Here is a 243,142-nt window from a genome sequence, read left to right on the forward strand (position 1 = left end):
AATGATACCGAATTCATAGCTGCAGACTAGTAATTAATATCAAAGACTTGTTCTTATTCTGTCGGTATCGATAGTCCAAGAGTTTAACCACGTGGTATGGTTAAAAAATTCAGCAATGGTCTGCAACCTTTGTACTCCCGTGATTGAGAGAAACATGGTCTAGTGAGAATTTCTCAAAATTGGGGTTTTATTCAGAATTGCAGAAAAGGGGCTGTCCCAAGATGCCTGGCCCTAAATGGGCTCATGGGCGGTCCTCTGATTTAGTTCAACTCAAAAGGGAATTGGAGTTTCCTTCATTAAACAGTCCACAATTACATTACACAATTTTACAAACAGTATCATACTCACTCATTCATCTTATGCAACAATTAGATGTAAACCTCATATCTGAGGCTATTATATACAGTGCCTTGCGAAAGTATTCGGCCCCCTTGAACTTCGCAAACTTTTGCCACATTTCAGGCTTCAAACATAAAGATATAAAACTGTATTTTTTTGTGAAGAATCAACAACAAGTGGGACACAATCATGAAGTGGAACGACATTTATTGGATATTTCAAACTTTTTTAACAAATCAAAAACTGAAAAATTGGGCGTGCAAAATTATTCAGCCCCCTTAAGTTAATACTTTGTAGCGCCACCTTTTGCTGCGATTACAGCTGTAAGTCGCTTGGGGTATGTCTCTATCAGTTTTGCACATCGAGAGACTGACATTTTTTCCCATTCCTCCTTGCAAAACAGCTCGAGCTCAGTGAGGTTGGATGGAGAGCATTTGTGAACAGCAGTTTTCAGTTCTTTCCACAGATTCTCGATTGGATTCAGGTCTGGACTTTGACTTGGCCATTCTAACACCTGGATATGTTTATTTTTGAACCATTCCATTGTAGATTTTGCTTTATGTTTTGGATCATTGTATTGTTGGAAGACAAATCTCCGTCCCAGTCTCAGGTCTTTTGCAGACTCCATCAGGTTCTCTTCCAGAATGGTCCTGTATTTGGCTCCATCCATCTTCCCATCAATTTTAACCATCTTCCCTGTCCCTGCTGAAGAAAAGCAGGGCCAAACCATGATGCTGCCACCACCATGTTTGACAGTGGGGATGGTGTGCTCAGAGTGATGAGCTGTGTTGCTTTTACGCCAAACATAACGTTTTGCATTGTTGCCAAAAAGTTTAATTTTGGTTTCATCTGACCAGAGCATCTTCTTCCACATGTTTGGTGTGTCTCCCAGGTGGCTTGTGGCAAACTTTAAACAACACTTTTTATGGATATCTTTAAGAAATGGCTTTCTTCTTGCCACTCTTCCATAAAGGCCAGATTTGTGCAATATACGACTGATTGTTGTCCTATGGACAGAGTCTCCCACCTCAGCTGTAGATCTCTGCAGTTCATCCAGAGTGATCATGGGCCTCTTGGCTGCATCTCTGATCAGTCTTCTCCTTGTAAGAGCTGAAAGTTTAGAGGGACGGCCAGGTCTTGGTAGATTTGCAGTGGTCTGATACTCCTTCCATTTCAATATTATTGCTTGCACAGTGCTCCTTGGGATGTTTAAAGCTTGGGAAATATTTTTGTATCCAAATCCGGCTTTAAACTTCTTCACAACAGTATCTCGGACCTGCCTGGTGTGTTCCTTGTTCTTCATGATGCTCTCTGCGCTTTTAACGGACCTCTGAGACTATCACAGTGCAGGTGCATTTATACGGAGACTTGATTACACACAGGTGGATTGTATTTATCATCATTAGTCATTTAGGTCAACATTGGATCATTCAGAGATCCTCACTGAACTTCTGGAGAGAGTTTGCTGCACTGAAAGTAAAGGGGCTGAATAATTTTGCACGCCCAATTTTTCAGTTTTTGATTTGTTAAAAAAGTTTGAAATATCCAATAAATGTCGTTCCACTTCATGATTGTGTCCCACTTGTTGTTGATTCTTCACAAAAAAATACAGTTTTATATCTTTATGTTTGAAGCCTGAAATGTGGCAAAAGGTCGCAAAGTTCAAGGGGGCCGAATACTTTCGCAAGGCACTGTAAACAGCGTTATGGTAATGTGGCCACACCGTCTCCCATGAGCTTCCCCAAGTTGTGACAAACGGACCAGTTCGTAGCTGGATTCTACACCGATCTTTTATACCTTCTCCGGTAGGTAAACGTTGTTCGGACCTCAAGTTCTGTGAGGTGGAAGAAATTCCTTTGTTCTCTATGAAACTTCACTCTCTCTCTATACTGTCCTCTCCTCAGGAATTTACGACCTCTCTCTGACCACAGCAGCCTAGTTGAAGGAGGCAAGGGGGAGGCAGGGAGAAGGGGATGGGCTTGCTGTACCCAAAGAGGGCAACGTCATGACATTATTCAGTTATGAATTGCGGCCAACTTGATGTCTGCTGGGACTGATTATAGGCAAAATGGGTCTCCTTGTTCTGTGTGAAATTATAATATATGCACAGGGCTCCTCTAAGGACCTGATAAAGATGTATATCACTGTGATATTACAGTAGTACAGCAGTATTGTTTAAATGCTTTTCTTGTGATTTAACTTAAACTTTTCCACTGTGCTCTGTAAACCATTTACCAAATCCTAGGTGTCTCTTTGGTGGACCAAAATGCGTTCACTATATGCACTGATCTCTATGGTCAAATTATTTGACCTCTTTGTATTTAGTCAATAAACAATTAATTCAAGTATAATTGATTCAAGGTTTGATATGAAAACAGGTGTTCTTCCGGACAAACTGTGACTGTGGCAGTCACAGAGGACAATAGGAGGAGCCAGGTCACTCAGCCAGTCTCTCTCATCTCCTTTGGGACTGAGCCTTTCTGACTGGGTGCCACAACAGAGACAGGTGTGTATGTGTGTGTGTGTGTGTGTGTGTGTGTTTGTGTGTGTGTGTGTGTGTGTGTGTGTGTGTGTGTATGCCTGCCTATTCTCCACAGACTGATGCAGATCAATGTCTGCTCTTTTTCTATCACTCTCTCTCTCTCTCTCTCTCTTCAACTTGAAGAGAAACACTCTAGCCCTATCTCTCACCACTCCCCCCTCTCTCACTCTCCCTAGCAACAAGGTCCAACTGTGAGGCAAATATACACTGTAAAAATTTACCCACGGACTTCGTACATATTGCAAAAGAAAATCAATGATTTTTACTTAAAATAATAGGTTTCTGGTTTTACTTACATTTTTGAATATAGTACTTCATGTAAATGTGTTGGAAAAGACTGGCATTTGCAAATAAAAATCCAAGGGAACATTTCAACGGGCGTAATCCTTTTTTTGTAACTTGGAATGTAGTTTGAATCTCTCTACACATTATTGTCGACGAAATGTCAAAAATGTTTGTGGAAAACGTTAAATAACATTATTCAAGTACGAAAAGCCTTTAGCCAGCTATATTGCCAGAGTACGTTACATATTTGCACGTTGATAAGCGAACTAGTTAACGGCCGTGATGTCTGTATTAGTTAGCTAGTGGTGGGCAGGCTACTAGCTAGTAAGCTAGCAGTACATTTACTCGCCTCGGGGCTGTTTTTAACATTTTGCCATTTTTAAGTGTAACTTTTATATTAACCGAAATAGCTATGTAACATATTAGCTACCTAGCTTCTCAAACAAAAAACATATTCTGCAAACATTACAGTAGAACTGAACACATGGTGCCCCTGCAATTTAATGTTTGCCTGCAAGGCAAGCTACCCAGGCAGAGGCGGGTAGGAACAATACGTAGCTAGCTAGCTAACTACACCTAGTTATCTAGCAACACCTGTCCTTGCAGAAACCTTCTTGTTGTGCACGTGTTCGCAACACGTTCAAAGGCAGCACTGCAAACATTGACCTTGTGCAGTCAATATCTATCTAATCTATATAATAATCTAGTCAATATCTAACAGCCAAACTAGCTGAATGAAATAACTGGGCTGGCTAGTAAGATAGATAACAAGCAGCTCTTCCAAGTCAGCTTGGATTGCAATGTTTCAGTTTTTTTTAGGTAGCTTGCTATCTAAAGCTGAAGTCATTCGATTTTTAATTTTCCTGACATTGTTATAGATTTTAATACAACTCTTCTTTATGTATAGGTATTCAGACGTTCCTGAGTACCGGACAGACCATATTTTCCAGAATACATTGGAAAGGTACGTCAGTATATTCAAATGTCTGTGTGTTTTCATTGTAACTCACACAAGTGCTTGTAGGGCCCCATGATTTCTGCAATGCAAAGACGGAATCCAGAAATTTAAACAGAATACATGGTACCCCTCGGACAGGATACACAGGATATTTTTATTACAGTACCCCAACATTAGTGTGAATAATAGGTATTAGATGTATTCTGTATTTTTAAATCAACCAAATGGATTGAACACGTTAGGCAACAAAAAGTTAACACGGAATTCTGGAAAATAAAACAGCATTTGGGACAAATAGAACAAGGATTTCATAGGGTCCTATTAGTGTTTTACTCAATGTGTTGTCGCCCAGGCAGGTATAGACAATGTGTGTCTTCCTTATTTTAGAATGATATAGCGTATGGGGGCAGCAGGTAACCTAGTGGTTAGAGTGCTGTGCCGGTAACCGAAAGGTTGCTGGATCGAATCCCCGAGCTGACAAGGTCAAAATCTGTCGTTCTGCCCCTGAACAAGGAAGTTAACCCATTGTTCCTCTGTAGGCTGTCACTGTAAATAACAATTTGTTCTTAACTGACTTGCCTAGTTAAATAAAGGTTACACAAGTAATAATATATGTTTGTGCTGATGTATACACACACAAAAAAATGAATGGATTATATCTTAATTCCGTAGGGATCAGGCTCAAATGCAATGTAAGAGCTGCAGTTTTGCTGCTTTCAAGTACAAATACGTGACAACCACAACATTGTGAGTGTCAAAATGGCAAAGACCTTCTAATATCGAAGACAAGATGTTATTCAGGCCCTTCCTGTGAGGACTTCAAAGAAAGATGGTCAGCCCCTTTTAAGCCCAACCAGGTACAAAATATAGCTGAATGAAAATAGTAAATGTAGGTCCATTTTTTAAATATTCATTTAAATATTTTGTGTTACCTTGACCTAATATTCTAATCTACAATTATACATGCAGTAAAGATTAGTCTGAACATTCTCACTCTGCACATGCCATGGGAGGAGTTTCCCAACAGCATTCTGTCTCTCAGATCATCTGTTGTCCTTATCTGTTCAGAAGATGTTTTCTCTCTCTCTCTCTCTCTGATTAAGGAAGGGTTCAGAAGAATTGCAACTGTTGCTCTGGAACACCTTCACAATAGTATATAGGTTATGCTGTATGTATTTAGTTGCCAGTATAAAATGCAAATATTTGTATAACATCATATTACAGTGCGACACCATCCAGGAAAGAAGAGACAGTGTGATCTGTGCCCTGATCATATACCTCAGCGAGAGGGTTGAAGACCTTATTACAGAACACAAGGTAAAGGTTTTTATTTTTGTATCCTTATTTATCTCTAAATGAGGTATCTTCCTTTGTTTCCCTCTCCTCCTCAAGTGGCACAGTTAACGTAATAGCCTTGCCTGTTATTTCTTAATTGTTTCACTCAGGATGCTAACGACACCGTGATCCGAGAGGACCTCGTTCAGCATGTGATGAAGGTGTTCACTGTGAAGGATCTGCACCAGAATATAGGGCATGGGATCTGCATCGAAGGAGCAGAGGTCCTGGCTGGTATTTGTGGTGTTACACAGTATGGGCCTCATCTATGACTTGAATCTAAGGTACCCCAAAGAACTGAAATATACCTTTGAGGTGTTCCAAAAAGTATTCTTGGAACTTGGTGATCTCAGGACCTTCCCACGGGTCCAAGCTCTAAAGATGAAGTTACTTGTTTTCAGAGATGTCTAAAGATATCTATGAGAACTCTCAAAGGGCCACTCACCAACTGTGGTCTAAACCCTACTCAGTAAGCTGAAAGGCTAGTTGCTAGGTGGTATAAGAGACATTGTCAATTCCTGTTTAAAAAACAGCTTTGTTTTAAAACGTACTCCATATGCACTTGTGGATTTCTGAGATGATTTGTAGTCAGGTGCAAGATATCTGGATGTAACTTTAGGAGGCAAGGTGGAGTTATACCCAGAATGCTTATACCTGTCAAAATAATATTGAATGAGGTTGTATTTGAGCTAAAGTTCATATTGTGCTTTGTGTAAAGTCTATTAAGATAAATCCTTCATTTACGATTCTGTTAAAAACATTGCTATGTTGTTAAGGGGCACACAGAACACCAGAGAATTCTTGCCAAACTCTACAAGATGTGAGGTCAAAGTGCTAATCCCAAACTATCACCTACACTTTATGCAGTTGTGAAGATCTGAACATATTCGTAGTCAGGTGCAAGCTATCTGGATGTAACTTTACCTAAGGAGGCAAGGTGGATTTATACGCAGAATGATTAAAGATGACAAAGTAATGAGCTCTCCACAAATGCTTAAGGAGTAGGGTATAAAAGGCAATTGATGTTTGAAGAAAACCTTTATTCAAAATAAAGGTGTTGAAGTTTGAAGTTGAACACTGTTGTTTCTTTTTGCATATTCCCTTGTATAGAAATACAATTTTTAATCAATTTTCCCAAGTCTATTGAGGTAACTATTTGCCTCAGCTTTTTAAGTATATTTGTGAGTATATATTTGAGTAGTAAGATTAAATACATTTTACGAACCTGAGTACCATAAGTAACTGAGCAAAATCATTTGTAGAAAAGACATAGAATATCAATTACGATACGGAGCAAATTCACCAAATAACCTTACAATGTTAGTTCTGTAACTGATTACATTAAGTATATCAAACTTATAACATTAGTTCTGGGACTTGAAGGACTTAAGCAGGTCAAACTAAAAAAAAAATGTTCTGAATGTGATAAAATTAAGTTGAATGAAAGGAATTGTTGAGATCCTGTTAGTTGTTTGCACTTAATATATTTGAGTTTGTGATGCACTAAAAGCGAAGTATATTATACTTAAATGATCCTCCTTTTTGGATTTACTTAAAAAGCTGATGCAAATAGTTACCAAAAAAATGTTCAAGTAAAAGGGGCACAATATTTTTTACAGTGTACTGATTGCAACTGTGCTGTTAATGCAAAGAGGGAGAAGGTGTGTGTGTGTGTGTGTGTGTGTGTGAGAGAGAATGCCTGTTTCCAAGCAAGCTCCAAGGCGACAACGTCAGTCTCATTTTATGAAAGAAAATTTTTATTTAGTGATTTATAAACAAAACACATTACCACTGTATCCATTTAGGTCAAATAAAAAAAAAACTGAAAGAAATTAAATGTCACTACTTCACCGTCACAGTAGATGAGCAGGTGTACAAAAAAGGTTTCACAACAGATCTGTACTGATCAGTAGGCCAGGACAGCGCCACCATTGTTCACCATCATACGCTGATAAAAGAATGACAGCGTGAACGCTCACTAAACACAAGCATACACTACATATACAATTTTTACATAGGAATTGTCTTCTTTTTTCGTGTTTATTTTTTTCGTTTTTTTCTGTTGAAAGGGAAGAGATAGCTCATCACAGGATCATACATATTTCAGTTACAATATTACAGCGTTAGTTAGATCATCATGTCAAAGCCGGACACAAAACTTTTATTTTTTTGTTGTTGTTGCTTGTTCTCAAAAACGAAAATCTTATTTCCATAAAACAAAATGAACAGAGTTGAGATCAAGGGCATCACACAACAGCATTTACAAATATCGAAAAGGTTTAGTTAACGTCATACAACACCACTGTCTTGTGGAGTGCGGAGGGTGTAATATGTAGAAGATGCATGACAGAGACGGTACATACACATATCTCCTGTGGGAGTCATAAAGTAAAATTATAATACGAAACAATAAAATCATAGCCATCTATTTCTATATATATATATATATTGTATCTCTATATTGTTTGAGTTTCCTTTGAGACGAACATGCAGCAGCCGCTTTAGTGGAGTGACGTCATATTGAGCCGCAAAACCTGGAGGGGGGGGGGGGGGGGGGCGTTGCAACAACATACAGGCAGGGGAACGGGGAACCAATCGAAGCAGGGCTGATTACAAAACCTCCTGAGAGGGGATTGATGGGATAGAGCTGTGGGGTGGGAATCCTTAGATGCCCTTATTTATTCATTAATAATGTAATAATTAGCAGTATACACTGCATTTATTAATGCACAGGCCACATATATAAAAAGCAAGTCTAACTCTACATTTATTGTGTACATAAAAGCCAATGGATGACCTACTGTTTTGATTCACCAATCATAATCAATCAATTTCGAGATATACGTGTACCCAGGAACATGGAGGATAAGCCTAGCTCTCAGAACCATGTCCCAGACATCCACCCCATCCCTGTCCCCATCCCACCTCGTCCCCTCTCGCCAGTGACCACAAACAGGAATGAACAGTGTAGTATTCACAAGTTAAAAGAACTCAACCGTTTTGCACTTGGAGACAGCTGGCGTTATAGAACTCAGAATAATGGACCCCCGGTCCCGACTGGGTTCTTCAGGCCTCTTCCACATTACTCCATGCTGTTCCCAGCACACCACAATGTTCAGCCTTCCCAGTTCACCCTGAAAGAACATGGGGCTAGAGGGGGAGTCCACGGCCAGAGAAAAGAGAAAGGCCGAGGGCAAGGGGGGTGGGACAAGCAGAAGCGCTGCAGATCAGTTAAAGCTAACTAAACAGAGTAGGAAATCGAGGGTCTTCTCCAAGAACAAATAGAAAGTGAAAAAGTTTCACAAATTCATCATCATCATCATGTGAAGAAGCAGTCTGTGGTTGGTGTAAGGGTGGGGATGATAATCTGTGTGGGCAGGGGCAGGGAGTGGAAAGGGCGGGGTGGGGATGTGGAGGATGGGGGATCAGGTTGGATATCAGGTAAGTGATGGTTGCTACCAAACATTCAGAGCAGAAAGCCTCAGGCTTTTGCTGAGTGGCAGGGGGAGAGTAGAAGAGATCATCTTTAGCTAGAGACGCTCCTGCTATTCTACAAGGCTCCAACGGAGCTCAGATCAACAAGCTGGATCACAGGCCAACTCAACTGGACTCTTCTCTCTTTCGTTCTCAGGAGACTCTGAAGAGTGTTCCTCCTTTCTCTCCATCCCTCGTTCTATCTGTTTGCATTGGGCGAGAGAAGGAACTCGTCGTCCCAAAAGAGAGTAGTGAGCGAACCCATCAGGAGTAACTGCAGGGGATGCTGCTGTGCCAACCCTGAGAGAGTAGATCTACTGTACACATGTGTACTGCTTAGGAAAAAGCTTGCGTTCAGTATTAAACACAATGTTGTTTTGTTGGCTGCTCCTGTATTTTTTTTATTTTTTATTTTTTACCTCTCTCCAGTTCTCAGGTGTTCTCAGTGTCCGGGTTGTTACAGCGAGTGTGTGTCAGCGTGTTTTGTCATTGACAGCCATGTTTTCCTTGCCGTCACAGGGAACACTGACAGCAAGAGAGCGCGATAGGAAGCCGCGGCAGCAGTGCCATGTTAGCCTTTAGCCTCAGCAACTCTCTCCCGTGCTATTTACAAGTGTGAGTGTCCAGCTCTTAAATCACCAACATTTAACTCGTCTTCTGTTGTGTAGTCTTCAGTTTACTTTCTTCTCGTCATTTCCTTTTTATTTTTTGCTCTCTTTCCGAGGCTGGCACAGAGCTGTTTTCTTCTGGCTGTTGGATTTTCTTTTCCTCTCAAAGAGAGAGAATTATACAACATGGTGGGAAGGGGTAAGACAGAGGTGCCAACGTATCCGTGGGTGGGAGGGTGAAAAGCAGAGGGTGAGGGGAGACAGTGGCTCTCGTCCCCTCGCTGAGAAGAGTAGGGAGGGAATCGTTTGGCTCAAGGTGTATAGGCTCCTGGGGGCATGGTGGAACATTTATCAATCTGTTTTTTTTCTTCTCATCAAGGCATGATTAATCAATTACCCCAGTAAAAGATTTTTGAGGCGACAGTAATCTACAATAATCTTGGTAAAGCCCGATTTTTACCAGAGAGATTTGGGCTGTTATCTTTGTTGCAGGGGTGGGTATAGAGTAGACTGCAGCAGACTTTGTCTGCCTGTCTGTGTTACTGAGCCAGAGATTATGAAGTAGAATTGGGAATCTCTTTTCACCTGTGGTCTAAAATAATTGTATTTTTGTTTCCCGGTGGACTTTGGTTGGTACCTCTGTTTCAACAGCTCCCCTTCCTTCTCTTCCTCCTCCTCCTCCTCCTCCTCCTCCTCCTCTACTCATCGTCATCCTTCCCCTTATCCTTCTTATCCTTCTTCTCCTTCTTCTTCTTCTTCTTCTTCTTGGCCTCCTCCTTCTTTCCGAAGCTGATGAAGTCGCTCTTGTCGTCCTCTCCTCCCTGCTGGCGGATAGAGATGATGGCGGGCGATCCAGGGATTATGAAGGCTTCGGGGGGGACCTCGCCAGGCTTCAGGTGCTGGGGGAGTCCTCCGGGACCACCGGCGCCGTAACGGAAGTGCCAGCTGTTACTGTCCACTCCGGCACCCATGGGTGGGGACACCTCTCCACCCTCAGCATCTAGAGACAGAGACAGAGAACCACGAAGGGTTATTAATGTTGTACTGGAATCATCTCTCTCACAACCATTGTCATCAATATTGTCTATATAGAGGGGTTGTAAGATGGTTGTAAACCACAATGTCATTGGTTCAACTGTCAATGTTGTCATTGGTGTCATAGTCTTGGACACTTTCTTGAAAAGACTTGGAAACCTCTGCCGTGTCAGACTCTTCCCACATAGCATCCATTGGTGATGCCCCCATAGCACACAGTCAACACCATGCTGAAGCGTCACCCACAGGAGTTCTCTGATCACCCTGACTCCCATTGTGATGTCACTAATCGGTCACTAATCCACAGAAACAGCCATAACACCAGTCAAAAGGAAGGGGTGGCGACTCAGAATGCAAGCTTTCAAACGGTCCACTGATAAGCAGCACAGAATCAAAGTGTCCATTCTGTCGCCCCTCGCCACGGCTAGGGCCCCCGGTCGGCGCTGTGGGACAAGACATGAAGCGCTCCATCACACAGGGAGAGGCGGGGAAAGGTCAGGGAATAAAGACATGGCATTTAAACGGAAAGTCAACAAGCCGTTTACACGCTGAACGTTAGTTCTGGGAGATGACTGCGCTTTCAACTTCCATCACAGATCGCCACTGAAGCGCTAAGAAGAAAAAAGGTAAAGGGAGATAGTGTCTGTTCAATAGAAGTGTTTACCTTATGTGTGTGTGTGCGTGTGCGTGTGTCTGAGTAAGTAGCCCAAACAACGGCGACCTAAACCATCTCAAACGCTCAGCATTTTAAGTGGTCTCCAGTTAGTTAAAGAGTCTGTACTCAGTACTTTGAGAAACCTCAATAAACTGTCAGCTCTCCCTCAGTCTCTCGACACACATCAGGACTCACTGCAGCAGAGCAGAGTAGAGCGACACCTGGCTCAGCTCTCAGCTCTCCCCTCCCAACCCGACCCCATCAATCTGCCGAAGGAGAGAGAACGCATAAACAACACCTTTAAAGGGGTAGGGGCGCTCACATAAATAACTCCTCATTAAAGGGGATGGGGAAGGTGATGGCAGAGGTGCCGGGTCAGTCAAACAGCCTGCTCACCGTGACTCTGCGTTCAAAAGGCGTGTGTGGGTTGATGAGCCGGAGTGCATGTAACAGAGCTCACACCCCACCCTGACAACCCAGGGATCCCGAGGGGACTGTTCTAACTACTCAGTCCCATTACACACACAAACCGACGCACATACACACTCCACCAGCAAAACACACCCCACACCACTTTGCCTCATTCCTCACAGCTATGACCTAGTTGCGATACTTCCTTCACACATTACACTTTTTATTTGTCTCTCTTGTTTTTGACTTCCCTCTAAAGGGGAGTTTAACAAAACAGAGTTCATCCAAGCAGAAGGAACAGTGTCTGGAAGAGGGAGGACTGGCCTCATATAACACCCAGGGCATGGAAGGCCATCTCCCCAGTCCCTGTCCTCAACAACCTTGCCTCTATTGGAGAGTTAGGAGGACAAGCTATGGTGGTACTTTCAGCTCAAATCCCCATTAACATAGTCCATCTGTCAAGAAAAAGCTAAAGGCATCCTGAATACACGAACATATACAGGGGGGGGGGGGGAACGAAAGGAATTTTAAAAAAAAACGTTTTTGAGTATGAAGCACCCCATGGGAAAGAGACCCATCATTTGGTACAGGGCAAGAGTTCAGTAAGTCGGTCGTGATCAGCCAGTACATGTCTCATTCAGCAGGTAGTGATTGAAGTGGCCAGGGGGAGGCATTGTTACACGGCTTCAAGGAACAAGAATAGAGGCACAAATGTAGTCTGCCTCAATAACAACCAAGCAGAGCTCAGAACGACAAGACGGAGCTAGATCACTGATCTATTCTAGCGCCACACTACTCCTCTCTTCTCCCGCTTCCTCTCTCAATTCAAAAGGAACCAAAATAGTTTTTTTGTTTGTTGCCAAAAACATTTCTAAGTACTATAAAAAGAAGTAGAGGGAATAAACAAAAACATTTCCTCTGGCAATTAGTGACCATTAAAAAAACGATAAAAACGATGGAATATGCAGATTTTTATGAAGCTCCCCACGCTTTCTCTCCCGTTCCCCTATCACCTCTTCTCCTCTCCTTCCTTCCCTTCCTTCCTCCGCCTCCGTTCCCTAACTGACTCCTCTCTCTTTTCCTCCCTCTCTATTTTTCTCCCCCACCCCAACCTTTTTCCTTACCCGACTTTGCTCTCTCCTCTCCATCTCTCTCCCTCCCCTCTCTTTGCGGCCCTATTTCCCTCCCAGTCTCTCTCCTCCTACCCCCCCCCCCCCCCCCCCCCTCTGTACTGGCCCGGGCTCTCTGCTGGAGCTGCTCAGAGTGATGGATTCTGGGAGTAAATCCAGGCTGGGCGTCAGGAGAGTGTGATGTCCCCTGCACTGCACACGCTCCTAATCTCTCTTATGGAGTCAAACACTGCAGCAAGCCTTTCTGGATGATGGGACGCCGTCCTATTCCCCCTCTCATAGATACAGATGCTACGTCCCAATCCTTTACCCTTCTGCCCTAAAGTGTGCACTTATTCACTTCCCTTCGTGGACTTAAAAGGAAATGAGTGGTGTAAGAATATGGCCACATCTGTCTCTAGCCAATGCTAGAAGGTAGAGAATTGGGACGCAGGGGAAAGATTATAGGGAATATCCTCATTACCAGCAGCCATTTTGCCTACTCTGTAAGAGGGCACAGATTGGCCCATTGAAACAGACACAGAGTTCCAGCAGTCACATAGTCTTCCTTTTAACTTCCTATTCAAGCCAGGAGTGCTATCTGACCTCCGCTGATGTGACATCAGCGCCGTGAGATAGAGTCGGACACACGTACATTGACTTTTTAAAAACATTTTAGCCATTTATCAGACGCTCTTATCCACAGCACTTGCAATTAGTGCATCCATCTTAAGATAGCTAGCTGAGACAACCACCCATCACAGGCCTAGTAAGTACACTTTCCCTCAATAAAGTAGCTATCAGCAAAGGGGGGAGTCAAATGGAAGTGATGGTTCAGGATTTTTTATTTTCAGACAGAGGATGATGATAAGAGGGAGAGAGGAGTAGGAGACAGATACAATCTTTCTCTCTCTCTCTCTCTCTGACATGGAGACAGTGGGAGAGTCTGTATCAATCTTGGGTTACTGCCCTTATCTGACTCCCAGCCAACATTGTGATCCGATTCTGCTCTTTAAAAGGGATAAATGATAAAAGAGAGGAGGAATGAGAGGGGAAAGGGAAAGACAGCAATCATAGAAAGTGGTAGGGTATTTAGTCTAAAATGCATTTGCTCAGCTATGCTGTCCCTGGGTAATTTCCTGTCTAAAACAATGCAGGCAGATAAAGAGATACCCGTGCTCCTGATGCAAACATAAAGTCATAAACAGATAGGACCCCAGAGAGTGATGAGTCACTGCAGGGCCGGCTCCAGCCCTTTGGGGGCCCTAAGCTAGAGTTGGTTTTAAAGTTAATTTTGCCATGGAGCGTAGAGAAAAGGTTGCAGGTTTATAACTCATTTTATGCAAGTTGTTTTTTAGTTGCCATGGGGCGGAGAGAAAAATGAGCAATTTTACAGCACGTTCCACACATTTTGCAATGACTTATGCCATGTTAAAATTATATCTGAGTGACAATGGCTAAAAAAAAAAAATCTATGGGGCCGTCAATGGAGGTCATGACCCCTGGGCAAATGCCCTTCATGTCCGGTCGGTAATTCGGCCATGATTACTCAAGGTTTTGGTAGTTGGCAAGACTAATTTACCAATCTAAAAATGTTTAGTGAGTGACAGTTGAGTGACTGTCATTGAATGACAAAAGAAGAACTGCTGATGCACAACCAAATTTCAAAACTACACCTTGTGTATGCCATTAACAGTAAATGAAGACCGCGACTGAGTTCCACAAAGTGGGATTACAATTCATGTAATTGTCATTCTTTTTGTGAACAATCGACACAAAATACTCTGTAAATGTCAAAGTGAAAAGATGATAATATATATAGATTAATAAAAAAAATAATACAAGTAAATAACTAAAATGTAGTCTTACATAAATATTCAGCTGCTTTGAGAGCGATTACAGCTGTACGTCTTTCAGGGAGGTCTCTAAAGGTTTGGTTTGCACAACTGGATTGCACAATATTTCTCCCATTATTCTTTTCAAAAATCTTCAAGCTCTGTCATGATGTTGGGGATCGTGGCTAGATTTCAGTAAAAACTGTAACTTGGAACATTCACAGGAACATTCACTGTCTTTTTGGTAAGCACATCCAGTATAGATTTGGCCTTGTGTTGTTGGTTGTGGTCCTCTCCCAGTCTCTGGTGTAAATCAAACTGAAGCAGGTTCTCCTCTAGGATTTTGCCTGTACTTAGCTCCTTCCCGTTTGTTTTTAAAAAAACTCCACAGTATTTGCCGATGACAAGCATACCCATAACATGATGCATCCACAACTATGCTTGAAAATAAGAAGACAGTTACCTAGTATCGTGTTGTGTTGGATTTGCCCCAAACATAACGCTTTGCATTTAAGACAAAAAAGTGTATTCCTTTGCCGTGTTTTGTTGCAGTATTACTCTAGTGCCTTGCTGCATACAAGATGCACGTTTGGGAATATTTGTGTTCTGTATATTTGTATTCTTCTTTTCATGCTGTCATTTAGAACACGATTGTGATCTACCACAATGTTGTTGATCTATCCACAGTTTTCTCCCATCACAGCCATTGAACTCTGTAGCTGTTTTAAAATCGCAAATGGCATCATGGTGACATCTCTGAGGAGTTTCATTCCTGTCCTGCAGTCCGGTTTAATGTGTCTGGGTGGTTGAATACAATAATTATTAACTTGACCATGATTAAAGAGATATTCATGGTCTGATTTGTTATTGTTACCCATCTACCAAACACGGCCCTGCTTTATGAGACGTTGGAAAAGCTCTCTGTAGTAGTCTTTGTAGTTGAATGTGCGCTTGAAATGCAATACTTGACTGAGGGGTCTTACAGATGTTGTATGGATGGGGGACAGAGGAAGGGTTAGTCATTCAAAAATCATGTCAACCACTAATATTTCACACAGCGCGAGTCCATGTAACTTATTATGTGATTTGTTAAGTCAAATTTGATCACAGAACTAATTTAGGCTTGCCTAAACATATGGGGCTGAGTACTTTTGCAACGACTCTATTTTAGTTATTTAATTTGTATTAATCTGTTTCCTTCCACTTTGACATGACAGAGTATTTTGTATAGATTGTAAAAAAATAAAATACAAATAAAACCACTTTTTAACACACAAAAATGTGAATAAATCCAAGAGGGCTGAATAGTTTTGCAAGGCACTGTATACTGTATATTCTTATTCCCGCAGCCGGCCCTGAGTCACTGTGATGGAAATCAGACAGATGCAGCAGGACCTGATAGGGCCGGGCAGAGGAGAGAAGCAGCATCACACCGGGTCAAAGACATTACAGCTGGGTAGAAGAGCCTTTTGATTGTCTGTGACATATCATGACCAAGTCAAAAGCCCCATGACTGAGTCCAGAGCCGGGCGGCCCTATACACTTGTGTAGGTTGTGTAGGGCCCCGCAAATTACACAAGGGCCCCGCCTTCCCCTTGTGTCAAAGCAGGTGTCAATGTTTACAACTTCGATGAGAAGATGAAGCGGAACTATCCTTCTGGTCATGAAAAGAGAGGAAAAACACCATGAGAGTGAATTGCGGGAACAGCAATCAGGTAAACTTGTGTTCTCTCCCCTCCGAGTTGATGTCAGCAAATAACAGTAACGTTAAGTTGATGTGCAAGCTTGCAGTGCATCTCTCTCTAGTCTGACTGTCTTGCTAACCTAGCTGGGCAGTGCATCTGTTGGTCTGTCTGTGTCTTGCTTGCCAGCCACTTCCAGGGCTGTGTTCTGTGACTTTGTGCCTGACAAAAGTGAGAGTGAAATACAACTATTCATTACGTTTGATAAACGCCAACGGGCAACGGGGTTTATGAACTGCAGCTCGGAAAAGATAACAGCGTTGCGCGTGAACGAAATGAAACTTGCGCTTTCCAGCAGCAACCTCTGTGGGGACCAGTCCAGACAACATATGGGCGTGATGACACACCTCAGAGACACACAATTTTAAAACAAGACAATGATTATCTAGTCTCTCAGTCAAGGTTTAGTTACAACTCTGGACTAATGCAAGATGGAAAGCAATGGACTGACTGTCACGTTCGGACCTTAGTTCTTTTATTATGTCTTTGTTTTAGTATGGTCAGGGCGTGAGTTGGGTGGGTTGTCTATGTTCTTTTTTCTATCTGGGATTGCTGTGTTCCTCCGATATTTCCTACTACTCCTCCTCGTCAGAGGAGACAACCGTTACATTGACATTGACTATTGATTTCTATATTACATTTAAAATGTTGATTAGCTGGGCATACTGAGCAATATGGATGTACATCTCTCAGTAAATAATAACCATCAAGTATTCAGCCAAGCCATAGTATAAATAATATTTAAAATGTGAAAATCTGGGGGAGACCGTTTGAATGGACCTGATGCAGCTGATGAAATGAATAATAGTATTGTTATCTATAATTTACAAGTGTTATGCTTAAGTTTGTCAGTAGAGGAGATGCTGGATCATCAGCCAGTAGAAGCACAGACTCAGTTGATCCACATCCAGCCTCAGCCAGTACTAACACAGACCCAGTACTGGCAGCTTCAGCAAGTACTAACACAGACCCAGTACAGCTGGCTTCAGAAAATACTAACACAGATCCAATACAGCCGTCTTCAGCAAGTACTAACACAGACCCAGGTGAAGAACAGGCAGCCTCAGCCAGTATTAGCACAACCAGATGCAGCCAGTATCAGATACAAGCAGCTAAGACCCTATTAGAACAGTTGCTGCTCCACCAAATGACCCAGCAGATTGGCCCCCAGTCTTAACAGACTGTATGAGGACTGAGTTGGTGCACAGAGGTCCATTCAAACCAGGACTGGATTGTTCTGAGCTGGCTTTCACACTCAATCAAAAACAAGGCTGTGTATTGTTTTTGCTGTGAGCTCTTTTCTACAAAAGACTACAAAACAATAAAGGAAGGCGTGAATGAGTGGTCAAATATCAACGCCATTCTGAAATCCTACGAGGGTAGTCCTGAACACACCAACGATATGATTAAGTGGAGAGAACTTGATCTGCGCCTAAGTCGGGGACAGACTCTTGACCAGATAAAAAATGACAATTTGTGGAGGCCGAAAGAAAGAGATGGCGGAATGTCCTTACACGTTTCATAGGTATCACCCAGTCCCTGGCTGAAAGAAACCTAGCATGCTTTCTGTTCATCAGACAAACTCTTCCAACCAGATAATAAAAACTTCCTAAAAGAGGTTGTATCACTGGAAGAATTTGACCCCCTTCTCAGAAAAACTAAAGATGGAGCGACACATGCTCATTACCTTGGGAAGCGCACACAGAATGAGCTGATACAGATTGTGAGCGACAAGACTCTGGAAGCAATAGTGACTCAAGTAAGAGACTCAAAGTACTTTTCCATTATCTTGGACTGTACACCTGACATTAGTCACCAGGAGCCAATGTCCATTATTCTGAAAAGCGTGGTTTTAAAGGGAAAGCCAGAGCTCAAGGAGCACTTCCTCGGCTTTGTGAATGTTGAGGTTACAACAGATTTGAATCTGTCCACCACTGTTATCTTAGATAAAGCTGAACGAGCTGAAGATTTCATATGAAGATTGCAGAGGGCAATAATGGGGCCAACATGAAGGGCAAGCACCAAGGAGTACAAGCCAGACTGCTCCAAAAAAATCCCAGAGCCTGCTCGTCCCATGCGGAGCACACACTCTAAACCTTGTCATTGCAGATGCTGCCAAATCTTCAAAAGCTGCAGTCGAGTTTTTTGGGCGTGTGCAAAAGCTCTTCACCTTCTTTTCAGCTGGCACACAAACACGGAGTGTTTTGAAGAAACTAGTGAACATAACCGTGAAGTCATGGAGTGACAAGATGGGAGAGTAGGCTCCAAAGTGTTCATGCAATAATGTATCAGGCTTCTGAGGTTCGGGAGGCATTACTGGAAGCCAGACAGGCGATCAGCGATCCTGTGGCCAAAGTGGAGGCACAAGCACTTGCAGAGGAAGTTGGGTCCCACTGCTTCTTGGTTTGCTGTGTCGTATGGTGTGAGATACTGACAATGACAAACAAGGTGAACAAGCTCCTCCAATCCGCCTCAATGCAGTTGGATATCGCAGTGAATTTAACCTCAAATGCAAAGGCCTCCCTCACTACATACGGGAAACTGGATTCTCTGAGGCCCAGACAACAGCCAAAAAGCATTTGTGAATAAATGAATGTGGAGGCTGTTCTGAAAGAGAAGAGACTGAGAATCAGCAAGAAGCATTTCAGCTATAAGACTCCCGATGAACCAGTGACTGATGCACTGAAAAACCTTGAAGTCGACTCTGCTGTGACGTCCATGGACGAGAGATTTGAAACACTCAACCGGTCGAAAACCAAATATGGAGTGCTGCTGAACTTCAGTGCTGCCTCTCAGATGTCCAGTGAATCTTTAAAGGTTCACTGTATGGAAGTTGAAAACACTCAAACCTTCAGAGACGACTGTGACACCAGTGGAATGGATCTGGCACACGAGATTCAGAATGTACCTGATCTGCCATCAGGTAAGATGACTGCCTTTGAGCTGCTCTCCTTTCTCTGTGAGAAACACCCGGAGGAACTCTATATCCTAACCTTTTGGACGGCCCTAAGAATTGCAGTCACCCTACCAGCAACAGTAGCATCGGCAGGGGAGGAGCTTTTCAAAATGAAAGCTCCTCAAAAGCTACCTGAGGTCTTCCATGTCACAGGGACGTGTGTGAAGGGTCTGGCCATCATGAGCATATATCATGACATGGGGGAAACACAAGTCCTATGATGACATCATTGGTGGCTTTGACTCAAGAAAGTGCAGAAGAGGAATGTTTTGATGGTAAGATTTTAATTCAAACATTCAAATGTTTACGCACTTAGTAACATTTAAGATTGTACGGCAGAAGTGCATTTGTGTAAATGACTGCTTAACTTCTTAACTAACTATGTGACATACTTTCTCAATTTCTTCCAGACAGCCCAGATAGACTGGTGCCCATGCTGATGCTGAAAATGCCCAGGCTGTAGAGGGGACCACAGTTAAACACACAGCTGTATAGGTTTTGTTTGACTATTTTAAGACATATAGCTGCAGCCATATCCTATAGGCTTATGTTTACATTGTACAGACAAAGCTAATTGTATAATATTGTGAGAACTGGACTAATTACCAGGCAGCAGAGCCAAAGCTCAGTGTTATATTTTATTATTTCTACATTTTATATTTTCTACAATTTCTTATTTATGTTCATGTTAATATTCACTTATGTTAAGATTCTGTAGAAAATATTCTATTCAATAAATATTGTTTGTTTACACCTCATTCTGTTCTGTATAGGTCTACTTATTCTTAGAGAGACGGATGGAGCAAACTGTTTTAAAGGAAGGAGGGGCACTGGGTGTCAGGTGTGACTATGTGCCAATGGCAAATGGTTTACATGGCTCACGGGCCCCTTAGCAGAATTTTGCTTAAGGCCCCAGGGAGGTCAGGACCGGCTCTGACTGGGTCTGACTGCATGTCAAAATCCTGGTCAGAATGAATCCCTCCCACCTCTTCTTCTTAAACTTTCTAAATCCATTAATGCTTCCTTGTCTATATATTTCGATGCACACTGCTTTCTGCCCTCAAGACTCAACAAGTGGGAACCCCCACTTTTCCTCCTCTTTGTTTTAATTGAGCCATGACAATCAAACAGGAACATAAAATCTGTCTGTGCTCCAATCATCTTGTTCCCCTCCCTCCCAGCATATCTCCATCCCTCTCTGACCTTCTTTCTCTACTCCCCTTTCGTTCCCTCTACCCATTCCACTCTCCCTTATCCCCCCCTCTTCACTCCCTCTCTTACTCTCTCTCACCTATCAGGATGGCAACAAAGGCACCTGCCACGACCAGCACAGAACCACACACAATTATAACCTCTAAATCAAATCCCCCCTAAAGTGTATTGGTCACATACACAGATTTGCAGATGTTAGGGTAGAGCCTTGTGGTAGCCGGCTAGAGCACTAACTAAGGTTCAGGGCAGGGTACTGGGCGGAGGCAGGCTAGTGGTGACTGTTTAACAGCTTGATGGCCTGGAGATAGATGTTTCTCAGTCTCTTGGTCCCTTGGATGCACCTCTACTGTCTCCTCCTTCTAGATCAGGGGTGGGCGACTCCAGTCCTCGAGGGCTTGATTGGTGTACACTTTTTCTCCATTCCTAGCAAGCACAGCTGATTAATAAAATTACATTCTAAACTGATGATCATGAGTAGGTGATTATTGGAGTCAGGCGTGTTAGCTGGGGCAAAAATGTGACACCAATCAGGCCCTCGAGGACTGGAATTGCCCCCGCCCCCCCCCCCCCCCCCCTTGTTCTAGATGGTAGCGGGTGAATAGTCCCGTGGTTCGGGTGGCTGAGGTCCTTAATGATCTTCTTGGCCTTCCTGTGAAACCGAGTGCTGTAGATGTCCAGGAGGGCAGACAGTGTGCCCCCAGTGATTGCGTTGGCCTGACCACACCACCCTCCAGAGAGCCCTGCGGTTGCGGACGGTGCAATTGCCGTACCAGGCGGTGCTACTACTCGACAGGATGCTCTCAATGGTGCATCTGCAGAAGTTTGTGAGGGTCTTAGTGGCCAAGCATTTGCACCTTCTTCACAATGCTGTCTGTGTGGGTGGACCATTTTAGGTTGTCAGTGATGTGCACGCAGAGGAACTTGAAGCTTTTGACCCTCTCCACTGTGGCCCTGTCAATGTTGATCGGGGCGTGCTCCCTCTGCTGTCTCCTGAAGTCCACAATTAGCCAATCGTTATGTTGATGTCAAGAGAGAGGTTATTTTCCTGGCACCACTCCACCAGGTCTCTCACCTCCTCCCTGTAGGATATATCGTCGTTGTTGGCAATCAGGCCTACCACTGTTGTGTTGTCAGCAAACTTGATGATTGAGTTGGAGACTCAGGCAGTCATTGGTGAACAGGGAGTACAGGAGGGGCCTGAGCACTGTCTGATTTGTCAATGGCTGTTGCATTGGAAAAATCTCTCTCTCTCTTACTTGCCTCCCTTACTCACCCTTCCTCCAGCTCGAAGTCTCTCATTTCTTCTGACCTTTCATCTAATCTAGCGTGAAACCTGGTCCAGCAAATACCCGTCCCCTTCCAGTGATTGATAGAGCGTTAATTATGCCCATCACTGTTATGGCAACGTTATTATGATTGGAAATTAAACAGCTTGTCAATCACTGATCATTAAGAGGCACATTAGTGTTGTGAAGGATTCATTTTACACTGGGATGACCACAGCATAACACCCTCTCTGTATATGTGTATCTCTCTCTGCTGTGTTTCTACAGTTCTGAGTCTCTTCCTCTTCCTCTCTGTCTTTACCAAAGATCAGAATCATAGCCCGACACACTCCAAGTATTTCAGAACTCTTACGTAATCGTTCTCTCAGAAACAAATATCCAAAGCAATACACTCCTCTAATGTAGCCTAACTCTCTGTCTCTCTTTCTCCGTCTCTCTCTCCGTCTGTCCGTCTCTCTCCATCTGTCTGTCTGTCTCTCTCTCCGTCTGTCTGTCTCTCTGTCTGACTGTCTCTCTCAGTCGGTCTGTCTGTCTCTCTGACTGTCTCTCTCCGTCTGTCTCTCTCTCTCTCTCTCCATCTCTCTCTCCGTCTGTCTGTCTCTCCGTCTGACTGTCTGTCTCTCTCTGAATGTCTCTCTCCGACTGTCTCCCTCTCTCTCTGTCTGTCTCTCCGTCTGTTTGTCTCTCCATCTGTCTGTCTCTCCGTCTCTCTCTCCGTCTCTCTCTCTGTCTCTCTCTTTGTCTCTCTGCTGACCAAGGTTTTCACAGTGACTTAAATCATCCAGGAGCTCCACGATCCATCGGCCGCTTGAGCAGAAGCGCAGTGGAGCGCAGTGCAGGCTGACATAATGAAGGAAGGAGGAGGAGGAGAGAGGACGAGGAGGAGGAGAGAGGACGAGGAGGAAGAGAGAGAAGAAGAGGAGAGAGAGGAAGTACAGGGATGCGGGTATGAAATGCGATCCACCCAGAAAGGTAGAAAAACTGCTACTAAAAATCCTGAAGATAATGGGTTGTTGTGATAGCAAATCAAATTATTTGTATTGGTCACATACACATATGTAGCAGATTGTTATTGCGGGTGCAGTGAAACGCAATGGTCCCAGCTCTCGTGGCTGGGACCACACCCTTCCTTATCAAAACACCTGCGCTCCGTGTGTGTGTGTGTGCATACGTGTACATGCGTGAGTGTGTGCGCGAGTGTGTATTATGAGGACTGAAACCCTAAGCGATACTGCTGTCTCTTCAAAACCTAATTGTTATTCATGCATCTGTATTTTTCTGCCTGTGCCTGGGTAGTGACAGGAGTATATGTGTGTCTGCATGAATCACCCTGACTGATAACGGCAACATGAAGGAGCAAGTGTACTTGTGTGTATAAAAATAAACTATGGCGACTGGTTGTGTGTGTTGTTTTTTTTTTAAACGAGAAATTACAGTATCTGTTGGTGACAGTGATTGTGTGTTTTTCTTCACCGTGTGTGTGTGCGTATGTGTGTGTGTGTGCGCACCTTGAAGTGTGATGCCCAGACGGATCATGTGACAGATGGTGGAGACAAGCTCTCCCAAGAGACCGTCCTCAACAGCCTCACAAAGAGGTGCCACTGCCAACTCTGTGTGTGTGTGTGTGTGTGTGTGTGTGTGTGTCATCTAAATGAGAGCAGTGCTTCTAATGAGGATGATATAGTCATTAATAGTGACATGACTGTTAGCAGACTATTAGAAACGGATTTATTCTAAGTGAAGCAGAGAGAGAGAGAGAGAGAGAGAGAGAGAGAGAGAAAGGGTGAGAAAGAGAGTGGGAGTGAGATAGATAGAGAGAAAAAGAGTAAGAGAGAGAGAGAGAGGGGGGGCAGGAGAGAGGGAGGGTGAGAAAATGAGGGTGAGAGAGGACAAAAGAAACAGAGGCAGAAAATGAAATGGTCAGAAATTAAACAAAAAAAAGAGGACAGACAGAAGTCAGCTAAGATCGGAAGGAAGGAGGTGGAGGAGAGGAGGAATAAAAGGAAGAGGGGAGGCATTTTTGGATGAGCAGAGAGGAACAACTTGGTCTAGGCTTCCCCTCCTGAGTTGGCTCTCCGCCCCAGGCAGGTTCCAGAGAGTTCTATCCAGCAGACCTACTCACATAACAATACTACCACCACAGATTCTCTGCTTGAGCAGCTGAACGCAGAAACCTCAACTCTCCATCTCTGCATTCAACAAATGAAAATTCTACGCCTCCACCCTCCCCTAGTCTAACCCAACAACGTGTTGTGGTCACAGGATGGACCACCTGCCGTGGAGCTTATTTCCGGAGGAGGGCAGGGCACACCCTTTTCTCTCCTTCTTTCACCCTTCCTCCCCCTCTCTTGCCCTTTCTACCTCTTCTCCCTCATCTGCTGTACTCCGTTTTGCCTCGTCAGGTGCAAGCTGCTGTTGACTCCTGTCCGCCCTCATCAAATCAGGCTTGTGTGTGTGTGCGTGTGTGTGTGTGTGTGTGTGTGTGTGTCCCTGTCATCAAATAGAGCAGTGATGCATAAAGACCTGACCTGCAATAAACCTGCCTCCACCTCTGCAGTACAGCACGGCCCTGTGTATGTAGGTCAGTCTCCCTCTCTAACTCTCTCCTTCCCTCTCTCCTTCCCTCTCTCCTTGTTTCCCCTCGCCATGCCCTCCTCAGACCATTTCTAGCTAACACAACCTCTTCCTCCTTTCTATCCAACGCTTGTTTTTTATTTGACCAGCAGCCACCTCCCTATTTCTCTCTATTCACCTGCGTTGCTTCAACCTCACAGCCCACTCAGGTCCACATCTCCATCTCTCTCTCTCTCCCTCCGTAACGCTCTTCTTACACCCTCTCTCTGCTCTCTTCATCTCTCTGCTCTCTTCATCTCTCTCTCTCTCTCTCTCGACACTCAGTTCAGGGCTATGAATGGTTGCCGTGGAAACTGCATCCTCCAGTGAAGCGGTAGGACTTGGGCGTCACAGCGACAGTGCTGATGGAGAATAATGCTGTGAGCTTTCTTTCTCTCCCTCATTTTCTCTCGCTCTCCAAGTCAACCACTCTCCCCTGGCAACACACTCTCCCCTAGCAACAGCAGCCCTCCATCCCTCTCTCCCTCCCCCTCTCCCCTTTTCACTCTCTGCCTCTGTCTCTTTTTTCCAACTCATTGTCACACTTTCCCCCCTACCTCCCAGTCCCCCCCATCCCTCTCTTCCCTCTCTCCCTCTCTTCCCTCTCACTGCTCTCCATTTCTCCTCTCCTTCCTTTCGCTCTCTGGCTCTGCATTTCTCCCTCTCCTTCTCTTTTCTTCCCTCTACCAATTTCTCCCCAGGGGATTGTTCAGATCCAGCACAGCCCTCTGTGAATCCCTGTGCGTGCCCCTGCTTTAGAAACATAGCCGTGAAATGGCGGGGTGGATGGAAGCAGAGAGGAGAGGAGAGAGTGATAGAGTTAGGCAGCATGCAGAATCCTGATTTCATTAATGTGAGTCTGTTAATCTGGGCGTAGGCTGGACTCCATCTGTCATGCCAGGAGCTGCACACAAAGCAGGGAGCGAACACACACACACACACACACACACACACACACACACACACACATACACACATACACACACACACACACACACACACTCTCTCTTTCTCATACATAAAAATACATACACAAACTCCTAAACAGACACACATATCCGCAGCAAACTACCCTGATGGAAACACTGGGGAAGGAACAGGGGCGTAGTCTCCAGCTGTGGCTCTTTGTCTCACAACGAGCAGAAAGCAAATAGACTCTGTCAGACGACACACACAAACCCACCCTGCAGTTGTAACAATCGACACAACACCTCTCCTCTCTCACGCTGCAGCAATGCATTAAAGTGACTTCAGGTCCTACACCTGCAGAAAGCCGACAGGCAACGACTGACGCGCTGATCATTAGACCAGGAGATGACTCATTCAATGAGTGCCATCATACCGGCTGACTGGACAGATCCAGCTGTGTCCCTGTCTACATCTTCACCGTTACAACCTCCTGACATTTTTTCAAATCTGCTCAATTGAATCATTCTACATCCTAAAATTTGCCATTAGACTTTTTTGGACTCCACCCCCATTATTCCAAACCCCCAACGTTCCTGCCCAGACAGCACTGCTTCATTTAGCATCCAACTCCCCCCCATTAAAAATCCATCCAACCCCTTACTCTGTCGATCCCAGTATACACCCTCCCCATCCTGTCACCCCTTTCCACAACCCCTTAGCCAACTCCAGCCAACCCGACCCATGAAGACTAGCATCTCCACCCATTCGGTTTCCCTCCACTCACCACCTCCCTGCTCAAGGCTGCAACTCCTCAGTCTGGGCAAGAAATCGATTGCTAAGCGGGGAAGGCAGAGTGTGTGTGTGAGAGAGAGCGAGAGAGAGAGAGAGAGAGAGACAGAGAGAGAGACAGAGAGAGAGAGAGAGACAGAGAGAGAGACAGAGAGAGAGAGAGAAGACTGTGTGTGTGGGCAGTTAGTCAGGCTGTCTATAATGGACAGAGAGCCGGGTCATTTTCTGCATACCTTAATTACAACAAATCACCTTTCTATCTACTCAGTAAATTGCACTGTCATCCTTCTCTTCCTGTGTCCATCCATCTCTCTCCCACTCCTTTCTATCTCTCTGTATCCTCCACAATGTCTTCACGTTCCACTCCTCTCTCGTTACTCGCCCCTCATTCAATCTCTACTTCCCCCTCACTCCCTCCCTCCCTCCCTCCCCCCTCCCTGGACCCTGCTACATAACACATTCCAGCTGAGTTCCTCTCCACCCAAACACGTCTGTTCCGGAAGGTACTGACCTTGAGTCAGATGTTAATGCTTCTTGTGCGGTTATAATGAGTATGCTAATGAGGTAGAGAGCATCCGAGAGCAGCCAAGAGCAGGAAGCTACGGACCGTTTCATCATCCGAGAAGTACAGAAGTGACAAGAACAGTCACCAGGGTTACGAGACGTGGGGGACGAATGTGATTTTTGTAAAAAAAAAAAGAAGACAAGTTTACATTGCATCACATTGGGGTGTGTATGGGAGAGCGAAAGAGCGAGATAGAGAGGAAGAATGTAATCAGAGTAGTATTCATGGTTAATATGGGTCTGTGTTGATGTCTCTGAGTCTCAGCTCTCTAAGCCTCTGTAGACAACCTCTCTCTCTCTCTCTCTCTCTCTCTCTCTCACACAGATACCAATCTCCACCCACAGAACAGTGTCATTTCATGTCTGAGTGGATAAGGGCAGTGAGCAGGAGTCAGGGCGATGGAGAACCTGGTCTCTCCCTTTGGTTATGTCGTAGTTGGTCTGGATAACACTGTGCCAGTCAAAGTCGGAGGTAGTCTGAGTTAGTCTGCGTTGGCCTAAACTGGTCTGGATTGTCCTTGGGTGGGTCTGGCTTAGCTAGTCTGGGTTGGTTTTTGATAGTCTTGAGTTGTTCTGCATTGGCCTGGGTTTCTCGGGGTCTTAGTCTGATTGTATTCTGCTTTGGTCTGGTCAGGGTCAGAGCGGTTCAGTGTGTGGTGTAGTGGCCTGGCTCTTACCTCCGGCGGCGCTAGACACGGTCGGCCAGTTCTGGACCAGAACCCCCTGCGCTCCCTGCATCACCGACGACTCCTCCATGTGCACTGAGCTGGAACACAACACACACACTCTGAGGTTACACACTGGAGAAACATCCCAACGCACACATTTTCAGAGGTTACAGAGTCTAGAGAAATATAACACACACACACACACACACACACACACACACACACACACACACACACACACAGTCTGATGGTACAGTATATATTGAGAGAGTTTTCTCTCATAAATACACACACAAACACACCCTTTCACTCTCAAACACATCACACACACATTGTTTTCTGGGTGAACTCCATTATATCCTCTATCACAGGGCCATAGGCAGCAGCAGCTATAAGCTTCTGTGGACCCAGTCGTCTCTCGCTCCACAAGTTTCCTATAATACAGAGCGTTACTAAATTAAGCCATGGTAGGAAACCACAGTGTGTGTGTGTGTGTGTGTGTGTGTGTGTGTGTGTGTGTGTGTGTGTGTGTGTGTGTGTGTGTGTGTGTGTGTGTGTGTGTGTGTACACAGTCAGTAGCAGGGGTCTCAGGAGGGGGGTCAGACCAATTCCATCTCAGGAACTCAAATGGGCCCTTGGATTAGGATTAAACAGTAGTCACCCTGCATATTCACACCGCTCCTTGGATTAGGGATTACAGATGGGTGCTCTAACATTTTCCCAACCACCCCAGGGATTTCAGCAACCCTCCTAACTAAAACGTATTGAGCTCTGGGGTGTTAAATCAGCGACAGGCTGCTGCCAAAATACAGCAAATAAACAGAACCTTAAACGCATGCACACACACACACACACACACACACACACACACACACACACACACACACACACGCCATAAATGTAAGGTATGAGATTCCACTAAATCTTAATGTCCTCTATTCAAACTATGGTTAAATGTTTTAATCATGAAAAGGGTTCAGGTCCGTTTCATGTCGCTTTTGAAATAATCTGCATGTTCCACTATCATTTATCCAATAAGGGCAGCACCTTTTACCATAGTGAGATGCAGAGCAGGGTTTTAATTGAGGATTAGAAAAACACTCTCTATCTAGACTTTCTCTTTATTGTGTTAGCAGATATTACATCAAATCAAATGTATTCTTAATGTCCTTTTTTACACCGGCAGAAACCCAGCCTAAAACCCAGGAAAGCGAGCAATGCAGATGTAGAAGCACAGTGGCTTGGGAAAACTGCCTAGAAAGGCAGAAACCTAGGAAGAAACCTTAAGAGGAACCAGGGGCGACTGAAACCCGCAGGCAGAGCTAACAATGCGCAGAGCGCTGTGTGTGTGCGCGCGTGTACATGCTAAATGCAAACAGTCTCCCGATATCAACCCGTCAATATGGTTTTAAGGAGGTGCTCTCCCTCTTTCAATCCTCCTGCATTGCTACTATTCCATGTTTAATCCCTCTCTTCTCTCCTTCCCTTTGACTCAGCCTGGAAAACTGGGTCTCGCAAAGTTTAGTCTCACAGAGGTCAGATGAGAAGAGAACCATTCCCCCACTTCAGCTGGAGTCCCTTTGTCTGTATCTCTCTCCTCGCTGTATTTCTCTCTCTGGCCCACACACACATACTTGAAAGTGCCCAATATGCGATTGAATACTCGATCCTATACCACAATATACTGCAAAATGTCAAAGGTGGAACACAAGGACATTTTCTCCATAGGGTAAAAGTGAAGCTCTTGAAATAAATAATAGTTGAACATTTAAGAGAGACAGGAGGAAGGGAAAGCGTGTGGGAGGAGGCAGCAGTATTGCCACCATTTTAGTTGCACTTCTTCTCCAGGCTCTTCACACACTGTCTGGCCGTCCGCGTGCACACGTGTGCATGTGCATGTATGTGTGCGGGTGTATGTGTGAGCGTGTTCACCCCCAAGGTCAGGCAATCACAGCTCAGCCCCTACCCTCTCCTCGCTCTTCTGCCATCTGATTCACCCTCTGTCCCCCTCACCCATTCTCTCTTTATTAATTTCTCCCTTCCCCCTCTCCCTCCCTTTCTTTCTTTGCAATTTTTCACGCCTCCGTCATCTCTATTCCATCAGCTGTATTGAAATGTGTGTGTGTTGTGTGTGTGTAAAGGTCCTCCTGTCTTTTTGTAGTGGTATAAGGAGATGAATAGAGATTTGGCAGGGTGGCCATTTTAAGTGCTGTGTAGAGCTGGTCATCCAGATTCACTGATCAATTATTAATGGGGAACACTGGATCGAAAGCATGTTCCTACAGCTAATGCCTGTATCTGTTTCTCTCTCGTTGTCAGTGACGTGTAGTCATGGATGCCAAGGGAAGCCAGGCTTCCCCCCAAAAATGACCAAGAAAAAAAAGAAACAAAATAATGTATCTTTCTTCTCTTTGTGTTTCATAATTTTCCTTCAGTTCACAAGAGGTTGAGTGTATCTCACCGGAGAAAGCGAAACAGCGCCACTCTGTCTCTGTATGTGTAGGCCATCTCTGTGATGCTGTCTGTTCACAAAGAGTACGACATTGTTGCCGCCTGTAGCACTGAATGCAGGGAAGCCAGCGAGCATTTGGCCTCCCTTGATTTTATTTAATTTTTTAATAATAGCCAATCATCGCTGAGCTAAACTGAGCTAGTGTCAAGGGAAGACCGTTTTGATTTGGCTTCTTTCTCATCACATCACATCAAGAGAAATCCGTAATTGACAGAAACAACTTGAATTGTTACGTCTTGTTGTGTTGCTGTCCTCCGGTGGCGAGCTAGCTAGCTAAAATGGTCCTTTTCTGAATTTAGCAATGGATGGATAGGGATTTGGACATGTGGTTTTCCTCTTACTTCTACCCCCTCCTTTTTCGAAAATTCTGTTAAAAATCGCGCAACAAATCCATCTATCTGGCATCCATTTTCCCAGTCTTGACCCGGATGTAGTTGATGAAGACATTATCAGCCATTGTTTTGCAAGTGAAGACCTATTGAAAATACATCGCCCTGTAATCATTTTGATAGATTATAAACGTTTACTAATACCTAAAGTTGGATTACAAAAGGATTTCGAAGTGTTTTGTGAAAGTTTATCGTCGACTTTTTTCATTTTAAAAAATTACGCAGCGTTTAAAAACGATGTTTTTTTCTGAATGACACAGCTTCCATACAAAGCTATTTTGGGTATATATGGACCGATTTAAACGAAAAAAAGACCCAATAGTGATGTTTATGGGGCATATAGGAGTGCCAAGAAAGAAGCTCGTCAAAGGTAATGAATGTTTTATATTTTATTTCTGCGTTTTGGGTAGCGCCGGCTACCGCAAAATCTGTTGTTTACGTGTCGTGCTGGCATTTTGGGGGGTGCATGCTATCAGATAATAGCTTCTCATGCTTTCGCCGAAAAGCATTTTAAAAATCTGACTTGCTGGCTAGGTTCACAACGAGTGTAGCTTTAATTCAATACCCTGCTTGTGAATTTTGATCAAAGATTGAGTTGTAACGAGTACATTTAGCATTTAGCGTAGCGCATTTGCATTTCCAGGGGCATACTTGAGACGTCTGCGTCTCAAGTATGGTCAAGAAGTTAATTTCCCCTGCTAGCCAATGATTATAACGGTGATTTTGATCCAACCATATATTCATATTGTGCCCCTGGACTGAGAGGATGGAAGTTCAATATGTAGCTAGATGTAGAAGGCTAATGTTAACTAGCTAACGTTGCCCATGAAAGGAAGTTAGGCTAGCGAGCAAGCATTTTAGCCAGGTAGCCTAGGACAAACAAAAAAAAAGCTTGTACTGTATGATAAAGTGATAGACCGTTTAGTCAACATGAAAGAGGAGGGTGTAGGGTGAGCCAACATGTTTTTTCTACTTGCACACACACACGCACACACACACACACACAAATCAGATCCAAGGACAGCCACATCATATTTATCTTATGTTGATTGGACTACATTGGTTTCTTTATTTGTCACTGTATTAGACCAAGCATAGGTGATTTGATGATGAAATGTTGAAGTTGAAATGGTGCTGGAATAGTGGAGGCATCTCCTGTTTTCTTTGTGACTTGCGGTAACTCTCTGTGGTTTTAAAATCAATAGTTGTTTAGTGGTCTGAAAATGTCAGAAACATTACCTTGCTTGACCATGATGTAGGTCATGTAACTGATAGTTACATGCAATATGTTTTCTGGACTTCACAGGACAGAGGTTGTACTCTGGCTTTGTAACGAAATAAAGGTGTGGTTAAATTGATTCTGCCAATGGGGCTTCTTATTGTCTCAGCCTTTAGGCCTATATACATCATGATGTCAAGGCTTATGAACTAACAGGTTATACAGGAAACAATGCAATTATCACAACACATAGGTTGTAATATGGCTTTTTCCCCCTGGTTTGGCTTCCCCGGTGATTTTACACACGCACCGCTTTTGCTCATTGTCCCACTTTCTCCTTGTGTCCATGTAAATGTCTCTTTGTCTTTCTGAAAGACAATCAGCCTGCTTGTCTGTCTGTCTGGTTGATGGTTAGTTCACCCCATCACTTCTCAGTCCCCCCCTGCTGCTCCCCCATGGACTTTCCCAAACGGACTCTTACCCTGTCCCCACAGTTGTAAATGTGCATAGAATTATTATCTTTATTATGTCTCGTTCACTTAAAAAAATGTATCTTCATTTTTTATTTAACCTGCTCTGTTGGAGCCGAGAGCATAAGATTATCACTGTACCTTGCAAATACCATGTAATTATCTATCTATCTATAGTTTCTCCCATTCTTCTCTGCAGATCCTCTCAAACTCTGTCAGGTTGGATGGGGAGCGTCGCTGCACAGCTATTTTACGCTCTCCAGAGATGTTCGATCGGGTTCAAGTCCGGGCTCTGGCTGGGCCACTCAAGGACATTCTGAGACTTGTCCTGAAGCCACTCCTGCGTTGGCTTGGCTATGTGCTTAGGGGCATTGTCCTGTTGTAAGGTGAACCTTCACCCCAGTCTGAAGTGCTGAGCGCTCTGGAGCAGGTTTTCATCAATAATCTCTCTGTACTTTGCTCTGTTCATCTTTCTCTCGATCCTGAATAGTCTCCCAGTCCATGACACTGAAAAACATCCCACAGCATGATGCTGCCACCACCATGCTTCACTGTAGGGATGGTGTCAGGTTTCCTCCAGACACTTGGCATTCTGGCCAAAGATTTTCAATCTTGGTTTCATCAGACAAGAGAATCTTGTTTCTCATGGTCTGAGAGTCCTTTAGGTGCCTTTTGGAAAACTCCAAGCAGGTTTCTCATGTGCCTTTTACTGAGGAGTGGCTTCTATCTGGCCACACTACCACAAAGGCCTGATTGGTGGAGTGCTGTAGAGATGGTTATCCTTCTGGAAGGTTCTCCAATCTCCACAGAGGAAGCTCTGGAGCTCTGTCAGAAATGTTTTGGTACCCTTTCCCAAATCCCAAATCTGTGCCTCGACATAATCCTGTCTCAGAGCTCTGCAGACAATTCCTTCGACCTCATGGCTTGGTTTTAGCTCTGAAATGCACTGTCAACTGTGGGACCATATACAGACAGCCGCCCCTCACAAACACTCACTTTCCAAATCATGTCCAATCAACTGAATTTACCACTGGTTCTCCAAGTTGTAGAAAGATCTCAAGGATGATCAATGGAAACAGGATGCACCTGACCTCAATTTCAAGTCTCATAGCAAAGTGTCTGAATACTTATGTAAATAAGGTATTTCTATTTTTTTATTTACATTTTTAAAATTTTAAAGTTGGATACCCTTTTCGTGGTATCCAATTGTTAGTAGTTACTATCTTGTCTCACCGCTACAACTCCCGTACGGGCTCGGGAGAGACGAAGGTCGAAAGCCATGCGTACTCCGAAACACAACCCAACCAAGCCGCACTGCTTCTTAACACAGTGCGCATCCAACCCGGAAGCCAGCCGCACCAATGTGTCGGAGGAAACACCGTGCGACCTGGTTAGCGCGCACTGCGCCCGGCCCTCCACAGGAGTCGCCAGTGCGCGACGAGACAAGGATATCCCTACTGGCCAAACCCTCCCTAACCCAGACGACGCTGGGCCAATTGTGCGTTGCCCCACGGACCTCCTGGTCGCGGCCGGCTGCGACAGAGCCTGGGCTCGAACCCAGAGTCTCTGGTAGCACAGCTAGCACTGCAATGCAGTGCCCTAGACCATTGCGCCACCCGGGAGGCCCATGTTTTTTTTTATTTTTAATAAAATTGGCAAACATTTCTCTCTCTCTCTTTGCCTGTCATTATTACAACCAGTGCAGTAAAACTGAACCCATAGACACGCTAGCCTCTAGCTTAGCGGGGTTCATAATTACAGAGAGATATATTTAGGGCTGTAAAACTAACTAGGTCAAAATCATTACTCAAGTGCATTGCTGTTTGGGGTATACACTCAAAATGTCTCAAAATGTTTCAAACAAACTGTAATCTCAGTAGAGTATAAATAGATCAGTCAACAGCTCAGATTTAGGGAGGGAGGGGAAGAGAGAGGAGGAGGGATGGATAAAGGGCTCCATGCTAAAGTGACAAGAGCGATTTAATGTATTAGAATGATTTGCTCAAGCACATTAACTCTCATTAAACCCTGCTGTAATTATGAGGGAATCTTTGTAACACCAATGACACTCAGATGTTAAACTTGTATTAAACTTGTATTAATCTGACACACACACACACACACACACACACACGAGACAGACACAATAAACAATAAATGATAAGCCATAAAACAATGACAAATACACACACTGACCCTGATGAACCATGTCTCTAGACAGACAGACAGACAGACGTTGTATACAGGGAGCTGTGAAAGCGTTGTCCATTCTGTCATCTCTCATGTCCCTCATCACTGCCGCAGTGCTGTCTGTCATGGCCGGAGGGATAGACCTCTATGTGTGTGTGTGTGTGTGTGTGTGTGTGTGTGTGTGTGTGTGTGTGTGTGTGTCTGTGTGTGTGTGTGTGTATATATATATATGTGTGAGTGTTTGTGAGGGGCGGTGGCAGATGACCTACTTCTGTTTTTCCCCGATGGAGGGACTGGTCCGCCAGTCATCCTCAGTTCATGAGATCGGAACTGCAGCAGAGCAGTGTGTGTGTGTGTGTGTGTGTGTGTGTGTGTGTGTGTGTACTATGAGATTACCTGGCCGCAGTGTAGTGCATTTGGTGATGTGGTTCGCCTGGCTACCCCTGGCTCATTAAGGCTGGCTCTGCTCGTTAACTTAGCCCCTCCCTCTCATTAGCATGCTACTCGTTTGGGTCAAGCCCAGACAATCCCAGGGCAGCTAGTGGCCCAATGGCTCATGGGTAATGTGATCCCTGTGTTGTGTTGCGCATTCCCAATGCCATATTTCTGCCTAACTGCCCTCCCCTCCATCTCTCTCTCCATCCCCTCTCTGTCCCTCTCTCTCTCCATCCCTCCGTCTGTCCCCTCAGTCTCTCACTGACCCCCTGATTACCCCTCGCTCTCTATCTACTACTGTCTAACAACCAAGCTAATAGAATACTGCAGAACAGATGCTATATAAATAGGATAATATTTGGTTTAATAGTAATGTATTTTGGTATTTTATTAGGATCCCCATTAGCTGTTGCAAAAGCAGCAGCTACTCTTCCTGGGGTCCACACAAAACATGAAATAACATCAAAGACAGAACTACATACATATATATTTTTACAGGCACACGTAGCCTACATATCAATGAATACAAACAAACTATCTGGTCAAATAGGGGAGAGGCTTTGTGCCGCGAGGTGTTGCTTTATCTTAGTTTTGAAACCAGGTTTTCTGTTTATTTGAGCAATACGAGATGGAAGGAAGTTCCATGCAATAAGGGCTCTATATAATACTGTACGTTTTCTTGAATTTGTTCTGGTTTTGGGGACTGTGAAAAGACCCCTGGTGGCATGTCTGGTGGGATAAGTGTGTGTCTGATCTGTGTGCAAATTGACTATACAAACAATTTGGGATTTTCAACACATTATTGTTTCTTATAAAAAGAAGAAGTGACACAGTCAGTCTCTCCTCAACTCCTAGCTATTTATATCAGCCCTCTGATTACAATGAAGAGCCAAACGTGTCGCTCTGTTCTGGGCCGGCTGCAGCTTAACTAGGTCTTTCCTTGCAGCACTGGACCACACGACTGGGACAACAATCAAGATTAGACAAAACTAGAGCCTGCGGAACTTGCTTTTTTTTTGGAGTGTGGCTGACTCCGAAGGAAATTCTTCTGCTATAGGGTTTGGCATCCATTTGAATTAAACAAGCAGCAACGTGAGTAGTACGTATAGTGGAGGGGAATGGGTAAAGTAAACATAGGATTTATGAGGGTTTAAAAGGAATGGAATGCTGGTGAATTATGAATCTTGGAGTAACATTCTAATGGACAGTGGACACCTTTTGAGGTATGGTAAAAGGTGATATGTGCTTACCTCTGCATCCCAGCCCTAAGTGAAGCAGAGTAACGCCAGTCTGAATTGGGCACCTTGGGCTGCAAAAGAGACAGAGAGAGAAATGGATTGGAGTCTTAGGTACTGAAAGAGATCCCACAGGCAAAACCCAATATCTTCTCATGAATAAGTCATGGCGTGAACTAGAAGTACATGCACACACATATATGCACAAACACTCATCATGAAGGCAACAGCTTGCCTCTGCCTGTGGAGAGAAATGAGTGACGAGTTACGCTGGACCTCCCCTGCTCCCCTCCCTCTTCCCCTCTTCCCCTCTTCCCTGTCCTCTGTGAGAGTGACGACTTTGAGAGAGATGCCTGTTCAGTGCCCAGACCAGGCCGGACCCCTGACCCTGCCTCTCTGCCACAGTCCCTCAGGCCACCCCCTTCCTGGGTCAAACAACTCAGCTTCAGGGGATACGCTCCGTAACAATGGCGACCCGACGGAATTCTAACATCACTGTTTTTGTCTAAGGGCTCCATCAGAACTGTCCACCTCTCCACCCTTCCTCTTTCTCCCTCGCTTTCTATCACTCTTCCGCTCAGAATGTCCTTCTTACTATTTTAATATTTGATTTATTTGTATTTTATGTACTAGGAGTGGTTTAAGGATCTGGAAAAAATGCTGGCCCCAATCTACCGCCCTCATTCATCTCAGTGCTCTCCTGTCTCTATATCCTCCATTTTATATCCAGCTGTCGCTCCGTCTCTTTCATTTTATTCTCCTTTCCCCCTCTGATCAAAACCTTGTGTGTCACTGTCACAGTATCAGCCTGAGCTGGTCCGACAGGCCTCACCATGGTAACCACATGGATCCCCCCCACCCCATCTCTCCTCATCTCCTTCTGTTTCAGGTCACAGGTGGAGGAGGAGAGGTGAGGTGAGGGGGAGGCGATATCAGCTTTACCCCCTGAGGCCTGCACCTGGACAGAGAATAAATGTGACATCCCCATCACAACAGAGCCATGAGAGAGGCGTGTGAAACGGCCATAACCTCTGTCTGCAGGCTCTGTCTCTAGTGACATCATCAGGTGAACTCGGAATACCAGCCAACACTTGGGGATGTATCCAAGATGATAACATGCTTTTAAAAAGGTCTTACTGTAAAAAGTGAATGGAAATGTATTTGTGTCACATAGTGAAACCATATGATATGAGACTCATTGTAATGTTCTGAAAAAGAGACGATCACAGTATGGGCCTGGGATCAGATTACCCATTCCTAACCTTAACCATTACGGGGCAACAACACCAAAAAAAACACATCTGATCCTAGATCAGTGGTAGGAGCAAGCTCTACCTTCTTCCCAGTGGTGACCCATTTCCTGTGCTGTCCACAGGACAGATGTTAACTTCCTGGAGATGGGGGAAAAAAAATTGACCGTAGTCTCTCAACGCAGCACATTCATCACCCTGAAATCCAATATGTGGCCCAAATGAGGAAAAACCTGGTGTTCCTCCAGGAGTCAGACATTCCATCACATCAACTACATCCACAGGGAAACAGACGGCTCAACGCGCCACAGCAACACAAGGACACACTCATCAGCACTGCAGCAGGGACACAGTATAAAAATGTGTGTTGAAGTTGCGTCAAATCCATAAAGAAGTACACCTTATGGAGCAGTGACAAACTCTAAAGCTAAAATAGACTTTGTTGGCGTAACCAAGGATGGAATTAGGCTTCACACCTGAACAGCCTACACATTTTAACACTCCAAAGCCTTTAACACTCCACACTCCAACTCTCATAAACAAGAGATACTTAACACTCCACACTCCAACTCTCATAAACAAGAGAGACTTAAACACTCCACACTCCAACTCTCATAAACAAGAGAGACTTAAACACTCCACACTGTAACTCTCATAAACAAGAGAGACTTAACACTCCACACTGTAACTCTCATAAACAAGAGAGACTTAACACTCCACACTGTAACTCTCATAAACAAGAGAGACTTAACACTCCACACTGTAACTCTCATAAACAAGAGAGACAGACTTCATCCCAAAAAATAGGGTAGTTTCCATAGAAATAAAAACGCCATCACTAAGCAGTTGCCCTGGAGTAACTGTTTGGGGGAGTGGTCTGGCCGTCCTTACGGTGTGTGTGTGTGTGTGTGTGTGTGTGTGTGTGTGTACATTAGAACAGACTCCCACTAACACCGTAGGTTAGAGAGGAGCATCTGGACCCTAAAACACGTCTGCAGTCTGATGCAGCCCTACACACAGACAGGCTCTGAGTCCATCAGCAATACATACTGGACGTAGCGCGATGACGGAGAGTTGATATTGTGAATTTGAATTTGGTTTCTGTATCTGAGAGAGAGAGAGAGAGAGAGAGAGAGAGAGAGAGAGAGAGAAATCAAGACAGAATGTTTTTATCCCTATGGGTTTCTTGTGCACTCCCTTCCTCCCTGCCTCGCTGCGTGAACACAAATGAGGGACTTAATAAGGCCCTGGTTTTTTTCTTTCTTTCTCTCTCTGCCTCTGAGTGGACACCCCTCGCATGGATACAGCGCTTGCACCTCCACTATGGAACGCCTTGGTCCAATCACCTTGCTTTCCCCGTCCTCATGGAACCCGATCAATCCCACCGTGGTATCAGGAAACACGTCGCCGACAGTTAATTACCTTAATTATTAGGGAAACCACCAGGGAGAGAGGAGCAATTACCTGAACATTGTTTTATTTCACCCTTTTCATCCTCTTTTACTCCCCAACCTCATTATTTCACCCTTTTTCAACCCCTTTTACTCCCCCTACCTCATTTCTTCTTCATTCATTTTTATTGTGCATAATTTCAGCCAGTCGTTTTGAAAATAGAGCTCATGAGCAAATAAACGATCCCCGAAAATGTTTAGCAATTGTGCAAAACGTATTCCATTTTGTATATGCTACGTCCTGAATTTGTTTCTTGCGAAATAACAATGCTTAAATTCTTGCGATTCGTATGATATGTCACGAATTCCAATTCGTAAATTAAGCTACACATGTGTATTAAAGTGCATAAGATCCCAATCCATCTCTTTGAAGGCTTAAATGTTGTCTTAATTTAAAATGAGCCCTGTCGACAACGTACATATTTCTTTTGTCATAATTGTCCCTTTCTCTACTGTGTTTTTCTACGACAACCATGCAGTCAGAACAGTTTCCTATGGCAACAGTCACCAGATTCCACTATACACGTGGAATGAACCACTCCGTTGATGATGTAAAGCCACCGGACACATAGCTACGAAGAGTTTGATTCTGTTTTTCCCCTGCTTCTCAAACGATGCCAAGTGAATGAGAAAACTCAGTGACCTAAAGATGGGAACATTAATCCAGAGCAGAGTCTGTCTACCTCCCTCAAATTCCATTGCTAACCCACTAAACCAAACTCAGGGTTTGCCCTGAGCGTGACTGACCCGTGGGGATTGTAATGGAGTAAGACCCATGACTATTTACGTTGGAGAGAGCAACACTAATGCCCAGACTATCTCTCTGTTCAGAGAGACCACACCAGACTAGTCTTTGCCCATTGAACCAGAACTAGAGGACCAATCAGATTGGCCTAGTGCGACCTCACCCAGTCAATCACAATAACCCTTTACACACTAAACCTAGCATTCCAATCGAGTTTACAAAAGTCTATTCAACTGTACAGACATGTTCTAGAATAAAGCGATCAAAGCAATCCCACTGTCCGTTTCGAAAACCATCGAACCCATATCATTTCCAAAACAATATCATCGCAAATAACCATGATATGTTGCAGGTGTCTCGAGTGTCGTACTACTGCCACAGGTTGTAGCAGTACGGCACACAACAGAGAGAAGAAGGTGGAGTGAGCTATGGAGAGAGAGATGTTTTCCCTGAATACGAGTATTTCTGTAACAGCTCCCTAAACGACCACGGATGAGCGAGGCGCATAAACATCTGATAGCTGCCGTTTGTTTCTGATGATTCAGGCTCTCTAAAGAGGCTCCGGGCACCACACACACACACACACACACACACACACACAACACAACACACACACACACAACACACACACACAACACGGAGACAAGAGCGTATCCACCCACCAACACAAACATGCACACAAGCACACAGCTCCCACAAAGAAGCTCTGAGCTTGCCTGCACCCCGCACAGGTAAAATCTAAACACATTCACAAAGTGCTCGAGAAATTAGAGAACATATTTTCCGACACTGCATGCATGTACGTAGTGTACAGACAGAGCTCACAACAGAGCATTACACAGCAAAAACACCTTTACTACTGCAACACAATGCAATCAGTTCAGGTAACCCAGGTAACCCAGGTAACCTTTTGACAAAAATAAACAAAGGATAAAAAAAAAGAACTGGGAGGGGCACTGTGATTTTCAGGTGTTCGATTCTCAAGGCCTGTGACACAAGAGCGTATAAATGATTTAGGTGATTTCAAACTTGAAAAAAATATATATTAAAAAAGAGCATATTAAGAGTTTACTATTGCATAAACACAACAAAAAAAAGATGAAAACTCCTCTACACCCCTCCCTGCATGAAAATTGTAAATGCCAAACACTGTTCCACAAAACACTGCCTAGGGGAAACCCAAATAATACATCTCCCCCCAAAAAAACAACGCATGAAGCGGCTTTCCAGTCAGTTGGGATGTGTTGTTGGGATCAGATGACGGGACACACAGAGACACACACACACCTGTATGGCAGTTGCGTCTGGCATGCTGAGCCTGCGCACAAACATCTGGCTCTGTCCACTCTGGCTGGTGACGTATCCCCCGGAGCCCCAGGTGCCGCTGTGTGGCCGGCCTGTGTTATAGAACATAAAGGTGTCGCTCCCCGACGTGGCCGTCATACATGTCTTATAGCAGTACGTTTTGGTCATGGAGCCGTTCCCCCGCACCTCGATGTAGTGAGGCTCCACTTTCAGGTCTCTCCGCAGAGCAACGTTATTGTTGGGTTGTCCCTGACCCCCTCCTCCACCTCCCCCACCACCTCCACCTCGACCCAATGACCCTCCACCCCCGCCGGCCGAGGTGCCCCCCTCGGGGACTCTCTTCTGGGACACACAGCATGGGGAGCAGGAACCGGGCTGGGTGCAGTAGGCGTGGCAGCGGACGATGGCCAGCACCACAATGGTGACCAGGAACACAAAGGTGGTGGCGCTCAGGGCCACGATCAGGTAGAGGGTCACGTTGGAGAACAGTAGTGGGCTGTGAGGCCTGATGATACGTTTGGGGTCGGGGGTCAGCTTGGGCGGCAGCTCCATGACGTGCACGTTGATGGTGGCAGTAGAGGAGAGCGGCGGGAGGCCATGGTCGCGGACCAGCACGGTGAGCAGGAAGGAGGTGGAGTTGTCCTCGCTGACGCGCCGCGTGGTGCGGATCTCCCCCGTGTGCTCGTGGACTTTAAACAGGTCCAGCTCGGAGGTGATCTGCTCCAGGGCGTACACCAGCCAGGCGTTCTGACCAGCGTCCCCGTCCCACGCCACCACCTTGGTCACCAGAGCCCCCGCCTCCGCATTCTTCATCAGCGTCTCAGTGGTCCGCGTCCCATTGGCTGGAGGATGGACTATCCTGGGGGAGTGGTCGTTCTGGTCCATGATGTAAACATAGACGGTTGCCACGCGGCTGAGCGGCGGCACGCCACCATCCTGGGCTTTCACCTGGAAGTGGAACTCTCTGAGCTTCTCAAAGTCGAAGGCTCGCAGGGCATAGGCCTCGCCCGTGTCGGGTTTGATGCTGACGTAGCTCGCCACGGGGATGCCGTGGTTGTTGTCATTGAGGACGGTGTAGGTGATGCGAGCGTTCTCCCCGGCGTCAGCGTCCAGAGCCTTCACCACGCACATTGAGGCCCCGGGCGCGTTGTTCTCCGTCATGTACACTGTGTAGGACGTCTGTTCGAAGCGAGGAGGGTTGTCATTGACATCCGCCACGTCAACTTTAATGGTCATGTGTGCGGAGAGGGCCGGGGTCCCTCCGTCAATGGCGGTTACCGTGACATTGTAGGTGGAGATGGCTTCCCGGTCTAGGAAGGCGGAGGTGACCAAGGTGTAGTGGTTCCGAAAGGACTTGATCTTAAAGGGGAGGCCAGGTTGGATCTCCAGGGTCACCTGTTTGTTCTGTGCGGAGTCCCGGTCATTAACGCTGATCAAGGCCACCACCGTGTCTGCCCGAGCGTCCTCACGGACTGGGCTGGACAGAGAGGACAGCACGATCTCTGGGATATTGTCATTCACATCCAAAACCTCTACAACCACTTTACAGTGGACGGCCACTGCAGAAGGGCCCCTGTCCATAGCTTGTATGTACATCTCATAGGAGTTAGTCTCCTCATAGTCTATGTTGTTCTTCACTCGGATCTCTCCTGTATCTGTATCCATGGAGAACATTTGTCTCACCCTCTCTGGGGTGTAACTGCTGAAAGAGTAAAACACCTCCCCGTTTGTGCCTTCATCCGGGTCTGTGGCGTTTAACTTTATCACCAGAGCGCCCTTGGGCGAGTTCTCCAACAGTTTCACTTTGTACACGGAGTTGTCGAACGCGGGCACATTGTCGTTGGAATCTAGGACATGAACGTTGATTTTGGCTGTGCCCGTGCGCGCAGGGGTGCCTCCGTCGACAGCAGTCAGTATGAACTGATGAGACGGTGTATGCTCGCGGTCAAATGGCTTTTTGAGCACGAGCTCGATTTGCTTGCTGTTTGCCACGGGCTTGTTGGAGTCCAGCGCGAGGTGCTCGTTGTTGCTGAGCCGATAGAGCCGAACCGAATTTGAGCCATCGTCTGCATCCTGCGCGCCTTCGATGGGGAACCGGGACCCCGTTATAGCGGACTCCGAGATCTCCAGCTGGTACTCGTCCCGGGGGAACTGTGGCGAGTTGTCATTCGCATCCAGAATCTCCACCTCCACGTTGTGCACCTCGAGCGGGTTCTCAACCACCACCTCTAGGTTGAGGGAACATGTGCCGCTGAATTCACACAGCGTCTCTCGGTCGATGCGGTCACTCACCGAGAGCTTGCCGTTTTTATGATTTATGTTGAAATATCTCCTTGCGCTGTCCGAGGTGATTCGGATGCGTCGGGAAGAGAGCTTTCGCAGGTCCAGACCCAAATCTCGAACAATGTCTCCGACCACAGCCCCATTCTCCAGCTCCTCCGGAATGGTGTATCGTATTTGTGCATTTGTAAGGCCACTGAGTAGAAAAATTACAAAATAAAAAGTAAAAGGCACATTCTGCGTTATGCTGCAACAGCATCGCGCCGCCACAGCCATCGCAAGCAGGCAGGATCCGCAGACGGATTAGAGAAAGCTTTCCGCCTTTTTAGCTTGCCGTGCGTCCCCACCCGCCACATTAAAAACTGGGGAAGAGTCCGTGCGTTACCCCCTACTATGTGCAGGACGACCAAAGCATCCTCTCCTGTACATGTGCTTGCTTAAAAGGACGTTTTTCCGTTACATCCATGTTTTCCTTTGTCTGTTTGGTTACTGCTTTTTTTTCTCTCTTCTCTCTCCTCCGCGCGGCTGACTCTTGTTTCCCTCTCACGGGTGCTGCCTATCGCTTTCTCCCTCTCTCTATCTCTCCTCTCTCTCTCCTTCCCCCTCCCTCTCTCTGTGCGATGGTGTCTGTGGGCAGCGGGGGAGGGGGGAGCCTTGCTCTCAAACGGTGCTGGCTGCATTTCAGCACCTCCGATTGAAAACAGCGTCAAATAAAAAATAAAAATGCCATTCACACCTCGGGAATACGAATACTGATATGTATCATTATTTTCAACAGTCGATCGTTTTTGACATTTCTTAAGAGAATGTATTTGAGCAGACTAGTAGTTTTTTTTTTTATCCGAGGGAGAGCGAGCGAGTGCCACCGCCCTTTTCATTGTGTGCTGGGATACATTGACGATCTGTTTTCTCAGTACGCCCAAGCGATTACTTCTCTCTCTTCATTGATCCAAACGAGCAATTACGCCAAAGCTCGAAGAAAAATCGAAGAAATAGAAATAAAACGAGTAACGGATATTTAATCGAATAAAATAAGCTACGGAAATAAGGTTAATGAACCCCTTAATTAAAATATATAAATATATAACTTTTTCATTGTATTTGTTCAGCAATTATCATCATACAATGTATCGTTTAACTGTAAGTATAAGCACAGCAGCTTTGGAAACATTTACGCTACATCCTCCTAGTAAAGAAGGGATCTGTCCTTGAAATGCGTCGATGGATTCAACAGGGCAGTGCAAATCGAGTTAGGGCTGAGCATTAAAAGATGGAGTTATCAACACACACTCTCAGGAAAAAAAAGTGTTATTTTTGGTTCTACATAGGTTACCTATAACGTTTCGGTTCCCTGGATGAGATTAAAGAACATTTCAGATTCCTAAAAAAGGTGCTACATACAATACATATATAAAAGTATGTGGACACCCCTTCAAATTAGTGGATTCGGCAATTTTAGCCACACCCGTTGCTGACAGGTGTAAAAAAAATAATGAGCACACCGTCATGCAATCTCCATAGACAAGCATTGGCAGTAGAATGGCCTTACTGAAGAGCTCAGTGACTTTCAACATGGCACAGTCTTAGGATGCCACAATTACAACAAGTCAGTTTGTCAAATATCTGCCCTGCTAGAGCTGCCCGGGTCAACTGTAGGTGCTGTTATTGTGAAGTGGAAACATCCAGGAGCAACAACAGCTCAGCCGCAAAGTGGTAGGTCACACAAGCTCACAGAACGGGACCGTTGAGTGCTGAAACGCATGGTGCGTAAACATCATCTGTCCTCAGTTGCGTCACTTACCACCGAATTTCAAACTGCCTCTGGAAGCAACATTACCACAATAACTGTTTGTCGGGAGATCCATTAAATGGATTTCCATGGCCAAGCAACGCACACAAGCCTAAGATCACCATGCCAAGCGTCGTATGGAGTGGTGTAAAGCTTGCCACCATTGGACTCTGGAGCAGTGGAAACGCGTTCTCTGGAGTGATGAATCACACATCACCATCTGGCAGTCTGACGGACGAATCTGGGTTTGGCGGATGCCAGGAGAACGCTACCTGCCCCAATGCATAGTGCCAACTGTAAAGTTTGGTGGAGGAGGAATAATGGTCTGGGGCTGTTTTTCATGATTTGGGCCAGGCCTCTTAGTTCCAGTGAAGGGAAATCTTAAAGCTACAGCATACAATGACATTCGAGACGATTTTGTGCTTCCAAGTTTGTGGCAACAGTTTGGGGAAGGCCCTTTCCTGTTTTAGCATGACAATGGCCCAGCGCACAAAGCGAGGTCCATACAGAAATGGTTTGTCGAGATTGGTGTCAAAGAATTTGCCTGGCCTGCACTGAGCCCTGACCTCAACCCCATTAAACACCTTTGGGATGAATTGGAACGTCTAATCGCCCAGCATCATTGCCCGACCTCACTAATGCTCTTGTGGCTGAATGGAAGAAAGTCCCCGCAGCAATGTTCTAACATCTGGTGAAAAGCTTTCCCAGAAGAGTGGAGGATGTTATAGCAGCAAAGGGGGGACCAATGCCCATGATTTTGCATTGAGATGTTTAATGAGCAGGTGTCCACATACGTTTGATCATCTAGTGCATTCAGTGCATTCGGAAAGTATTCAGGCCCCTTGGATTTTTATTCAATTTGTTACGTTATGTTCTTATTCTAAAATGGATTTAATAAACAATTTTGACAAAACGCAAAACAGGTTTTTAGAGTTTCATAGCAAATGTATTCAAAAGAGAAAAACAGATAAACTGATTTACACAAGTACTCAAACCCTTTGCTATGAGAATCCATATTGAGCTCAGGTGCATCCTGTTTCCATTGATCATCCTTGAGATGTTTCTACAACTTGATTGTAGTTCACCTGTGGTCAATTCAATTGATTTTACATGATTTGTAAAGGCACACACCTGTTTATATAAGGTTCCACAGTTGACAGTTCATGTCAGAGCAAAAACCAAGCCATGAGGTCAAAGGAATTTTACGTAGAGCTCCGACACAGGATTGTGTCGAGGCACAGATCTAAAAATTCTGCAGCATTGAACATCCCCAAGAACAGTGGCCTCCATCACTCTTAAATGGAAGAAGTTTGTAACCACCAAGACTCTTCCTAAGAGAGCAATTGAGGGACAAGGGCCTTGGTCAGGGAGGTGACCAAGAACCCGATGGTAACTCTGACAAAGTTCCAGAGATGGGAGAATCTTCCAGAAGGACAACCATCTCTGCAGCACTCCCCAATCAGGCATTTATGGTGGAGTGGCCAGATGGAAGCCACTCCTCAGTAAAAGGCACGTGGCAGTACGCTTGGAATTTGCCAAAAGGCACCAAAAGGACTCTCAGACAATGAGAAACAAGAATCTCTGGTCTGATGACACCAAGATTGAACTCTTTGGCCTGAATGCCAAGCGTCACATCTGGAGGAAACCTGGCACCATCCCTACTGTGAAGCATGGTGGAGGCAGCATCATGCTGTGGGGGTGTTTTTCAGCGGCAGGGACTGGGAGACTAGTCAGGATCGAGGCAAAGATGAACGGAGCAAAGTACAGAGAGATCCTTGATGAAAACCTGCTCCAGAGCACCCAGGACCTCAGTCTGGGGTGAAGGCACACCATCCAACCTTACAGAGCTTGAGAGGATCTGCAGAGAAGAATAGGAGAAACTCCCCAAATATAAGTGTGTCAAGCTTGTAGCGTCATACCCAAGAAGACCCGAGGCTGTAATTGCTGCCAAAGGTGTTTCAACAAAGTAGTGAGTAAAGGCTCTGAATACGTATGTAAATGTGATATTTCTTGTTTTGTGTGGTCATTATGGGGTATTGTGTGTAGATTGATGAGGGGAAAAAACAATGTAATCAATTTTAGAATAAGGCTGTAACTTAACTAAATGTAGAAAAAGTCAAGGGGTCTGAATACTTTATGAACGCAATGTATACCCAGTGAAGGCAATGATCCTTGAGGGTTATATCCTTATAGCCTACCCCAAAGTATAATGGGGATTTTAGAAAACAACAGCTAACACAAGATAACCCAGTCACATCAAACTCTGAACTGACAGGTATTCCCTTTTCATTTGTTTCAGCTGTTTTGCATTGACTTTTATATCCATATTAATGATGCTGCTGCTGCATGATTTCGCCTGGTCAGAAAAATTACTAGTTGACGTCCTCTCTTACCTCTCTATGGCAGCGGAAAGATCGAATTCCTGTTTTGCAACATCGTTGCTGAGGTCTGAGTGGCAAACATACCTGTGCTGTTGCAAACTAAATGTTAGCTAGAAACAACAGGAAATAATGTGCTTAATAAAAGCATGCACTAGTAGGTAATTTTTATTTTTTTAAAACAGGTTTTTTAAATATATAACCTTCTGGTCAATTCAAAATTTGACATTCCTGCATGACGACGCTTGAGGACGGTGTTTGAACCAACTTGCAAGTAGCCTAACGTTACCAATTTTCAATGAATTAAGGTAAGCAAAGTTGATTATTTTATTCAAATATATGAAGCCAGAGTCATATGATAAACTATAGGCTAGATAAATAAAGTTTAAACATTATATCAAAAGGATTCTACATACAACTTTTAGGGGTTCCATATATGAAGCAAGCGATTTAACCCCTTTTGGTTCTATGAGGAACCTTTTATTCTAAGAGTGCAGAGACAATAGAACGAGCAAAACAACACAGAACGAAATAAATAAAAGCTGTATCCTAACTAAGAATGCGTTATAGGATTTTGCTCAATGCCTTTTCGCCATCGTTCTCCTCTACTCTATTTGAACTCGTTCAGCAGCTCTCAAAGCAAAGTGAGCTGTGTCCAGCGCTCTGTCGCTGTCCACGAGCCCTAGAGCTGAAAGACAATTCAGACGTCATTGGCTGCTCGCGATCTCCTCTCACTTATTGCCCGGAGAGTGACAGCTGGGTTGATCATACAGTATATTAAAATTACAGGGGTACTTGGCTGCCGCTCCAGTTTCACATCATATTCCTCGCAGTACACAGGATCCCCCCAGCCCCCACCCCCCAATATGTCGTCATATGAAGCATGTTCACTTCGGGTGAGCGGGCGAAACGAACCAGATCATCAACAAGATGCTCGAGACTTGCCTCTCCGCCAATCTGTCAAAACAAGCTAACATGTCCTCTCCTGTCAGACCCAAATTGCTGAAATAGTATAGAGCGCGTGCAAATTGCAGATGTAGAAAGCGTGGGCACGAAGAATTTAGACGAATTTCCACCACTTGACTAGTTACTCTGCATTTCCTTTCGACAGTCTCACCTTCCCCAAACACCTAGCTAAGATATATCCTATTACAAATAAACGAATTTAATCTTCCACCTGACGTAAAAGACCAAAATAATTTAGCTGTTTTTCACAAAACCCTATTCTAGAATCCATCTGAGTGCTGGGAACGATTTCACACACAAATAGACTAACCCCTGTCAGTTTTAGCGCTAGCTTTGGGGGCAGTTTACAACAAGCAATAGTCATTTAATAGCCTGGCAGGCATGAATATACACACACTACCGTGGTTCCTGGCGACTTGTTACACTTTCTTTAAAAGTGGACCTCAAGTTTATAGACGATCGTGACATATGTTCATTTATTAAAAATCATGCGCCACCGCCGCTTCTAAATGACCACACTGGACAAATTGTCTGGCTATATTAGACGACATTGTAGTAAGTGTAGAATGCATATAATTCCACAGCCATTGGTAGGCCGACATCTACGGTTGCGTTAGGGTTAAACTGGTTCCTAATTTAAATTCGACTCAATATCTCAAACACCTCAAACATCTGGCCATGGGCCCGAGGTGTCTCACTGCGCACGTCTGACCGCAGGTGGTCTGGTAGTGGACTAAAATGCCCACATCTTCCCGCTAAGACTTTCCTCCTAATTAGTACAGTCTGAACCCATGAACCCCTATTAGAATCCAATTTAAAATCAGATTCAATTCAATTAAGAGGGGCCTCTTACTCCTAACGCAATCAGTACGACAAAGTGAGGGGGAGGATGTCTCGACACTGCCTAATTTATTTTCTATACCAAAGGCACACAGCGGTTCATAATGAATTGAATCCCGGCTCTCGTCTCATCTTCGATCCTTTTACCTCTTGAAGAGCTCTCAAAAGTTGGATAACACTCAGACAGGCACCAGTTTGCTAGACAATCGGCTTTTATAACAGTCAAATTGACTGAGCCATACAGTGAGTGCAGTGCCATTCAAAGCACCACTGGGACATACACTCCATTGCGACCTAAACGCAGGGGAGGCTCCACCGGGTGGCAAATCCTCAACCTGGTCTCAGAGCATTTCATATTATTCTGTATGTAAATCCGAGACACTCCATTTAGTACAATATGCTACGTTTTGGCATGTATTTATTTGTGGCTGTCCATCACCTATTTCATATGATATGTTACGATGAGAAAAAAAGAAGAAACCGCACACTGCTCTGCTATAATCACTGCCCTTTATTAAGCTTCACATATCGGCCTCCAGGCCTATGATACGTTACAACCTACAACTCATATTATATGTTATGAATTTGCAAAGCGTACAATATTATACGGATTTGCAAAAACTTCCGTATGTTGCGAATTTGGAAAACGTGTTACGAATTCTACCTAGGTGGCTAATGTTAGCTAGCTGGCTAATGTTAGCTAGGCTAGGGGTTAGGGATACGTTTAGGAGTTAGGTTAAAGGTAATGGTTAGGGTTAAGGGAATGGTTAGCTAACATTCTAAGTAGTTGCAAAGTAGCTAAAAACTACTAAGTGGTTGAAAAGTTGCTAATTAGTGAAAATGTTAAAGTTTCCGTGATCAGATTCGAACTCCCAACCTTTGGCTTGCGAGACATAACCGTCTGTCTTATGTAACCATACCAAACACAGCATATCATACTAATTTGATTCAGAGGGGTTGGGTTAAATGCGGAAAACACATTTCAGTTGAAGGCATTCAGTTGTACAACTGACTAGATATCCGCTTTTCCCCCTTTAATTTGATGTCCCGGAGGGGGGATGTAATAATCTAATATTTAGCCATTCAAATAAAAAAATGCATTCTGATTGGGCACCTAGTCTTGTTTAGGAAGCTCATTGGATCCCACTCAGGGCGGGATCAAATTATGCAGACATCTACACCTAATAATAAGCTAGCTAGTATCCAGTAGCTTCAGTATCACAACAAGCACCTGCACATCCGTTACCCCAGCCACTAGCAACTGACGAGCTGTTGCATCGAACCAAACATGAACCAGTGGAAGCAGAGTGTATTGTTGTTCGCACATTCTTACAAAGTGAAATCACAACCACAGGCAGCAACAACAAATGGAGCTCACTCAGTGTTCTTCAAAGATACGGCGGGCCATTGTCAGCACGTCGACTGTGCTGTTGGCACGGAAACATGGATTTACAATACTCCTACAGGCACGTCACCCTGGAGCCAGCCTGATTAACATTTGGGACATCTACAGCAATGTGCGAAAATCCCTGCTCCACCCTGAAGAACATATTCAGTAAACACAGACACAGCATGTTACATCAGATCAACAAAAAGCCTTTGCTCGTCCAGCTGGCATTTGAGAAGGACCTGACAAGTACGTTTCGCCAGGAAGGAAAATGGAATCAGAAATGTCACAAGGTTCAAAACAGCATGGAGGAGGCTGCAAGACTTCCCTGGCCGTCGTGCCAGAATTATTCATTCAATGGTTTTCCGTCATTTAATTAAGACCACTGGTTATTTGGCATATATTTTTATGTAATGTATAGTTTAGGCCTTTGCTTTTTACTTCAAAGTATATTTTAGATTTATCTGTGATTCTTAATGTCATTGCTTGCTTTTACGGGTCCAATTGATATATACTGTATATACATCGTCTTCGGAAGGTTTTCAGACCCCTTGACTTTTTCCACATTGTGTTACGTTACAGCCTTATTCTGAAACGGATGAAATAGTTTTTATCCCCTCATAAATCTACACCGAATACCGCATAATAGGTTTTTAGAATGTTTGCTAATTTATTCAAAATAACAAACAGAACTATTACATTTACATAAGTATTCAGACCCTTTACTCAGTACTTCGTTGAAACCCCTTTGGCAGCAGCCTCGAGTCTTCTTCTCTGCAGATCCTACTTTCAGGTCTCTTCAGAGATGTTCGATCGGGTTCAAGTCCGGGCTCTGGCTGGGCCACTCAAGGACATTCAGAGACTTGTCCCGAAGCAACTCCTGCGTTGTCTTGGCTGTGTGCTTAGGGTCGTTGTCCTGTTGGAAGGTGAACCTTCACCCCAGTCTGAGGTCTTGAGCGCTCTGGAGCAGGTTTTCATCAAGGATCTCTCTGTACTTTGCTCTGTTCATCTTTGCCTTGATCCTGACTAGTCTCCCAGTCCATGCCGCTGAAAAACATCCCCAAAGCATGATGCTGCCACCACCATGCTTCACCGTAGGGAGAATGCCAGGATTCCTCCAAGCGTAACACTTGGCATTCAGGCCAAATAGTTAAATCTTTGTTTCATCAGACCAGAGAATCTTGTTTCTCATGGTCTGAGAGCCTTTAGGTGCCTTTTGGCAAACTCCAAGCAGGGGCTGTCATGTGCCGTTTACTGAGGAGTGGCTTCCGTCTGGCCACTCCACCATAAAGGCCTGATTGGTTGAGTGCTGCAGAGATGGTTGTCCTTCTGGAAGGTTCTCCCATCTCCACAGAGGAACTGTAGAGGTCTGTCAGAGGGACCATTGGGTTCTTGTTCACCTCCCTGACCAAGGCCCTTCTCCCCCAATTGCTCAGTTTGGCCAGGCTTGGTGGTTACAAACTTCTTTCATTTAAGAATGATGGAGGCCACTGTGTTCTTTGGGACCTTCAATGCTGCAGAAATGTTTTGGTACCCTTCCAAATCTGTGCCTCGACACAATCCTGTCTCGGTGCTCTAAGGACAATTCCTTCGACCTCATGGCCTGGTTTTTGCTCTGACATGCTCTGCCAACTGTGGGACCTTATATAGACAGGTGTGTGCCTTTCCAAATCATGTCCAATCAATTAAATGTACCACAGGTGGACTCCAAGTTGTAGAAACATCTCAAGGACGATCAATGGAAACAGGATGAACCTGAGCTCAATTTTGAGTCTCATAGCAAAGGGTCTAAATAATTATGTACATTTGTTTTTAATTTTTAATACATTTTCAAAAAAAATCTAAAAACCTGTTTTCACTTTGTCATTATGGGGTATTGTGTGTAGATTGATGAGTATATATATATTTTTAATCAATTTTAGAATAAGACTGTAATGTAACAAAATGTGGAAAAAGTCAAGAGGTCTGAATACTTTCAGAAGGCACTCTATACAGGTTTGCGTTATTTGATGGGTATAGGGACAATGACCAATGTAACTTATTAGTTGTGCTCCGAGGTGAGCCTTTGTGCGGGGTGCGGTGCTCCTGTTGTCCGGCTGTCCACTCCAGTGGTGCTGAAATTGGCAGTGCATTTAGGGGTATGCTTTCATCGCGCTGACTGGCGGTAGCCTGCTGTCCATGGTCCTGAGGCGACGGTTACGGTGTGTGCTGTTTTAACCTCCCTTGGGTAGGGGGCAGTATTTTCACGTCCGGATGAAAGCTTGCTCAAAGTAAACTGCCTGTTACTCAGGCCCAGAAGCTAGGATATGCATATAATTGGTAGATTTGGATAGAAAACACTCTAAAGTTTCTAAAACTGTTAAGATTATGTCTGTGAGTACAACAGAACTGATATGGCAGGCGAACCCCGAGGACAAACCATCCTAACAAAAATAAAAATTCAGCCTACCACTGTTTTCAATGGCTGTCACTTTTATTATAAGGAGAAATCCTCCCAAATTGCAGTTCCTAGGGCTTCCACTAGATGTCAACAGTCTTTAGAAAGATTTTCATGCTGGTTTTTGGAAAAATGATCCAGAAATTGTAGTTTTCAAGCTGGCTCCCATTTTGGCTGTAGTGTTTTCAAGCGCGTGGAAGAGAGTGCATTTTTGGTATTTTTCTCCGGGAAAGACAATAACGATTCTCCGTCTTATATTTTATTGTTTATTTACGTATTAGGGTACCTAAGGTTTGATTATAAACGTTGTTTGACTTGTTTGGAAAAGTTTATTAGTAACGTTTGTGATTCATTTTGTATGCATTTTGATGGAGGGAAACTGGGTGGATTATTGAATGAAGTGCGCCAGCTAAACTGAGTTTTTATGGATATAAAGAAGGACATTATCGAACATAAAGTCCATTTGTGATGTATCTGGGACCTTTTGGGGTGCCAACAGAAGAAGATCATCAAAGGTAAGGCATTTATTATATCTCTATTTCTGACTTTCGTGGAGCACCTGCCTGGTTGAAATATGTTTTTCATGCTTTTGTATGCGGGGCGCTGTCCTCAGATAATCGCATGGTTTGCTTTCGCCGTAAAGCCTTTTTGAAATCTGACACAATGGCTAGATTAACAAGAAGTTAAGCTTTATTCTGATGTATTACACTTGTGATTTTATGAAAGATAAATATTTATAATTCTGTAGTTTGAATTTCGCGCTCTGCAATTTCACCGGGTGTTGGCCAGGTGGGACGCAACCGTCCCACCTGGCCGTAATGAGCGCACCTTGGGCTACCATTCTTTCTGGGGCTTCTCTTCAACATAGCTTGCTTTCTTGTGTGCAAAATGACAGTGCATATGGTTGCATTTCAGATAGGCCTCCATTTTTGTAAATGTTGTATGTCGCAGTAGTTGGACCAATACCTTGTCTAGTTTACTGAAGTAAGTAGGCAAACATTCACTCTGTTGTGATTCATTAAATTACACATTAGTTGTGTGATAGGTTACTATGACACAACTAATGTTAGCCTACTAGCCTACTTTTTCGCTCCCTCCCTGCTCTCTTGCTATAGTGTGTGTGTGTGTGTGTGTTGCTCTCGGGAATGAGCATTTCATCTTGTTCGCGGCAGATTCAAATTGACTATAGAATATGCACTTATTTTGATTTAGTTTTTAGCTTTTCTGAAACTCTCCCACACAGAAAACATTGAGCACCTGGAGAGGTGGTGGCTTGGTTACGGTCATTGCAGAGTGCCACAAATTCAACAGAAATGTAGCCTTTACTTCTAGTTATTGAAGTTTAAGCTACGAAGCCTGTAAGAATCTTCGACAGTGTCGAGCGGATCTGTGCGTGTTGGTAGGAGCAAATTGCGCCGATTGCTCACGCGTAGGGCCTCGTTTCAGATACATTTTTGTACATTTGAAAAGTAGTAAAACCAATCTACTGTACCTTGTGTTATCAGGGCTCTAAAGCAGTACTTGTTGTATGGATTTAAAATGACCCCTCAGACATGTCATCCTGAAGCCAGGCTTGTTATTGAATGCTGATCTCATCCTATTGATTTATTTAATCAAAAAGGGAAACTACTAGCATAGCCTGGAGCTCATTTACTTTTAAAAAATGACTCAAACTAAATGTAGTTTTCATCAATTACAAAATTGGCTCAGCCAGTGGTCATTCATTGGTGTATATGTCTATCTCTGGGTAAATCCCACAGTAAACATAGTCAGAGTTATAGGCCTATATCAGTATGGTAGACTGAGCATCAAGTTGTTGTTCTGTGTTTATTTGGGACTGTGTGACCTCAGAGAGCACTAGTGCCAGTCTGATTCACCCAGGCACGCAACACGCCCACACAACCCTCCCCTCTCCCGGTGCGGCTCCAGCTCTCCTCCACTGAACCCTCTGCCCACGGCAATGACATGCGCTGGCAGCCCGCAAGACGGGCGCTGAGCAGTGAGTCACTCCGATGCTACAAGTAGATGGATAGATAGCTGAGCGACTCTTCTTCACACTCCAAGCGAGGCTGAGGGGGTGGCGAACTGGGGAGCTGGAGAGATGCAACGGAAGAGAACAGAGATGGAGGTGCAACGGGACTTGAGTTAGGTTTGATGGACCGAGAGGGAAGTTTTTTCATTGGACAGAGTTTTAAATGTTATTTTCTATTTTAGACATCCGCTCTCCTTTCTTTTTTTCCAATGACCAATTTAACTGAGCTGTGGAGATGACACAGCGGGGCTCTCGTGTCGGTCCGTACTCGTGAGTCTCAGAAGCATGCGAGCCGCAGCGCTACCCCTGACATTCAGAAGATTCTCCCAGCGGGGCGCCCAAGCTCCATGTTTACGGCAATTTGAGACAGCGATGAAAAGAGGCAACCGTTATCTCGTCAATTACACACACCGCGGGATTTACACCTGACCTTTTCCACCTCGCTCTGTTGTCTGCCTCTCTCTCTATCATGTTCTGCTCTTCTCTCATTCTCTGTCTATTGGGCTGATGGTACATGGACAGGTAACTGACATCTCTCTCACTGTACCTGTTAGAATCCACCCATCTGTTCCGCCGTTAATTGCACGCCACAGATCTGTGCATTATTTCATTTGCACTCAAGGGGCTCGAGATTAAGTATCTAAATTCCTCCTCTGCTAGACAAACAGATGTCTGTCTCGCCAGAACAAACACAGTACATGTCCCAATTCTCTTCAATGGCTCCCTCTCTCTGCTCTTGTCCTTTCACCACTGACTGAAGGGTGAAATCATCTATTCTGCCTCTCTGTCTCCCTCTATCCCATCTCTCTCCTCACCAACCATTACTGTCTCTTTCCTCTCTTCCTGCAATCCTCCCCTACTCGTCTCACTCTCATCACCCCCTCTCTTACCCTCTACCAACTGCCTCATACTCTCCCCTCTCAGTGCCTCTATCCTTCCTCTCTCCTGTTTCACCTCCCCTCCCTCCCTCCCTCCCTCCCTCCTTCCTTCCTCTCTGGTCCAGCTGTGCTGTGTGTCTGTGACATCCGTTGCTCCAGCTGGGAGAGCTGTGGCCCAGGGCCACCAGAATGTCTGAAGTGGAAACACGGGAGCTAATGTCTCTGCTGCTGCTGCCTCTCCCTCTCCACTGTCATGTCCTCTCTTAAAACCACCCCAGAGAGAGAAGGAGAGCGGGACAGAGAGAGGGAGGGGAGAGACGAGAAACAGAGTGGGTAAAGAATGGAGAGAGACTGACAGGAGGAGTGATGGAGCAGTGACTGGGAGAGTGAAAAAGGTGCAGAGCTCTGAGGGCACTTCCTGTGCTCTCTTTTTGGAGCTAGACGAGACATAATATTAATAACCCTCTTCATCCATTATGCAAGATGGCGGACATATTAATAACAGGCTCTCCAGTAACACTCTCTCTATTGAGACACATGAATTGTCCCGGTTTAAAAGCCATTCGTCCAGCCCCCCTCAGCATCTGTTATGCCATGTGGAAGCCCTCCGTTTCTGAGTCAGATGTCCTAGCTGGAGGAGAGCTCGTCAAAGAGATGGGTCATGGACGGTACTGGGTGAATCAAGCCTCAGTCGCTCTGTCACACACACACATGCACACACACAAAGGGACTGGGACCAGCACTGACTCTAGCCCTGGGTGAAGAGACTGAATGAGCATCTGGGCTCTGAGAGTGTCTCGTCTCTTTGTTATCGTCAGCTGCTGTCTCGTCTGGTGTTCTCCCGCGCCACACAAGATGGAGTCAGAGCTTTGAACCACCTACTTACTGTTCATCGTGAAGAGACACATACATTATGTGTAGTTACACTGTGCCTCTACGTAACTACAGGATTTAGACCTCTTATACAGAACTACTGCATGGCACAAATCTTGCCACCATATTACACTGCTAAAATAGGGTACAGCACACAAAATGGCCACCTGGTTTTCTAGGACTCTTGCATTTAGGAAATCCATTAAAAGTAATCATGAAAAAACAAAATAGCTTTCTCTCTCTCGCTTTTTTTCTCTGTCTGTCTCTCGTTCTCTCAACAAATGAAAATGCCTGCAGGCTGTTGTGTAGGAGGACAGCAATCACAGCGTCTGTGTTGCCAGGAGAAAAGGCCATAGTGATGAAAAATCTGCATCTAACAGGCAGGAAATGACAAAACATCCATTTCCTCAGAGAGAATGATATATGTAGGCTAAAAGGAGGAGAGGCTGACAAATCACGAAAGGAAACACACTGATCATCACCATTATCACAAATTATACTTTACTCTTATTTTTCCTAAAGTGAAGAGAACAAATCCTGACCATTTAGGTGAAGAGAGAGCCCATTGCATCAGGCTGCGCCAATTATTGGAGGGATGTGATAAATGATGGAGATTCATCCATTTCAATTGCTAACTACAATATCTGCCATATTGTGTGGAACAGGAGGGTTGAGAGATTTGTTTTTCTGGAACTATGCATTTTAAGATTTGTGCCACAGAGCGAGAGAGAGAGAAAAAAATCGAAGGGGCGGTGTTCTGTCTCAGTGCCAAGAGCACTGCAGTTTGCAGCCATGACAGGATGAGAGAGGGAGAAACAGCAATACTGGGACCTCTATTGGTGTAAGAGGATACTGCAAGGACAGACTCAGCATGGTCTCCACAATGTGTGTGTCTCTCAATCCGCAGCTCTCCTCCTTTCCTCTCCTCCCACATCTGACAGTGTGGCCGTGAAGGACAGTGCCAGGCCCCCTCCAGAGGAGAGAGAAGGAAACTAAAAGATGCTGACGAGAGAATCTGTTTCCAATGACAACACCCTCAGCCTGCAAGAGAATACATGTCTGCAACAAGGCATTACAAATCACACAAGCCAGATCTCACAGATTGATCAGAGCACTCTGTGGTAAACGTGATCAACCACACCCGTAAGCACAACAAAAAACGATATAACTAACAGATAACATATCTGGTATTTCTGTCAGGTAGCCCAGCGGTTAAGAGCATTGGGCCAATAAACGCAAGGTCGCTGATTTGAATCCCCAAGCGGGCAAGGTGAGAAAATCTGCAATCCTGCCTTTGAGCAAGGCAGTTAACCCCCCGACAACAACTGCTCCCAGTGCGCCGGTGACGTGGATGTTGATTAAGGCATCCCCCAGTACCTCTCTTATTCACAGGTTCCGAGTTAAATGCGGAAGACACATATCGGTTGACTGCATTCAGTTGTGCAACTGACGAGGTATACCCCTTTCCCTGTTAATGAATCCAGAACCGAACCATGTTATCATAAAGACCTTCCAGCAAACGGAGATCAAAGGCTACCGTGCGGCAAAACTCTTAACTGCATTTTGTTTCACGTCCGATTAATAACATGCTGACACTCTAGCGGCATCAGCGCTAACTTTGTAAAACCAATGTATTATGAAAGACCGCACACCTTTCTACCGAGACTCTCCATCTAAAGACTCATAGATCGAAGGGCCTGTTTGAAAGGGGTGCGCAGGTTTACCCCTGCGTGTTTAACTGGTTCATAACATGCTTTAGAACCTTTTCAATCTCAGATATAACATCTTGGTTTCAGTAGAGATGATGACCCCTTCCCATGTATTTAGGATGAGGTGGAGAGGCTGTTCTGCCTGCATTTGGTTGTGCCTTCCCAAGTGTACCTCCCTTTCAGCATAAAGGGTTGGATGGAGAGACTGTGCTGGGTGCGTTTGGTTGTGCCTTCCCAAGTGTACCTCCCTTTCAGCATAAAGGGTTGGATGGAGAGACTGTGCTGGGTGCGTTTGGTTATGCCTTCCCCAGTGTATCCTCCTTTCTGTGTAATGGGCATGACAGTACGAAAGTGGAAGTAAATCTCTCCTCCGGGGTCCTGGAGGGGTTAAACAGGGTGTGGGCTGTCCCCGTTCTGCCTGAACATAAAATTAAACAGATTCATGTTGTGGTAAACAAAGCTATCTGAGACAGCAGGCAGGCGCCCGATCCCTCTATCCCTCCACTCAGGACCCCTGGCTTAGTAGCCACACTGGATGGACGGGGGTGGATGGATATGGAAGAACCCTGTGGTTCTGAACATGACAAAGCTAATCTATAGACTGCAACAACAGCCTAATGCCATAATGTGTGTGTGTGTGTGTGTGTGTGTGTGTGTGTGTGTGTGTGTGTGTGTGTGTGTGTGTGTGTGTTCAGTCTTTATCTGTGACCAATTCTCAGCCCCTTGTATTTCCACTTAACTGCAAGACACATGTAGTTGTTTAATTTGTTTTCGTCTGCCTCATCCAGGCTCTCTCCTTCTCTCCCTTTGACATGATTTCACATTCACACTCGCTGTTCTAATCTGTCACCTTTTTGCTGTCTTCATCTCCCTCCCTCTAACTCTCAATCCATTATTCTCTCTGTATTCTCACACCTTTCTCCCTCACTCTGCCTTTCCACTCTCTCTCTTAACATCTTTGAGTGGGGTGGATTTACATTTGCAGTTCTCACTCTCTCTCTGAGAAACAGACTGGTGCACGTCAGCAATGAGGATCATCTCCATGGCAACCTCCATGGCAACCTCAGCTGAGCTCCCTTTCCCTTGCCAAGAGCCACACCCAGGAGGGAGGAAACCAGGAAGTGACGTGTTCACACCCGAGTGTCCATGCGTGCATGTCTGTGTGCTAAACAAAGGACGCTGGAACAAAGCCAGGACATAGAGCAGGTGTCTCAAGGTGCCGCATTGTCATTAGCCCAATCATGTCAACCATGATGCAACCAAAATCTGAACCAGAGAGCTGGGGGTAAGGGTGTTTTTTTGGGTAACAATAGTTGACCCCATCTGGATGGTTACTGAACCGAAATGACTTACAGTAGGTGAATGAATGCCCCCTGCTGTAGAAATACAATCCAGTAAAATTGTGAAGCACTTAGCTGGCTACCTCACCAGGGATAATGTACTTAGATAATCAATAATGTAATTCTTTTTGCAACACTGGGGCCAGCAGAGCAGAGGGAGAGGCTTTTAGCCAACACACACTTAACACACAGCCAATGTAATAAACACGTTATTGAATAACACACACTCAGCTAAATACAGGACTACACACACTGCTGCTCCCACAAAGAAATTCATACACCAAGTGCAATATTGTTTAATACACCAACATGAATCTGTTGATATTAGGAAATTACACACACTCAAATAAACACACATACACAGAGAACACACTGACAAACACCCACCCACACACAGACATGGTGGTGACCTGACCTCATTCCCCTAACCCTTTGTCCCGCCTCCCCGATTTAGCTGTGATTGACAGCTGAGTTGCTGCCGGTAACATCAGCCCCGCCCAGCCCAGGCTGCAGTTCGCCGAGACGCCAAGGCTCTGAGAGATCCTTTCTGCTGCAGAGCAGAGTGGAAAATTACCACAGCCTCTCTCTCTCTCACACACACACACACACACACACACACACACACACACACACACACACCCACAGAGCTGCAGCCTACAGAGCGCATTCTGAACCACTCGAATGCAAAGAGACAGCCTCAGGCATTGTTACTGGAGCCACACCGGGCCAAACGCAGCACAGAGAGAGAGAGAGCGTGGCGACATAGAGAATATATTTTGTGTGACTCTCAGACACCTAGTAAGCACATACTGACTCGCATTGAGCTCAGAGGGCACTGCAATCTTCCAGACACACACTGACCCACTTACACATGCATTGCAATATTCAGAACCCCCTGTGTGATCATAGAGAGCCCCCCAAAGCAGACCACATAGATAAGACCACATTCTGAACCAACCAAAGGATCATACAGTGGCTCTGAGCTGGTATTTTATTTAGTTGTTTTTACTGACCGACCACTCACACAAAAAATAGGTCAGTGTATTATGAAAGAGTATTAAAGAACGTATTATCAAAGAGAAGTACATCATAGAGCTTTATGCAATACAGAGACCAAGGGGGACAGAGCTACATTGAGGCCTAGACTATACAATATTTACAAAGCCCACTTGAATGCCACTGGTTACAAACAGCACCACTTTAAATGGCCAAAAGAATGCTCAATCCGCATGAGCAGATAGCGTTTGCTGTTGATAGACACAGTCTGTGTAGTCCAACAAAAAGGGGCCGAGCAGCTTACACGCTGAGCGGATCGAGCCGCCCTGACACACTTAGCGCATGTTAATGAAAATGGGAAGAATCCTGTTTACAGCATGCTCAGGCTGATAGCATGCGTGTCTGGGGAGACCTGCTGCTAATTCACCATTACTTCTCTCAGCTGCTACCCCGCACACACACAGACACACACACATGAAAACAAGGTTGGTGGACTGAAGGAGGGAGGGTAGACGGAAGGAGGGTGGGAGAGGGCGATAGGGAGACAAAGAGATAGATAGGAATTGATATCGAGCGGAACACTGAGGCTGAGAAAATGGAAGGAAAATGTTGTATAGAGAGCGAAATAAGGGGAGAGAGAATCAGAGGGATGGAACAAGGCCTGTGGGCTGAGGGGAAAGGTAGGAGGGGGAGGGGCAAAGAGGGCATTGAAGGGTGGGAAAGCAAGAGAAACAGTGAGACTGGAGGAAAGAGAAATTATGAATTAGAAAAGGGAACATAGACCGAGAAAGACAGGCAGGGATAGTGGCTGAGGGAAAGGGGCAGAGGGTTTGAGGGAAATCGATTAAAGGTTGGGAATGCAATAGGAGCAGAGAGACCATGAGATTGAGAGAAATGCACAGTGAGTCAGGGAAATGTACAAAGCAACAGCAGGCGTGAGAAACAGAGGGGATAGATAAAAAAGGATAAGGGAGAGAATGAAAGAGAAGGATTACTCATGCACTCCGATGTGAAAGAAAAGGTTGTTACAGCAGTAATCCTCCAAGCTGAGGGAACAGCAGAATAAAAGGCACGAGAGCGAGAGAGAGGCCTATCCTGTCATCCACACACCTCCTGGGGACTCAAAAAGATAGGCAGGCCCCTGCTTGTGCCAAGCCAGCTCACTCACACACAGGAACACAGACTCCTCCATTTACACTCAATTTAAATGACTGTCTGTTTGCTTCAATTTATATTTCACTGAACCTCGGTGGTGGTTTGTAAAAGATTCAACAACATGCAATCACCATCAATGAATCGATCTTGTGGATGCAAGAGAGAGAGAGAGAGACTACGGACTTAGAATAATGCGCTAAGTAGTAATATTCTAAACATGGGGGTAAGTGTTGACATTATATAAATAGAAAATGGAAATAAAACTACATCCTATGAAAGAAAGTATTGGTTGTTGCACAATCATGAAGAAAAAAAACAGAATCCATCAAAGAAACAACAACAGCTGACGTTCTGATTCTGCTGCCATTAAAAAGCTCACAATTTTCCTTTTTTCAATTAGGCTGCAACTCTATCATCCGTTGAAACAACACATTTTTGGATCATTGAATCAAATACAAAAGTAACTCGGAACACATTTCCACAGCGTCATGGAGAGGCATTCGAACGTCACAGATGTTAACTGGTTCAGCACCATGGACGGCAACACTCACTCTATCAAGACATGAGGCTACACGCTCATTGAAAATAAGCAAAGGTGACAACTCTAGAGTTAAGGGTTGTTTTCTAAAGTAAGAGAAACTTTGAAAACAATATTCTTGACTGCAAGAAGTTTAAAGGAGCAATAACGGTATAATTCAATAGAATAAAATGCCCGTTCATGTATAGCCTAGATCTTACCTTCTCTTTGTTGGGTAATGTCTGAGTCCTGTCAAACGTGTCATTTCCATTAATACTGATCAGTTCTGCATCTGCAGGTGGATACGGCGCGGGGAAAACCACTACGTCACTCTTCAGTGTGTCTGAGCTGAAACACACGTCATACTGCTGAGTAGATTTAGAGTAAGACCAGCTCCCGTCAGGGTGTGTGGTGATCATTGGGGCGCTGTGCATGCCGAAACTGTCGTCTGTCTTGAAGCATTTTACAGCTATTAAACTGATCAGGCTCAGTAAAAATATCACTGACACCGAGGCAATGGCGATCAGCAAATACAGGTTTAAATCAGAGAAGCTCTCCTCCTTTCTTGGTACATTTCTGTATTGAGTCTGGATATCACCTGTACTTTCAACCACCACTATATCAATAGACACAGTCGCTGACAGTGAGGGTTCTCCGTTATCAGAAACCAACACCACCAACGGGTGAGTTTTCAGGTCATTGTCACTCATTCGCCTCTTAGTCCTTAGTTCCCCGGTGCTGGTTCCGATTCGGAAGAGGTTGGTTCCCTTGGGCTCAGAGATGTGATAAGAAAGCAGCGCATTGTAACCAGAGTCGGAGTCTACAGCCCTGATCTTGGCCACAAAGTAGCCCGCTTCAGCAGAATAGGGAATGTTCTCAGTATTAACGGAGCCGTGCTCAGAATAGGGCGCGAGAATCCCAGGACTGTTGTCATTCTCATCCAGAATAAAAACGTTCACAGTCACGTTGCTGCTGAGAGGAGGAACACCAGAGTCTGTGGCCTGAACTTTAAACTGGAAAGTTTTCGTCTCTTCATAGTTAAAAGTCTGCAGGCTGACTATATCTCCTGTATCTGAGTTTATATTTACAGAAGATGATACGAAAACACGTTTATCTAATGAAGAATAAGTTACTTTTGCATTTTCATCTGAGTCTGGGTCAAAAGCAGACGTCGTACAAATGACGTCTCCTACCTTACTGTTTTCTTTCACATAAACATTAATCACGGGGTCTGAGAAGCGAGGAGCGTTATCATTCACATCAGAAACGTGTACAGTAATAACGCTGGTGCTGGAGAGAGGCGGGGTCCCTTCATCCGTAGCTGCGATGGTGACATTATACTCAGAAACACCCTCTCTGTCAAGAGGCCCATCTACTACTAAAGAATAATGATTATTATAAGAGCTCTTTATCGTAAATGGTACGGAGTCTAGTATTTTAACCTGTACAGCGCCATTTGTGCCTGCGTCATTGTCAATTATTGTTATCAGGCCAACCATTGTCCCTAATGACGCATCCTCTTTTACAACGTCAACTAAAGACGTGACAGATATCTCTGGTGGATTGTCATTCACGTCGGTAATTTCAACCAGCACTTTACAGTGAGATGCTCTTGGCTTGTGGGCTTTGTCTTTTGCTTGGACACGGATTTCAAAAGCGTTGTTGGTCTCATGATCAACCACGCCTTTCACGGTGATTTCTCCAGTAACTGAATTAATTGCGAATGCATCAATGCTATTGTCATTGTTTTGGTTGATAAAACTATACACTATTTCTCCGTTTATCCCTTCATCTGAATCTTTCGCTTGAACCATAATCACGGAGCTACCTGGAGGCTTATTCTCAGAAATACGAGCTTTGTAGAGGGGCTTTGAGAAAATAGGAATATTGTCGTTAACATCCTCTACATTTATTATAATAAGTGATGTCCCAGATCGTGGAGGTTTTCCTCCATCTACAGCGGTCAGTGTGAGCTGGATCACAGGCTGTTTCTCTCGGTCTAAAGCTTTCTGCAGCACTAACTCAGCAGACACACTCTGCTCTCCGCCGTTCTGTACATCCAGGGAAAAGTGTTCATTCGGGCTCAGCTTGTAGCTCTTTACCGAGTTAGCTCCTATGTCTGCGTCGTAGGCGCTGTCCAAAGGAAATCGCTCACCTGGAAATGCAGACTCCGATACATTCAAATAGGTTTTAGGAGACCTAAACGATGGCGAGTTATCATTTATATCCAAAACATTCACCTCAAGGCGGTACAGGTTCAATGGCGAATTCACAATGGCTTCTAGCGTTAAGGAACACTTCGTGCTCCGAGTACAGAGCTCGTCTCTGTCTATTCTCTCCCTCACGGACAAAATTCCAGTCTTTGTATTTACATCGAAATACCTCTTATTGAGTCCCGAAATCTCAAACCCACGATATTCAAGGTCCTGCACGTTAAGATGCAAATCCTTCGCGAAATGTCCGACAACAGTGCCCGGGTTAGATTCCTCCGATATGGAATAGACAATCTGTGCTGATGCGATACTCCAAAGATGGGACAATGGCAGAAGGTAGTACATCCACGGATGAAAAATAAACGCTTGGTGAGTCATTGTGACAGTATTCTGCTTACTAAACCTCCAGCTACCAAAAGCAACTGTCGTCCGCATAGCTGCGTAATTTCTTAAAATCCAAAACAGACCCAGACGAGATCCACGATGTTCTGCTGCTCGGGCAAACAAAGCGTTTTTTTCGACACCGAACAATGCCCCTGTAAAGGGAGGAGCCTCAAACAACGAGCGAGGATTTACACTGTGTGAGCAGATAGCGACACCGCGTGGATATCGACAGAGAAAACGGAACAACTCGGCTATAGATTTCTGTGGAAGTGAAGACCAAAATCAGCAATCCCCCAAAACACATAAAGTGACCATACAAGCTACGGATCATGACCATAATATCTGTTAATATCCGATGATATTGGTGAGTTCTACAGTATTTTAAATGTGAGGAGGTAAAAACTACTCAATTTCAGTCGGCCTAGTTAACATAGACACCAGAACGCAAATGTTCAGCCATTTCATCAGACAAACTTCTCGCAAACGGACGTGATGCGTTTCAGCACCATGGAGAGCGAGACCGCTCTCGCTTTAACCATCCAGGCAAATAGCAAGCGAATGTTACAACTGGTACACATGTTACAACTGGTACAACTTGTAACACAATGTTACAACTTCAGAACGTTCTAAAATAAAACCGATCATTCAAACGAGTAACAAAACAACGTCATTATAACCAGCATAAGCAAAACAATGCAGAATACTTGGTAGGCCTAAACAAAGGGAGAAAAACAGATTTAAGTTTTAACTGACCTATAACTCTTACCTTGTCTTTGTTGGGTAATGTTTGAGTCCTGTCAAACGTGTCATTTCCATTAATACTGATCAGTTCTGCATCTGCAGGTGGATACGGTGCGGGAAAAACCACCACGTCACTCTTCAGTGTGTCTGAGCTGAAACACACGTCATACTGCTGAGTAGATTTCGAGTAAGACCAGCTCCCGTCGGGGTGTGTGGTGATCATTGGGGCGCTGTGCATGCTGAAACTGTCGTCATTCATGAAGCATTTTACAGCTATTAAACTGATGAGGCTCAGTAAAAATATCACTGACACGGAGGCAATGGCGATGAGCAAATACAGGTTTAAATCAGAGACACTCTCCTCTGTTCTCGGCACATTTCTGAATTGAGTCTGAATTTCAATGGTACTTTCAACCACCACTACATCAATAGACACAGTCGCTGACAGTGAGGGTTCTCCGTTATCAGAAACCAACACCACCAACGGGTGAGCTTTCAGGTCATTGTCACTCATTCGCCTCTTAGTCCTTAGCTCCCCGGTGCTGGTTCCGATTCGGAAGAGGTTGGTTCCCTTGGGCTCAGAGATGTGATAAGAAAGCAGCGCATTGTAGCCAGAGTCGGAGTCTACAGCCCTGATCTTGGCCACAAAGTAGCCCGCTTCAGCAGAATAGGGAATGTTCTCAGAGTTAACGGAGCCGTGATCAGAATAGGGCGCGAGAATCCCAGGACTGTTGTCATTCTCATCCAGAATAAAAACGTTCACAGTCACGTTGCTGCTGAGAGGTGGAACACCAGAGTCTGTGGCCTGAACTTTAAACTGGAAAGTTTGTATCTCCTCATAGTTAAAAGACTGCAAGCTGACCATATCTCCGGTATCCGAGTTGATATTTACAAATGATGATATTGAAACACTTTTATCTAATAATGAATACGTCACTTTTGCATTTTCATCTGAATCTGGATCAAAAGCAGACATCGTATGAATGACGTCACCTACCGGACGGTTCTCTTTAACATAAACATTAATTATTGGTTCTGAGAAGCGAGGAGCGTTGTCATTGACATCAGAAACGCGCACAGTAATAACGCTGGTGCTGGAGAGAGGCGGGGTCCCTTCGTCCGTAGCGATGATGGTGACATTATACTGAGAAACACTCTCTCTGTCAAGAGGCCCATCTACAACTAAGGAATAATAGTTTTTATAGTTCGACTTTAATTTAAAAGGAACAGCCTCAACAAGATTACAGTTAGTTAGGCCATTTTTCCCTCCGTCTTTATCTATCACTGTCACCAAGGCGACTACCGTGCCTATTTCACTATCCTCTTTCACTGGGCTCATTAATGATGTCACTGATATTTCAGGAGCATTGTCATTAACATCAACAACCTCAACTAATACTTTACAATAAACACTGCGAGGTGAGGAGCCTTGGTCAGTTGCTTGTACACGTATTTCATATGCTGCGTTTTTCTCCTGATCCAAATGTCCTTTGACAGTCATTTCACCTGTATCTGAATTCAGGGCAAACATATCAGCAGGATTCAGATTCCCACGCTCAACGAATGAATACACAAGTTCACTATGTAGTCCTTCGTCTAAATCAGTAGCACTAAGTGTTAAGACTGTAGTCCCAAAAGGTATATTCTCAGGCACACTGACCTTATACAGCGGCTTGCTAAATGAGGGTGAATTATCATTAGAATCTATGACATTTACAACAATAGGCAGCGTTCCGGATTGTGGAGGTTTTCCTCCATCTACAGCGGTCAGTGTGATCCGGATAACGGGCTGTTTCTCTCGGTCTAAAGCTTTCTGCAGGACTAACTCAGCAGACACACTCTGCTCTCCACCGTTCTGTACATCCAGGGAGAAGTGTTCATTTAGGCTCAGCTTGTAGCTCTTCACCGAGTTACTGCCCGTATCTGCGTCATTCGCTATTGGCAGTGGGTATCGCTCACCGGGGTATGAAGATTCAGATATGTTAAAAGTAGCAACCTTTTTAATGAATGACGGAGAATTGTCATTGATGTCTAAAATATTCACCTCGATGCGGTGGAGAAGCATAGGATGGCTCAATATGGCCTCCATATTTAGAGAGCACTTTACCGTACTCGGACAGAGCTCCTCTCTGTCTATTCTCTCGTTAACTAACAGTAATCCTGTTTTCAGATTCGCATCAAAATACCTCTTACTATGTCCCGATACAATCCTTAGACCCCTTGACTCCAGTTCGTGTACATTAAGGTTTAAATCCTTAGCGAGATTCCCCACAAACGTGCCTTTGTCCACCTCCTCTGAAACGGAGTAAGAGATCTGCGCTGCAGACCAGTCAAATAAACAAAGCAACGCGACGCACTGAATCCAAACGCTTTCTCTTTGTCTTCGACAACCCATGGTTGCTTTTTCAAAATGAATTAATCCAACAGAATATATTCACATTTCCACGAAACCTAAAAACCGGTAAAATGTTTTTAAAAATCCACCCAGCCCATTCCGTCTCACCACCATTCGAGTGTTTCGCATCACAAAGCTCTCGAGACTGGTGACTCTATTCTCTTTTTCTTTCAGAGAGGAGGAGTCATGGAATATCAGTGACTTCATTTACTTCTGTGGTCTATAGTGACACCGTGTGCCACTTGCATTTCACTTGTTGTTGGAATACTGCGATGACCTCAAGTCGACAATATCACACTGGACATTTACTCACCGAAAGGCCCACGTGTTAAAAAGGACAAATGTGCTGTCACATGCAAAACACAGGGAACGTAGCTACATGCAAGTAAAGTAACCTCACATAAAGAAATACATCTTCACATGGTCGTGTTCTGATAACAACGACAGAAGCTAAAGCAATCAAAGAGGAGTAGCGCGGACTAAAACTCAAGGCAATTGACACGGAAAGCTCAAGGGTCTACCATTCTATTTGACCTTTATTGAACTAGTCAAGTCAGTTAAGAATAAATTCTTACTTTCAATCACGGCCTAGAAACAGTGGGTTAACTGCCTTGTTGAGGGGCAGAACGAAAGAGTTTTACCTTGTTAGCTCGGGGATTCGATCTTTCAACCTTTTGGTTATTAATTAGTCCAACGCTCTAACCACTAGGCTACCTAATGCTCTCGAGACTACAAATACACAATACTCATGAACAAATGTCCACGTTGCATCTATTCCATTACACCAGTGAAAGGTATCAATACGTTTGCATGCGTTACACACTAATCATTCGATATTAAACTGATTATGGCAGTCGGGAGATTATGCAATCGTCATGTAAAGACGTATCTTAATGAGTGCAATGTCAAAATCGGAAGTAAGCATGCGCCGATTAATACACCTGGTTTCCTGAGCGATCTTTCGATTTATTAGGACATGTAAACACCTGAATTGGCGTTCCAGCTGTGTGTTTGATCTGCGCATGTGCTAGCACCAGCTGAGCGAGCCTCCCAATTTATCTAGAGTGAAGTGAGTTCAGATCAACTGAATGTACGCTTCTTAGAGGTAGTTTTAACATACCAACTTTATATGTCTGAACTAACTATATGTCTGAACAAATATGCTCCCCAAAAATAACATGTTAGCTGTGGTAGAACGTTTATTTAGATATTTTCTGCACGTATCAGAGTGCCACCAGCTGGCCTAATTTCAAATGTGTTCACGGAAACAAGATTATTAGGGAAATCGTTATTCTTGCAAAGCATATAAACGTTTTAATCAAACTAATATATGAATCTGACTATACACAATAATAGCATTATTGTGTGCATGTAACCGCATTCAATGTTAAATGAACACTGCCCCTAATCAGAGCACAAACGGTTTCAGTGCCATGGACTGTGCTAGGAGTTCCCCACTTGCTGAACATAGACCTTTTAAAGGGAAAGCCACGGTAGACATGGCTCAAGAACTCACCTTGAGGGTGACAAAGTCATAATCAATTGTGTAGCCAAATATCAATGTAGCCTCATTTTTATTTTTGCTCAACCTTTATTTTCTAGGCAAGTCAGTTGAGAACAAATTCTTATTTACAATGACGGCCTACTCCGGCCAAACCCTAAACTTGACCACGCTTGGCTAATTGTGTGCCGCCCTATGGTACTCCCAATCACGTCCGGTCGTGATACAGCTTAAAATCGAACAAGAGTCTGTAGTGACGCCTCTAGCACTAAGATGCAGTGCCTTAGACCGGTGCGCCACTCGGGAGATATAAGCTGTATATTTCCCATACGTTGTATACGTTACTTCCTATTTACTCACAATATCCTATACACACATTACACTTTGCTGGGGACTGACACATTTACACATTTGAGAAGTGCAACATTTCTGTAGCCTATAGCATCATAGAAAGCCAATCACAAGTCACAAAGCATTGCAGGCTTGGCACGTATCTTTAGCTTCGAAGTTTAGCGCGCCTTCAGAACCATGGACAGCAACGCCCACTTCATGAACCACACGCGCAGTGCAAAACAATGCCAATGTGAAAACTTTGGAGAGGATGGCTGTTTTCAAAGTAAGAGCGACTTTGAAAACAATATTCTTTGACTGCGAGTTCAAAGGAGTAAATAAAACATATATAATTCAATATGAAATGTAAAGGCCGGTTTATGTAGAGAGCTTACCTTCTCTTTGTTGGGTAATGTTTGAGTCCTGTCAAACGTGTCATTTCCATTAATACTGATCAGTTCTGCATCTGCAGGTGGATACGGTGCGGGGAAAACCACTACGTCACTCTTCAGTGTGTCTGAGCTGAAACACACGTCATACTGCTGAGTAGATTTAGAGTAAGACCAGCTCCCGTCAGGGTGTGTGGTGATCATTGGGGCGCTGTACCTTCTGAAACTGTCTTCTGTCCTGTGGCATTTTACAGCTATTAAACTGATCAGGCTCAATAAAAATATCACTGATACCGAGGCAATGGCGATCAGCAAATACAGGTTTAAATCGGAAAAGCTCTCGTCCTTTCTTGGTACGTTTGTGAATTGAGTCTGGATTTCAATGGTACTTTCAACCACCACTACATCAATAGACACAGTCGCTGACAGTGAGGGTTCTCCATGATCAGAAACCAACACGACCAACGGGTGGGTTTTCAGGTCATTGTCACTCATTCGCCTCTTAGTCCTTAGTTCCCCGGTGCTGGTTCCGATTCGGAAGAGGTTGGTTCCCTTGGGCTCAGAGATGTGATAAGAAAGCAGCGCATTGTAGCCAGAGTCAGAGTCTACAGCCCTGATCTTGGCCACAAAGTAGCCCGCATCAGCAGAATAGGGAATGTTCTCAGTGTTAACGGAGCCGTGCTCAGAATAGGGCGCGAGAATCCCAGGACTGTTGTCATTCTCATCCAGAATAAAAACGTTCACAGTCACGTTGCTGCTGAGAGGAGGAACACCAGAGTCTGAGGCCTGAACTTTAAACTGGAAAGTTTTTATCTCCTCGTAGTTAAAAGACTGCAGACTGACTATATCTCCTGTATCTGAGTTTATATTTACAGCTGATGATATTGAAACACTTTTATCTAATAATGAATATGTCACTTTTGCATTTTCATCTGAATCTGGATCAAAAGCAGACGTCGTATAAATGACGTCACCTACTGGACTGTTCTCTTTCACATAAACATTAATAATTGGTTCTGAGAAGCGAGGAGCGTTGTCATTCACATCAGAAACGTCTACAGTAATAACGCTGGTGCTGGAGAGAGGCGGGGTCCCGTCATCCGTAGCTGTGATGGTGACATTGTACTGAGCAGTGCTCTCCCTATCAAGAGGCCCGTCTACCACTAAAGAAAAATCGTTTTTGTAGTTCGACTTTAGTTTGAAAGGGACAGAGCCTACAAGTTTACAGTTGGTGAGGCCATTTTGACCTCCATCTTTATCATTTACTGTAACCAAGGCGACCACAGACATTAACTCAGCATCCTCTCTCACCGGGCTCATAAGTGACGTCACTGATATTTCAGGGGTATTGTCATTGACATCAATAACTTCCACTAACACTTTACCATGGGCACTGCGAGGAGAGTGCCCACGATCTGACACCTGCACACGAATTTCGTATGCAGCGTTTTCCTCATAATCTAACTTCCCCTTAACTTTAATTTCACCTGTGTCTGAATTTATGGAAAATATATCGGCAGGGTTAAAATGTCCCCGTTCAATGAAAGAATAAACAAGATCACCATTTACCCCCTCATCTAAATCAGTGGCGGTGATTGTTAATATAGATGACGCAAAGGCAACGTTTTCAGAAACACATGCCTTGTAAAGGGATTGGCTAAATACTGGCGTATTGTCATTTACATCCATTACGTTAACAATAATCTGTAACATTCCGGATCTTGGAGGATTTCCACCATCTAGAGCGGTCAGGGTGAGCTGGATCACAGGCTGTTTCTCTCGGTCTAACGCTTTCTGCAGCACTAACTCAGCAGACACACTCTGCTCTCCACCGTTCTGTACATCCAGGGAGAAGTGTTCATTCGGGCTCAGCTTGTAGCTCTTTACCGAGTTACTGCCCGTGTCTGCGTCATTAGCTACCGGTAGAAGGAATCTCTCACCGGAATATGAGGATTCTGAAATATTTAATAATTTCACGGTTTCACGAAAAGATGGTGCATTGTCATTTATGTCAAAGATATTCACCTCTATACGGTGGAGCTGCGTAGGATGGCTCAATATGGCCTGTATGTTTAGCGAACACTTTACCGTATTCGGACAAAGCTCCTCTCTGTCTAGCCTCTCCTGAACATATAGAATTCCTGTTTTCAAATTCGCCTCGAAATACCTTTTAGGCCTACCGTGTCCCGATACAATCCTTAGACCCCTCGACTCCAGTTCGTGTACATTAAGGTTTAAATCCTTAGCGAGATTCCCCACAAACGTGCCTTTGTCCACCTCCTCTGAAACGGAGTAAGAGATCTGCGCTGCAGACCAGTCAAATAAACAAAGCAACGCGACGCACTGAATCCAAACGATTTCTCTTTGTCGTTGACTACCCATCGCTGCGTGTATTTTTTTTTATCCCAGTAGAAAAGTCACATATCCATGAATTTCCCAAAAGCCTATTGGAGAGATCCTGTACACAGCCAAGTCCTCTCCATCTCACCACCGTTCGAGATTTTCTGATCGCACAGCTCTCGGGAGTGGTGACGCTTTTCTCTTTCTTATTAAGAGAGGAGGAGTCATAGAATATCAGCGACGACATTCATTTCTGTGGTCTATAGCGACACCGTGTGTTACTGTTATACATTGCCTATATTACTCATGTAAAATAAGATCGTATAGTACATATTTCACTTGTTGTTACAATTTCACTTACGTTAGAATACTGAGAATACTCGTGTTGGACATTTACTACCCGAAATGCCTAGCTATGTATTTAAAAGGACAAACGTTCTGATCAATGCAAAACACAGGAAAGTAGCTAAAGAAAAGTCAACCACATATAGTAAAATAAATGTTCACACAGTAATGTTCTGATAACAATGACAGAAGTCATACTAAAGACTCACACGGGATATTGCTATGCTAAGCTCAAGTGGTTTTAACATCGTGACGCTCTCAAGACTGCAAAGAAACACTCCTCAAACGTGAATTCCCAAATTGCATCTCTTCCATTACACCAGTGACAAGTTTTACCTAAAAAAAACAGTGTCCCAATCATCAGAGATCAAAAAATGGTTTCAACCCCATGGACAGCATTCGGTAAGATTTTACCGCTTACTGAACATAGATAGACATTTGGAAACAAATATAGGTCTACGCGGTTGAAATTGACAAATATACGATAGTATACACCTTTAGGCGTTCAATGTCGATGATAATTATGTAGCCTATATACTCAATATGCAATATGATGCATACTTACATTTTCCATATGTTCCACCTTGTTTTCTCTCAATACTCTACGTATACAAATGCTAGGGTGAGAAAATTGCACAAATTCGTGAAGATTAAACACTATTGAGAAGTGTCATGGGCAGCCATTCATTCATACGTCAGAGAGCATTCAACGCTTCGCGCGAATCTTAATTTCAGAAGATTAGCACACCTTTAGAACCAGGGACAGCAAATCTCGCTTTATGAAGCCAGGAGGCCAAAGGCATAGTGCGAAACAAATCAAATGTGATAACTCTGAAGTGGAAGGCTCTTTTCAAGCTAAGAGGAACCTTGAAAACAGTTATCTTTAACTATGGGGAGTTCAAAGGAGTAATTTATGAAGCAATATTTCAATAGACAAATAGGCTCGTTTATGTAGAGATCTTACCTTCTCTTTGTTGGGTAATGTTTGAGTCCTGTCAAACGTGTCATTTCCATTAATACTGATCAGTTCTGCATCTGCAGGTGGATACGGCGCGGGGAAAACCACTACGTCACTCTTCAGTGTGTCTGAGCTGAAACACACGTCATACTGCTGAGTAGATTTAGAGTAAGACCAGCTCCCGTCAGGGTGTGTGGTGATCATTGGGGCGCTGTACCTTCTGAAACTGTCGTCTGTCTTGCGGCATTTTACAGCTATTAAAATGATGAGGCTCAATAAAAATATGAATGACACCGAGGCAATGGCGATCAGCAAATACAGGTTTAAATCAGAGAAGCTCTCCTCCTTTCTTGGTACGTTTCTGTATTGAGTCTGGATTTCACCTGTACTTTCAACCACCACTACATCAATAGACACAGTCGCTGACAGTGAGGGTTCTCCACTATCAGAAACCAACACCACCAACGGGTGAGCTTTCAGGTCATTGTCACTCATTCGCCTCTTAGTCCTTAGCTCCCCTGTGCTGGTTCCGATTCGAAAGAGGTTGGTTCCCTTGGGCTCAGAGATGTGATAAGAAAGCAGCGCATTGTAGCCAGAGTCGGAGTCTACAGCCCTGATCTTGGCCACAAAGTAGCCCGCTTCAGCAGAATAGGGAATGTTCTCAGAGTTAACTGAGCCGTGATCAGAATAGGGCGCTAGAATCCCAGGACTGTTGTCATTCTCATCCAGAATAAAAACGTTCACAGTCACGTTGCTGCTGAGAGGAGGAACACCAGAGTCTGTGGCCTGAACTTTAAACTGGAAAGTTTTTATCTCCTCATAGTTAAAAGACTGCAAGCTGACCATATCTCCGGTATCTGAATTTACATTTACAGATGATGATATTGAAACACTTGTGTCTAATAATGAATACGTCATCTTTGCATTTCCATCTGAATCTGGATCAAAAGCAGACATCGTATAAATGACGTCACCTACCGGACTGTTCTCTTTGACATAAACATGAATCACGGGTTCTGAGAAGCGAGGAGCGTTGTCATTCACATCAGAAACGCGCACAGTAATAACGCTGGTGCTGGAGAGAGGCGGGGTCCCTCCATCCGTAACTGTGACAGTGACATTGTACTGAGAAACACTCTCTCTGTCAAGAGGCCCATCTACCACTAACGAATAATAGTTTTTATAGTTCGACTTTAGTTTAAAAGGAACAGAGCCAACAAGTTTACAGTTAGTGAGGCCGTTTTTCCCTCCATCTTTATCTATCACAGTTACCAAGGCGACCACTGTCCCCATTTCACTATCCTCTTTCACTGGGCTCATAAGTGACGTCACCGAGACTTCAGGGGCATTGTCGTTGACATCAATAACTTCTACCAACACTTTAGAATAACCACTGCGGGGTGAGGGACCTTGGTCAGTTGCTTGCACCCGGATTTCATACGCAGCATTTGCCTCATGATCCAAATTCGCCTTTACAGTCATTTCCCCAGTGTCTGGATTTAGGGCAAACATATCAGCAGGATTCAGATTCCCACGCTCAACGAATGAATACACAAGTTCACTATGTAGTCCTTCGTCTAAATCAGTAGCACTAAGTGTTAAGACTGTAGTCCCAAAAGGTATATTCTCAGGCACACTGACCTTATACAGCGGCTTGCTAAATGAGGGTGAATTATCATTAGAATCTATGACATTTACAACAATAGGCAGCGTTCCTGATTGTGGAGGTTTTCCTCCATCTACAGCGGTCAGGGTGAGCTGGATCACAGGCTGTTTCTCTCGGTCTAAAGCTTTCTGGAGCACCAACTCAGCAGACACACTCTGGTCTCCGCCGTTCTGTACATCCAGGGAGAAGTGTTCATTTGGGCTCAGCTTGTAGCTCTTCACCGAGTTAATGCCCGTATCTGCGTCATTCGCTATTGGCAGTGGGTATCGCTCGCCGGGGTATGAAGATTCAGATATGTTAAAAGTAGCAACCTTTTTAATGAATGACGGAGAATTGTCATTGATGTCTAATATATTCACCTCGATGCGATGGAGAAGCATAGGATGGCTCAATATGGCCTCCATATTTAGAGAGCACTTTACCGTACTCGGACAAAGCTCCTCTCTGTCTATTCTCTCGTTAACGAACAGTACTCCTGTTTTCAGATTCGCATCAAAATACCGCTTACTATGTCCCGATACAATCCTTAGACCCCTTGACTCCAGGTCCTGTACATTAAGGTTTAAATCCTTGGCGAGATTCCCCACAAACGTGCCTTTGTCCACCTCCTCTGAAACGGAGTAAGAGATCTGCGCTGCAGACCAGTCAAATAAACAAAGCAACGCGACGCAATGAATCCAAACGCTTTCTCTTTGTCTTCGACAACCCATCGCTGTTTGTACAAAGTAAATTAATCCAATAGAAAATATTCACATATCAATGAAACCTAAAAAATAAAAATAAATCAGTTAGAGAGATTCTGTACACAACCCCGCCCTCTCAGTCCCACCACCATTCGAGTGTCTCTTGACAAAGGCGCTCGGACTAGTGACTCTATTCTCTTTTTCATTCAGAGAGGAGGAGTCATAGAATATCAAATTCTGTGGTCTATAGCGACATCGTGTGTTGTTTACAGCCTATATTACTCATGTAATATAAGAGTGTATATTATTTGACTAGTTAGAATACGGAGGTAAACTCCAGTGGACAGTCTCGTGTTGGACATCCGCTACACGAAATGCCTATGTCTTTAAAGGACAAGCGTTCTGTTCAATGCAAAACACGGGAAGGTAGTTCACGAAAGGTCAACCCAATATAATGAAACAAATGCTCAGATGGTCATGTTCTGATCACATTGACAGAAGCTAGAACAATCAACGAGGAGTAAAGACCGAAGGGATATCGACATACAAAGCTCAAGGGGTTAACAGTGTGATGCGCTATAGACTGCAAAGTGAGAAAAACGTTGCATCCATTCCATTACACCAGTAACAAGCGTTCATCTAAAGAGAACACTGCTCCCATTAGCGGAGAGCAAAAACGGTTTCAGCACCATGGAAAGCACGCGGTAGGCTTTCACCGCTTACTGAAAATAGTCCGTTGGAAACAAATGCGGTTGACATGGATACACAATAGGCATATGTACCTTTAGGCTAATAATGTCAATAGCGGTTGTGTAGCCTATATCATCAATCTGAAAAATGATGCATCTGTATATTTCCCATACGTTGAATACGTTCCTGTCTTTTTTCTCACTCTACCCTACATACTTACGACTTTGCTGGGGTTAGGCACATTTAAACGCTCAGCTCTGAAGTTTAGCGCACTTTCAGAACCATGGACAGCAACACTCCCTTTATGAAGCCAGGAGGCCATTCACACAGTGAAAAACAAAGCCAAGATAAAAACTCTTGAGTGGATGGATGTTTTCAACGTAATAGCAACTTTGAAAGCAATATTCTTTGACTGAGAGTTCAGAGGAGTATACAAAGATGCTTCTACATAAGATGTATAGGTTAGTTTATGTAGAAATCTCACCTTGTTTTTGTTGGGTAATGTTTGAGTCCTGTTCAACGTGTCATTTCCATTAATACTGATCAGTTCTGCATCTGCAGGTGGATACGGTGCAGGGAAAACCACTACGTCACTCTTCAGTGTGTCGGAACTGAAACACACGTCATACTGCTGAGTAGATTTAGAGTAAGACCAGCTCCCGTCGGGGTGTGTGGTGATCATTGGGGCGCTGTACCTTCTGAAACTGTCGTCTGTCCTGTAACATTCTACAGCAATTAAACTAATGACGCTCAATAAAAATATTACTGACACCGAGGCAATGGCGATCAGCAAATACAGGTTTAAATCGGAAAAGCTCTCGTCCTTTCTTGGTACGTTTGTGAATTGAGTCTGGATTTCAATGGTACTTTCAACCACCACTACATCAATAGACACAGTCGCTGACAGTGAGGGTTCTCCGTTATCAGAAACCATCACGACCAATGGGTGTGTTTTCAGGTCACTGTCACTCATTCGCCTCTTAGTCCTTAGTTCCCCGGTGCTGGTTCCGATTCGGAAGAGGTTGGTTCCCTTGGGCTCAGAGATGTGATAAGAAAGCAGCGCATTGTAGCCAGAGTCGGAGTCTACAGCCCTGATCTTGGCCACAAAGTAGCCCGCTTCAGCAGAATAGGGAATGTTCTCAGAGTTAACGGAGCCGTGATCAGAATAGGGCGCGAGAATCCCAGGACTGTTGTCATTCTCATCCAGAATAAAAACGTTCACAGTCACGTTGCTGCTGAGAGGAGGAACACCAGAGTCTGAGGCCTGAACTTTAAACTGGAAAGTTTTTATCTCCTCGTAGTTAAAAGACTGTAGACTGACTATATCTCCTGTATCTGAGTTTATATTTACAGATGATGATATTGAAACACTTTTATCTAATAATGAATACGTCATCTTTGCATATTCATCTGAATCAGGATCAAAAGCAGACATCATATAAATGACGTCGCCTATCGGACTGTTCTCTTTAACATAAACGTTAATCACGGGTTCTGAGAAGCGAGGAGCGTTGTCATTCACATCAGCAACGTGTACAGTAATAACGCTGGTGCTGGAGAGAGGCGGAGTCCCTTCATCCGTAGCTACGATGGTGACATTGTACTGAGTAGCACTCTCTCTGTCAAGAGGCCCATCAACCACTAATGAATAATCGTTTTTATAATTCAATTTCAATTTAAAGGGCACTGGCCCAACAAGTTTACTGTTAGTGAGGCCATTTTTACCTCCATCTTTATCTGTGACTGTTACCAAGGCGACCACTGTCCCTATCTCAGCATCCTCTTTCACGGGGCTCGCGAGTGACGTCACATATATTTCTGGGAAATTGTCATTCAAATCAATAACTTCCACTAACAGTTTCCCGTGTGCACTACGGGGTGATGAGCCTTGGTCTGTCGCCTGCACGCGAATTTCATATGCAGGACTTTCCTCGTAATCCACATTTCCCTTAACTGTGATTGCTCCAGTGTCTGAATTTATATCAAACATATCAGAGGGGTTCACATTACCACGTTTGATAAAGGAATATACAACTTTACCGTTGACTCCCTCATCTACATCTGTGGCATTTAGCTGAATCACCTTAGTTCCGAACGGAACATTTTCTTTAACGCGAACCTTGTACAGCGGCTGACTGAACGTGGGTGAATTATCATTGGCATCAATTACGTTCACTACTATCAGCAATGTCCCAGATCGTGGAGGTTTTCCTCCATCTACAGCGGTCAGTGTGAGCTGGATCACAGGCTGTTTCTCTCGGTCTAAAGCTTTCTGCAGCACTAACTCAGCAGACACACTCTGCTCTCCACCGCTCTGTACATCCAGGGAGAAGTGTTCATTCGGGCTCAGCTTGTAGCTCTTTACTGAGTTACTGCCGGTATCTGAATCGATTGCTATCGGTAAAAGATATCGCTCGTCTGTGGATGATGATTCAGAAATGTTGAATGAATATAATTTTTCAAGGAAAGATGGTGCATTGTCATTAACGTCTAAAATATTCACCTCAATGCGGTGGAGCTGCGTAGGATGGCTCAATATGGCCTGTATGTTTACCGAACACTTTATCACATTCGAACAAAGCTCCTCTCGGTCTATCCTCTCGTTAATGTACAGAACCCCTGTTTTTAAATTGGCATCGAAATACCGCTTACTCTGTCCCGATACAATCCTTAAACCCCTCGACTCCAGGTCCTGTACATTAAGGTTTAAATCCTTAGCGAGATTCCCCACAAACGTGCCTTTGTCCACCTCCTCTGAAACGGAGTAAGAGATCTGCGCTGCAGACCAGCCAAATAAACAAAGCAAGGCGACGCAATGATTCCAAACACTTTCTCTTTGTCTTCGACGATCCATCGCTGCTTGTACGAAACGTATTATCCCAGAAATAGAAGTGACATGTCCATTGAAACCACAAAAATCCGTAAAGTAAGAGATCCACACGACCCAGCCCTCTTCCTCTCACCACCATTAGAGTGTTTCTCTTGACAAAGCGCTCCGGACACGTGACGGTGGGTTTTTTTTTGTCAGAGAGGAGGAGTCATGGAATATAAGTGACCACTCTCCCATTCCTGGTCTATAGCGACACCATGTGTTACTTGTTTGATTTAATTCAACATTTTATACCACATCATTAACTTACTGTGATAGTAGCAAGCAAATAGCAAACATGACTGTGTACGTATCATGTGGCCAATGTTGTATCAACTATGAATCAACCACATGTTAGAGTCCAGTTTGAATACAGGTGCTCAGGTTGGGACGCGAAAAACGGCAAACACTGGGGAACAATTAAAATGAGTATCAATAGTCATTTAACGTCGTGGTGATAAAGGTAAAGGTTAGTAATGAGGACAGCTGTCGAAGAGTCAAAAAACCAAATACAGGAGGCCCTATTGATCGCCCATACCGAAAACTGCCAGATTGAATGTTCCTGGGGAAGACAAAGCAGAGAGCTAAAAAAAAAATACATTTCAAACCAACTTTCTACATCACTTGAAAATGTCCATTCCACTTTCAACGATTAAAATTATCGACCCGAAAAGGCCTCTGCCCCTCGAAACCAAATGACGCTAACTGTTTCAGCACTACGGAGAGCGTCTGTGTTTTCAAAGCGATGTTATTTTGCACATTTCTTCTCAATTTATTCCCAGAAATATTCTTATACGATACCAAAAACTCAATTTTCCATGCAAACATTTGTATGACAACTCTGAAACCGTTTGATAAATGTCTGTCATTATCCCCAAAACTGCAATAACAAAGCTGGAGTTTAAAAGACATTTACACATTCGTGACGGATATTACTCTTACCTTGTCTTTGTTGGGTAACGTTTGAGTGCTGTTAAACGTGTCATTTCCATTAATACTGATCAGTTCTGCATCTGCAGGTGGATACGGTGCGGGAAAAACCACTGCGTCACTCTTCAGTGTGTCTGAACTGAAACACACGTCATACTGCTGAGTAGATTTAGAGTAAGACCAGCTCCCGTCAGGGTGTGTGGTGATCATTGGTGCGCTGTACCTTTTGAAACTGTCGTCTGTCCTGTGGCATTTTACAGCTATTAAACTGATCAGGCTCAATAAAAATATCACTGACACCGAGGCAATGGCGATCAGCAAATACAGGTTTAAATCAGAGAAGCTCTCCTCCTTTCTTGGTACGTTTCTGGATTCAGTCTGGATTTCACCTGTACTTTCAACCACCACTACATCAATAGACACAGTCGCTGACAGTGAGGGTTCTCCGTTATCAGAAACCAACACGACCAACGGGTGAGTTTTCAGGTCATTGTCACTCATTCGCCTCTTAGTCCTTAGTTCCCCGGTGCTGGTTCCGATTCGGAAGAGGTTGGTTCCCTTGGGCTCAGAGATGTGATAAGAAAGCAGCGCATTGTAACCAGAGTCGGAGTCTACTGCCCTGATCTTGGCCACAAAGTAGCCCGCTTCAGCAGAATAGGGAATGTTCTCAGTGTTAACGGAGCCGTGCTCAGAATAGGGCGCGAGAATCCCAGGACTGTTGTCATTCTCATCCAGAATAAAAACGTTCACAGTCACGTTGCTGCTGAGAGGAGGAACACCAGAGTCTGTGGCCTGAACTTTAAACTGGAAAGTTTTTATCTCCTCATAGTTAAAAGACTGCAGACTGACTATATGTCCTGCATCTGAGTTTATATTTACAGATGGTGATATTGGAACACTTTTATCTAATAATGAATACGTCATCTTTGCATTTTCATCTGAATCAGGATCAAAAGCAGACATCGTATAAATGACGTCACCTACCGGACTGTTCTCTTTAACATAAACATTAATAATTGGTTCTGAGAAGCGAGGAGCGTTATCATTCACATCAGAAACGTCTACAGTAATAACTCTGGTGCTGGAGAGAGGCGGGGTCCCTTCATCCTTAGCTGTGATGGTGACATTATACTGAGTAGCACACTCCCTGTCCAGATGCCCGTCGACCACTAACGAATACTCGTTTTTGTGGTTCGACATCAGTTTGAAAGGAACAGACCCTACAAGTTTACTGTTACTGAAGCCATTTTTACCTCCATCTTTATCTGTAACTGTCACCAAGGCAACCACGGTCCCTATATCAGCATCCTCCTTTACTGGGTTTATTAATGACGTCACAGATATTCCGGGAGCATTGTCATTGATATCAATAACTTCAACCAACACTTTAGAATAACCACTGCGGGCCGTGGGGCCTTGGTCCGTCGCTTGCACACGTAGCTCATATGCTGCATTTTCCTCGTGATCTAAATTCGCCTTGACAGTAATCGCACCACTTTGTGAATCTATGGAGAACATGTCTGCATAGTTCACATTTCCACGCTTCATAAAGCTATATAAAATGTCGGCGTGTGGACCCTCGTCTAAATCTGTAGCCTCTAACTTCAATAGTTGTGTCCCTAACGATACATTTTCATTGACACGGACCTTATAGAGTGATTTGCTAAATGTTGGCGAGTTATCATTGACATCTATTACGTGAACAATGATTTGTGACGTCCCAGATCTGGGAGGTTTTCCACCATCTACAGCGGTCAGTGTGAGCTGAATAACGGGCTGTTTCTCTCGGTCTAAAGCTTTCTGCAGCACTAACTCAGCAGACACACTCTGGTCTCCGCCGTTCTGTACATCCAGGGAAAAGTGTTCATTCGGGCTCAGCTTGTAGCTCTTTACCGAGTTACTGCCGGTATCTGCGTCATTCGCTATCGGTAGAGGGTATCTCTCACCGGGTGAAGAAGATTCTGAAATGTTAAATGTATGATATTGTTCAAGGAATGACGGTGCATTGTCATTTACGTCAATAATATTTACTTCAATGCGATGAAGACACACAGGATGGCTCAATATGGCCTGTATATTTAGAGAGCACTTTACCGTATTCGGACAAAGCTCTTCTCTGTCTATTCTCTGGTTAACGAACAGTACTCCTGTTTTCAGATTAGCCTCGAAATACCTCTTACTCTGACCGGAAACAATCTTTAGACCCCTCGACTCAATTTCCTGTATATTGAGGTTTAAATCCTTAGCGAGATTCCCCACAAACTTGCCTTTGTCCACCTCCTCTGAAACGGAGTAAGAGATCTGCGCTACAGACCAGTCAAATAAACAAAGCAACGCGACGCACTGAATCCAAACGCTTTCTCTTTGTCTTCGACAACCCATCGCTGCGTGTACAAAACAAATTAATCCATAAGTCAAAATCGCATATCCATTAAAACCACAAAACGATCCGTTATGTGTATATCAGAGATCCAATACAGCCCACCCGTCTCCGTCTAATGGTGTTTCTCTTCACAAAGCTGGTGACACTTTTCTTTTTTCATTCTGAAAGGAGGAGTCTTAGTTTGTCAATGATGTATCTTCCGTTCGTGGTCTATAGTGACACCGTGTGTTGCTTTTATACATTACTCGTTTAAAATGAAGAGTTTTCTCTGATGTGTTAGAATAGGCCTACAGAGATAACTTCAAATAATCAAACTCGTGTTCGTAATTCACTCAGCGAAAGGTGCATGTATGTAAAAGAACGAACGTTTTTGCTCAAATGAAACACACAGGGAAAGGAGACAAAAAGTCTAGCCACGTTGAACAATAAACTATGTGTTGATTATATTCTGATATCGATGGCAGAAGCTATAAAAATCTAGGACGAGTAGCAGAGCATTGATACGGATAGCTCAAGGATTATCGACATTGTAATGCTGTCAAGGCCGCAAAGACAACTCTGAAAAGCGAAATACCACGGTTTGCACACTTTCAATTTAACCAGTGACAATTATCGGTCTAAAAACATCACTGGACATTGTAAGCACAAAGCACAAACGATTTCAGCCCCATATACAGCAGCCAAAACTATTTCACCGCTTGGTGAACATAGTCATTTGGAAACAAGTATTCACGGTAGCCTATAAATCGTTGATACATTATGCATCCGTAGGCTGAAAGTGGGGACACGTTATATCAATCTGAAACCTGCCATGGTCTAAGCATATCTGCATATTTCCCAATGCCACATATCTCTGTCTGTTTTCGCACTACACAAAACACATTTAAACTGGAAGTGCAGACACATTTAAACATCTGCGGAGGAGAGTTCCTCTTACCTTCTCTTTGCTGGGTAATGTTTGAGTCCTGTCAAACGTGTCATTTCCATTAATACTGATCAGTTCTGCATCTGCAGGTGGATACGGCGCGGGGAAAACCACTACGTCACTCTTCAGTGTGTCTGAACTGAAACACACGTCATACTGCTGAGTAGATTTAGAGTAAGACCAGCTCCCGTCGGGGTGTGTGGTGATCATTGGGGCGCTGTACCTTCTGAAACTGTCGTCTGTCCTGTGGCATTTTACAGCTATTAAACTGATGAGGCTCAGTAAAAATATCACTGACACCGAGGCAATGGCGATCAGCAAATACAGGTTTAAATCAGAGAAGCTCTCCTCCTTTCTTGGTACGTTTCTGGATTCAGTCTGGATTTCACCTGTACTTTCAACCACCACTACATCAATAGACACAGTCGCTGACAGTGAGGGTTCTCCGTTATCAGAAACCAACACGACCAACGGGTGAGTTTTCAGATCATTGTCACTCATTCGCCTCTTAGTCCTTAGCTCCCCGGTGCTGGTTCCGATTCGGAAGAGGTTGGTTCCCTTGGGCTCAGAGATGTGATAAGAAAGCAGCGCATTGTAGCCAGAGTCGGAGTCTACAGCCCTGATCTTGGCCACAAAGTAGCCCGCTTCAGCAGAATAGGGAATGTTCTCAGAGTTAACGGAGCCGTGATCAGAATAGGGCGCGAGAATCACAGGACTGTTGTCATTCTCATCCAGAATAAAAACGTTCACAGTCACGTTGCTGCTGAGAGGTGGAACACCAGAGTCTGTGGCCTGAACTTTAAACTGGAAGGTTTTTATCTCTTCATAGTTAAACGACTGCAGGCTGACTAGAACTCCTGTATCTGAGTTTATATTTACAGATGATGATATTGAAACACTTTTATCTAATAATGAATACGTCACTTTTGCATTTTCATCTGAATCTGGATCAAAAGCAGATATTGTTTTAATGACGTCACCTACCGGACTGTTCTCTTTAACATAGACATTAATAACGGGTTCTGAGAAGCGAGGAGCGTTGTCATTCACATCAGAAACCTGTACAGTAACAACGCTGGTGCTGGAGAGAGGCGGGGTCCCGTCATCCGTAGCTGTGATGGTGACATTATACTGAGCAGCCCTCTCTCTGTCAAGAGGCCCGTCGACCACTAACGAATAATAGTTCTTGTAGTTCGACTTTAGTTTAAAATGAACAGACCCTACAAGTTCACAGTTAGTGAGGCCATTTTGACCTCCATCGTTATCAGTTACTGTCACCAAGGCGACCACTGTCCCCATCTCGGCATCCTCTTTCACTGGACTCATGAGTGACGTCACTAAGATTTCTGGGGCATTGTCATTGACATCAATAACATCAACTAACACTTTACCATGTGCACTGCGAGGTGAATGCCCTCGGTCCATCGCCTGAACTCGAATTTCAAATGCAGGACTATCTTCATGATCCAAATTTCCTTTGACTGTAATTTCACCCGTGTCTGAATTGATGGCGAACATGTTTGAGGGGTCCAGATTTCCACGTTTTAAGAAAGAATACACTATCTCACCATTTACGCTCTCGTCTAAATCTGTTGCAGTGAGAGTTAATATATTTGTCCCAAAAGGCGCATTTTCATGAACACGAACTTTATAAAGCGGCTTAGAAAATACTGGAGAATTGTCATTAACATCAATTACGTTCACTACTATCAGCAATGTCCCAGATCGTGGAGGTTTTCCACCATCTACAGCGGTCAGTGTGAGCTGGATCACGGGCTGTTTCTCTCGGTCTAACGCTTTCTGCAGTACTAACTCAGCAGACACACTCTGCTCTCCACCGCTCTGTACATCCAGGGAAAAGTGTTCATTCGGGCTCAGCTTGTAGCTCTTTACCGAGTTAGCTCCTATGTCTGCGTCATTTGCTATTGGTAGCATATATCGCTCGCCCGGCGTTGAAGACTCAGAGATGTTAAATGTGTGGGATTTTTCAACAAAAGATGGTGTGTTATCATTAATATCTAAAATATTAACCTCAATTCGATGCAGAAGCACAGGATGGCTTAATATGGCTTCCATATTCAAAGAGCACTTTATCGTATTCGGACAAAGCTCCTCTCGGTCTATTCTCTCGTTAATGTAAAGAATCCCTGTTTTTAAATCCGCCTCAAAATACATCTTACTATTTCCGGAAACAATCCTTAGACCCCTGGACTCCAGTTCGTGTACATTAAGGTTCAAATCCTTAGCGAGATTCCCCACAAACGTGCCTTTGTCCACCTCCTCTGAAACGGAGTAAGAGATCTGCGCTGCAGACCAGCCAAATAAACAAAGCAACGCGACGCACTGAATCCAAAAGCTTTCCCTTTGTCTTCGACGATCCATCGCTGCATGTATAAAAACAACTGAATCCAATAAGTAAGGGTCATGTATCCATCAAAACCCGAAGTATTCCGTTAAATGTCGGACATTCTGTACACAGCTCAGCCCTCTCCGTCTCATCACCACGACCGTTTCTCTTCACAACGCCCCTCCGACAGTGACGCTATTCTGTATTTTCCATCAGAGGAGGAGTATAAAAACACATTTGACTTCGCTGCTTTCCGTGGTCTATAGTGACACCCTGTGTTACGTGTTCGATTTCATGTCATTTTATATAATACATAGTTGACCTATTGTGATAGTAGTGAGCAAAGTAGCAAAGATCACTGTGTATAACCAGCGACCAATGTCGTCTCAAATCTGAATCAACTACATGATAGAGTCAACCACACCGTAGAGTTGAACTCGAATACACTTCATGACAAGTGCAAAATATGAAATGTTAAAGATGGGAACATTTAAAATGAGTTATTATTATAGTCAGTTAGAAATAGTAGTAATACAGTTTAGATACAAGGACAACTGTCGTTATTTGATCGCCCATAGAAACTGCCAGATAGAATGTTAACGGGGGAGACAATTCTAGGCAGAGAGGCAGAGAGATGAAACATTTGAAATAAAAATCAACTCTCTACCACTTGAATGAATCCATTCCACTTTCAACGATGATGAGCATTGATTCGAAAAGGCCTCTGCCCCTCGAAACCAAAGAACACTAACCGTTTCAGCACCACGGACAGCGTCTGTACTTTCACAGCGATGTGATTTTCCACATTGTTTTATTTAAAAAAATATATTTAACCTTTATTTAACTAGGCAAGCTAGTTAATAAGAATTATTATTTACAATGACAATCTACCCTGCCAAACCCTAATCCGGACGACGTTGGGGCAATTGTGCGCCGCCCTATGGGACTCCCAATCACGGCCGGTTGTGATACAGCCTTGAAATATTGTTCCCGCAATGTATGTCAATATATATTCTCACAAGATATCAAAAACAAAATTGACCATGCAAACACGTGGAGGCCTATAACTCTGAAGCCATGATACAACTACATTTGACAAATGTCTGTAATTTTGCCAAAAACTGCTATAACAAACTGTGCTGGGGGTTTAAAACATTGTCACATTCGTGAAGCATATTAATCTTACCTTGTCTTTGTTGGGTAATGTTTGAGTCTTGTTAAATGTGTAATTTCCATTAATACTGATCAGTTCTTCATCTGGATACGGCGCGGGAAAAACCACTACGTCACTCTTCAGTGTGTCTGAGTTGAAACACACGTCATACTGCTGAGTAGATTTAGAGTAAGACCAGCTCCCGTCAGGGTGTGTGGTGATCATAGGGGCGCTGTACCTTTTGAAACTGTCGTCTGTCCTGTGGCATTTTACAGCTGTTAAACTGATGAGGCTCAGTAAAAATATCACTGATACCGAGGCAATGGCGATCAGCAAATACAGGTTTAAATCAGAGAAGCTCTCCTCCTTTCTTGGTACATTTCTGTATTGAGTCTGGATTTCACCTGTACTTTCAACCACCACTATATCAATAGACACAGTCGCTGACAGTGAGGGTTCTCCATTATCAGAAACCAACACGACCAACGGGTGGGTTTTCAAGTCATTGTCACTCATTCTCCTCTTAGTCCTTAGTTCCCCGGTGCTGGTTCCGATTCGGAAGAGGTTGGTTCCCTTGGGCTCAGAGATGTGATAAGAAAGCAGCGCATTGTAACCAGAGTCGGAGTCTACAGCCCTGATCTTGGCCACAAAGTAGCCCGCTTCAGCAGAATAGGGAACGTTCTCAGAGTTAACGGAGCCGTGATCAGAATAGGGCGCGAGAATCCCAGGACTGTTGTCATTCTCATCCAGAATAAAAACGTTCACAGTCACGTTGCTACTGAGAGGAGGAACACCAGAGTCTGTGGCCTGAACTTTAAAACTGAATGTTTGTATCTCCTCATAGTTAAAAGACTGCAGGCTGACTATATCTCCTGTATCTGTGTTTATATTGACCATTGTAGACAGCGGTAGTGAGTTGCTGTTAATCTCTAATGAGTAGGTCACATGACTATTTTCACTGGCGTCAGCATCAACTGCAGACACTGTTTTAATTACATCTCCTATCGGACTGTTTTCTTTCACATAAACGTTAATCACGGGGTCTGAGAAGCGAGGAGCATTGTCATTCACATCAGCAACGTGTACAGTAATAACGCTGGTGCTGGAGAGAGGCGGGGTCCCTTCATCCGTAGCTGTGATGGTGACATTATAATGAGAAGCGGTCTCTCTATCAAGAGGCCCATCTACAACTAACGAATAATAGTTTTTATAGTTTGTCTCCAATTTAAAGGGGACTTTATTCTCAACTTCACAATGTACAACCCCGTTTTTGCCACCATCTTTATCTAGGACTGACACGAGAGAAATGGCAGTGCCAACCTTAGCGTTCTCCTTCACTCTGTCTAAGAGTGACGTAACAGTGATCTCAGGGGCATTGTCGTTGAGGTCCACCACTTCTACCAATACTTTACAGTGTGCTGCCATCGGGGGCTGGCCTCTGTCGCTTGCCTCTACCCGGATCTCGAACGCCTTTCTTTCCTCAAAGTCAATATTGCTTTTTACTGTTATAACGCCAGAGTTGGGGTCGATATCGAATATATCTAGAATACGGTCTTGATCTTTATTCCTAAGAGAGTAGACAATCTCACTATTTGTACCTTCATCAGCATCAGTCGCGTTCACAGTGAATACCGTTGTTCCTATGAGCACATTCTCGGAAATTTGAGTCTTATACAAAGAGCTAGTAAATACCGGAAGGTTATCATTAATATCTAAAACATTAACAATAATCTGTGACGTACCAGACCTCTGTGGATTTCCTCCATCTACAGCGGTCAGTGTGAGCTTTATCACAGGCTGTTTCTCTCGATCTAAAGCTTTCTGCAGCACTAACTCAGCAGACACACTACCTCCTCCATTGTGTATGTCAAGAGAGAAGTATTCATTAGGACTAAGCTTGTATGTGCTTACAGCATTCTTACCAACATCCAAATCAGAAGCCTCTGATAAAGTGAATTTAACTCCAGGTAAAGTGTTCTCAGCTACGTTTATAGTTTGTGATTTCGCACTAAACGACGGAGCGTTATCATTAACATCTACAATATTCAGCTCTAAACGGTAAAGCTTCAACGGATTGTTGATAACCGCCTCTACGATGACTGTACATTTCAGATCCTCTGCACAAAGCTCCTCTCTGTCTATTCTTTCATTCACATAGAGAACACCAGTCTTTAGATTTACCTCGAAATACTTTCGCTTGGACCCGGTGACAATCTGAAACATACGCGACTCCAAATCCTGGACATTGAGGTTTAAATCCTTAGCGATATTTCCCACGGAAGTCCCCGGGTTTACCTCCTCTGAGACGGAGAAGGAGAGCTGCCCAGACACCGCTTCCCAGTAACACTCGAGGAGCACAATAACAAAATACGTCACAATAGATATCCTTCTATTCAGTAAAGACATAATTCCATCGAAAGTGAGCTGATCATAGACCCGAAGAGACAATCAAAGCATCGAAAAATATACGTAACAAATTCAGCTTATTTTTGACACTTATGTGTACTCCGCTTCGACCAGTCTCCCTCTCGTCCTGCATCTCTTTGTAACAAAGCCCCGAGAAATCACTTCTCCCTCTGAAACTGGGAGGGGCCTCGAGACCAAATATAATATCTCAATGCCACGGTCAACAGTGACGCCAAGTGGTAAATGTACGAGCTTCAGAAAATCACATAAAATTACATGACACTCAGACAGACACAAGCTAAGCATGATGACCATACAATTCTGAACAAAAATATAAACGCAACATGCAACAATTTCAAAGATGTTACTGATTTACAGTTCATATCAGGAAATCAGTCAATTGAAATAAATTCATTAAGACCTAATCTATGGATTTCACATGACCGGACAGGGGTGCAGCCTGCAGCCATGGAGAGCATAGGCCCACTCACTTCGCAGCCAAGCCCACACACTGGGGAGCTAGGCCCAGCCAAAAAACCTCCTCAACCCCCACCACCACACACAACCCAGACGACCCTGCAAGTGAAGAAGCCAGAAGTGGAGGTCCTGTGAGGGCGTGGATACATGCAGTTATATGGTTGTGAGGCCGGTTGGACCTACTGCCAAATTCTCTAAAGTGACATTGAAGGCAGCTTATGGTAGAGAAATTAACATTTAATTCTCTGAAGACAGATGTGGTGGACATTCCTGTATTCAGCATGCCAATTGCAAGTTCCCTCACAACTTAAGATGTATGTGGCATTGTGCTGTGTGACAAAATTGCACATTTTAAAGTGGCCTTTTGTTGTCCCCAGCACAAGGTGCACCTATGTAATGATAATGCCGTTTAATCAGCTTCTTGTAATGCCACACGTGTCAGGTGGATCGATTATCTTGACAATGGAGAAATGCTTACTAACAAGGATGTAAACAAATTTGTGCACAACATTTTTGAGAAATAAGATTTTTGTGCATATGGAACATTACTGGGATCTTTTGTTTCAGCTCATGAAACATGAGACCAACACTTTACCTGTTGCGTTTATATTTTTGTTCAGTGCATATCTGTGCTCTTGTGTAAGTTTTGTTTACTATAGCAAGGTCTGCTAAACATACAAAAGCAAGCAAAAACCTCCTTTGGCTAAGAAACCTGGCAAAAGAGGACAGGACAAAAACGGGTGGGTTTCAGCACCATGGACAGCGGACACATGATCCTCTAGATAGGGAGCGGATAGTGAACATTTTTGCAACTTGTTGAAGCAGTAAGATCTCAATTATTTAACTGATTATTCAAAAACGCTGTCATAGATATACAATGGGAAGCACGCCAAAGCATACACATGTTTGGCAAAGGGATGGATGGAAACTGATTTCTGTGTGAAATAAAACATTTATTTCTTACCTTCTCTTTGCTGGGTAATGTCTGAGTCCTGTCATACGTGTCATTTCCATTAATACTGGAAAGTTTTTATCTCCTCATAGTTAAAAGACTGCAGGCTGACTATATCTCCAGTGACTGAGTTTATATTGACCATTGTAGACAGCAGCACTGAGTTGCTGTTACTCTCTAAAAATGAGTAGGTCACATGACTATTTTCATTGACGTCAGCATCAACTGCAGACACCGTTTTAATTACATCTCCTACCGGACTGTTCTCTTTAACATAAACATTAATCACGGGTTCTGAGAAGCGAGGAGCGTTGTCATTCACATCAGAAACGTGCACAGTAATAACGCTGGTGCTGAAGAGAGGCGGGGTCCCATCATCCGTAGCTATGATGTTGACATTGTACTGAGAAGCCCTCTCTCTGTCAAGATGCCCATCGACCACTAAAGAGTAATAATTTTTATAGTTCATCTCTAATTTAAAGGGGACTTTATTCTTAACCTCGCAATGTACCAACCCATTTTTGCCACCATCTTTATCGAGGACTGACACGAGTGCAACTGCAGTGCCAACCTTAGCGTCCTCTTTCACTGTGTCTATGAGTGACGTCACAGTGATCTCAGGGGCATTGTCGTTGAGGTCCACCACTTCTACCAATATTTTACAATGAGATGCCATCGGGGGCTGCCCTCTGTCACTCGCCTGGGCACGGATCTCAAATGCAGTATGTTCTTCATAGTCAATATTACCTTTAACTGTAATTGTCCCCGTTTTTGGCTCAATATCGAACATCTGGAGGATATGATCCTTCTCATTTTTGCTGATAGAATAAACAAGGTGACTATTCGTACCCTCATCAAAGTCTGTCGCATTTAAAGTTATGACAGTCGTTCCTATTGGTGCATTTTCAATCATACGTGTCTTGTACAAAGACGTGGTGAAAACTGGAGCGTTATCATTTATATCCAGAACATGAACTATTACTTCCAATGTACCTGACCTTGCTGGATTTCCACCATCTAAAGCGGTCAGTGTGAGCTGGATCACAGGCTGTTTCTCTCGGTCTAAAGCTTTCTGCAATACTAACTCAGCAGACACACTCTCACCCCCTTTGTGCACCGCTAAGGAAAAATGCTGGCTAGGGCCCAGTTTGTATGTATTGAGAGCATTCTTTCCAACATCTACATCAGATGCGTCTAACAACGGAAATCGTACCCCTGGAAAAGTGTTTTCAGCAATGTCTATAGTTTGTGATTTCGCTCGGAAAGATGGAGCATTATCATTAACATCTAAAATATTAATTTCTACACGGTAGAGTTTCAACGGATTGTTGATAACGGCCTCTACACTGACTGTACATTTAGGAGCATTTGCACAGAGCTCCTCCCTGTCGATTCTCTCATTCACATAGAGAACACCAGTCTTAAGATTTACCTCGAAATACTTTCTCTTGGACCCGGTGACAATCTGAAACATACGCGACTCCAACTCCAGGACATTGAGGTTTAGATCCTTAGCGATATTTCCCACGGAAGTCCCCGGGTTTACCTCCTCTGAGACGGAGTAGGAGAGCTGCCCGGACACCGCTTCCCAGTAACACTCCAGCAGCACAAGCACTAAATACGTCACAATAGAGCTCCTTCTATTTGGTAAAGACATATTTCCATCGAAGGTGTGCCAAGCATAGATCCAAAGATACGAATATTTGTCAAACAATCAAAGCTTCGAGAAATATGTTTCCAATCCAGATTTTTTACATGGTAAACATTGATGTTGCCTCCGACCAGTCTCTGTCTCTTTCTCTCACTCACCCTGCGTCTCTTTGTAACAAAGCCCCGAGAAATGTTCTCACCCTCTGAAACTGGGAGGGGCCTCGAGACACCAAAAACAATATCTCATTGCCACGGTCAACAGTGACGCCAAGTGGGGCATTTACGCAACAATGTATGAGCTTAGATTATCAAATTACATTACATTTCAGAAAACCCAGACACAAGCCAAGGCTGGTGATCATAATATCTCATTACAAGTGTAAGTTAATATGAGTAGCTCTAATAAATGTACTAAGCGCAATCACCTCATTAGCTCAAACACCAAGAAAAATACCATTATCCGTTTCAGCACCATGGACAGCACACGGACGTTTATATTTACAACGGGTAAAGAACACACCATTTTTACAATTTACATAGGCAGTTAAACGTACATTAAAGAGCGAACGACAACACCATCAAAATACCTTAAAAAGCACAACAAAGCAGAGTAAATGCTCAGTAAATGACAGGAGAACAGAATATGTATGTGCTAATTGAAAACATGATGTCTTACCTTGTCTTTGCTGGGTAATGTTTGAGTCCTGTTAAACGTGTCATTTCCATTAATACTGATCAGTTCTGCATCTGCAGGTGGATACGGTGCGGGGAAAACCACTACGTCACTCTTCAGTGTGTCTGAGCTGAAACACACGTCATACTGCTGAGTAGATTTAGAGTAAGACCAGCTCCCGTCAGGGTGTGTGGTGATCATTGGGGCGCTGTACCTTCTGAAACTGTCGTCTGTCCTGTGGCATTTTACAGCTATTAAACTGATCAGGCTCAGGAAAAATATTACTGACACCGAGGCAATGGCGATCAGTAAATACAGGTTTAAATCAGAGAAGCTCTCGTCCTTTCTTGGTACGTTTCTGTATTGAGTCTGGATTTCACCTGTACTTTCAACCACCACTACATCAATAGACACAGTCGCTGACAGTGAGGGTTCTCCATTATCAGAAACCAACACGACCAACGGGTGGGTTTTCAAGTCATTGTCACTCATTCTCCTCTTAGTCCTTAGTTCCCCGGTGCTGGTTCCGATTCGGAAGAGGTTGGTTCCCTTGGGCTCAGAGATGTGATAAGAAAGCAGCGCATTGTAACCAGAGTCGGAGTCTACAGCCCTGATCTTGGCCACAAAGTAGCCCGCTTCAGCAGAATAGGGAACGTTCTCAGAGTTAACGGAGCCGTGATCAGAATAGGGCGCGAGAATCCCAGGACTGTTGTCATTCTCATCCAGGATAAAAACGTTCACAGTCACGTTGCTGCTGAGAGGAGGAACACCAGAGTCTGTGGCCTGAACTTTAAACTGGAAAGTTTTTATCTCCTCGTAGTTAAAAGACTGCAGGCTGACTATATCTCCAGTGACTGAGTTTATATTGACCATTGTAGACAGCGGTACTGAGTTGTTTTTACTCTCTAAGAATGAGTAGGTCACATGACTATTTTCATTGACGTCAGCATCAACTGCAGACACGGTTTTAATGACTTCTCCTACCGGACTGTTCTCTTTAACATAAACGTTAATCACGGGTTCTGAGAAGCGAGGAGCATTGTCATTCACATCAGCAACGTGTACAGTAATAACGCTGGTGCTGGAGAGAGGCGGGGTCCCTTCATCCGTAGCTGCGATGGTAACATTGTAATGAGACGCGCTCTCTCTGTCTAGAGGACCATTTACTACTAATGAAAAATAGTTTTTATAGTTTGTCTCCAATTTAAAAGGGACTTTATTCTTAACCTCACAATGTACCAACCCATTTTTGCCACCGTCTTTGTCGAGGACTGACACGAGAGCAATTGCAGTGCCCACCTTAGCGTCCTCTTTTACTGTGTCTAAGAGTGACGTTACTGATATCTCAGGGGCATTATCGTTTATGTCTAGTACTTCAATCAACAATTTGGAGTGAGATGTCATCGGAGGGTTGGCCCCATCATTTGCTTGAAGACGGATTTCAAAAGCTTTGTTTTCTTCAAAATCTATTTGTCTTTTGTTTGTAACAGTCCCAGTTTTTGTGTCTACTACAAAAATATCAGCAAAGTTGCCTTTTCCAAACTCGCTAAATGAAAAAAACACTTCACCATTTGGTCCTGCATCTAAATCAGTAGCATTCAGTGTTATTATAGAGTTTCCAATCGGTACGTTTTCATAAACACTGGCTTTGTACAGCGATTTACTGAAAACAGGTGGGTTGTCGTTTATGTCTAACACATTAACTATAACAGCCATACTACCAGACTTCGGTGGATTTCCGCCATCTACAGCGGTCAGTGTGAGCTGGATCACAGGCTGTTTCTCTCGGTCTAAAGCTTTCTGCAGCACTAACTCAGCAGACACACTCTCTCCTCCTTTGTGTGTAGCTAGAGAAAAATATTCATTGTGACTAAGCTTGTATGTACTAACGGTATTCTTACCAACATCCGCATCATGAGAGGATTTTAGGGGGAATTTAGCACCGGTTAGTGTGTTTTCTGTTATATTGATATGTTGGGACCTCGTAGGAAAAGACGGGGAATTATCATTAACATCTATAATATTTATTTCTATTCGATAAAGCTTCAACGGATTGCTGATAACAGCCTCTACACGGACTGTACATGTTAGATCCTCCGCACAGAGCTCCTCTCTGTCGATTCTCTCATTCACATAGAGAACACCAGTCTTTAGATTTACCTCGAAATACTTTCTCTTGGACCCGGTGACAATCTGAAACATACGCGACTCCAACTCCAGGACATTAAGGTTTAGATCCTTAGCGATATTTCCCACGGAAGTCCCCGGGGTTACCTCCTCTGAGACGGAGTAGGAGAGCTGCCCGGACACCGCTTCCCAGTAACACTCCAGCAGCACAAGCACCAAATACGTCACAATAGAGCTCCTTCTATTCGGTAAAGACATAATTCCATCGAATGTGAGCCACGCATAGATCAAAAGAGATGAGTATCCTTCAATCAATCAAAGCATAAAACAATACATTAATCAAATCGAATTTCTACACGGTAAACACCATGTCGCCTCCGACAGCAGTATCTCTCTCGTTCTTCCTCTCTTTGTAACAAAGCCCCGATAAATCTCCTCACCCTCTGATGCTGGGAGGAGCCTAGAGACTCACATATAAAATCTCAAAGCCACGGTCAATAGTGACGCCACGTGGCACCGGAACGAATTTACAATAATTATTCAGAAAATCACATTATTCTACGACACAAAGGCAAAACCTGTGCATTTGAACAATAATATATCCGATAACTTAATTTAAGTTCTGCACTACATGTCAGGGTCTACTAAATACAGGCCTACAAAACGACAAAAAAGATATTCGCTCAAGTAAACAACCAATGTTTGAGCACGATGGCTTTCAGCACCATGGACAGAGCACTAAAGTTTGAATTTACAGCGGGTAAAAACCAAGCCGTATTTAAAACTTGTAAAGTAATTAAGAAGTCCGTTATTTCACTGAACATTCAGATGAGACAGTAAAGTAAATGTCAACGTCATCAAAACATTGAGAAGCATGAAACAAGGAAAACATGTTCAGTAAAGAATAGAAAAGTATTACTATGTTTAGAAAAAAACGGTATTTCTTACCTTCTCTTTGTTGGGTAATGTCTGATTCCTGTTAAACGTTTCGTTGCCGTTAATACTGATCAGTTCTGCATCTGCAGGTGGATACGGTGCGGGGAAAACCACTACGTCACTCTTCAGTGTGTCTGAGTTGAAACACACGTCATACTGCTGAGTAGATTTAGAGTAAGACCAGCTCCCGTCAGGGTGTGTGGTGATCATTGGGGCGCTGTACCTTTTGAAACTGTCGTCTGTCCGTAAGCATTTTACAGCTATTAAACTGATCAGGCTCAATAAAAATATCACTGATACCGAGGCAATGGCGATCAGCAAATACAGGTTTAAATCAGAGAAGCTCTCCTCCTTTCTTGGTACATTTCTGTATTGAGTCTGGATTTCACCTGTACTTTCAACCACCACTACATCAATAGACACAGTCGCTGACAGTGAGGGTTCTCCGTTATCAGAAACCAACACGACCAACGGGTGAGTTTTCAAGTCATTGTCACTCATTCGCCTCTTAGTCCTTAGTTCCCCGGTGCTGGTTCCGATTCGGAAGAGGTTGGTTCCCTTGGGCTCAGAGATGTGATAAGAAAGCAGCGCATTGTAGCCAGAGTCGGAGTCTACAGCCCTGATCTTGGCCACAAAGTAGCCCGCTTCAGCAGAATAGGGAATGTTCTCACTGTTAACGGAGCCGTGATCAGAATAGGGCGCGAGAATCCCAGGACTGTTGTCATTCTCATCCAGAATAAAAACGTTCACAGCCACGTTGCTGCTGAGAGGAGGAACACCAGAGTCTGAGGCCTGAACTTTAAAATGGAAAGTTTTTATCTCCTCATAGTTAAAAGACTGCAGGCTGACTATATCTCCGGTATCTGAATTTATATTGACCATTGTAGACAGCGGTAGTGAGTTGTTGTTCATCTCTAAGAATGAGTAGGTCACGTGACTATTTTCACTGACGTCAGCATCAACTGCAGACACTGTTTTGATTAGCTCGCCTATCGGACTGTTCTCTTTAACATAAACGTTAATCACGGGGTCTGAGAAGCGAGGAGCATTGTCATTCACATCAGCAACGTGTACAGTAATAACGCTGGTGCTGGAGAGAGGCGGGGTCCCTTCATCCGTAGCTGTGATGGTGACATTATAATGAGAATCACTCTCTCTGTCAAGAGGCCCATCTACAACTAACGAATAATAGTTGTTGTAGTTTGTCTCTAATTTAAAAGGGACCTTATTCTTAACCTCACAACGGACAACTCCATTTTTTCCACCATCTTTATCGAGGACTGACACGAGAGCAATGGCAGTGCCAACCTTGGCGTCCTCCTTCACTGTGTCTAAGAGTGACGTCACCGTGATCTCAGGGGCATTGTCGTTGAGGTCCACCACTTCCACCAACACTTTACAGTGCGCTGCCATCGGGGGCTGGCCTCTGTCACTCGCCTGGGCACGGATCTCAAACGCAGGTATTTCCTCGAAGTCAATTTTCCCTTTAACTGTAATGATACCTGTTTTAGAGTCTATTTGAAATATATCTAAGAAATGGTCCTGTTCCTTGCTCCTAAGAGAGTACACAATTTCACTATTTGTACCTTCATCGACATCGGTGGCATTTAAGGTGATGATCGTTGTGCCAAGGGGCACATTTTCCAAAATTCGGGTCTTGTATAATGAATTACTAAAAACTGGAGCGTTATCATTGTTATCCAAAACATGAACAATAATCTGTGACGTACCAGACTTCGGAGGGTTTCCTCCATCGACAGCGGTCAGTGTGAGCTTTATCACAGGCTGTTTCTCTCGGTCTAAAGCTTTCTGCAGCACTAACTCAGCAGACACACTACCTCCCCCTTTGTGTGTATCAAGCGAGAAGTATTCATTCGGACTAAGCTTGTATGTGCTTACAGCATTCTTACCCACATCAGCATCAGAGGCCTCCGACAGAGCGAATCTAAGTCCAGGTAATGTGCTCTCAGCAATGTCTAATGTTTGAGAATGTATTCTAAAAGACGGATCATTATCATTAACGTCTAAAATTTTAATTTCTAGACGGTAAAGCATCAACGGATTGTTTATAACGGCCTCTACGCTGACTGTACATTTCGAAGACTTCGCACAGAGCTCCTCTCTGTCTATTCTCTCATTCACATAGAGAACACCAGTCTTTAGATTTACCTCGAAATACTTTCTCTTGGACCCGGTGATAATCTGAAACATACGCGACTCCAACTCCAGGACATTGAGGTTTAGATCCTTAGCGATATTTCCCACGGAAGTCCCCGGGTTTACCTCCTCTGAGACGGAGTAGGAGAGCTGCCCGGACACCGCTTCCCAGTAACACTCCAGCAGCACAAGCACTAAATACGTCACAATAGAGCTCCTTCTATTCGACAAAGACATCATTTTATCGAACGTGAGCCGAGCATAGATCCAAACAAACGATTATGCGTCAATTAATCCAAGCATCGAAAAAGAATGTTTAAAATCCAGCTGAATATTTTTACGGTAAACGCTGATGTGGCTTCCGACCACTCCGTTTCTCTCTCGTCCTGGGTCTCTTTGTAACAAAGCCCTGAAAAGTCTTCCCACCCTCTGAATCTGGGAGGGGCCTCGAGACTCGAATATAATATCTTAATGCCATGGTCAATAGTGACGCCAGGTGGTGAATGCACAAGCATACACCAACTCCGAATATCACAATGACACCCATCCAAACACAATATAAGCATGACGACGACACATTTATGTGCTATTTCATATGAAAATGTCTGCTAAAATGTCTGCTAATTATAGCAAAAAAACGCATTCACAACACAACTTCAAATAACTGGCAAAATCACGCAGCCGAAGACTTTGATGATTTTCAGCACCATGGACAGCACCCGTGTGCTTCACTTCACAGCACGAGAACAGTAAAACATTTGAACTTTTACAGGCAGCAAGATCTCTATTATTTCATTGAACATTCAAATGAGAAAGAAAGATCAACGTCATACAAAGACATTAAGAAGTACAAAAAAGACAGAAAAAAATTATAATTGAAGGATATGAGACTAATTGATTTCTGGGTAAAGTGAAAACTATGTTACTTACCTCGTCCTTGTTGGGTAATGTTTGAGTCCTGTTAAACGTGTCATTTCCATTAATACTGATCAGTTCTGCATCTGCAGGCGGAAATTGTGGGGGAAAAACCACTACGTCACTCTTCAGTGTGTCTGAGTTGAAACACACGTCATACTGCTGAGTAGATTTAGAGTAAGACCAGCTCCCGTCAGGGTGTGTGGTGATCATTGGGGCGCTATATCTTTTAAAACTGTCGTCTGTCCGTAAGCATTTTACAGCTATTAAACTGATCAGGCTCAGTAAAAATATCACTGACACCGAGGCAATGGCGATCAGCAAATACAGGTTTAAATCAGAGAAGCTCTCCTCCTTTCTTGGTACGTTTCTGGATTCAGTCTGGATTTCACCTGTACTTTCAACCACCACTACATCAATAGACACAGTCGCTGACAGTGAGGGTTCTCCGTTATCAGAAACCAACACGACCAACGGGTGAGCTTTCAGGTCATTGTCACTCATTCGCCTCTTAGTCCTTAGTTCCCCGGTGCTGGTTCCGATTCGGAAGAGGTTGGTTCCCTTGGGCTCAGAGATGTGATAAGACAGCAGCGCATTGTAGCCAGAGTCGGAGTCTACAGCCCTGATCTTGGCCACAAAGTAGCCCGCTTCAGCAGAATAGGGAATGTTCTCAGTGTTAACGGAGCCGTGCTCAGAATAGGGCGCGAGAATCCCAGGACTGTTGTCATTCTCATCCAGAATAAAAACGTTCACAGTCACGTTGCTGCTGAGAGGAGGAACACCAGAGTCTGAGGCCTGAACTTTAAACTGGAAAGTTTTTATCTCCTCGTAGTTAAAAGACTGCAAACTGACTATATCTCCTGTCACTGAGTTTATATTGACCATTGTCGACAGCGGTACTGAGCTGCTTTTACTCTCTAAGAATGAGTAGGTCACCTGACTATTTTCATTGACGTCAACATCAACTGCAGACACTGTTGTGATTATCCCACCTACCGGACTGTTCTCTTTCACATAAACATTAATCACGGGTTCTGAGAAGCGAGGAGCGTTGTCATTCACGTCATAAAGGTTAACAGTAATAACACGGGTGCTGGAGAGAGGCGGGGTCCCTTCATCCGTAGCTGTGATGGTGACATTATAATGAGAATCACTCTCTCTGTCAAGAGGCCCATCTACAACTAACGAATAATAGTTGTTATAGTTTGTCTCCAATTTAAAAGGGACCTTATTCTTAACCTCACAACGGACAACTCCATTTTTTCCACCATCTTTATCGAGGACTGACACGAGAGCAATTGCAGTGCCAACCTTGGCGTCCTCCTTCACTGTGTCTAAGAGTGACGTCACAGTGATCTCAGGGGCATTGTCGTTGAGGTCCACCACTTCTACCAATACTTTACAGTGTGCTGCCATTGGGGGCTGGCCTCTGTCACTCGCCTGGGCACGGATCTCAAAGGCAGGGTGTTCCTCAAAATCTATATTGCTTTTAATTGTTAAAGTCCCTGTATTTGGGTCAAGATGGAAAACATCTAGTACATGGTCCTGATCTTCTTTGTTCAGAGTATATACAATGTCACTGTTCGTTCCTTCATCTGGGTCTGTCGCGTTAAGAGTTAATAATGTTGTCCCAAGCGGCACATTTTCAAAAATTAGAGTCTTATACAACGATTTTGTAAACACCGGGGTGTTGTCATTAATATCCAGCACATTAATTATTATGTCTGAAGTACCAGACTTCGGAGGATTTCCTCCATCTACAGCGGTCAGTGTGAGCTGGATCACAGGCTGTTTCTCTCGGTCTAAAGCTTTTTGCAGCACTAACTCAGCAGACACACTACCTCCTTTATGAACCGCTAAGGAAAAATATTCATTAGAACTAAGCTTGTATGTATTGATACCGTTCTTCCCCACATCAGCATCGTAGGCCGATAGTAGGGGGAATTTAACCCCAGGCAATGCGTTCTCTGCAATGTCTTTACTTTGTGATTTAGCACTGAAAGATGGGGCATTATCATTAACATCTAAAATGTTAATTTCTATACGGTAGAGTTTCAACGGATTGTTGATAATAGCTTCTACACTGACAGTACATTTCGGAGCCTTCGCACAGAGCTCATCCCTGTCGATTCTCTCATTCACATAGAGAACACCAGTCTTTAGATTTACCTCGAAATACTTTCCCTTGGACCCGGTGACAATCTGAAACATGCGAGACTCCAAATCCAGGATATTGAGGTTTAGATCCGTAGCGATATTTCCCACAGAAGTCCCCGGGTTTACCTCCTCTGAGACAGAGTAGGAGAGCTGCCCGGACACCGCTTCCCAGAAAAAACACTCCAACAGCAAAAGCACTGAATACGTCACAACATATCTCCTATTCGGTAAAGACATAATTCCATCGAAGGTGAGCCAAGCATAGATCCAAAGATACGAATATCTGTCAAACAATCAAAGCTTCGAGAAATATGTTTCCAATCCAGAATTTGTTCACGGTAAAAACTGATGTGGCTTCCGACCAGTCTCTGTCTCTCTCTCTCTCATCCTGCGTCTCTTTGTAACAAAGCCCCGAGAAATGTCCTCACCCTGTGAAACGGGGAGGGGCCTCAAGACACAAAATACAATATCTCAATGCCACGGTCAACAGTGACGCCACGTGGGGAATGTATGAGCTTACACTAACTCCGTTTTTATTTGTTTGCCTACACGCCATGACACACAAACACTAAATCTGAATGAAGGCCATCATATCTGAGCACATGTAGGCCATGTTCTTCTTCATATGAAAAGTTGTAAATGGAGTAAAGGCAAAAAAAAGCGCATCCACTACATTAGTTCAAACAACTGGCAAAAACAGGAAGCGAAAGACCGTAATATGTTTCAGCACCTTGGACAGAGCACGTATGTTTCTCTTGACAGCGAGCGAAAAGCAAGGAGTTTATTTCAACTTGTGAAGGCAGTAAGATGTTCTCTATTTCATACAAATAATTTCAATGAGACAGCGAATCAAATGACTGCATCATCCAAACACAATGAGAAGCACATCAAAGCAAATGTGTATTTTAAGGATAGGAGAAAAACACATTTCTGGTACAACTGAAAACTTAATTTCTTACCTTTTCTTTGTTGGGAAATGTTTGAGTCCTGTCAAACGTGTCATTTCCATTAATACTGATCAGTTCTGCATCTGCAGGTGGATACGGTGCGGGGAAAACCACTACGTCACTCTTCAGTGTGTCTGAGCTGAAACACACGTCATACTGCTGAGTAGATTTAGAGTAAGACCAGCTCCCGTCAGGGTGTGTGGTGATCATAGGGGCGCTGTACCTTCTGAAACTGTCGTCTGTCCTGAAGCATTTTACAGCTATTAAACTGATCAGGCTCAATAAAAATATCACTGACACCGAGGCAATTGCGATCAGCAAATACAAGTTTACATCAGAGACGCTCTCCTCCTTTCTTGGTACATTTCTGTATTGAGTCTGGATTTCACCTGTACTTTCAACCACCACTACATCAATAGACACAGTCGCTGACAGTGAGGGTTCTCCGTTATCAGAAACCAACACCACCAACGGGTGAGCTTTCAGGTCATTGTCACTCATTCGCCTCTTAGTCCTTAGCTCCCCTGTGCTGGTTCCGATTCGGAAGAGGTTGGTTCCCTTGGGCTCAGAGATGTGATAAGAAAGCAGCGCATTGTAACCAGAGTCGGAGTCTACAGCCCTGATCTTGGCCACAAAGTAGCCCGCTTCAGCAGAATAGGGAATGTTCTCAGAGTTAACGGAGCCGTGATCAGAATAGGGCGCGAGAATCCCAGGACTGTTGTCATTCTCATCCAGAATAAAGACGTTCACAGTCACGTTGCTGTTGAGCGGAGGAACACCAGAGTCTGTGGCCTGAACTTTAAACTGGAAAGTTTGTATCTCCTCATAGTTAAAAGACTGCAGGCTGACTATATCTCCTGTATCTGAGTTTATATTGACCATTGTAGACAGCAGCACTGAGTTGCTGTTACTCTCTAAGAATGAGTAGGTCACATGGGCATTTTCATTGACGTCAACATCAACTGCAGACACTGTTGTGATTATCTCTCCTATTTGACTGTTCTCTTTCACATAAACATTAATCACGTCTTCTGAGAAGCGAGGAGCGTTGTCATTCACATCAGAAACGTGCACAGTAATAACGCTGGTGCTGAAGAGAGGCGGGGTCCCATCATCCGTAGCTATTATGTTGACATTGTAATGAGAATCACTCTCTCTGTCAAGATGCCCATCGACCACTAAAGAATAATAATTTTTATAGTTTGTTTCTAACTTAAAAGGGACCTCGTTCTCAACCGTACAATGCACCACTCCGTTTTTGCCACCATCTTTATCGAGAATAGACACGAGAGCAATGGCAGTGCCCTCCTTCGCATCCTCCTTCACTGTGTGTAAGAGTGACGTCACAGTGATCTCAGGGGCATTGTCGTTGAGGTCCACCACATCTACCAGTATTTTACAATGAGATGCCATCGGGGGCTGGCCTCTGTCACTCGCCTGGGCACGGATCTCAAAGGCAGGGTGTTCCTCAAAATCTATTTCGCCTTGAACTGTTATTGTCCCTGTATTTGGGTCAATGTAGAAAACATCTAAAATATGGTCCTGATCTTTTTTGCTCAGAGAATATATTATCTCGCTGTTCGTTCCTTCATCGGCGTCTGTCGCGTTAAGAGTTAATAATGTTGTCCCAATCGGCACATTTTCCAAAATTAGAGTCTTATACAACGATTTTGTAAACACCGGTGTGTTGTCATTAATATCCAGCACATTAATTATTATGTCTGAAGTACAAGACTTCGGAGGATTTCCTCCATCTACAGCGGTCAGTGTGAGCTGGATCACAGGCTGTTTCTCTCGGTCTAAAGCTTTCTGCAGCACTAACTCAGCAGACACACTACCTCCTCCTTTATGAACCGCTAAGGAAAAATGTTCATTAGAACTAAGCTTGTATGTATTGATACCGTTCTTCCCCACATCAGCATCGTAGGCCGATAGTATGGGGAATTTAACCCCAGGCAATACGTTCTCTGCAATGTCTATACTTTGTGATTTAGCAGTGAAAGTCGGTGCATTATCATTAACATCTAAAATATGAATTTCTACACGGTAAAGCTTCAACGGATTGTTGATAACGGCCTCTATACTGACTATACATTTCGGAACCTTCGCACAGAGCTCCTCTCTATTTATTCTCTCATTCACATAGATAACACCAGTCTTTAGATTTACCGCGAAATACTTTCTCTTGGATCCGGTGACAATCTGAAACATACGAGACTCCAAATCCGGGACATTGAGGTTTAGATCCTTAGCGATATTTCCCACGGAAGTCCCCGGGTTTACCTCCTCTGAGACGGAGTAGGAGAGCTGCCCGGACACCGCTTCCCAGTAACACTCCAGCAGCACAAGCACTAAATACGTCACAATAGAGCTCCTTCTATTTGGTAAAGACATATTTCCATCGAAGGTGTGCCAAGCATAGATCCAAAGAGATGAAATTATGTTTTAAAAAAAATCAAGGTTTTGAATAAGGTATTTGTCAAATCCAACTACATTTGTAGACGGTATAAACAGACTGATCTATTCTCCGACTAGTCTCTCTCACGCCCTGTGTCTCTTTGTAACAAAGCCACAAAATATCTCCTCACCCTCTGAAACCGGGAGGGACCAAGATAGGTGAACATTTCTCACACTAACGGTCAACAGTGACGACAAGTGGTGAAAAAGGCAACATTCAAGTGCCTTCAAAACCCAGCGGATAGAGTGTATAATGCAAGTTCCAGAAAGCACGAATCCAATAATCAAATCTGAACAAATAACAACCATGAACGTGAATATCTGGAAGTGAAGTGTATTTTTCAGGCGATATTGAATAGCTTACAGCACCAGTAGCCCATACAGTTGCCATGACGCCCAATTGGCAGACTAAGTAGAGTTCCTATCAATACATTATGTACACATTTAGTTATTTTTTGTTATTTTTTGTTATACAGTACCAGTCAAAAGTTCGAACACACCAACTTATTCAAGAGTTGTTCTTTATTTTTACATTGTAGAATAATAGTGAAGAGATCAAAACTATGAAATAACACATGTGGAATCATGTAGTAACCAAAAAAGTGTTAAATAAATCAAAATGTATTTTATATCTGAGATTCTTCAAAGTAGCCACTTGATGACAGCTTTGCACACTCTTGGCATTCTCTCAACCAGCTTCATGAGATAGACACCTGCATTTCACCGGCATTTCAATTAACTTCTTGAGTGTAGGGGGCAGGATTTTCATTTTTGGCTAAAAAACGTACCCATTTGAAACTGCCTATTTCTCAGGCCCAGAAACTAGAATATGCATATAATTGTCAGATTAGGATAGAAAACACTCTAAAATTTCCAAAACTGTCAAAATATTGTCTGTGAGTATAACAGAACTGATATTGCTGGCGAAAACCTGAGGAAAATCAAACCAGGAAGTGCTGTTTCTCCTGAAAGCTCTCTGTTCCATTGGATGCCTTGCCTCCATTTAAAGGGATATCAAACAGATTCCTTTTCATATGGCTTCCTCAAGGTGTCAACAGTTTTTAGACATAGTTTCAGGCTTTTATTTTGAAAAATGAGCGAGAAAGATAACATTGCGTCAGTGGATAGCTGGGTGTTCGCAGAGTTTTGCTTGCGCAACCGAGTGGGGCAGTCATTGTCTCTGCTGCAGAGGATACGTTCATTAGAGTTAACTGCACCTCAGATTTCAGCCCAAATAACTGCTTCACAGAGTTCAAGTAACAGACACATCTCATCATTAACTGTATAGAGGAGACTGTGTTAATCATGCCTTCATGATTGAATTGCTGTAAAGAAACCACTACAAAAGGACACCAATAAGTAAAATATACTTTTTTTGTGGCAAGAAACACAAGCAATGGATATTAGAAAGGTGGAAATCTGTCCTTTGGTCTGATGAGTCCAAATTTGAGATTTTTGCACCGTGTCTTTGTGAGATGCAGAGTAGGTGAACGAATGATCTCCGCATGTGTGGTTCCCACCGTGAAGCATGGAGGAGGAGGTGTGGTGGCGCTTTTCTGATGACACTGTCAGTGATTTATTTAGAATTCAAGGCACATTTGGCTACCAGTATGGCTACCACAGCATTCTGCAGCAATATGCCAGCCCATCTGGTTTTCACTTAGTGGGACAATAATTAGTTTTTCAACAGGACAATGACCCAAAACACACCTCCAGACTGTGTAAGGGCTATTTGACCAAGGAGAGTGATAGAGTGCTGCATTAGATGACCTGGCCTCCACAATCACCCAACCTCAACCCAACTGAGACAGTTTGGGATGAGTTGGACCGTGGAGCGAAGGAAAAGCAGCCAACAAGTGATCAGCATATGTGGCAACTCCTTCAAGACTGTTGGAAAAGCATTCCTCATGAAGCTGGTTGAGAGAATGCCAAGAGTGTGCAAAGCTGTCATCAAGACAAAGGGTGGCTACTTTGAAGAATCTCAAATATAAAATATATTTTGATTTGTCTAACACTTTTTTGGTTACTACATGATTCCATATGTGTTATTTCATAGTTTTGAGTTCTTCACTATTATTCTACAATATAGAAAATAGTGAAAATAAAGAAAAACCCTGGAATGAGATGGTGTGTCCAAACATTTGACAGGCACAGTATATTTTCACCCACAGATTGATTGGCAGGTCAACTCTTTTTGGCTTGGCTGCGGCTAATGTTTTTGTTTGAATGATGCATCTGGACACAGTACCAGCATTTTTTGGTTCACCTGGCTGCTAGCTCCTCCTCTTTTGAGAACATTATTTGACCAGTCGCTTGGCTTGAGAGGAATGGGAGATGTAGTGGAAGAATGCAGTGCTGAAGCAGAGGGCTCATAGTGAGGAGGACCGGCTACTATTCTGAACTGTATGTGGTGAGCTCTCTGATGCCTAGAGCTGCTGAGGCATCACCCAAGTGGGTGCCAGACATTGTGAAGGAGAAGGCCAGTGGCTACACAACTCAGACTGGTTCCCAGAGTAGCACTCTACATGATTGTCACCAGACAATCAATCTACATCAACCATATCCCTGATCACCTTCCTCTGATCAAGCCATGAACTGTCTCTCTCCATCTTTGGAGGATACATGCCCTCAAAGACTTGACCTCTATCGGTTGACCTAGCTAGCTTTTGCTAGGCTACTCATAATGTGTATTTATTCTTATTTTTATTTGTTTTACCTTTGAAGCACTTTGAGAACTTTTTCTGTTATGAAAAGCACTATAGAAGTGTAATAAATAGTCATACTACTACTACTAATAATAATAATAATTAAAAACTCAGCCAAGCTGCATAGAAAAACAAAAGTCAGGATGTGTGAGTGTGTGTGCATATGACACACACACATTGACCCCTGACCCAAACACACTGAACTTACATACTACTCTATCTAACAAACAGAAACACAGCTAAAAACCTATGGGCCCGATTCCGACCGGAGTTAAGCGTGTGTAAATGGAACATAACTCCCTCTTTACGCACTTTTCACTCTCCGCAAATTCTGACCTTGAACTTAGATTAGATTAGTGTGATTTTCACCCACTATTCGTTTTGGGTGGAGATGGAATAAATTAAGGCGTGGCGGAGGTGTGTCTACAGCTACACCGTATTCTGACCTTGACTTCATTCCTTCATAATTCCACCACCTTTACACGTGAGGAAACCATGCGTAAGGTCAAGCGAACCTGCCGGTTCCAAGTAGAAAAAGCGCCTACTTGATTTCTTCCGGGAAAAAAAAAATATCGCCATTCTCCACACACTGTAATTTACAACTTGAATAAGAGCTATTGATAAGAGCTTGGAAAATAAGTAATCCGATTGGATAAAGGAATTGTAGACATAAATGATGCTTGTTTTACTCTCAAATGACTTAATTATAGGCTGCCCTGAACTTTTCTGTTTCCTATTTCTATCACGTTAAATATTAGCCACTATCGGTGTCGACCTTCAGTAGGCCTAATAACAGCAAATATTACACTGCCACTTTACTGTCAGTTCCCTTCAGTTGGTATGGCCTACATTATCATTCCATTGAATCACATTGCTTCGTTGACCTTCCTTTGCTTCCTCTAAACGCCGTCACAGCCATGGGGTTATTGCTGAGCTTCATTAGTAACAGTTCGATAACATAGAACAAAATACATGTAGGCTAATTAAATTACTATGGGGCGGAGCGCAGAATAAGCCCTAACAGTTTGAACCATACGTATGGCGCAATACTTGGCTGTGTCATCATATAGTTCCATGTTTAGTGCAGATAATAAAGGAGGGTATAGACTACTGTTGTACACTATTATCCCTATTATATATTCTATGTACACTAATCTTGCAACATTACCATGGGTTAAAGAATTGAATGTGGCAATTTTCAGAGTGAATCAAAATGGCTAAGATAAATGTACTGAAACCACGACTGAATGTTGGCCAGCAAGTGGGAGGGTTTCCGCCATTTTAATTACACTCCTTCAGCACGCACAAGGGAACCACACCTGCAACGCCTGTTACACTCCCTCATAAGGTATATCTGAATACCAACTACTGAGATGGACGTAGGACAGTCGGAATCGACTACTTACACACAGCTGAACTACACTCTCCAACAAATGGAATTTAACGCAGAAGAGGTGCTTTCATATCCGCACTTTCAGACGCACAGCGGGGCGACCAATAGTTGGCCCTAAAAAAATTATAATGAGTACTTTGTAGCACCTCACCAGGGAAAAGGGATTTCATACAGATGTAGGATCTTACTGTGATCGCCATGTTGCAGGATAACTTTCCTGTTGCGGCTGGGTTAATTTCCTGCCGTGGCAAACTGGCGCAAATTTAGAATCTTACATCTGTATTCAAATCTATGCAGTGCTTAGTGACCTATCAACATTAAAGCCCTCTCTTGTGCTTTTTATCCCAACAAAAATAGGATAAATGAATGGAAATAATATAGCATTGCTTTTCAAGAAATCACTAATAACTAATGATGTTTTCGATCCACACACTACAGTAAACTAAGTGCTAGCTGACCCATGTTCGGCCACAAATAGATGGCATTGGAGGCTTATATCCATCTCTGGCATTGACCCCTCCTGAGTGGAGTGTAGCATCAGGCCTTAAAAAGAGCATGCTCAGTAGGGTTGTGCCGTGGGAGATTGATTACTCCTCTGAGGTATGAAATATGCTGATGTCACAGACCAACCACATCAATTCCTCTCCCAGTGCTGGCTACTGCTGGGCTGGGTTGGTAGAGGATCCGCAGAGGGGTCAATGAAGTAATTAGCATTAGAGACACGAATGCACACACACACACGCAAACTGTGGTTTGCGCACGCACGCACACACACACACACACACACACACACACACACACACACACACACACACACACACACACACACACACACGATACTCTGTGATACTCTGTTCATTGATGCAGGGCCGGTTGTGCTCTGCACTCCCACTGTGCTCTGCTCTCCTACAGATTTCTGGGTATTTTGGTAGTTTTTCCTGGTGTTACCCTGCATCTCCACGGAGACAGCGGTTATGAGCTTACGGACGTTGGGCTGTTTGTAATCCCAGGATTAGGCCCTGTGTGCCTCCTGTCCCATTTCCATTCAGTGGGAAACATGATCTGAAATATTAATAATCATCAGATTCTGAGTCATAATCGTCTTCCCCCTATGCCCAATAACAATAATAGCTTTGCAGGTCTCTGACCAGAGGATTTCTAGGTCACAATAGGAGTGATGAGAGCAAAAACATAACAGTGTAGGGTTATATGCACAGGAATGAATACTGTTTGCACGCACCTATGCACTCTCTCTTACACAAACACACACACAACAGACACACTACCTGCTCTCCTAGACAGCGCAGAATCCACCGATTTGGGTCAAAGGTTATGGGTCAAAGTCTACTGACCATCCTGTTGAACCCTGACCCACTCTGGCTGAGCTAAAGACAAAAAATCACTACACTATCCAACAAACACACAGCTAAAACCAAACTGAACTGCTTACACACAGCAGAACTACACTCTCTAACAAACACACAGCTAAAACCAAACTGAACTGCTTACACACAGCAGAACTACACTCTCTAACAAACACACAGCTAAAACCAAACTGAACTGCTTACACACAGCAGAACTACACTCTCTAACAAACACACAGCTAAAACCAAACTGAACTGCTTACACACAGCAGAACTACACTCTCTAACAAACACACAGCTAAAACCAAACTGAACTGCTTACACACGGCAGAACTACACTCTCTAACAAACACACAGCTAAAACCAAACTGAACTGCTTACACACGGCAGAACTACACTCTCTAACAAACACACAGCTAAAACCAAACTGAACTGCTTACACACAGCGGAACTACACTCTCTCACAAATACACAGCTAAAACCAAACTGAACTGCTTACACACAGCAGAACTACACTCTCTAACAAACACACAGCTAAAACCAAACTGAACTGCTTACACACAGCAGAACAACACTCTCTAACAAACACACAGCTAAAACCAAACTGAACTGCTTACACACAGCAGAACTACACTCTCTAACAAACACACAGCTAAAACCAAACTGAACTGCTTACACACAGCAGAACTACACTCTCTAACAAACACACAGCTAAAACCAAACTGAACTGCTTACACACAGCAGAACTACACTCTCTAACAAACACACAGCTAAAACCAAACTGAACTGCTTACACACAGCAGAACTACACTCTCTAACAAACACACAGCTAAAACCAAACTGAACTGCTTACACACAGCAGAACTACACTCTCTAACAAACACACAGCTAAAACCAAACTGAACTGCTTACACACAGCAGAACTACACTCTCTAACAAACACACAGCTAAAACCAAACTGAACTGCTTACACACAGCAGAACAACACTCTCTAACAAACACACAGCTAAAACCAAACTGAACTGCTTACACACAGCAGAACAACACTCTCTAACAAACACACAGCTAAAACCAAACTGAACTGCTTACACACAGCAGAACTACACTCTCTATCAAACACACAGCTAAAACCAAACTGAACTGCTTACACACAGCAGAACAACACTCTCTAACAAACACACAGCTAAAACCAAACTGAACTGCTTACACACAGCAGAACTACACTCTCTAACAAACACACAGCTAAAACCAAACTGAACTGCTTACACACAGCAGAACAACACTCTCTAACAAACACACAGCTAAAACCAAACTGAACTGCTTACACACAGCAGAACAACACTCTCTAACAAACACACAGCTAAAACCAAACTGAACTGCTTACACACAGCAGAACAACACTCTCTAACAAACACACAGCTAAAACCAAACTGAACTGCTTACACACAGCTGAACTACACTCTCTAACAAACACACAGCTAAAACCAAACTGAACTGCTTACACACAGCTGAACTACACTCTCTAACAAACACACAGCTAAAACCAAACTGAACTGCTTACACACAGCAGAACAACACTCTCTAACAAACACACAGCTAAAACCAAACTGAACTGCTTACACACAGCTGAACTACACTCTCTAACAAACACACAGCTAAAACCAAACTGAACTGCTTACACACAGCTGAACTACACTCTCTAACAAACACACAGCTAAAACCAAACTGAACTGCTTACACACAGCTGAACTACACTCTCTAACAAACACACAGCTAAAACCAAACTGAACTGCTTACACACAGCTGAACTACACTCTCTAACAAACACACAGCTAAAACCAAACTGAACTGCTTACACACAGCAGAACTACACTCTCTAACAAACACACAGCTAAAACCAAACTGAACTGCTTACACACAGCTGAACTACACTCTCTAACAAACACACAGCTAAAACCAAACTGAACTGCTTACACACAGCTGAACTACACTCTCTAACAAACACACAGCTAAAACCAAACTGAACTGCTTACACACAGCTGAACTACACTCTCTCACAAACACACAGCTAAAACCAAACTGAACTGCTTACACACAGCAGAACTACACTCTCTAACAAACACACAGCTAAAACCAAACTGAACTGCTTACACACAGCAGAACTACACTCTCTAACAAACACACAGCTAAAACCAAACTGAACTGCTTACACACAGCAGAACTACACTCTCTAACAAACACACAGCCAAAACCAAACTGAACTGCTTACACAAAGCTGAACTACACTCTCTAACAAACACACAGCTAAAACCAAACTGAACTGCTTACACACAGCAGAACTACACTCTCTAACAAACACACAGCTAAAACCAAACTGAACTGCTTACACACAGCTGAACTACACTCTCTAACAAACACACAGCTAAAACCAAACTGAACTGCTTACACACAGCTGAACTACACTCTCTAACAAACACACAGCTAAAACCAAACTGAACTGCTTACACACAGCAGAACTACACTCTCTAACAAACACACAGCTAAAACCAAACTGAACTGCTTACACACAGCTGAACTACACTCTCTAACAAACACACAGCTAAAACCAAACTGAACTGCTTACACACAGCAGAACTACACTCTCTAACAAACACACAGCTAAAACCAAACTGAACTGCTTACACACAGCTGAACTGCACTCTCTAACAAACACACAGCTAAAACCAAACTGAACTGCTTACACACAGCAGAACTACACTCTCTAACAAACACACAGCTAAAACCAAACTGAACTGCTTACACACAGCAGAACTACACTCTCTAACAAACACACAGCTAAAACCAAACTGAACTGCTTACACACAGCAGAACTACACTCTCTAACAAACACACAGCTAAAACCAAACTGAACTGCTTACACACAGCTGAACTACACTCTCTAACAAACACACAGCTAAAACCAAACTGAACTGCTTACACACAGCTGAACTACACTCTCTAACAAACACACAGCTAAAACCAAACTGAACTGCTTACACACAGCAGAACTACACTCTCTAACAAACACACAGCTAAAACCAAACTGAACTGCTTACACACAGCTGAACTACACTCTCTAACAAATGAAACTCAAAGAAGAAGAGCTGCTCTCATATCCCACTTTCAGATGCACAGAGGGAACAAACAATAGCATGTCCTGAAAGCCAATAATGAGCGCGTATTATGAAGTTCTAGTGGTTTACCAGGGAAAACGGGTTTTATATTCATATCTACACAGCACTTAGAGATCTATCTGTCTGTCTTGTAGTTTAAACACCATTCCAGCAAAATGATGCTAAATGGCAAGCTGCACACACTATCATTGCTCTTGAAGAAGTGACAAATGTAACTAATGATGTTTCGATTAACCCACTATGGTAAACGAAATGCTAGCTGACCCATATCCAGTCATATCCACCGATAGATGGCCTTGGAGGCCCGTATCCATCTCTGCCATTGAGCCACCCTGAGTGCAGTGTCAGGTCCTCAACAGAGCATGCTCATGTGAGATTGATTGCTCCTCCGAGGTGTGAAATATGCTGATGTCACAGACCAACCACATCACTTCCTCTCCCAGTGCTGGCTACTGCTGGGCTGGTAGAGGATCCGCAGAGGGGTCAATGAAGTAATTAGCAATTAAGACACACACACACACACACACACACACACACACACACACACACACACACACACACACACACACACACACACACACACACACACACACACACACACACACACACACACACACACACACACACACACACACACACACACTATTAAAAACTGAGGCGTGCACACAAGCAAAAACACAAACACTCCTAAACTAATACCACAGAGTTTCTAAACCCAGAGGCGCAACATCGCAAAACTTCCGGGAACAGCTTGCGAAACAGACCAAACAGACCAGGCCGAAGTTTGGGATTTGAGAAGTCAATGAGAGAAACAAAAAAATACTTCCTTAGTCGCTCATTTTCTCTAAATCTAAAGGCACAACCTAGATTCGGGTCAATGTCTGAAGTAGCTGAACGTGTTGTTACTCCAACCTCGTGAAAGTAATAAACTGACACGTTTAAATTGTCATCCAGAACAACCTTATATCGAAGGAGTGCTTTTGATTTGTTGGCCTGCATATACGCAGTTTGGCACTTATGTGTTTCTAAGCATGAGCTTAGCTAGCCAACGTCGCCATGACATCTACAAGTCTGACCGAGGATTTCCACTGGAGAAGCAGTTTTAGCCTATTTTCATACTCTACTGTCTTTGCTAATACACACATACATGGGTATAAGAAACCAATGACATTGAAACTCTGCTTCATGGAATCACCCAAACTATTAATCACATTTCATTCCTAATTCCTCATTACACTTCCTTTGATGAGATCTCACATTTGCGGAGGGTATGATAATGGAATGCGCTTCTACATTATTAATAACTAGTAAACAGTTGGTAAATGAAGAGACATAATGTTTGCATTCCAGAATGTAGACAAGTGGTGCATGTCGAATCTAGTGGTTAACTCTGCCTCTTTCTGTCTATCTTATTAACCAGGAGGGGGCAGAGAGAGATAAAGCTAGAGGGTCGGTATGAGGGGAGGTTTGGGGGGGGGAGTTAATGAGTGTGTGCCTGTGCATCTTGACATTGGGGCGTGTCTGGGAGGAGAAGGGGGATGAGTAGCCTATTAATGTTGATTTTCTTTTGTGAACAAAAAACCCTCTGTTTCATACTGCTGAGTATATGGGCGTGCACTTCTCTTCCTTTGGATGTTTGTGCTTGAGTGTGTATGGTGGTGTGTGCATTTGTGTGTGATAGTGTGTCTGTGTAAGCACATGAAGGTGGGATGGGGGAGGGTTGTAAGCAGAACACACTCACAGGCGAGTTCCCCCCCTCCCCCTCTCTTCCGCTCTCCTTCTGCACAGCTCTCTGGTCTCCATGGCAACCACATCTCACCATGAGGAAGCACACACACTCAAATACACACGCACGCACACACACACACACACACACACTCACACACATACAGTAACACATACGGCTGAAGGCTTATTTTCAGGGCAGAGAAGAGGATGAATGAAAACACAATTCCTTCTGGATCTCCTCCTTTTTACACAGCTCTCCTTTTCAGAGTGAGATTCCTATCTGCTTCTGTTCATATTCACACTGCCCTGTCATCTCTGAGCACAAAGCATACTCGCCACGACGTCACACCCGAACAAGAACAATCACACATACACACTCAAAGATACCGCATACAAAATACTGCACACACACACACACACACACGCACACGCACACGCACACGCACACGCACACACGCACACAGCTGCAGCTGGCCTGCTCATGCATAGGTAATGTAGCTCCGCAGCAGCATATTCGCTGTGGCAGCAGAAGCTAGCAGCTCCCTTCACCACCCCAACACTCCATCAGAGAGGCTGACCTGCTCACTCCGCCTGCCCAGCCCCCTGCACCCTCACTGAGCCAAGGCCCCAGAGACGCCCCACCATACAGTAACCATATCCCTTTATGAGGACAGATACTGATACAGACACACAATACTTTGTCTGTGTATTTCTCTCCAGGTTATCACAGTATGTAGCAACAGCATCTACATTATATATAAATACAGCCAGGTCCAAATTTATTGGCACCCTTAAGAAAATAAGACTCAGAAAATACTGAGCTATACTTTACGCAAAAAAAATAGACATTATATTATTTTATACTAATAGAATTGCTCTGAGAAATATATTTTGTTTAATGAAAAATATATTTTTTCTTTCGAAAAGATAAGATAAATTATTGCCACCCCTGTTTTCAATACCTTTCAATCCCTCACCTTGCGTGGATAATGTCACTGTCACTGTCAATGTACAATGTTTTCTGAGATTGGAGAACACATTGGGTGGGATCTTAGACCATTCATAGATACAGAATCTTTCCAGATCCTTGATATCTTTCATCTGCACTTATGGACTGCCCTCTTCAATTCAAACCACAGGTTTTCAAAAGGGTTCTTGTCCAGAGACAGATGGCCATAGCAAAATTTTGATTTTTTTTTAGTCAATTAACAATTTCTTTGTGCATTTGATGTGTGCTTGGGGTTACTTTCTTACTGAAAAATCCACTTGCAGCCAAGTTTCAGCCTCCTGGCAGAGGAAAACAGGTATTCTGGCTAAAATGTCCTGGTACTGGGTGAAGTTCATGATGCCTTAGGAAGGGCCCCAGAAACAGTGGAAGCAAAATAGCCCCATAACATCAAAGCTCCACCACTATATTTTGCAGTAAGTATGGGAGCTCTATTTTATGTCGTCCAACAAATCGAGAGCTTGGGACTTGGTTCGATCTGATTTCCTACTTTGAATAATACTTTTAAGATAAATTGGGCTAAACATTTCTTAAAGAATCCAACTTCAATTTGGAATTTCATCCTTCCTTATATCTTCTCCCGTTTTGGTGGCCTCAATTTTATGTTACTTTGTAACTATAACATTGATAAAATTCCTGCAAAATTATCTGCGTTTCATAGACAAGTATTCTTAGCGTGGTCGTTAATATATAAACATAATTTTTCCCCGCATAGGTATTTCATTTGGAACAATAAGGACATTTTGTATAGAAACAAGTCTTTATTTTTCAAGAACTGTCCCGACTTCCGTCCGAGGTCGGTCCCTCTCCTTGTATGGGCGGCGTTCGGTGGTAGACGTCACCGGTCCTCTAGCCGTCGCAGGTCCACCTTTCATTTTCCATTTGTTTTGTCTTTGAAATTCCCAGCCACGCATGAATCGACGAGCGCCTTATGCTGGAAATGCGGGGAAAGCTCAGGAAAAGGGACATGCAAAAACAGGTGTGGGATTCTGTAAAGGAGCGAGTAACTGTCTGCAGGGAAGTCAGGCGCAGGAGAGCAGAAATGGGTAGCAAACGGAGCCCTTTAATGAGGCGAACAAAACACGGTACTCAAAAAACTAAACACACACACGGGTTACAATAACCCGGCGCTAACCAGCCTGGAGTACACATACATTTACAGTACATATCACAATTCCACCCACAGACATGGGGGGAAACAGGGGGTTATATGCAAGACGAGTAATGAGGGAATGCAAACCAGGTGCGCGGGAAAACAAGACAAACAAAAGGAACATGAAAGGTGGATCGGCGATGGCTAGAAGACCGGTGACGTCGACAGCCGAACGTCGCCCGAACAACGGAGAGGGACCGACCTCAGCGGAAGTCGTGACAAAACTGGTTCAATAATCATATCCTACTGGTGAGTCAACTTTTTAATGCAGAAGGATTGTTACTCAATTGTGAGTAAATGTTTTATCTCGTTACAATATCCCTGTAACACCTAGAGAGTTCGCCATAGTCTTTGATGCTATTCCATTATGAACTCTCATGTTATTTAGAGGTGTAGCAAGACCTCACCTTCTTGACCTACCCTCCTTAATCCAGTTGACTCTCCAATAGGGAAAATAGGTTTCTCTTTGCTCCATCAGGACAAATCGAATCAAAATGTATTTGTCACATACACATGGTTAGCAGATGTTAATGCGAGTGTAGCGAAAAGCTGTACGTGCTTTATTTCAAAGGGATAGTGTATCCATCCCTTATGTCACAATTTACTGGAATACATTGGTCGCTAATATCTATTGGGAAAAAGTCTGGCTATTACCACACACATACCTGCTTGTTAACAAGGTCAAAGAGGTCTCTTTCAGAATGATCCATAAGTATGACCCTGCGAATCATTGCCTGATGAAACTCAAAAAATACATGAACATTGACTGTACTTTTTGTGTTGAGCATCCAGAGACAGTTTCGCGTTTATTTTGGCATTTGTCTTCATGTAAAACAATGATGGAAAGATATTCACAGTTTTATCATTGCTAATATTCTTGATGACTTTTGTTTGTTATGGGAGAATGGGCTGCTCGGTTTCCTTAACTACAACAAAGATAAAGAAAAACAATTTCACCTCATGAATCTAATCGTTCTGAAAAGGCAACATTTCACATTCATAAATGTAAATTCAGTCATAAAAAAACCCTCTTCCGTGTTTTCGAGCAGTACATTATGACCGTTCAACTTTCTTCTAATAAGAAAGCTGTTAAAACAATCAATACATGTGTGTTTCTTTTAAGGTCTTTGTATAATCTGTCATTTGTTGTACCCCCTAGCATATGTTATCATTGTCTATCTGTATACTTCTTGTATGTATACAGATTATTCAACATGTAAAAAAAAAAAAGACGAGAAAAAAAAAAAAATGGGTTCCATCTGCAAAAAGCTGATTGTGAGGTCATTGACATTGAAGTTCTGAACCCTCATTGGTTTGAATGGTGTCACCATGAACAACATGAATTGGGGTATTTAGAGTACTATATAGCTAGAGAACAATGAACAGAACAAGGCTATGTCAATAAGTCAAGTTTGACAAAAATGCAGATTTAACCAAGCTCTCAAAAAATGCAAACTTCTGGAGTTCGCTAAACCGCATTGGCACTTGGTGGATTGGAACCAGTTCTATGGTCAGATAACATGAAAATAGAGCTCTTTGGCCACGCACACTAGTGGTAGGTTTGGCTTTGGAAAAAGGAAGCATATGTCGAAAACAACCGCATTCCTACTGTAAAATATGGAGGTGTTTTTAGATGTTATGGAGCTATTTTGTTTCCACTGTAGGGCTGGGAATTGGGAATGTGTATTGATCATGGAAATTAATGTGCTGAAAGTGCTGAAAACACGTTGGCTCAGTTTTTAAAAAGAAGATGGAGAACAAGCTATAGGATGAAAAATACCGGGCGTTTTGGCTCAGGTGCAGCCGACTAGCACTGGCTAACGCTACCTAGCAAAATAAAAGCATCGCTTTTTATTTATTTTTGTACAGATCAATACTTGGAGTCAACACATCAATACAATATTCTCCAAAATAATATTGCGATATGTAACTGTTTCGATTTCTTCCCCCGTCACTATTCCACTGGTCCTAGGGTCCATGTTAAAGTCAACAGCATCATGAACTTTTCCCAGAACCGGGATATTTTAGCCCAAAACCTGGATGCCTCTGCCAGGAGGCTGAAACTTGGCCACAAGTGGATCTTCCACCAAGAAATAAACCAAGCACACATCAAAATCCACAAAGATATGGTTCATTTACCACAAAATCAACATTTTGCTATGGCCATCTTAGTCTCCGGACTTGAACCCCATTGAAAACCTGCGGGTTGAATTGAAGAACACAGTCCATAAGTGCAGGTGAAGAATATCAAGGATCTGGAGGAAGGAACTCGGATCCCTCCCAATGTGTTCAACTCATAAAACATTTTTGAAAATGTCTCAGTGCTGTTATCCTTTCAAGGTGAAGTACTGAAAGGTATTGAAAACCAATATTTTTGATACCTATCTTTTTTAAAGAAACAATTATTACTTCTTTTTTTTCTCTGACCAATTGTATTAGTACAAAATAATATTTTCACATTTTTTTGGACCATTAATATAGCTAATTATTTGTATTATGTATTTTATACAGTATTTTTTTCTCACCTTTATGAAAGGTGCCAAAAATGTTGGCCCTGACTGTAAATGCTGCCTTGCTGTCTTTAGTACTATGCCTCGGTTATGGACAGTACTTTTTCTAACAGAAGAAATAGCCTTTCTGTACCAGATAGTGACCCATCTTCCCCAGCTCTATTCCTTCTCTATGTATCCCATGCCTGCTGTAAGAGCAGAGCAGCAGAGATACAGCGTTCTGTGGGCTTCTGTAACAGAGCGACTATGCAGAACCGTGTTATAACAATGCTATTAGCAGAACCCCACCCCACTGCAGCATCACGCTAATGACGACGATACAGTGATACAGTGGCAAGGGTCGAGAGAGGGGGCAGGAAGGGAGGGAGAGAGAGAGAGGGAGTCGAGTGAGAGAATGGGACAGAAAGGGGGAGGGAGAAGTACAGTAGAAGGAGAGAGGGGAAGGGACGCAATGGAGAGAGAATGAGAGAGGGGAAGGGGCGCAAGGATGAGAGAATGAGAGAGGGGAAGGGGCACAAGGGAGAGAGAATGAGAGAGGGGAAGGGGCGCAAGGGTGAGAGAATGAGAGATGGGAAGGGGCACAAGGGAGAGAGAATGAGAGAGGGGAAGGGGCGCAAGGGTGAGAGAATGAGAGAGGGGAAGGGGCGCAAGGGTGAGAGAATGAGAGAGGGGAAGGGGCGCAAGGGTGAGAGAATGAGAGAGGGGAAGGGGCGCAAGGGTGAGAGAATGAGAGAGGGGAAGGGGCGCAAGGGAGAGAGAATGAGAGAGGGGAAGGGGCGCAAGGGTGAGAGAATGAGAGAGGGGAAGCGGCGCAAGGGTGAGAGAATGAGAGAGGGGAAGGGGCGCAAGGGTGAGAGAATGAGAGAGGGGAAGGGGCGCAAGGGTGAGAAAATGAGAGAGGGGAAGGGGCGCAAGGGTGAGAGAATGAGAGAGGGGAAGGGCGCAAGGGTGAGAGAATGAGAGGGAAGGGGCGCAAGGGTGAGAGAATGAGAGAGGGGAAGGGGCGCAAGGGTGAGAGAATGAGAGAGGGGAAGGGGCGCAAGGGTGAGAGAATGAGAAAGGGGAAGGGGCGCAAGGGTGAGAGAATGAGAAAGGGGAAGGGGCGCAAGAGTGAGAGAATGAGAGAGGGGAAGGGGCGCAAGGGTGAGAGAATGAGAAAGGGGAAGGGGCGCAAGGGTGAGAGAATGAGAAAGGGGAAGGGGCGCAAGGGTGAGAGAATGAGAAAGGGGAAGGGGCGCAAGGGTGAGAGAATGAGAAAGGGGAAGGGGCGCAAGAGTGAGAGAATGAGAGAGGGGAAGGGGCGCAAGGGTGAGAGAATGAGAGGGGAAGGGGCGCAAGGGTGAGAGAATGAGAGAGGGGAAGGGGCGCAAGGGTGAGAGAATGGGAGAGGGGAAGGGGCGCAAGGGTGAGAGAATGAGAGGGAAGGGGTGCAAGGGTGAGAGAATGAGAGGGAAGGGGCGCAAGGGTGAGAGAATGAGAGGGAAGGGGCGCAAGGGTGAAAGAATGAGAGAGGGGGAGGGGCGCAAGGGTGAAAGAATGAGAGAGGGGAAGGGGCGCAAGGGAGAGAGAATGAGAGAGGGGAAGGGGCGCAAGGGTGAGAGAATGAGAGAGGGGAAGGGGCGCAAGGGTGAGAGAATGAGAGAGGGGAAGGGGCGCAAGGGTGAGAGAATGAGAAAGGGGAAGGGGCGCAAGGGTGAGAGAATGAGAGAGGGGAAGGGGAGCAAGGATGAGAGAATGAGAAAGGGGAAGGGGCGCAAGGGTGAGAGAATGAGAAAGGGGAAGGGGAAGGGGCGCAAGTTTGAGAGAATGAGAGAGGGGAAGGGGCGCAAGGGTGAGAGAATGAGAGAGGGGAAGGGGCGCAAGGGTGAGAGAATGAGAGGGAAGGGGTGCAAGGGTGAGAGAATGAGAGGGAAGGGGCGCAAGGGTGAAAGAATGAGAGAGGGGAAGGGGCGCAAGGGTGAAAGAATGAGTGAGGTGGAGAGAAAACAACAGAGGGAGAAAGGGGGAAGAGAGCAGAAATGGGGAGAGGAAGGGAGAGGAAGAGGGGATGGAGAAATGTGAACAGTGAGAAATGAGTAAGGATGTACAGTACACTTCCTGTATGAGGGGAAGTCATGCAGACTAAACCAATAACTCTTGTAATATTGCAGGGCCAATTGCCTGTTCCTATAATATATTTTTCATACCCACGAATTATTCACAGAGATAGATTGGAGGAGTTCTTAAACCTCACGCACACACTCACCACACACCCGTGTGCAAACACACACACATGATAGCATAACTACACACATTTATCCACTCTGAGAGATGAATTGCTCCCAGTATTTAATCCAACTAGCATTTAATAATTTATTTCCAAATCTGCTCTGCTCTCCCCTCGTTTCTGGAGTAAGTAGGACAGGGATGGGACCAGAGGCACAGGAAGAGGAACAAGAGAAAAACCAGGACATGGCGCTCACACAAACACCCCGCTGATATAGCTGCAGACAGGTAACCACAGTCAACACTCACTAACATGGAAACCAATGACACAATGCCCGCAATGCCTCAGAATCACATAATTAGCTTCTGCACTGTGACAGCAAAATAACTGGAATGAGAACTAGCATCGTACCATGGCTGAAATTTCATTGGTGTCGATCTACGTGTGTGAATTGGTGTCGATCTACGTTCATGGCTTATGTAAAATTGATAGAAAGACATGAAAGTAATATTATAGCGATCATATTCATATCAGAATAACCGTGCATAAGGAAACGTGACCTCTCGGGAAAAGACCAGGCACACTATCATTAGTAAAATAAACGGACAACAGTGTGGTATTGTAGCTGCAGAGCTGAACCTAATTGGAATTCAGCATGCGTGCAAGTGTCTGGGTTACTAGTTTAGCTGCAGGGAGAAAAGTATGTGGAGGATTTGATACACAAACAAGCCAACAAAACCCTCTCACAGGCAGGAGTGAGGCTGAGTGCTTGGACTAGATACGCGCTGACTTGGGAATGGGAAAGTGTGTGTGTGTGTGTGTGTGTGTGTGTGTGTGTGTGTGTGTCCCAGCTAGAAAATGTGGTTCCTTGGAAGTTGTGCAAACGTAAGTTTTTGGTTTCCCATTGGTTCTGGGAACAAAGCCACACGTTTCCTGACCGTTAAAACTGAGCATTTAGCCAGTTCTGGGAAGGTTCTTTTTTTTTTAGGTTGCAGGTAGTTTCTGAAAACCCTTCTCTATTGTTCACTGAAAGTCTTCCTGGCAGGTTTTATTAATGTTTACAACAGAAATTACAGGCCATTTGAAGGTAATTGAATAACCTCCTGAGAACATGTTTTAATAACACTGCTAGCTTAGGGTAACTGTTTAGAACACTAAGCACAGACAGGAAATTCATTTGATTAGGCATTAATCATGCAAACACATTTCTATTTCAGTGTTGTATGGCAGATTTGAACCTACAGTCTTCTGCTCTCTATCCATGGAATTAGTCCACTGGCCCAGCAGGATGGAGCTACCATGGCATGTTTTTTAAAAACTCATATACAAAGCTGTAAAGGTTTTTGTCCATTCAAATGGACCCCATTTCAAAGGAAACAACCACTCATTAAGATCAGGTGTGGCCAATTAGTGGACGCGGCCAACACACCTGAACACACTTCACAGGATAGAGGATAGAGAGAGTTTTGTTAATGCTGAGAAGGGAATGTATATGCTTTAACTTAACACTTTGAACCCTGCGACTGATTTCTTAACCTTTGCGTGTGTTCCAAATATCTCTAACAGTCACCGCAGCGTGAGTTTTTGTTATGTGCGTGATGTCAGAATGCACTCACTGTTCCAAAATGTGATTGTTATGCAATAGGAAAGTTAACTCACACAGCCCTCAAGCCAAGGCATGCTGCCTGTTAATTATCTACACTATAGGCTATGTTTCAACTTGTCAATGTCAAATGATTTTCTAACAAGTTTTATTTTCTAACAACAGTTTGAATTGAGGTGTGTTCCCGCCTCCCCATGAATTCACATAGAAGCAGCTAATTTCGCTGTTGACGACAATTCCCGTTTGAGGTATTACTGAGCCGGACAAACTTCTCTATTCGCCGAGGGCCCAAGCACTTCCCCAGTGTTTCCCCAGATCAAGTATGCAGACATTTGCATATCTCCCGTCAGAACAGAACTTCAGAACGTGCACCACATTGTAAAGACCGTGTTTATGCAACATTGCATCCGCCTTAACTGAACGTTGTCAATAAGTGTTCTAGTCCCACCGGTCTGAGCGCACGCTGCAGGGACCACTGTAGAGTTATTACACCTGTGTGTCCGTACGGGCTAAATCTTCTGAGAACATGACTTTAAATAGAACCGTGAGAAAACCGCCAGAAAACACTATGCTGAAGTCCTGGAATTCCCACGGAAGAACGTTGTTTCTTAAGGTTCTCTGGACAAGTTGAGGGCATGACTTTAAATAGAACCATGGGGAAACCTGTAGGAAACGTTATGGGGAGGTTGCGTGCAAAATAAGCACAACCACGCTCTCACCAAGCTCTACGCGGCATGCAGTTCTCAGAACGTTATGTGCTAGCTGGGGTGTGTGCGCGTGTTGTGCGCGTGCTTGCGTGCATGTCTGTGTGAGTGTGTGTGTGTGTATGTGTGGCTAATATAAGTTGAGTTATTGCATAAAACGACTACATTTAATCCAACAAATGGATTGCTTTAGCAATATAAAGGCCAGGAAACCAACCATGCCATTTAAACCAAGGCTATGGTTGGCTGTTTGATTGGATATCCACACAATAGGCATCGGCAGTAATCACTCTGATAGGCTGTCCAAACCTCTACCACACCTATAACAGGCTCTTTGATTGGCTCTCGGAGTGGCTGGGGACACAGGCGGTGTCCGATAGATGTATAGTCCCCTTGGGACCACCTCCAGCGGGGTAAGAGCTCCACAGTATAATAGATTCACCAACTCCCCCCCCCCCCTCCACGGTGACGCACATGCTGCCTCTCTCTTATTCCCCCCAGCCCTCCCTCATTGCCCCATTCTGACGAGCACTACCATGCACCAAGGACGGGGACCCCACAAGGACGACCTATTACGTACACACAATGTCAGTGACACTATTGCCAGGGGCACACTGTTACACACTTATAGGGAAACGCTGAGAGAGACTGAGACAACATGTATAGCTACGTAACACATTGAGACACGTATATTCAGGGATTTTACTATACCGTTAGTTTTCTGGGTTGTGTGTGTGAGAGAGACTGGGGGCGACTTCGAGGATCCTGCCTTAATGTTTCACTTCTCATCTGTATCCAAAAGAGAAACACAACAAACATTTGTAGCGCACAAATATTATGATCCTCCAACCCCCATCTGTTAGGTTTGCAGGGAAAAATAGAAACATGCCCGTATGGCCAAGAACGCAGTCATGCTTAAACTTGGTGAAATTCACAAAGCATTTAATAAATGTTACACATGCACACATGTGAGTATAAGTGAAGGAATATGGCCTGGGCCCCACTATCTATATCTAAATGAATAGAAACACAGAAACACATTGGCAATAGATATCAATAGAGCTCAGAGCGTGCACACACACACACACACACACACACACACACACACACACACACACACACACACACACACACACACACACACACACACACACACACATTTAGTTCAGCCTTTGACCAGGAGGGGGAGATTTTTCCTTCAGTTCCTTTGTTCTCCCTGGATCCTGGCTCTCTACTAGAGATGAGATGAACTGATTCGCCACACATGACACAAACACTCCCACACACCCCCGCAAAACCACATATTGCTTGATAAATACATGCACCCGAATCACAGCCACTCAGACACACACCACATAAACAATAACCGTGGTTCAGTTATTAAATGTGTTTGGGATGCTGCCGTGCATATGTCTTTCTCCCCTGCGGAAATGAAAAAGGAAATCTCCCGCCGTGTAAGAACGAGAGATAGAGTACACAGCTGTGTGCCTGCCTAATATCACCAAGCAAGCGCTCAGCTAGATACACATCAACACAATGACTCGCTGCAGACACAGAGCAAATCTGCATTTGCACAGCAATCGAAAGCCCTGGGCACACCGTGTTTCTCAAAGAGACAACCCTAATCAACTACACTACGACATTGTCCCCCTCTCAATAGATAGATAGATATAGGAGAAGGCACTAAGGTCTAAATGTATTGTGTAATACCAGTCTCCTTCATATGTAACAGGATATATTCAAGCAGTGTTCACTACTGAGTGTGCAGTGCAGTGAGTTCAGTGCAGGTGGCCCCTTGGTGCAAGAGGCCTCAACGCACGTATTTAAATAAGACTGAATAATGCAGTGGAACTCTGGTCTGCAGAGTGAGACACTTTGGAAGCAGTTTGAAAGAGTTCCTCAGCCTGCTCCCCTTTCCAGAACTCATCCGTTCGCAAAGGCTCCGTTTTCTCTGTAGTTCTTAGAAAACATGAAGCATCATCTTCCACTTTCAACATTATAAACATAGTCACCTAAATGCATCATCAACAAGCAAATGAAAAAAAAGGACATGCTTCCCACTTCAGATGAACCGAGTTAAGTGTGTGTGTGTGTGTTACCCTTTCATTGGTAGCCCTGTGTGGAGGTTACATGTCCACCATTTATTACAGCTCCTTAGAGGTACTAAAAACCCTGTTAACCCGTGCCGTTTTCTCTAGTTATTCCTGCCATTTGCAATCTACTGTATCATTCGCGTAGACTGTAAAGGCGGGGGGGGAGGGCTATGCGTGAGGAAGGAGATGGACAGGACGAAGAATAGGAGGGGAGTACATAACGAGAGAAAGAGTGACAGCGCTGTAAAAAAAAAAGTTTAAAAATTGGAAAAATCCCTCAAAAACAGAAAAATATAGGGAGAAAGAGAAGACTAGTAAAAGACGGTGAGAGGAGTAGAGGAGTAGAGGAGGAAGGCGGGCGGCAGTCACCGGCTCCTGAGACTGAGAATGACTGGCGTCTCTGCTTGTTCTCGCTCCTCTGCTTTTATACATCCACTGCGACATGAAGATCATTCCCTATAATCGCATTGCGCAAGCACCAAAGTGGAATCGTCACTTAGACACGGTTTTAACGGCCGCCCTAATCCTGGAAAACTGGGAACACTGACAGCGCGGGCAGAATGGAGGTATTCACCAAACGGGATTTGGAGGAATTTGGGAGCGTTGTGCGTTTGTAGCAAGAGCTAGACAAGGTCAGATGAAGGACACATGGGGCCACAGACACTTTGCTTCAGAACTATGGAACTATGTTAGAAAGGACTGGAAAGTGAATGGGGATTAGATAGTTGGGTGTAAACAGGAGATTAACAAAGCAACTGCAGGACCACGCTACTCTCTCCTACAATCACAACCAGCCAAGAAGGGAAACAGAATTACATCACATGTTATGTTTGGGTGCTTTTTTTTTGGTCTTTGTGTGATTGTTTGGAAATAATATTTTCTTTTGACACACAACTCCTATTAGAGTCCGACTTTGGTCTCGTTATCCAGTGTGATGCATTGTGGATAATATGGTGTCTGGCCTACTTTATCAGAGTAGCTGATCTAGTGTGATGACGCATGGGGATCTCTGAACCATCAACCCTCCATCATTACTAGCTATGACACGCTGCTGAAATCGAAACCATCCATCCCGGTCTCATCAGAATGCTTTATGAAACATGGAGCATGACTGATAGGATAGCCTGCAGACTGGCGCTGAGAGGGTTCAGTGTACCTCACATGTACGTGACCTTACAGACGCACGCACACGCATGTACACAGGCATACATGCACACACACACACACACACACACACACACGCAAGCATGACACGCACACACTCAGGTCCAAAGTTTTTGGCACCCTCGATTAAGATGAGCGGGAAAAAAGACTGTCAAAAATAAATGATTCAAATACTGAGCTATATAGGTTACAAAAAAAACGGAAATGATATTATTTTATATTAATACAATTGCTCAGAGAAAGAGATTTTGTGAAACAAGTCAGATATTTTCTCAAAAAGATAGGGCTCAAATGTATTGCCACCCCTTTTTCAATCCCTTTCAATACCTCACCTGAGGACAATGACACAGAGACTTTTACTAAAACATTTTAGGAGATTGATGAACACATTGGGTGGGATCTTAGACCATTCCTCCATAAAGAATATTTCCAGATCCTTGATATCCTTCGTCTGCACTTATGGACAGCCCTACTCAAATCACAACAAGATGCTGTTCAGAGATAGATGGGAGGGGGTGAATGGAGCTGACGGGCGGGACTAAAAACAACAAGATGCTGTTCAGAGATAGATGGGAGGGGGTGAGTGGAGCTGACGGGCGGGACTAAAAACAACAAGATGCTGTTCAGAGATAGATGGGAGGGGGTGAGTGGAGCTGACGGGCGGGACTAAAAACAACAAGATGCTGTTCAGAGATAGATGGGAGGGGGTGAGTGGAGCTGACGGGCGGGACTAAAAACAACAAGATGCTGTTCAGAGATAGATGGGAGGGGGTGAGTGGAGCTGACGGGCGGGACTAAAAACAACAAGAGAACTAATGTCAAATCTACTGTGTCCGTAAATATATATATATACTGTAGTTTCAGAACTTTTGTGAAACAACACAGTAAAAAACATATGGCAAAAAAACAAAACGGGATGGTCTTCAGAGATAGATGGGAGGGTTGAGGGTAGCTGAGGGGTGGGATTAAAAACAAAACGGGATGGTCTTCAGAGATAGATGGGAGGGTTGAGGGTAGCTGAGGGGTGGGATTAATAACAAAACGGGATGGTCTTCAGAGATAGATGGGAGGGTTGAGGGTAGCTGAGGGGTGGGATTAATAACAAAACGGGATGGTCTTCAGAGATAGGTGGGAGGGGTTGAGGGTAGCTGAGGGGTGTGATTAATAACAAAACGGGATGGTCTTCAGAGATAGATGGTAGGGGTTGAGGGTAGCTGAGGGGTGGGATTAATAACAAAACGGGATGGTCTTCAGAGATAGATGGGAGGGGCTGAGGGTAGCTGAGGGGTGGGATTAATAACAAAATGGGATGGTCTTCAGAGATAGATGGGAGGGTTGAGGGTAGCTGAGGGGTGGGATTAATAACAAAACGGGATGGTCTTCAGAGATAGATGGGAGGGTTGAGGGTAGCTGAGGGGTGGGATTAATAACAAAACGGGATGGTCTTCAGAGATAGATGGGAGGGTTGAGGGTAGCTGAGGGGTGGGATTAATAACAAAACGGGATGGTCTTCAGAGATAGATGGGAGGGGTTGAGGGTAGCTGAGGGGTGGGATTAAGAACAAAACGGGATGGTCTTCAGAGATAGATGGGAGGGTTGAGGGTAGCTGAGGGGTGGGATTAATAACAAAACGGGATGGTCTTCAGAGATAGATGGGAGGGGTTGAGGGTAGCTGAGGGGTGGGATTAATAACAAAACTGGATGGTCTTCAGAGATAGATGGGAGGGGTTGAGGGTAGCTGAGGGGTGGGATTAATAACAAAACGGGATGGTCTTCAGAGATAGATGGGAGGGTTGAGGGTAGCTGAGGGGTGGGATTAATAACAAAACGGGATGGTCTTCAGAGATAGATGGGAGGGTTGAGGGTAGCTGAGGGGTGGGATTAATAACAAAACGGGATGGTCTTCAGAGATAGATGGGAGAGTTGCAAAGAAAAAGCCATGTCTCAGACTGGCCAATAAAAAGAAAAGATTAAGATGGGCAAAGGAACACAGACACTGGACAGAGGAACTCTGCCTAAAAGGCCAGCGTCCCGGAGTCGCCTCTTCACTGTTGACGTTAAGACTGGTGTTTTGCGGGTACTATTTAATGAAGCTGACATTTGAGGACTTTTGAGGCGTCTGTTTCTCAAACTAGACACTCTAATGTACTTGTCCGCTTACTCATTTGAGCATGGGGCCTCCCACTCCTCTTTCTATTCTGGTTAGAGACAGTTTTGCGCTGTTCTGTAAGGGAGTAGCACACACCGAGACACCAGACCAGCTCGGCAGCAGAGAGACAAGCTAGCTGCAAACAGGTCAGTGTGGGACAAATGGGTGGACCACCTTCCCCTCTTTTACAACTCTGGGCCCAATGTTACTGTTAATGAGCAGCTTATGCCATTTAGGGGCCGCTGCATCTTCAGGCAGTACATACCGTCTAAACCGGCAAAATATGGAATCAAGATCTGGGCTGCCTGTGATGCTGCTTCATCATATGTTTGGAACTTGCAGGTGTATACGGGGAAGCCAGATTGAGGAGCCCCTGAGAAGAACCAAGGGATGTGAGTTGTCCTGGAAGTGACACAGGGACTCTGTGGCCACAACATCACGTGCAATAACTTTTTTACTTTGCACAAGCTGGGAGAGGAGCTCCACAATTTAGACAATTTAGACAAGCTGGGACAGGAGCTCCTCAATTTAGACAATTTAGACAAGCTGGGACAGGAGCTCCTCAATTTAGACAAGCTGGGACAGGAGCTCCTCAATTTAGACGATTTAGACAAGCTGGGACAGGAGCTCCTCAATTTAGACAAGCTGGTGACTGGCTACAATGGCAAAAAAATAACCCTACGCTGGCCACTTGTGATATTCTTCAACATCTTGGACATCTCTGTGGACAACGTCTTTGTCATCTGGATGGCGTTGAACCCCGATTGGAACAGAGGGAAGCTCCAGAGGAGATGGCTCTTTCTCTTGGAGCTGGTTAAGGAATTGGTAAGACCTCAAAACCAGAGGAGGCAACATATCCCAAGCACCCCAGCTTTTGCAGCCATCGTAAGGATGATTCAGGAGGAGGATGCTGGTTCCCCATCCGCCCAGCCCACATAACCTACAACTCCAATACCAGAAGTGTGAGTGATGTTTTTGCATGTGTGTGTCTGACTCTCTTACCTTGCTTGGCCTGCTGCAACTATATACGTGAGTGAGTGAGTGAGTGAGTGAGTGAGATGCTAATAAAATTTCTGAACTAAGTGTTATCATCATTCTAGAAGAAGCGCTGCAATGTGTGTGGACCCAAGAAGGACAGGAAGACACAGTACACATGCATCAAGTGCAAGAAATACATTTGCAACCCACAGACAGTGAAACTGTCCCTCATGTTGTATGTAGACCGGCCTTAATTTGAATTTGTGTTCAGTGTGTCCTTCCAATTTGTTCTGTTCAAAGCAATCAACATCAATAGTGGTGAAAACTTTGTTTCATTTATATTTGTTCAAGATAAACATGATTTATTCCACCCATGTCTTGATTCTAATTGATTTCTGTTTACAAAAATCACATTTAATTTTTTTTTAATTGCATAGCGCTTTAAATGATAAACGTGATCTACATTAGCAGAGGTAAATGGCAAATATTAACCATGTATTGCTTGTAATTGAAATAAGTCAACATCTATTAATTAAGTATTTTTACGTAAATTGTTATGGCTGTATTGTTTTAAAAAAACAAATAATGTTGTTGAAAACCCAAAAACCCCAAAACAATTGGTTGAAAACCCAAAACATGAACACCACACAAGGGTTAACAAGGGCCCCAGGACCAGTGGTAGCAAAATAGGCCCATTACATCGAAGATCCATATTTTACAGTAACTATGGTATGGGGTTCTGTTCTACATGTGCCTCTTTCTTTCGAAGCAAAGCCCACCACTGATATCCGTGGCCAAAGAGCTCTATTTTCCTCAATGATCTGGAAAGATTCTGTATGGAGGCATGGTCTAGGATCCCTTCTCCAATCTCATCATTTTAGAAAAAGGCTCCGTGCCTTTATCCTCGCAAGGTGAGGTATTAAAAAGTATTGAAAACAGGGGTGTCTCACATAAAGTATTGTCTAAAAACCTACCCAGAATCACATAGTCAAAAACCACATACTGTCACAAACAATCAACTACTACTCAGTTAGAACTTCGTCAGAATGACACAAAGAGTGCAGAAAACTCATCGCACAGATACAGTACAAGATTTCAGCATCAGTGCCTAAAAAGCAACTAAGACAAACTGTGAAACGGAAGCCCTTTCCCTCTCATTGTTCCTGTCACAGCCACACACACAGGTGAGAGGGACTGGCACACTGAAATATGCAGCACTGCTGACAGCCCCAGTTACCCAAAGAGAGAACAGAGGTTGGAGTGAGGAGAGGACAGAGGAACAGAGAGAGAGAGAGTAGAGAGGAGAGGACAGTCCCCACAGACAGACAGACAGACAGACAGACAGACAGACAGACAGACAGACAATGCACTCTTAGAAAAAAAAAGGTCTAGAGCCTAAAAGGGTTGTTCGGCTGACCCCATAGGAGAACCCTTTTAAGAAACTTTCTTGGTTCCAACTAAAACCATTTTAGTCCCAGGTAGAACCCTTTTTAGTTCCATGTAGAACCTTTTCCCCAGAGGGTTCTACAAGGAACCCAAAAGAGTTTTACCTGGAACCAAAAAGGGTTATCTTATTGGGACAGCCGAAGAACCCTTTTGGAACCCTTTTTTATCAAGAGTGTGGGGTGAAGACTGTCCCTATAGACAAAGAGACAGACTGACTGAGACTACAAAGAGGAAAGGAAAGGAGAGAGGAAAGAAAAGGAAGGGAAGGGAAAGGAAAGGATAGGAGAGGAAAGGAGAGGAAAGAAAGAAAAGAACATTAAAGGAAAACGGAGAGGAATGCAGATAGCAGAAGAATAAGAGGTGGGGGGAAATTAGAAAACATTTATGAAGTAATAAAAAAACAGATAGAATATAGGGGAGGAGCCATCCAATACAGCAAGAACAGGAAGACAGAGAAAGAGGAAAGTTTCAGACATTTTACATCCGACTGCACTCACACTAGGAGACAGAAGGGGGCACAAGAGAGAGAGAACGAACAAGGGAGAAATTGGCTGTGTGGGAGGAGGTCGAGATAGCAAGATCCGCTGTGTGTGAAAAAGAAGGCAAAATGGAGAGAGAGAGGGAGTGAAAGAAAGAAAGATGGAAAAAAGAAGGACAGAGGAAGAGGGAACCAGAAAGACAAGCTAAGAAACAGAGTGGCTGTGAGAATAAGGGCGGGTGATGGAGAGGGGAGGGAGATGGAGAGGGGAGGGGGAAAGATGGAGGGAGAGAGTGAGAGATTGAGGTAGAAGGGGTAGAGAGCTGTCTCAGCCATTCAGTCTAATAGTGTAATACTCATCCACAACACTCACATCCCACTGTTTAATTCATACAGGACAGCCCAGTAAATAAGATGGCGGGAAATATAAGAGAGGAGAGTACTGACTGACAGGAGCAGAGGCAGGGGAAGCTGTAACATGCACGCACACAAAGACACACACATGTAGACACACATACTATACACTAAAGAAGAGTGGATAAATATGTTTGACAAGCAAAGCCTGAGCAGGTCTGCCTCCCTGTGCAGGAGATGGTTGTCTCATTGACGTTAAGCTATTATAATACCATTATTCACCAAAATTCCCAAATCTCAAAAAAATCTCCTCTATGGCAGATGGTCTCCCTAAAAATAAAAAAAAAAGACGGACAGACAGACAAATAAAAAGCTATAAAATGCTCAAAATGTGTCAAAGAAAGATTTCCAGCAAGGCTGGTACCCTTAAAAGGATACAGTTAGATAAAAGAAGCAAACACAGGAATGTCTTCCTCCCATTAACCTGTGAATATAGTGTTCTGCATTGCAATTATCTGTACAGGCAATTGGAGTAGAGAGAGAATGGAGGTGAGTCATCGGAGACCTGGCCCATTCTCGCATATCAGAGAGTGCTGGTTTTAGAAATACACATGTCATGCTGTCATGCATAACCCCAGCCTGAAACACCTATTTGTGTGTGTGTGTGTGTGTGTGTGTGTGTGTGTGTGTGTGTGTGTGCGTGTGCGTGTGTGTGCGTGTGCGTGTGGAGGGAGTTTAGACCTGTGTACAGTATATGTGTGTAGCCTATGTGTGGGTGAACATACAGGACAGGACGTTGGCCCACATGGGACATTTTACACACAACTGAATGCGCTCATAACAGGCCCAGCATTACCCAGGTTATGGGGCAAATGGCACCAGGGGAGTCAGAACCCTGCAGATGGGGACACTGCTCTCTGCTCTCTCCAACAGCCATAAAAACACTCTCAATTCAATCTTCCATACATGAATAAAGTAAACATTGAATGGATTCATCAGTGAAGTTTGCAGCAACTGTGGCCACATTCAATTGTAGGCTTCCAACATCTACTCAGCCTGCATTGCGAGTGCATGATTACACTGTGTGGGGTCAAGAAGCTTAGGAGGGCGGAGTTCAAGATAATTAAACATGTTGCAATGTTGGACAACCATTTTCAGGTTCTTGAATGAGAGACCACGGTAATATTGCAACAAATACAATCACTTTCCTTTTCTTCAACCATCATTCTGCAAGTGGACATTCAACAAAGTGTGTTTACGTTGTATAACTCTGTACTGTGTGGCTCTTCTGGCTCAGTGACTTGGATGCAACCTCCAAGTGACCTCAAGCCAGCTCATGCCAGACCCAGGATCAGCAGCTGCTAATATGAGCCAAGAAAAGGCGGCTGTAATATTAGCTAAGAGTAAAGAATACAGTATTATTAGATAAGAGTAATGACTAATGTAATATTAGCTAAGAGTAACGACTGCTGTAGTATTAGCTGAGAGTAACGATGCCTGTAATATTAGCTAAGAGCACAGCTAAGAGTACGAATGCTGTAATAATCGCTAATCTTAAAGACTACTCTAATATTAGGTAAGAGAAATGACTACTGCAATATTAGATAAGAGTTTATACTACTGTAAGATTAGCTTAGAGTAAAGACTGATGTAATATCAGCTAAGAGGAATGACTACTGAAATATTAGCTAAAAGTATAGACTACTGTAATACTAGCTAAGTGTAACGACTACTGCAATATTAGGTAAGAGTAACGACTACTGTGATATTCGCTAAGAGAAATGACTACTGTAATATTAGGTAAGAGTAACGACTACTGTAATATTAGCTAAGAGTAACGACAACTGTAATATTAGCTAAAAGTATAGACTACTGCAATATTAGCCAAGTAAAGACGGCTGTAATATTAGCTAAGAGTAAAGAATACAGTAATATTAGATAAGAGTAACGACTAATGTAATATTAGCTAGAAGTATAGACTACTGTAATAGTAGATAAGCGTAACGACTACTGTAATATTAGCTAAGAGTAAAGAATACTGTAATATTAAATAATAGTAACAACTGATGTAACATTAGCTAAAAGTAACGACTACTGTAATCTTAGCTAAGAGTAATGAAGACTGTAATGTTACCTAAAAGTACACCTAAGAGTAACGACTACTGTGATATTCTCTAAGAGTAACAACTACTGTAATATTAGATAATAGTAAAACTGCTGTAAAATTAGCTAAGAGTAATGACTACCGTTATATTAGATAAGAGAAATGACTGATGTAACATTAGCTAAGAGTAACAACAACTGCAATATTAGCTGAGAGTAACAACTACTCTAATATTAAATAAAATGATCGACTACTGTAATCTTAGCTAAGAGTAACGAAGACTGTGATATTAGCCAAGAGTATCGACAACTGTAAGAGTAGCTAAGAGTTTATACAACTGTAATATTAGCTGAGAGTATATACTACAACTATAAAATTAGCAAAGAGTAAAAACTGCTGTAATATCAGCTAAGAGTAACGACTACTGTAGTATTCACTAAAAGTAATAACTACTGTAATATTAGCAAAGAGAAATGACTACTGAAATATTAGCTAAAAGTATAGACTACTGTAATCCCAGATAAGAGTAACGAAGACTGTAATATTAGCCAAGAGTATAGACTACTGTAATATTAGCTAAGAGTAACGAATACAGAAAATTAGCTAATCTTAAAGACTACTGTAAAATTTGGTAAGAGTAACGACTACTGCAATGTTAGCTAAGAATACTGCTAAGAGTAACGACTACTGTTATATTAGTTTAGAGAATATACTAATGCAATATTAGCTAAAAGTATAAACTACTGTAATCCTAGCAAAGAGTAAATAAGACTGTAATATTAGCTAAGAGTACAGCTAAGAGTAACGACTACAGTAGTATTAGCTAATAGCAAAGACCACTGTACTATTACCTAAGAGTAAAGGCTGATGTAATATTAGCTAAGAGTAAAGACTACTGTCAAATTAGCTAAGAATAAAGACTACTGTAATATTAGCTATGAGTAACAACTACTGTAATATTAGATAAGAGTTTATACAACTGTAATATTGGCTGAGAGAATAGACAACTGTAATAATAGAACAGAGTAAAGACTACTGTCATTTTAACTAAGAGGTACAACTACTGTAAAATTAGCTAAGAGTACATTTTCCTGTAACATTAGCAAGGAGTAAAGAATGCTGTAATATTAGCAAAGAGTAACGGCTCCTGAAATATTACCTAAAAGTATAGACTAATGTCATCCCAGCTAAGAGTAACGAAGACTGTAATATTAGCTAAGAGTAAAGACTGCTGTAATGTTAGCTAAGAGTAAATACTACAGTAATATTAGCTAAGAGTAAAGAATACTGTAATATTAGCTAAGAGGAATGACTACTGTTGTATTAACTAAGAGTAAAAACTCCTGTAAAAATAGCAAAGAGTAAAGACTTAGGTTATTTAAGCTAAGAGAAACGACTACTGTAATAATAGATAAGAGTTTATACAACTGTAATATTAGCTGATAGTATAGACAACTGTAATATTAGCTAAGACTAAAGACTGCTGTAATATTAGCTAAGAGTTTATACAACTGTAATATTAGCTGAGAGTATAGACAACTGTAATATTAGCTAAGACTAAAGACTGCTGTAATATTAGCTAAGAGTAATGAATATTGTAATTTAAGCAAAGAGTATAGACCACTGTAACATTTCCTGAGAGTAAAGACTGCTGTAATATTAGCTTTAGACCACCGTAACAATTACTGAGATAAAAGACTACTGTAATATTAGCTAAGAGTAAAGACTGCTGAAATATTACCTAAAAGTATAGGCTAGGCCTCCCGGGTGGCGCAGTGGTTAAGGGCGCTGTACTGCAGTGCCAGCTGTGCCATCAGAGACTCTGGGTTCGCGCCCAGGCTCTGTCGTAACCGGCCGCGACCGGGAGGTCCGTGGGGCGACGCACAATTGGCCTAGCGTCGTCTGGGATTGGGAGGGCTTGGTCGGTAGTTATGTCTGGTCTCATAGCGCAAAGAGAAACGACTACTGCAATAATAGAACAGAGTACTGTGATTTTTGCTAAGAGGAACGGCTAATGTAATATTAGCTAAGAGTATATTTTACTGTAACATTAGTAAAGAGTAAAGACTGCTGTAAAGAGCAAAGAGTAAAGAATAATAATAATATTAGCTAAGAGTAACGAATATTGTAATTTTAGCTAAGACCACTAGTAACGACAACTGAAAATAAGCTAATCGTAAAGACTTTTGTGAAAATCTGTTAAAGTAACGACTACTGCAATGTCAGCTAAGAGTATAGCTGAGAGTAACGACTACTGTAATATAAACTTAGACAATATACTACTGTAATAATAGCTAAAAGTATAGACTACTGTAATCCTAGCTAACAGTAACAAAGACTGTAATATTAGCTAAGAGTACAGCTAAGAGTAACAACACCGCTAGTATTAGCTAATAGTAAAACGGCTGTAATACTAGCAAAGAGCAGAGACTACTGTAATATCAGCCAAGAATAACGACAACTGAAAATAAGCTAATCGTAAAGACTTTTGTGAAATTCTGTAAGAGTAACGACTACTGTAATATTAGATAAGAGTAACCACAACTGTAATATTAGCTAAGAGTAACAACCACTAAAATATTAGCTATAAGTATATACTACTGAAATATTACCTAAGAGTAACGACTACTGAAAATTAGCTAATCGTAAAGACTACTGTAAAATATGGCAAGAGTAATGACTACTGCAATGTTAGCTAAGAGTACAGCTAAGAGTAACGACTACTGTAATCCTATTTAAGAGAAATAAAGACTGTAATATTAGCTAAGCGTACAGCTAAGAGTAACGACAACGGTAGTATTAGCTAATAGCAAAGACTGCTGTAATATTAGCTAAGAGTAACGACTACTGTAATTGTAGCTAAGAGTATAGAACACTGCAACATTAGCTGAGAGTAAAGACCACTGTAATAATACCTAAGAGTAAAGACAACTGCAAAATTAGCTAAATGTATAGACTACTGTAATATTAGCTACGAGTAAAGACTGCTGTAATATTAGCTAAGAGTAATGACTACTGTAGTATTAGCAAAAATAAAATACTTCTGTTATTTTAACTAAGAGAAACGACTACTGTAAAATTAGATAAGAGTAAAGACTATTGTAATATTAGCTAAGAGTAAAGACCACTGTAATATTACCTAAGAGTAAAGACTGCTGTAATATTAGCTAGGAGTGCAAACCACTGTAATATTAACTAAGAGAAAAGACTACTGTAAAGTTTGGTAAGAGTATTGACTACATCAATGTCAGCTAAGAGTACAGCTAAGAGTAACGACTACTGTAATATTAGCTTAGAGAAAATACTACTGTAGAATTAGCTAAAAGTATAGACTACTGTAATCCTTGCTAAGAGTAATAAAGACTGTAATATGAGTTAAGAGTACACCTAAGAGTAACGACAACGGTAGTATTAGCTAATAGCAAAGACTGCTGTAATATTGGCTGAGAGTAAAAATCACGGTAATATTAGCTAAGAGTAAAGACTGCTGTAATATTAGCTAAGAGTAAAGACTACTGTAATAATAGCAAAGAGTAACGACTACTATAATATTAGATAAGTTTATACAATTGTAATATTAGCTGAGAGTATAGAAAACTGTTATATTAGCTAAGAGTAAAGACTGCTGTAATATTAACTAAGCATAATGAATATTGTAATTTTAGCTAAGAGTATAGACCACTGTAACAATTACTGAGGGTAAGGACTACTGTAATATTAGCTAAGAGTAACGACTACTGTAATAATAGCAAAGAGTAAAGGCTACTGTGATTTTAGCTAACAGGAACGACTACTGTAATATTAGCTAATAGTTTATACAGCTGTAAATCTAGCTAAGAGTAAAGACTGCTCTAATATTAGCTAAGCGTAAATATACTGTAATAATAGCAAAGAGTAAAAACTTCTGTGATTTTAGCTATGAGTAACGACTACTGTAATATTAGCTAAGCGTATATACAACTGTAATATTAGCTGAGAGTATAGACAACTGTAATATTAGCTAAGCGTAACGCATATTGTAATTCTAGCTAAGAGTATATACTACTGTAATATTAGGTAAGAGTAACGACTACTGTAATATTAGCTAAGAGTATATTCTACTGTAATATTAGCTAAGAGTAAAGACTGCTGTAATATTTGCTAAGACAAATGACTACTGTAATAGCAAAGAGTAAAGACTTCTGAGATTTTAGCTAAGAGTAACGACTACAGTAATATTAGCTAAGAGTTTATACAACTGTAATATTAGCTGAGAGTAAAGACCACTGTAATAATACCTAAGAGTAAAGACTACTGCAATATTAGCTAAAAGTATAGACTACTGTAATATTAGCTACGAGTAAAGACTGCTGTAATATTAGCTAAAAGTATAGACTACTGTAATCCTAGCTAAGAGAAACAACTACTGTAATATTAGATAAGAGTTTATACAACTTCAATATTAGCTGAGAGTATAGACAACTGTAATATTAGATTAGAGTAAAGACTACTGTAATATTAGCTAAGAGTAAAGACTAATGTAATATTAGCTAAGAGCAACAACTACTGTAATAATAGAACAGAGTAAAGACTACTGTGATTTTAGCTAAGAGGAACAACTATTGTTATATTAGCTAAGAGTATATTTTACTGGAAAATTAGCTAAGAGTAAATAATGCTGTAATATTAGCTAAGAGTAACAACTTCTGTGATTTTAGCTAAGAGTAACAACTACAGTAATATTAGCTAAGAGTTTATACAACTGTAATATTAGCTGAGCGTTTAGACAACTGTAATATTAGCAAAGAGTAAAGACTGCTGTAATATTAGCTAAGAGTAACGAATATTGTAATGTTAGCTAAGAACATAGACCACTGTAACAATTACTGAGAGTAAAGACTACTGTAATAGTAGCTAAGAGTAAAGACTATTGTAATATTAGCTAAGAGTAAAGACCACTGTAATATTACCTAAGAGTAAAGACTGCTGTAATATTAGCTAGGAGTACAGACCACTGTAATATTAACTAAGAGTAAAGACTACTGTAAAATTAGCTAAAAGTATAGACTACTGTAATCCTTGCTAAGAGTAATAAAGACTGTAATATTAGTTAAGAGTACACCTAAGAGTAACGACAACGGTAGTATTAGCTAATAGCAAAGACTGCTGTAATATTGGCTGAGAGTAAAGATCACGGTAATATTAGCTAAGAGTAAAGACTGCTGTAATATTAGCTAAGAGTAAAGACTACTGTAATAATAGCAAAGAGTAACGACTACCATAATATTAGATAAGTTTATACAATTGTAATATTAGCTGAGAGTATAGAAAACTGTCATATTAGCTAAGAGTAAAGACTGCTGTAATATTAACTAAGCATAATGAATATTGTAATTTTAGCTAAGAGTATAGACCACTGTAACAATTACTGAGGGTAAGGACTACAGTAATATTAGCTAAGAGTTTATACAACTGTAATATTAGCTGAGCGTTTAGACAACTGTAATATTAGCAAAGAGTAAAGACTGCTGTAATATTAGCTAAGCGTAACGAATATTGTAATTTTAGCTAAGCGTATAGACCACTGTAACAATTATTGAGAGCAAAGAAAACAAATATTAGCTAAGAGTAAAGACTACAGTAATATTAGCTAAGAGTATAGACTACTTCAGACCTTGCTAAGAGTAAAGAATACTGTAATATTAGCTAGCAGGAAAGACTACTGTAGTATTAGCTAAGAGTATAGACTACTGTAATATTAAGTAGGAGTAACAACTACTATAATATTAGTGTAATATGAGCTAAGAAAAACAACTACTGTAATATAGGCTAAGAGTATAGACTACTATAATACTAGCTAAGAGAAATGTCAATTGTAAAACTAGCTACAAGTATGGACTTTTGTAATATTAGCTAAGAGTAACAACTACTGTTATATTAAATGAAGTATAGACTACTGTAATACCTCCTAAGAGTAAAGACTTCATTAATTTTAGCTAGGAGAAAAGACTACTATAATATTAGCGGAGATTATAGACTACTGTAGCATTAGCTGAGAGTAAAGACTACTGTAATATTACCTAAGAGTAAAAACTACTGTATTATTAGCTAAGAGTAATAACTACTGTAACATTAGCTAAGAGTATAGTCACTGTAATATTATCTGAAAGGAATGACTACCTTAAAATTAGCTAAGTGTAGTTACTACAGTAAAGACTCATTTAATATTATCTAAGAGTACAGACTACTGTAAAACTAGCTAAGTGTAATGACTTCTGTAATATTAGAAAATAGTATGGACAACCGTAATATTAGCTAAGAGTAAAGACTGCTGTAATATTAGCTAAGAGTAACGACTCCTGTAATTGTAGCTTAGAGTATAGAACACTGCAACATTAGCTGAGAGTAAAGACCACTGTAATAATACCTAAGAGTAAAGACTACTGCAATATTAGCTAAAAGTATAGACTACTGTAATATTAGCTACGAGTAAAGACTGCTGTAATATTAGCTAAAAGTATAGACTACTGTAATCCTAGCTAAGAGAAACGACTACTGTAATATTAGATAAGAGTTTATACAACTTCAATATTAGCTGAGAGTATAGACAACTGTAATATTAGATTAGAGTAAAGACTACTGTAATATTAGCTAAGAGTAAAGACTAATGTAATATTAGCTAAGAGCAACAACTACTGTAATAATAGAACAGAGTAAAGACTACTGTGATTTTAGCTAAGAGGAACAACTATTGTTATATTAGCTAAGAGTATATTTTACTGGAAAATTAGCTAAGAGTAAATAATGCTGTAATATTAGCTAAGAGTAACAACTACTGTAGTTTTAGCTAAGAGTAAAAAATACTGTAATATAGGCAAAGAGTAACGACTACTGAAAAATTACCTAAAGGTATAGACTACTGTACGCAGCTAAGCGTAATGAAGACTGTAATATTAGCTAAGAGAAAAGACTGCTGTAATATTAGCTGATAGTAACGAATATTGTAATGTTAGCTAAGAGTATAGACCACTAACAATTACTGAGAGTAACGACTACTGTAATAATAGCTAAGTGGAACGACTACTGTAAAATAAGCTAATGGTTTATGCAACTGTAAAACTATCTGAGAGTATAGACAACTGTAATATTAGCTAAGCGGAAAGAATCTTGTAATTATATCTAAGAGTATATACCATTGTAACAATTCCTGAGAGTAAAGACTGCTGTAATATTAGCTAAAAGTAAAGACTTCTATCATATTAGCGAAGACTAATGGTAATATTAGCTATGGGTAACGACTGCTGTAGTATTAGCTAAGAGTGATAAATACTGTAATATTAGCAAAGTTTAACGACTACTGAAATATTAGCTAAAAGTATAGACTACTGTAATCCCAGCTAAGAGTAACGAAGACTGTAACAATAGCTATGAGTAAAGACATCAGTAAAATTAGCTAAGAGTAATGACTACTGTAATAATAGCAAAGAGTAAAGACTAATGTGATTTTAGCTATGAGGAACGACTACTGTAATATTAGCAAATAGTTTATACAACTAATATTAGCTATGAGTAAAGACTACCGTAATATTAGCTAAGAGTAAAGACTACTGTCATATACTAACAAAGAGTAAAGACTAATGTGATTTTAGCTGTGAGGAACGACTACTGTAATATTAGCAAATAGTTTATACAACTGTAATTATAGCTCAGAGTATAGACAACTGTAATATAAGCTGAGAGTATATTCTACTGAAACATTAGATAAGAGTAAAGACTGCTGTAATATTAGCTAAGAGTAACAACTACTGTAGTATTAGCTAAGAGTAATAAATAATATAATATTAGCAAAGAGTAACGACTACTGTAATATTAGCTAAGAGTAAAGACTACTGTAATAATAGCAAAGAGTAAAGACATCTGTGATTTTAGCTAAGAGTAACGACTACTGTAATAATAGAACAGAGTAAAGACTACTATGATTTTAGCTAAGAGGAACAACTATTGTTAAATTAGCTAAGAGTATATTTTACTGGAAAATTAGCCAAGAGTAAAGACTGCTGTAATATTAGCTAAGAGTAACGACTACTGTAATATTAGCTAAGAGTAAAGACTACTGTAATATTAGCTAAGAGTAATGACTACTGTAATAATAGCAAAGAGTAAAGACATCTGTGATTTTAGCTTAGAGTAACGACTACTGTGAAATTAGCTAAGAGTTTATACAACTGTAAAATTGGCTAAGAGTAAAGACTGCTGTAATATTAGCTAAGAGTAAACTAAATTTGAAATTTTAGCTAAGAGTATTGAACACTGTAACGATTACTGAGAGTAAAGATTACTGTAATATAAGGTAAGAGTAAAGACTACTGTAATATTAGCTAAGAGTAAAGACTACTGTGATTTTAGCTAAGAGGAACAACTATTGTTATATTAGCTAAGAGTCTATTTTACTGGAAAATTAGCCAAGAGTAAAGACTGCTGTAATATTAGCTAAGAGTAACGACTACTGTAATAATAGCAAAGAGTAAAGGGTACTGTGATTTTAGCTAAAAGGAATGACTACTGTAATATTAGCTAATAGTTTATACAGCTGTAAATCTAGCTAAGAGTAAAGACTGCTCTAATATTAGCTAAGCGTAAAGAATATTGTAATTTTAGCTAAGAGTTTAGGCCACTGTAACAATTCCTGAGAGTAAAAAATACTGTAATAATAGCAAAGAGTAAAGACTTCTGTGATTATAGCTATGAGTAAAGACTACCGTAATATTAGCTAAGAGTAAAGACTACTGCCATATACTAGCAAAGAGTAAAGACTACTGTAATATTAGCTAAGAGTAACGAGTACTGTAATAATAGCAAAGAGTAAAGACTAATGTGATTTTAGCTATGAGGAACGACTACTGTAATATTAGCAAATAGTTTATACAACCGTAATTTTAGCTGAGAGTATAGACAACTGTAATATAAGCTAAGAGTATATTCTTCTGAAACATTAGATAAGAGTAAAGACTGCTGTAATATTAGCTAAGAGTAACAACTACTGTCATATACTAGCAAAGAGTAAAGACTACTGTAATATTAGCTAAGAGTAACGAGAACTGTAATAATAGCAAAGAGTAAAGGCTAATTTGATTTTAGCTATGAGGAACGACTACTGTAATATTAGCTAATAGTTTATATAACTGTAATTTTATCTGAGAGTATAGACAACTGTAATATAAGCTAAGAGTATATTCTACTGAAACATTAGATAAGAGTAAAGACATCTGTGATTTTAGCTAAGAGTAACGACTACTGTAAAATTAGCTAAGAGTTTATACAACTGTAAAATTGGCTAAGAGTAAAGACTGCTGTAATATTAGCTAAGAGTAAACAAAAATGGTAATTTTAGCTAAGAGTATTGAACACTGTAACAATTACTGAGAGTAAAGATTACTGTAATATAAGCTAAGAGTAAAGACTACTGTAATATTAGCTTAGAGTAAAGACATCTGTGATTTTAGCTAAGAGTAACGACTACTGTAATAATAGAACAGAGTAAAGACTACTGTAATATTAGCTAAGAGTAAATACTACTGTACAATTTGGTAAGAGTAATGACTACTGCAATGTTATCTTAGAGAATATACTACTGTAATATTAGCTAAAAGTATAGACTACTGTAATCCTTGCTAAGAGTAATAAAGACTAAGAGTACAGCTAAGAGTAATGACTACTGTAATATTAGCTTAGAGAATATACTACTGTAATAATAGCTAAAAGTATACACTACTGTAATCCTTGCTAAGAGTAATAAAGACTGTAAGAGTACAGCTAAGAGTAATGACTACGGTAGTATTAGCTAATAGCAAAGAATGCTGTCATGTGAGCTAAGAATTAGAACTACTGTAATATTAGCTAAGAGTAAAGACTGCTGTAATATTAGCTAAGCGTAACGAATATTGTAATTCTAGCTAAGAGCATATACTACTGTAATATTAGGTAAGAGTAACGGCTACTGTAATATTAGCTAAGAGTATATTCTACTGTAATATTAGCTAAGAATAAAGACTGCTGTAATATTTGCTAAGACAAATGACTACTGTAATAATAGCAGAGCAAAGACATCTGTGATTTTAGCTAAGAGTAATGACTACAGTAATATTAGCTAAGAGTTTATACAACTGTAATATTAGCTGAGCGTTTAGACAACTGTAATATTAGCAGAGTAAAGACTGCTGTAATATTAGCTAAGCGTAACGAATATTGTAATTTTAGCTAAGAGTATTGAACACTGTAACGATTACTGAGAGTAAAGATTACTGTAATATAAGCTAAGGGTAAAGACTACTGTAATATTAGCTAAGAGTAAAGACTACTGTGATTTTAGCTAAGATGAACAACTATTGTTATATTAGCTAAGAGTCTATTTTACTGGAAAATTAGCCAAGAGTAAAGACTACTGCAATATTAGCTAAGAGTAACGACTACTGTAATAATAGCAAAGAGTAAAAGGTACTGTGATTTTAGCTAAAAGGAATGACTACTGTAATATTAGCTAATAGTTTATACAGCTGTAAATCTAGCTAAGAGTAAAGACTGCTCTAATATTAGCTAAGCGTAAAGAATATTGTAATTTTAGCTAAGAGTTTAGGCCACTGTAACAATTCCTGAGAGTAAAAAATACTGTAATAATAGCAAAGAGTAAAGACTTCTGTGATTATAGCTATGAGTAAAGACTACCGTAATATTAGCTAAGAGTAAAGACTACTGCCATATACTAGCAAAGAGTAAAGACTACTGTAATATTAGCTAAGAGTAACGAGTACTGTAATAATAGCAAAGAGTAAAGACTAATGTGATTTTAGCTATGAGGAACGACTACTGTAATATTAGCAAATAGTTTATACAACTGTAATTTTAGCTGAGAGTATAGACAACTGTAATATAAGCTAAGAGTATATTCTTCTGAAACATTAGATAAGAGTAAAGACTGCTGTAATATTAGCTAAGAGTAACAACTACTGTCATATACTAGCAAAGAGTAAAGACTACTGTAATATTAGCTAAGAGTAACGAGAACTGTAATAATAGCAAAGAGTAAAGGCTAATTTGATTTTAGCTATGAGGAACGACTACTGTAATATTAGCTAATAGTTTATATAACTGTAATTTTATCTGAGAGTATAGACAACTGTAATATAAGCTAAGAGTATATTCTACTGAAACATTAGATAAGAGTAAAGACATCTGTGATTTTAGCTAAGAGTAACGACTACTGTAAAATTAGCTAAGAGTTTATACAACTGTAAAATTGGCTAAGAGTAAAGACTGCTGTAATATTAGCTAAGAGTAAACAAAAATGGTAATTTTAGCTAAGAGTATTGAACACTGTAACAATTACTGAGAGTAAAGATTACTGTAATATAAGCTAAGAGTAAAGACTACTGTAATATTAGCTTAGAGTAAAGACATCTGTGATTTTAGCTAAGAGTAACGACTACTGTAATAATAGAACAGAGTAAAGACTACTGTAATATTAGCTAAGAGTAAATACTACTGTACAATTTGGTAAGAGTAATGACTACTGCAATGTTATCTTAGAGAATATACTACTGTAATATTAGCTAAAAGTATAGACTACTGTAATCCTTGCTAAGAGTAATAAAGACTAAGAGTACAGCTAAGAGTAATGACTACTGTAATATTAGCTTAGAGAATATACTACTGTAATAATAGCTAAAAGTATACACTACTGTAATCCTTGCTAAGAGTAATAAAGACTGTAAGAGTACAGCTAAGAGTAATGACTACGGTAGTATTAGCTAATAGCAAAGAATGCTGTCATGTGAGCTAAGAATTAGAACTACTGTAATATTAGCTAAGAGTAAAGACTGCTGTAATATTAGCTAAGCGTAACGAATATTGTAATTCTAGCTAAGAGCATATACTACTGTAATATTAGGTAAGAGTAACGGCTACTGTAATATTAGCTAAGAGTATATTCTACTGTAATATTAGCTAAGAATAAAGACTGCTGTAATATTTGCTAAGACAAATGACTACTGTAATAATAGCAGAGCAAAGACATCTGTGATTTTAGCTAAGAGTAATGACTACAGTAATATTAGCTAAGAGTTTATACAACTGTAATATTAGCTGAGCGTTTAGACAACTGTAATATTAGCAGAGTAAAGACTGCTGTAATATTAGCTAAGCGTAACGAATATTGTAATTTTAGCTAAGAGTATTGAACACTGTAACGATTACTGAGAGTAAAGATTACTGTAATATAAGCTAAGGGTAAAGACTACTGTAATATTAGCTAAGAGTAAAGACTACTGTGATTTTAGCTAAGATGAACAACTATTGTTATATTAGCTAAGAGTCTATTTTACTGGAAAATTAGCCAAGAGTAAAGACTACTGCAATATTAGCTAAGAGTAACGACTACTGTAATAATAGCAAAGAGTAAAAGGTACTGTGATTTTAGCTAAAAGGAATGACTACTGTAATATTAGCTAATAGTTTATACAGCTGTAAATCTAGCTAAGAGTAAAGACTGCTCTAATATTAGCTAAGCGTAAAGAATATTGTAATTTTAGCTAAGAGTTTAGGCCACTGTAACAATTCCTGAGAGTAAAAAATACTGTAATAATAGCAAAGAGTAAAGACTTCTGTGATTATAGCTATGAGTAAAGACTACCGTAATATTAGCTAAGAGTAAAGACTACTGCCATATACTAGCAAAGAGTAAAGACTACTGTAATATTAGCTAAGAGTAACGAGTACTGTAATAATAGCAAAGAGTAAAGACTAATGTGATTTTAGCTATGAGGAACGACTACTGTAATATTAGCAAATAGTTTATACAACTGTAATTTTAGCTGAGAGTATAGACAACTGTAATATAAGCTAAGAGTATATTCTTCTGAAACATTAGATAAGAGTAAAGACTGCTGTAATATTAGCTAAGAGTAACAACTACTGTCATATACTAGCAAAGAGTAAAGACTACTGTAATATTAGCTAAGAGTAACGAGAACTGTAATAATAGCAAAGAGTAAAGGCTAATTTGATTTTAGCTATGAGGAACGACTACTGTAATATTAGCTAATAGTTTATATAACTGTAATTTTATCTGAGAGTATAGACAACTGTAATATAAGCTAAGAGTATATTCTACTGAAACATTAGATAAGAGTAAAGACATCTGTGATTTTAGCTAAGAGTAACGACTACTGTAAAATTAGCTAAGAGTTTATACAACTGTAAAATTGGCTAAGAGTAAAGACTGCTGTAATATTAGCTAAGAGTAAACAAAAATGGTAATTTTAGCTAAGAGTATTGAACACTGTAACAATTACTGAGAGTAAAGATTACTGTAATATAAGCTAAGAGTAAAGACTACTGTAATATTAGCTTAGAGTAAAGACATCTGTGATTTTAGCTAAGAGTAACGACTACTGTAATAATAGAACAGAGTAAAGACTACTGTAATATTAGCTAAGAGTAAATACTACTGTACAATTTGGTAAGAGTAATGACTACTGCAATGTTAGCTTAGAGAATATACTACTGTAATATTAGCTAAAAGTATAGACTACTGTAATCCTTGCTAAGAGTAATAAAGACTAAGAGTACAGCTAAGAGTAATGACTACTGTAATATTAGCTTAGAGAATATACTACTGTAATAATAGCTAAAAGTATACACTACTGTAATCCTTGCTAAGAGTAATAAAGACTGTAAGAGTACAGCTAAGAGTAATGACTACGGTAGTATTAGCTAATAGCAAAGAATGCTGTCATGTGAGCTAAGAATTAGAACTACTGTAATATTAGCTAAGAGTAAAGACTGCTGTAATATTAGCTAAGCGTAACGAATATTGTAATTCTAGCTAAGAGTATATACTACTGTAATATTAGGTAAGAGTAACGGCTACTGTAATATTAGCTAAGAGTATATTCTACTGTAATATTAGCTAAGAATAAAGACTGCTGTAATATTTGCTAAGACAAATGACTACTGTAATAATAGCAGAGCAAAGACATCTGTGATTTTAGCTAAGAGTAATGACTACAGTAATATTAGCTAAGAGTTTATACAACTGTAATATTAGCTGAGCGTTTAGACAACTGTAATATTAGCAGAGTAAAGACTGCTGTAATATTAGCTAAGCGTAACGAATATTGTAATTTTAGCTAAGAGTATTGAACACTGTAACGATTACTGAGAGTAAAGATTACTGTAATATAAGCTAAGGGTAAAGACTACTGTAATATTAGCTAAGAGTAAAGACTACTGTGATTTTAGCTAAGAGTAACGACTACTGTAAAATTAGCTAAGAGTTTATACAACTGTAAAATTGGCTAAGAGTAAAGACTGCTGTAATATTAGCTAAGAGTAAACAAAAATGGTAATTTTAGCTAAGAGTATTGAACACTGTAACAATTACTGAGAGTAAAGATTACTGTAATATAAGCTAAGAGTAAAGACTACTGTAATATTAGCTTAGAGTAAAGACATCTGTGATTTTAGCTAAGAGTAACGACTACTGTAATAATAGAACAGAGTAAAGACTACTGTAATATTAGCTAAGAGTAAATACTACTGTACAATTTGGTAAGAGTAATGACTACTGCAATGTTAGCTTAGAGAATATACTACTGTAATATTAGCTAAAAGTATAGACTACTGTAATCCTTGCTAAGAGTAATAAAGACTAAGAGTACAGCTAAGAGTAATGACTACTGTAATATTAGCTTAGAGAATATACTACTGTAATAATAGCTAAAAGTATACACTACTGTAATCCTTGCTAAGAGTAATAAAGACTGTAAGAGTACAGCTAAGAGTAATGACTACGGTAGTATTAGCTAATAGCAAAGAATGCTGTCATGTGAGCTAAGAATTAGAACTACTGTAATATTAGCTAAGAGTAAAGACTGCTGTAATATTAGCTAAGCGTAACGAATATTGTAATTCTAGCTAAGAGTATATACTACTGTAATATTAGGTAAGAGTAACGGCTACTGTAATATTAGCTAAGAGTATATTCTACTGTAATATTAGCTAAGAATAAAGACTGCTGTAATATTTGCTAAGACAAATGACTACTGTAATAATAGCAGAGCAAAGACATCTGTGATTTTAGCTAAGAGTAATGACTACAGTAATATTAGCTAAGAGTTTATACAACTGTAATATTAGCAGAGTAAAGACTGCTGTAATATTAGCTAAGCGTAACGAATATTGTAATTTTAGCTAAGAGTATTGAACACTGTAACGATTACTGAGAGTAAAGATTACTGTAATATAAGCTAAGGGTAAAGACTACTGTAATATTAGCTAAGAGTAAAGACTACTGTGATTTTAGCTAAGATGAACAACTATTGTTATATTAGCTAAGAGTCCATTTTACTGGAAAATTAGCCAAGAGTAAAGACTACTGTAATATTAGCTAAGAGTAACGACTACTGTAATAATAGCAAAGAGTAAAAGGTACTGTGATTTTAGCTAAAAGGAATGACTACTGTAATATTAGCTAATAGTTTATACAGCTGAAAATCTAGCTAAGAATAAAGACTGCTCTAATATTAGCTAAGCGTAAAGAATATTGTAATTTTAGCTAAGAGTTTAGGCCACTGTAACAATTCCTGAGAGTAAAAAATACTGTAATAATAGCAAAGAGTAAAGACTTCTGTGATTATAGCTATGAGTAAAGACTACCGTAATATTAGCTAAGAGTAAAGACTACTGCCATATACTAGCAAAGAGTAAAGACTACTATAATATTAGCTAAGAGTAACGAGTACTGTAATAATAGCAAAGAGTAAAGACTAATGTGATTTTAGCTATGAGGAACGACTACTGTAATATTAGCAAATAGTTTATACAACTGTAATTTTAGCTGAGAGTATAGACAACTGTAATATAAGCTAAGAGTATATTCTTCTGAAACATTAGATAAGAGTAAAGACTGCTGTAATATTAGCTAAGAGTAACAACTACTGTCATATACTAGCAAAGAGTAAAGACTACTGTAATATTAGCTAAGAGTAACGAGAACTGTAATAATAGCAAAGAGTAAAGGCTAATTTGATTTTAGCTATGAGGAACGACTACTGTAATATTAGCTAATAGTTTATATAACTGTAATTTTATCTGAGAGTATAGACAACTGTAATATAAGCTAAGAGTATATTCTACTGAAACATTAGATAAGAGTAAAGACATCTGTGATTTTAGCTAAGAGTAACGACTACTGTAAAATTAGCTAAGAGTTTATACAACTGTAAAATTGGCTAAGAGTAAAGACTGCTGTAATATTAGCTAAGAGTAAACAAAAATGGTAATTTTAGCTAAGAGTATTGAACACTGTAACAATTACTGAGAGTAAAGATTACTGTAATATAAGCTAAGAGTAAAGACTACTGTAATATTAGCTTAGAGTAAAGACATCTGTGATTTTAGCTAAGAGTAACGACTACTGTAATAATAGAACAGAGTAAAGACTACTGTAATATTAGCTAAGAGTGAATACTACTGTACAATTTGGTAAGAGTAATGACTACTGCAATGTTAGCTTAGAGAATATACTACTGTAATATTAGCTAAAAGTATAGACTACTGTAATCCTTGCTAAGAGTAATAAAGACTAAGAGTACAGCTAAGAGTAATGACTACTGTAATATTAGCTTAGAGAATATACTACTGTAATAATAGCTAAAAGTATACACTACTGTAATCCTTGCTAAGAGTAATAAAGACTGTAAGAGTACAGCTAAGAGTAATGACTACGGTAGTATTAGCTAATAGCAAAGAATGCTGTCATGTGAGCTAAGAATTAGAACTACTGTAATATTAGCTAAGAGTAAAGACTGCTGTAATATTAGCTAAGCGTAACGAATATTGTAATTCTAGCTAAGAGTATATACTACTGTAATATTAGGTAAGAGTAACGGCTACTGTAATATTAGCTAAGAGTATATTCTACTGTAATATTAGCTAAGAATAAAGACTGCTGTAATATTTGCTAAGACAAATGACTACTGTAATAATAGCAGAGCAAAGACATCTGTGATTTTAGCTAAGAGTAATGACTACAGTAATATTAGCTAAGAGTTTATACAACTGTAATATTAGCTGAGCGTTTAGACAACTGTAATATTAGCAGAGTAAAGACTGCTGTAATATTAGCTAAGCGTAACGAATATTGTAATTTTAGCTAAGAGTATTGAACACTGTAACGATTACTGAGAGTAAAGATTACTGTAATATAAGCTAAGGGTAAAGACTACTGTAATATTAGCTAAGAGTAAAGACTACTGTGATTTTAGCTAAGATGAACAACTATTGTTATATTAGCTAAGAGTCTATTTTACTGGAAAATTAGCCAAGAGTAAAGACTACTGTAATATTAGCTAAGAGTAACGACTACTGTAATAATAGCAAAGAGTAAAAGGTACTGTGATTTTAGCTAAAAGGAATGACTACTGTAATATTAGCTAATAGTTTATACAGCTGTAAATCTAGCTAAGAGTAAAGACTGCTCTAATATTAGCTAAGCGTAAAGAATATTGTAATTTTAGCTAAGAGTTTAGGCCACTGTAACAATTCCTGAGAGTAAAAAATACTGTAATAATAGCAAAGAGTAAAGACTTCTGTGATTATAGCTATGAGTAAAGACTACCGTAATATTAGCTAAGAGTAAAGACTACTGCCATATACTAGCAAAGAGTAAAGACTACTGTAATATTAGCTAAGAGTAACGAGTACTGTAATAATAGCAAAGAGTAAAGACTAATGTGATTTTAGCTATGAGGAACGACTACTGTAATATTAGCAAATAGTTTATACAACTGTAATTTTAGCTGAGAGTATAGACAACTGTAATATAAGCTAAGAGTATATTCTTCTGAAACATTAGATAAGAGTAAAGACTGCTGTAATATTAGCTAAGAGTAACAACTACTGTCATATACTAGCAAAGAGTAAAGACTACTGTAATATTAGCTAAGAGTAACGAGAACTGTAATAATAGCAAAGAGTAAAGGCTAATTTGATTTTAGCTATGAGGAACGACTACTGTAATATTAGCTAATAGTTTATATAACTGTAATTTTATCTGAGAGTATAGACAACTGTAATATAAGCTAAGAGTATATTCTACTGTAATATTAGCTAAGAGTAAAGACTACTGTGATTTTAGCTAAGAGTAACGACTACTGTAAAATTAGCTAAGAGTTTATACAACTGTAAAATTGGCTAAGAGTAAAGACTGCTGTAATATTAGCTAAGAGTAAACAAAAATGGTAATTTTAGCTAAGAGTATTGAACACTGTAACAATTACTGAGAGTAAAGATTACTGTAATATAAGCTAAGAGTAAAGACTACTGTAATATTAGCTTAGAGTAAAGACATCTGTGATTTTAGCTAAGAGTAACGACTACTGTAATAATAGAACAGAGTAAAGACTACTGTAATATTAGCTAAGAGTAAATACTACTGTACAATTTGGTAAGAGTAATGACTACTGCAATGTTAGCTTAGAGAATATACTACTGTAATATTAGCTAAAAGTATAGACTACTGTAATCCTTGCTAAGAGTAATAAAGACTAAGAGTACAGCTAAGAGTAATGACTACTGTAATATTAGCTTAGAGAATATACTACTGTAATAATAGCTAAAAGTATACACTACTGTAATCCTTGCTAAGAGTAATAAAGACTGTAAGAGTACAGCTAAGAGTAATGACTACGGTAGTATTAGCTAATAGCAAAGAATGCTGTCATGTGAGCTAAGAATTAGAACTACTGTAATATTAGCTAAGAGTAAAGACTGCTGTAATATTAGCTAAGCGTAACGAATATTGTAATTCTAGCTAAGAGTATATACTACTGTAATATTAGGTAAGAGTAACGGCTACTGTAATATTAGCTAAGAGTATATTCTACTGTAATATTAGCTAAGAATAAAGACTGCTGTAATATTTGCTAAGACAAATGACTACTGTAATAATAGCAGAGCAAAGACATCTGTGATTTTAGCTAAGAGTAATGACTACAGTAATATTAGCTAAGAGTTTATACAACTGTAATATTAGCTGAGCGTTTAGACAACTGTAATATTAGCAGAGTAAAGACTGCTGTAATATTAGCTAAGCGTAACGAATATTGTAATTTTAGCTAAGAGTATTGAACACTAACGATTACTGAGAGTAAAGATTACTGTAATATAAGCTAAGGGTAAAGACTACTGTAATATTAGCTAAGAGTAAAGACTACTGTGATTTTAGCTAAGATGAACAACTATTGTTATATTAGCTAAGAGTCTATTTTACTGGAAAATTATCCAAGAGTAAAGACTACTGTAATATTAGCTAAGAGTAACGACTACTGTAATAATAGCAAAGAGTAAAAGGTACTGTGATTTTAGCTAAAAGGAATGACTACTGTAATATTAGCTAATAGTTTATACAGCTGTAAATCTAGCTAAGAGTAAAGACTGCTCTAATATTAGCTAAGCGTAAAGAATATTGTAATTTTAGCTAAGAGTTTAGGCCACTGTAACAATTCCTGAGAGTAAAAAATACTGTAATAATAGCAAAGAGTAAAGACTTCTGTGATTATAGCTATGAGTAAAGACTACCGTAATATTAGCTAAGAGTAAAGACTACTGCCATATACTAGCAAAGAGTAAAGACTACTGTAATATTAGCTAAGAGTAACGAGTACTGTAATAATAGCAAAGAGTAAAGACTAATGTGATTTTAGCTATGAGGAACGACTACTGTAATATTAGCAAATAGTTTATACAACTGTCATTTTAGCTGAGAGTATAGACAACTGTAATATAAGCTAAGAGTATATTCTACTGAAACATTAGATAAGAGTAAAGACTGCTGTAATATTAGCTAAGAGTAACAACTACTGTCATATACTAGCAAAGAGTAAAGACTACTGTAATATTAGCTAAGAGTAACAAGTACTGTAATAATAGCAAAGAGTAAAGGCTAATGTGATTTTAGCTATGAGGAACGACTACTGTAATATTAGCTAATAGTTTATATAACTGTAATTTTATCTGAGAGTATAGACAACTGTAATATAAGCTAAGAGTATATTCTACTGAAACATTAGATAAGAGTAAAGACTACTGTAATATTAGCTAAGAGTAAAGACTACTGTAATAATAGCAAAGAGTAAAGACATCTGTGATTTTAGCTAAGAGTAACGACTACTGTAAAATTAGCTAAGAGTTTATACAACTGTAAAATTGGCTAAGAGTAAAGACTGCTGTAATATTAGCTAAGAGTAAACAAAAATGGTAATTTTAGCTAAGAGTATTGAACACTAACAATTACTGAGAGTAAAGATTACTGTAATATAAGCTAAGAGTAAAGACTACTGTAATATTAGCTTAGAGTAAAGACATCTGTGATTTTAGCTAAGAGTAACGACTACTGTAATAATAGAACAGAGTAAAGACTACTGTAATATTAGCTAAGAGTAAATACTACTGTACAATTTGGTAAGAGTAATGACTACTGCAATGTTAGCTTAGAGAATATACTACTGTAATATTAGCTAAAAGTATAGACTACTGTAATCCTTGCTAAGAGTAATAAAGACTGTAAGAGTACAGCTAAGAGTAATGACTACTGTAATATAAGCTTAGAGAATATACTACTGTAATAATAGCTAAAAGTATACACTACTGTAATCCTTGCTAAGAGTAATAAAGACTGTAAGAGTACAGCTAAGAGTAATGACTACGGTAGTATTAGCTAATAGCAAAGAATGCTGTCATGTGAGCTAAGAATTAGAACTACTGTAATATTAGCTAAGAGTAAAGACTGCTGTAATATTAGCTAAGCGTAACGAATATTGTAATTCTAGCTAAGAGTATATACTACTGTAATATTAGGTAAGAGTAACGGCTACTGTAATATTAGCTAAGAGTATATTCTACTGTAATATTAGCTAAGAATAAAGACTGCTGTAATATTTGCTAAGACAAATGACTACTGTAATAATAGCAGAGCAAAGACATCTGTGATTTTAGCTAAGAGTAATGACTACAGTAATATTAGCTAAGAGTTTATACAACTGTAATATTAGCTGAGCGTTTAGACAACTGTAATATTAGCAGAGTAAAGACTGCTGTAATATTAGCTAAGCGTAACGAATATTGTAATTTTAGCTAAGAGTATTGAACACTAACGATTACTGAGAGTAAAGATTACTGTAATATAAGCTAAGGGTAAAGACTACTGTAATATTAGCTAAGAGTAAAGACTACTGTGATTTTAGCTAAGATGAACAACTATTGTTATATTAGCTAAGAGTCTATTTTACTGGAAAATTAGCCAAGAGTAAAGACTACTGTAATATTAGCTAAGAGTAACGACTACAGTAATATTAGCTAAGAGTAAAGACTACTGTAATATTAGCTAAGAGCAGACTACAGTAATAATAGAACGGAGTAAATACTACTGTGATTTTAACTAAGAATAACGACTACTGTAGTATTAGCTAAGAGTAATAAATACTGTAATATTAGCAAAAAAATGACTACTGTAGTATTAGCTAAGAGTAAAATATACTGTAATATTAGCTTAGAGTAAAGACTAATGTAATATTAGCTAAGACTAAAGACTAATGTAATATTAGCGAAGAGTAACGACTACTGTAATAATAGAACAGATTAAAGACTACTGTGATTTTAGCTAAGAGGAACAACTATTGTTATATTAGCTAAGAGTCTATTTTACTGGAAAATTAGCCAAGAGTAAAGACTGCTGTAATATTAGCTAAGAGTAACGACTACTGTAATAATAGCAAAGAGTAAAGGGTACTGTGATTTTAGCTAAAAGGAATGACTACTGTAATATTAGCTAATAGTTTATACAGCTGTAAATCTAGCTAAGAGTAAAGACTGCTCTAATATTAGCTAAGCGTAAAGAATATTGTAATTTTAGCTAAGAGTTTAGGCCACTGTAACAATTCTTGAGAGTAAAAAATACTGTAATAATAGCAAAGAGTAAAGACTTCTGTGATTATAGCTATGAGTAAAGACTACCGTAATATTAGCTAAGAGTAAAGACTACTGTCATATACTAGCAAAGAGTAAAGACTACTGTAATATTAGCTAAGAGTAACGAGTACTGTAATAATAGCAAAGAGTAAAGACTAATGTGATTTTAGCTATGAGGAACGACTACTGTAATATTAGCTAATAGTTTATACAACTGTCATTTTAGCTGAGAGTATAGACAACTGTAATATAAGCTAAGAGTATATTCTACTGAAACATTAGATAAGAGTAAAGACTGCTGTAATATTAGCTAAGAGTAACAACTACTGTCATATACTAGCAAAGAGTAAAGACTACTGTAATATTAGCTAAGAGTAACGAGTACTGTAATAATAGCAAAGAGTAAAGGCTAATGTGATTTTAGCTATGAGGAACTACTGTAATATTAGCTAATAGTTTATATAACTGTAATTTTATCTGAGAGTATAGACAACTGTAATATAAGCTAAGAGTATATTCTACTGAAACATTAGATAAGAGTAAAGACTACTGTAATATTAGCTAAGAGTAAAGACTACTGTAATAATAGCAAAGAGTAAAGACATCTGTGATTTTAGCTAAGAGTAACGACTACTGTAAAATTAGCTAAGAGTTTATACAACTGTAAAATTGGCTAAGAGTAAAGACTGCTGTAATATTAGCTAAGAGTAAACAAAAATTGTAATTTTAGCTAAGAGTATTGAACACTGTAACAATTACTGAGAGTAAAGATTACTGTAATATAAGCTAAGAGTAAAGACTACTGTAATATTAGCTTAGAGTAAAGACTACTGTAATATTAGCTAAGAGTAAATACTACTGTACAATTTGGTAAGAGTAATGACTACTGCAATGTTAGCTTAGAGAATATACTACTGTAATATTAGCTAAAAGTATAGACTACTGTAATCCTTGCTAAGAGTAATAAAGACTGTAAGAGTACAGCTAAGAGTAATGACTACTGTAATATTAGCTTAGAGAATATACTACTGTAATATTAGCTAAAAGTATACACTACTGTAATCCTTGCTAAGAGTAATAAAGACTGTAAGAGTACAGCTAAGAGTAATGACTACGGTAGTATTAGCTAATAGCAAAGAATGCTGTCATGTGAGCTAAGAATTAGAACTACTGTAATATTAGCTAAGAGTAAAGACTGCTGTAATATTAGCTAAGTGTAACGAATATTGTAATTCTAGCTAAGAGTATATACTACTGTAATATTAGGTAAGAGTAACGGCTACTGTAATATTAGCTAAGAGTATATTCTACTGTAATATTAGCTAAGAATAAAGACTGCTGTAATATTTGCTAAGACAAACGACTACTGTAATAATAGCAGAGCAAAGACATCTGTGATTTTAGCTAAGAGTAATGACTACAGTAATATTACCTAAGAGTTTATATAACTGTAATATTAGCTGAGCGTTTAGACAACTGTAATATTAGCAGAGTAAAGACTGCTGTAATATTAGCTAAGCGTAACGAATATTGTAATTTTAGCTAAGCGTATAGACCACTGTAACAATTACTGAGAGCAAAGAATACTCTAATATTAGCTAAGAGTAAAGACTACAGTAAGATTAGCTTAGAGTAAAGAACACTGTAATATTACCTGAGAGTAAAGACTGCTGTAATATTAGCTAAGAGTAAAGACTACTGTAATATTAGCTAAGAGTAAATACTACTGTAAAATTTGGTAAGAGTAATGACTACTGCAATGTTAGCTTAGAGAATATACTACTGTAATATTAGCTAAAAGTATAGACTACTGTAATCCTTGCTAAGAGTAATAAAGACTGTAAGTGTACAGCTAAGAGTAACGACTACTGTAATATTAGCTTAGAGAATATACTACTGTAATATTAGCTAAAAGTATACACTACTGTAATCCTTGCTAAGAGTAATAAAGACTGTAAGAGTACAGCTAAGAGTAATGACTACGGTAGTGTTAGCTAATAGCAAAGAATGCTGTCATGTGAGCTAAGAATTAGAACTACTGTAATATTAGCTAAAAGTAACGACTACTGTAATATTAGCTAAGAGTAATTACTACTGTAATATTAGCTAAGAGTAAAGACTACTGTAAAAGTAGCTAATAGTAACGACAACTGTAATATTGACTAAGAGTATAGACTACTGTAATATTAACTAGAGTAAAGGCTGCTACTGCAAATCTTCGCTCACATTCCACTCCCATATGAGCTCAAAATAGACAGCTGACTCAGAAAGCGTTATACATTGTGTCACTGTGCTCCCTCTCCGGCCACTAGGCCACCAGTCTGCTCGTCATGGTGCACACCTGTCGCCATTGTAACGCGTAATTGCGCATTATGACACTCACCTGGACTCCATCACCTCCTTGATTACCTGCCCTATATTAGTCACTCCATTTGGTTCCTTCCCCAGTCATCATTGTATCTGTATCTGTATCATGTCGGTGTTTGTTTCATGTATTTATTAAATGTATTCACTCCCTGAACTTGCTTCCCGACTCTCAGCGCACATCGTTACACATTGCTCCCTTGGTATAGGAACAGTTGTGGAATACATACTCTAAAGATCTGAATATTATTATACAGTACTAATATAGGTACGGTACTATATACACAAGCATTTGCATATTTACAGTGCATTTGGAAAGTATTCAGACCCCTTCACTTTTTCCAGATTTTGTTACGTTACAGTCTTATTCTAAAATGTATTCAATTAATGTTTTTCCTCATCAATCTACACACAATACCCCATAATGACAAAGCAAAAATACATTTTTACGAATTTTAGCAAATGTATAAAATATTTAAAACAGAAATACCTTATTTACATTAATACATTCACAAATGCAGCATTACTATTCTTGTAGACAAATAGAGGGAACATACACGAGTCCTGAGGAGCCTCCTCTGACCCTGACCCTGATTCTTGATTCCGCTGCAGTGGAGAGACAGGCAGGCATGACTGTGGCAGGGCAAACATACAGAACCCACACACATTACCATGCACCCAAACCACTGAGACTTAATGAAACCAGAGGTTATATCAGAGAGAAGAGTGGAGGAGAGACAGTCAGTGGAGTGGATGAAAGGAGAAACAGACACAATACTGATGAATAAGAGAGATGAGAGCAAGGGAGATTGTGAGAGAGATAATGATGGAGTGAGAAAATAGGTAAAAAAGAGAGACAGACAGGGTGAGAGGCAGAGAGATATAGAGAGAGAGAGAGGCAGAGGGAGACTAAGAGTGAAGGCTTTTAGAGTAGACTAACCTCTGGGTGTTGGCTAACTGCTAACTGTAGAGAGATAACAGGGTCAGGGGTCACATGACCGATACACAAATAGAACTGACATGACCTTCACAGCGGAACCAAACAGAACTGATATTACCCTTCACAGTGGAACCTACCAGGGTCGACCCACTTAGAACCAGAACTAACTGGACCGGACCTACCCACCCTGAACTAAAGCAACTTGGTATAAAAAAAATGTATAACTGCTCTTTGGGCATAATGTAATTACTGAGATAATAAACAGACTCCTTTATTGATACTTAGCTTGAATGCTTTTCCTTGTTGAGTCAGTGTAAATTCCATGTCAATGCATGTCCTCACATGTTGAGTCATATAAAGCTACAGCTCTATTCTCTCTGTGATTACAACAATGAATGACTCTGTAGTCAATACTAGTCCATACTAGTCGCCCATCTCTGCCATGGCACAACTTCTACATCTGCATTCCTTGCTGTTTGGGGTTTTAGGCTGGGTTTCTGTACAGCACTTTGTGACATTAACTGATGTATAAAGGGCTCTATAAATACATTTGATTGATGATTGATTGTATACTGTGTGTTTACAGTAGGGAAGAACACACACACACAAACACAGTGGGTCTGTGGGCCAACACCTCAGCTCTGCCGCAGTGTCCAACGAGGCCTGCTGACGTCAACACTAATACAGCCTGCTAGTTCATAGACGCCCACATCACCTGGATAGGACCACAAAGTGCTGAATCTCACAGTACTCAGCCAGGGTGTGCTCAGGACTCACTGTTTTCTAGGCCTGGCCTAACTCCAGAGTCCAGGCACACTCACAGCACCATTGCCAAACTGAACGCAAAGTCTTCACAATAGCACCACAACCACACTGAAATAAGTCTTATGTTATTAATAACTGTGGTGAATAAACTTTGTTGAATAATACGTTGTGTGATTACCAATGAGCTCAACAGACTGTGACAGAGAAAGAGAGGGGGAAGAGAGAAAATAATACAGAGAAAAGAGAATGATGCCACAGCAGATGAGATAAGTATCTTGCAGAGACACGTCGTGCAGAATTCACTGATACGTGAGAAGTAGTGGAATAAGCGGTCCTGATTCCAGTACTGGGCAGCTCCACTGTGTAACCAGATTCACTCAAACCTCTCCCCTCCTCTCCTGTCCTTATCTGCCCAGAAGGATCAGGGGGAAGGCTAGGGAGAGTCAATATTTCTGGGTGCTGAATGTGTGTTAATTTGGCATGAGGGGCGGTTGCATAACTAACCCTCTGTCTCTGTGTGTGTGTGGGGCAGTGGGTTGTCTCAGAGGCACTGTCATTAGTTTGATAGTCATTCTGCGCAGCACCAAAGGAACCTGAATAGCTGAGGGAGTGACGCTGATGAGCCTGTGTCATCTGTGTGTTTGTGCGTTTGTGTGTGTCCCTGTGAATGCATGGTGTGAGTGCTTGTCTATAAATTGGATTACCTTAACCATTTTAAATGAATTTGTGTGTGTGTGTGTGTGTGTGTGTGTGTGTGAACAACATAGGATGGGTGCGCTTTTGCGGTACAGTGCTCTGGGTGGCTGTGTGTGTAAATGAGATTACCATCACAGCTTTGACCTGGATGTGAGTGACACTGAGTCCTAACAAAGAAACAGTGAACAAAATGTGTGCCTTACTGACACACAACAGCTTCCAGCACATACAGAACAACATCCCCATCCACAACCACAACCCCACAGGCATGGCAGAGAGAGATGGGGAGGGAGAGGGAGAGGGAGGGGAGCGGGGATATGGGGGAAGGGAGAGAGAGAGAGAGAGAGAGAGAGAGAGAGAGAGAGAGAGAGAGAGGGGGAGGGGCAGGAGGAGGGAGGGAGAGAAACAGCACATGGGGATGGAGGTGTAGGAAGAGATGTAGAGAAAGAGGATAGAGAGAGTGGTAGTGAGAGAGGAGAGAGGTGGAGAAGGAAGACGTTGAGACAGGGGGGAGAAGGGAAGTTGACAGAAATGGGGAGCAGGAACAATGAGCGGGGTAAGGGATGAGGGGAAATTGGAGTGAATGGGAGAGTACAGAAAAGAGAGGAGGGAGCAAATGGGCAGCCAGGTCACCTGTGATACAAGTCAGTATTTGACATCCATCCATGTCTGAGGACGTCAGGAGAATACGTGGAAACCGGCCACTGTTAACTTCAAGTAGGTTTCAGTTTTGCTAGGGCGTTGTGGACGGGGATGGGAGATAGGTGTAAGCATCTGCCATCTAATTCGGAAGGTTGCAAGTTCGAATCCAGCGATCGAGAGTTAACCCTAACCTTAAAAATTCAGAGTTAACACCTAAACTTAAACACTTTGAAATGTGACATTTGCAACAATTTCTACATGTAATGTTTGAGAAACATGGATGAACGTCTAATTCTGACATGAGTCTGTGGGAGCTAGTTGCAAATGGGATAGGCCACGGTCTGAAAACCAAAGAAAATTGTAGAAGGAACAGAGAAAGAGGGACAGAGAGAAAGTACAAGTGAGGGGTTGAGCGAGAGAAAAGGGAATGGAAACAGAAGGGAGCTTCGGGAGAAGGTAGTGTGTGTGTGCAGCCATCTAAAATAAGGCCAATTCTCTGCCTGCTGAATTGAGGTACAATACCGCTTAAAAGCTTTAGCGGCTGGCTGTAATACTCCTCCCTGCTTCTGCTACACTCTCTACCTATGACACAGACCACACTCTCACAGGGAGAACACTCTCACACAATTAACCAAGACAACCGACACACTGACACACCACAAAGGTGCATTACAGTGTGAGCATACTTGATCTTAGACACTCGGCATACTAACACAATTACAGACTAAGCAAGCACACACAAAGAGACACTGAGGCAAAGCTATACCACGGCTCCAAAAATACAATGTATGAATGAAGTACTGTGCACATTGTACTATGATGAAGTAGGCTACATGCTCAGACACATCAACCAACATACTGTTGTGAATTTAGCAAGGTTGTTTGCATGTTTCACAATCACAACCTTCTGTTCCAAAAGGGAATGTGCCAACCACAGTCCCAATAGATTAACTTACACGTCATGATAGACACCAATAGCTACACCACACACACTATGGATGGAGGGAGCAAATGTGGCCCAGTGAAACCATGTATATTCACAACAACAACAAAAACATGTGACCCGTTGAAGTCATGACAGCACTTGTTGGCTAAATGAGACACACACTCCCATTTTCAATCAGAGCAGTAAATCTCACACTGGCATCTGCTGTCCTAGCATGGCTTGGCACTGCCACTGTGTATGCACTGACACACACACACACACAGGCTAATCACCAAACTGGGCATTAGGCATTGGACATTGAACAGAAACACTGAAGGGGATATCATCACCGTTTACAAATGGGAAGGCTGCTATCAAATCTTCATGGAGCATTCTCATTATTGCTACTGTCCATTTCACGCACCACTGACCCACCCATTTCAGGCTTTTGAGTACTGATATCTCACTGTCTTTCTCCGTCTTCTGCATTGTTTCACATTCCTCTCAATCATTCTATATGAGTATTAGTGCCACTGAATAGTAATGATCTATTGTACTGCACTGCCATCTTGGTTCCAATTACACTCACTCTTATTACTAGCCTATGGAATTATCGAAGTATGAAATCTGAAGTGACCTAGTTGAGTAAAAATAGAAAATTGCCATAATGCAATATATTTAATAATGTGTTGATCTATTTTCACATGTACTGTTGCTTTTCTGTTGACACCATCTGTTGACCAAATATTACAATGAGGAATTCGCTAACATAATCCGTGTTTCAATCAAAACTAAACCCATTTTCATTCAATACTGTGAGATGGTAGAAGAGGAACCATACAAAAGACACGACGTCCCCTCCCCCTCACATCCTTCTCCCTTTCCCTCACCCCTGTTGCTGAGACCACTGCACTGCACGGGAGACTCTCCAACATGCGGTGGAAAACCAGCGAATACAGAGAGGTAATTCTGCCAGTACGTTGCTAGGGAAACAGCATCATCGCCTAAAATCTGCCTCATTCAGCCACACTCATAGCGGATGAAACACAAGCTCTGTTAGCCAATAACATGAGGCCGTTTGTGAAAATCAAAACAAGGGCACCGGAGCTAACCTTTATTACGTCAACCGCGCAGCCGCAGCATTAGAACACAAACGGAGAGGGAACTGGAAAGGAACATGTAAATAATGAATGGCAGCTCCCTAGCGAAGCCAAGCAGCGCACTTTCACACCACCCGACTGGCTAGGCGGCGGGTGTCAGCGTGTGCAAGAGACAGGCAACTCTTTCTCTCTCAGCCACACGCGGCTCGCATAATCAACCACTAGTTACCACCATGGTGCACAGGCCTTCAGACACAGGCATGCAAGCAAACACCACTGTCTCTTATTAGGCTACATGCTCTAACCTGCATTTGTCAAAGAGGTAGGCATACACATGAACAATGAACATAAGACAACGCATCTTCTGTTTAGTTGACATCCTTATTAAAGGGCACGGGTAGAATGTTAGAAACGAGAACAATTTGACTGGCTGAAATGTAGTCCTATGTGACAGTGTCGTGGGCTTTAAGGTTGCATTCAATCGCCAATAGACTGTCTTTCTGATGGGGTGTAGCTCCAAATAAGGATTATGAAAAGTCTCTAACTGCTGAAATTGATTCCTTCACGGCCACAACACAAGCCCAACAGGGAAACACGGTAACAAGGCCCTGTAAATACAAGGCTGAAGTTGCCCCTAAGATCAGCGTTGCATTTGACTTCCTAATGGTTAAGATATGGATGGTTTAGGATTAGCTGGTTCTACACAGTAAATTTATCTGAGTAAAACTGGTCCCAGTCTAAATAGAGTAAAACTTACTCTTGTTGCAGATATCAATTTTCAGAGTTATTTCTACAAACTGTAATTTACTCTATTTAGCTTTATGGAAACAACTCTGCCAATTCACTGAATATATGCAATTGAATATTATCAGTCAAGAGTAGCATTTGTACAACTAAACGTCAATAAGTCAGAAGTCAGTATTTAACAAAGCACTTTATTCTTAAATGTAAGACATTTGCAATACATACATCAAAATACTGATGATAATAAAATAAAATTGTGGACTGAAATGAAATGTTGGCCTCTGTTCAGTTTAATACATGTACATAGAAAAGCTCAATATTGCAATTCAATACATCTAACAATGACATGGAGGATTTTGTGAAACTAGCATCTCAGATATCAAAAACACTGATGATCAAATAAAATTGTGGCCTCTGTAAAATTACATTTTGGCATCTGTCCCTCTAAAAGTAAATCAAAAAGCCAATATTGCAATACAATACATCTTGGTTTTAAAGAGCTTACTGTGCAGTTTTTAGAGTCACGGGAAACAGTATGAGACAATAAACAAAGTTGAATCACCACAACTGTAAGACATCTGTATATCAAATGCTTTGTGACAGAAAAGCTCCTTAACATCCACTACATAAGGTCCCTCTGTTGCACACCAACTCTATCTGCATTAAAATGCTCATGAAGACATTTATAGGGCAAAAGTAACCAACAGTAATCACTCATCTTTAACAACAACATGGTGGATTTTCTGAAAAACTGTCATCTCACAATGAACTTTAAGACAAACAACTAAACTATACATATTTCTATGGTGTTTGGTCCAATTAACATTTAAAACCGTGGTGTCAATTGGTACCGGAAGAGTCTCAGCCATCTTACAGCCCCAGTCCACGACATTTAAAGATAACATTTTACCTGGACTAATCATGACTCTGTTGGTGTCAAATGTCTACCAACTGTATGCTGTTTGACTTGTGTTCTTTTTGCCAATGTTTGTTACATTTAAGCTTTTTAATTGTTTTTTAAAGGAATTATGCTTTGCTTCATTTTCATTTTGCGCATGCACCATCTATGTAAAATTGGTCAAATTTGAAGCATACATGTGGGGTAATGCACCATAAAATTATGCTTCGGTAGCAGCCTCTTTTTTGGAAACAATTGCTTGAATAACCTGTGGTGTTCTGCGATTAAATGTTTCAAAAAAATTGTAACACCCTTTGATATCATTGGAGATATCACTGAAGCAACAGCAACAGTAAATACCAGTGTAGATCATTCGGACAAACTAAGTCTCCAAAGAGAAGTGGTAGATTGCGAAGTAAACACCAGGACTGGATAGCATCTAACCCCAAGTCATTAGAGTCCTCTCCTAACTTCACTGCAGGAGGTTTGTTGTTTTGCTCCATGTAACCATAGTTAAAGCTCTTTATTCTCCTGTCTATTTCATTTGATGTTGTGTACTTGTCTATCAAGTGCAGTACTAGCAGTTTCATTTCATATTGTGCCACTCCCTCCAAGATATCATGGATAATATCGAGAGAGAAGATTTCACGTGTATTGAAGTACGGCAAGGAGTTTAGAACGCAAGAACGTTTAACACCCATCACATAGGGAAGACTGGGATTTGTCTCCTTTTTTTGGGCAGTGTTCTGCATGAAGTGCTCGAGTTCGCATAACTATCTTGGGTGAATCTTCATCAAATTCAGTCTGAAAGTCGTCTGTCTCAGCAAGACAAAAGCGACAACAATAGCTGGCAATGAATGATTCGACAAAACAAAATAAACAGTGAAGACCAAGGTTGTCACCTGTGACTTGGACAATAGTTCCATATACTGGTTGATCATACAAGGGAACCATAATTCCATCCCTCTCAAGTATTTTAATATCCTGCACAATTGGATCAAGTATTTTAGAAAAGCCATGTTTTAATGTCTTGGGCATGAAATAAAGCAACCAAATTACTATTAAGCAGAAATGATTTGAACTTTGGAGAAAAATTACATAAGTTGAAATAGATTGCTCCTAATTTATTTTGTTTTCCCTGTTTTGATCCAAGAGGATTTACAGTTTCAAAATCATCACAGAGAAGCTGTATCTGAATTGCTTCTGTTTTGAAAATAGAGCATGGCTCTTGGAACAGATCTCCATCACATAAGTCATAAAGTTCTCTTGAACTGGAATCAGTCTGCATCATCTCCTTTATATTTGGGTGTTTGTAAATAAACGAATGTTTTCAAAATTGGGATGTAAACAAATATATCAATAACAATAATTTGCATTATTGTCGCATTTAAGACCAAGTGTCTTTCCTTGACAAAGTCCGTGGGCCAACTTCAAGTGTTTTGTCAAGGAATTGGCATTTGCCTGTGGGCTTTTGCAAGCAAAACACAACATTTTAGATGAATGATATGAAAACGTTTGTGTGAAAGGAAAAAGGTTATTTCCTTTTAACCCTTTGCAACTTCAAAACTTTTAGTAACTCAATGCAGCATCCAAGCCCTCAACTCTGCAACCCTAGGATTAACCTTGGTGGTATCAACATCAATTTCATAAATTGTGGTTTGCAAAAGTTGTACACATTTACCAGATCCTGATTGTACACGGTACCAAAGACAAACATGAGCTTTGAAAAGCTCATCAAAACAGGCAATAGAGTCTGGTGACTTACAAGGTATTGCATGTTTGTCAATCACAATGGAGTACTTGTGAATCCCACTCCTCTGGGAACCCACAGCAAGCAGATAGGGTTGAAGGCTTTCCATGACGGTCTCCAGATGCACCTGGATGCTGGTCCCAGTCTGTGACACAAGGACTTAATTAGTGTGCTATTAAAATGAATCACGGTTCACAAACAGTTTGTGAAAATGTAAATTACAGCTACACATGATCTTACCATGATTTGTCCATAATCTTAAAAGTAGTTATTAGGATTAGGAATGGGGACAGAACAGTCAACTGTAATGACACCGTGATAAACTTCAATGTGTTCACTGGTGTGTCTGGTTGAGATTTTTCCTGGTCTCTTGCAGCCATGAGGTGACGGTGGCAGAAGGTGGACAAGGACCAAAATGGAGGACATGTCACTGTTCCATCCTGAAAGTACACATTTTCACTGAAATTTACATCATCCCATTTGCTTTCAAAAACAATGCTCCCTTCCATTAGTATAATCATTTATTCCAGCATACCATTCAGCATTTTGAACCAGGTCGCCTGTCTGTGTGAGGCCACTGCTTTGGTCAATGACTTTCTCCTTGTAGAGAGTAGGCCACTTCTCCAGGAACTTTGCAGAGGTTGCATCACCAAACATCAGACTAAAATCTTGCTCAATCCGCAGACAAGATGGAACAAGTCAAGACAGAACAGTAAACATTATGGTGTGGCACTATCGTCATGTAATATATCACAGTCCTAATCAGACTGTCGTAGAACAGAAAACAATTGTCCTGGCAGTTTTAAGGCAAGGCAGTCGAAGATCCACATACCATTGCTGCTATGTCTTGGAATCTTGGAAACGCTGTGAATATTTCAGAGGACTTCACTGGGTCATGAACCATATTTTGACAATAGGCAAACATCTGCTTCATCTTCTCCTTTACAATTGTTTCATCAGCTGTATGCTTCAGCTGTATGTTAGACTCCTTCAGAGAGGAAAACTGTCCATCAGCTTTTGGACCACCTGTAACATGGTGAAACGTTTACAGATTACTGGGTTTGTCTGGTCTACACAAGTATACAATATTGTGCCATAAGATATAAAAAAACAAGGCTCGGAAACTCTGCAAAGATGGCCATGCATGCAGTTATGTCACCAGATGAAAAGTAGGATTTATTTGACTCAGAAACAGAATTAATACTAAGAAATACTAAAAGAGTAAGAGACTAAGAAACCCTTGCTTATACAGATGTTCAGATACAATTATTCTCTGGTCATGTGTCATGAATGAGACTAACTACAATCACTTACACGTCAGTGACTGATGCATGGTCTTCTGTCGTCCGTCTGATGCTTCCCTTTGCACAAATTTCAGTCTCCATGCTAGATATCCACTCCCATCTTCTGCACTATAATAATGCTCCTAAAGTAAAGTATAATTCAGTTTGAGGGAGCAGGTTAAAATCTCTTCATATTCATCCTTAAAACTACAGATGTGCCCATAGATGAAGATAACTGGGCTTTTATACCACCAGAGTTGAGCTTAGGAGAGATGGCAGAGATGGTGGGCATATAGACATGTTAACAGATCTATAGTTTAAATAAAAACATCATTGTATGTTGTTGTAAGGTTTAAGAGTCCCAGAGAGTTAAAAAGGTTAGACTTTGTTTTTAATGTACTTACATAACCAAATTTGCTCCTAGGATCAGCCAGGTATGGGAACAAGGCAATGATGCCCTTTGCGTAGTCCTCTAACACGCCTTGAAGGACTTGTCCTAGACACACACACTTTACTGTTTGAGATCCAAACAAAAGTATTAATGTGTAAATCACAACTTCTGCTAAAAATTGTGTTAGGTGGTAAGGTATGTAATGTATGACATATACCCATGTTCACTTGTCATTTGAGCAACTAATATCTTGGCCATATCGCGTCTTCTGCTCTCTGTTAGGCTTTTTGTCCGAGCACACTCAATCATGATCCTCTCTCCTCCAGGTTTGTTGTTCAGAATGTCTTCAATCATCTAAGTCGGAGTAATTTCAAAAAGGAACACATTAACACTTTTAAAACAGCAATGAAATAGCAAGTATAATAAAACACACCATGATCACGCTCTCACAACTTTCATTGATGCCATTTATCACTCAATCTTCAAGTTTGGCATTTGTTTAAACTGGTAATTTGCAGTACTTACATGAGATAGACGATTATCCTCAGCTGTCTTTCTTGTAGCAGGACTCTGCTGCAATATAATGGTGTCATCGGAGTCCCCCTCATTGTATCCACTGTATTTTGATAAGGAGCTGCTTGCAGAAGAGCTCAACGAATCTAGCAATCATGTTAACATTTAACTGGTGTGATTAACACTGTAATTATAACACAATTTAGGTGGAAACATACATTATTATGATTAGACGACTTTTGTTAATGAAAGCGGAATGCAAAAATGTAACATTTTGAATTGATTAGGCCCACTACTGTTCTAAACGGGGTGGGAGAGGTGAGCACAGAAACAAAGATCATTTTAAAATATCAAAATGCTTGTCTCACATATTCAGAACATGTGTTAGGCTAGCTAGGAGTGTATGGATGAATGTGAAGCACTAAGCTAATAAGCAACTACCCATCAGGATTTGGGTCTTGCGGTAAACAAATCTCCAGCACACCAAGGTCTTGCTTCTTTAGAAGAAACTCAAACACCTCATCAACTTCAGTCTCCGATTCATCATAGACTTTTAAGTCCAAGGTTGGAATGTCAAATTTATTGGCAACTGTGACGACAAAATATAGTTGCACAACCTTATTGATTAAATATGTTGTGTATTTTTTTGAGAAAAACCAGAACAGAAGACAGAAATCAAGAGGTCATCTTTACGTGAACATCGTAACCCCAAAACTGACTTCATGCGCCTTTCCTCGTCATTCCACGTCAATTCCAATTATATGCCATCTACAGCCACGTACTGAATTATTATAACAGCAGTCTGAGTACCTTTGCAATACGCCACAGATAGCTATCAACACATATTGTGGCAGCATACAAATGTTAGTATCACTTATTCTTTAAAACCATTCATGACAGGCAAAGACAATGAGCGCGGCTACAGATGAGCATAATTAGACAACTCCCAAAACATAAATCAATCTTTGACTGATCTGTGATTTGGGGAGGCGCTTGTTTGCTTTGTATTCATTATCAGCAAGGAAATGGGCAATCAATTTGACAGTAAATATAAAGTAAGTATATTTAAAGTGTAAGTATGTTGTTCCATTGGATATTGTGTGAAATGTGAAACTTTTCACTCACCTCAATCCAAAAAAGGATTTGAAGGTCAGTTGCACCTCATAACAAATGTACTTCTGACAATCCCTGTACTTCACTCGTACAGCCTGCATCCTTGATGACAAGAAAGCAGGTTAATTTAAATTGCATTAAGACAAATATGCACAAATTACAAGAGAGCAGTGCTCTGTTTAGAGTAAAACATGTGTTGCATCGACCTGCCTGACGCTAAATACTGTCTACTAACAACTAACAGCTTTCTTTTCAGAGTGAAACGCACGTGTCTTACCGACCAAACAGCAGCTAAAAATTGTCTAACTCTAGAGTTCAGAGTAAAACGCGGGTGTTGCACGGACCAAACTGAGCTAAAACTGTCCATCAGCTCTGTTCAGAGTAAAATGCAGGTGTCACACCGACCAAACTGCAGCTAAAAACTGTCTAATCGCTCTAAACTTGAGTGAAACACACATGTAACACAGACCAACTGTCGCTAAATGTCAGAGCAGTGCTCTGTTTAGAGTAAATCACGTGTTGCATCGACCTGCATGACCCTAAATACTGTCTAATAACAACTAACAGCTCGCTTTTCAGAGTAAAACACATGTTGCACCGACTAACCTGCTGGCCGATACTTCGTCAGTAAAGTCCGCTAGCTACAGATAATAGCTAATACCGCTCTGTTGAAAATGTAAAACAGGTGATGCACCGGTCCACTGGGCGTACATACTGTCCATAAACCACTAAAAGTGGTGTAACTTAATGTTGCTGTAGATAGCTATCGAATTATCTCTAGCTAGATGCCCACATTAGCATCTTACTACGCAAATAGTGCGGCAACAGAGAGCCTACACTACAATGCTAGCTAGCTAGCTATAATGATGCTCAACAGTTTGAATTTGCACACAAAGTTAACCAGTAACAGTGAACTTACCTGGAACTCTGATTAAGTTCAGAAGTGAAGAAATGCTGTGGTTCAGTGAATGACTACGGATGTTCGGCGGATCCACGCTCTCCATCGGTCCACTCTTTCCTTTCACGAGACACTTGCAAATGGACAAATGGCGGGAAATCTAGATTTAACCAACATTAGTGGGCGTGGTCATGCGGTTTTACTCCAATAGAATTTCATCTTCATTTTAGCTCCCAGTCCAGCTGCTGCTGGTAATAACTAGACTCTAACATGATTTCATTTTCACTACTTGAGAGGAAAATCACTTTACCTCCAGAAAAAACACTCCAGTTTTTACTGTGTAGATCTGCAGTGAGGGCCAGGCTCCTACTGGAGCTGTACCTTTGGTTCACTAATCTACGAATCATATATACAGTATTTCATGCTAACTTGTTTGTATGCTTGATAGATTGGATAATCAATACATTGCCAAGCTCAGGCTGACCCTCCTGAATGAGCAGATTGTAGCGACCATGTCATCTTTGCCGCTCCAGAGGCGAGTTCAACAAGGCTTATGTTTGCAGCGAACTTGTTGCCAGAGTAACATCGATGATTTGAATTAATATTCTAAAATGTTACCCTGAAACATCAAACAGCTACTTTTTGTAAGGATTTTACACTGAAAATGACTAAGCTATTCCTACTAAAAAATATTAGAAAGTCCACATAGCCACATTATTATTTTTAGCAGCAGTTTAGACCCGAACAGACACTTATGTTCGCCACACAATATCTCCAAAGACTGTTCGCTAACCTTAACAAAACAAATGAAATATGTTCGCCAACGTGTGCGAACTATTTCCGTTGTTGAATGCAGCTCCAGTGTAAGTGACGTCTAACCAGAGAATCAACCCACCATACGACCAATAGAAAAGGTATTGATAGTTATTTGATTGGTTGAATCAGATGTGTCAACTGGACCTATTCCATCCTCAGTATTTTCACATTTCAGCACCATGTAATCTCATGTAAGGGTATGACTGTCATGTCCCAATAACGTAACAGGCCTATCTCTATCCACTCAACTACACAAGTCATGTAAGAAGTTCAACTAATTGAGGCATACACAACAGTACAAAAAAGGCAACATTAAGACCCTCATGTACTCAGTGTTGAACTCCCTTAGCCCAATACACATCTTACCTCTCCAGAAGCGCTTCTGTGTTCAGGTAGCACTAGAGTATTCCCATTGCTGCCCGGGACTATTGTAGAACCTATACTCATTCTGGGTCCAACTAACATGTACCGTTTGTCTCCGGATCTGTACTGGATGCTGTGGCACAGTGTCCCGTCGTAATTCACATCTTGTAAATACTTGGAGGAATAGTCTGTGGGTTTGGAGCACTGCATTGCAATCAACACGATGATACTGATGAGAAAAAGCGTTGAAACTGACCCCAAAGTAATGATCAAATAAAATGTAACGCTGTTCTCCTCCTCGTCTTTTACTGAACTTTTAACATCAGAAGCTGCAAACGCCTCTTTGGGCTCCACAACGTTGATAATCACAGTAGCTGTTGCTGACAGTGAAACGTTCCCATTGTCTTTTACCAGTATGACCAGTTTATGCTCAGCCTCGTCTGTCTCTGTGAATGACCGAAGTGTCCTTATCTGTCCCGTATAGCGGTCCAAAGCAAAGAGACTGTGGTCAGTAACTTCCTGCAGTGAAAATAATAACCAGCCGTTATATCCGATATCAGCGTCATAGGCTCTCACTTTAGTCACCAAATGGCCTGCGTTCACATTGCGGGGAATCTCCTCCAGACCTTCAGCAGAACCGTTAGCGCTGACTGGATACAAGATCACTGGAGGGTTGTCGTTCTGATCCACAATGAACACGTTCACTGTGACGTTGCTGCTTAGTAACGGAGTTCCAGAGTCTGTAGCTACAACTTGGAATTGGAATGTTTTGAGGGTTTCAAAGTCAAAGCTTTTTAGCGCCAAAATGTTTCCATTTTCTGAATTAATGTTGAGAAAAGATCCCCATTTAATCTCGTCACCACCGTCTCTCAGAATATGATATGAAATAAACGCGTTTTCATTTATGTCAAGATCTGACGCACTCACCGAAAATACTGAGGCACCTGGGTCGTTATTTTCAGTGACATAGAAAGTATAGGGACTCAGTGAAAACTCTGGACAGTTATCATTCACATCTGATACAACAACCCTTACAGTTTTTACAGATGACATGGACGGCTGGCCTGCGTCTGTAGCAAATATTGTTAGATCATATTCAGATTGTTTCTCTCTATCCAGTGGGGACTTGGTTATTACAGAGTACATGTTATCTTGTAAAGACGGCATTAGTTTGAAAGGTATATCTTCCAATACAGAACATGTAACTTTCCCATTGAGACCAGAGTCCAAATCATTAACACTGATTAGTGCTACAGTCGTTCCGGGCTTGGAATCTTCGGGAATTGCCTTAGAAAATAATGTCACCTCTATCTCAGGTGCATTATCGTTGAAGTCAACTATTTTAATTTTTACACTCTTGTCCGTTGTCAGGGGAACGGGTCCTTGATCTGATGCCTGTATATCAATCAGATAACTATCTTTTTCCTCAAAGTCTATTTGTCCTGTCACAGTTATTTCACCGGTTACGGTGTCTAAATTAAAGAGTTTCCTTAACCTGCTGTTGACGTCGTTGCCAAATGAATAAATTATATCCCCGTTCAGACCACTGTCTAAATCGGTGGCATTTACCCGTATCACCATTGTTCCCAAAGGAGCGTTTTCAGTTAACCTTACAGTATATTCATCTTTAGTGAACACCGGGGTATTGTCGTTAACATCCAATACATCAACAGATATTGCAAGAGTTCCAGATCTAGGAGGTTTTCCACCGTCAATGGCAGTGAGGAGGAGTTTGTGGCTCCTTACTGCTTCTCTGTCTAGTGGTTTATGTAAAACCAGAAACGGCATTTTGCCATCCTCACCTCGGTCTTTAACTTCTAAACGAAAATGGTCATTGTGACTCAGTTTATATTGTTGAACGGAGAATGGATCTCTATCTGGGTCGCGCGAAGCTTGTAGCTGAAATCTCGCCCCCGGTGACGCTGACTCAAATATTTCTAAACGTTTCTCTTTCTCCGGAAAGCTGGGAGAATGGTCGTTAACGTCTACCACCTCTACAGCAACATAATGGATCTCCAGCGGGTTCTCTAGAACGGTTTTCAGGTTGATTAAACACACGCTGCTCCTTTCACACACCTCCTCTCGGTCTATTTTTCGGTTCATATACAAGATGCCGTCATTCTGGTTTACCTGGAAAAGGGGGTCGGTCGAGCCAGACACGATTCGAAATCTCCTATCCTTCAAGGTGCTCAGATCTATTCCCAAATCCTTAGCTACATTCCCCACGACAGTTCCTTCCGTAAGCTCTTCAGAGATGGAGTATCTTATCTGAGCAGAAGCTCCGCTCCAAAAGAGAACCAAAGCAACCATGAACGCGACCCACTGGCATCGCTCCTGCAATGCCCCGCGTCCTCTTTGTTCCATGTTTTATGGTTTAAAAAAATCCCGAGCACTTCCACTATGCCTCTAATGGTAAACTAATCTTATCCATCGCAGTCCCAAATATGATCACAGCTCGTTAACTTACAGTATGTTGGCGATGAAAGGTTTTAAATTACAATGTATCCTCGATGCTCACGGCTGAATTCTGCTACTGACGAAATAGCAAACCAGCTCCAAAGGGCGGACTCAAAAGTATGGCCAATAGATTTTTTTCATAAGCACTATTTTACTTGCGCACTGACACCATGCGTTTCCACCTCACATTGCAGGATTTCGTAGGGTAATTATACCCTTTACGAACCATTACTACCCCAATACCGAGTGCTATTTCGAAACAGAAACGTGCAAAAAAATACAACAATATTAAAAACCATTGTTCTGGTTAGGCAAAGATGAGACATGAATGGAAAAGATCTTTATGAGAAGTCAGGGTGTGTGTGTTGACGTTTAGAAAATGCTGCTAATATAGCCTTAGTGAATCTATAAATGATCGTTAACCATTCCAGGAGAATTTTGCCAAAACGAAGATGCAGAATGAACTCTGCAATGTTTCAGCACCATGGACAGCGAAACCACAAAGTGCAGTGACTTCAGAAGAGAAAAAACCGTAGGACAGGACCCTCTTGAAGTAAAACGAATATTGCTAATACACCCATTATTGTCATAACACAGACAAGTGCATGTTCTGTTGTCACCTACAATACTGGCAATCATATTTGACACTCCATAAGCTATACTCATACATTCAACCCCTTAGGCACAGATTCTGTAAGCATCAGGAATATCACTTAGAAAATACTGAGAACCAAATAGTTGCTACTCATGGCAAAGTGGTCAACATCTTACCTCTCTAGACGCAAGTCTACTGTGTTCAGGTATCACTAGAGTATTTCCATTGCTGCCCGGGACAATTGTAGAACCTATACTCATTCTGGGTCCAACTAACATGTACCGTTTGTCTCCGGATCTGTACTGGATGCTGTGGCACAGTGTCCCGTCATAATTTGTATCTTGTAAATACTTGGGCGAATAGTCTGTGGTTTTGGAGCACTGCATTGCAATCAATACGATGATACTGATGAGAAAAAGCGTTGATACTGACCCCAAAGTAATGATCAAATAAAATGTAACACTGTTCTCCTCCTCGTCTTTTACTGAACTTTTAACATCAGAAGCTGCAAACGCCTCTTTGGGCTCCACAACGTTGATAATTACAGTAGCTGTTGCTGACAGTGAAACGTTCCCATTGTCTTTTACCAGTATGACCAGTTTATGCTCAGCCTCGTCTGTCTCTGTGAATGACCGAAGTGTCCTTATCTGTCCCGTATAGCGGTCCAAAGCAAAGAGACTGTGGTCAGTAACTTCCTGCAGTGAAAATAATAACCAGCCGTTATATCCTATATCAGCGTCATAGGCTCTCACTTTAGTCACCAAATGGCCTGCGTTCACATTGCGGGGAATCTCCTCCACACCTTCAGCGGAACCGTTAGGGCTGACTGGATACAAGATCACTGGAGCGTTGTCGTTTTGATCCAGAATGAATACGTTCACTGTGACGTTAATGCTTAGGGACGGAGTTCCAGAGTCTGTAGCTACAACTTGGAATTGGAATGTTTTTAACCTTTCAAAGTCAAAGCTTTTTAGAGCCAAAATGTTCCCATTTTCCAAGTTTATGTTTAGAAAAGATGCCCATTTGTTCTCCTCGACACTGTCTCTCGGAATATGATATGAAATCAGAGCGTTTTCATTTATGTCACGATCTGAGGCACTCACTGAAAATACTGAGCCTCCTGGGTCGTTATTCTCAGTGACATAGAACGTATAAGGACTCAGTGAAAATTCTGGACTGTTATCATTTACATCTGATACAACAATAATAATAGTCTTTACAGATGACAAGGAAGGCTGGCCTTCGTCTTTGGCAACTATTGTAAAATCGTATTGAGATACTTCCTCTCTATCCAGCGGTGACTTGGTGACTACAGAGTACATGTTGTCCTGTAAAGACGGCATTAGTTTGAAAGGGACGTCCTCACGTATAGAACATATAACTTTCCCATTGAGACCAGAGTCTAAATCATTAACACTTATAAGAGCGACAGTGGTTCCGGATCTGGAATATTCGGGGATTGGCTTAGAAAAGGATGTCACCTCTATTTCAGGTGCATTATCGTTGAGGTCAACAATTTTTATTTTTACGCTTTTGTAAGTTGTCAAGGGAACGGCTCCCCTGTCTGATGCCTGTATATCAATTTCATAGCGATCTTTAACCTCAAAGTCTATCAGTCCTTTCACAATTACTTCACCAGTATTAGTGTCAACATCAAATAGATTACGTAAGTTACTATTTACATTATTACCAAAAGAGTAAATAACCTCACCGTTCAAATCATCATCTATATCCGTAGCGTTTACTTGTACAACTGTCGTGCCAACAGGGGCATTTTCATTCAACATTACAGAGTATGACTCTTCGTTGAAAACTGGCATATTATCATTTACATCTAAAACGTCGACAATTATGTTGATAGTACCAGATCTAGGAGGTATACCTCCATCAATAGCTGTGAGCAGAAATCTATGGGTCCTCGTTGATTCTTTATCTAGCGGTTTCTGTAGATTTAGAATAGGAATTTTACCATCTTCATCTCTGTCCATAACCTCTAAACGGAAATGATCATTGTGGCTGAGTTTATACTGTTGAACAGAATATATACCACCGTCTGGGTCGCGCGCTGTTTGTAGCTGAAATCGTGCTCCCGGCAATGCGGACTCAGATATCTCTAACCGTTTCTCTTTATCTGGAAAGCTGGGAGAATGGTCGTTAACGTCTAACACCTCCACCGCGACATAATGAATCTCCAGCGGGTTTTCTAGAACGGTTTTCAGGTTGATCAAACACACGCTGCTTCGTTCACACACCTCCTCTCGGTCTATTTTTCGGTTCACGTACAGGATGCCGTCATTCTGGTTTACCTGGAAAAGGGGCTCGGTCGAACCAGACACGATTCGAAATCCCCTTTCCGTTAAGGTGCTTAGCTCTATACCTAGATCCTTAGCTATATTCCCAACGACAGTTCCTTCCTTAAGCTCTTCAGAGATGGAGTATTTTATTTGAGCTGAAGCCCCGCTCCAAAAGAAAATCAAAGCAACTAATAAGACGACCCACTGCCGTCCCCCCAGCCATGCCCCGCATCCTCTTTGTTCCATGTTTTCAAGTTAAATAACAATAATCCACAGCACTTCCGCTATTCCTTCATGGTGACAGTTGCCTATCCATTATATACACAATTATTACCAAAGCTCATTATCCAATAGTGTTTTCAGAATATACAATTGACATGTTATTCTCCCCACGAAGCTCACGACTGTGTTCCTCCTCCAGCGACGGAATAAGCTACGAAACCAGCAAGGGGCGGACTCAAAAGCATGACGAGAATTATTTATTTTAGTAGCGTTTTTCTAGTTGGGTACTGACACCATGCGATTCTACCTCAAATTACACTATTCTTGAAGCTTACTAATGGAATCTTGACTAGATAAATAAACGTGACTGCAAAAGTTGTACTGTCTAAAAAAGTCAGCATACATATAACAAACCATTGTCTTCAGGCGACCATAGAGCAAAATGTTCCCTACTCACGTATGCAACAACAGCGAAACAAGGAAATACGAATGAAGAAGAAAATATCCACTTAAACGAGCATGTATTATATTATATATGTTATTGCTTTTTGGCAAACTTTTACCAGCACGTTGAACTAAACATTGTTTCATCACCACAAACATGGGCAGCGACCATCAGAGCAATGGCTCTATCATCGAAACTGGGAGATCATGTTGCAGCAAACAAATCTCTTGCTCAATAAAAAAAAGTACTTCACACATTACCACATAACCCTTTTTGGTCGATGAAATATCAGCCTGGGAGGCTTTCAAATAAAATTGCATTTTAAAATGCGAGGTAATTTTCAACTTCTTACCTCTCCAGAAGCTCTCCTCTGGTGGTTGGGTAGCACTAGAGTGTTTCCATTGCTGCCAGGGACTATAGTAGAACCTATACTCATTCTGGGTCCAACTAACATGTACCGTTTGTCTCCGGATCTGTACTGGATGCTGTGGCACAGTGTCCCGTCGTTATTCGTATCTTGTAAATACTTGGAGGAATAGTCTGTGGTTTTGGAGCACTGCATTACAATCAACACGATGATGCTGATGAGAAAAAGCGTTGAAACTGACCCCAAAGTAATGATCAAATAAAATGTAACGCTGTTCTCCTCCTCGTCTTTTACTGAATTTTTCACATCAGAAGCTGCAAACGCCTCTTTGGGCTCCACAACGTTGATAATCACAGTAGCTGTTGCTGACAGTGAAACGTTCCCATTGTCTTTTACCAGTATGACCAGTTTATGCTCAGCCTCGTCTGTCTCTGTGAATGACCGAAGTGTCCGTATCTGTCCCGTATAGCGGTCCAAAACAAAGAGACTGTGGTCAGTTACTTCCTGCAGTGAAAATAATAACCAGCCGTTATATCCTATATCAGCGTCATAGGCTCTTACTTTAGTCACCAAATGGCCTGCGTTCCCATTGCGGGGAATCTCCTGCACACCTTCAGCAGAACCGTTAGGGCTGACTGGATACAAGATCACTGGAGCGTTGTCGTTCTGATCCACAATGAACACATTCACTGTGACGTTTCTGCTTTGTGATGGAGTTCCAGAGTCTGTAGCTACAACTTGGAATTGGAAAGTTTTTAAAGTTTCAAAGTCAAAGCTTTTTAGCGCCAATATATTCCCATTTTCAGAATTAATACTAATAAAAGATGCCCATTTGTTCTGCTCACCACTGTCTCTCAGAATATTATAAGAAATAAGTGCGTTTTCATTTATGTCAAGATCTGAGGCACTCACCGAAAATACTGAGCCTCCTGGGTCGTTATTTTCAGTGACATAAACAATATAGGGACTCAGTGAAAACTCTGGACTGTTATCATTCACATCTGATACAACAACGCTGATAGTCTTTATAGATGACAAGGTAGGCTGGCCTTCGTCTTTGGCAACTATTGTTAGATCATATTCAGATTGTTTCTCTCTGTCCAGTCGGGACTTGGTGATTACAGAGAACATGTTATCTTGTAAAGACGGCATTAGTTTGAAAGGTAAATCTTCAAGTACTGAGCAAATAACTTTCCCATTGAGACCAGAGTCCAAATCATTAACACTGATTAGTGCGACTGTGGTTCCGGGTTTAGAGTCCTCGGGTATTGCATTCGAAAAGGATGTCACCTCAATCTCAGGCGCATTGTCGTTGACGTCAACAATCTTTACTATGACACTTTTGTCGGTTGTGAGGGGAGCAAGTCCTTGGTCTGATGCTTGTATATCAATCTCATATATATTATTTTCCTCATAATCTATCACACTTTTGACTGTTATTTCACCAGTAATCGAATCCAAAATAAAAAGCTCCCGTACCTTTCTATCTACTTCATTACCAAATGAATATCTAACTTCACCGTTTGCACCTTCGTCTAAATCGGTTGCGTTCACCTGAATGACAGTTGCACCGACAGGAACATTTTCACTAAGCCTTACAGAGTACACGTCTTTAGTAAAAATGGGGGAATTGTCATTAACATCCAATACCTCAATCTTTATTTCGCTGGTGCCAGACCTCACTGGTTTTCCTCCATCCAAGGCTGCAAATAATAACACATGGTTCTTAGTAACTTCCCTGTCTAACTGCTTCAGTAAAATTAAAAACGGTATTTTACGGTCTTCACCTCTATCTTTAACTTCTATACGAAAATGGTCATTGTCACTGAGTTTATATTGTTGAACGGAGAATTGGCCACTGTCTGAGTCGCGCGCTGCTTGTAACTGAAATCGCGCTCCCGGTAATGCAGATTCTGAAATCTCTAACCGTTTCTCTTTCTCTGAAAAGCTGGGAGAATGGTCGTTAACATCTAACACCTCCACCGCGACATAATGGATCTCCAGCGGGTTTTCTAGAACGGTTTTCAGGTTGATTAAACACACGCTGCTCCGTTCACACACCTCCTCTCTGTCTATTTTTCGATTCATATACAAGATGCCATTATTCTGATTTACCTGGAAAAGGGGCTCGGTCGAGCCAGATACGATTCGAAATCCCCTTTCTTTCAACGTGCTCAGTTCTATTCCCAAATCCTTAGCTATATTCCCCACTACAGTTCCTTCCTTAAGCTCTTCAGAGATGGAGTATCTTATCTGAGCAGAAGCTCCGCTCCAAAAGAGAACCAAAGCAACCACGTAGGTGACCCACTGCCGTCGCTCCAGCCATGCCCAGCATCCTCTTTGTTCCATGTTTTCAAGATAAATAGCAAAAATCCACAGCACTTCCACTATTCCTTCATTGGTGACTGTTGGCTATCCATTACATCCAGAATATGATTAATACTCATTATTCGATAGTGGTTTAATAATGTCAATGTTATATCTCATTCGCTTCACGATGATGCACAACTGTATTTCTCCAGCGACTGAATAAAAGCTACCAAACCAGCAAAAGGGCGGACTCACAAGTATGACGAGAGGAACTCTACCAGGAGCGTTATTCTAGTTGGGTGCTGACACCATGCGATTCAACCTCACATTACACTGTAATTCAATCGTATTACGGGTATTTGGACGTATCGGAGGAAACGTTAGGTTACAGCATAATTTGTGTGAATATAGAAAGTCAGGATACACGTAATCTCATTCCCAGAACCCTCCGAGGAAATGCGTAAAAGCCTGGGGACGAGGTTGGGCTAGACATCACAAACCATTATGGAAAACGCCTGTTTATGAGAACATAAAACAACACTCAAGTATGCAACGAGTGTCCAATAGGACATAGTGTTGAGAAAGATTTATACAATGAAAGAGGCCAACCTTCACCTGGCAAACAGCGCGTTGAACTTCACAGCGTTTCAGCACCACTGTCATTGACAGCGACCAGGCCCGAGAGCAGTGGATGCGAATGAACTGCCAAGGTACTTCCATGAACGAAGTTGAGGCATAGTGTTATACATCCAATAACCCTCTGACTACTTGATAGGCCTACACTATGCAATTATAATCAAGACAATTTACAAGCTCGGGAACACTATGAGAAAATGGTCGGTAATTAATGTCTTACCTCTCCAGAAGCTCTGCTCCTGTTTTCAGGTATCACTAGAGTATTTCCATTGCTGCCCGGGGCTATGGTAGAACCTATACTCATTCTGGGTCCAACTAACATGTACCGATTGTCTCCGGATCTGTACTGGATGCTGTGGCATAGTGTCCCGTCGTAATTCGCATCTTGTACATACGTGGAGGAATAGTCTGTGGTTTTGGAGCACTGCATTACAATCAACACGATGATGCTAATGAGAAAAAGCGTTGAAACTGACCCCAGAGTAATGGTCAAATAAAATGTAACGCTGTTTTCTTCCTCGTCTTTTACTGAACTTTTAACATCAGAAGCTGCAAACGCCTCTTTGGGCTCCACAACCTTGATAATCACAGTAGCTGTTGCTGACAGTGAAACGTTCCCATTGTCTTTTACTAGTATGGCCAGTTTATGCTCAGCCTCGTCTGTCTCTGTGAATGACCGAAGTGTCCGTATCTGTCCCGTATAGCGGTCCAAAGCAAAGAGACTGTGGTCAGTAACTTCCTGCAGTGAAAATAATAACCATCCGTTGTATCCTATATCAGCGTCATAGGCTCTCACTTTAGTCACCAAATGGCCTGCCTTCACATTGCGGGGAATCTCTTCCACATCTTCAGCGGAACCGTTAGTGCTGACTGGATACAAGATCACTGGAGCGTTGTCGTTCTGATCCAGAATGTACACGTTTATTGTGACGCTGCTGTTTTGTGACGGAGTTCCAGAGTCTGTAGCTACAACTTGGAAATTGAATGTTTTTAAAGTTTCAAAGTCAAAGCTTTTTAGCGCCAAAATGTTCCCAGTTTCAGAATTAATATTAAGAAATGATGCCCAATTGTTCCCCTCACCACTGTCTCTCAGAATATGATATGAAATAAGAGCATTTTCATTTATGTCATGATCTAAGGCACTCACGGAAAATAGTGAGGCGCCTGGGTAGTTATTTTCACTGACATAGAAATTATAGGGACTCAGTGAAAACTCTGGACTGTTATCATTCACATCTGACACAACAACGCTGACAGTCTTTATAGATGACAAGGAAGGCTGTCCTGCGTCTTTGGCAACTATTGTGACGTCATAATGAGCCTGTTTCTCTCTATCCAGCGGTGACTTGGTGACTACAGAGTACATGTTGTCCTGTAAAGACGGCATTAGTTTGAAAGGGACGTCCTCAGTTATAGAACAGATCACTTTGCCATTGAGACCAGAGTCTAAATCATTAACACTAATTAGAGCTACAGTGGTTCCGGGTCTAGAATCCTCAGCGATTGCGTTAGAAAACGATGTAATTTCGATCTCAGGCGCGTTGTCGTTGACGTCAATTATCTTTACTAATACACTTTTCTCTGTTGTCAGGGGAACGGGTCCTTGATCTGATGCCTGTATATCAATCAGATAGCTATCTTTTTCCTCAAAATTGATTGGTCCTTTAACAGTTATTTCACCCGTTAAGGTGTCTAAATCAAAAAGTTTCTTCAGCTTGCTCTTCACATCATTGCCAAATGAGTAAATTATATCCCCGTTTACACCACCATCTAGATCGGTGGCGTTTACCTGAATAACCGTTGTGCCTAAGGGAGAGTTTTCATTCAACATGACAGAGTACACATCTTTAGTGAACACCGGGGTGTTGTCATTAACATCCAATACATCTACAGTTATTTCAATTGTTCCAGATCTCGGTGGTTTTCCACCATCAATAGCAGTGAGGAGTAATTTATGGCTTCTTACTGCTTCTCTATCTAGTGGCTTCTGTAAAACCAAAAACGGCATTTTGCCATCTTCACCTCGGTCTTTCACCTCAACACGGAAATGGTCATTGTGACTAAGTTTATATTGTTGAATGGAGAATGGACCTCCATCAGGGTCATGCGCAGCTAGTAGCTGAAATCTCGCCCCCGGTAACACGGACTCTGAAATATCTAACCGTTTCTCTTTCTCTGGAAAACTGGGAGAATGGTCGTTCACATCTAACACCTCCACCGCGATATAATGGATCTCCAGCGGGTTCTCTAGAACGGTTTTCAGGTTGATCAAACAAACGCTTCTCCGTTCGCACACCTCCTCTCGGTCTATTTTTCGATTTACATACAAGATGCCGTCATTCCTGTTTACCTGGAAAAGGGGCTCGGTGGAGCCAGAAACGATTCGAAATCCCCTATCCTTCAAGGTGTTTAGATCTATTCCCAAATCCTTAGCTACATTCCCCACGACAGTTCCTTCCTTGAGCTCTTCTGAGGTGGAGTATCTTATTTGAGCAGAAGCCCCGCTCCAAAAGAGAACCAAAGCAACCATGATGGCGACCCACTGCCGTTGCTCCAGCCATGCCCCGCATCCTCTTTGTTCCATGTTCTCTAGATAAATAACAATAATCCACAACACTTTCACTATTCCTCCATTGGTTACCCTTGTCTATCCATTATATTAGCCGAATACCAAAACTATAAAGCTAACACTAGTTTTATTAATGTACATTTCAGCTCTTATTCTGTCCACGATGCTGGACGACTGTAACCTCCAGCGACTGAATAAACTACCAAACCAGCAAAGGGGAGGGTTCAAACTATGACGAGAAGATATCTATCAGGGATATTACTCTAGGTGGTTACTGACACCATGTGATTCCACTTCAAATTACACTATCGTTTAAAACTTTAAATTGTATTTATCCTATATTGAACGCTATCTTGACACAATACATACGAGAGAAAACGTTACTCCAACGTCGTATGGCTATGGGAAACATGGATACACTTGAAATCAAATCATAATGGTATTTACAATAACTAACTAATTATTCAAGAATGCAACAAGTCTCCACAAGTATATACGATCGAGAAAGATTCATACAGAGTAAGATGAAGGCTTTTGGGTGATGCGTTAACTTTACGTGAGATTATGACTTCATCGCTTTATGGCAAATATACTGTACAATGCACAACGTTTTAGCACCACTACCATGGACAGCGACCATCACGAAGAGGCTGTGAATTAGTTCAGGTGGGAGATAAGGTTATTGCATACAACCCTCTAACTAAAAAACAACATTCTTGACACACTCACAGGATAATTTTGGTCAATTAAGTATTGGCCTGAAATGTTCATGTTAATGTCATTGGTCAATGCTTGGCACAATACATTTGTGGGATACGTTTTTTTTCTTCCATTTCTTACCTCTCCAGAAGCTCTCCTCCTATGGTCAGGTAGAACTAGAGTATTCCCATTGCTACCCGGGACAATAGTAGAACCTATACTCATTCTGGGTCCAACTAACATGTACCGATTGTCTCCGGATCTGTACTGGATGCTGTGGCACAGTGTCCCGTCGTAATTCACATCTTGTAAATGCTTGGAGGAATAGTCTGTGGGCTTGGAGCACTGCATTACAATCAACACGACGATACTGATGAGAAAAAGCGTTGAAACTGACCCCAAAGTAATAATCAAATAAAATGTAACGCTGTTCTCCTCTTCGTCTTTTACTGAACGTTTAACATCAGAAGCTGCAAACGCCTCTTTGGGCTCCACAACCTTGATAATCACAGTAGCTGTTGCTGACAGTGAAACGTTCCCATTGTCTTTTACCAGTATGACCAGTTTATGCTCAGCCTCGTCTGTCTCTGTGAATGACCGAAGTGTCCGTATCTGTCCTGTATAGCGGTCCAAAGCAAAGAGACTGTGGTCAGTAACTTCCTGCAGTGAAAATAATAACCAGCCGTTATATCCGATATCAGCGTCATAGGTTCTCACTTTAGCCACCAAATGGCCTGCGTTCACATTACGGGGAATCTCCTCCACACCTTCAGCAGAACCGTTAGCGCTGACTGGATACAAGATCACTGGAGCGTTGTCGTTCTGATCCAGAATGAACACGTTTATTGTGACGTTGCTGCATTGTGACGGAGTTCCAGAGTCTGTAGCTACAACTTGGAATTGGAATGTTTTTAAAGTTTCAAAGTCAAAACTTTTTAGCGCCAGTATGTTCCCATTTTCAGAATTTATGTTTAGAAAAGACGCCCATTTGTTCTCGTCGCCACTGTCTCTCGGAATATGATATGAAATCAGAGCGTTTTCATTTATGTCAGGATCTGACGCACTCACGGAAAATATTGAGGCACCTGGGTCGTTATTCTCAGTGACATAAACAGTATAGGGACTCAGTGAAAACTCTGGACTGTTATCATTCACATCTGACACAACAACGCTGATAGTCTTTACAGATGACAAGGACGGTTCACCTGCGTCTTTGGCTACTATTGTTAGATCATATTCAGACTGTTTCTCCCTATCTAGTGGTGACTTGGTGACTACAGAGTACATGTTGTCCTGTAATGACGGCGTTAGAGTGAACGGGACGCCCTCACTTATAGAACACATAACTTTTCCATTGAGACCAGAGTCCAAGTCATTTACACTGATTAGCGCGACTGTGGTTCCGGGTCTAGAATCTTCGGGGATTGCGTTAGAAAATGATGTCACCTCTATCTCAGGTGCGTTGTCGTTCAGGTCAACAATATTTACAATGACACTTTTGTCAGTTTTAAAAGGAGCAGGTCCCTTATCAGATGCCTGAATATCAATGTCATAGCTGTCTTCTATCTCAAAATCGATCCCTCCTTTTACAGTTATTTCACCGGTGTTGATATTCAAATCGAAAAGCTCACGTAATTTCCTATTCACATTATTACCGAAGGAGTAAACTATCTCACCATTTAAACCTTCGTCTAAATCCGTAGCATTTACCTGTACAACGTTTGAGCCAATTGGAGAATTTTCGTTCAGTTTTGCAGTGTATGACTCTTTAGTGAAAACAGGCATATTATCATTTACATCTAAAACGTCCACAATTATTTCTATAGTCCCAGACCTTGGAGGTTTTCCGCCATCAATGGCAGTAAGTAGTAATTTATAGCTCCCTGTAGTCTCTCTATCTAGCGGCTTCAGTAGATTCAAAACAGGAGTTTTCGCATCCTTGCCTCGGTCCTTAACTTCCAGACGAAAATGCTCATTATGACTGAGTTTATATTGTTGAACAGAGTATTGCCCGCTATCTGGATCGAGTGCAGCTTGTAGCTGAAATCTCACGCCTGGTAACACGGACTCTGAAATCTGTAATTGTTTCTCTGTGTCGGGAAAGCTGGGAGAATGGTCGTTAACATCTAACACCTCCACCGAGACATAATGGATTTCCAGCGGGTTCTCTAGAACGGTTTTCAGGTTGATCATACACACATTGCTCCGTTCGCATACCTCCTCTCGGTCTATTTTTCGATTCACATACAAGATGCCATTATTCTGATTTACCTGGAAAAGGGGCTCGGTCGAGCCAGACACGATTCGAAATCCCCTATCTTTCAAGGTGCTCAGATCTATTCCCAAATCCTTAGCTACATTCCCCACTACAGTTCCTTCCTTAAGCTCTTCAGCGATGGAGTATCTTATCTGAGCAGAAGCTCCGCTCCAAAAGAGAACCAAAGCAACCATGAAGGCGACCCCGCATCCTCTTTGTTCCATGTTTTCTATAAACAATAATCCACACCACTTCCGTTAATCCTCTATTGATAAGACATTTATATCATTACATTCCGAGTAGGATCACTGCTCATTATCCAATAGTGTTTTAAGAATGTCAATTTTAGATATTATTCTCTCCTCGATGCTGCATGACTGCTCCTCGCAGAGCGATTGAACAAGCAACGAAACCAGCAAGGGGAGGACTGAAAAGCATGAAGACAATCATATCTGTAAGGAGCATTTTTATAGTTGGGTACTGACACCATGCGACTCTACCTCACATTGCACTATCGTTCAAGTGTATTCATGTTTCCATTTCAATATTGATTGTTGTCTTGACACATAACACATATCAGAGAATAGGTCACTGCAACAGATGCATGGATAAATAAAATCAGGATAACCATGACAAACCATATCTTCAGAAGAGCAACTAAAACGTTCCTCATGAATGCAACAAGTGTCCCACAAGGAATAAGGAATATATATATTTTTTTTATAGAGGATAGCTACTTCACTTGCGTTTGTATGTTATTCCTTTTTGGCAAAAATATGCAAGGGCAAAAGGGTGTTGAACAGCAAAACATTTCAGCACCACTATCGTGGAAAGCGACCAGCTGGGAGTGGCAGGCTAATGCGCTGGTATATGAGCCCGCTACTTCTGGTGTGAGATCATATGACAGCCAACACATCTCTTACTGACAAAAACATAATTTACAAATTCACACTACCATTTTGGTAAATTAAAACAATTACCTGAAATACTTCCAAACGCAATGAGAAAAGTCCAAATAATGTTAGAACTCAAGCATATCCCACTCGTTGAATCCACGTATATTCAATGGCATTACGTTGAACCAAAGTGGAATAGAATTTGAATTAACGTCCGTGCCCAGTAGGATGTAACGGGGGTCAGCGTGCTGCTAACAAATTAGTTTCCTCTACCTTTCGACTGCTCATACTGTGCTCGAACCAGTGGTCCTCTGCTTCGCAACACACGTGACAAATCTTATTAACAACGTTCCAACGGGTTACTGTACCAATTGGATGGCTCTGTAAGGAACATTTCAAGCTAGCTGTGGAGTGAGCTTACGTACCTTAACTCTGTAACACATACTGTACACTATCAGCACAAGACCACGTGAATTGTCAACACTGGGTAGAGGAGAATTAAGAATGAAATGTTAGTTTTCAACTTCTTACCTCTCCAGAAGCTCTTCTCCTGTGTTCAGGTAGCACTAGAGTATTCCCAATGCTGCCCGGGACTATTGTAGAACCTATACTCATTCTGGGTCCAACTAGCATGTACCGATTGTCTCCGGATCTGTACTGGATGCTGTGGCACAGTGTCCCGTCGTTATTCACATCTTGTAAATACTTGGAGGAATAGTCTGTGGGTTTGGAGCACTGCATTACAATCAACACGATGATGCTGATGATAAAAAGCGTTGAAACTGACCCCAAAGTAATGATCAAATAAAATGTAACGCTGTTCTCCTCCTCGTCTTTTACTGAACTTTTCACATCAGAAGCTGCAAACGCCTCTTTGGGCTCCACAACTTTGATAATCACAGTAGCTGTTGCTGACAGTGAAACGTTCCCATTGTCTTTTACCAGTATGACCAGTTTATGCTCAGCCTCGTCTGTCTCTGTGAATGACCGAAGTGTCCGTATCTGTCCTGTATAGCGGTCCAAAGCAAAGAGACTGTGGTCAGTAACTTCCTGCAGTGAAAATAATAACCAGCCGTTATATCCGATATCAGCGTCATAGGTTCTCACTTTAGTCACCAAATGGCCTGCGTTCACATTACGGGGAATCTCCTCCACACCTTCAGCAGAACCGTTAGCGCTGACTGGATTCAAGATCACTGGAGCGTTGTCGTTCTGATCCAGAATGAACACGTTCACTGTGACGTTGCTGCTTAGTAACGGAGTTCCAGAGTCTGTAGCTACAACTTGGAAATGGAATGTTTTTAAAGTTTCAAAGTCAAAACTTTTTAGCGCCAAAATGTTCCCATTTTCCGAATTCATGTTGAGAAAGGACGCCCATTTGTTTTCCTCGCCACCATCTCTCAATATATGATATGAAACAAGTGCGTTTTCATTCATGTCAGGATCTGACGCATTCACGGAAAATACTGAGGCGCCGGGGATGTTATTCTCAGTGACATAGAAAGCATAGGGACTCAGTGAAAACTCTGGACTGTTATCATTCACATCTGACACAACAACGCTGACAGTCTTTATAGATGACAAGGAAGGCTGTCCTGCGTCTTTGGCAACTATTGTGACGTCATAATGAGCCTGTTTCTCTCTATCCAGCGGTGACTTGGTGACTACAGAGTACATGTTGTCCTGTAAAGACGGCATTAGTTTGAAAGGTACATCTTCAAGTAGCGAGCAAAGAACTTTGCCATTGAGACCAGAGTCCAAATCATTAACACTGATCAGTGCAACAGTAGTTCCGGGTTTGGAATCCTCGGGGATTGCGTTAGAGAAAGATGTCACTTCAATCTCCGGTGCATTGTCATTAACGTCAATTACATTGATAATAATAGTTTTGTCAGTTGTCAAAGGAGCTGTCCCCTTGTCTGATGCCTGAATATCAATCTCAAAGCTGTTATTTTCCTCGAAATTAATAACACCCTTTACAATTATTTCCCCGGTAATGCAGTCTAAATCAAAACGTTTCCGTACTCTACCGCCCACGTCGTTGGCGAAAGAATACATTATTTCGCCATTTGAACCTTCGTCCAAATCAGTCGCGTTCATCTGTATGACTGTTGTGCCTAAAGGGGCATTTTCATTCAGCGTTACAGAGTATACCTCCTTAGTAAAGATAGGGGTGTTATCGTTTACGTCTAATACATCTACAGTTATTCTAATGTCTCCAGATCTAGGAGGTTTACCTCCATCAATAGCCGTGAGCAATAATCTATGGCTCCGTATTGCCTCTCTATCTAACGCCTTCTGTAAAATCAAAGTAGGGGTTTTGCGGTCCACACCTCGATCTTTAACTTCCAAACGAAAATGATCATTGGGGCTGAGTTTATACTGCTGAATAGAATAAATGCCTCCATCTCGATCATGAGCAGCATTAAGCTGAAATCGAGCCCCAGGTACCGCAGATTCTGAAATATCTAACCGTTTCTCTTTCTCGGGAAAGATGGGAGAATGGTCGTTAACATCTAACACCTCCACAGCAACATAATGGATCTCCAGCGGGTTCTCTAGAACGGTTTTCAGGTTGATTAAACACACGCTGCTCCGTTCGCACACCTCCTCTCTGTCTATTTTTCGGTTCACATACAAGATGCCATCATTCTGGTTTACCTGGAAAAGGGGCTCGGTCGAACCAGACACGATTCGAAATCCCCTTTCCTTCAATGTGCTTAGCTCTATACCCAAATCCTTAGCTATATTCCCAACGACAGTTCCTTCCTTAAGCTCTTCAGAGATGGAGTATCTTATCTGTGCAAAACCTCCGCTCCAAAAGAGAACCAAAGCAACCATGAACACAACCCATTGCCGTCCCTCCAGCCATGCCCCGCATCCTCTTTGTTCCATGTTTTCAAGATAAATAACAATAATCAACAGCACTTCCACTATTCCTTCATGGTGACAGTTGTCTATCCGGATTATTATATTCGGATAGGACCAAAGCTCGTTATCAAGAGTGTTTTCAGAATATATAATTGAAATCTTATTCTCCCTACGAAGCTCACGACTGTGTTCATCCAGCGACTGAATAAGATACGAAACGAACAAGGGGGCGGCCTCAAAAGTATGTCTACCCGGAGCGTTATTCTAGTTGTGTACTGACACCATGCGATTCTATCTCAGAGTGCACTTTCGTTCAAGCTTATTCATGGTATATAGTAAAAATACAAATCGCATAAAACCTTACTGAAAAAGTTGTGTGGACTAAGAAAGTCGGAATGCAGAGGTCGACAAACCATGATGCATAGCCTGGGACACCATTTACTGGAGTGTGTAACAAGCGTCCCACCCCGACTGAAGTAAATATTGAGATATATTTATAGAAATGAAGAGCATATCTACTTGACATGCATGTAGGTGTATATGTCATCACTTTTTGGCAGACCTTCACCAGACACACATCGCGTTGAAATCAACAGCATTTCAGCACTATTGTAGTTGACTATGACCAGTGGTTTGGACCGATTTACACGTTCTCTCTCTGAAAAATGTAGTTCATTTAATACGATTGTCATAAGGTTCCATGACTTTGTCCACACAGGGCATCTGAACACACAAAATACATTTTGGATGATTTTTATAACATTTTGGGTGTTTTCTTTAACTTTTGTAAACCTGTGGTGTTCCCGGGAAAAATTACATTAGAATGTAATGGGTGAGACTACAATTAGTGTATAAAATTGAGTTCAGGCACATGCCCATTCATCAGATGGACACACTTCCTCTCCCAGACCCCCACATGCATGTGTGTTTGAGCACACACACACACACACACACACACACACACACACACACACACACACACACACACACACACACACACACACACACACACACACACACACACACACACACACACACACACACACACCTCACTCCCCTTCTTGTCTTCCATGGCAACCCCCACGGGAGCCTTTCCCCAATAGAATCTTTCCCCCACGGGAACCACACCTGTTGGCATTCTCACAAACAATCGCAACATTGTTTCAATAATATATAGAACTTTTCTCGCAGTTCTGGTATATAAAGATTTTTTGAGGCCTTGCTCACAATTAATTCTGTGGCAGCACAATGACCAAACGATATACTGTATGTGAGGCTCTTGATCATATCCTTGATAATGACACTGGTGAGGAGGAGAGAGACCTTGTTAAACTTTGACACGAAGCAGTCTGTGATAAATAGTACAATATGTTTCATCTGAGTATTTGTTAGTCAAAATAATCCATACATTATGATTTTTTTTTTACTAAAAAATGAGTTGTATGAACTCAGGTCAAAGAGGCCTACAGGCCATGAATCGCAAAAAGAAGTTCAAACCTTGTAATGTTCACAAGAACTTAAATTTATAAAAAGATCGAACACAACATTAGGTAATAGTATATGTATTATTATGGATTTGTAATCATCAATAATGGGGCGGTCATTTTGGCCCGGGTACACAGAATTAATTAACATGAAACGAACACAACAGGAGGGTTAAGCTATTGCTGCAAATGAGCCGGCTAGCAACTTTCATGAGTGATGTTGTGAAATCATGTTTCATCTAATATGCTAACCCACAACCATAAACACTACTGGTCAAAACACCTACTCATTCAAGGGTTTTTATTTATTTAGACTATTTTCTACATTGTAGAACAATAGTGAAGACATCAAAACGATTAAATAACATAAATGGAATCATGTAGTAACCAAAAAAGTGTTAAACAAATCAAAATATATTTTACATTTTAGATTCTTCAAAGTAGTCACCCTCTGCCTTGATGACAGCTTTGCACACTCTTGGCATTCTCTCAATCAGCTTCACCTGGAATGCTTTTAAAACAGTCTTGAAGGAGTTCCCACATATGCTAGAACGGCCTCCATATTAGCGCCCATACAGAACTTTATTCTTAAAATGTTGGTGATGTAACAATGACCCGCTGTAAACAAGCAAAACAATGCAGCGAATTTAACAGATTTTTTTTTAATTAGCATTTGGGATAATGTGTATCCAAGTTTTTACTGTTATAGTGTCAACAAATTGCGTATCTGCTTTCAGTAGACATCTCCATAGGTTTTGAAAACTATCAGAAATAAAAAGCACAGCGCGGAAGTGTCAATTATCACTTAGCAACGTTAATCGATGTTGTAAAGAGGTCAATTGAACTCGACCAAAACAATGGAATTGCCACGGATGTCACACCCTGATCTGTTTCACCTGTCTTGTGCTTGTCTCCACCTCCCACCATTATCGTCTGTCTTTTTATACCAGTGGTTTCTGTTTGTCTGGTGCCAGTTGGTCTTGCCTCGTCAAGCCTACCTGCATGTTTTTCCGTACTCCTGTTTTTCTAGTCCCCGTTTTCTTGTCCTCCCGGTTCCGACCTTTTCTGCCTGCCCTGCCCTTGAGCTTGCCTGCCGTCCTGTACCCATCTGACTCTGACCTAGTTTACAAACTTCTGCCTGTCCTCGACCTGCCTCTTGCCGGCCCCTTGTCTATTAATAAATATCAGAGACTCTAACCATCTTTCTCCTGCGTCTGCATTTGTGTCTCGTCCTGTGTTGTTATAATGGAAACGTTTGGGGAATTGCCATGGTCACCAACTTATACAAACAGTAGTTAGCATTTAGCAGTCACTTCTTCTAAACCTGAAAAGGGACAACTTATAAATGTTGTGCAGTGAAAACAGCCAAATATGTCCATATCAGACTTAAGTAACCACATTGTGGGCCTGTTACAACACATCAATCATGATGGATTTGAGGAATATCTACTTTGTTAGATAAGATTTGTTGAATGTGTGCCAATCTCGTCAATGGAAAGGTCTGCATTCCATAGACTCCTTTGCCGCATCTATGGAGGAGAAAGTGGCGCTCTCGGAACGTTCAATCGTATTGGCCTAACTCTCTCTATATAGGGCTCTAGGACAACCCTCTTAATCGACAACATAACATTTGCAGGCCACTATCAGCCTGAAAACATCATCCTGGCACGTTTTTACAAAAAGGTCAACTGTCAGGGCAGATGAAGTTGTTCTCAATACATTGCAGTCAATGGGAAAAGATGAATGTCCCAGGGTTTATGTTTTTCTCAGTACATTGCAGTCAATGGGAAAATATGAGTGTCCCAGGGTTTATGTTTTTCTCAGTACATTGCAGTCAATGGGAAAAGATGAGTGTCCCAGGGTTGATGTTTTTCTCAGTACATTGCAGTCAATGGGAAAATATGAGTGTCCCAGGGTTGATGTTTTTCTCAGTACATTGCAGTCAATAGGAAAAGATGAGTGTCTCAGTACATTGCAGTCAATGGGAAAAGATGTGTCACAAGGTTGACATTTTTCTGAGTACATTTCCGTCAATTGGAAAAGATGAGTGTCCCAGGATTTATGTTTTTCTCTGTATATTGCCGTCAGTTGGAAAAGACGAGTGTCCAGGGTTTATGTGTTTCTCAATTCATTGCAGTCAATGGGAAAAGATGAGTCTCACAGGGTTGACATTCAATAGAAAAAGATGCCACAGTTGACATTTATGCTAATACATTGCAGTCAATGGGAAAAGATGAGTGTCACAGGCTTGACGTTTATGTCAACACATAGCAGTCAATGGGAAAAGATAAGCCTCAACCAATTTAATTAATTCATTTCGACGTCACCGGTCATCTAGCCATCGTTGAACCATCTTTCATTTTCCATTGGTTTTGTCTTCATTTTCTACACACCTGGTTTTCATTATCCAATTACATGTTCATGTATTTAACCCTCTGTTTCCCCCATGTTTGTTGTGCCTGATTATTTCGATGTTCAGTTCGGTTCATGATGGCTGTTTTTTAGACGGGTGCTGTGTTCACCCGTGCGTAATATTTACCGTTGGTTATTGGTCAAGTGTATTTGTTTACCTTGTGCCTTTGTTTTATTGAGTAAAGTACGTTGCTCACTCATTTTGCTCTCCTGCGCCTGACTTCATGCACCAGCTACACTCACCTTCTGACAGTATGTCAATAAGACATAAGAAAGTGACTTAATTCGGCGTGAAGGTTATGAAGGGTTAAAAGGGGTTTGATCTTCCCAAATTGTACATATTTGTGACCGGGGGACTGTCATGACCCAACATATGAAATTTCAAGTCAATCGAATCAAAAGCATTTTTTTTACCTCAATTGTACACAATGATCTTGCAGTTGAGATGTAATGAGATAAACATCAATCCTGTGAACCTCATATTTTACATTGACTGCAACGTATTGAGAAAAACATTTACCTTTTTATTAAAAAACGTTCCAGGATGACGTGTTCTTGTGATATCATGTTGCCATAAAAAAAATATATATATGTTTATTTTACCAGGTAAGTTGACTGAGAACACATTCTCATTGGCAGCAACGGCCTGGGGAATAGTTACAGGGGAGAGGAGGGGGGATGAATAAGCCAATTGGAAGCTGGGGATGATTAGGTGACCATTACGGAATAAATGTCATGTACTGTCATGTTGTGTCTTGTCTCTGTCCTTTCCCTTCACCCTGTCTCCCTCTGCTGGTCGTTGTTAGGTTACCTTTTCTCCCCCGCTTTCCCCCAGCTGTTCCTTGTCTCCTCTAACTACCCATTCACCCCGTTTCCCACCTGTTCCCTTTTTCCCTCTGATTAGGTCCCTATATCTCTCTCTGTTTCTGTTCCTGTCCTTGTCGGATTCTTGTTTGTTGTGTTTCATGCCTGAGCCAGACTATCGTCAGGTTTGCTGTAACCTTGTCCTGTCCTGTCGGAATCTGCCGGTCTATCTGAGCCTACCTATGTTTGGTTATTAAAGAAGCTCTGTTTAAGTTAGTTCGCTTTTGGGTCCTCATTCACTCACCATAACAATAAAGGCCATATTGGAAATTTAGCCGCCACACCGGGGTTAGTACTCTTACGATAAGAGCCATGGGCTCTTTAGTGACCACAATGAGTCATTTGACACATATATACACTATGAAATAATAACATATACAATTTCCAAGCTCAGGGAGAGCACCAGCAAACGGTTAATATTTAGAATCGTATTTAACTTCTTACCTCTCCAGAAGCTCTCCTCCTGTGTTCAGGTAGCACTAGAGTATTCCCATTGCTGCCCGGGACTATTGTAGAACCTATGCTCATTCTGGGTCCAACTAACATGTACCGTTTGTCTCCGGATCTGTACTGAATGCTGTGGCACAGTGTCCCGTCGTTATTCACATCTTGTAAATACTTGGAGGAATAGTCTGTGGGTTTGGAGCACTGCATTACAATCAACACGATGATGCTGATGAGAAAAAGTGTTGAAACTGACCCCAAAGTAATGATCAAATAAAATGTAACGCTGTTCTCCTCTTCGTATTTTACTGAACTTTTAACATCAGAAGCTGCAAACGCCTCTTTGGGCTCCACAACGTTGATAATCACAGTAGCTGTTGCTGACAGTGAAACGTTCCCGTTGTCTTTTACCAGTATGACCAGTTTATGCTCAGTCTCGTCTGTCTCTGTGAATGACCGAAGTGTCCGTATCTGTCCTGTATAGCGGTCCAAAGCAAAGAGGCTGTGGTCAGTAACTTCCTGCAGTGAAAATAATAACCATCCGTTATATCCTATATCAGCGTCATAGGCTCTCACTTTAGTCACCAAATGGCCTGCGTTCACATTGCGGGGAATCTCCTCCACACCTTCAGCAGAACCGTTAGGGCTGACTGGATACAAGATCACTGGAGCGTTGTCGTTCTGATCCAGAATGAACACGTTGACTGTGACGTTGCTGCATTGTGACGGAGTTCCAGAGTCTGTAGCTACAACTTGGAATTGAAATGTTTTTAAAGTTTCAAAGTCAAAGCTTTTTAACGCCAGTATATTCCCATTTTCAGGATTTATGTTTAGAAAAGATACCAATTTGTTAATTTCGCCACCGTCTCTGATAATATGATATGAAATAAGAGCGTTTTCATTTATGTCACGATCTGAGGCAGTCACTGAAAATACTGAGCCTCCTGGGTCGTTATTCTCCGTGACATAGAAAGTGTAGGGACTCAGTGAAAACTCTGGACTGTTATCATTCACATCTGATACAACAACGCGGATAGTCTTTATAGATGACAAGGACGGTTCCCCTGCGTCTTTGGCTACTATTGTTAGATCATATTCAGACTGTTTCTCCCTATCTAGTGGTGACTTGGTGACTACAGAGTACATGTTGTCCTGTAATGACGGCGTTAGAGTGAACGGGACGCCCTCACTTATAGAAGACAGAACTTTGCCATTGAGACCAGAGTCCAAGTCATTAACATTGATTAGTGCTACAGTAGTTCCGGGTCTAGAATTCTCGGGGATTGCGTTAGCAAATGATGTCACCTCTATCTCAGGTGCATTGTCATTAACGTCAACTATTTTGATTATAACACTTTTTTCAGTTGTCAATGCAGCTGTCCCCTTGTCTGATGCCTGAATATCAATTTCATATATTTTATTTTCTTCATAATCTATATCTCCTGTTACAATTATTTCACCAGTTTTCGGGTCTAAATCGAAACGTTTCCGCACCTTCCCTTGCACGTCATTGGCAAAATAATAGGTCACTTCACCATTAGAACCCTCGTCCAAATCAGTGGCATTAACCTGTATCACGGTGGTGCCTAAAGGAGCGTTTTCATTCAGCAATACTGAGTATAGCTCCTTTGTAAAGACTGGGGCGTTATCGTTAACATCTGATACGTCTACAGTTATTCTAATTTCTCCAGACCTAGGAGGTTTCCCACCGTCAAGGGCTGTGAGAATTAGCTTATGGCTTTTTAAAGCCTCCCTATCCAGTGTTTTTTGTAAAACCAAAATAGGTGTTTTGCGGTCATCACCTCTATCTTTAACTTCCAAACGGAAATGATCATTCTGACTGAGTTTATATTGTTGAACTGAATATTGGCCACTGTCTGGGTCGTCTGCAGCGTGCAGCTGAAATCGCGTCCCCTGCAACGCAGATTCTGACATCTCTAACCGTTTCTCTTTCTCTGGAAAGCTGGGAGAATGGTCGTTGACATCTAACACCTCCACCGCGACATAATGAATCTCCAGCGGGTTCTCTAGAACGGTTTTCAGATTGATTAAACACACATTGCTGCGTTCGCACACCTCCTCTCTGTCTATTTTTCGGTTCACATACAATATGCCGTCATTCTGGTTTACCTGGAAAAGGGACTCGGTCGAGCCAGACACGATTCGAAATCCCCTATCTTTCAAGGCGCTCAGATCAATTCCCAAATCCTTAACTATATCCCCTACGACAGTGCCTTCCTTAAGCTCTTCAGAGATGGAGTATCTTATCTGAGCTGAAGCCCCGCTCCAAAAGAGAACCAAAGCAACCATGAACACAACCCATTGCCGTCCCTCCAGCCATGCCCCGCATCCTCTTTGTTCCATGTTTTCAAGATAAATAACAATAATCCACAGCACTTCCACTATTCCTTCACTGGTGACAATTGGCTATTCATTATATAAACAAACATGACAAAAGCTCATTATCCAATAGTGTTTTCAGAATATATAATTGAAATCTTATTCTCCCCACGAAGCTCATGACTGTGTTCATCCAGCGACTGAATAAGATACGTAACCAACAAGGGGGCGGACTCAAAAGTATGACGAGAGGATGTCTACCCGGAGCGGTATTCTAGTTGTGTACTGACACCATGTGATTATACCTCACATTACACTATAGTTTAAATGTATTAATAGTGTTTTGTCACAGTAAATATCGAACAGAAAATCTTACTCAAGAAGTTGTGTGGATTAAGAAAGTAAGGATACGGTTACCTGGGATCTGCGTACCATGATGCATAGCCAGGGACACCGTTTACTGACGTATTCAACAAGTGTCCCACCCAGACAGGAATAAAGATTGAGCAATATTTGTATGAATAAAGAGGATAGCTACTTGACGTGCATGTACACCACCATCACATGTTGGCAAATATTCACCAGACAAACAGCGCATTGTAATAAATAGCCGTTCAGCACCACAGCCGCGGACAGCGACAAGTACTGCAAGCGTGTGGCTGAGAATGAGCTGGAAAGCTACTTCGATTAGCGATTTTATGAGATCATGTTTCATCCAATAGGCTAACCCTTTTATCATTTTTGACAGATGTATACACTATAAAATAATTATATAGGCAGATTCCAAGCTCAAGCAAAATATATGCAAACGGTTAGTATTTAGAAAAATATGTAACTTCTTACCTCTCCAGAAGCCCTTCTTCTGTGTTCGGGTAACACAAGAGTATTCCCATTGCTGCCCGGGACTATAGTAGAACCTATACTCATTCTGGGTCCAACTAACATGTACTGTTTGTCTCCGGATCTGTACTGAATGCTGTGGCACAATGTACCGTCGTTATTCACATCTTGTAAATACTTGGAGGAATAGTCTGTGGTTTTGGAGCACTGCATTACAATCAACACGATGATACTGATGAGAAAAAGTGTTGAAACTGACCCCAAAGTAATGATCAAATAAAATGTAACGCTATTCTCCTCTTTGTATTTTACTGAACTTTTAACATCAGAAGCTGCAAACGCCTCTTTGGGCTCCACAACGTTGATAATCACAGTAGCTGTTGCTGACAGTGAAACGTTCCCATTGTCTTTTACAAGAATGACCAGTTTATGATCAGCCTCGTCTGTCTCTGTGAATGACCGAAGTGTCCTTATCTGTCCTGTATAGCGGTCCAAAGCAAAGAGACTGTGGTCAGTAACTTCCTGCAGTGAAAATAATAACCAGCCGTTATATCCGATATCAGCGTCATAGGCTCTCACTTTAGTCACCAAATGGCCTGCGTTCACATTGCGGGGAATCTCCTCCACACCTTCAGCAGAACCGTTAGTGCTGACTGGATACAAGATCAATGGAGCGTTGTCGTTCTGATCCAGAATAAACACGTTCACTGTGACGTTACTGCTTAGTGACGGAGTTCCAGAGTCTGTAGCTAAAACTTGGAAATGGAATGTTTTGGTAGCTTCAAAGTCAAAGCTTTTTAGCGCGTAAATGTTACCATCAGAATTAATATTTAGGTAGGATACAATAGGAGTGTCACCATCGCCTTTCCAAATGTGATAAGACACACGAGCGTTGTCATCCTGATCTCTATCTGATGTACTCAATGAAAACAACGACTCACCTGGAGCATTGTTTTCTGGTACATAGAAAGTATATGGACTCTGGGAAAAGACCGGACTGTTGTCGTTGACGTCTGAGATCTGGACCGTGACAGTTTTGTGGGAAGACAATGATGGGTCTCCTTTATCCGTAGCAGTTATAGTCACTGTATACATAGGCTCCGACTCTCTGTCCAATCCACTTTTAGTAATCAAAGTATACATATTTTTCTGAAAAGACGGTTTTAATTCGAAAGGGATGTTGTCCGAGAGTGTACATATAACCAAGCCGTTTTCACCAGAGTCCATGTCAGACACACTGATTAGAGCTACAGCTGTACCGGGTCGTGCGTCCTCTGGGACTTGACCTGACAGAGACGTAACGTCCATCTCAGGTGCGTTGTCATTTACATCTTTCACGTTGATAACGACACTGCAGTGACCTGTCAATGTGACTTGGCCCTTGTCAGATGCCTGCACGTCAATTTCGTAAATGCTCTGCTCTTCAAAGTCTACTAACCCCTTGATTGTAATTTCCCCTGTAACCGCATCTATCTCGAATAAATCGAACGCTTTGTTTTTAAGACTGTTATCAAATGTGTATATAACCTGTCCGTTTGCGCCATCATCTAGATCCGTGGCGTGCAGCCTCAAAACAGAGGTACCTAAGGGAGTATTTTCATCTAAAGTTACCGTATACACCTGTCGTTCAAAGACTGGTGCATTGTCATTGACGTCAATAACAGTTATTGTAATATTAACTGTGCCAGATCTCACTGGCTTACCTCCATCAAACGCAGTCAAAACTAACATAATTTCAAGCTTCTGCTCTCGGTCTAGCGGCTTTTTCAAAATCAAGAAAGGGATTTTATCCTCTCCACGAGTTTTAACATCTAAGTCGAAGTGATCGTTAGGACTGAGAGTGTACTTGCGGAGACTATTCACTCCAACATCAGGGTCACGCGCAGCGTCCAGAGGAAAGCGCGTTCCCTGCGATACAAGATTCTCTGCTATTTCCAAGAGCTTTACCTTTTCTGGGAAATTAGGAGAATGATCATTTATGTCTGTAATTTCTACCTCAACATAATGTATTTCCATTGGATTTTCTGCTATGGTTTTTAGATTGAGTAAACACACAATGCTTTTCTCACACAGCTCCTCCCTGTCAATGTTTCTGTCCACATACAACACTCCATTGTCTTGGTTTATCTGCAAAAAACCTTCCTTAGAGCCCGATACAATCCGAAACCTTCGTTCCGTCAGTTTATCCACACTGAACCCCAAATCCTTTGCTACGTCTCCCACATAAGTACCTTCTTTCGACTCCTCCGCGATAGAATAGCGTATTTGACAATAAGCTCCACGGCAAAAGCACAACGAAAATACAAACAACAGCATCGCCCGGAGAGGCGCCGTTCTTCTCTGTCCGTCTACCATTTTGACAAGTCCTGCTATTCTGGAACCATTATAGTCCGCTTTATCCAGAAAAAAAATCAAGATGACAAGGTTATCCACAAAACATATCCAAGCAACCTTTCATGTGGCGGGTATTCTCCCTTCCAGAAAGCCAGTGCCCGTTTCACTAGACTCATGTGATTTTAAATGTGCCAACACGACAAAGAGAGGGAGGGATTTAAACAAAGTACGTGTTTCTAACACTGAAGAGCAGCGACACCATGCGCGCAACATCACCACGCGCAAGTACTCAAACTAAAACATAAACATGTGACATGTCAAACAGCACTTTGAGCTGTATGGTGTTTCAGCACCACTGTTATGGACAGCGATCACTTACAAGATCAGTGATGAGCCGCTGATTTCAATGAGATACCCTATGAGAGGAATAGGGTTGTTAATGCACTAAGGTAAAGTTGGTTTAATATTCACACATTCGGACGTTCAACAGACGTTCAACAGACATTCATCAGACATTCGTGAAAAGCCATTTAAAAATGTAAAATCAATAACTAATTCACTGTTTGACACAGAAACATCAAACTAGATATGATTTATTCTATAAATCTCTAGCATACTTTTACAATCGTTTTTTTCAGGAAAAATTCCAGTTTTGATTTTATATAAATAAATATAATCTATAAGATGCCGTTTAAAGCTGTATAAATCAAAACGGTTTCGCTGATTATGACAGAAACATCAAACTATGTATGATTTATTCTATAAATATCTAGAAGACTTGTGCAACCTTTGTATTGAGCAGAAATCTCAGTTTTGACTTGATAGAAATGCATAAAATCTCAAATATTGCATTTAAAGATGAAGAAATCAACAACTAATTGAGTGATTGTCACAGAAAAAAGTAAAAATATGCATTTATTTGCAATAACTTCAAAAGAAATGTTCATTTGAAGTGCAATTTGTTCTATGGAGTTAGACCATGTTTATAATCTTAAAGTGTATGCCAAATCAATGTTTGCATTTTTAGTGCAACAGTTCCACATTTTAAAGGCACAACAGTCATTTATTTATACCTCTCTTATTTAACAGCAAAGAGGCCCCTTCCAATCATTTTCTATTTTGGCTTTGTTCAAGTCCTTCTTTGTCATCCCCAGACAAGCTGATTGGTACCATCTCTGGCCCACAGAGCATTCTATCTGCAGTATTAAAAATATAAAACAGTGTTATGTTAATTTACATGTAAATTACAGTTCTTGAATACCCAAATTCTGTTACATGCTTTTGCAATTAGAAACATTATCAAATTGAATTGGATTTTTGTACAATTGCTAAATTGACTTTAAATGATATGCATTTGACCACAACCCTGATAGAAGCACACATAACTGGTGATACTCATCCAAATTCTTACTCAAAACAAAGGTTGTAAAAGTATGCTAGACATTTATATAATACATCATACCTAGTTTAATGTCTCTGTGACAAACAGTGAATTAGTTATTGATTTATACCGCTTTTAATGGCACATTTTAGATTTGATGTATCTCCATCAAATCAAAATGGAATATTTGATTAAAAACAAAGGATGTAAATGCTAGACATGTATGTTTCTGTGACAATCAATGAATTAGTTATTGATTTTTACCATTTTAAATGGCTTTTGGCGAATGTCTGTTGAATGTCTGATGAATGTTTGTTGAATAACTGTTGAATGTCCGAATGTGTGAATATAAAACCAACTTTACCTCGGTTGTTAATGCCACCTGTGAGAGGAGTAGGGTTGTTAGTGCCACAACCATACTCCGCCCGAAAGAACATATTAGACCTTCTCAAATAAAATGCAGTTCAGACGGAATTTACAAACCGAACAGGACAATAAACTATGCAAGTGCTATGCAGTTACAAAACGTATAGTTCTTACCTCTCCAGAAGCTCTGCTAATGCGTTCGCGCAGCACTAGAGGGTTCCCATTGCTGCCCGGGACAGTAGTATAATCTTTAATCCAACAAAAAATCCACAGTACGCCTCTACGTATTATCAACGACTCTTACCCATTACATTCCAAAATATGATCACTGCTCATTATTCTAAAAAAACAACAACATTTTAGCTGCATTCAATTGTGTTCTAAATCTCTCCTCATAGCTCGCGACCTTTGTCTGCTAGATGCGAAATTACAAACCAACCAAGCGGGGGAATCAAAGGTGTGACGTGGAGATTTCTTTCAAGAGTATAATTCTAGTTAAAGCACTGACACCGTGCGATTCTACCACACATTATATGGTGGTGGTGCACAGCACATTGGCTATTCCAGCACCCGTAACAGTTTAGGCACAAACATACAGAGACAAACAATCATTCATTTAAATTGTGTGTATGGGGTTTGTGAATAGAGGCTAATAGAGGCTCGTAGTATCTACCAGCAACTGATAGAGAATTACAAAAATGTAAAAATAAAGCACATTGCATAGATTCAATGTTATATTTTCTTTTGAAGAGCCGCAATGCAACAGCGTTTCTGCACCACGCAAATGGACAGCGACACATCACGAGTGCATTACTCTGCATTGCAGAAACACACAACTCTAAGGCGATGCAACTTTGAGATCACACTTTAATTGATTTAGGATGCCCCACACATCATATTCTGTAACAAATTGGTGGTATTAAAAGGACACGTAGAGAACGACAAAAAACGAATGCAATACAATTCCCTTCAAACTGTCGTGGATAACAGAACGAAAACGAATACACCTGAACAAACCCCTAAATAGCAAAGCAAGTTCCAAAATACCCACGTTCATATGCTTGTATTGAGACAATGAAGGTATGCACTGTACAGTACAGGCTACATAGTTTATGAGGACCATACACGATGTGTAACTTGAATAATAACTTGGTAATCTCCTCACCTCTCCAGAAGCTCTCATCATGTGTTCGGGAAGAACTAGAGTGTTTCCATTGCTTCCCGGGACAATAGTAGAACCTATACTCATTCTGGGTCCAACTAACATGTACCGTCTGTCTCCGGATCTGTACTGAATGCTGTGGCACAGTGTCCCGTCGTAATTCACATCTTGTAAATACTTGGAGGAGTAGTCTGTGGGTTTGGAGCACTGCATTACAATCAACACGATGATACTGATGAGAAAAAGTGCTGAAACTGACCCCAAAGTAATGATCAAATAAAATGTAACGCTGTTCTCCTCCTCGTCTTTTACTGAACTTTTAACATCAGAAGCTGCAAAAGCCTCTTTGGGCTCCACAACCTTGATAATCACAGTAGCTGTTGCTGACAGTGAAACGTTCCCATTGTCTTTTACCAGTATGACCAGTTTATGTTCAGCCTCGTCTGTATCTGTGAATGACCGAAGTGTCCTTATCTGTCCTGTATAGCGGTCCAAAGCAAAGAGACTGTGGTCAGTAACTTCCTGCAGCGAAAATAATAACCATCCGTTATATCCTATATCAGCGTCATAGGCTCTCACTTTAGTCACCAAATGGCCTGCGTTCACATTGCGGGGAATCTCCTCCACACCTTCAGCGGAACTGTTACCGCTGACTGGATACAATATCACTGGAACGTTGTCGTTCTGATCCAGAATGAACACGTTTATTGTGACGTTGTTGCGTTGTGACGGAGTTCCAGAGTCTGTAGCTACAACTTGAAAATTGAATGTTTTTAAAGTTTCAAAGTCAAAGCTTTTTAGCGCCAATATGTTCCCATTTTCAGAATTAATATTAAGAAAATATGCCCATTTGTTCTCATCATCGATGCCTCTTGGAATATGATATGAAATCAGTGCGTTTTCATTTATGTCGCGATCTGAGGCACTCACTGAAAATACTGAGCCTCCTGGGTCGTTATTCTCAAGGACATAGAAAGTATAGGGGCTCAGTGAAAACTCTGGACTGTTATCATTCACATCTGATACAACAACGCTGATAGTCGTTACAGATGACAAGAAAGGCTGGCCTGAGTCTTTAGCTAAAATTATAACGTCATAATGAGCCTGTTTCTCTCTATCCAGCTGTGACTTGGTGACGACAGAATATATGTTATCCTGTAAAGACGGCATTAGTTTAAAAGGGACGTCCTCGTCATTTATAGAGCAGATCACTTTCCCATTGAGACCAGAGTCCATATCATTAACACTGATTAATGCGACAGTAGTTCCGGGTTTACAATCCTCGGGAATGGCGCTGGAAAAGGACGTCACCTCTATCACGGGTTCATTGTCGTTAACGTCAACTATCTTTATGATCACACTTTTGTCTGTTGTTAGTGGAGCAGCTCCTTGATCGGAAGCTTGTATGTCGATCTCATAGCTATCTTGTATCTCAAAATCGATTTGCCCTCGAACCGTTATTTGACCCGTTTTGGCATCTAAATCAAAAATATTCTGTATGTTGCTGTTCACGTCATTACCGAATAAGTATATTACATGTCCGTTGACACCGTCATCTAAATCAGTGGCGTTCACCTGAATAACTGTTGTGCCTAAGGGAGAGTTTTCATTCAACATGACAGAGTACACATCTTTAGTGAATAGAGGTGTGTTGTCATTAACATCCAATACATCTACAATTATTTCAATTGTTCCAGATCTCGGGGGATTTCCACCATCAATGGCAGTGAGGAGTAATTTATGGCTTCTTACGGCTTCTCTATCTAGTTGCTTTTGTAAAATCAAAAACGGCATCTTACCATCTTTACCTCGGTCTCTGACCTCAACACGGAAATGTTCACTGTGGCTGAATTTATATTGTTGGACAGAGAATTGGCCACCATCCCAGTCGCGCGCAGCTGGGAGCTGAAATCGCGCTCCCGGTAATGCAGATTCTGAAATCTCTAAACGTTTCTCTTTCTCTGGAAAGCTGGGAGAATGGTCGTTAACATCTAACACCTCTACAGCGACATAATGGATCTCCAGCGGGTTCTCTAGAACGGTTTTCAGGTTTATTAAACACACGCTGCTCCGTTCGCACACCTCCTCTCGGTCTATTTTTCGATTCACATACAAGATGCCGTCATGCCTGTTTACCTGGAAAAGGGGCTCGGTGGAGCCAGAAACTATTCGAAATCCCCTTTCAGTCAAGGTACTCAGATCTATTCCCAAATCCTTAGCTATATTCCCCACGACAGTTCCTTCCTTAAGCTCTTCAGAGATGGAGTATTTTATCTGAGCTGAAGCCCCGCTCCAAAAGAAAATCAAAGCAACTAATAAGACGACCCACTGCCGTCCCCCCAGCCATGCCCCGCATCCTCTTTGTTCCATGTTTTCAAGATCAATAACAATAATCCACAGCACTTCCACTATTCCTTCACTGGTGACAGTTGTCTATCCAATACATAAACAAATATGTCCAAAGCTCATTATCCAATAGTGTTTTCAGAATGCAAACTTGAGGTTTTATTCTTCTCATTAAGATCACGACTGTGCTCCTCCAGCGACTGAATAAGATACGAAACCAACAAGGGGGCGGACTCAAAAGTGTGACGAGAGGATGTCTACCCGGAGTATTATTCTAGTTGTGTACTGACACCATGTGATTATACCTCACATTACACTATAGTTTAAATGTATTAGTAGTATTTTGTCACAGTAAATATCGAACAGAAAATCTTACTCAAGAAGTTGTGTGGATTAAGAAAGTAAGGATACGGTTACCTGGGATCTGCGTACCATGATGCATAGCCAGGGACACCGTTTACTGACGTATTCAACAAGTGTCCCATCCCGACAGGAATAAAGATTGAGAAATATTTGTTTAAATAAAGAGGATAGCTACTTGAGGTGCATGTATACCACAATCACATGTTGGCAAAACTTCCCCAGACAAACAGCCATTGAACAAAATGGCGTTTCAACACCACAGCCGTGGACAGCGATAAGCACTGAAAGCATGTGGCTGCGAAAGAGCCGGCAAGCTACTTCGATGAAGCGATGTTATGAGATCCTGTTTCATCCAATATACTTACCCTTTAACTAAACAACATTTTATCTGACACATTTATACACCATTAAATAATATTATAGGCAGATTCCAATGTCAGGGACAGCACCAGCAAACTATTAGTAAATAGAAACGTATTTAACTTCTTACCTCTCCAGAAGCCCTTCTCCTGTGTTCGGGTAACACTAGAGTATTTCCATTGCTGCCCGGGACTATAGTAGAACCTATACTCATTCTGGGTCCAACTAACATGTACCGATTGTCTCCGGATCTGTACTGGATGCTGTGGCACAGTGTCCCGTCGTAATTCACATCTTGTAAATACTTGGAGGAATAGTCTGTGGCTTTGGAGCACTGCATTACAATCAACACGATGATACTGATGAGAAAAAGCATTATAACTGACCCCAAACTTATGATCAAATAAAATGTAATGCTGTTCTCCTCCTCGTATTTTACTGCGCTTTTAACATCAGAAGCAGCAAACGCCTCTTTGGGCTCCACAGCGTTAATATTCACAGTAGCTGTTGCTGAGAGTGAAACGTTCCCGTTGTCTTTTACCAGTATGACCAGTTTATGCTCAGTCTCTTCTGTATCTGTGAATGACCGAAGTATCCTTATCTGTCCTGTATAGCGGTCCAAAGCAAAGAGACTGTGGTCAGTAACTTCCTGCAGTGAAAATAATAACCAGCCGTTATATCCTATATCAGCGTCATAGGCTCTCACTTTAGTCACCAAATGGCCTGCGTTCACATTGCGGGGAATCTCCTCCACACCTTCAGCGGAACCGTTAGTGCTGACTGGATACAAGATCACTGGAGCGTTGTCGTTCTGATCGAGAATGAACACGTTCACTGTGACGTTACTGCTTAGTGACGGAGTTCCAGAGTCTGTAGCTACAACTTGAAATTGGAATGTTTTGGTAGCTTCAAAGTCAAAGCTTTTTAGCGCGTAAATGTTACCATCAGAATTAATATTTAGGTAGGATACAATAGGAGTGTCACCATCGCCTTTCCAAATGTGATAAGACACACGAGCGTTGTCATCCTGATCTCTATCTGATGTACTCAATGAAAACAACGACTCGCCTGGAGCATTGTTTTCTGGTACATAGAAAGTATATGGACTCTGGGAAAAGACCGGACTGTTGTCGTTGACGTCTGAGATCTGGACCGTGACAGTTTTGTGGGAAGACAATGATGGGTCTCCTTTATCCGTAGCAGTTATAGTCACTGTATACATAGGCTCCGACTCTCTGTCCAATCCACTTTTAGTAATCAAAGTATACATATTTTTCTGAAAAGACGGTTTTAATTCGAAAGGGATGTTGTCCGAGAGTGTACATATAACCAAGCCGTTTTCACCATTGTCCATGTCAGACACACTGATTAGAGCTACAGCTGTACCGGGTCGTGCGTCCTCTGGGACTTGACCTGACAGAGACGTAACGTCCATCTCAGGTGCGTTGTCATTTACATCTTTCACGTTGATAACGACACTGCAGTGACCTGTCAATGTGACTTGGCCCTTGTCAGATGCCTGCACGTCAATTTCGTAAACGCTCTGCTCTTCAAAGTCTACTAACCCCTTGATTGTAATTTCCCCTGTAATCGCATCTATCTCGAAATAATCGAACGCTTTGTTTTTAAGACTGTTATCAAATGTGTATATAACCTGTCCGTTTGCGCCATCATCTAGATCCGTGGCGTGCAGCCTCAAAACAGAGGTACCCAAGGGAGCATTTTCATCTAATGTTAATGTATACACCTGTCGGTCGAAAACGGGAACATTATCATTCATATCGATAACTTTTACGGTTATATTGACAGAGCCAGATCTTTCTGGTTTACCCCCATCATACGCAGTCAAGGTTAACAATATTTCAGACATCTGTTCTCGGTCTAGCGGCTTTTTCAATATCAAAAAGGGGATTTTATCCTCGCCGCGAGTTTTAACTTCTAACTCAAAGTTCTCGTTTGTACTGAGAGTGTACTTACGGAGACTGTTCGCTCCAACATCAGGGTCACGCGCAGCGTCCAGAGGAAAGCGCGTCCCCTGGAGCATAACGCTCTCGGATATTTCCAAATGTTTCACCTTTTCCGGGAATTTCGGAGAATGATCATTAATATCTGTAATTTCTACCTCAACATAGTGTATTTCCAACGGATTCTCGGCCACGGTTTTTAGGTTCATCAAGCACACAATGTTTTTCTCACATAGCTCCTCTCTGTCGATGGTTCTGTCCACATACAACACTCCATTGTCTTGGTTTATCTGCAAAAAACCTTCCTTGGAGCCCGATACAATCCGAAACCTTCGTTCCGTCAGTTTATCCACACTGAACCCCAAATCCTTTGCTACGTCTCCCACATAAGTACCTTCTTTCGACTCCTCCGCGATAGAATAGCGTATTTGACAATAAGCTCCACGGCAAAAGCACAACGAAAATACAAACAACAGCATCGCCCGGAGAGGCGCCGCTCTTCTCTGTCCGTCTACCATTTTGAAAACGTATGTTATTTTGGAGCATTTACATTCCGTTTATCCAGAAAAATCAAGGTGACAAGATTATCCACCAAACATATCCAAGCAACCTTTCATTTGGTGGGTATTCTCCCTTCCAGAAAGCCAGTGCCCGTTTCACTAGACTCATATGATTTGCAATGAGCCAACAGGACAAAGAGAGGGAGGGATATAAACCAAATGCATGTTTCTAACACTGAAGAGCGGCGACACCGTGTGCACAACATTTGCAACAACTCAAACAGCACGTTGAACTGTACAGTGTTTCAGCACCACTGTCGTGGACAGCGATCACTTACAAAAGCAGTGATGCGCTAACCCTATGAGAAACACTCCTAGAGTACGGTTCTTAATGCCACATCCATACTCCGACCGAAGCAACATATTAGACAGACCAAAATAGAATGCAATTCATTCGGAACATACAAACAGACGAGCTATGCAGTTACAAAACTATAGTTCTTACCTCTCCAGAAGCTCTGCTCACGTGTTCGGGTATCACTAGAGTATTTCCATTGCTGCCCGGGACAATAGTAGAACCTATACTCATTCTGGGTCCAACTAACATGTACCGATTGTCTCCGGATCTGTACTGGATGCTGTGGCACAGTGTCCCGTCGTAATTCACATCTTGTAAGTACTTGGAGGAATTGTCTGTGGGTTTGGAGCACTGCATTACAATCAACACGATGATGCTGATGATAAAAAGCGTTGAAACTGACCCCAAAGTAATGATCAAATAAAATGTAACGCTGTTCTCCTCCTCGTCTTTTACTGAACTTTTAACATCAGAAGCTGCAAACGCCTCTTTGGGCTCCACAACCTTGATATTCACAGTAGCTGTTGCTGACAGTGAAACGTTCCCATTGTCTTTTACCAGTATGACCAGTTTATGCTCAGTCTCGTCTGTCTCTGTGAATGACCGAAGTGTCCGTATCTGTCCTGTATAGCGGTCCAAAGCAAAGAGACTGTGGTCAGTGACTTCCTGCAGTGAAAATAATAACCAGCCGTTATATCCTATATCAGCGTCATAGGCTCTCACTTTAGTCACCAAATGGCCTGCGTTCACATTACGGGGAATCTCCTCCACACCTTCAGCGGAACCGTTAGTGCTGACTGGATACAATATCACTGGAGCGTTGTCGTTCTGATCCAGAATGAACACGTTGACTGTGACGTTAGTGCTTAGTGACGGAGTTCCAGAGTCTGTAGCTACAACTTGAAAATTGAATGTTTTAAGTGTTTCAAAGTCAAAGCTTTTTAGCGCGGAAATATCTCCATTGTCAGAATTGATATTCAGAAAAGATGCCATATCAATCTGTGTCCCTTCTCTAACTATGTGATATGAAATCGCAGCATTTTCATTCAAGTCTTTATCAGAAGCGCTTACATAGAATATGGACGCACCAGGGACGTTATTTTCCGCTAAGTACAGCTCAATATGTTTTGGGGAGAATTCTGGGCTGTTATCGTTCACATCTGATATCTGTACGCTCAGAGTTTTGAATGTGGACAGAGGAGGCTGACCACAGTCAGTGGCTGTTATTGTGATGTCATAATGGGACACGAGTTCTCGATCTAAGCGCCCCTTTGTGACGATAGAATACACATTCTCCTGAAATGAAGGTTTTAATTCAAATGGTATTTCTTCAGATATACTAGCAATAACTTTACCATTAATACCGGAATCTTTATCTGTTACACTGATGAGAGAAATAACAGTTCCTGGTTTAGAATCTTCAGACACCGTGTTCGAGAGGGAAGTCACATCTATGTCTGGTTGGTTATCATTAGCATCTCCTATTTTAATAATAACTCTACAATCAACACTTGTTGGAGGTTGTCCCTTATCAGACGCCTGAACATTTAACCTGTAAACCTCGTTTTCTTCAAAATCCACTTGGCCTTTGACTTGAATTTCACCAGTTACATGATCTAATTCAAAGATTTCATGTATTTTACGCTTTAAAGTTCTGCCTAGTGTGTATTCCACTACTCCATTTTGGCCATCGTCAGCATCTGTGGCGTTTACTCTGATGACAATAGTTCCATTTAGAGCGTTTTCAGGCAATGTTACTGAATATTCGTCTTGAGTGCAGATGGGACGGTTGTCATTTACATCAAGAACTGTAACAGTGATATTCAAGGTGCCTGACTTAGGTGGATTCCCTCCGTCTAGCGCTGCAAGTAATAGCACATGTTTGGTGTTTTGCTCTCTATCCAATGGCTTCTGCAAAATTAAAAATGGTATTTTGTCACCTTCCCCACTATCAATTAACTGTAATTCAAAATTTGCATTTTGACCTAACTTGTACGAATGAACAGAATTGAGTCCAACGTCTACGTCTCGCGCAGTCTGGAGTTCGAATCGCGCACCTGGAAATGTATTTTCCGGCATTTCTAGATGCTGATCTTTTTCAGGGAATACAGGAGAGTGATCATTTATATCCGTTATTTCTACGCTGACGTAGTGTATTTCAAGCGGATTTTCAACTACGAATTTGAGGTTTATCAAGCAAGCATTATTGCCATCACAGAGTACCTCTCTGTCGATATTTTTATGAACATACAAGACGCCATTGTTCTGATTTACGTGGAAAAGATCGTCCTTAGATCCAGAAACAATACGAAACCGTCTCTCCACCAAAGTACTGACGTCAAGACCCAAATCCTTAGCAACATTTCCAACAACGGATCCCTCTTTCACCTCCTCTGGAATAGAGTACCTTATCTGTGCTGAAACCTTCTCCCCCAAGCAGAGCAGCAAAGATAAATTCAGAACAACCCAGCAGTACTCCCATCTGCGCCTTTGTCCTCCGTCTCCCATTGTAAAAACAACCAAACACGATCCCCAAATGTACAATCCTTATGATCGGACGGCCAACTCGTTATGATCCATACTCAAACACATTCTTCAGCAAGAAAACAATACAAAATCATCTCTGTTCAGCATAGCACGTCTTGTTCTGATGTCCGCACCACTCTCACTGTATGCGTAGAACAAACCAGCCCAGGGATGGGCAAGGCCTATTCTACAAAATACCACAACGTCAGTCTCCTTGTGTTACACTGACACCCTGCGTACCTAGGTTCTGGTTACCACATCTACGTGAAGATGTATTAACTGTTAAGAGATTCCATGTGAAGATATGTAAAAACACTGCCACTTATACTTGTAGTACCAGCTAAACAATGTGAAAGGATGAATGGGAAAAACCAATGGTATTGCCTCGCTAAGACCGAAGTGTATAGGGCAAAAATAACAAACATATTTAGGCAACCGTAGTGGATGACTTCACCAACGTAAAACCCCTCGACTAGAATTCAGCACAACTACAGTGGACAGCTATTTCTTCCCCGGATATTTTCAAATAACCTTCCCCATTACGCACGGACAAAACATTCCAATAAACATGAGAGCCATTTCAACAAATGACTCATCTTTACTGATATAAGGTAGGACAGAACAAAAAAAACAGACAATATATAATACTTGTGAAAGCTTGAAAGAGCAACTCTTAAAACAGCTCTTACCTCTCCAGAAGTTCTCCTCCTGTGTTCAGGTAGCACTAGAGTATTCCCATTGCTGCCCGGGACTATTGTAGAACCTATACTCATTCTGGGTCCAACTAACATGTACCGTTTGTCTCCGGATTTGTACTGGATGCTGTGACACAATGTACCGTCGTTATTCGTATCTTGTAAATACTTGGAGGAATAGTCTGTGGGTTTGGAGCACTGCATTATAATCAACACGATGATACTGATGAGAAAAAGTGCTGAAACTGACCCCAAAGTAATGATCAAATAAAATGTAATGCTGTTCTCCTCATCGTCTTTTACTGCGCTTTTAACATCAGAAGCTACAAAACCCTCTTTGGGCTCCACAACCTTGATAATCACAGTAGCTGTTGCTGACAGTGAAACGTTCCCATTGTCTTTTACCAGTATGACCAGTTTATGCTCAGCCTCGTCTGTCTCTGTGAATGACCGAAGTGTCCTTATCTGTCCTGTATAGCGGTCCAAAGCAAAGAGACTGTGGTCAGTAACTTCCTGCAGTGAAAATAATAACCAGCCGTTATATCCTATATCAGCGTCATAGGCTCTCACTTTAGTCACCAAATGGCCTGCGTTCACATTGCGGGGAATCTCCTCCACACCTTCAGCGGAACCGTTAGTGCTGACTGGATACAAGATCACTGGAGCGTTGTCGTTCTGATCCAGAATGTACACGTTGACTGTGACGTTACTGCTTAGCGGCGGAGTTCCAGAGTCTGTAGCTGCAACTTGAAATTGGAAAGTTTTGAGAATTTCAAAGTCAAAGCTTTTTAGAGCTGAAATATGTCCCGTTTCAGAATTGATGTTCAGAAAAGAAGCCATATCATTTTGTGTCCTTTCACCTCTAACTATGTGATATGAAATCACAGCATTTTCATTCAAGTCTTTATCAGTGGCGCTTACAGAGAATATCGATGCACCAGGAGCGTTATTTTCCACTAAGTACAGCTCAATATGTTTTGGGGAGAATTCTGGACTGTTGTCGTTCACATCTGATATCTGGACGCTCAGAGTTTTGAATGTGGACAGAGGAGGCTGACCACAGTCAGTGGCAGTTATTGTGATGTCATAATGGGACACGAGTTCTCTGTCTAAACGTCCCTTTGTGACTATAGAAAACACATTGTCCTTAAATGAAGGTTTTAATTCAAATGGCACGTTGTCTGTTATTGTAGATATGACATTACCATTAATCCCAGAATCTTTATCTGTCACACTAACTAGAGAAATAACAGTTCCTGGTTTTGAATCTTCAGCTATTGTATTGGAGAGGGATGTTACATCAATCTCTGGTTTATTATCGTTCACATCTACTACCTTTATAATAACTCTACAGTCAACAGTCAGAGGGGGCTGGCCTTTATCAGACGCCTGTACATTTAATCGGTAAACCTCATTTTCCTCAAAGTCAACTTCACCTTTCACTTTAATCTCACCAGTAATGCTGTCCAACTGGAAAATGTCATACACTTTACGTTTCACTGCTCTTCCCAGAGAGTATTCTATCGCTCCATTTAAACCGGCATCAGCATCAGACGCATTAACAGTGGTAACAATTGTGCCAATTGGGGAGTTCTCCTTTAACGAAACTGAATATATGTCTTGATTAAAAACAGGTCGATTATCATTAGTGTCTAGAACTATGACAGTTATATTAAGTAAACCTGACTTCGGTGGATTACCTCCATCGACTGCAGTCAACAATAATTCATGCGTGCGATTTTGCTCTCTGTCAAGTGGCTTACTTAAAACTAAAAACAGAAGTTTATCCTCCTCCCCATTGTCTTTCACTTCTAAATCAAAATGATCATTCTGGCTCAACCTGTACACACGGACAGCATTGCTTTCAATGTCTAAGTCACGCGCTGTCTGGAGTTCAAAGCGTGCCCCCATGAGGGTGTTCTCCGCTATTTGCAAATGTACGTCTTTTTCAGCAAAACTGGGCGAGTGGTCATTAACATCCGTTATTTCTACCCCGATGTAGTGAATTTCTAGAGGATTTTCAACAACGATTTTCAGGTCCATCAAGCAAGCGCCATTGCCACCACAGAGCTCCTCTCTGTCCATATTTTTATGAACATACAAGACGCCATTGTTCTGATTTACCTGGAAAAGAGCGTCCTTAGATCCAGAAACAATGCGAAACCGTCTCTCCGCCAAAGTACTGACGTCGAGACCCAAATCCTTAGCAACATTTCCAACAACGGATCCCTCTTTCACCTCCTCTGGAATAGAGTACCTTATCTGTGCTGAAACCTTCTCTCCGAAGCACAGCAGAAGAGAGAAACGCAGAGCAACCCACCAGTACTCCCATCTGCGCCTATGTCCTCTGTCTCCCATCGTTAAACACACAACAAAACACGGTCCTCAACGAAAGAAATCCAATCCTACCGCTCAGATTACAAACTCGAAATGATCCATACCGATACCTCAGCACCAAAAACGAACACAGTAATTATCTGTCCAGCAGAACAAGTCCTGCTCGTATGTTCGCACTGCTATCGTCTGTGTGGAACAAAACAGCGCAGAGAGGGCAGGGCCTGACCTATAAAAACAGTCTCCTAGTACTACACCGACACCATGTGGTTCGGTATTCGGTTTTCCATGACCATATGAACTTGTTGTTATTGTCTGTTTTCCAGTTGCCATAACTACGCAGAAGCAATGAAGGGATGAGAACATGTAAAAATAGGAGAGAGAGAGATGGACTTGTAGACTTAAGCGAAGATAAATACAGCAAATGAGCTGGTGATCGAGCAACACCGAAGTGAACAGCGACCGCTTCAACAACCTCACTTCTATTAAGCACCTTAAAGACATTCCAACGAACCAGAAACAAATATACAATCGAATGACCAAAAATATACTTTCGTACAGGATATTTCAAATGTTGAAATTCTTAGAAACAGCTCTTACCTCTCCAGAAGCTCTCCTCCTGTGTTCAGGTAGCACAAGAGTATTCCCATTGCTGCCCGGGACTATTGTAGAACCTATACTCATTCTGGGTCCAACTAACATGTACCGTTTGTCTCCGGATCTGTACTGGATGCTGTGGCACAGTGTCCCGTCGTAATTCACATCTTGTAAATACTTGGAGGAATAGTCTGTGGGTTTTGAGCACTGCATTACAATCAACACGATGATACTGATGAGAAAAAGTGTTGAAACTGACCCCAAAGTAACGATCAAATAAAATGTAACGCTGTTCTCATCCTCGTCTTTTACTGAACTTTTAACATCAGAAGCTGCAAAAGCCTCTTTGGGCTCCACAACCTTGATAATCAGAGTAGCTGTTGCTGAGAGTGAAACGTTCCCATTGTCTTTTACCAGTATGTCCAGTTTATGCTCAGCCTCGTCTGTTTCTGTGAATGACCGAAGTGTCCTTATCTGTCCTGTATAGCGGTCCAAAGCAAAGAGGCTGTGGTCAGTAACTTCCTGCAGTGAAAATAATAACCAGCCGTTATATCCTATATCAGCGTCATAGGCTCTCACTTTAGTCACCAAATGGCCTGCGTTCACATTGCGGGGAATCTCCTCCACACCTTCAGCAGAACCGTTAGCGCTGACTGGATACAAGATCACTGGAGCGTTGTCGTTCTGATCCAGAATGAAAACGTTTATTGTGACGTTTCTGCTTAGAGGCGGAGTCCCAGAGTCTGTAGCTACAACTTGGAATTGGAACGTTTTGAGGGTTTCGAAATTAAAGCTTTTGAGCGCGGAAATATGTCCATTATCCGAATTGATGTTGAGGAAAGAAGCCATATCATTCAGTGTTCCTTCACCTCTAACTATGTGATATGAAATCGCAGCATTTTCATTTAAGTCTTCATCAGTGGCGCTTACAGAGAATATCGATGCACCAGGAGCGTTATTTTCCACTAAGTACAGCTCAATATGTTTTGGGGAGAATTCTGGACTGTTGTCGTTCACATCTGATATCTGGACGCTCAGAGTTTTGAATGTAGACAGAGGAGGCTGACCACAGTCAGTGGCAGTTATTGTGATGTCATAAACAGACACTAGCTCTCGATCTAAACGGTGTTTGGTCACTAAGGAATACATATTATCTTCATATGACGGTTTTAACTCAAACGGTACATTGTTGGAGATGCTACACAAAACTTTACCATTAATACCTGAGTCTTTATCTGTCACACTAATGAGCGAAATAACTGTTCCGGGTTTTGAATCTTCTGAAACGACATTGGACAGTGATGTCACCTCTACTTCTGGTTGGTTATCATTAACATCAATTATCTTTATAATTGCTCTGCATTCCACAGTTAAGGGAGGTTGTCCTTTGTCTGAAGCCTGTACATCTAGTTTATAAACTTCTGTGTCCTCGAAGTCCACCTCACCTTTGACTTTAATTTCTCCAGTTAGGCTATCCAGTTCAAAAATATCATATACTTTACGCTTTAGGTTTCTGCCAAAAGTATACTCCAACTCGCCGTTTGAACCCTCATCTAGATCAGTGGCATTTACCCTAACAACCACAGTACCAAGTGCGGGATTTTCCCGTAGTCTCGCTGAATAGGTGTCTTGACTACAAACAGGACGGTTATCATTCGAATCAAGCACATTAATAGTGACGTTGACCGTCCCTGATCTTTGTGGATTACCTCCATCAACTGCAGTAACAAGTAATCTGTGTTTGGTTTTGAGCTCCCTATCCAAAGCTTTTTTCAAGACTAAGAAAGGTATTTTGTCTTCATCGTCTCTAATCTCAATTTCAAAATGATCGCTCTGACTTAATTTATACAAACGGACAGAGTTTAACGCTATATCTGGATCCCGTGCAGCCTGCATTTGGAATCGCGTCCCTAGCATGGTATGTTCCGCTATTTCCAAATACTGCTCATTTCCAGGAAAAATAGGAGAGTTATCATTGACGTCGGTGATTTCTACACCTACATAATGAATTTCTAAAGGGTTTTCAACAACCATTTTCAGGTTTATCAAACATGCAATATTGCCATCACAGAGCTCCTCTCTGTCGATTTTGTTATGAACATACAAAACGCCATTGTTCTGATTTACGTGGAAAAGAGCGTCCTTAGATCCAGAAACAATACGAAACCGTCTCTCCACCAAAGTACTGACGTCAAGACCCAAATCCTTTGCAACATTTCCAACAACGGATCCCTCTTTCACCTCCTCTGGAATAGAGTACCTTATCTGTGCTGAAACCTTCTCCCCCAAACACAGCAGAAGAGAGAAACGCAGAGCAACCCACCAGTACTCCCATCTGCGCCTTTGTCTTCCATCTCCCATCGTTAGACAGAAAAGTAAGCACAATCCTCAATGAAACACAATCCTAATGATCAGATGACCAACTCATGATGATCCATAACGGAATGCAATGTTTCAGCACAGAAAAATAATACAATTATTATCTGACTATCATAGCACGTTCTGTTCTGATGTCCGCACAGCTCTCTCTGCATTTGGGAACAAAACAACCCAGAGAGGGGCAGGGCCTAATATACAAAACACCAGACAGTCAGTCATTCTCCTTGTGTGACACCGACACCATGCGGACCGAACTACTGCTTGCCACGAGTACACAAGGCTCTAGAATGATTGTACATTACTGTATTAGCATCAGCAAAAGTACCAGCGCAATATTATAGTTACAGGCGTGGGATGAGGAAAGGTTGAGGGGGAGTACATGGAAAGGGATTAGGAATAAATGGATTGGATGACTACATATGTAACAGACTGATATAGTAAATACCTCGATTGCAAGGAAAAGCAATTAACTTTGTAAATCAGCACCACAAGAGTGGACAGCAACCGCATGAACGAGTTCATTTCTCCATTACGCACAGAAAATCAGTTTGTTGACAGGTGAATTACACTAATGAGTCTTGTTTGGGCCTGGTCTATCCACCTATTTGAGAGAGGTCATCATAACTCATGCATATATAACCCAAAAACAAAAGCAAGACATTAAGCACGAATTCAGCACAACCAGGGTCGACAGCAACTGCTTCATCATCAGTCACACATTTCATTACGCACGATAAATTCTTAAAAATATCCACCAATATGCTTTCAAAATGTAGTGCTTAGAAACAGCTCTTACCTCTCCAGAAGCTCTCCTCCTGTGTTCAGGTAGCACAAGAGTATTTCCATTGCTGCCCGGGACAATAGTAGAACCTATGCTCATTCTGGGTCCAACTAACATGTACCGTTTGTCTCCGGATCTGTACTGGATGCTGTGGCACAGTGTCCCGTCGTAATTCACATCTTGTAAATACTTGGAGGAATAGTCTGTGGGTTTTGAGCACTGCATTACAATCAACAAGATGATGCTGACGAGAAAAAGTGCTGAAACTGACCCCAAAGTAATGATCAAATAAAATGTAACGCTGTTCTCCTCCTCGTCTTTTACTGAAGTTTTAACATCAGAAGCTGCAAACGCCTCTTTGGGCTCCACAACCTTGATATTCACAGTAGCTGTTGCTGACAGTGAAACGTTCCCATTGTCTTTTACCAGTATGACCAGTTTATGCTCAGCTTCGTCTGTCTCTGTGAATGACCGAAGTGTCCTTATCTGTCCTGTATAGCGGTCCAAAGCAAAGAGACTGTGGTCAGTAACTTCCTGCAGTGAAAATAATAACCAGCCGTTATATCCTATATCAGCGTCATAGGCTCTCACTTTAGTCACCAAATGGCCTGCGTTCACATTGCGGGGAATCTCTTCCACACCTTCAGCAGAACCGTTAGCGCTGACTGGATTCAAGATCACTGGAGCGTTGTCGTTCTGATCCAGAATGAACACGTTCACTGTGACGTTGTTGCTTAGTAACGGAGTTCCAGAGTCTGTAGCTACAACTTGGAATTTGAACTTTTTGAGGATTTCGAAGTCAAAGCTTTTCAGCGCGGAAATATGACCATTATCAGGATTTATATTCAGAAAAGATGCCATATCATTCTGCGTCCCTTCTCCTCTAACTATGTGATATGAAATCGCAGCGTTTTCATTCAAGTCTTTATCATAAGCGCTTACAGAGAATATGGACGCACCAGGGGCGTTATTTTCCACTAAGTACAGCTCAAGGGGGTTTTGGGAGAATTCTGGACTGTTATCGTTCACATCTGATATCTGGACGCTCAGAGTTTTGAATGTGGACAGAGGAGGCTGACCACAGTCAATGGCAGTTATTGTGATGTCATAATGGGACACGAATTCTCTGTCTAAACGTCCCTTTGTGACTATAGAATACACGTTATCCTTATATGAGGGTTTTAATTCAAATGGCACGTTTTCAGTTATACTGGAAATAACTTTTCCGTTAATACCAGAGTCTTGATCTGTCACACTGATGAGAGATATAACAGTTCCAGGTTTAGAATCTTCAGACACGGTATTAGAGAGTGATGTAACCTCTATTTGTGGTCTGTTGTCGTTCACGTCTTGTATCTTTACAATAACTCTGCAATCAGTTGTCAGTGGAGGCTGGCCCTTATCAGAAGCCTGTACATTTAGACTGTACATCTCATTTTCTTCAAAATCTACCGGGCCTTTCACCTTAATTGCGCCAGTAATCCTATCCAATAGGAAAATATCATGTACTCTCCGCTTTAAATTTCTACCGAGAGTATATTCCACCACGCCATTTGACCCATGGTCTGCATCGGTTGCATTCACTCTAACTACAAACCTACCGATATTAGCATTTTCTTGTAATGTAACTGAATAGACGTCCTGACTACATACAGGCTGATTATCATTTGCGTCAAGAACTGTGACAGTGATGTTTAGAGTACCTGTTCCAGGTGGATTCCCCCCATCCAATGCTGTCAATAGTAATGAATGTTTGGTCTCCTGTTCCCTGTCCAAGGCTTTCTGTAAAATTAAAAACGGGATTGTATCCCCTTCCCCACTATCTCTCAGTTCTAAATCGAAATGTTCATTTGGATTTAACTTATAGGAACGTATAGAATTAATTCCGGAGTCGAAATCACGCGCAGGCTGGAGTTCAAATCGAGCTCTTGCAGGTTTGTTTTCAGCTATCTCTATGTGTAGATTTTTCTCAGAGAAACTTGGCGAGTGGTCATTTACGTCCGTTATCTCTAAACCTACATAGTGGACTTCAAGCGGGTTTTCAACAACGATTTTCAGGTCTATCGCGCAAGCTATCTTGCCGTTACAAATCGCTTCTCTGTCGATATTCTTGTGAACATACAATACGCCATTGTTCTGATTTACCTGGAAAAGAGCGTCCTTAGATCCAGAAACAATGCGAAACCGTCTCTCCACCAAAGTACTGACGTCGAGACCCAAATCCTTTGCAACATTTCCAACAACGGATCCCTCTTTCACCTCCTCTGGAATAGAGTACCTTATCTGTGCTGAAACCTTCTCCCCCAAACACAGCAGAAGAGAGAAACGCAGAGCAACCCACCAGTACTCCCATCTGCGCCTTTGTCTTCCATCTCCCATCGTTAGACAGAAAAGTAAGCACAATCCTCAATGAAACACAATCCTAATGATCATATGGCCAACTCGTTCTCATCCATGTGAAGTTCAATGCGTCAGCACCGAAATAAAATACGATTATCCCTAACATACACGTCTTGTTCTGACGTCCGCACCACTCTCTCTGTATGTGTGGAACAAAACAGACCAGAGAAGGGAAGGGCCTAATCTACAAAGCACCAGTAACCTTGTGTTACACTGACACCATGTGGTCCGGGATTCTGGTATCGACAACAACTAGATAGGCACCGAGAGAGTTGTTATCAACTTACGTTTTGCATCCAAACCAACAAAAACACCAACTCCAGTAAATAATCTTTAAGAAGGTCTAGTATGAAGATGAAGGTGCGTAGATGTGAGCAGAAGAGATAGAGACTGGATTGAAGGACTACAGCAGAAGAACATGTAATAAACCTGAGGTACAGTAGTTAGCCTAGCTGTATAATGCTCTCCCCAGATAAACTAATCGGTGAGCTGGTAGTTCAGCACCATGGCCAGCATCCGCTGCTGCAAAGAGGTTGCGTTAGCCACGGACAAAACATGCCAATACATATATTTTGAGGTGCAATGGTTTAGAGACAGCTCTTACCTCTCCAGAAGTTCTCCTTTGATCTAAGGGAACCACTAGAGTATTCCCATTGATTCCCGGGACTATAGTAGAACCTATACTCATTCTGGGTCCAACTAACATGTACCGATTGTCTCCGGATCTGTACTGGATGCTGTGGCACAGTGTCCCGTCGTAATTCACATCTCGTAAGTACTTGGAGGAATTGTCTGTGGGTTTGGAGCACTGCATTACAATCAACACGATGATACTGATGAGAAAAAGTGCTGAAACTGACCCCAAAGTAACGATCAAATAAAATGTAATGCTGTTCTCCTCGTCGTCTTTTACTGAACTTTTAACATCAGAAGCTGCAAACGCCTCTTTGGGCTCCACAACCTTGATAATCACAGTAGCTGTTGCTGACAGTGAAACGTTCCCATTGTCTTTTACCAGTATGACCAGTTTATGCTCAGCCTCGTCTGTCTCTGTGAATGACCGAAGTGTCCTTATCTGTCCTGTATAGCGGTCCAAAGCAAAGAGACTGTGGTCAGTAACTTCCTGCAGTGAAAATAATAACCAGCCGTTATATCCTATATCAGCGTCATAGGCTCTCACTTTAGTCACCAAATGGCCTGCGTTCACATTGCGGGGAATCTCCTCCACACCTTCAGCGGAACCGTTAGTGCTGACTGGATACAAGATCACTGGAGCATTGTCGTTCTGATCCAGAATGAACACGTTGACTGTGACGTTCGTGCTTTGTGACGGAGTTCCAGAGTCTGTAGCTACAACTTGGAATTTGAATGTTTTTAAAGTTTCAAAGTCAAAGCTTTTGAGCGCGGAGATATGTCCATTATCAGAATTGATATTTAAAAAAGAAGCCATATCATTCTGCGTCCCTTCTCCTCTAACTATGTGATATGAAATCGCAGCGTTTTCATTCAAGTCTTTATCACAAGCGCTTACAGAGAATATAGATGCACCAGGGGCGTTATTTTCCACTAAGTACAGCTCAAGGGGGTTTTGGGAGAATTCTGGGCTGTTATCATTTACATCTGATATCTGGACGCTCAGAGTTTTGAATGTGGACAGAGGAGGCTGACCACAGTCAGTGGCAGTTATTGTGATGTCATAATGGGACACGAGTTCACGATCCAAACGTTGTCTGGTCACTAAAGAATACATATTATCTTGGTATGAGGGCTTTAATTCGAAAGGTACATCGTCTGAAAGACTGCATACAACTTTACAATTAATACCAGAGTCTTTATCTGTCACACTAATTAGAGAAATAATAGTTCCTGGTTTTGAATCTTCTGACACCATACTAGAGAGGGATGTCACCTCTATTTCGGGTTTATTGTCGTTTAAATCGAGTATCTTTATAATGACTCTACAATCCGTACTCATTGGGGGCTGCCCTTTATCAGTGGCATGGACGTCTAGTTTATAGGTGTCAATGTCCTCGAAGTCAACGTAACCTTCAACACGAATTGCACCTGTAGCTTTATCTAAACTAAATACATCATATATCTTGGGAAGAAGTTCACTACCAAATAAATATTCAACGTCACCATTGGAACCGTCGTCCAAATCTGTTGCCTTAACGTTGAGTACAATAGTTCCGGGTTGGACATTTTCAGGCAATGTGACCGAGTATACCTCATGACTAAATACAGGATTGTTGTCATTCGAATCGAGAACAGTGATAGTGACATTAAGAGTCCCTGACCTCTGTGGACTTCCACCATCGACTGCAGTTAAAACTAGTCTATGTTCAGATTGTTTCTCTCTATCCAAGGGTTTTTGTAAAACTAAGAAGGGAATTTTATCTTCTCCTCTTTCTCTTATTTGCAAAGAAAAATGTTCATTGTGACTCAATTTATAGACACGTACTGCATTAACGCCAACATCAGGATCACGCGCGGCTGGTAACTGGAGTCGCTTGCCAGAAAGGGTAGATTCCGAAATATCAACTAGTTTGTCTTTCTCTTGAAAATTGGGCGAGTTATCATTAACATCCGTGATTTCTATTCCGGCGTAATGTATTTCCAACGGATTTTCAACAACCATTTTCAGGTTTATCAAACAAGCAATATTGCCATCACAGAGCTCCTCTCTGTCGATATTCTTATGAACATACAATACTCCATTGTTCTGATTTACCTGGACAATATCTTCTTTAGTTCCAGAAACGATACGAAACCGTCTCTCCACCAAAGTACTCACGTCGAGACCCAAATCCTTAGCAACATTTCCAACAACGGATCCCTCTTTCACCTCCTCTGGAATAGAGTACCTTATCTGTGCTGAAACCTTCTCTCCGAAGCACAGCAGAAGAGAGAAACGCAGAACAACCCACCAGTACTCCCATCTGCGCCTTTGTCCTCCATATTCCATCGTTAAATAGAAAAAAATAAGCACGATCAATAATGAAAGAATGCAATCCTGAGGATCAGATGGACAACTCGTAATGATCCATACAGCATCTAATGTTTAGGCAGCGAATAATAATAAAAAATCTGATTATCACAGCACGTCTTGTTCCAATCTCCGCAATACTCTCTCTGTATGTGTGGAACAAAACAGACCAGAGAGGGGACTAGTCTACAAAGTACCAGACATTCTCCTTGTGTTACACTGACACCACGTGGTCCGGGATTCTGGTAATCACAACAACTACATAACCCCTGAGAGTTGTTATCATTGTTTACGTTTTGGATCCAAATCCCCCACAAAATAACATTCCAGCACAAATTAACCATTAAAGAACGAGTAAAGGTGAAGATGGAAGATGGATAGATATGGGAGGTGGAGGAAGAAACGGAATTGAAGGAGTACACAGCAAAAGAACAGAGGAACCGCCCTTGCTGTCTCTGCCTGGCAGGTTCCCCTCTTTCCACTGGGATTCTATGCCTCTAACCCTATTACAGGTGCTGAGTCGATGGCTTACTGGTGCTCTTTCATGCCGTCCCTAGGAGGGGTGCGTCACTTGAGTGGGTTGAGTCACTGACGTGATCTTCCTGTCTGGGTTGGCGCCCCCCCTTGGGTTGTGCCGTGGCGGAGATCTTTGTGGGCTATACTCGGCCTTGTCTCAGGATGGTAAGTTGGTGGTTGAAGATATCCCTCTAGTGGTGTGGGGACTATCTGGAGTATTTCTCCTGTCTTATCCGGTGTCCTGTGTGAATTTAAGTATGCTCTCTCTCATTCTTTATTTCTCTCTCTCTTTGTGGACCTGAGCCCTAGGACCATGTCTCAGGACTACCTGGCATAATGACTCCTTGCTGTCCCCAGTCCACCTAGCCGTGCTGCTGCTCCATTTTCAACTGTTCAGCCTGCGGCTATGGAATCCTGATCTGTTCACCGGACGTGCTACCTGTCCCAGACCTGCAGTTTTCAACTCTCTAGAGACAGCAGGAGTGGTAGAGATACTCTTAATGATCAGCTATGAAAAGCCAACTTACATTTACTCCTGAGGTGCTGACTTGCTGCAACCTCGACAACTACTGTGATTATTATTATTTGACCATGCTGGTCATTTATGAACATTTGAACATCTTGGCCATGTTCTGTTATAATCTCCACCCGGCACAGCCAGAAGAGGACTGGCCACCCCTCATAGCCTGGTTCCTCTCTAGCTGTCGTCCTAGGTTTTGGCCTTTCTAGGGAGCTTTTCATAGCCACTGTGCTTCTACACCTGCATTGCTTGCTGTTTGGGGTTTTAGGCTGGGTTTCTGTACAGCACTTTGAGATATCAGCTGATGTATAAAGGGCTATATGAATACATTTGATTTGAAATACATTTGATTTGATAATAAACCCGAGGTAGTAGCGTAGCAGGCTAAGAAGCGAGTTTATGATAATTCAGCACCATGGACAGGGATTGACACATTGACACAGCTGGTTTGCACACTCTTACAAATTCCCTCAAAACATGTCTCTTTATCTGATTTAACAGGCAGAAAATGATAGAGACAGCTCTTACCTCTCCAGAAGCTCTCCTCCTGTGTTCGGGTATCACTAGAGTATTTCCATTGCTGCCCGGGACAATAGTAGAACCTATACTCATTCTGGGTCCAACTAGCATGTACCGATTGTCTCCGGATCTGTACTGGATGCTGTGGCACAGTGTCCCGTCGTAATTCGTATCTTGTAAATACTTGGAGGAGTTGTCTGTGGTTTTGGAGCACTGCATTACAATCAACACGATGATACTGATGAGAAAAAGCGTTGAAACTGACCCCAAAGTAACGATCAAATAAAATGTAACGCTGTTCTCCTCGTCGTCTTTTACTGAACTTTTAACATCAGAAGCTGCAAAAGCCTCTTTGGGCTCCACAACCTTGATAATCACAGTAGCTGTTGCTGACAGTGAAACGTTCCCATTGTCTTTTACCAGTATGACCAGTTTATGCTCAGCCTCGTCTGTCTCTGTGAATGACCGAAGGGTCCTTATCCGTCCACTATAGCGGTCCAAAGCAAAGAGACTGTGGTCAGTAACTTCCTGCAGTGAAAATAATAACCATCCGTTATATCCTATATCAGCGTCATAGGCTCTCACTTTAGTCACCAAATGGCCTGCGTTCACATTGCGGGGAATCTCCTCCACACCTTCAGCGGAACCGTTAGTTCTGAATGGATACAAGATCACTGGAGCGTTGTCGTTCTGATCCAGAATGAACACGTTGACTGTGACGTTCGTGCTTTGTGACGGAGTTCCAGAGTCTGTAGCTACAACTTGGAATTGGAACGTTTTGAGGGATTCAAAATCAAAGCTTTTTAGCGCGGAAATATGTCCATTATCCGAATTGATGTTCAGAAAAGATGCCATATCATTATGTGTTCCTTCTCCTCTAACAATGTGATATGAAATCACAGAATTTTCATTCAAGTCTTTATCAGTGGCGCTTACAGAGAATATCGATGCACCAGGGGCGTTATTTTCCACTAAGTACAGCTGAAGAGGGGTTTGGGAGAATTCTGGACTGTTGTCGTTCACATCTGATATCTGTACACTCAGAGTTTTGAATGTGGACAGAGGAGGCTGACCACAGTCAGTAGCTGTTATTGTGATGTCATAATGGGACACGAGTTCTCTGTCTAAACGTTGTTTGGTCACTAAAGAATACATATTATCTTGGTATGAGGGTTTTAACTCAAACGGTACAGTATCTGACAGACTACACAACACCTTTCCATTTATACCAGAGTCCTTATCTGTAACACTAATAAGATAAACAACAGTTCCAGGTTTTGCATCTTCCCGAACTAAATTAGAGAGGGATGTCACCTCTATATCTGGTTTGTTGTCATTTACATCTGTTATCTTAATGATAACTCTACAACTCACAGTCATGGGAGGCTGTCCTTTATCCGAAGCCTGCACGTCAAGTCTATAAACTTCTGTCGATTCAAAGTCGACCTCTCCTTTGACTCGAATTTCTCCAGTGACACCGTCTAAATTAAACACCTCGTAAACTTTACGATTAAGATCTCTGCCAAGACTATATTCAACATCACCATTGACAGCCTCGTCCAAGTCAATAGCTTTTACTTGTATCACAACAGTGTTGATAGATACATTTTCCTCCAGCGTTACAGTGTAAACCTCCTGACTAAATACAGGTCGGTTGTCGTTTATGTCTAGCACTGTGACCGTCAAATTAAGATTGGTTGATCTCGGCGGATTCCCTCCATCGATTGCTGTCAGTAATAATCTGTGCTCACATTTCTGCTCTCTATCCAGCGTTTTCTGTAGAACTAAAAAGGGTACCTTTTCATCTCCTCTATCTCTAACTTCCAATTCAAAATTAGCGTTTTGACTTAATTTGTACAAGCGAATGGAATTAATTCCAGAGTCAAGATCACGCGCAGCTGGCAGTTGGAAATGCGATCCAGCGTGTGTGCTCTCCGAAATGTCCAGCCCTTTTGCTATCTCTGGGAAACTGGGAGAATTGTCATTCACATCTGTAATTTCTACACCAACGTAATGGATTTCTAGAGGGTTTTCAACAACCATTTTCAGGTCAATCAAGCAGGCGCTGTTACCATCACAGAGCTCCTCTCTGTCGATAATCTTATGAACATACAAGACGCCATTGTTCTGATTTACCTGGAAAAGAGCGTCATTAGATGCAGAAACAATACGAAACCGTCTCTCTACCAAAGTACTGACGTCAAGACCCAAATCCTTAGCAACATTTCCAACAACAGATCCCTCTTTCACCTCCTCTGGAATAGAGTACCTTATCTGTGCTGAAACCTTCTCCCCCAAACACAGCAGAAGAGAGAAACGCACAGCAACCCACCAGTACTCCCATCTGCGCCTTTGTCCTCCTCCTCCCATGGTTAGACAGAAAGTTCAGCAAAATCCTCAATGACAAAAAAATATATATCTTAATTATCAGATGACCAACTCATGATAATCCGTAACGAATCCAACGTTTCAGCACTGTAAAGGAATACAACTATTCTCTGACGATCACATCACGTCTTGTTCTGATGTCCGCAATACTCTCTCTGAATGTGTGGAACAAAACAGACCAGAGAGGGGGCCTAGTCTACAAAGTACCAGACATTCTCCTTGTGTTACACTGACACCCTGTGGTCCGGGATTCTGGAAATCACAAACACTGCAAACGCTCCGAGGGAGCGATACTCGTTGTTTACGTGTTGCATCAAACCCAATAAATATACCAATTACAATCCAAATCCACCATCATAAGAACGAATAAAGGTGAAGATGGATAGATATGGGAGGTAGAGGAAGAAACTGAATTGAAGAGTTACACCGCAAAAGACCAGATAATAAACCCGAGGTAGTAGCCTAGCATGCTAATCAGTGAGTTTGTGGTAATTCGGCGAAGTGGACAGCGACCAACACAGCGAGTTTACACACTCGGACATTATGCGGAGACAAAACAACAAGCAACAAATTCATCCAAAACATTTCTCTTTATCCGACTTAATAGGCTGTAAAGAATAGAGAGAGAGTTCTTACCTCTCCAGAAGCTCTGTGTGCTGAGGGAATCACTAGAGTATTTCCATTGCTGCCCGGGACTATAGTAGAACCTATACTCATTCTGGGTCCAACTAACATGTACCGATTGTCTCCGGATCTGTACTGGATGCTGTGGCACAGTGTCCCGTCGTAATTCACATCTTGTAAATACTTGGAGGAATAGTCTGTGGTTTTGGAGCACTGCATTACAATCAACACGATGATGCTGATGAGAAAAAGCGTTGAAACTGACCCCAAAGTAACGATCAAATAAAATGTAACGCTGTTCTCCTCCTCGTCATCTTTTACTGAACTTTTAACATCAGAAGCTGCAAATGCCTCTTTGGGCTCCACAACCTTGATAATCACAGTAGATGTTGCTGACAGTGAAACGTTCCCGTTGTCTTTTACCAGTATGACCAGTTTATGCTCAGCCTCGTCTGTCTCTGTGAATGACCGAAGTGTCCTTATCTGTCCTGTATAGCGGTCCAAAGCAAAGAGACTGTGGTCAGTAACTTCCTGCAGTGAAAATAATAACCAGCCGTTATATCCTATATCAGCGTCATAGGCTCTCACTTTAGTCACCAAATGGCCTGCGTTCACATTACGGGGAATCTCCTCCACACCTTCAGCAGAACCGTTAGGGCTGACTGGATACAATATCACTGGAGCGTTGTCGTTCTGATCCAGAATGAACACGTTGACTGTGACGTTGCTGCTTAGAGACGGAGTTCCAGAGTCTTTGGCAATGATGCAGAACTGGAACGTTTTGAGGGTTTCAAAGTCAAAGCTCTTTAGTGCGTAAATGGTACAGTTGCCCTCGTTTATGTTCAGGAAGGATGTCACGCGTTGTCCAGTGTTCCCACGGTCCAGAGAATATACAATTTCTGAATTTTCACCATCATCAACATCAGACGCGCTTACTGAGAAAATGGGCATACCGGGCTTATTGTTTTCAACGACATAAAATGTATATGGGTTTTCAGTGAATAGCGGACTATTATCGTTAACATCCACTACCTCCACTTGAATGACTTTAGTTGACACCAGAGGAGGGATTCCTAAGTCTTTAGCCGTGATTGTAATATCATACCGAGGCACCGACTCTTTATCAAGGTAATCATTGGTGACTAACGAAAAGAAATTTCCATCAAGAGAAGGCTTCAGAACGAACGGTAAATCCTCCGGTAAAGAACAGACTACCTGTCCGTTTACACCGGAGTCCAGGTCGTTCATCCCCATCAGAGCCACCACGGTTCCGGGAGTTGCGTCCTCTGGTATCCGGCTAGACAGAGAGGTGACGTCAATCTCAGGCCTGTTGTCGTTCACGTCTTCCACTCTGACGAGCACGTTGCAGTGCGTGGAGAGAGATACTGCTCCCTTGTCCGAGGCCAATATCTTCATCTCATACACCTGCTTCTCCTCGAAATCAAGGCCTCCCTTCACTTTTAGCTCCCCTGTTTTGCTGTCCAACTCAAATGGCTCAGCAGCCATACCTCTGAATTTACTTCGCAATGAATACTCCACCTCGCCATTCACGCCTTCATCCGAATCAGAGGCATTAACTCGCAATAGAAATGTACCTTTAGGTACGTTTTCTTTTACTGTTACGGTATATTTCTGCTTATCACACACAGGAGTATTGTCGTTTACATCAGACACAGCAACTGTAACATTAAGAGTTCCTGATTTTGGTGGCTTGCCTCCATCTAAGGCCGTTAACGTCAAATCATATCGGGCTATGTGTTCCCTATCCAAAGGGCTTTTTAAAATCAAAAACGGAATTTTGCCATCCTCGCCAAAGTCCTCAATTTCTACTCGAAAATATTGATTCTGGCTTAATTTATACGATTGCAAAGAATATACGCCAGTATCTGGGTCGTGAGCTCCTTCCAACTGGAGTCGGGCTCCAGTGGTAGCAGACTCTAGTATCTCTAAGTTATAGGTTTCATCTGGAAAGGTAGGGGAGTTATCATTTACATCCATTATCTCGACTGTGACTTGGTGCATTTCTAGCGGATTCTCTATCACCGCTTTCAAGTTGATGAAACACGGCGCGGATTTTACGCACAGTTCCTCTCGGTCTACTCTGTGGTGCACTAGCAATGCGCCATCTCTCTGGTTTACCTGGAAGAGGTCCTGCTTTGTTCCAGACACGATACGAAGATTCCGGTCCGCCAGTCTCGACGTGTCGAATCCCAGGTCGTTAGCTATATTCCCAACTGCCGTTCCGACTTTTAATTCCTCTTGAATGGAGTATCGTATCTGCGCTGAGATTCCTTTCAAATGAATAAAAATAAGAGCAAAATTACAAAATGCCCATCCGCTTAGCCACCGTCTTTTTCGGTTTTGCATCGCCATTGTTTGGCTGAAAAACTATTGGCCTAACGCAGAACTGACAAGATCTTAAATAATACCAATTATTTCCGTTTCATAGGATCCCACTATAACGGTTTGTTATTTCCATCGTTTAGCCATTTAATAGCACTATTTAACATCCGTCTTAAAGCTGCTGTGTCTTGGCAGCTACTGAATACCTCACCCCTTCAAGAACCGTGTTATCACGCGCCTCTATAACGCGCTCATGATGTAAAAGCGCCACCATGCGTCTGAGCACGGTGTGGTTCTGAATGTTCAATCACCTGTAGGCCAACATACTCTTCATCTATTCCAACACAACCACAGGTGCTCTTAGAGGGGAATTGTAATCTAAAAGCAAATAGGGAAAATTATAACCACAAATGGTTAGCCTACTAAGTGGCAAATACAGTGGGGCAAAAAAGTATTTAATCAGCCACCAATTGTGCAAGTTCTCCCACTTACAAAGATGAGAGAGGCCTGTAATTTTCATCATAGGTACACTTCAACTATGACAGACAAAATGAGAGAAAAAATCCAGAAAATCACACTGTAGGATTTTTAACTAATATATTTGCAAATTATGGTGGAAAATAAGTATTGGTCAATAACAAAAGTTTATCTCAATAATTTGTTATATACCCTTTGTTGGCAATGACAGAGGTCAAACGTTTTCTGTAAGTCTTCACAAGGTTTTCACACACTGTTGCTGGTATTTTGGCCCATTCCTCCATGCAGATCTCCTTTAGAGCAGTGATGTTTTGGGGCTGTTGCTGGGCAACACGGACTTTCAACTCCCTCCAAAGAAGTTCTATGGGGTTGAGATCTGGAGACTGGCTAGGCCACCCCAGGACCTTGAAATGCTTCTTACGAAGCCACACCTTCGTTGCCCGGGCGGTGTGTTTGGGATCATTGTCATGCTGAAAGACCAAGCCACGTTTCATCTTCAATGCCCTTGCTGATGGAAGGAGGTTTTCACTCAAAATCTCACGATACATGGCCCCATTCATTCTTTCCTTTACACGGATCAGTCGTCCTGGTCCCTTTGCAGAAAAACAGCCCCAAAGCATGATGTTTCCATCCCCATGCTTCACAGTAGGTATGGTGTTTTTTGGATGCAACTCAGCATTCTTTGTCCTCCAAACACGACGAGTTGAGTATTTACCAAAAAGTTATATTTTGGTTTCATCTGACCATATGACATTCTCCCAATCTTCTTCTGGATCATCCAAATGCTCTCTAGCAAACTTCAGATGGGCATGGATATGTACTGGCTTAAGCAGGGGGACACGTCTGGCACTGCAGGATTTGAGTCCCTGGCGGCGTAGTGTGTTACTGATGGTAGGCTTTGTTACTTTGGTCCCAGCTCTCTGCAGGTCATTCACTAGGTCCCCCCGTGTGGTTCTGTGATTTTTGCTCACGGTTCTTGTGATCATTTTGACCCCACGGAGTGAGATCTTGCGTGGAGCCCCAGATCGAGGGAGATTATCATATATATCATATATTATCATATATATATTATGTCTTGTATGTCTTCCATTTCCTAATAAATGCTCCCACTGTTGATTTCTTCAAACCAAGCTGCATACCTATTGCAGATTCAGTCTTCCCAGCCTGGTGCAGGTCTAGAATTTTGTTTCTGGTGTCCTTTGACAGCTCTTTGGTCTTGGCCATAGTGGAGTTTGGAGTGTGACTGTTTGAGGTTGAGGTGTCTTTTATACTGATAACAAGTTCAAACAGGTGCCATTAATACAGGTAACGAGTGGAGGACAGAGGAGCCTCTTAAAGAAGAAGTTACAGGTCTGTGAGAGCCAGAAATCTTGCTTGTTTGTAGGTGACCAAATACTTTTTTTCCACCATAATTTGCAAATAAATTCATTAAAAATCCTACAATGTGATTTTCTGGATTTTTTTTCTCATTTTGTCAGTCATAGTTTAAGTGTACCTATGATGAAAATTACAGGCCTCTCTCATATTTTTAAGTGGGAGAACTTGCACAATTGGTGGCTGACTAAATACTTTTTTTGCCCCACTGTAAGTCATTATTACAATACACCAACGAGTATCGGCTGACTCCTTCATCACTGTGTCTGATATTATGATGCATGTCGTGGATATCATGATGCATGTCGTGGATATCATGATGCATGTCGTGGATCGCATGCCCTGGCTTGGAAGTACTTTAGAATTTAATCGAACAAGCTTTCCATTACTGATCAACCTAATTGTACCACTTCTTACAATATACATTATTTATTTTATACTTTGAGTAGGGGGTAGCCTCTTTATACCACGACTTTAAGAAGTCAATCACTGCTCTTAAAATTCAAATAATAGCCAAAATAACATCTAAATGTCATATGACAAGAAATATAGTTAGTAAGTCACAATGTTACAATCTTTGTAATGCCACTTAACTTCCCTAGGTTTGTGTTGTGTTGTTCTAGACAGGGCTATTAGCGCCACCTGTCATGTTCCGCTTTTGCAAGGGTAAACAGCGACACCCTATGGCTGAGAGTGGTAGGTTCAGTAGAGCCAATTGACTGTGTATTCTTGCCCGTCACATGTGTGATAGTATAGTAACCGGCTGCATGGCTGAACCCTAAATGCTGACGAGACCATAGCAGTCTGAACAACCCAAATTCACGCACAGAATGACCCCGACACCCCCCCCCCCCCCCCCCCCCACACACACACACACCCACACACACACACACACACACACAAACACACACACACACACACTGGTGTCTGTATTTCTCTCGCTCCTCTATTCTCTATTCTCTATTTTGTCCCTCGCTCTCCAACACTGCCATTTCGAAGAGTACTGCAATGACGTGTGTATTCTGCTATTTTGAACAGTTAACGATTGTATACTTATTTTCAACAACACTGCTGAATTTAAATGTTAAATCACTGCACTGAAAGCTCTGCAGATGATATATGCGTTACCAGGATGCTGCATCGCGAGCTGAGGCTTGTCACGATATCAAATTACAGGCTGCTTCAAAGCACACCACCAGCCCCTGCAGCTCGTTGCCCTGGCAACTGAGCTCCGAGAGGCAGGTCGCTGTCCTTGGTGCTGAAAGAAAGCAAGCCCGGTGGGAGAAAGAAAAAAGGGAGAGGGATGAAAGGGCAATGCCTGCGGTAGACAATGACATATACGGGTATGTTTTCTCTTTCACGCTTCTCCTCATTTATGTTACAAGGTTTGCGTAAAATATTCCTCAATTGTCCACTCACTCTCTTATATCCCCCCTCCTCTCCGCTTAGATTTAGCACATTAAGAGACATACTGCCGTCGCCTGGATACAGGGAGAATGAATCCCGCTATTGTTTGGCCAAGGGAAGATAAATATGTGCTTGTGTAACTCAATGCAAGGTTTCAGCACAGTATAAGCCTAGATGTTTGATGGCCTTGCTATTCATGTATGAAACTAAAACCATACACAACCTTCCCAAGCTACCAAAGACTTACCATAAACCCCCAAAACGCACCATTCTGGGACCTGTGGTTCTATCCTGCACTATCCCACCTTCACTTCCCCCTCTGTCACTCGATCCCTGCCCTAAGCATCAAGCCCTCCCCTGTGTGTGAAGGCTCATATGTGGCAATCAGGAGGTAGATACAGAGGCAGTGTGGATGGAGGCACCGTGGGCCTGCTGTGCGAGGATGTCACAGAGGATAGAACACAAGGATATTGACTAGTGTTTGGTGTGCTTGAAGAGGCTTTAAATTACAATGCATGTAAAGTATGTGGACACCTACTCGTTCCAAAATCATGGGCATTAATATGGAGTTGGTCCCCCCTTTGCTGTAATAACAGCCTCCACTCTTCTGGGAAGGCTTTCCACTATATGTGGGAACATTGCTGCAGGGAATTGCATTATGGACGACGGTTACTGATGTTGGGCGATTAGACCTGACTCACAGTCGGCGTTCAAATTCATCCCAAAAGTGTTCGATGGGGTTGAGGTCAGAGTTCTGTGCAGGCCAGTCAAGGTATTCCACACCAATCTCGACAAACCATTTCTGTATGGACCTCACTTTGTGCACGATGGCATTGTCGTGCTGAAACAGGAAAGGGTTGCCACAAAGTTGGAAGCACAGAATCGTCTAGAATATCATTGTATACTGTGGCGTTAAGATTTCCCTTCACAGCAACTAAGGGGCCTAGCCTGAACCATGAAAAACAGCCCCAGACTATTATTCCTCCTCCACCAAACTTTACAGTTGGCACTATGCATTCAGTAAGGTAGCGTTCTCCTGGCATACACCAAACCCAGATTCGGCGAGCTTCACACCACTCCAGCCGAAGCTTGGCAGTGCGCTTGGTGATCTACGGCTTGTGTGAGGCTGCTCGGCCATGGAAACCCATTTCTTGAAGCTCCCGACAAACAGTTATTGTGCTGACGTTGTTTCCAGAGGCAGTTTGGAACTCGGTAGTGAGCGTTGCAACTGAGGACAGACCATTTTTACACGCTGCATCCTTCAGCACTCGGTGATTCCGTTCTGTGAGCTTGTGTGGCCTACCACTTCGCGGCTGAGCCGTTGTTGCTCCAAGACTTTTCCACTTCAGAATAACAGCACTTACAGTTGGCCTGGGCAGAAATTTGACAAATTAGTTGGAAAGGTGGCGTCCTGTGATGGTGCCACGTTGAAAGTGACTGAGCTCTTCAGTAAGGCACTGTTAATGTTTGTCTATGGAGATTGCTTAGCTGTGTGCTCGATTTTATACACCTGCCAGCAATGAGCGTGGTTGAAATTGCGAATCCACTCATTTGAAATATTATTTTGTATATTTAGTGTATGAAGAGTTTCCGTCTAGTTTGGTTGAGTAAGAGGAGAACCACACAGGCTCAAGTAGAGTGAGGAGAGACGCTCAAAGTGAGGTATTCTGCAATTAGCCTGTGATCTTTGCTGCTGGCTGTGTGTTCTTAGCGTGTTAGTGGTTCACAGCAACACAGCAGCAGTGTAGCGGTATTTAGGCAGCATAGACAGGGTGGGAGTATCCATCTGGGTCAGGTGGAGGGAAACGGAACACTGTGGAATACAGCCCTAAGTGGCAACCTTCTCAAGCCATTCACACCGCACCAGTTAACACCAACTCAAGCCACGCATTCACACCGCACCAGTTAACACCAACTCAAGCCACTCATTCACACCGCACCAGTTAACACCAACTCAAGCCACTCATTCACACCGCACCAGTTAACACCAACTCAAGCCACTCATTCACACCGCACCAGTTAACACCAACTCAAGCCACTCATTCACACCGCACCAGTGTAACACCAACTCAAGCCACTCATTCACACCGCACCAGTTAACACCAACTCAAGCCACTCATTCACACCGCACCAGTTAAACCAACTCAAGCCATTCATTCACACCGCACCAGTGTAACACTAACTCAAGCCACTCATTCACACCCCACCAGTTAACTCCAACTCAAGCCATTCATTCACACCGCACCAGTGTAACACCAACTCAAGCCATTCATTCACACCGCACCAGTTAACTCCAACTCAAGCCACTCATTCACACCGCACCAGTGTAACACCAACTCAAGCCATTCATTCACACCGCACCAGTTAACTCCAACTCAAGCCATTCATTCACACCGCACCAGTGTAACACCAACTCAAGCCATTCATTCACACCGCACCAGTTAACTCCAACTCAAGCCACTCATTCACACCCCACCAGTTAACACCAACTCAAGCCACTCATTCACACCGCACCAGTGTAACACCAACTCAAGCCATTCATTCACACCGCACCAGTGTAACACCAACTCAAGCCACTCATTCACACCCCACCAGTTAACTCCAACTCAAGCCATTCATTCACACCGCACCAGTGTAACACCAACTCAAGCCATTCATTCACACTGCACCAGTGTAACACCAACTCAAGCCACTCATTCACACTGCACCAGTGTAACACCAACTCAAGCCATTCATTCACACCGCACCAGTGTAACACCAACTCAAGCCACTCATTCACACCGCACCAGTGTAACACCAACTCAAGCCATTCATTCACACCGCACCAGTGTAACACTAACTCAAGCCACTCATTCACACCGCACCAGTGTAACACCAACTCAAGCCATTCATTCACACCGCACCAGTGTAACACCAACTCAAGCCATTCATTCACACCGCACCAGTTAACTCCAACTCAAGCCATTCATTCACACCGCACCAGTGTAACACCAACTCAAGCCATTCATTCACACCGCACCAGTGTAACACCAACTCAAGCCACTCATTCACACCGCACCAGTGTAACACCAACTCAAAAGCATCTCCTTTCATAGCTTTTATTCACACTTCACAAGCATAACCACACGCCCCTTTGACCTTAGAGAGACATCCTGTTTGCTGACACAGAGGAATGAGTTGTATTCACACCAATCAAGTGCACATGGGAAACCCAAGACACAGTACTGTGACACCATGCCGTTGGTCAAAAACACAGCACAGGAACACAAGCTTAAGTGTAATGGGCTCTGCCAGAGTTCAGGCTAATACAGTTCAGTTTGCTGTAAATATCCTCTGTGAATAAAGCTTTCTCATGATGTTTCCCTTCACGTTATCTGTAAGCCCTTTGCACTCATCCTGTCTTAGTGTATGAACATGTGGTCACTATTGCAGCACAATGATGCAATTATAGCTTATTATACAGGCCTTCCACATGACAAGATCACGACTTCATACCACTGATAACGTTACACTTCTCCTGTAGAGCGTAAAGATACAGGTTACGGGGTTCCCGTAGTTTCCTTTTGCTTGCTTGTTTTTCCCACACGTAGAACAGGAATTACAACGCACAGAGATGCTCACAGCTGGAGCACTCACAGTACAATTAGCTTTCCTCAAGGCGGGACCCAGATGTGATGTTTTAATTAAGTCAGAAACAGAAACAGAGACCATGGCCTCAGCAGCCAGGGGAGACCAGATTGGCTAGCATGCTACCGTCGCTACGCTAACTGGGCATTAAGAGTCATTAGATTCAACAGAATCAGGTTGATACTCTTACTCACCAGCCTGTCGGCCGCGGCTAAATCACACGGGTGTCTGTGAAAACACAAACACGGAATACAGACACACACACATGCACACGCGCTCACATGCGCGCGCACACACACACACACAGACCTATATCGGTGGCACCTCTAAGACTAAAAAGAAGGAAACAGCTCTGTCCTATGCTGTCTGAGAAAGGAAGGTTTAGTTAAAAATAGGCGCGACCATTCCGTTCCTCCCACGGGCAGGTTTTTCTTCCTGACATGAATAACTGGGTGTTTCATAAGACGTGGGTAAGTGCCCTACATAAAAGCGATGTCCTCCTCAGTCAGCACCTTAAACCAGCAGCAGGCCAGGGGCCTGTGAGAAGGAGACATGCACTCCGTTCTGAAGCATAGTGCTGATTATCTACCTGAACCATGGATGTCTCTATACCACACAGTCAAGGGGACACAACGTCCTACTCTCAGCAGTCTGTTATGTAGCTGCCCTCTCTGTGTCGTTACTATTGGCCACGTAGGACAGTAACACACACATAATCACACACACCTCTCTCTTTGTCCACCCGCATTACTGTAATAGTATTCGCTACACTATTTGTGTGGTTGCACATTAACATTCGCCCTACACAGCACCAACGCAAGCAGCATCAGGACCCCTCTGGCCATCTTGGAAAGGAGTCAAGGACAGGGTCGCATACTGTATGGTCATGACCTGTCTCTCTCACTCTAAATCTACCCTGCCACTAAGTGGTGAATAGCAGAATAAACGTCAATGAAATAAATAGCAAGCTAGCTAACCATTCGTTTTGCTATTAGCAGAAATAGGCCCAGCCTTCTCAGAGCATAGCAAACATCACCATGCATGCGTTGTTGACAATAAGGGGATTCGATTATTTGGCCCGGGTTACCCGGATGGGAGGAATTTGTATCCAGTGAAAAGCAATTGCATTTGTTTTGGAACCGGGGTGCCTCGTGGGCGTGAGCCAGGTTCACTGTTCAAAGCCCAGGGCAGATGTCAGCTCAAATCAAAAGAGACGTAGCCTAGGCTAGGTTAAGCAAGTGGAATGAGGAGTAGGATTCTGTGTTTTCATATGGGAAAGAGATGTAAGAATGCTGTTCATTGACCCCAGCTCAGCGTTCAACACCATAGTGCCCACAAAGCTCATCCCTAAGCTAAGGACCCTGGGACTAAACACTTCCCCCTGCAACTGGATCCTGGTCTTCCTGGCGGGACGCCCCCAGGTGGTAAGGGTAGGCAACAACACATCTGCCACGCTGATCCTCAACACTGGGACCCTTCAAAGGTGCGTGTTTAGTCCCCTCTTGTACTCCCTGTTCACCCATGAATGCGTGGTCAAGCATGACTCCAACACCATCATTAAGTTTACTGATGACACAACAGTAGTAGGCCTGATCACCGACAACAATGAGACAGCCTATAGGGAGGAGGTCAGAGACCTGGCAGTGAGGTGCCAGGACAACAACCTCTCCCTTAACTTGAGCAAGACAAAGGAGCTGATCGTGGACTACAGGAAAAGGAGGGCCGAACAGGCCCCCATTCACATCGGCTGTAGTGGAGCGGGTAGAGAGTTTCAAGTTCGTTGGTGTCCGCATCACCAACAAACTATCATGGTCCAAACACACCAAGATAGTCATGAAGAGGGCACGATGGCACCTTTTCCCTCTCAGGAGACCGAAAAGATTTGGCATTGGTCCTCAGATCCTCAAAAATGTATTCAGCTGCACCATCGAGAGCATCCTGACCGGTTGCATCACCGCATGGTGTGGCAACTGCTCGGCATCCGACCGTAAGGCGCTACAGAGGTTAGTGCGTATGGCCCAGTACATCACAGGGGCCAAGCTTCCTGCCACCCAGGACCTATATACTAGACGGTGTCAGAGGAAGGCCCAAAAAAGACTCCAGTCACCGAAGTCATGCCTTTGATTTTACACTGCTGCTACTCACGGTTTATTATCTATGCATAGTCACTTTACCCCTACCTACATGTACAAATTACCTCGACTAACCTGTACCCCCGCACATTGACTCGGTACCAGCACCCCCTGTATATGGCCTCTGTATTTTTATTTTATTGTGTTACTTTTTATTTTATTTTTAACTTTTGTTTATTTAGTAAATATTTTCTTAACCAACAATGCAGTTCAAGTAATAGAGTTAAGGGCTTGTAAAGTCAGTATTTCACAGTAATACCTGTTGTGTTCGGCACATGTCACAAATAACATTTGATTTGATGTATTTTTCTGGACAATTCATGCACGATTCTGCCTTGTTGACAACATGGCTGAGTGGTTTGCATTACTGTTTGATTTGAGAAGGGCGCTACTCCCTCATCGCTTCTGCCCGCTCACGTCACGGGCCATAGCCTGGTGCACGCGACTCGCGGTTAATAGAACTCCCTCATATTCTCTGCGCTGGGTTTAGCTAATTTTTCGACTCAAAACTACATTGAATTGGTCACTGTCGGCCTAATTGAACGTCGTTCTTGCTTACCTTTGCAGTAAAAACGTGTTGTTCTCTTCATATGGCCGAACTTACAGTTCAATTAATTATTACGTTCATATCCAGCTGATTTCGTTCCCATTTCAACTTATTGCGTGCA

General features: G+C 42.0%; 14 protein-coding genes, 1 long non-coding RNA gene and 1 pseudogene across 29 annotated transcripts; all 16 read right to left on the minus strand.

Moving 5' to 3' along the window:
- Positions 1-7,203: 7,203 nt before the first annotated feature.
- Positions 7,204-223,540, minus strand: LOC139366191 (protocadherin alpha-C2-like). Of its 15 annotated transcripts, none has more exons than XM_071103395.1 (5): positions 186,449-188,761; positions 125,456-125,533; positions 35,791-35,849; positions 27,335-27,423; positions 7,204-10,541 (listed from the first exon to the last, which is right to left on the minus strand). In XM_071103395.1, exons 1-5 carry the CDS (start codon positions 188,756-188,758, stop codon positions 10,240-10,242), a joined length of 2,838 nt encoding a protein of 945 aa, XP_070959496.1. In that variant the 5' UTR covers positions 188,759-188,761; the 3' UTR covers positions 7,204-10,239. The 15 variants fall into 15 exon arrangements, with proteins under 15 accessions (XP_070959496.1, XP_070959494.1, XP_070959495.1 ...); XM_071103393.1 differs by lacking the exon at positions 186,449-188,761 and adding an exon at positions 176,942-179,305; XM_071103394.1 differs by lacking the exon at positions 186,449-188,761 and adding an exon at positions 173,717-176,198.
- On the minus strand, positions 73,344-76,075 carry LOC139365760 (protocadherin alpha-2-like). Its single transcript, XM_071102843.1, has 2 exons — positions 73,706-76,075; positions 73,344-73,358 (listed from the first exon to the last, which is right to left on the minus strand). Exons 1-2 carry the CDS (start codon positions 76,073-76,075, stop codon positions 73,344-73,346), a joined length of 2,385 nt encoding a protein of 794 aa, XP_070958944.1.
- Positions 77,003-79,592, minus strand: LOC139365761 (protocadherin alpha-4-like). The gene is made up of 2 exons (XM_071102845.1): positions 77,223-79,592; positions 77,003-77,038 (listed from the first exon to the last, which is right to left on the minus strand). The coding sequence occupies exons 1-2, from the start codon at positions 79,590-79,592 to the stop codon at positions 77,003-77,005; spliced, it is 2,406 nt and encodes an 801-aa protein (XP_070958946.1).
- Positions 83,678-86,227, minus strand: LOC139365762 (protocadherin alpha-8-like). Its single transcript, XM_071102846.1, has 2 exons — positions 83,858-86,227; positions 83,678-83,692 (listed from the first exon to the last, which is right to left on the minus strand). Exons 1-2 carry the CDS (start codon positions 86,225-86,227, stop codon positions 83,678-83,680), a joined length of 2,385 nt encoding a protein of 794 aa, XP_070958947.1.
- Positions 102,550-105,251, minus strand: LOC139365938 (protocadherin alpha-8-like). Its single transcript, XM_071102996.1, has one exon. It carries the CDS (start codon positions 105,134-105,136, stop codon positions 102,743-102,745), a length of 2,394 nt encoding a protein of 797 aa, XP_070959097.1. The 5' UTR covers positions 105,137-105,251; the 3' UTR covers positions 102,550-102,742.
- On the minus strand, positions 169,276-170,706 carry LOC139365939 (uncharacterized). The gene is made up of 5 exons (XR_011626710.1): positions 170,536-170,706; positions 170,228-170,364; positions 170,024-170,115; positions 169,651-169,762; positions 169,276-169,362 (listed from the first exon to the last, which is right to left on the minus strand). It is a non-coding gene; the product is annotated as an uncharacterized lncRNA (long non-coding RNA).
- LOC139365763 (protocadherin alpha-3-like) lies at positions 180,067-182,442 on the minus strand. Its single transcript, XM_071102847.1, has one exon. It carries the CDS (start codon positions 182,440-182,442, stop codon positions 180,067-180,069), a length of 2,376 nt encoding a protein of 791 aa, XP_070958948.1.
- On the minus strand, positions 183,248-185,569 carry LOC139365764 (protocadherin alpha-7-like). Its single transcript, XM_071102848.1, has one exon. It carries the CDS (start codon positions 185,567-185,569, stop codon positions 183,248-183,250), a length of 2,322 nt encoding a protein of 773 aa, XP_070958949.1.
- On the minus strand, positions 189,980-192,355 carry LOC139365765 (protocadherin alpha-3-like). The gene has a single exon (XM_071102849.1). The coding sequence runs from the start codon at positions 192,353-192,355 to the stop codon at positions 189,980-189,982; it is 2,376 nt and encodes a 791-aa protein (XP_070958950.1).
- Positions 205,766-208,328, minus strand: LOC139365766 (protocadherin alpha-3-like). The gene is made up of 2 exons (XM_071102850.1): positions 205,946-208,328; positions 205,766-205,770 (listed from the first exon to the last, which is right to left on the minus strand). The coding sequence occupies exons 1-2, from the start codon at positions 208,326-208,328 to the stop codon at positions 205,766-205,768; spliced, it is 2,388 nt and encodes a 795-aa protein (XP_070958951.1).
- On the minus strand, positions 209,146-211,537 carry LOC139365767 (protocadherin alpha-4-like; annotated as a pseudogene).
- Positions 211,976-214,357, minus strand: LOC139365768 (protocadherin alpha-8-like). The gene has a single exon (XM_071102852.1). It carries the CDS (start codon positions 214,355-214,357, stop codon positions 211,976-211,978), a length of 2,382 nt encoding a protein of 793 aa, XP_070958953.1.
- On the minus strand, positions 214,419-217,449 carry LOC139365769 (protocadherin alpha-3-like). The gene is made up of 2 exons (XM_071102853.1): positions 215,065-217,449; positions 214,419-214,442 (listed from the first exon to the last, which is right to left on the minus strand). Exons 1-2 carry the CDS (start codon positions 217,426-217,428, stop codon positions 214,419-214,421), a joined length of 2,388 nt encoding a protein of 795 aa, XP_070958954.1. The 5' UTR covers positions 217,429-217,449.
- LOC139365770 (protocadherin alpha-3-like) lies at positions 217,972-220,362 on the minus strand. Its single transcript, XM_071102854.1, has one exon. The coding sequence runs from the start codon at positions 220,360-220,362 to the stop codon at positions 217,972-217,974; it is 2,391 nt and encodes a 796-aa protein (XP_070958955.1).
- A 498-nt stretch (positions 223,541-224,038) lies between the features above and the next one.
- On the minus strand, positions 224,039-226,526 carry LOC139365808 (protocadherin alpha-7-like). The gene is made up of 2 exons (XM_071102884.1): positions 224,166-226,526; positions 224,039-224,083 (listed from the first exon to the last, which is right to left on the minus strand). Exons 1-2 carry the CDS (start codon positions 226,524-226,526, stop codon positions 224,039-224,041), a joined length of 2,406 nt encoding a protein of 801 aa, XP_070958985.1.
- A 941-nt stretch (positions 226,527-227,467) lies between these two features.
- On the minus strand, positions 227,468-230,472 carry LOC139365809 (protocadherin alpha-3-like). The gene is made up of 2 exons (XM_071102885.1): positions 228,112-230,472; positions 227,468-227,530 (listed from the first exon to the last, which is right to left on the minus strand). Exons 1-2 carry the CDS (start codon positions 230,470-230,472, stop codon positions 227,468-227,470), a joined length of 2,424 nt encoding a protein of 807 aa, XP_070958986.1.
- Positions 230,473-243,142: the final 12,670 nt, after the last annotated feature.

The sequence above is a fragment of the Oncorhynchus clarkii genome, chromosome 14 (assembly GCF_045791955.1).
Source record: "Oncorhynchus clarkii lewisi isolate Uvic-CL-2024 chromosome 14, UVic_Ocla_1.0, whole genome shotgun sequence".
Taxonomy (NCBI): domain Eukaryota; kingdom Metazoa; phylum Chordata; class Actinopteri; order Salmoniformes; family Salmonidae; genus Oncorhynchus; species Oncorhynchus clarkii.

Bases quoted from the DNA above. Each gene is read 5' to 3' on its own strand.
- LOC139366191 (XM_071103392.1), bottom strand. From the start codon at position 43,082: ATGGCTGTGGCGGCGCGATGCTGTTGCAGCATAACGCAGAATGTGCCT. The intron at 35,850-40,508 runs GTGTGTGTGTGT...TCTCTTTTGCAG, and splicing joins CAGACGCAACTGCCATACAG to CCCAAGGTGCCCAATTCAGA. The intron at 27,424-35,790 runs GTAAGCACATAT...GTTGTGTTCCAG, and splicing joins CTTAGGGCTGGGATGCAGAG to CTCAGTGCACATGGAGGAGT.
- LOC139365760 (XM_071102843.1), bottom strand. From the start codon at position 76,075: ATGGGTTGTCGAAGACAAAGAGAAAGCGTTTGGATTCATTGCGTCGCG.
- LOC139365761 (XM_071102845.1), bottom strand. From the start codon at position 79,592: ATGGATCGTCGAAGACAAAGAGAAAGTGTTTGGAATCATTGCGTCGCC. The intron at 77,039-77,222 runs GTGAGATTTCTA...GGCTTCATAAAG, and splicing joins CATTACCCAACAAAAACAAG to GGAGTGTTGCTGTCCATGGT.
- LOC139365762 (XM_071102846.1), bottom strand. From the start codon at position 86,227: ATGGATCGTCGAAGACAAAGGGAAAGCTTTTGGATTCAGTGCGTCGCG.
- LOC139365938 (XM_071102996.1), bottom strand. From the start codon at position 105,136: ATGTCTTTACCAAATAGAAGGAGCTCTATTGTGACGTATTTAGTGCTT.
- LOC139365763 (XM_071102847.1), bottom strand. From the start codon at position 182,442: ATGGAACAAAGAGGATGCTGGGCATGGCTGGAGCGACGGCAGTGGGTC.
- LOC139365764 (XM_071102848.1), bottom strand. From the start codon at position 185,569: ATGGTTGCTTTGGTTCTCTTTTGGAGCGGGGCTTCTGCTCAAATAAGA.
- LOC139365765 (XM_071102849.1), bottom strand. From the start codon at position 192,355: ATGGAACAAAGAGGATGCGGGGCATGGCTGGAGGGACGGCAATGGGTT.
- LOC139365766 (XM_071102850.1), bottom strand. From the start codon at position 208,328: ATGGAACAAAGAGGATGCGGGGCATGGCTGGGGGGACGGCAGTGGGTC.
- LOC139365768 (XM_071102852.1), bottom strand. From the start codon at position 214,357: ATGGGAGACGGAGGACAAAGGCGCAGATGGGAGTACTGCTGGGTTGTT.
- LOC139365769 (XM_071102853.1), bottom strand. From the start codon at position 217,428: ATGGGAGACAGAGGACATAGGCGCAGATGGGAGTACTGGTGGGTTGCT. The intron at 214,443-215,064 runs GTAAGAGCTGTT...TTCTTGCTGAAG, and splicing joins GGAGGAGAACTTCTGGAGAG to AATGTGTTTGAGTATGGATC.
- LOC139365770 (XM_071102854.1), bottom strand. From the start codon at position 220,362: ATGGGAGATGGAAGACAAAGGCGCAGATGGGAGTACTGGTGGGTTGCT.
- LOC139365808 (XM_071102884.1), bottom strand. From the start codon at position 226,526: ATGGAATATGGAGGACAAAGGCGCAGATGGGAGTACTGGTGGGTTGTT. The intron at 224,084-224,165 runs GTAAGAGCTGTC...ACCTCTTTGCAG, and splicing joins AAAGGAGAACTTCTGGAGAG to CAGCGGATGCTGGCCATGGT.
- LOC139365809 (XM_071102885.1), bottom strand. From the start codon at position 230,472: ATGGGAGGAGGAGGACAAAGGCGCAGATGGGAGTACTGGTGGGTTGCT. The intron at 227,531-228,111 runs GTAAGAGCTGTC...TGCTGTCTCTAG, and splicing joins GGAGGAGAGCTTCTGGAGAG to AGAGTTGAAAACTGCAGGTC.